The sequence below is a fragment of the Ahaetulla prasina genome, chromosome 10 (assembly GCF_028640845.1).
Source record: "Ahaetulla prasina isolate Xishuangbanna chromosome 10, ASM2864084v1, whole genome shotgun sequence".
Lineage (NCBI taxonomy): Eukaryota > Metazoa > Chordata > Lepidosauria > Squamata > Colubridae > Ahaetulla > Ahaetulla prasina.
This window is the reverse complement of record NC_080548.1, coordinates 33,285,722-33,539,474: the sequence shown is the minus strand read 5'-3', so window position 1 is coordinate 33,539,474 and position 253,753 is coordinate 33,285,722. Positions and strand designations below refer to the sequence as shown.

Sequence of the window (253,753 nt, the reverse complement as noted above, 5' to 3'; positions counted from 1 at the left end):
TATTATTGAGGATCCATTAGAATCTATAAATGTACTGATAGACAAAACAGGAGAATTTGGAAAAGTTGCAGGTTTGAAAATAAATAAAGATAAAACGAAAATTTTAACAAAAAATATGTTGCAGAAGCAAAAAGCTGAACTAGCAGAAAGATCAGAGATGCAGATTATGAATAAAGTCAAATACTTGGGGATTTTTTTAACTGCAAGGTGTAGCACTTTGAAAGAGAATAATTATAGTAAACTCAAACAGCAGATTGGGTCAGACTTGGCAAAATGGAAAAATTTGCAGTTATGATTGGACAAATATCAACAATCAAAATGAATATTTGCCTAGAATATTATATCTGTTCCAGACAATTCCAATTCCAAGCAATGGGTGGAAACTGATCAAGGAAAGAAGCAACTTAGAACTAAGGAGAAATTTCCTGACAGTTAGAACAATTAATCAGTGGAACAACTTGCCTGCAGAAGTTGTGAATGCTCCAACACTGGAAATTTTTAAGAAAATGTTGGATAACCATCTGACTGAGATGGTGTAGGGTTTCCTGCCTGGGCAGGGGGTTGGACTAGAAGGCCTCCAAGGTCGCTTCCAACTGTTGTTGTTATTGTTATTTTTATTGTTAATTAGATTGGGGAAATTTTTTTTTGAGGAATTGAATAAAATAATACTGAAATACATTTGGCAAGGTAAAAAAGCGAGGATAAAATTAAAACTATTGCAAGATGTGAGAATAAGAGGGGGCTTTGGGTTACCCAACTGGAAATTATATTACCAGGCCACAAACTTAATGTGGATCAAGGAATGGATAACCTTAAGGAACAATAGAATATTGACTCTGGAAGGCCATGATTTGCTAATCATGATTTGCTAATCCATTGAGGACCTGAAGCGGGCCGTGAAAATATTTACAGATCCTTCACATCCAGGACATAAACTGTTTCAACTCCTACCCTCAAAATGACGCTACAGAGCACTGCACACCAGAACAACTAGACACAAGAACAGTTTTTTCCCGAAGGCCATCACTCTGCTAAGCAAATAATTCCCTCAACACTGTTAAACTATTTAGTAAATCTGCACTACTATTAATCTTCTCATCGTTCCCATCACCAATCTCTTTCCACTTACGACTGTATGACTGTAACTTTGTTGCTGGCAATCCTTATGATTTATATTGATATATTGACCATCATTTGTGTTGTAAATGTTGTACCTTGATGAAGGTATTTTTTCTTTTATGTACACTGAGAGCATATGCACCAAGACAAATTCCTTGTGTGTCCAATTACACTTCGCCAATAAAAAATTCTATTCTATTCTATTCTATTCTAATGGGATGGCATGCTTTTTTATGGTATGGACAAGCTAAAACACAGGGATACTTTAGAAGACATTTTGTAAGAGAAACTTTGTTATAAATTGGGAGAGGATTAAGAAAAGCCACTTTTTAAAAATTCCAGTTTGGGTATCAACTATTGAAGCTTTTTCATATGCAATTACATTTAGAAAGGAACAAATTGTTAGATATAAAGAATTGTTAAATGAAAAGGGTGAATTAAAAACAATGCAGAAACTAGAAACTGAAGGCATAAAAATGAATTGGTTTTCTTATTTGCAAATACGCTCTAGATATGATTCCAAGACAGAAGGTTTCTATAGTAATTTGACTAATCTTGATAAGATTTTAACAGGTGCTGATGACAACTTAATCAGGAAACTGTGTGGATATTTATTACAGATTAAACTAGAAAAAGAACAAGTTAAAGAAACAATGACTGGGGGAAGAATTTTGGTTATGGGATTGATTTAGAGGTATGGCAAAAATTATGGACACGTAATTATAAAATGACAATGTCTACGGCATATAAAGGGAATTTGTGTAAGGTGTTTTATAGGTGACATTTACCCCCAACAAGAATTGCCAGAATGTTCAAGGATAAATCCAAAAAATGTTGGAAATGTCATCAGACACTTGGATCATATTACCATATGTGGTGGACATGCATGGAAGCTAAAAAATACTGGACTAAAATACACACATGGTTGGAAAAAATGATTAAAAAACATATAGATTTTAAGCCATAAATTTTCTTATTGGGGATCATACCAGAAATATATAGTAGAGAATTGAAATATCTGATGGTGAATATTATAACAGCAGCCAGGATTGTGTTTGCTAAACATTGGAAAAATGAGAAAATACCTTTGCAAAATGAAATTATTAGGAAAATAATGGAATATGCAGAAATTAGTAAACTGACATTTGAAATTAGAGAGCAGGAGGAAAAGCAATATTGTAAGATATGGGATTTATTTTATCAATGGCTAGAAGGAAAGTTATGTTAGTAAAGATTAGAGGAAGATCATTATTAACTGAAATATTAAACTGAATGGTTTTAGAACAATGGAATGAATGATGTTATTAGATAAAATATATATTTGTGGACATGTATATGGAATGAGAGAATGAAAGGTTATAACCATTGGTTAATTAAAAGATCAGATATTAGATGGAAGTAATGTAACATTAGATGAATTAAGGATATTTCTATGTTGAATGTGCACAAGAGATATGTAACCTCCCCACCAACACACAGTAATTGGATTGAAAATGTTTTTATGTTTATGTGTTTTGTTTTTTTAAATAAATAAAAAATCTTTTTAAAAAAGCTATCCTGAACCCCCCAGAGCTATCTTGACCCCCCAGCTATCCTGACCTCCTCAGAGCTATCCTGACCCCTCCCAGAGCTACCCTGACCACCCCCCCCCTTATCCAGAGCTGCCTGAGAGCTATCCTGACCTCCCCTAAAGCTATCCTGACCCCCCCAGGGGAAGGAATGGCCCCTGACCTGCAGACTGATGGATTGCTTCATCACAGGGAAGCACTTCAAGCTGTCATCATTGCAGCAGCCGGCGCATCGCTGCAGGACTACACAGGAGGGCTTGAAGAAGTGGGCAGTCTCCTGCGGGTGTTGTTTGACGATGTTGACCAGCACCTCCCTGGGCTGGCAGGAACTGCGTTTGTACAGTTGCATATAAGGCGTCTCTGAGGAAGGGAGAAAGAGAACAGACGCTGTCCTGGCCTTTGGAGCCCCTCCTCACCTCTTGCCTTCATCCCAAGTGCAGCCTTCCTTCCCCTTGGTTGGGAAAAAGCCAGGATGGGGGGCCAGCTGGGCCACATCTCCCCTCCAACACCACCCCAAGCCTTTTGTTGTGTCTCGCCCATTCCCCCTGCCGCAGCCGGGCCCCTCTTATCTCCTGCCAGACGCTGATAGTTCGGAAGAATGTCCTGGCATGCCTCCAGGCCCCAGCCCTGGCACCATGCCCGGACAGGCTGAGCAAGACGAAGGGCCTGACGTGCCTTCAGCCCCCAGTCCTGGCACCATGCCCAGGCAAACGGAGCAACTAAACCCCTTCCCCACAGCATGTGAGCCTGAAGAATGTGAGGCTAGTCATGAGCTAGGATTGCCAACAGCTGGAGGCTGGAGAGATCCTCACTTCCGGAGAATGGAGAGGCGACGTCAGCAAAAGGAAGGGAGGGGCAGGCCTGGATAAGTGCTGAGTCATGGAGCCACACCCCATGGCCTATATAAAGGATCTGCTTTCTGGCATTCTCTGAGTCAGGCAAAGTCTAACTTGGATTGCTGAAGTCACTTCCTGGTCTCCTGCCTGCCTTGAGAACTCTGATAGGACTTTGGCAGAGCTGCAGAGGCACGCTTGATACGGACTTCCCCGACCCGGCCGTCAGAGGAGGAGTGGGACACGACACCTTTTCCCACGTGCTCTGAACACGCAGGTGGCAGGGTGACATTTCTGCCAGAGATTTCGCTCAGAGATTCTGACAGAGGGGTGGGGCAGAGCAAGGGTCCCTTTGTCTGCCACCTGCTCTTTTCAAGGGCAGGAGCTGCTCTGAGCACCACCGCTGCCCCCATTTACCAGATGAGGTCTTAGAAGGGGAGTGGGGTACTTGCCTTGTTCCTTCCCTGACGACAAGCCCTGCAAAAGAAGAAAGGCCCAGTGAGCAAAGGGCCCAACCCTGAAGCTGGCACCTGGGTGCATCACAAATGGGAGGAAAGCAAGAAAACCAGGAAGTGCCAAAGGGGAGGACGTGTCTGCACCCCAGCCACCGTTATAGTCCTCCACCTTGTTGTTGTTAGTTGCGAAGTCATGTCCGACCCATCGCGACCCCATGGACAACATTCCTCCAGGCCTTCCTGTCCTCTACCATCCTCTGGAGTCCATTTAAACTCATGCCTACTGCTTCAGTGACTCCATCCAGCCACCTCGTTCTCTGTCGTCCCCTTCTTCGTTTGCCCTCAATCTTTCCCAGCATTAGGCTCTTCTCCAGGGAATCCTCTGGAGGGCTTTAATGTGGACTTCGTTTCCCAGAATTCCCCAGTCAGCATGGAGTGGAAGTCCACACATCCCAAGGTGGCCAAGTTTGAAAACTGCTGGTGTAGAATGGTATAAAGTAAAACTCGCCCAAGTGCCTTCTCCTCGGCAGTACCTGCCCAGTGGTCACAATGCAATGGCTAACTTTTGAAATCAAGAAGCTTCTATACCACTGATGACCACTAGAGGGAGATGCAACCAGGCACCTGTCTGGGTCTCCTGCAGGGGGCAGAGAGCGGGTGGCTCTTCGCCCCAGGAGCTGCTCTGTGTATCATCATGCCAGTCAAGCCAGGTGGCAACATATGTTAGTGGAGAGGCTACCACCACTGCCGACCTGGTCCTTCCCCAGGAGGCTTGGCCATTTGCAGGGCACCATGCCATGAGAAGAGGAGCTTGGAGTCTGGACCTATAAAGACTGGGCATGGTTCCTTGGGAAAGCTTCAGTGGCTGTGGGTCAGCCTTCAGAAGACCCCAGTCCAGTCCTCTGCTCCAAAGGTCAGGAGTGCCATCCCTTTTCAGCCTGCAAAGCGAGACATCCAGGCACCCAAAGCCTTTTCCATGTCCTTGGCAGACTGACCTCCAACTGTGCCAGGAGGGGTTGGTTTTGCCCTGCCGGTGGTGCCCTTGTTTTCCTTGACCATCTCCCGTTTCCAGCACCAGGGGCCCCAACCAGTCTCAAGGGAAGGGTCTGATTCTCTGCCCCTCCCTTCACAGGAGCAGCAGCAGCAGAAACTCAGCTCCCCCTTTTCAGGCCTTCCCCAAGCTGAACCTGCCATCGTCTGCAGGTACAGCGGAGCCCCCAACCCTGCTCTGCCCTCTGGAAAGCTGGTGCAGAACCCAAGACGACTTTGGAATAAGCTCCTGGCTGAATCCGGCACAGCTGCCTCTCCTGCCACAGAGCAAAGCAGCTCAGGGATCCTGGCCCAGCTGTGAAGGGCAGAAGTAATTTCTGTCTCTGGTCACCCCCTCTACCCCCACATTGCCCAGGGGTGCATAAGATTCTGCAGGATCCTGCAGAGGTCATTTAACTCTCCCCCACTTGGATTCTCCAACAGTCACTTTCATTGGTTCCCTGACTAGATAACAGATTTAATCTGGATTTTTTCCCCTTGTTTGGCTGAATAACTGCCTGGGAGGAGTCGATCCCAGGCAAGACCCCCACCAGGGAACCCCACAATTTCTCACCTGGATGCAGAAGAGGATGGCAGCTGCCAGCAGGTACCCAGCCATGGCCTGTCTCCTCCTGGCTTCACAGCTGCTCAGAAGAAGAGGCTGGGGTGAGATTGGAACTGGACAAATTTTGGACGGGGGGGGTCAGATTTAAGGGGACAAGGGAGAGGCAGAAGCAGGCACAGACTGGGCACAGCCTAGAAGCCTGGCAGGGCCACTCCTCAGATCTGCTTTCACGGAAAGCAAAGAGCAGCTATAAGAGGCAGAGAGAGGGGCCAGCCCAAAGGAGGAGGAGGAGGAGAAGGGGCGGAGGGGAGAAGCAATGGGGCACAGCTTATAGGGAAGAAACACATACAGAGTGGAGCCACTTCCACCACCACCCAGCCAGCCCCCAAAGTGGGGGGGGGGAGACAGCCAGACCTCTGCAGGAGCCCTCGTGGCACTAGGGTGGCACCCTTCTGTTTGGTCCTGTGTGGCAAGGCCACGTTATGCTTAGCCCAGATTCCTCTGCATTTTTATGGCTGCACATAAAACCTTGGCTGTGAACACAGGATGGGAAACAGTGGGTGTCACACACACATACACACACACATACACACACCACCACCACCACCACCAAGGAAGGAACCCTGCAGATGGGCAACCCCTCTCGGCTGCCCCACCCACCAGATTAAACCCTGGGGAAGGTCAGAGGGGCAAGCAGTCTTCGGTCTGGGGAGGGGTCCAATGACCTCAGGAGGACTAGGCAAAAAGCTACAGACCTGCCATTTTGCTCCTTCCCAATTGATTTTATTCTAGGAAACTTTGCTGACCTTGCCTGGTATTCATAATTTAATATAGATTTTATCAATTAAAGTACTGCTGTTTTTAATCTATTGTGGGAAGCCGTTTTGGTTTAAGGGGTACAATATAAATGTTTCCAACGAATATAGTAATACTGAATAATATTTCAGTAGAAACTGTGGAAATAACTTTTAACAGTGGCCGAGATTTAACCAGTACTTTAGGATCTATGTAGTTGCAGCGCAGGTTCAAGGCTCAGCCACTCCCCCCTTCCCCGCGACAACGGGGCCAAATTCTCAAGGGCCTCGGATGGTGAGCTCTCAGCCCCCATCCCTGCCAGCCCTCAAGGGCGACTGGAAGGGTCCCGACAGGCCAGGCGGGGGTCTGTAGGTGTTAGGCGGCAGCTTCTCGGTCCCTGGATGCCGCTGCCGAACGCTTCGGGGGCTGGCGCGGCTCCCCGCTCCAGAGGGCCCGCCTCGTGGAGAGCGCTGCGGTGGGAAACGGCGTCGCCTCGGGCGGGACTCGGAGCAGGCGGAGGAAGAAGCTGCAAGTTGCTTTGATCCACCAAGGGGGTGGGATTGGAAACCTTCTCACCTTTGCGATTGACAAGAAAGCAGCCCCCCGCCCCGGAAAAGCTGCCTTCCTTGCAGGGGACTGTTTGCGGGGGGCGGGAAGTTCAGCTGCCTTCAGTCTGGGCAGTTCAGCTGCCGCTCTGCTCCCTCGGTTCAGCCGCCCGCATTTGGGCTCCTGGGCCGGGAGGGGCACCGCGTGTCCATCTGATGCCATCAGAGCTCGTTTAAGGCCACGCGGGACTTTAAAGCAAACGCCGCGCGCGAGGAGAAGCGCATGTAGTCCGCTCGCTCCTTCCCTTCGCACACCGGAGCCGACTTCACAACCGCGCCCGGTGCCCTTTGCCTCACGGACCCCTTAAGGTGGGAAGCAGCCCGTGGGGTCCTACGGCAGGCTAAGCCCGCCCGGCCACTCCAGTAAGCGACGCTCGTGGGTAGCTCCCACGTAAACCTATGGATTCAACTGAGTGGAGCCTCCCTGGTGGCCGGGTGGGATGAGGTTGGGTTGGTCATGAAGCTCCATTTATTGCCCCAGAGGGGGAAAAAAACCCAAAATATTCCAAAGGCTGCATATCCGGTCAAATGAAAACCGTTTCTCCAGCAGCAGGAATCTTGGCTTGGTTTCCTGAATCTAATTCTTATTGCCCTGCGTTTTGCAAAGTGCAGCTCCCTTTTTGAGAGTCACAGCTGGATGCAACCAGGGGGACAGGCTGCAAACGGAAAGGGGGAGGGGGCTTTCTGTGAGGAAGGGAACTCTGAGTCTTTTGGCCCCTTCAACTCCCAGAATTCCCCAGCCAGCATCGGTCCTGTCTGTCACTGCTCTAACAAGAAATGATGGGGGATTTCTTTTCAGGTCCCCAGTGTGCTTGGAGGAAATTTGTGTGGTCGCTAAGCATTGATCCTGACTTGATGACCCATAATCCAGAGCGTTTGGGAATGAGTGATCTTGATGTGGGTGGGAAGGCTGCAGCTCCAGGTATCTCCCCCTCTCCATCCGTCCTTCCTCTAAGCCTGTGCAAAGATTGCTTACAAGGGTGGACCCATCCTTTCCCAGGAAACAGCAATCAAGGTCATCTTGCTGGAGCTGGGAGAAATGATGGGGGGTGTATGTGGAGAGAGAGGAAGCTTTACAAGCCGTTCTGCACATGTGCTCCCCAGGGCTGACCAAGGAGAGATTTGATGACAGCTGACAAAAGTGCAGGAAGAGAAACCTGACCAAAATGAAGAACAGAAGTTGGAAGTGGCCTTGGAGGTCTTCTAGTCCAATCCTCTGCTCAAGCAGGAGACCCTAGACCAATCTTGGAACGTTAGGACCTCTGGACTTCAACTCCCAGAAGCTGGCTGGGGAATTCTGAGAGACAAAGACCACAAGTCTTAAAGTTCCCAAGTTGGACACCCATAGTCTACAAATGAAATGTAACTCTGCAGAAGTCGAAGTGGAGGGAGGGTGATATGGGCAGAGAGGGCAAAGGCAGGATGGCTGACCATCTGGCCATGCCCGGAATGATGGAAGACCAGAGCTCTGCCAGCTGCTTCTCCATCCAACTGGGCAGCAGGGCGGCCTTTGCACCAGCCCTGGGAAACCCCAATAGCCCCATCAGCTCACCAGTGTGTAATGTTCTCCCCCATTTGAGATGGGGGCCCCCTGTATGCTGGTCTTGATTTCCCAGCCCTGGTCCTTGTACCTTCCTTTCTAAAAAATCCAAAAAGTGACTAATGACCATTTTTCACACTTATGACCGTTCCAGCATCTCCATGGTCATGTGATTTACATTCAGATGCTTAGCAACTGATTCCTATTTATGACGGCTACAGTCTCCCAGGTCAGGTTGCGGCTTTCTGCCAAGCAAAGTCAACGGGGAAGCCAGATTCACTTAACAACTGTGTCACTAATTTAAGCACTGCGGTGATTCACTTAACAAATGTGGCAAGAAAAGTTGTAATGTGGAGCAAAACTGTCTCACTTAGCAACAGAAATTTTGGGCTAGTTGCAGTCGTAACTTGAGGACTACCTGTACTATAAAGATGTTTATGGGATAGTTCTTTCTTTCTTTCTTTCTTTCTTTCTTTCTTTCTTTCTTTCTTTCTTTCTCTCTCTCTCTCTCTCTCTCTCACAGAGAGAGAGAGAGAGAGAGAGAGAGAGATACGGCGCCATCTAGTGGTGAGGAATCTCTCGGATCCTTACAATATTCTAATTTCAGCTCTGACTTTATTTCGGGCTGGAAACGCGTGTAAATGAAGGTCTTCAGTTGCAAATAATTTTGGGGACTATCAATTCTTCTCCGCTGGAAGAGGAGAAGGTAACCGCGGTTCTCATGCAGAGTTCCGAGCAGGCCAAAGCGGGGAGGAAGAGTCCTTGTCCTGGGCATCCTGCTTGGTGGGCATCCAAATTTCCCCAGCGCTACCCCCTTCTCTACAGCCCCCTCCCCGTCTTGGAAGCGGCCCAGACCCTCCGCCAAAGTCGCACCCCTTCAGTGCTTCCTTTACGCTGGAGCGTTTCTGTCCGGGGGGGGGGCGATGCCATGGGATGCCCGAATGCAAGCTGGCCATTCCGGCCTCTAAAGGGCCGCTTTGCAAAGCGCCTTCCCTCCCCGGGTTTCTCCAAAAGGCTTGGACTACATCACCCGTAACAGCCAGCCTTGAACTCCCATGTTCGAAATGCCAGGCCTCCGGGGAGCCGGGCGGACAGTAATTCACACGACACTGGCTGCCTGACAAGGAAAGATCGCCTAACCCCGAAATACGGCCGCCGGATGGGAAAGGGTGCGAAGCGAGGCCGGGCCTTGCCCGTCGCCCGCCCTCCGGGTAGACTGCGCCTATCCAAGGAAGCTCGGTGCGGCATGACGTTCCTGGCGCTGCTTTTTTTAGCTTCCCGGACCAGTTGGCCGACGGGCACCAACGCCACCAGCCCCTCCTCGGCTGAGGCCGGCTTTTACCTCACCGGTGACTCAGCCGAGATCGGGAGGCGTGTTCTCCGCGTCACTTGTGAATGTACCCGACGGGGCGGGGAGGGGGGGCGGAGAGACGTGCGCGCCTCCAAGCTGACATGCGCGTGGAGCAGGTGCGCGGCCGGGCGGCGCAAGGCAGGAGGGGCGGCGCAGTGCCGTCAGCCGCAGCGGCTTGCTCAGTCGGGCGGGCGGCGGCTTCACGGGCGAGCGCGCGCGCACGCGAGGCGCAGGGCTATGAATAGCGCGGCTGACGCGCGGCGCGCAAGAGGGAGCAGCCCCCGCGCTATTTTTAGAGCCGCCGCGCCCGAAATAGCCTCCTCTGGAGCTGCGGCCCGGCCGGGATGACGCGGGCGCCGGCGCAGCGGCTGAATCACAGGCCGGCGGGGCTCAGGCGGCCCGGAACGGCCCGGCAGCCTCTGCCCCTAGAGGGGCGCGCCCCGGGACTACCGAGGGCGCCGCAGCCGGAACGGAGCCTCGCCACCCTCGACCCGAAGATCCGCCTTCTGCGCCCGCCGCGATCCGCAAGGAGGACTTGTTCTTTCCGCGCCGAGCCCTCGGCAACCGCGCGGCCGGAGGGAAGAGCGGCTGGCGCGTTTTGTCCGGAAGCTCCGTTGCCCTTCTGCAGCTGCTCCGACCGGCGCAGCCTCCACCTCGAATGACCGGAGCCGCCTTCTCCGCCAGAGGCCGCCCGAGGGCCGCTCTCCACCGAGCCCGCTGAGCGTCCGAAGGAATGCGGAGGTCAAGGCGAGGGACTGGTCGGCGGGACTACCTTGCAGCTCTTCCGAGAAGGCTCCTGCGGGGGCTCTGAGCCTCTCAGCCCCCTCCCCGTTGCCTGCCCTTAGCTTGGCCCCTTCGGGCATCTCACGGCCTAAGGGTGCGAGCTTTGCCTGCTGACCATCCCGAAAGAACAGACAGACAGACGGAGGACTGGCTCTTCCTACACTCCACAGGACTCAGTATCAAGACACTCGTCCGTCCCCCGTCCCCCCCGCCGCCTTGCACCCCCCTCCGCAGGAAGTGTTGCAAAAGTGGCCTGATGGAGGAGGCCTGCACAGAGAAGAGCACAGCACTTAGGAATGACAGCTTTTGAAACACACACACAACACACAGTGTGGTCCAAACTTCACAGAAGCAGCCTCAACAGGAAGCCTCAAGAAGTATCAGTCCTTCCATTCCCCATCATCCAGTCAGAGCTGAAGAAACTTCCTGGATGAGAAGCAAAACTTCTTCAAAGAAAAACCAGAAATTCCCGTTGCCTCTTGGAAAAGTACCTTTGGGACCTGAATAGAAAGGGTTTTTTTGGGGGGTGGGGGGCGGGGGGAGTTGATTGGGGGAAGGTCTGGCTGAGGACAAAGCTGCTGACCCCAGTCGGCTGCTTCTTTGAGCCTGCCAGCACCTCTGAGCAGCACCTGCAACCTTCCAGGGCCCAGTCCCCACTCCCAGGGGATGGGATGGGATGGGATAGAATAGAATAGAATAGAATAGAATAGAATTTTTTATTGGCCAAGTGTGATTGGACACACAAGGAATTTGTCTTGGTGCATATGCTCTCAGTGTACATAAAAGAAAAAATACCTTCATCAAGGTACAACATTTACAACACAAATGATGGTCAATATATCAATATAAATCATAAGGATTACCAGCAACAAAGTTACAGTCATATAGTCATAAGTGGAAAGAGATTGGTGATGGGAACAATGAGAAGATTAATAGTAGTGCAGATTTACTAAATAGTTTAACAGTGTTGAGGGAATTATTTGCTTAGCAGAGTGATGGCCTTCGGGAAGAAACTGTCCTTGTGTCTAGTTGTTCTGGTGTGCAGTGCTCTGTAGCGTCGTTTTGAGGGTAAGAGTTGAAAGAGTTTATGTCCAGGATGTGAGGGATCTGTAAATATTTTCACGGCCCTCTTCTTGATTCGTGCAGTATACAGGTCCTCAATGGAAGACCCACCCTGTATGAAAATAAATTCACTCTTTCGTCTCGTTCGCATTTGTACCCTCTTTACTAGCAGAAGTGCTTCCTTTGGGAACTCAGGTAGAAATCCAGCCACAGCTGTAGAAAATGGAAGCCGATACTTGGTTGGGGAGGATGAAAGAGCCGTTCTCGGATGTGTGGCACATTGCAGGTCCTAGAAGTGAAAGGGACAGAGGTCTTCTGAATGTCCGGAAGGCACAACTCTCTCAAACTGGGATGTCTGGAGGGGCCTCCTTGGAAGGACCCGGCTACAACTCGGGGGCAGTGCCAGCTGGTCCAAAATTTCCTTTTCAAAACAATGTCTGGATATGTGCTGGAATTTTGCTTCCTTACAGCTTTAACACAGTTGAGTGAAATTCGGTAACCACAAATTTGGTAATCTTGGATTGGAGACGGTTGTTGTATTCCCCCTTTTCCGTTTTTCACCTTTTTTCTGAAAAGGGGCTTCAGCTGCCTATTTGCTCTTTTTCTGCAAATTTTCGGCTGTACAGTATCTTCCTCCTTCCTTACAGAGACACTGCAGGACAGCTGGAAACTTTGAGATAACCCACAAGGAGAGAAATGGACGCCAATTTGCAATTGCTTATAAAATTCCCCCATTCCTGAAGCCAATCCAGAGACACACTTCCATAAAGGCAGCATTCTGGGGCAGTGCCAGGCTGAGGCCAGGAATCTATTTCTGGGGCCCAAGTGGCTCTCCATGGAATGTCCTTCTGTGGACTGGAGCTCTGCAATTATAACATGCAGGTAAAGGTTTCCCCTTTCCAGTCATGTCAACCCTCGGGGGAGGTTGCTTATTTCCGCTTCCTGGCCGAGGGAGCAAGCATTGTCCAAAGACACTTTCCATGGTTATGTGGCCAGCATGACTGTACGCTGAGGCACGTGGCACCAATTTATCCACTTGAACTGCTAGGTGGGCAGGAGCTGGGGCAAGGTATAGGAGCTCACCCCATCACATGGTACTTGGGTCTCGAACCTGGGCTGTCAGCTCTCCAGGTGACAAGTCTTTAACCACTGAGGCATGGCACCAGGGATGAAATTCAAAAATTTTCCCTACCGGTTCTGTGGGCATGGCGGTGGGTGTGGCTTGGTGGTCATGTGACTGGATGGATAAGCGTGACCAACTCAATATCACTCCCACTCAAGTCACATGACACCACCACCACCCCGCCACATCTGCCCAGGTTTTGTGGCTCTTGGTGTTTTCTGTGGGAAATGGGTCATGTGACTGGGTGGGCGTGGCCAACTTGATTGAAATTTCTCTTTGGTTAGTTTCCATCCATTGTTTCTTGTTGTGCCTTTTGGTGCTTTGGAAAATAGATTGACTCCCTCATTTTTGTAGGAGCTCCTCAAATTTCCTGACAGAACAATTAATCAGTGGAACAACTTGCCTCCAGAAGTTGTAAAAGCTTCAACACTGGAAGTTTTTAAGAGATTGGTTAATCATTTGTCTGAAGTGGTGTAGGATTTCCTGCCTAAGCAGGGGGTTGGACTAGAAGACCTCCAAGGTCCTTTCCAACTCTGTTACTCTGTTCTGTTGTCCTGTCCTGTCCTAAATATTGGAACAGTGCTATTTTATTGTGAGTTGGACTAAGGAGAAATTTCCTAAGGGTGAGACCAATCAACCAATGGAATAGCTTGCCCTCACTAGAGGCTTTCAAAAAGAGTGAGGGAAGTACACCCCAAAAGGACAGTGCCAGGAACCACTAAAACAATGCAAAAAAATTAAAACAGCCATTCCTCTTTTTAAAAAAAAAAGTCAGCCCCAGAGCAAATGCAGTAGCTGAGAGGGAAACTAAGAGCAACTGCTCAGGCTAATTGAAAGCCTGGGCGTGCTGCCAAAAGCCATTAAACCTTCCAACTCTATTATTCTATGTTCTAAATTGGGTGCTTCACAGCAGAAACAATACAGCTGGTTGGACCACGCCTGCATTAAATTCACGGCCTGTATGATCCAGCTGCATCATTGTCCCCTCCTGTATCTTTTCCCCCCAGGAAGAAACAAGTAGCCAACACTGCAGCAGCTATAAAAGGTCTTGAGAAACTCCAGGGAGTATCAGCTGATCACAGAAGTGTTACTTATTACTCTTTATAACGAAAATGTTTGTAATCGTGTCCTTCTTTGTGAAGAGAAGAAGTTAATCCCATCCCTAGATGGGTGCTTGATGGGTTTCCCTGCCCTAATCCTGTCAGTTTGTTGTTTATTAACTTGATTCAGCGGCTGCATTCCAGCTGCAACTGCTAAGTGGAGCTATTAACTGAAGAGAGAGGGGGAGGGTGGGAGGGAGAGGGGGAGAGAGAGAAGAAAACCTCTTGCACTTTATTTTTAACTGGTTCTCCGAACTGCCTAAGTAATTTACTAACAGTTCTGGCGAACTGGTGAGAACTGGCTGGATTTCACCTGTGCAAGGCGCCTCCCAAAGATGCAGGTCTGGTGCTATATGCTGGAATCCCAGAGGGCACAGGAGACAGAAAGGCAGAGAGAGGAATCTGTAGGACAGGCATGGAAATGGGCAGGCGGTGGCAGGGTCACCCCAAGGGGGAGGGTGTGTACTAAGCCACATTTTGACCCTGGGCAGGAAAAGAACCAGGGGCAGTGAGAAAAACATCCGGGCAACAATTAATTATTCTAAATTATTTATTTTTTTGTTTAACACAATTTTTAAATTACCCAACAGCAGGTGCTGTCTGGGTGGTTTACTCTAAACACACCGAAGAAGAAACAAGACAATTTAAGATGAACTATACTAACATCATCAAATAAAAGGCAAAATAAACTACAACTTTGACCACAGCAATGCAGATGTCAGACTCTAAAATAGACCTGTCCAGCCTGCAGTCCAGCAACCAGTAATGCGGCCCCACAAGATAATAAAAAGTATTAAAAGATAAAAGAAGTTAGTTATATATACTCTATATACAATTTTGATTTTGGGTTTTACCAATTAGATACATTTGTTATTATGTAAAAGTAAACACTTGAGGTTTGATGTTTATTATCTTATTCTGCAGCACCAAAGGGAGTTGGAAGCTAATGCCTTTTCTTTCTTTTTCCCCTTCTTCCTCCCATTTTTCCTATTATTTTCTTTTGTATTTTATATTATAAACTAATAAAAATAAATAAGGCAATACCACTAGAATTTGTTCAGGGCCGTGGTGGCTCAGGCTGTAAGATAGCCTGTTATTAAAACACAGCAGCCTGCAATTACTGCAGGCTCGAATCCCACCAGGCCCAAGGTTGACTCAGCCTTCCATCCTTTATAAGGTAGGTAAAATGAGGACCCAGATTGTTGGGGGGGCAATAAGTTGACTTTGTAAATATACAAATAGAATGAGACTGTTGCCTTACACACGGTAAGCCGCCCTGAATCTTTGGAGAAGGGCGGGATATAAATGTAAATAAATAAATAATAAATAGAATGCAACCCAAAAGTTTTCCCTGGTGCTGAAATGATGCAATTTGGGCACTAGTGGAGCCTCTTTGGGGAGGGAATTCCAGCAGCCCCCCCCCAACTTTTTACCCTGCACTCCTGAGACCTCCTTGCCCCTTTGGTTTCTCCCTCTGACCCCCACCCCATTCTCAGCCCCTCCCAGCCCGGAGGCCCCGTTTTCTCAGGAGCAAAACATGGGTCTCTTAGCAACACGTTTCGGCTTCCAATTCTGTCTGTTGTTGTTTACTGAGGCCAGAGGCCAAATTCTTCTGGACGGGGGCCAGAGCCCACAGCCCAGTGGGGAAAGGCTGGGTTGCCGCTGCCAGCAGTTCCTGGCACGCAAGGCAGGTGGGGAATGTTGGAATGCGCAGCGCCTGCAGTCACCTTTCACACACAAAACGCTCAGCGTCCCTTCCCTGACACACTTATCCAGATAAGGAATCCTGTTCCTGCCCTAGGATGCAAATCCCCCCCCTCTTCTCTCTCACCCCCCCCCCCAGGACATGCTGCCTGCTTCCCCCCATCCCAGCACCATTCCTGGATGCTGAGTGTTTTCAGAAACCCTGCATGCATCATTTACACACCAGCTGTTACAATGAGATTTGTTTACACCGGTGCAGTCATACATGTTCCAAGGGTGACACATCTGGAAGGCTTTGTGTGATGGACTGGGCATCATGTACTGGGATCAGAAGGTTGTGTGAAGAGCCAATTCAATTGATCGGTTAATTTTAGTCACGCTGAAAAAAGGGCAACCAGCTCAACCTCCAGTCCAAACCCTAAACCAGCAGAGGCACAATCTGTGCTGGCAGCATCTCCTGGGTCTTAGTCCAGCACAGTTGCCCTGAATCTACCAGCCAGAAGGTCTCTCTCAACCCTGGCTGGGGAATTCTGGGAGTTGAAGTCCACACTTCTTAAAGCTGCCAAGGTTGAGAAACACTGTTCTGAGTTCCAGTCATCCTCAGCCATGGAAGCTCAGAGTAGCCTTGGTCCAGAGCAACCCACCCACACAGATGTGATCAAAAATCAGAGAATGGAGTGCAAAATACACAGGTTTCAGCTCCAGAAGGAAAAACAAGCTATATATCTAACAAGGGATTGTATATCTGGGGCCAATTTTCATTTTTTCATTGGGTGCAAACACATGCAATCAGATAATGTTTTTGTCCTGACCCCATGTTGTCCCACACCCAAAAAGGGTGGCTTTTAAGAAACACAGCCAGCCCCTTTGCCATGTGTCCTCCTGCCCCCTCCTCCTTTTGGCCAGCGGTTTCTGGAAAAGATGGGTGGGGGCACAATTCACTGCTGAAGGTCTTCCATCAAGCTAGTATCACCCTTCCCCCCATTTTTCCTGCAAAAGTTTTTGGGCTAGGAAGATAAAGTTGCCCCTTTTCTCTATTTGCATTAGGTTGGCATTGCCTGTTGACAGATCCTTCTGTTTCAAAAACTCTCCATTTTTTCATCTTCAAGAAAACTGCAGGTAGCCCTTGATTTATGACCACAACTGAGCCCAACATTTTTAGGGCTGAGTGAGACATGTGTTAAGTTGAATTTTGCCCATTTTACGACCTTTCATGCCACAGTTGTTAAGTGAATCACCACCGTTCTTAAGTTAGTAACACGGATGTTAAGTGAACTGGGCTTCCCCATTGACTTTGCTTGCCAAAAGGTCGCAAAGGGGCATCATGGGAATCCAGGAAGCTGCAACCCCCATAAATGTGAAGCAGTTGCCAGGCATCTGGATTTTAACAGCTACCATGGAAATAAATGCTGCAAAAGTCGTGTGAAAAACCGTCACAGCTCACTTTTTGCAATGCGGTGGCTGTTGTGGTACCTGTATTCTTATTACTTAATATCTACTTAAGCCCTGGACATATAACATTTCCTAAGCAGACCAGTTATTTTCTCCCCTATTGCTCTGTTTTGTGTCCCCTGGTGCTGCTGTCTTCCAGCTGTGGAGACTACAATTCCCAGGATGCTCAGCTGCAGCCCCGATTCCACAGGAGGGCCCAGAGCAGGGGGGGGGAGGGCGTCTAGGGCTGCGCCTTTTGCTCACAGCACCCGCGGTCGGCCAACGGGCCGGATCAGCGCAAGGCACAGTCGCGGAAGGAAAGGCGCAGCGAGGCGACCTCCGCCGGCAGCCGCTTCTCCTGGCCCTCCGAAGGCCCGGCCGCCGCTCGCCTGCCTGCCCACCTGTGGGGGCTCCCGCATAAGGTCCCCCTTCGGAGCGGTCCCAGCAGGGTCGAAAGGGGGCGGTTGGGAAACGCCTTGCCCGCACGGAGGGCGCCATGGGCCTTGGAGCAGCCACGGCAGCCGGAGCCCGGACAGGCCCTTCCCGGCCCAGGCGCCCCAAAGCAAGCGCAGCGGGGGCTTCGCGTGGCAACCAACCGGCCTTTGGCGGGGCAGACCCGCAACGGCACCGGTGCCTGCAAAGGTCCCCGCGTCTCCCGCGGAAGGCAGGTCCAGGGGGCCGGCAGGGCCTTTCTCACGCGGGGGGGGGGGCGCCGACCTCTCTTCGTTGCACCGGCGAAGGGCCCCTGCGAAGCCCCCGCCCCGTTCTCCCCACCGGAGAAACCGCCACAAGTACCGCCTGCCCGCTGGCTCCGCCTCTCAGGAGGCTGGGCAGTCGGGGAGGCCCGCCCCCTTCAGGCGGTTGTCGGGGCAGCGGCGCCGTTGCCTGGAAACGTCAACAAACGAAGGGTGACGTCAGCGGAGAATGGAACGTTGTTGCCGGGCAACGGCGGGTTGTTTGTTCTCTTCGGCCGGCCGCGTGGTCGGCGGAGACGCGCTGGAGACCCCTCCGCCGACCACGGGGTCCCTCGCGCGCCCCACGCGTTGGACTACAAAGCCCATGGCACGCTCTCTGCCCCTCCCGGGATTCCTACCTCCCCCCACCCCGGCGGAGGCTCGATCCGGCTGGCGAGCCTCCCCCGACTCCGTGGCCGTCTTCCCCTGCTCGTTCCCGGAGGGCTGAACTGCCTTTGCTGGTCTGCCGAACGACGGAGTCGCAGAAAGACGAGCGTCGTTTAAGGAACGGAAGGAAGACCCCGGGAGACATCCACGGGCGGCGAAGGCTTGAGCCCAGGCACGACACGCACCCCACCAGGCTTGCTTCCTCCCTGCGCGGCACCCGGTCCGGCCACAGACGCCCCCTAAGCTGTTCCCAAGGGACGCCTCCCCCCTCCCCCCCCAGCGTCTCGCTTCGGTCTCTCTTCCGTGGCTGCCAAGCCCACAGGCCAGGCCCCTTCAGCACCACGCTGGAAGCTCTGTGGGTGGGCTGAGGGCCTCCAGGATTGATCGGTTCTCTCTCTTGCGGCGCTCTATCTATCTATCTATCTATCTATCTATCTATCTATCTATCTATCTATCTATCTATCTATCCATCAATCATCTATCTATCTCATCTATCTATCTATCATCTATTTATTTATCTATCTATCTATGTATCTATCTATCTATCTATCAATCTATCTATCTGTCATCTCTAATTTTTAAAACTGCCCATCCCCTTCACACAGGGACTGAGGCCGGTGTACAAATAAAAGTTATTATTTGGAAAGCTTACTTCTACCTCTACCCTCCACCCACCTATGGTGGGCATTTTTCAATGGTGTCAGCAGGATGGGGGTCCCAGTGGGTTTCCCTGAAGCCCCCCCTTCCTACTCTAAAGACCATCCTATTGCATCCAGCCTTCCCAGAGCCCTGTCCCCTCCCACCACAGCCAGGTTAAACTGGTACGGGGTGGGGTGTGGGGTAGGCAGTTATTGCTGAGGTGTGGATTGTTTCCAAGGGCCGAGCCAATTCCAGTTCCACCCTGTCCCACCACCACAGGCCCCACACTCACACACACGTACACACATGTTACTGCCTGCTGCTGAAGTTTTCCTTCCAGCTCATGTGACACGCAGAAGCCAAAGAAACATGTGTGTTTTTATTTCAGCTGGAAAGGAAGGAAGGGGATTCTGAGACACAATGTGCAGCCAAAAACGGAGTGGTTGAATGCTTGCACATCTCGCACAGCACGGGAAGGTCCTGTGCAGCCCAAGCACATGCCACAAGAGGGGAGAGAGATAAGGCTTCAGTCTGACCAGCAAACAGATATGGGGGGTAGATGGGAGCCCCTGTTTAGATTCCTAAAAGGACTTTAACTCCTTCCAAAGGTCGTCAGGCTAACAAGTTAAAAGTGCCCACAAGGCATCACTAATATTTAGAATAGAACAATATATTCTGTGAGCAGCCTTGAGTCGCCATGGGCGAATAAGTGGCAATATAAATTCAAATAAATAAATAAATAAATAAATAAAGTTGGAAGGGACTTTGGAGATCTTCTAATCCAACCCCTTGCTCAAGGCAGGAGTCCTTATTCCATTCCAGACAAGTGGCTGTCCAGTCTCCTTAAAAGCCTCCAGTGATGGAGCACCCTCAACTTCTGTGGGAAACTGTTCCACTGAATAATTGTCCTCACTGTCAGGAAAGTTCCAGGTTGCTTCTCTCCTTGATTAGTTTCCATGCGTCGCTTGTCCTGCCTTCAGGTGCTTTGGGGAATAGGTTGATCCCCCTTCTTCTTTGTGGCAGCCCCTCAGATATTGGAAGACTGCTGTCATGTCTCCTCTGATCCTTCCTTTCACTAAACTAGACATGCCCAGTTCCTGCAACTGTTCTTCATAGCCTTCAGTCCAGCCCTCTGTTTACCAGCAGCCTTCCTGTTTGAGAGGACAGGGCAACTCACACTGAACTCAGTGGAATGTTTTCCTTGGGAATCCTGCAAAACAAAAACACACTTTTCATTTCTGCTTTGAAAGACTGTGCAGCTTTTAAATTGGAAGCACACAGGCGGGAACTTGCCTTTCTGAAAAACAACAGGACTTTTAAAACACTTTATTAAAAATTAAGGATGAAAGCAAGGTTCGCCTGGCGTTCCCTCTTGATTTAACCTCAGGGCCAGGTGGAGCTTGGCACAGCCACAGGTAGGCAGGCTCAGGGCAGTGAAAAAAGCTTGGCACCCATGTGTGAGTTGAAATTTTTTTCCCCAGCATCCTGAGCGGTTGAGAAATTGCTCTGGGGGCTTTAATATCTGCTCCTTCAGGAACCTGAAGGCCTCTAAGAGGGAGACTTCAGCCACTGGTCCCAAAGCCGGCTGGGTGACCTTGGGCCAGTCCCTCCCTCTTGGCCCAACCCACCTCACAGGGTGGTTGTGCTGGGGAAAATAGGAGCAGGAAGGTGTGTTGGATATGTTTGCTGCCTTATTTGTACAAATAATAAAAGTGGGATAGAAATAAATAAATAAATAAAATAATTAAACTGCAAACTCCATGCTTCTAGGCAAGGGGAGAGGAGAGCCTAACCTCTCACCTCGCCTAACCCAGGTTTCTCAACCTCGGCAACATTCAGAGGCGTGGACTTCAACTCCCAGAATCCTCCAAACACTTTAATGTCATTCTCAGAGTTGAAGTTCCCACGGCTGAGTTGTCAAGATTGAGAAATGCGGCCGTAACTCTTGGATACCTTCTGCCTCCAGAGCATGGGAAAGAGTGCCCAGCCATGCTCCAGGCCTTTGGCCCACCCAGTTTCCTCCAACCAGGAAAAGCACTGAAAAAACACAGGATTCCTGCCTTTAATCCTTTAAAAACCAGAGTAACCCCCTTCTGGAAAGGGGCTCCCTCAGTTTCTCATTTGTTGGTTGTACCCAGTTCCCTTCTCAAGAAAGCCTGCCCTACCTTCCCCTCTTCCTTGTTTTAACCACTAGCCCTCCTGGTCTTTTGTGAACAATTAACCAGTGGAATGGCTTCCCTCCAGAAGTTTGGCTGCTCCGTCACTGGAGGTTTTTAAGAAGAGACTGGACAGCCACTTGTCCAGAATGGTAGAGGGTCTCCTGCTTGGAGAGGGGGATGGACTAGAAGACCTCCAAGGTCCCTTCCAACTCTGGTACTCTGTTCTTTTCTATGAGTCATAGCTCCCCTGTTTGTACCCCCCAATTACACCTGCTTGCCTAAGTAAGGGCACCAGCACACCCCAAAAGCCCCCTTCCTCCTCTCTACATCCCCTCTGTGGAGGAGGGCAGGCGAGGGGGGGCACTCTAGTCAGCCCTGCCTGCTCCTCCGCAGAGCTAGGCTCAGCCCAAAGCATGACTCAGCCCCCTGACATGCCTGCCACGTTCCTGGCCAGTGACATCAAAGTGCTGTGTCAGACCCTGGGTTGGGCTTCCACCCCCTCCCTCCTCCCCAGCCAGCCAGACCAGCCAAAATGCCTTCTCAGAAAACAGCCGTCTCTGAACTTGAGACTCTTGGAGCGGAAACCTCAAAGCCCGCACCACATGGGGGCTCCGCCGCCCGGCACAGTCAGCCTGAGAAAGGGCATTCCCTCTCTGCCTTCTGGACCGTGGTCAGCTGGTCTGGAGCAGGGGACTTGTGATGAAGCAGAGGAACCCCAATGAAAGCGGCAGAGGGGTAAGAGGGGGCCGTAGGAGGACAGGACGGTTTGCTTTGAATCACACTTGTGGGGGGAGGCGGAGTTGTGGAACATGTGCAGTTAGAGATCTGTCCCACTGTGCTGGTTTGAATTTGCAAAACACCCTGGAAGTTTTAGTGTCCTGTGTCTTTGCAAGAATCCTGCAGGTTAAGGAACCAAATTCCACTTCCTGCCAGTGGTTAACACCCCAGACAAGGAGTTTTGAAAACAGGCTGTTTCTGTCCTCTGAATCCGCAGTGGGGTCTCCTCAGCCGCCTCTTCAGTGGCTATTACTCATCAGTGGACATGCCGAGGTCGCTGAGCATCCTTGCCAGGGAATGAATCAAGATGTCCAGAGAAACATCGGACCCAGTTCTGGCTTCTGACCTTCTGCTCTGGAGCCTCTGGGTGTACAGGTGCAATTGGGGTTGTGGCATCCACCTGGTGTGGGGGGGGGATACACACACTTCACAGAGTGAGGAAGTGACAAGGAGAGGTGATGAAGCAGCTAGCTGACCAGAGAGGACTGCATCAGCAGCCAGTGAAGTCCAGAGGGCAGCCAGGACTGCAGAGCTCTCTCTTTTTCACAGGCAACATGACATTAATGGGGGGTGGGCTTTGATCACATGGCCATGGCTGCCATTTTGAACTAGTTTACATACACACACACCCCAGCACACCCTGTAGCTGGTCTGGGTTGATCAAGACCTAAAGGGTCAGATTTGGTTGCAAAGAATACTGCAGGGGTGTCCAACCAGGACAACTTTGAGACCTGTGGACTTCAATTTCAGCACAGCTGGCTGGGGAATTCTGGGAGTTGAAGTCCATGGGTCTTAAAGTTGCCCTAGTTGGGCATCCCTGCTGTGGGTAATAGGCTTGAAAACATATTAGGAGGGCATCCCTTTTATAACGGACATCCAATGATGCGGTTTCTATGAAGTGGCCCAACAGCCGTCTGTTCTAAGAAGATCTCACAAACAAGAGTTTCCGCAGCACACTAAACAACAGATATACTCACTTGTGGCTTAGCCACAATTCAAAAGAGGATGCTGAGAACCCAGAAAACATGCAGGGAGGTGCAGCAAGGATGGTGTTGAGTTGGTCGAGTAAGGAATTCGAGACCGGAGTCGTGACAACAGCTCTTTTATTTAGAGTGAGACGTCAGCAAAAGGTGCAGGCAGGATGCTCTCCTTATATACACACCTGGATCAGTTGGCCACCAATAGAATTCAAATGTTTTCCCACTGGAATTTCCCGCTGGAATTTCCCACCAATGGGATCATCATGCACAACAGATGGTGCAGGGCCTGGAGGTGAAATGTGCAGAGTGGGGCTTGGTCTTTAAGGAAGGGAAGGCTAAAAGGAGACACGAGTCTCTCTCAGAGGAAGACAGAGGGATATATCCTCACCCTGATATGGAACCTGGAGGCAGGCCAGGGGGAAGCTTTACAGAAAGAGTTCCAAACTTGAATGGAGGAGCAATTCCCTGACTGGGACAGGCACTTCTGAAGCAGTGGGAGAGCTGCCTCCTGAAGTTGAGGCTGCTCCATCACTGGAGTTTTTAAAAGAAAAGTTGGCAGCCGTTTGTCCTGGGTGGTCTAAGGATTCCTGCACGAGGCTGGATTAGATTCCCCCAAAATATCCTCCAAACCCAGGATTCTATGACCCACTGTATATAGACCAGTTCTCCCAGCGTGGAACCCACATGGACTACAACTCCCAGATGCCCAGCTGCAATGGCTAAATTTGAACTCTACCCAGGTAGGAAAAACTGACCCACCTGATGCAAGGCCCAGGACCCCTTTCAAGGCACCAGGTGTTGTGTCCTGCCAGACTTACCTATGAGTATCTGAGAGCACTTCCTGCAAACTTGATGCTCCACCCAAAGAACTTTGCAAAGCAGAGGGGACCATTTGGGCATCCAGCTTTCCCATCCAGTGGGGTCCTTTGGTCAGACAGCAGACAGTGGGTGCCAGGACAGGGCAAGAATCAAAATAGTCCAGCCTGGTCCGTCTGATTGCTGGTGGGGCAGGGGCTATATTTGGTCACTGGGCAAAATGTCCAGGTCCCGCTTTGTCATTATTTGCGTCTGGCCCACGGATGGCCAGGCCTTGTGTGATCTGCCAGGGGCTCTTGTGCTTTATTCCTTCTGTGGTTATGAGCCAGGCTGGGTGGAATGCAAACAACCAACCGAGTTAGAAAGTTTCTTGCCGCTGGGAACAAACGCCGCTCACACCCAGCCCCAGCCGAAACCGGAACAAGCTGTATACCAGAGTCTAAAGATGCCTTATTTTTAAAATGCCAGACGCCCTGAAAAATAAACTCTGTATATGTTTGATAATAGTTGTGTCCTAAATGAGCTGTTCCCTCTGACCTACTTTTCTACCCACCTCAGATGTCAGAGGAAAGAGCACAAATTTTGGGCACATTCCTCCCCAGATCCCCAAAGCCCATGCTCGAAAGCGCCAGGATGGGGAAAGTGGCAAAGGAAGGCACTCTGTGTATGCCTAGAAGAACCTGTTATTCTTTTATATTTCCTCAGGACCCCAGGAGATGCCTCGTTGAAGGAAGACTGTCAGAAGTCTGAAAACAGCCAGTCTGAACCCCCAGAAGAGACCAAAAGAGCAGCTTTCCAGATTTACCCAGGAGTAAATCCCCACCCCCAAGCTTTTCCCTCTTAACTTCTGGGATTATACATTAACCAGCTGCTCAGAGGAAACAGTTCTTGATCTAAACAGCCAACAGATTACAAGGGCGAAGGTGAAGAGTTTACATTTAAACCCATTTGATTCCTGCTATTCCTCCCTTCTCACCCACGGGAACTCAGCCCTGAACCCCCCCTCTCCTTCTGCCACACACTCTGTGGGCTGCGTGGGACTCAGCAAATACACCCAGCTCTTCCTCAGCATGACGGTGTCCTGGGGCGCATTTGCAAGACTTGTTCTGAGAAGGACAGATTATTGGCTTGCTGCTAAATTTATACGTGGCTGCTCTACTTAGAGAAATGCCTCCATTCATGGTTGGCATTCAGCTTCCAGTGTCCCCCCCCTCCCCAACAAAGCACTTCTCAGCCAATGCAGCAGGAATTTTATCTCAGATCATGACCCGCATTTCTGGAGGCCTGCAGTGTTTTCATTTGCTCTGCCCAGCGCATTGAACATGTTCTCTACAAGAGGATCCTAGATTTCCTGTTTCCTACTGAATTGGGGACAAACACCTTGCTGGAACAGAGCGGCACGGATCGTTGCTCCCTGCTCATATTCATGGAGTCAGCAACCAAGGACATCACTTGCATTCATTAGACCTGCAGAAAGTGGAATCAAAACTTAGAGGTTCCGCCCTGAGTAGGCCACTGGAGTGCTATTATTACAGTCAGTGCAAGCAGTGAATTCACACATTCAGCTGTTGAAGGTCAGAAATGGGTCAATCTCTCACTCATGCACACCCAGCAGCCTCAAAGGATTGCAGTCAGCAGCCCCAGTGCCATTCTGCACAGATGAGGGCGTCCATCAGATGGGGGTGGGGATTCCAGAGAAGCAGAAGGCAGATTCTTCCCTTCGCCCAACTCAGCCCTGGTTTCTCCAAAAGCCCCAAAGCAGAAACTGCCCTTCCAGGAAAGTTTTGAGGGGGGGCCTGTCACCAGACCAGATCTAGCCATTCTGTCTCCCTGATTTAAACATGGATATAAGCTTCAGACCAGGGGTCTCCAACCTTGGCAAGTTTAAGATTTGTGAACTCAGCAAAACTGGCTGAGGAACTCTGGGAGTTGAAGTCCACAAGCCTTAAAGTTGCCAAGGTTGGAGACCCCTGCTTCAGACTGCTAGGAAGCTCAAAACATTTTTTGGAGTTTCTACCACTGAGCTTGCTGATTGGCGGTAGAATTCAAATACTAATTCAAAGCCAAAGGAAACCAGATGATCCCAGTTCAGCAAATCTTCTGCAGGCAGGCCAGTAACCAGATGTTCTCCATAGCACATCTGGAATAGATCAAAAGACTGTAGCTGAAGGGGAAAGGCTTAGCTGGCCCACTCCACAGATTACAGAGAGAAGAGGCAGCCAGGCTAACACTGAGACCCACATCACAAATCATCCTACCTATCAGCTTTCGATATATTGCTGTGTGTGTGGAGGGGGGGTGGACAGACCTCCAGGCCTTTCACCCAGGAGGAAGGATGGCTGAGCCTTTCCCAAGTGAAGGGTGGGGCCTTCCTCAGGCAATCCCTTCCTCTGTGCAGAGACTCCTTGCCTAGGCAAGGTGGTTTCCCTTTTATTGAGTTCTGCAGCCAGAGTCTGCCTTTCTGTGGCTGAGTTCACATGACACTCTGAACCACATTCTGTGCAAAAGTAGATTAGAGGTCAGTGAGTTCTGCAAATCCAAGGCTTTGAGTGAGCTGTGATTTAGCTAAACATGGATAAGGCGGTTGCATGTACCTCTTTCAACATAGCTTCTCCCTTCGTATTTCACTGCATTGAAATGTTTTCTGAGCAGCCCAGAGTTGCCTTGTAGTGAGAAGGGCAGCAAATAAATTTAATAAACAAACTAAGAAAAGAAACAAGTCCTGTTTAGCAGGGAGAAAATGAATCTCAGCCCCTGAGATTCAAAGGTTTCTTGATTGCTCCATTCTGTCTGACTCCAGACCGGGTAATGCACATACCCCGTGACACCCCCAGCCACAGGGGAGACCAGGCTGGCTCCCTTGGAAGTGGAGGAGGGTGTGAATGTCTTATCTAAGCTCCAGAAACTGGGTCAGGTAAGGGAGGGGTTGCGTATAGACACAAAGCGAAATAAAGTTCCTGCCTTTGAGTCTAATCGCTCCCTCCTCAAACAGGCTCCACCAAACTGGAACATCTGCAAGGCAGAGAGGGGGTCTCCAGCCCTTCAAAAACCCCTCCTTAAAACATGAACTCTTCTTGGCTTAGCAGGCTAGGAAGCTGCTGAGGGTGGGGGCTGAGTTCCAGGACAGGAGGGCAAGACTTTGGAATGCATCCATCTTCTTGGTGGAGTTAATCATGTCTTGTTCAATTAACCCAGTTTATATGAGCTTGGACAACACAGACCCAGAAACTAATCCTCACAGGCAAGATTCAAACACAGACCCAGCTAAAGGGTAATTTACCCGTTCCAGTCCGGTTTCCGACCCGGTTACAGCACGGAGACGGCTTTGGTCGCGTTGGTGGATGATCTCTGGAGGGCCAGGGATAGGGGTTGTTCCTCTGCCCTGGTCCTATTAGACCTCTCAGCGGCTTTCGATACCATCGACCATGGTATCCTGCTGCGCCGGTTAGAGGGATTGGGAGTGGGAGGCACCGTTTATCGGTGGTTCTCCTCCTATCTCTCTGACCGGCCGCAGTCGGTGTTGACAGGGGGGCAGAGGTCGGCCCCGAGGCGCCTCACTTGTGGGGTGCCGCAGGGATCGATCCTCTCGCCTTCTGTTCAACATCTATATGAAGCCGCTGGGTGAGATCATCAGTGGGTTCGGTGTGAGGTACCAGCTGTCGCGGATGACACCCAGCTGTACTTTTCCACGGACCACCCCACCGAAGCCGTCGAAGTGCTGTCCCGGTGTCTGGAGGCCGTACGGGTCTGGATGGGGAGAAACAGGCTCAAGCTCAATCCCTCCAAGACAGAGTGGCTGTGGATGCCGGCGTCCCGGTACAGTCAGCTAAATCCGCAGCTGACCATCGGTGGCGGGGCATTGGCCCCGATGGAGAGGTGCGCAACAGGCGTCCTCCTGGATGAACGGCTGTCTCTAGAAGATCATTTGACAGCCGTCTCCAGGAGAGCGTTCTACCAGGTTCGCCTGGTGCGCCAGTTGCGCCCCTTTCTGGACCGGGAGGCCCTATGCACGGTCACTCACGCCCTCGTGACGTCTCGCCTGGATTACTGCAACGCTCTCTACATGGGGCTCCCCTTGAAGGGCATCCGGAGGCTCCAGTTAGTCCAGAACGCGGCTGCGCGGGTGATAGTTGGAGCCCCTCGTGGCTCCCATATAACACCTATCCTGCGCGGTCTGCACTGGCTACCTGTGGCTTTCCGGGTGCGCTTCAAGGTTTTGGTGACCACCTTTAAAGCGCTCCATGGCATAGGGCGGGTTATCTCTGGGACCGCCTACTGCGACCAGATACCTCTCACCGACCGTGCGCTCTCACAGAGGGACTCCTCAGGGTGCCGTCAGCTAGGCAGTGTCGTCTGGCGGCGCCCAGGAAGGGCCTTCTCTGTGGGGCTCCCGCCCTCTGGAACGAACTCCCCAGGACTCCGTCAACTTCGGACCTTGAACCTTCCGTCATGAGCTCAAGACACATTTATTCATCTGTGCAGGACTGGCTTAGTTTTTTAGATTTTAAATTTAGAGGGGTTTTTAAATTGATTTTAATATCTATATTTTTACTTTTAATTAATTGGGCAGTAGAATAAGTTTTTTAATGATTGTTTTAATTTGTATATTGATGTTTTTATATGCCTGTGAACCGCCCTGAGTCCTTTGGGAGATAGGGCGGTATATAAATTCAAACAATAAATAAATAAATAAAATAATTGGTTAGCCTGGTTGACGCAGCCAAGTAGCAGTTTCAGATGGCAGCTCCTTTAGAATCATCTCTGTAAAGTGGCAAAATGGTTGACTGGTTGGAAATGGTAATAAATCTGATTACGGATGAAATCACACTTGGAGGTTAGGAGGACTGGGTGGGTGCCTGCTGGTCTCCTGAAGGGCTTTGGGACCCACAGCAAAGCTGAATGCAGACCACCCCTCGGGTTAAATAAGAATACTGCAGATTTGTCAAAGTGCCAGTACTCCTTGCTGCGCCTCTGGGAATGTGGGTCATAAACCGAGCCGCACCTGAAAACTTCACCACTTCATGACGATGGGGATGAAAGCTTTGAGCCCCCAACTGTGGGCTGAGCGTGGACAGGGAAGAAGCTGTGCCAGACGTACAAAGGACCCGTCGAAATTCTTTCAGGCTGTCTTTGGCAGAAAGGCCGCCCTCCTTCCATCCCGGGGCAGCGAGCTCCCCACGTTAAGGGCCCTGCCGGGGACGGTGTACAGTATTTACTCCTGTCCCTGGCTGGGGAGGGGGGGAGTCGGGGCGGAGAAGGGCGCCCGCTCTTTCTCTGGCCGCCGTGTAGCGCTTAGTGGTGGCTGCCAGAGAAAGCTTTTCCCTCTGCGCTCCTTCCCTGCCCGCCGCGGAGCTTTCATGCAGTTTCTAGAATATAGTAAAAGTTTCTATTAATACCCAACAAAAGCCGCGCGCGCTCAGGGGGCGGATCAGCGCGCCTGGTGCTGCAGCGCGGTTCGGCAGAAAGGGATTCCCTCTGACGTATTGCTAAGGATACCAAACAAACACAGCACAAGACCAAATATGGTTAATTGCGTCACACAGGAACACCCGGGGGCGGAGCGAGGGATCCCCTGCTTTAGCGCTTGAAAAAGACCCCCTTGCCGGGGCCGCCGAGAGACCCTCCTGGGCTGGAGAAGCCGCAGGGACTGGAGACAGCAACCGCTCGAGTTTGGGGCGCGGAGACGGCCCGGAGCCCGGTTTCGGCGACCCCAAAGGGTCTTTTCCTGGTGACGTGAGCAGGGACCCGCCCCCTTCCTTGTATAAATAAGTCACACTGTCGACCGCGCTTCATTCATAAGATTTTGACCCGCGACGGAGACTGAGCTGCGAGGGACCCCGGCGGTGGACTCCCCTTTTCGCCCGCATCCCCGTGGCCGCCGCCATCTGAGCCGAGGCGCCGGGCTTTGCAGGCGCTGCAGAATCGGAGGCAGGAGCGTTCCTCCCGGGAAGCAACGGACTTGAGCGGACGCTTCCACCTGTGGTGCCCAGCCGCTGCAACACGTGGATCTAGGACCCGGCGAACCCCCGCGCCGCTCAGGACGCCCGCCGACTCCCCCCCAGGCACTGACAGCCGGAGGGGGAGGAAGAAGAAGCGGCAAGCCGGCCACGCTCGGAGGCAACTTCGCCAGCCCGACCTCGCGGCGGCGGCGGCGGCGGCACTTTCGGCCGGCCGCTCGCCCGCGGCTGGCCCCTCATCTTGGCTTCCAGGCGACCGCCGCGCGGCCGCGGCTTCCTGCCTGCGCCCCCGAGGGAGATGTATCAGGGCTTCCCGGGAGACTACGACTCCACCTCCCGGTGCAGCTCGTCCCCCTCGGCCGAATCCCAGTACCTCTCCTCGGTGGACTCCTTCGGGAGCCCCACTGCCGCCGCTGCCGCCTCCTCGCAGGTAAGGAACGGGGGCGCCCGGCTATGGGTCTTGGGGGTTCTCCCTGGAGGGCGGGAGTAGCGCGGATGGTTTGATCCCGGGAGGGTCTTTGCGACCCCCGTCTTTCCTTCGCTCCCCCGCTCCTCCCCCCGGGCAGATATGGGGGGTCCGCTCGCTTCCCCCCTTCCACTCATTGCCCATCGCGGACGGCCGCCCGGTGCGGGCGAAGCGACTTTCCCCGGCATCCGGTCGCCGTCCGAGGCGTTGCACAGCGGGTTGCCACCAGTGGTGGGATTTAGCCGGTTCGCACCACTTCGGGAGAACCGGTTGTTAACTGTCTGAGCAGTTTGGCAAACTGGTTGCTGGAAGAAATCATTAGGGCAGAGAACCGGTTGTTAAATTACTTGAATCCCACCACTGGTTGCCACCCTCTCCCCGCAACTCCTCCTAATCGTCCGCTTTCCACTCTTTTCCCCGCACGCGCGCTGGAGGAGAGGCGAGAATGCGAGCGAGAAAGGGGGCGGGGTTGTGCGTAACGCATGACGTACTGGAACGCTCCGTGCTGACGTGAAGCACGTACGGCGCGTTTTCCTCCCTCTCCTCCTCCCCGAGGCGCGCGGGTTATTTTGGAAAGCTGACCCACCCCCGTTGCTAAGGGGAGGGGCAAGGCCGAGGGCCGCTCGGATTGGTCGAGCGGCTTTCCAGCCGCACCCCCTCCGACCCGTTCCTCCGCCAGCTGAATTCGCAGAGCTGCTCGGGATGGTCCCTGTGCGGGCAGGAGGCTCTTGCGGGGCTGCCATGCCGGCCCTGCCCGGGGGGCGCCCGAGGGGTGGCCGTTTGGCTCACCTCCTCCCCCGGCGCCGAACCACCTGCCCGCTGGGGATGATGGGTCTCGAGGTGCAGCCCTGCCCGAGTGCGCGGCTGCCCCCGGGCTGCGCTCCCGTCTGTGCCCGGCTCGGGGAGACCTTGGGGATCCCCCGGGTCTGGGGAGCGGAGCCGAACTTGCGGCCCAGCCGCGGGGTCTCCTGCCTCCCCGCGGGCTGATCTTGGCTGGCCAAAGTGAAGCCCTCTCCCAGGAGCGCTCGGAGTCCGAGTGAGCCCCAGTTCCCGGCCATGGCTTGATAGAGCCGGCTTTTGGCTTCGAGAGCCAGCGCTGAGCCCTGGTCTGCGGGGCTCCCTGGCTCCCGCCTGCCCAGCCGGTGCCTAGGACGACATACCAGTCCCTTCTGGCTGGTGCCCCCTATCCCCGGGTTTGGAGTCCTGCATGCTGGACACAGGAGCAGTGCAAATGGGAGCTGCTTTAGCCTTGGGATGCCTGTCGAACCGCCTGGGGGGGGGGGGGGCGGGCAGTGCAGCCAGGGAAGTGCTCCCTGTTCTCCAAAGCAGACCCCCATAATGAGCACCTGACCCCTTCGCTTCCTTCCAGGAGTGCAGCGGCCTTGGGGAAATGCCCGGATCTTTTGTGCCAACAGTGACTGCTATATCCACAAGCCAAGACCTCCAGTGGCTGGTGCAGCCTACTTTGATTTCCTCAATGGCTCAGTCTCAGCAGCAGCAGCAGCAGCAGCAGCAGCCGCCGCCGCCGCCGCCTTCGGGGCCTCCCCCACCCACAGTGGACCCCTATGACCTGCCTGGCCCCAGTTACGCTGCCCCGGGAATGGGAGCCTATGGGGCTGGCCCTTCAACCGTCCCTGTGGCTGCGGCCATCCCGCCTCGGTCCAGCAGGGCTCGGCCCCGAAGGACACGGGAAGAAACGGTGAGCTGCTTTTCCTTCCTCAGCCAGGAGATCACAAACTCGGTTCCCTTTGCTTGCTAAAGTTTGAGAACTGGCATGTTGGAATCTCCCAGAAGAGATTCCCTGTTTCTGAATTGTCTCCTTGGAAGTTGGGATGCCTTAATATAGCTAGAATTAGTGGGCTTCTGGAGGACTTTCTTCCCCCACATCAACAGTCCGTTCACCATTGAAAATCCATTGTGAGTGTTCTTACAAAATGGGAATTCTGCAGAGTGCCCCTGGTCACAAAAACACACGTTCACCTCAAGAAAAATAGAGCAGCTGGCAGGCAGCCCCTTCCCCAATTCTCTTCTCTAAGAAGGTCTTGGGAGGAAAACACAGGTTAGGACAGCGGTGTGTGCTCTGCAGTTTGCTAAGCTCCCTTTCATTTTTTGAAAAATTTAAACAATCTGGAAAATGGATCTTCCTGGAGCAATGAGTTTGATAGGTCCCAAAAATCATCTTGATGATCTTTTATGGCTTCAGATGCTACTTTGGGAGACCAGGAAATCCAGAGGACAAGTTCTGCTCCCTCCAAATTTGAGGCCAAACAGAAGCTAATTCTGGTGACATTGAACCAAATGCTGCAGAAACCAACATTGGTCGAGTTACTTGTGGCTATATTATTTTGATTTGACATGCCTTGAAGAGGAGATGTGTGTCATAAGGCAGGTGCCTCCAACCTTGGCAACTTTAAGGCTTGTGGACTTCAACTCCCAGCATGCACTGGCTGGGGAACTCTGGGAGTTGGTCCACAAGTCTTAAAGTTGCCAAGGTTGGAGACCAGTGGTGGGTTTCAATTTTTTTTACTACTCTGTGGGTGTGACTTGGTGGGCGTGGCAGGGGAAGGTTACTGCAAAATCCCCATTTCCTCCCAATTAGCTGGGACTTGGGAGGCAGAGAATAGATGGGGGCGGGGCCAGTCAGGTGGTATTTACCAGTTCTCCGAACTACTCAATATTTCCGCTACCGGTTCTCCAGAACTGGTCAGAACCTGCTGAAACCCACCTCTGTTGGAGACCCCTGTTGTAAGGCACATAGACGCTCTTGAATTTCATGGGGGCAAAACATTTTATGCCTCAATTTAGAGCCTTATCAGTTTAGAAATACACTGTGTCGATTTATTTAATTTAGAGGTTTTATAGCCCCCCCCCCCTTACCTAAAAGACTCTGGGTAGGTTACAAGTCATTAAGGTTATGAAAAGCAAGCCTAGGAATAAACAAACATGATAAAAACCAGCCTTAATTATAAAACAACCCATGAAGCCTGAACTGGGGTTGAAATAAATTTGCTTTAAAGATCTTCAAAAGCCAAAGTATTCCAATAGGCAGAATGGCTGGCTGTTTGGTTTGTTCCTTGCTTGGATGTTTCTGTCTCCCCTCCCTGCCTCTCCCTCCCCCTCCCCCTCCCCATCTATCTCTCCTAAAGGGTGATGACACAGTTCCATCTTCCCCTCCGCATTTTGGGGGTGCCTTTAACTTGCCCCCCAGTTGCAAGAAAGTGCCAGGAGCCCCAGGAAGCCTCTGGCCTTGCAATGGCAGCCAATGCCTGATCTGCCTCTCCTTTCTGCTCGCACAGCTGACCCCCGAGGAGGAAGAGAAGCGACGGGTCCGGAGGGAGAGGAACAAGCTGGCAGCTGCCAAGTGCCGGAATCGACGTCGAGAACTGACCGACCGGCTTCAAGCGGTGAGTTTTGGTGCAAATAGCGGGGTGAGTTAGTGTTATCCTTGTTCTGGCCTTATAAAGCCCCCAGGAGGGAATCTGGTGTCTTGTCCCTGCGGCGGGTACATAGAGGTTGCCCCATGGGGGGCATGTTGTGAACTCTCCCATTTCATTAGGGCTCTGTGGGAGCCCCGTCCAGGCTGACCAGGTCCATCAGATGTGATTCTGACTCTTAAGTCAAAGGCTTTGGCCATTTGGACCTTCCTTAAGCAAGGAGCCAGTTGTCAGGATAGACCCCTGGAGTTACTTTATCTTGAGAGGATTTATTATAATTTATTGAGGGCCTTTTCCTTAGGATGAGGATGTCTTACTTTGAATTAGACTCGTTCATTCTTTTATTTCAAGGGGGCAGGGGTGTCTGCAGGGTGCGGTCAAAAAATCAAGGGTGCAGCCCCAAAACTGCCATTGCAGCTTCTAGAAAGCTGGCAGATCTTCCACTGTGCTGATGCCGATGCCAAATTGACTTTTCTGACCACACTTTGCAGAGTTTCTGGAAAGTTTGGGGGTGATGTTGCTCCATCAGTCCTCTGAAGGGGAATGCTCCAGGGGGAGATGCTGCCGGGGTACCGCTCTGGGTCTTCTAGCGGCCCACCTGGGGGTGGCCACGGCAGGGGTCCCCTTGGACCTTTTCCTTCTCTTGCACTCATGGGCCATTTGGGAAAAGGAGAAGGAAGAAGCTTCCTCTGCCTCCCTCACCAAGATTCATTGGGGTCTGCTCCAGCAAGCCACGCCCCACTCTAAATCCACAAATAAGGACCCCCAGGAGAACAAAGGCCTTCCCCTTGGAAAGACCCCAGCCCAATCCCTGCACCTTAAAGCAGGGGGGAACCTGGAAGGTGGGGGGCAGGAGGGGGGCGGTGAGGAAGGATCCCAAGAATTAACGCTTCCCTTGAGCTGTGTCTCCAATGGGCCTGGAAGGAGGAAACGAGAAGGCCAAGAAGGAGGTGCTGCTCTGGGCCGACTCGCTTGCCCCCCTGCTTCCTGGCTGCTCCAGCCCTGGTCTGACCTGGTGCTGCCTGTTCCCCAGGAGACGGACCAGCTGGAGGAAGAGAAAGCTGAGCTGGAGTCGGAGATTGCGGAGCTGCAGAAGGAACGGGAGCGGCTGGAATTTGTCCTCGTGGCTCATAAGGGCAGCTGCAAAATCCCCTACCAGGACATCACGGAACTGAGTGGGCAGCCCGGCCCCTCGGCAGAGGTCAGCGCCCTGGCCATGCCGGTCAAGGAGGACCCCTTTGGGCCCTCGGCCCCCTACTCCTCGGTGCCCCTGCATTACCAGCAGGCCCTGGGCGGACTCCCGGCCGCAGCCCTGGCCCCGGCGGAGGTAGCGTTTTCTAGTTCTTACTTTAGCCATGCTGAAGAGCTGACCGACCCGTACCCGGTTAACCCTTCCTATACGTCTTCGTTTGTGTTCACCTACCCAGAGGGAGCCACCTGTGGAGCCAGCCACCAGCGGAACGGCAGCAGCGACCACTCCCCGGACTCTCTGAACTCTCCCTCGCTCCTTGCTTTGTGACACTCAAATCCACAACTTGCGCCTTTGGGTCTAGCCTGCCAGCCCACCCGCCCCTGCCAACAACGGGCTGGGCGAAGGGGGCCGGAGCCCCAATGCGCCTGGGCACACCGCTACCACCTGGGAGCCTCTAACCCGCTCTGCTGCAGCTGCGGCCGCCGCCTCTAGCCCTTGCGATGCGTTCTCATTCCCTCCTTGGGGGTGCAGCATACAGTGGAGCCAATGGTTGCCCTTTGGCCCTCTCCTCAGCTGATTCCCACATCGAGAGGAGAAAGGAGGATGTTTCTGGGCTGTGAGTTGGATCCCCTTTCTCAAAGGGCTCCCAGCCCTCTTTTTCTCCTGGAAACAGGATTTGCCTTCTACTGAATTGGGACGCTTGGTGGATCTGGACGATTCCCTCCACACTTCATCACTGTTTCTGTCAATGGGGGCTGTGTCAATGGGCTGCCCTGCAGAGTGGAAAACTTAAGGGGGAAGACCCTCCCTGTGCTGCCCCCACCCAGCTCATGTCTTGTGGTGGCTTTGTGAATGTGTTAGCTGCATGGTTTTAAAACAGGCACTTTACCGCTTTCGCTAGTCAGCTTCGCATCCTGAGTGTTGGATCTCTCGGGCTACATTTCTACAGGATCTGCTTCCTCTAGGATGAAAAAGCCACATGAAGTGGCCAATCAGGGCAGACCTTTTGTGGATTATTTGGGCACATTCCTGCTGAAAGCTTTTATCATATTAAAGTGGGCCAAACTGTTGCAGCCTTGCTTTTTAATCGCCCGTGGACTTCTGCAAATTGTAAGGCTGCTCTTGGGCATTGGATTCTTTGAGGTCGGGGTGATATTACTTTGGTGGGCATTCAACTCTCCCTGAAACCTTTAGCCAAGCAAATTAATTATGCCATCAAGTCAGTGGCTACTTTTAAAAATTTTCCATTTTCCAGTTTTGTAAATGGGAATGATGGGTGATACAAAAAACACTTTATCTGGGAGGAAACTTTTGAGAAGCCAAAGGAAAGTGGAACCTGCAAAAAAACCCCAAAGCAGCTGAGGTTTTTCTTCCACTGCTGCTGTAGGTGGGCTGGCTGGCCACTCCCTGCCAGGCCCAGGCAATGCTTCCAGTGAGTCCATCTGCCCAGCGGGCTTGACTAGTAGACTTTCTGCATTCCCTGGAAGGGATCTGCTTCCCTTTGGCCATCTCCCTCACTCGGTTTCTTTGACGGGCAAAAGCAAGAAGGTTCCTGGTTTCCGGGAAGGATGGGGGGTGGGTCTAGGTGACAAATACTGTGAAGGGACCTCTGTAAGTGACCGCTTTTCCTGCAGTTGAGCACTAGGTTTCTGCTTCCTGACGTGGGCCAGCTGGACCTCAAACTCATTGCATTCTTCCACTTAGGACGGTCAGCTGCTGCCCCTCTGCTCTCAGGCCAGGCTTCTGGGCTGCCCAGCAGTCCGAGTGGGGTCCATCTCTGCTGCTTTAGACTGGTAGTGCAGAGTGTGACCCCTTCAATTGCTCACTGCCTCCCCCTCCCCTGGTCTAATCACACTGCTGCTTTTCCAGGCCTGTGACATGTAGGTTAATTCTGGCCAGGGGGCTTTCTTGCCCCACGCTGAGGCCTCTTGGGTCCCCCAGAGCCAAGCCATGCCAAGTGAGAACATCAGCCCTTCTGAGCCTCCCACCCAGGGCTGCTTTCTGTTTTGTGCTGGGGGTCCTCAGCTGCTCTGCATTCGTGGGGTGTTTTGTGCAGCCTGCTCTGTTCTGTGCCTCTGGTTAACCTCCCCTTGAGTGTGTTTCTGGACTGAGAAAGCTGCTGTGCTGCTTCTTGGCTCCCCAGAGCTCGCCATGATGCTATACAGAATGTTTCCAAAACTTTTTTCTTGTGACCAAGCTTTGGATGTTGTGGGTTTTTTTTAATTATTTTATTTTTTTAACCTATGGACTTTTATTTAACCAGCTTTTTTAAAAAAAACAAAACAAAACAGATCCTTGCTGGGGTTGGGGGAATATTTTTATTTTTAATTATTGTTATTTACCCCTTTGTGCTGTAATTTTTTTTGTGATGTATTTGATGAAGCAATCCAAGGGCCAGTAGAGGGAAGGCGAAGTTTGGCCCCTGCTTTGGCCCTCCTGTCCTGCACTTAACTGGTCAGCAAAATAGCAAATAAAGACAGCTTTGAAAAAGATGCACTTTTTATGATGAATATATGATCTATTTTTTCAAATTCATGTAAAGAAAAAAATGAGGTGCAATAAAAGATCTCAAGCCGTAGATCTGCCTGGATTTCTCCACATTGAGACCCGATCGCCCGTTGCCGTCACCCTCAGTATCCCGGGTGGTGGGCTTGGGTGAAGTTGATGAGAGGCCCTTGCAGGGGACTCTGTTGTCACCCCAGGATCCATAGAGTCTTCATCACTCCTGTTAAAAATAAGCCTGTTTATTATCTAGTGGTGTCTTTTGCTAAAATTTTATCTCCTGGGATTGTTGAGGTAGAGTCTTGTTGCATAGAGAGGCTCCACTTAGCAGTGAAAACCTACGGTGAATAAGCCATTCTTGCATAGAGAAGGAAAGAGAGCACCAGCTTCTCATGACTTAGCAGCACTTGAGAAGTGGCTGGCTGTTGCCCCTACTGCCTCCTGCTGGGACTCCTGCCTCCTGCCCAGTCCGGCCCATGGGCCTTGGGGTCCCTGCAGGTCTCTCACTCCAGAGCCACTCAATACTGCCCCCTGCTCACTTTAACTCCTGAGCATGGATGACGGTGGCCACCAGCCCTGCCTTGTCCAGCAGGAGCAGCAGACAGCCTGGTCAGTCTGGATCAACGTATTTCCTTGCAGCCTTTTGCAAGTTCTAATACAGGTAGTCCTCAATGTACAACAGTTCATTTAATAATTGCTTGAAGTTACAGCACTCAAATAAGTGACTTAATGATTGGTTTTTACTTGATCATTGCAACATCCCTATGGTCACATGATCAAAATCTTGGCAACCAGCATGTACTTAGGACAGTTGCTGTGCCCTGAGGTCATGTGAGCCCCTTTTGCGATCTTCTGACAAGCAAAGTCAATGGAGGAGCCAGATTCACTTAACAACCATGTTACTAACTTAATTGCAGTGATTCACCTAACAACTGTGGCAAGAAAGGTCATAAAAGGGAGCAAAAACTCGTAACAGCTGTCTCTCTTAGCAACAGAAATGGTGGGCTCAATTGTGGCCATAAGTGGAGGACTGCCTACAGTTTTCAGTTGTGCTTGATGTGTTGTGGTCCTTGGGCTCCCTCTGCTGGCCACACTCCCAGCCAAGCTGGATGGAGACTGATCCATAGGCCAAGTTATTTTGGACTACTAGTGACCACGTACAAAGAACCTTTCCCCAACCTTCCCTCTTCAGGTCTCCCAACTGTGTCCCCATCACCCCTATAACTGTGTCCCTCCATTTGGCAGCCGATTATTGTCTTCTTTTTCTTTCCACCCTTCCCAGCATCAGAGAGTTTGGTCCTCATGATCAGGGCTCTTCAACCTTGGCAACTTTACACCTGGCCGACTTCAACTCCCAGAATTCCCCAGCCAGCCAGCTTTGCTGAATTCTGAATTCTGGGAGTTGAAGTCCGCCAGGCTTAGAGTTGCCAGGGTTGGAGAGCCCTGATCATGACGCAATTTGGCGAAGATGGATTGTTGTGGGCTTGTTCCTTTAATCTTGTTTTCCCTCCAGGAGATCCAAGTGGCACTTATTATATTTCTCCCTTCTGTACTTTCCCAACCACTACACTGAGGAGTAGGTACACTGAGTGAGGGGCTGTCCCAGAATGCCCCCAAGATCGAGGGGGTTTTGCACCAGGGTCTTCCCAGTCCTGGGGTGAACCAAGGAAAGCTGGTGGGCACAGGTGGTGCATGGTTTCCATCACCATTGGCAGTTGTTGCAGGCCAGGGGTCCCCAAATCGGGCAACTTTTAAGACTTGTGGACTTCAATTCCCAGAATTCCTCAACCGGCATAGCTGGAGTTAGAAAGGGACCTTGGAGGTCTTCCGGTCCACCCCCTGCTCAGGCAGGAAACTTTATACCATTTCAGACAAATGACTGTCCAGTCTCTTCTTGAAAACCTCCAGGGATGGAGCACCCGCAAGTTCTGGTGGCAAGCCGTTCCACTGGTTAACTGTCCTCACTGTCAGGAAATTTCTCCTTAGTTCCAGGTTGCTTCTCTCCCTGATCAGTTTCCATCTGTTGCTTCGTGTTCTGCCTTTGGCAAACAGGAGCGTAATTGTGGGAGCTGAAGTCCACAAATCATCATGTGGCCATCCGTGCCCTCCCCTGAGGTAAATTAACCCTGCAGGAACATCCTGAGGTAAAGTCCACAGCATACATGGCACACACAGAGGAAAAAGGCGGGAAAGAAGGAAACTCCCCCTTTACACTCACATCAACCAATCACAACTCAGATTCCCTCACGCAGTGGGCAATAAATCAATAAATAACAAATCAGCCACAAATGGTTCTTACTCCTTGTCCAACCCTTCATTGCTCCAGATAACTGTGTATCTTAACAGATTCCTCCTTTTTGGCCCCCTCAGATATTGGAACACAAGTCTTAAAAGTAGCCAGGTTTGGAGGCCCCCCGTTTTAGGCAAATCCCCACCCACCAATTGCCTGTGTGGAAACTCAACCTCTTGCAAGAATAAGACCGAAATTGCACAATTTCGGCAACGCGGACAGGCAAAGGGCGTTCTGGCCCCAGCGTTTGTGGCTTGGACACTAAGCCCTGCAGCTTCCAACTAGACTTTAGGACTTGGTGTGGAGGAGGAGCAAAAAAAAAGGAATTTTGGCAGGGAGACACATTCACACACCCACACAGTGCACCACAGCCACGAGTGAAGACTCCGGAGACCAAGCGGTCATGCGTACCCATTTTTTTCTCACAACTGTTTTTATTAAAGTGTAAATATCCAGGCAAAAAGAACTGGCTGCACCCAACCCTCCAGCCGATCAGCCAAGCCGCAGCCCGGCCGGTGACGAGAGGCAGGGGGGGAACAGCTACGACATCCCACAGAAAGGAGGCAGAGGTGGTCTTGCCCAACCTTGAGCGGCTCCCCTTCCTCAAGAGGGAAGGATGCTCCGGGTTGGCCGGCCTCAACTCAGGACCCAGGACAAATACTGCAGGCAGGAGGAAGAGGAGGAGGAGGAAGTCGCTAGGACATGGAGGGAGAAAGGAGCGTGGGATACTAGCCCCTCAGCTCTTGGTAGACAAATCCTTGGCTGTGGGTCTGGGGGGGGCTTCTCTCAGCCCCCCTCTCCCCCAGGAGGGAAAGAAAGAGCAGCTTCCCTGAGCCTCTGCAACTGCAGGGTTGAGATGCAAAGGGATGATGGTCCTCCCCCCACCTCCCTTGCAAGGGTTCCCCAATTTCTCGGGGGGGGGGGGAGCTGAAGGAAAACCAGCAACTGCCCAGCCCCTCCAGGCCAAGGAGAGTGGGAGAGGAAGGGTCACTACGCAATGTCTGGGGAGGGGAAGCGAGGAGGAGGAGGAAGAAGAAGAAGAAGCAGGGTGTGCATTGTTGTTTGCATCTATGTGCACAGGGAAGAGAACCACCACCAAGACCCTTCATTCTGCCTTCGCTTTTGCTGTTGGCAATTTGGCCAGCATCCTGGGGAGAAAAAGAGAAACTGAGCCAGTCAGAGGAGGAATCTGCTTTCCAAAGCTTTTTACCAAGTCTACCTACAGTTAACAGAGTTGGAAGGGACCTTAGAGGTCTTCTAGTCCAACTCCCTGCTCAAGCAGGAGATCCTGTGCCTGGAGTGTCCAACCTTGGCAACTTTAAGACCAGTGGATTTCAACTCCCAGAATTCCCCAGCCAGCATAGCTATGCCATTCCAGGCAAATGGCTGCCCAATCCTTTCTTAAAAGCCTGTTAAAAGCCTTAAAAGCTTCCGTTCAAGCCTTAGGGCGAAGCACAGACCACCCTGAGCACCCCATCAATATGTCTTAGACCCTTTGGGGTCCATCACGACTATTTTTATAATGTTTTCTTTCTAAATTACATTCCAGTTTCTTTCTCCCAAGAAATAAGGCAGAAATAACTATCTTTTGAGAAGTGTTTTGCGGCCTCACATATTGGATCCAAGAGAAAAAATTAATTCAGAAAATTAAGCTCAGAGATGGGTAGCATATACGTGAAATAACTAAATATTATGTCATCAATACCCAAAGAATGGAGCCCAAAAAGACATTCAAATGGCTTATTCTCCTCCCATTCCCTGCCCCGTTCTGTTCTGTGGGGATTTTTTGAACTTACTTTGCTCTGAGGTTACTTAACTGGTTCCTCACCAGCCCTACATACTGGTCGATCTGTGCCTGAATGGAGGAGGAGAAACAGGGATGAGCCCCTCCGAAAATAAGAACATGGAACTAGTTGTTGCTTTGCCCCCTCCTCTTACTTCTGAAAATCTGCTACTCAGAGTCAGGCCACTGCAGCATCTTATGTTCACGTGATCAAAATTCAGACACTTAGCAACTGGCTCCTATTTATGACTGTTGCAGTGTCCCTGGGTCATGTGATCCCTTTGCGACCTTCTGATATGCAAAGTCAATGGGGAAGCCGGAGTCACTTAACAACCGTGTGATTAACATAACAACTGTGGCAAGAAAAGTTGTAAAATGGGACAAGGCTCACTTAACATATGTCTCACATAGCAACAGACATTTTGGGCTCACTTGTGGTTGTAAGTCAAGGACTATCTAATCCACTTTTATATAGGATTCTATTGTCATTGTCTATTTCTTCTGTATTTGGCCTATGGCTTAACAGCAATAAATATTTAGCCAACCAAACACAGCAGCAGGAATGAATTCTGCTCTGCTTCTTTTTTAATGCCAGTTGTGAGTTTCAGCAACTTTCTCCTCCCCCAGAGCTAGATACTCACTTGATGCTGCCTGTAGAGCAGAGGGAAGGTAAATGCACTTATCACACCTGTGGAAGAAAAGGAGGGGGTGAGTCTCTTATTCCGGCCCCACCCCAAAAGGCCCTGTCCTCCCAGACCCTTCCCTTACCGAGTATAAGCAACGTCAGACCATTGAAAACAGCTCCCACGTAGGTGAGGACGTAGAACAAAAAAGCAAACTGAAAAAGATAAAAGGCTGAGCTGGCTGAGACCCCAAGAAGGAAAGACAGAGGGTCCCATCCTGCCAGGCCTCTGGAAAGTTAGGTGCCCAGCCTGTACCCACCCCATCAGCAGGAAGCAAGCTGGGGCAAGAGTGAGACACATGAAACAGTTGGCCTTTTGACACGTGTTCGCTGACTCCGGGCCCAACAAAGTCTATGTGGCAAAAGGGATGAATGTTGCCTGCATCTCTGACTATTTTTTGCATCTTTAAGATGTGTGGACCAACTCCCAGAGTTCCCCAGCCAGGCTCACCTTGAGGGACTCCACCATGTCATCTACCAAGAAAAGGCGCTGCAGAGTCTTTGTGCCCCAGGTGACATGATGCACTACCGTTCAGTCAACCGCTCCAGCTGTTCTTTGGACAGCCCAAGTCTGCATCCAGCTGGGCCCTGGCAGGCAGGCAGGAGGGAAGGAAGGAGGGAGGGAGGGAGGAGGAAGAAGAAGAAGAAGCAGGGTGTGCATTGTTGTTTGCATCTATGTGCACAGGGAAGAGAACCACCACCAAGACCCTTCATTCTGCCTTCGCTTTTGCTGTTGGCAATTTGGCCAGCATCCTGGGAGAAAAAGAGAAACTGAGCCAGTCAGAGGAGGAATCTGCTTTCCAAAGCTTTTTACCAAGTCTACCTACAGTTAACAGAGTTGGAAGGGACCTTAGAGGTCTTCTAGTCCAACTCCCTGCTCAAGCAGGAGATCCTGTGCCTGGAGTGTCCAACCTTGGCAACTTTAAGACCAGTGGATTTCAACTCCCAGAATTCCCCAGCCAGCATAGCTATGCCATTCCAGGCAAATGGCTGCCCAATCCTTTCTTAAAAGCCTGTTAAAAGCCTTAAAAGCTTCCGTTCAAGCCTTAGGGCGAAGCACAGACCACCCTGAGCACCCCATCAATATGTCTTAGACCCTTTGGGGTCCATCACGACTATTTTTATAATGTTTTCTTTCTAAATTACATTCCAGTTTCTTTCTCCCAAGAAATAAGGCAGAAATAACTATCTTTTGAGAAGTGTTTTGCGGCCTCACATATTGGATCCAAGAGAAAAAATTAATTCAGAAAATTAAGCTCAGAGATGGGTAGCATATACGTGAAATAACTAAATATTATGTCATCAATACCCAAAGAATGGAGCCCAAAAAGACATTCAAATGGCTTATTCTCCTCCCATTCCCTGCCCCGTTCTGTTCTGTGGGGATTTTTTGAACTTACTTTGCTCTGAGGTTACTTAACTGGTTCCTCACCAGCCCTACATACTGGTCGATCTGTGCCTGAATGGAGAGGGGAGGAGAAACAGGGATGAGCCCCTCCGAAAATAAGAACATGGAACTAGTTGTTGCTTTGCCCCCTCCTCTTACTTCTGAAAATCTGCTACTCAGAGTCAGGCCACTGCAGCATCTTATGTTCACGTGATCAAAATTCAGACACTTAGCAACTGGCTCCTATTTATGACTGTTGCAGTGTCCCTGGGTCATGTGATCCCCTTTTGCGACCTTCTGATATGCAAAGTCAATGGGGAAGCCGGAGTCACTTAACAACCGTGTGATTAACATAACAACTGTGGCAAGAAAAGTTGTAAAATGGGACAAGGCTCACTTAACATATGTCTCACATAGCAACAGACATTTTGGGCTCACTTGTGGTTGTAAGTCAAGGACTATCTAATCCACTTTTATATAGGATTCTATTGTCATTGTCTATTTCTTCTGTATTTGGCCTATGGCTTAACAGCAATAAATATTTAGCCAACCAAACACAGCAGCAGGAATGAATTCTGCTCTGCTTCTTTTTTAATGCCAGTTGTGAGTTTCAGCAACTTTCTCCTCCCCCAGAGCTAGATACTCACTTGATGCTGCCTGTAGAGCAGAGGGAAGGTAAATGCACTTATCACACCTGTGGAAGAAAAGGAGGGGGTGAGTCTCTTATTCCGGCCCCACCCCAAAAGGCCCTGTCCTCCCAGACCCTTCCCTTACCGAGTATAAGCAACGTCAGACCATTGAAAACAGCTCCCACGTAGGTGAGGACGTAGAACAAAAAAGCAAACTGAAAAAGATAAAAGGCTGAGCTGGCTGAGACCCCAAGAAGGAAAGACAGAGGGTCCCATCCTGCCAGGCCTCTGGAAAGTTAGGTGCCCAGCCTGTACCCACCCCATCAGCAGGAAGCAAGCTGGGGCAAGAGTGAGACACATGAAACAGTTGGCCTTTTGACACGTGTTCGCTGACTCCGGGCCCAACAAAGTCTATGTGGCAAAAGGGATGAATGTTGCCTGCATCTCTGACTATTTTTTGCATCTTTAAGATGTGTGGACCAACTCCCAGAGTTCCCCAGCCAGGCTCACCTTGAGGGACTCCACCATGTCATCTACCAAGAAAAGGCGCTGCAGAGTCTTTGTGCCCCAGGTGACATGATGCACTACCCGTTCAGTCAACCGCTCCAGCTGTTCTTTGGACAGCCCGAAGTCTGCATCCAGCTGGGCCCTGGCAGGCAGGCAGGAGGGGAAGGGAAGGGAGGGGAGGGGAGGGGAGGAAGGAAGGAAGGAAGGAAGGACGGACACTCAGCCAAACCCATACCTGGCTGTCTTGCCTTCCTCTTCCAGACTGGGATCACTGGCAGCCCCAGAGCCAGCGAGACTAACCCGTCCCCTTTGGCTGGATCTTCTGGGGCTACAACAGCAGCCCCCTTGTGGGGCAAGGCAAGGGATCACATTCGTGCACTTCAAACTGGGGGAGGGCAACATCCCTGGTGCCGGGGGGCTGTTCTGCTCGTGCCTCTCCAGCAGGAACCCCCAGAAGTCAGCAAAGCCACAAGGGCTGAGCCTGAAGACATCCCACTGGCAGACTCTTCCCTCAGGGCCCCCTGGCCATTCCCCAAACCCTGCAAGCATCTGGGGCAGCCTCGATTACTCACTGGAAGGGATGGTGCCCGTCTCCTCGGCGGACCAGCTGCAGCACCTTGCTGTATCCCCTGAGCGAGATGGTGATGCCGAGGGCGGCCAGGGAGAGGTAGGAGGCCACGCTGATGATGCTGAAATGCATCAGGCACAGCAGGGCCACCATCAGCGCCGTGAACGCCAAGGCCGATTTGCGGGTGTCCCGCCAGTACACCAAGTCGGCCACTGCAGACGAAGCAGAATAACGATAACAGAGTTGGAAGGGACCTTGGAGGTCTTCTAATCCAACCCCTGCTCAAGCAGGAGACCCTAGATCAGGGGTGTCCAGCCTGGGAACTTTTAAGACTTGTGGACTTCAACTCCCAGAAGTTTGGTTTCAGACAAGAAAAGAAGTAAAGGTCAGTCTGGACCCCAAACTGTGTTTATCCTGGAAATGGGAGGTGGGGGCTGAATAAGAAGCCTATGAAGGTTGCCCCCCGCCCCTCCTTCACTCATGTTTAATGTTAAGCAAAGTATGCTCCATCTCAAACCAAGAGTAGAGGGGCCGTGATTAAATAGGACACGGCTGCTGTTTCTGGTTAGATTTCCTGTCCTTTAAATATTTGCTCACTGGTGGTCCGAAGCAGGAGGCTTCCCCCGACAGATCCAGTTTAACCACCAGCCTGATCTGGTCACCTGCTTCCCATTCCAGGATGCAGGAGGGGGCAATCTCAACCCTCAGCAGCGTCTCCCCGACCCTCACCGGCGCAGCTACCACATCCCCCACCAAGCCCGAAGCCTCTTTGCCATGTTCCTAAAAAAGAGATGCCAACCACCTCTCGCCCCACAACCTCCTGCCATGCATGGCTGCCCTTGGCAAGCACTCTGCACTGGTTCCTTGCTGGGGCTTTCACACTGGATGCGACAGACTACTTGCAGATGCAGCTGGGGTGGGTGGGGTGGGGGGGTAGGAGGTGGGGCTAAGTAGTGGAAGATGGGCGTTTGGCTGGCATTTCCACTTTCCCTTCCCCGAGAGAGAAGCTGCCATCGCTCCAAAGCTGGTTCAGGATTTCCTGCTCTGCAAAGATGGCGCGAAGGGACCCCACCCATCGGGGGAGAGGAGGCGGGGAGGGCAAGACATCCAGGGCCCTGGCAGCTGTTGCAGACTCTCTCCCCCCCATTAACTGACAGGCCCAGATGCAGTCCAGTCGCTTAAGGAATCTGGAGGCACGGACGGTCCTGGGGGAGGGCTGAACAGGCGCAGCGTGGCAGTTTGGGGGATCCGGGCATATGCACCCTACAAGACTTATGTCCTGCACCCCAATTTACAGGGTGCCCCTCTCACTTCTCTTCCCCCAAAGGCTCCCTCCCTTCAGACTGGGTCCCCACTCAGTTAAAGTCCCCCCCTCCAAAAACAAGCTGGCCTCATGGCTCAACCAGGATCTTCCCCCCATCCCGATTCCCTTGCCTGGCAAAGCTTGCAGGGCACAATCCTAACGGGGGTTGGGGGGAACCCACCTGTGCTCGCCATGGCGATCCCCTTTTCTCGCAGCTCCAAGGCTCCTCGCCACTCTGTGGAAACCTCCCCGGACACCAGTTCTGGGCTGAGGGAGGGGGGTGCTCAGGGGACGGGGCTGAGGAAGCGCAGGTGGGGGATTGCTATTTTTAGCTGACGAATCCCAGCTGCCTCATCCCCTCCGGATCTCCCGCCTGCCTTGCTTGGTCCTGCTGGCCAGAGGCAGCTTTGCAGGCTTCAGCCTTAAAGGGAGGGGCTGCCCACCCTCAGTGGTCTGGGGACCCAGCAGCTGCGAAATAAGGCGCTGGATCCCCAGCAAAGAGGCAGGAAGGTGAGCAACAAGGGGCCAGGCACGCTGAGGGGTTGAGGGGCTCAAAGTGACCCATTCTGGCTGACCCTACACGGTAAGAGTCAGCCAGGAGAGGAAGTGGAAGCCTCCCTCTTTAAACTATTTGTACTAGCCACTAACTCAGGGCCAAGCGTGCAATTGGTGCCCACATTTCAGCTAGCAAGGCTGCCTCGGTGACTGTTTTCCAGAGCGGCTATTTCCATATACACTGAGGTGGGTGAGCATGTCTTTCATTGTCTCCGGTGTTCTGAGTTTGGCTGCTGTTATGCATGAAGCACGACCTTGAGGATTTGAAGCTTGGAAAGCAAAGGGCTGCACTTTTCCAGATGCTAGTGAGATGGTCTCTGTGGACTCACAATCTCAAGAGCAAGCAAAGAGGTGCTCTACCGAATTGCTTTTCAGCAGACCCCTTACCCTATTTGGGAGACAGGGGCCTTCATTCCCATCCCTCCTCTTATTTGGGGAAAGGATAATACGAATGGTGGGGCTGCATCCTTTAACTCAGGGGTCTCTGAGCTTGGCAACTTTATGATATGTGGACCGCAACTCCCAGAATTCCCCAGCCAGATATTCTGGCTGAGAAATTCTGGGAGTTAAAGTCCACAAGTCATAATGTTGCCAAGTTTGGAGACCCCTGAGTTAAATGAAACAGAACTGCCTGCATGCAGCATGTCAGTAGACCCGTGTAAGGCCACCTGTTCTCTGGCTGGGGAAATGTTAGTTCCTTTAATGTGCTTGAAACAAAGCCAATAGGAAACCTTGGACTACAACTACAGTCATGCCCAGTGTGGCCCCCATTGCAATTCAGAGTAGTAGCTAAGACTGTATATTAAAACAGCAGCGCTAGCAATAAAGATGTGGATTTCCCAGAGAGGGTCCTTGTCTGTGGTGGGGCTCTTTAGCCTGGGCCAGGCCCAGACTCCTTAAAGAGAAACCCCCAGCCCCTTGTCCTTGCTTGGGGAGGCTCAGTGGCTCCAATTCTGCTTGGTTCAGCACTGTGGTTATTTATAGCCGTTGACTTGACGTGGCTGCAATCCCGATCCGGGCTCCATGCCAGGGGCCGTGAATAAGGACCTTTCCTGGGAGAAGCAGCCCTACCAAGGCCAGCAAAGGCAGGAGGGCAGCCCAGACCACCCCCCACCCACTCCCGCCGTGGCTTCAGGGGGACAACTATGGCCAGGAATCCTCAACAACAGGGAAATACAGGCAGTCCTCGACTTATGACCACAATTGAGCCCAAACTCTCTGTTGCTAAGTGAGACAGTTGTTTTGCCCCATTTTAAGACTTTTTGCCACAGTTAAGTGGAACACTGCAGTTGTTAAGTTTGTAACATGGTTGTTAAGGGAATCTGGCTTCCCCATTGACTTTGCTTGTCAGAAGGTCGCAAAAGGAGATCACGTGACCCTGGGACCAGTTGCCAAGCATCTAAATCTTGATCACATGACCACGGGGATGTTGTAATGGTCATAAGTGTGAAAAATGGTCACTTTTTAAAGTGCCATTGTAACTTCAGTCACTAAATGAAAGGTTGTAAATTGAGGAGTGCCTGCAAATGGCAGACTTCTACGTAGCTCTGTCTCTGGGCCCCATCCTTGGAGGAGGTGCCTCGGCTGTGCTCACCCACCCTGTGCAAAAGACCCCAGACTCAATCCCTGGCATGGTGTGAGGGGAGCAGAAGAGATGCACAACCCCTCTTCCTCAGTGTTGGAGGTGGGCTACTCAGCCCTGCTAGAGGAGCTCGGCCTCCCATCACCCTGGCATGGCAATCTGAGATGCTTGCTAGGGAAGGGGCATCCGGGCAGATCCCAGAGCAACGCCCAGCTGCCTATTGGGCTGCTCCCCTTGCTCCTGCCCCCAATGAATGCTGGTGCCAACATGGCTCCTGAACCTCCCAATGGCAAATTCTAAATGCCCCTTTTCTCATGCCAGCCGGCTCACCTAGGATGTTCAGGACGTTCTCGGACTGGTCTGGTTCAACGTGGAACTGCTCAGGATGGGGTTCCTGGCCGGGCCCCTCTTCTTCTTCCTCAGGTGGGGGTGGTTGGCAGAACTCTGCTGAGGTCAGTGCTCGGTCTTGGGGGGTGTCAGCACCGCAGGAGGCGCCTGCTTCGGAGTGGGAGACTAAGGCAGCAGGCAGGGAGAGGGTCTCCCTGGGGTCATCTGGAGCAGAGATTCAAACCAGAAAAACACAAAGTCAGGCCTCTGGGCACCGAGGTCTGCAATCGTGCCCAGCTCCCCATTTGCCCTTCCCAGTCCGGCTGCGTTTCCTGGTTCCCTCCTGGCTGGCACTTTGATCTCACTCTTAGGACAGCCGCTCTGAGCATCTGAAGGGAACTGTTTATTTTTCAAATTGAGAAATTTCTTAGCATTTCGGTGGCTCATAGGTTAGGCTCTGCTGCTCTGGACTTCCAACATCTGCAGTTTGAAGGTTGATCTCTCACTTCATCCAGCCTACAGATGTGGACTGGCTCCCTCAAGCAGCTTGTGCCCCCATGGACAGCATGGAAAGAGCAGTGGAGCCATCGGATGTGGCGGGGTGGGGGGAAGTGTGCCAGCCCTTCTCCTTAATTTCATCAGAATAAAGAGCAGGAAAGATTCTCTGGGGCTCTCTTCACATTGGAAAAGTCAAAAAGCACATTTTGCTTTTCATGTTGAAAAAATAAATACAAATAGATCAACTCTTCACATGCTGAACAATTTTTGATTGTTTTTCCCGTTAAAAAAGCAAAGCAGGGCATCACAAATGACCAAATATTGCCATGGATGGATAAGACTCTGAATCCCACCATCATATTTTGACTGAAGAAATCCCACCCAGATTCCACCCTTTAGAAAATCCCTCCCCTCTTGGGCAAATTGGAAGATGCCAGCCCCACTTTCTGTAGCTCAGGGTTGAATTGTGAGGTCTTTGGTGCTCTCTGAACTTGGTTTTCTTGCAGACGTTTCATGACCCAACTAGGGATTATCTTCAGTGCTAGAGGCAGCCCCCCTCCATTCCACAAACCCCCACTTCCTTCTAGCACTGATAATGTTACTTAGTTGGGTCCTGAAATGCCTATTAGGAGACAACCAACCTCAGAAAGCACCAAGGACCCACAATAAGCTACAAGTCTTCTCTTCTGGGCCCTCCAAATGTGGCCCTCTTCCTGCCAAACCAGGGATGGCTGGTGAGGGCAGAATTCAGCCTCCACTGCCCTTCAGAGATGCCCCTTCCCTACCTGTTCCTGAGCAAGCTGTGCTGCTACCTCCTTCCATCTCCACTGCTGGAGATGGGGGCATGGGACAGGAAGACACCTGTTCCTCCCCTTCAGCCGCATCCAGGTCACTGCCACAGCCCACCCGGGAAGCCCAGTCCAATGGAAAGTCATCCAGTCCTTGGCCAGTGCCTGAGAGGAGGGCCCCCTCTGCCTCTGGAGATGGGCAGAGGCTGGGAATGTTCTCCAAACTGTCCCCCAGGGTGGGCACAAAAGTTTCACAAGTCTCCGTGCGGGGCAGCGAAGCCCTCGTCCGGCGGGTCTGGGAGTCACGTCTGCCCCGATGCTCTGCTGCACTGGGGCTGCTGCCAGAGGGCGTGGCAATGGTGATGTAGGAAAAAGTCAGCTCTCGGGGGGTCCCCCATTCCACAGAGCCCTCCTCCTCTTCCTCCTCCTCCGAAAACTCCAGAGCTGTCTGCAGTTCAGGGAAGTCAGACTCCTCATTGGCTCCTGCAGAAGGAGAGAACACCTTTGGCATCTGGGAGGCATCTGGGAAGACAGTCCGGTCCCTTCCCTGGATCAGAGGATGCACCGAGCACCCATGCTGGGCCTGCAAATCCAGCCCCAGTCCCCAGGCCCAAGAGCAACCCGCTCATCTGGCTCTTCCAGAACTGGGCCCTAGTGCCACCTGCTCCCCAGACTGGGTGACATGGCTGCAAACGCCAGGACCAGATTTGGGCAGCCACAGGCTGGCACCTTTCTCGGGTTCTTCACGCCCACTTTGTGCACTCACCATCTGTAGAATCAGGTGTGGTAGAGGCAGTTGAAGGAGACTCTTCTGCAGGAAAGGAAGAGAAGAAACGGACATGGTTCTGGACATGCAGCCAAGTTTTTTATATCCCACCTTTATTATTTTTTATAAACAAGGCAGCGAACGTATCTAATGCTCTTTCCTCCTCCTGCTTTTCCCACAACAACAACCCTGGGAGGTGAGTTGGACTGAGACTGTCTGGCCAAGGTCATCCAGCTGCTTTCATGCCTAAGGTGGGACTAAAACTCCCAACCTTCTAGCTTGGGGCCTTCACTCAGTAGACCAAAATGGGTCTTCTGCCAGATCAGGGCATAGCCTGGCACTCGGCCAGCCTTGGCCTTCTGAGAGGCCAGAGAAGCAAGAAGGCCATCACTGTAATTCTGATACACCAACAGACTGTCTGAGTGATACAGAAAACAGGGTCGTAAGTCTTGTAAATACGGTTTCACAATTCAGTGCTTGATTGCTGCATGTCAGGTTGCGTCAGTTGCATCTCCTAGCACACAACAACAACACTTGATGCCTCATCATACACCCTGGATGGTCAGACTTCCCCGCCCCCTTTGTTCCTTCTACTTCCATCAATGCTGGCAGAAGGAATGTCAGGGAATGGCCAGCCAACCAGCAAATGCTTGGAAGCTGGCAGAGTCAAGGGTCAAGGTTTACTTAGCTCTCACCAGGAATCATTTTGAAAGCGGGATTCCCTCAGAGATCCAATTTTCCAAAGGATCCGGGATGAAATGCACATTTCGACTTCCACTGGGTTACCTGTCCAACCTGAGGCCCATCACCATCCTGCGCACCTACTCTGGCCGGGAGGTTTGAACTTTGCAGTGCAACACTTCTGGGACACACATTGGACAAGGTCACCTGCAGATTGGGGCACTGGCATTTGTGGGAGTCACCTATTCCATTCCGTGCCTTGTGAAAGGGATGTCAGTATGCAAAACAGGGACTGACCTCAGGCTCCATATGGGTCTCTTGAAGGAGGAAGAGGTCCAAATACATAAATGGCTCAAAAGAGGACCAACCTATCCAGGGCCCCATGGGCTCCAAGGGCCCCATACTACCCACAGGACAGAACGCCAGGCAGAAGAGATCCAGCACTGACGGTGGGGTGTGGGGGACCCATATCACAATAGCCTCCCACAAAACAGGCAATGTTGTCCCAAGTGCAAGTCCACTGCACCCTTTCCTAAAGGTTTGCACCTCCACATTACCATCTTCCCTGCAGACTGACAGGGCGGGAAGTGGGAAGGCAGAAGCCTCCCTCTGGGGCCAGCTTTCCTGCCACCCCTTGGGCCCTGCTGCTCATCCAGTGCCCCATTCAGCCATTTTTCTTCCAGCCACTCAATGGGGCCGGGACATGTGGGGGAGCCCAGGGATGCTCTCTTCCCCATTAGGCCTCTTCCAAAACACAAGCCCCCCCCCCTAACCTCCCTTCTCGGGCAGACTGCAGACTGCCAAAGAACTCCGCAGCGCTCCAGACGCCTTGCTCTGCACACTGGGCGGAAAACAGCCGCTGGTCCCCACCCAGAGCCTGGCAGCTGCGCCGGACGGCATCTCAGCACCCACAGCCCAGGGGAGGCGATGTAGGGGCTACAGGGCAAAGCACTGGGGCGCCGGGCTGCAAAGGGAAGAGCGGGCCCAGCGCGGCCACCCTGGAAGCCTCCGGCTGCTCAGCCCGAGGGCGAAGAAGGGTTGTTGGGCGGGGGGGGGGCGCTCGGCGGGGCCTATCCGGGGGGCTTCGGGTTGTATCCCACCGGAGGGGGGGCGCTTACGCGATGGGCCGCGGAGAGGGGGAACCCAGCCCGGCGCGGGCAACACCTACTGCAGTGGGCGAATCCCAGGACCTGCCCCATCGCCCCGGCAGCCGGCCGCCCCGAGGTCCATGCGGAACGCCGCGGCGGTGAGCTCCGACCGCGCCGCCGCCCCCCGCCGCCGCCCCCCGCTCATCTCCCCGGCAGCCCCATCCCGCCCGGGGCGCCAGCAGGACGATCCCCGCGTGCTGGGCGGCGAGGGTCCCGCGAGGCCGGCCGCACGGAGGGCGAGGAGGCGGCGGGGACAAAGGAGAGGCGGCGCGACGGGGATGCGGCCGAGCCTGCAGGGATGGAGCGCAGAGGCGGCGCGGGAGAGCGCCTGGGGCCGCGAGCCGCCCGTTCCCGCGAGCCTCTCGTGCAGCGAAGGGAACCGCCGGCCAGCACCTCGGACGGGTCTCGCCTCTGCCTCCCTCCCTCCCTCCCTCCCTGGGAAGAGCAGCGCCCCGCCCGCCTGCCACTCAGCGCGCGGGCCCGCCCTCCTCGCTGCGTCTCACGCGCGCGGGTGGAACGGAGGTCGGGCGCGCGCGCGCGTGTTTCCCTCGCCTAGCCTCTCCGCCTTGCCTCCGCGGGTTCTTCGCATCCCCCGACGGGAGGGCTCCGGGGCGCCTCCCTCCTGTGCACCTGCTCAGGGCCGTCCAGCCGGAGTCGCCCCGTCCGGCCCGCCATTGTCGGCTGGGGGTGCCCGGCGCTCTCCACGGGCTCATAGGATTGTGCGCAGACGGGACTCCCCGCTGCGTGGGCGCCCCGAGGGCCGAGAATGCGCCGGGGGTGTCTCGCAGCTGGCGCCTTGTCTTTGCCGACCCTGAGAGAGAAAAAAGCGGGGCAGAACTTGGGGGCGCTCCTGCCTTTCCCCGCGGGACGGGAGCGCTCGGGGGCGGACAGCAGACGCCGGAATGCTGGCGGCGCGCGTGGAAACCCGGCCTCTGTTTGAATCGCTCAGTTTTCCTGGGCGACGTGGGGTGAGAAAGGCCATCTCGGCCGGCGCAGTTGGCCAGAAAAAAAGTGCAGGATGCCGAAGGCCTTGTGCCCACCACTGGACCCAGGACTCGGGGCCGAGGATTCTGGCCGGAGGGGAGGCTTGGTTGGTTGGGGGTGCAAAGGCAGCCCGGAGCAGGAATGGGGCCCCCTCCCCCTGCTGCCTCCTTACCTCCAGAGAAACGCCCCAAATTCAGGACTAGCAGCAAGAGGGGGCTTTGCTGGCCAGACCAAGATTTCTAAACTGGGGGGTTCCCCCGAGAATACTACAAAGGGGACAGTCGGGATGAAAAGAGAAAACCCCAGTCAGGAGCCCATTTAGACAACATGGGCTAAGCTGCCCCGACCTGCTATTTAACTAGCTGGGCCTTAGCAATCCACAGAGGGCTGTGTTTGTGTGGGTGTTGATGTGACAAACCCTTCGTGGAATGTCTGCAGCTGAGTGCTGTTTTGCCTAAAAGTGGGGGGAAACCCCTCCACACCATGTTTGTTTATCCAGCATGAGTTGTTTGTTGTCTGCCCCTCATCTGTCCTGTTTGTGGGAAGGGAGAAGCCATGATGTCACTTTTGCGGAGTCATCCTGGATTACCTGCAACCTCCCTTTGTTTGATTTTGGTGTAGCATTTGTATTATTTCAGTGCCGAAAAACAGCAAGCTGTCCCATTCCTGCATTGATTTAGTGGTAGGAAAAATCTAGAAAAAATCTGTATAGAATGAAGTTTATCTACATAACACAAAAAAAAAGGCAAAAGAAGAAAGTCTTTTAAAAGCCAGTATCTCTTAAACCATCATTGCAGCATTCATCCAATCATGATTTATTTTTTGCACCCAGGGAAACTGAAAGATACGCCTTCAAGATACAACAGTAAATGAAAAGGCTTCAGGAGATCCAGAATCAACTACCTTGTGCACAAGGTGTGCGCTTCTTCACACAAACTGCAAAATGCAGCTTCCACAAATGAGGCTTTGAAGCGGGAAGTGCCTGCTCAGAGGGAGGAACTTGCCAGTGGAACATGTGACCCAGAAACAACAGAGCGACAGGCCAGAAGGAGGCAAAGAGGCAACTTGCCTTGATTTCACTGCCAGGAAGGGTCAAAGGCTGAATCACAGCAGATTGAAGAAGGAGGCTGAATTGTTAGCATGAAGGCAAAGGTGGTTGGATGGGAGGGGTTGGAGGCACAAAAATTAGGCTGTTGGTTTGAGCTCTGAGCTTGGCAAGTTGGTTGCAAATGTTTTGTCACCATCCAAGGAGACATCATCAATGCGCTTTGAAGTGTGCTTGCCTGTCTGAATTGTGCTTGTTTGTCTAAGTTGTCGACAGACCAGCCCAATTCAAAATGCACTGAGGATGTCTCCTCGGATGGTGCCAAAATGTTTGCAACGAAATTGCCAAGCTTGGAGCTCAAACCAGCAGCCTAATTACCAACCTGAGCTACTGATAGTCGAACACATTTCAAGCACTCAGAAGCCTCTGGGCATGAACTGTGTATAGAGAGTCCTCAATTTACAACCATACATTTCCAATGGTTACAGCGGCAGTGAAAAAAAGCATCTCACATTTATTACCATCGCGGTGTCCCCATGGTCACATGATCAGATGTTGGGCACTTGACAACCAGCAAGTATATATGACAGTTGCAGGGACCCAAAGTCATGTGGTTCCCATTTGCAACCTTCCCAGCTCCTGACAAGCAAACAGGTTTTTTCATTGGGGACACAGATTTGCTTAACAACTGCATTATATCTAAGAAGCTGCAGAAAGAAGGGGGGGGGTCAGCTTATTTTTCAAAACTTGAAGGCAAGATAAGATACCACAGATTGAAACTAATAGAAACTAAGACAACCAGTGGAACAGCTTGCCACCAGAAATTGTGAGCGCTCCATCACTGGAGGCTTTCAAGAAGAGTCTGGACAGCGACCTGTCTGAAATGGTATCAGGTCTCCTGCTTGATCAGGGGGTTGGACTAGAAGACCTCCAAGGTCCCTTCCAATGCTGTTATTCTGATTCACTTAACAACCATAGCATAAAAGGCTATATAATGCTCCCACCCTCCTGGCATTTGGCAACAGTCTAGACCTGACTCTGTCAGTTGGTTTGGGGCCCCAACGGGATTATGACACTGGAGATAGTTCAATCAGAATAGAACTGGAAGGGACCTTGGAGGTCTTCTAGTCCATCCCCCCGCTCAAATAGGAGGCCCTATGCCATTGCAGACAAATGGCTGTCCAATCTCTTCTTGAAAACCTCCAGTATTGGAGCACCCACAACCTCTGATGGCAAGCTGTCAGGCCATTTCTCCTTAGTTCTAAATCGGTTCTCCCCTTGATAAGTTTCCATCTGTTGTTCCTTGTCCTGCCTTCAGGTGCTTTGGAGGATAGGTTAACCAATAGAAGATACCTCCTTTTCCCCTGCACATCCTGTCCCCTCCTCTTCAATTAGAATTATATTGTTATTGTTAATATTTCCCATGGTTTTACTGTTTTGAATGTTGCAAGCCACCCAGACTCATCTGTGGTGAGATGGGAGGGCCAAATAAATTAAATAAATAAGAATTGGGTGCATCTTGCTTAACAGCTGCCTTGCTTGGCACTGCAAATTCTGGTCCCAGTTACCCGTCGTAAATCAAGGAAGGACTGCCGGCAGTCTGCCTGCTTTCACAGGCCTCCCATAGCCTGGCACGCTGGCTGGTTTTCGTCTGCCCTTGGGGTCCACGCTAGAGATTGGAATGCCAGAAAGTGGGCAGATCTGGATCTGAGGCTTCTTTGCTCTCCAAATATTGTCAAAGGGCTGCTAATGGCTCCTCAAGGCCTGGCCATCCCCGCCACCCCCATGCAAGAGGTTGGGGTGGGAAGAGGCTTCAGCTGCACCTTCCTATCAGGCCACGGGGGTGGAGGCTCCAGAAACAGCCCCTGCCCTGCAGGCCCCTCTTCCCTCCCGCTCAGACCTTTGCAGGTGGAGGAGATCCAGGTGGAAGGTGAGGTAAGGAAGGGCAGGGGCTGCAGTGGGTGGGGGGGAACAGCGCAATTTAGGCAGAAATCCTGGCGTTTTCTTTTGCATTATTTCTACCCTGGGAAGGGAGATGGGGGAGGCTGAGAGGGAGCAAAAGAGCTTGAAAATCTTTCCGTGACCACTCGTGGCCTGGCTGTTCTCAGAATCGATGTGGCTGTTGTGGCTGGCACTGCTTGTCTTCCCTGGAGAGGTGATAATTACCTTTTCCGGTGCTTAAAACTTTATCCAGGTGACTTTTGCCACTCTCCTGGTGTATGAGCTGCTTAGAGGGGGTGGTGGGATTTATTCAAATACTCTAGAACTAATTAACAATAACAGAGTTAGAAGGGACCTTGGAGGTCCTCTAGTCCAACCCCCTGTTCAAGCAAGAGACCTTGCAACATTGCAGACAAAAGGCTGTCCAGTCTCTCCTAAAAAACCTCCAGGGTTGAAGCACCCACAAGTTCTGGAGGGAAGCCATTCCACTGATGGATTGTTCTCACTGTAAGGAAGTTTCTCCTTCGTTCTAGGCTGCTTCTGTCCTTCACAAGTTTCCACCCGTTGCTTCTTGTCCTGCCTTCAGGTGCTCTGGGAAACAGATGGACCCCCTTTTCTTTGTGACAGCCCCCCAAATATTGAAAGGCTGCACCCCTGGTCCTCTAAATCGTTCCCTTATAGGGGAAACAACTTCTCAGTGGTTGATTTCAGCAATAAGTGGCTAGTCCACAAGTGTTTATCCATTGGCCCACAGAGCTTAGGATTTCTTTGCTCAAAAGAGGGAGAGGACCACTGAGAGGGCAAAGCCTCCTGAAAAGGTATCGCTCAACAAGGGGGCAGAAGGCATTTTACACTCGCAGCCTTCTCCGGTTCAGCAACTGGAGTAAAGGTGGGTTTTTTTCCTAAAAAGTGTGTCTTAAAAGCACAAGGCTGCACAGCCTCATTTATACATTTATTTATATATCAATCTTTATTTACAGTATATATCAAATTGCTGTTGCTGCTGGGGTGTGGATTTCCTTTTGAGGAAGGGGAACTGAGCAGAGACCGGGGCCGAGCCTTGGCTGACCATAGAAGGGACAACTTACAGCCTTTGCAAATGGCCCTTTGCATAGGCAGGGTCTCAAAATGCTGGCCACTGTCACAGTCACAAACAAACAAGTCCGTGCCAGAATGTGGGGCTTCCCGCAGGGATGAACTCTGAAACCTCCTTATCTCCAAGCCGCCACTCTTGTGCAAGGTTGCCCGGCTCTCCTCCTGCCTTCAGAAATACCTGAGCAATGTGTCACTTTCCTTCAGTCTTTTGGCCTGGCAGCTGAAGAAGGAGGGGGCAGTCTCCCCAAAAGAAGCTGATGATGGGGGGCCCTGACTCCCTGCTTGCACCACCAGGCAGCACACAAGCATTGCTGCCAGCTGAAAACGGGTCCAGAGCTAACCTCAGGGAGCACATTCTGACAGCTAAGCTGTCTCCGGTCTCTGCTTAAAAGCCCTTCCCCACACAGACAGCAGTGAGCCAGCCGTGTGCGGCAGCAGCCAAAAAAACTAATGCAATCCTGGGTCATATAAACGGAGGCAAAGAACCAAAATCACAAGAAGTATTAGTACCGCTTTATAAAGCCTTAGTAAGGCCTCACCTGAAACACGGCATCCAGTTTTGGTCCTCATGTTACTAAGAAGATGTTGAGACTTTGGAAAAAGTGCAGAGAAGAGCAACGAAGATGATTAAAGGCCTGGAGACAAAAACATGAAGAATGGTTGCAGAAATTGGGTTTGGCCAGTCTAGAAAAAAGAAGGATTAGGGGTGACATGATAGCCGTCTTCCAATATCTGAGGGCCTGCCCAAAGAAGAGGGGGTCAACTTATTCTCCAAAGCACCCGAAGGCAACACAAGAAATAATGGTTGGAAACTAATCAAGGAGAGAAGCAACCTGGAATTGAAGAGAAATTTCCTGACAGTGAGAACAATTAAGCAGTGCATGATTTCTCTCTCAGCTTCACCTTCCTGCTGTTTCTTCCTTCTCTCTCTCATCCTCAACAGCTTCGTGCCCCAAGGAGTGAAGAAGGATGGGTAAACTGGAAGACAGTGCCACCCTCGTGCCCAATGAGCATCTGCCCTTGCTGGCCAAAGCGGCCCCCAGCACCACCTATCTGAGCCAGCAGGAAGTGGCCGAGCAGGGCAGCGCTGCTCCCTGGCCCGGACTCCGCAAAGCCCTGATCAGCCTGCTGGGTGGCCTCTTCGCCTGCATGCTGCTTCTGGCCGTGGCCCTGCTCTTCTCCCTGCCCCGGCCTCACCCACCTCTGGGCTGGTGGCAAAAGGCTGCCTTCTACCATCTGCCCCCCTCCTGCTTCCCGGACTCCGATGGAGATGGGTGGGGAGACCTGGCAGGTAAGGACAGGAAGACATGAGTGCTGGGCAAATTGGTTCCAGGCCGTTGGTGCCCCCTCAATGCCCCCTTCCCTTCATGCAGGCGTCAGACAGCAGCTGGACCAGCTGGCAACCCTGCCCATCCAGGCCTTGGTGTTGGGCCCTATCCTTGAAGGCGGAGGGGCCAACCTGACCCAGATTATCCCTGCCCATGGATCGCTGGCACAGCTGCAAGCTCTGTTGACTGATGGGCGCAAGAGAGGTACTGGCCGGAACTGCCAGGTGGGGCCAACCCCCCCACCCCCACCCGCTGCTTTGCTTTCAGTCTTCCCAGATCCCAGGTGCTTTGAGGGGCTGGTCAATTGCTGCAGTGAGCCCCATGCCCCGAAAGAGGGACTGGGCTGGTCAATAGCCAGAAGGGACTGTTGTGACCCCTGCTTGGTATCTGGCCTGGCCAGCTCAGGTGGTAAAAAAATGGACAGTCCCAGAGAGACAGTATCTCTGGACAAATCAGATATAATACCTGGGGGTGAAGAACCCAGGGGGAGTTTTTCTTCTCTAGAGATTCCCACAGCTGGATCAAGCCAAAGTCCATTGAACTGATGCTGGGAGTTGAAGCCCACAGGAAGTTGTCCAGGTTGAAACACACTGATTCAGTGGTTGCTCTGCTTCCCCAAAGGGCTGGCAAGGTTCCTCAGGGAAATCCCCATCCCCACCCCAGCAATGACAAGAAAAGGTCCTTTCCATTCTCCTGTCCTTCTTATCGCTTGAGGTACATTGCCTCTGACCTTGGAGGCTCCATTCAGTTGTTTTCTATATCCATGGATTTCCATTTAGATGGCTACCCAACTCAACATGCTGACTTTGGGCTGTGAACAGAGGTTAAAAACAAAAGAAGAACGACACCCCAATTTTTGGCTAAAAAGCTTGAATAAACCTATCCTTTACTTTGCCCAATACAGTTTTACAATAGGTGATACAACTATTAACAGAATAACAGAATTGGAAGGGACCTTGGAGGTCTTCTAGTCCAACCCCCTGCTTAGGCAGGAGACCCTCTACCATTCCAGACAACGGGTGTCTAGTCTTTTCTTGAAAGCCTCCAGTAATGGTGCACTCACAACTTCTGGAACGAAGCCGTTCAACTGGCTAATATTTTTCACTTTCAGGAAATTTCTCCTTAGTTCCAGGTTGCTTCCCCTTGATTACTTTCCATCTGTTGGTTCTTGCCCTGCTTTCAGGGGCTTTGGAGAACAGGTTGTCCCCTTCCCTCTTCTTTGGGGTAGCCCGTCAAATATTGGATGATTCTATCATGTCACCCCTAATCCGTTTTTTTACTAGACTGGCCATACCCAATTCCCGCAACTGTTCTTCATATGTTTTAGCCTCCAGTCCATTCATCATCTTTGTTGCAACCTAGGATTGCATTGGCGCTTTTTTTTTTTTTTTTTTTGGCTGCTGCCACACACTGCTGACTCATATTAGCTCACCTTGAAGCAGCAATGGCCTTCAAAAATTTACCTTGGATCAATAGCTGTGTTTTTTTTGCCACCTGTATTTCTCCCTTCCTGACCTCCCAGGAATCCGAATTCTGCTCGAACTTCCACCTTGGGGAGAAGAGGGTGATGCATCAGCTGAGAGCAATCAAACAGTGCAGCTCCTCAAGGTATCACCAGTATTTGCAGGTTATGATTTGGAACGCTCCCCCAGGTTCAGAGGTGGGCCAGGGGTTGGTGGGGGCGGGCGCCCTCCATTCTCCATATCAGTCCATCCTAGCTTGGAACCAGACTGAAGGGCAGGGCACTGACTACATACGGAGGGGCAAAGCCATCACGTTGGCTGGATCAGTTCTGCATTTTTCCAAGCTTCAAGTTGTTCTGCTCTCTGCTGAGGAACACAACTCTTGCCTAGAAGTCAGTCCTACTCTATTCAGGGACTTCCAGGCTAGGCTTCTGCCTCCATTCCCTTCTTTTTTTGGCTGCATCCTGCAGGAGGCCCTACAGTTTTGGCAGTCCGAAGGCGTGCATGGTTTTTTGGTGGACAAAGACCCTGCCTGGTGCCTCCTCACGGTGAGTTTCACTACTGGAAATTAGCCAGTTATTTGCGGTAACTACTTGAGTGGGAGGAGAATGGAACAGCACCCTATGAACACCCTAAATCATACTGCGGCTTGCTTTGCTTGGCATAGCATCCTCTAGGAAGTCCCTGTGGCTTGTAACCCCTGATTTAGGGTTAATGTGATGCCAGCCTACTGTGGCTTATTCAAAGAACGCTGAACAAAAACAGGTGTAGCACGGTGTGTAAACTTAACTTGCTGTATATATATTTGTATTGCATATGTATGTGTTTGTTGCAATGCATAAACCTTCATCTACACGGCAATCCAATTTCTGCACACCACAGGCACAATGGCTTCGTCTCGATGCCTCCTTTTCTCTCTCTGCCGCATTTGGGCACTTCTGAACGCCCTTTTATAGTACATAACATTTTATAGGATCCAACAGACATCAACTGGCTTGTTTTTATGCTACTCTCGACTGTTTTTTCTTTCTTCCAGTCATTTATCAGTAAAGGAGAAAAAACATGGAATTAGCTGCACGGGCATCTCTTGGGAATTTCTGGCTAGAAGTATTCCTTCTTGCAGTGACAGCAAGCAAAACATAAACTTTTGTTTTTCAAACGGTTTACATTTCATTTTATTGCTGAGACGATTGGAAAAAGAAAAGCAGTTTCCAGGCAGGCAGTGTGTGGCGTGAGGACCTCACGCCTTTTGCTGACTTTCTGTGCTGCAGGAAGATGGCATTGCCCTTCTGGCATGTATGGACAGGCAGACAGAAAGGCAGACAGACACATATGTACTCACATACACAGACACCCATGGCAGCCCTCCAGATCTGGCCCCTTTGATGTGGGGCTAGGGAGAGCAGGGGTAAACATTCCCAAGAAAACTATGTTGAATTAATGCAGAACCTGCATTCACTCAGGCTTCCTTACCCACAACTGAGCCTGTCATGTAAGAAAACAGAGCTTCGGTTTGTCTGTCAAAACTATAGATTGGAAAGACTCAAGAAGCCATACTGGTAAAATGGCAGCTTTCCTTATTTTTTAATTGCTGTATTATATCATTAAAATACTCTGCAGTATATTTGTGTCAGCAGTTTTTTAAAAAATGTTTTAATACTTAGCTGAGAGCGCACTTTAACCGGAATGATGTATCGTTTAATGGAATTATAAAATGCAAATTGCTGCATATGTTAAGGGTGGAAGCGAGACCAGTTTGCTCTCTGTTGTTTTGCTGCTGTGATTAAAATCTGGAAGACTTGCTGTGGCCCCAAAAACAAGGGACTTACAAACAAAAGCCATGCTAACACGCAGGAGTCCCCGGCCCAGGATTCCTTAGTTATTCTACCTTAAGCAGCCCAGGATTCAGGAATGACGGATGTTTGTGAACTGTGATTGCAGGTATTGAAGGCCTGGGACGCCCTTGATGACCGGAGGCAAAGGGATCCACGGGACGAACGGTGAGCTGGCGGCATTTCTCGTAGTTTGCAATTCCCCCTTCATTCCAGCAGGGCGTGCACCCCTGGTGGTGGCTCTAGGGAGTGCAGGCATGGGGTGCCAGGACAGATTCAAGATGTTGCTTCTCTCTTGCAGGGCCCTCATTGTATGGGACCGGAGCGAAACGTGTGGAGCTTCTGAGGGGATGCCCAGCAGGGTCATCCTCACCTGCCAACTGCCGGGAACCCAGAGAAATCTCTCTGCTCAGGCACTGCTGCAACTGGCACATGGATCCCTGCAGCTCCCGGGCACGCCGTGGCCCAGCTGGGCAGTAAGGAAGGGATTTCTGGGCACACCTTGGGGTTCTGGCCGGTTCTACCCCAAGCACACCAAAACACTGGAAGCCAAAGCTGTTTATAGGAGTGTGGGTGGAATCCAGTTTTTGTCACCCATGTGGTGCCCTGGCTGGGAAGCCAAAATGATCCCAGTGGGATCTGCTATGCCAGCAAGAGCTTGAGACAGGCCTGGGCAGCTGGAAAGAGGTGAGGGAGTGAAGGGCGTCCAGAGAGGGGGAAACTCCTTTTGTGCTTTCTTCCAGGTGCCCAGGGGACTCTCGCCCGTCGGTGGCTGGGGGGAAATCCTTGGGGTGCTGCTCTTCACCCTCCCAGGAGTGCCACTGGTGCAAGGGGGGCCAAGGTCACCGCTCCCGCTGGAGTTCGAGCTGATGGTGAGAAAATCCCCCCCCCCAAAGCCTGGCCCACCCTCAACCTTTGCAACTCTGCCAAATAAGAATCTCTCCTTAGTGGCAGGAGGGGGAGGTCGGCCTTTACCCCTCCAAAAGCAGAGTCGGAAGCCACCTTGGAAGTCTTCTAGTCCAGGGGTCTCCAACCTTGGCAACTTTGCTCTTCTAGTTTCACCTTAATCCAACTTCCTAAAAAGGCCCAGAGTCACTGGGTAAAATCTTGTATCATGGTCAATTATCTTGAATTAGGGGCAGCTTCAGCAATTAAAAGGGGACCGAAACCCACTTCACATGAGATGAAAACTAACCTGTCCTTCACTCGTGCATTTGCATGAATCTAGGCAAGTTTTAAACCCAAGTTCAGCAAATTTTATATGGGATATCTTTTTCCTGAAAGAGTCCTTATATTACTCAACTCAGGAGAACTTACCACTTTATTACCGGTTTCAAAGGTTTCTTTTTAATGTGAAATATTTTAGGTCAGGAATATTTTTCTAATTGGCTCAGAGTTCTGATTAACCAGAGTGGAATTCAAAGTGTCCCACGTGGCCATGCAGTGGACACACAAGCCACCCACATAGTAAATGAGACAGGCCAGGATAGCATTTTGCAGACCATGACATCACTGGGCATCTGACGTCACATAATCACCCCACGGCCATTGTACCCAGGGAAGCCCACGGGCACGGATCCAGGTTCCCGAAAGCATAGATCAGCCGTTCAGGCTGGGGGCCAAGGACAGGCCTACTCAGTGGCACCCCGGAGGAAGAATGGGGCTTTATTCCCATCAAAGGGCACGTGGCTGGCGGGCGTTGGGGACGTTCTCAGCACAAATTGCGTAAGCCATTTCTAGGGAGAAAGGAAACTCCGGCTAGAGAGCCACAGGCTGCGTCCTTCAGCATCTATGAGAGCCGAGTTCTGTTTTGTGTGAAGGGGCCACCCAGCTGTCCTCTGAATAGCAATAGCAGGTAGACTTCTATACTGCTTCAGAGGGCTTTCCAGCAAGTGTTCCCAACCTCTGGGCCATGGACCTATACCGATCATGGCCTGTTGGGAACCAGGCTGCATTAGCAGAGGACGGGCATGCCTGGAATCTAGGTTGCATGTGAAACCATTCCCCCCCCCCCCCGATGCGTGGAAAATTTGTTTTCCACAAAACCTGCACCTGGTGCCACATTGATTGGGACCGCTTCTTTACAGCCACTCTCTAAGTGGTTTACAGAGTCAGCATATTTCCCCCAACAATCGGGGTCATTTTACCGACCTTGGAAAAAGCCAGTCAAAATCGAACTCCTGGCTGTGGGCATAGTTAGCCTGCAATATTGCATTCTAAGTATCGAGCCCACATTGGAATAGTGACCAAAGGGAGGCTGTGGTTCCAGATTCACTCACCAGAAAAGCCATCTCAGCTGCCGTGGTCTGTCTCTCCCCACTTCCTCCTCCTAACAGGAAGGAAAGCCCAGCAGACCCCCACTGGCAGCCCTGTACCAGTCCCTCCTGGAATTGCACGCAAAGTCCTTCTCCTTACAGGACACCGACTTCACACCGCTGCCCCTCCCCAGCCACGTCGAGGACCTCGTGGCCTTCCTCCGGCCAGGTGCCTGCTCCAGCCTCCTGGTCATCCTCAACCTGGGGCCGCAACCCGCCCAGCTCAGCCTGAAGGAGCTCAGCTTCTCTGGGCAGGCCAAAGTGGTGCTCAGCACCCACGCCAAGCCCCAGAAAGAAGCCAGCGTGGAGATGGTGAGGCTGGTGCCACAGCAGGCCCTCCTGCTCAAGGTGCCCCAAGGATACCAGCCGTGATGGGCAGCCACGGGATAAGAAAGGAACTGTTGCTGATCCCAAACACAGCCTGTTGTGGGGTTTGGGCCAATGCGTGTGATGTTCCTGCCCGACTGGCTGCTGTAATTACCTTCTGCAAATTAGTAAAGTTGCTCAACCTCATTGACTTTGAGGGATCTATGGTTCCAGGGAGGATGCGCTGCCCCCCTTTGTAACAATGTGTGTTCTGAACCCACAAATGTGGGTACAGATGTGTCTTCTGTAAGTACATGGGAATCAATGGTGCACGAGAACTGGGGGTCTGGGCTGGCACAGAATGGCCACCGAGCGCTTCCTGCTCTGGGATGGCAACGCCCTGGGCAGGCTTGGCGTCCCTCCTACAATCCAAACAGAGGACAGTAGGAGGTGGATGCCACCCCTAGCCTTGGGCACAGCTGGCCTCTTAGGCCCCTGGCAGCAGCTGAGGAGAAGCAGGAGAAAAGGACCTTCTGAGCATACAGAGCCCCCCCCCACGTCCCCCTCATTTAAGAGGGCCTTCTCCTACCTTCTCCCCCCTCCCATGTGCTGCACTTGCACAGGCAGAAAACCTGAGTGGAGAGAGCAGGGCAGGGGCCCAACTGGCAGACACCACCCCCTTGGGGGGACCAGCTGCGCAGCCAGCAGAAGCAGGGGGGATGGGAAGGTGAGGGGGCCGCCTGCTCCCCACCCCAGGACCAAGCAGCTGCTGCCTGACCAACCCCGAAAGCTGTGTGTGTGTGAGGGGTCTCCAAGAGGGCTCCCGGCAGCTGCCACTCTCTTCCAGGCCCCCTTGAGGGTTCGGATTCCCTCTTTAACCCCGGGCTCGCCCCACGCAGCTCTGCCGGGAAGGCCCTCAGGAGGGCGAAAGTCGCCGGCGCAGTTTCGGGCGGGGAAGCCGGGCTGCCTTTGCTCCCGGCCACGGCGGCTCCGGTCACGCATCCCCTAAGAAGCGCCAGCCTGCCCGGGACTTCGGGTTTCCCAAGGAGACCGTCCTGCCTCGCAAGGGCGTTTTGCGATTTCAGAGGCGGCTCCACGCGAAGCCGCGGCCGGGGCAGGCGATCCCCGCGACTCGGAGCCGGCGCCCGCCCGACGCCCCCAGCGGGGGAGACCCCCTCTTCTCCCCCCCCCCCACCGGAGCCGGCGGCCCTCGCAGTGCCCTTTTAAGCGCGCCGGCCTCGCCCCCTTTAAGAGGCGCCGCAGCGGTGCCTGCTGGAAAGCGGCGGGCTGGCAGGCGGGCGCGGGCAGGCGGGGGGCAGCGCACGGCCACCGCCACCAGATCAAAGCGCAGCGCGCCTGCCTGCCATCCCAGCCAGGCCTGGCTGTGCTCGGCGCGGGATCGGGGCCATGAGCCCCCGGGGGCGCCGGGCCCGGGGAGCAGCCGCTGCCGCCGCCGCCACCGCGAGCAAAGGGGCGGAAAGAAGCGGTCGGCGGGCGCGGTCGGAGGGCTTCCCGGCGGGGGCTGCTGCTGCCGCCGCCTGAGCGCAGCCCGCGGCAACGGAGCGCGGAGGCCGCCCGGCCGAGGTGGGGGAGCAGCCCGGGCCGGCCCCACCCACGTCCCCACCCAGCCAGGTCTGGGAAGCGGAAGCGGCGGCGGGAGAGCAGCAGCAGCAGCGGCAGCGGCGGCAGCAGCAGCAGCAGCGCCAGCCGCCCAGCAGCTGCCGAGGCTGCAGCGCCGCGCACAAAGCAGCAGACATGAGGTCAGTACCTGCCGGGCGGCCGCCTTTGTTGTCTGGGCCCGCGCCCGACCCGGCCCGGCCCGGCCCGGCCCGCCACCCGCGCTGCCCGGCAGGGAGACGGGGGCGGGCGGGCGGACGAGGCGGCGGCGCCGCTCCCGGCTCGTCTCCGCCCCGAAGAAACCGCAAGTTCTGGGCTGCGGCGGGGCCGTCCGGCCGTGCCTGGCTGGGGCGGGGGGCGGGGGGCGGCGGCGGTCGGCGGGGCAGAGGAACGTTGGCCTCTCTCGCCTGGCGGGCAGCTCCGACGTGGCTTCGGCGGCTGAAGTTGGCGAAGGGCTGCCGGGGGGACCCCCTTCGTCCCGGAAATGGGCCGATTTCCCCGCGTGGGGAAGGGGCTTCGCCGGGCGGAGAGGGGCGCCCACCCCCGGAAAAGATCCCGCCCGCTTTCCGGAGTGGAGTGTGGGCTCTGCACGCCCCTTCCTCCGGAAGCGCCAAGTTGGGTAGCCCCTTCCCGCAGAGGCGCGGGGGAAGCGAGGGCTGCCCGCCTGCAATCCCTCCCCCTCCCCCAGCCAGAGGCCCCTGGAAGCCCCGCATGACTGGCAGAATGGAGCCCCCCCCCGGCTGATGGAGGCCTTCCCTTTAGCCTCGCTTGTCTTCGCTTCTCCCCGTCCCGCCCACTTGGGGCGGGGGGCTCACCTGAGTCTTTATTGGGCTTGGGGAGCATCGCCGCTGCCACCTGGCCGGGCACCTCGGGAAGAAGCGGGGTGGGGGTGGGGCGGGAGGGCGCCTGCTCCGGGTCGGAGGGGCGTCTTGCGAAGGGGGCGCGCGGGAGATGCCAGGCTTAGGGGGGTGCAATCTGGGGCCCCGCCCAGCCCGAAGCTGCCGGTGCCGGACTCCACCTGCCCGCTTTGGCGGCTCCCTTCCCTGCGACTGGGGCAGGCACCGCACAGCCCCCCAGCCCGGCGGGGTTTCCGGGACAGGCCAAGGGGTCGCTTGCTGGACCGGAGCTGAGGGGACTGGAGCGGGTGCGGGGGGCTTTTGGGGGAAGCGCCAACGGGCAGCCCCTAGCCGAAGCGGGAAGGCCCTGGCCGCCCTTGGCGAGCGGAGACCCAGGCAGCAGGCCCGGCGCCCCTCCGCCTCGGGCGCTGCTTCCTGCCTGCCGCCTTAGTCATCGCGGGCCGCCCCCCCTCAGCCCTTCTGCGGGGCGCTCCGAGGCTGCAGCTCCCGGGGAGAGGCGTCTCTGGCCGGCTCTCCGGGAGCCGGACCAGCTCGCAGCCGTCGGAAGTTCAGCCGGAATAGCCAGCCAGGTGGGCCTCGGAGGCGAGGATGGCGCCGGGACTGGAAGAGCCGCGACCAGAAGGCGGTGGGGCGGGGGGGGGGGGCGGCGGCCGGGATCTTCTGAGGTTCGTCGTAGCCTCCCCGACCCGGATCGCCAGGTTTGGCCTGTCAGCTGCACGGAGCCCCGTTCAAGGTAGAGCCGGGCTTTGGTAAGCAGCAGCCGGGAGGTTTGGATAGTTGGTTGAGTTGGGAGGATGCCCTGAGCTTCTTGTTTATTAGGGGAAGGGGCTTTGGTAGGGAGAAGATGGGGCTGGGCTGCTCCCTACCAATGTGGCAGTGTGTCCCAGACACATCTTTTCTTTTCAGTGGAATCACAGAACCCTATCAATTGGATCTCAAGCAGCTTTGGATTCCAGTTCCCTTTATTCCCAGTAAGAAAACCCAAAGCCTGGAATTAGGAAATTCAAGGGCCACTTGGAGAGTCCAGGATTGGGAAGGTTTTTAGACTTTTAGACAGCTCCTGAACCAAGCATGAGAGATAAATCAGCCCTTGCTCGTACTTTTGCTGTTAGCTTGAAAGGTGTACAGTACCTGTACATGGAGGCTCTTCTCAGCAACTGCATACACTGGACAGTAATCTTTCATGAATTTGTCTATTCCCATTCTTTGAGTGTTTCTCAGAAGCTTGTAACAAAATTTTGATTTCGTTCTGTTTTTGTGTGTGAGAGAAAAATGCATGCCTTAGTAGCCCTTGTAGTTAGTCCACCATGGTTAAGTTTGCTGGGTAGTTTAGTAGGCTTGGTTCAAAGTTTTGGGAGAAGCCAGCTGGATCATTTCTACTTCCATGTCACAATGATGCCCTTGGAAGGAGCCATGTGGAATCAAACTTGCTACAACTTTTTCTTCTGGCTGCTAAATTATTTTAAATCCTGCTTTCATCCATATGGGCATACAGGGTTTCCTTCATATGAAAAAAGTGTTTTTATTTAAAGGTATGCAGCATCACATTTTGTGTTCATTTTCTAAACCAGGGATGTCCAACCTTGGCAACTTTAAGGCCTGTGCACTTCAACTCCCAGAATTCCCCAGCCAGAGCTGTCTAGGGAATTCTGGGAGTTGAAGTCCACAAGTCTTAAAGTTGCCATGGTTGGACATACCTGCTCTAAGTTTTGTATCCTAAGTTCCTGACTATGGATAGAGCCCCCCCCTCCTCATTCCCATGAATGGGGCACTAGGTGGGAGGGAGGGTGCATGTGAAGGGTAAGGAATGAGGGGATTGAAAAGAGCCAAGATGCAGGAATTTAGAATTAAGGCTGGGCTAGAATTTCAGGAAAAGCAGAAATTGGTTATGCACTGGAGCAGCCAGCTCAGGGTATAAATAAAATAATTAAAATACTTCTCTGCAAACTTCTGTCAGGTTAAGAGTGAAGGCCAGCTGGGAGGCCTCTAGAAACACAAAAGCGGCTTTTGAAGCAGGGTCAGCATTATGACAGATACTATCCCATGCCTTGCAGCCAGATTAGAGAGGAAAAGTTTTATTCTTTTCTACAGCTGCGGTCCTGAGGCCAAGGCAATAAGCCACAAGCCTTTAGAACAAGGCTTTTTGAACTGGGCAACTACGTGATGATGGGTGGACTCCAATTCCCAGAATTCCCCAGGCAACATGGAGGCTGGAAATCAGAAAGGAGGGGGAGTCTTAAGAGTCACCTGCTTTGTTTCCACTGACTTTCTGACTTTCCAGAAAGAGAAATCCACTCAAAATTTGCTTATCTAAGTGTCAAGTAGAAAATGTGACCATTATCAAATCCACTTCCCCGTCCTCCCCGCCCCCCACATCTGCCCCCCAATCCAGCTGGCTGCTCTGTCAAACACACCCTGGAACTGGATGGGCAACTATGGGAATTCTGGGATTTGTAGTCCACAGGGGCCATAGCTGCCCGGCCCTGCCCTGGAACACAAGTAACAGAGAATCCTGGCTGCCCGGGGATGGGGGTGAGTAACCTGCCCACCTCTGCTTTGTGGTCTGCATCAGAAACAGAAGTTGTGGCTGTGAGCAATTCTCCCCAGTGGCCTTAGGTCTTGCAGCAGCCCCTTCTAGTGAGACTTTTGGGAAGGAGGACAATTGTCTCCCTCTCCCCACCAGTGAGCCTTTAGTGTTTCTCAACAGCTGTCTCAGCTGCCCCAGTCTGCACTGGAGGGTTCTCACTGGTCTGTTTTTAATTTGCTGTATTTATTTGTATCCCGCCTTTATTTTTACAAATAACTCAAGAGAACAAACATACATGGGATTCTTTCCTCTGATTGTTTCCCGCACAACAACCCTGTGAGGGAGGGTTGGGCCGAGGGAGAATGAGTGGCCCAAAGTCATCCAGCCAGCTTTCATACCTAAGATAGGGCTAGAACTCACCATCTCCTGGTGATTGGCCCAAAATGCTTGGCAGGACTACAATTCCCAGCCACCTGGTGACTGGCCCCAAATCACCCAGCCGGCTTTTGTGCCTAAGGTGGGACTAGAACTGACCATCTCTCAGTTTCTTACCCGATGCCTTAACCGCATAAAGCACTTTCCTGTTTTTTTCTCCTCCCTCCCCCCCCCCCCAGCTCTCTAGGGAGCTGGAAATAAGGAGAGATTTCCCTGGCACATTTGGTAAGAGAAGAGGGGATGGCATTAGTGAGGGAGAAAAGTAAGCCCAGTTTGACGGGGCTTTGGGGGTTTAGAAACTGATCCAAACTGCATTTTACTTAATGCTGAGTTTGGTTGTTTTCTTGCAGATGTTTCATGACCCAACTAGGTAACATCATCAGTGTTAGTGAGTTTTACTTACTTTAAACCCTTCCTCTGCCAGGACACACCCAGCCTGGTTGCCAATTTGGATTTTCCCTTCTGCCCTCCCTACTTTTCCGTTTGTAAAGCCTCTGGAAGTGGAGAGCCAGTCTGAGGAGCACTTCTGGCCAGCCAGGGGTTTGGCCTGCTGCTTTTAGAGCCACCAAGTCTGCTCCTTCTCAAACAGCAGGAAGCCTGGCCGGGCAACTCCCCCCACTTCCCTTTTTCTCTCTGGGCCTGGGTCTGTCTGGGGGGGGAGGGAGGCACGGTTCATCTTAACCTTAATGGTGAAGATTCAGCCTAGAACTAAGCAGCCCGTTGCTCTACTTTAAAGCAAAGTACAGGGGTGCAAGCCTGGCCCTTAAATTAAAAGATTGAATACTTCCATGCTTCTTAGTTGCTAACTTTGCTAAAATGGCAGAGCCTCAAACCCGAATGAAGGTCTGATTTTAGAGCAGGGGTGTCCAACCTTGCCCCTATGAGACCTGTGGACTTCAACGCCCAGAATTCCCCAGCCAGCCCGCCAGCCCCCACCTCAAATACAGAGACCTTCCCCTTGTCCCTTTGAGTGAGGGGGTGAGAGACCCAGGAAGCAGTAACAGCGGACTTGGGGTTCCTCAGTGGAGCCTTCCTCTTTGGAGGTCACCTCCCCAAGGTCCAGAGACCTCTTGCCCTCCACCCCCAAGAGCCCCCCACCACCCCAAGCAGAAGCTGGAGAAGCTGGATGGGAGGGAAGCAGGATTGCTGGGGGGGGGTGTCACGTTGGATTAACAGGAGAAATGGGGAGCCAGCATGGGGGTCTCTTTTATCTGCTCTGAATGGGGGGGAAGGGAGGGGTGGCTGGCTTCAGCTCAGGGAAGGGTCTCCTAAGAAAGGGAGGGGCTTCAGCCAGGCCTCCTTGACCGTTCACACATTGCGCTGACCCTCCGATTAGCCCTCGGCTTCCCTCCACTCCCAGCCTTTTGTCTGGTGGCCCTTCGAAGACCCTTGCAGCCTCCCTGTGGTCACGTGATCAGAATTTGAATGCTTGGCCACTGGTTTGCAGTTATGACGGCTGGTTGTAAAACGGGGCAAAACTCACTTCACAACAGTCTTGCTTAGCAACAGAAATGTTGAACTCAATTATGGTCGTAAGCCAAGGTCTGTTTGTGAATGACAAGGTGGTAGGTCAGGGAAAAGAGCCGAGGGCTTCTTGGTCCTGCAGTGAAGGGAGCCCCCCCCCCACACCCGCCCGCCCCCTTCCGGGATGCTCATTGTGACTTCGCTCCGGCTTCTGTTTCTAAGATCCCTGAGTGGGTGGCGAGCAGGGAGGAGGCTGCTGCTGGGCCTGCCCAACCATGGTTGCCCCCAAAATGGGTCCCACTCAAAGGTTGTAAGGGGGAGAGCTCCCCCTTCCAGAACTAAGGGTGGGGGGTGTCTTCTCCTAACACCTTCCTGCTCTCCCTGCCAGGCTTGGTGGCCCTGGGCCTCCCTCCCGGCTCCCTAGATGGCCAGGAATTCCTCTCTTCTCTTCCAGGACCAGCGGTCCTCTCCACTTCCTTGCCCCCCTGATCCACCCACCCCAAGCCCAGGATTTCTCTCCCTCCACTGAGGGGTCCTCAAGACCCCTCCTCATTTCTTTCCTGGCTCCTTCTTATCCCTTCCTCCCCATAGAGTGGCAGCTGCTCCATCTCACCCCCCCCTTTTCCTAAAAAGTCCCAAGTTGAAGAAGCCAGAAAATGCCGTCCGCTCAGCAGGAAGTGACTCAGCTGCGGAGCCTCAGCGAGCTCTGCTGGCTCAGATGCCTGGAGGAGCCCTCTTCTTGTGGGACGCTCCTTGCTGCCCCCCACCGCTTCCTGCTGGCCCCTGCATTGCCCCCTTTTGCCCCAGTGGGGCCCTCCAGGTGTTGCATGCACATACGAGGACCCTTAGAGCAGGTGCTGGCCTGCCCCACTTGGCCTCTTGCTGTGCTCTGGGCCCCTCGGCTGCATTCCCTCTCGGCCCCACACTGGGGCGTTTGGGGCCTGCTCTGAGGAAGGGGCGGGGGTCCTGGCACTGAGCCATGGGACCCCCTGGGAAGTCTTGGGCCCCTGGGGGCCTCCACAACAGAATTGCCTCTTTCCACAGATCAGCCCCAGCTCCTCCGAAGGAGAAGGAGACACACTCCACCCAGTTCAGGTGTGCTTGGGGGTGGGAGGGGAAGAGGGCCCCCCGCTCTGCACCCCAGCCCACCTGTGCCCCTCTGAGTGCAGCTGACTCTCTTACACATGAGGGGGGCGGTCAAAGAATGACTTGCTTCCACTGGCAAGGAAGGGAGCCCACCTGTCCCTCGATCCCCCAATCCTTGGAGTTGTGGCCCCTTCCTGCCAACTGAGCCCCTGGCAGCACATAGTGGGCACATTCGCTTCCCTTGGCAGGATCACACTGGGCAAGCCAAAGGCCTCTTTGCCTGACCCCTCGAAGAAGACCCAGGCCCAGCAGCTGGAGAAGCTCCCTGGCAGGTGAATGTGGCATTGGGGGAGGAGTAGGAGCCACTGTGGCCCAGTGGTTAGAGTGCAGTACTGCAAGCTACTTCTGCTGCCTGCCAGCTGCTTGCAATTTGGCAGTTCAAATCTCACCAGGCTCAAGGTTGACTCAGCCCTCCATCCTTCTGAGGTGGGTCAAATAAGGACCCAGATGGTTAGGGGCAAGAGGCTGATTCTGTAAACCGCTTAAGAGAGGGCTGTAAAGCACTGAGAAACGGTATATAAGTCTAAGTGCTATTGCCATGCTGGTGCCCACCTGTAGAAAGGGTCTCACTGTGGGGGTTGGTGCCCATCTGCTGGGCTCCTGCAGGGACCCTTTTCTGCAACCTTCCTTGTGACCCCTCCAACTCAGAGCCCCACTTAAGGCTGATTTGGGGAGCAGAGGCTGTCTGGTGCCAGGCCACTCGGCTGCATGGCAGCCATTGGGGGGCAGGCAGGAGGTCTCCAGGCTCTTCCCAGCCCCCCCCTTCACATTCCCACATTCTCCACGGATCCGGTCAGGCCCTGCAACATACCCTTATAAGGCAGGGCTGCAGTGAGGCTGCTGTTTTCCTTGCCTCCGCCTGCTTCCCTTCCCTCTTCCTGCGCTTTGGGCTGCCTCTGCTCCCTTCCACCCTCCCCAGGTGCCCTGGCCCTGTGCCTCCTAGCCTCCCCCCCATAAGTTGGGACCCCTTCCAGACCAAATCTCTGGGGAGAGAGACCCATCATGGTCCCTGCTTGCTTCCTTTCCAGCTGGCCGGCTGTGTTGGGAGGGGCTCCTCCAGGCAGACCACAGTCTGGGGGGGGTCATGTGGTCCTATGTCCTGAGATAGGCTGCAGCCCCCCTGGGGGGAGGACAAGGGTTTTGCAGAGGCCTGGCATTCTGCTCCACTCCCAAGACAAAGTGCCAGTTCCCTGCTTTTAGAAGGGAAGCAGCCAGGATCTGGGTGTGGCCCCACTTGTCCTGCCCTTCCTTTCTCCCTCTGCAGGAGTCATGGCCAGAGGGCAGCTGGGTGTTTGTGTGGTCATCTGGGCTCATGGTTAAACATTTCTAGGTGGACACATCTTCCCTCCCCCGACTTGGAGGGGGGCTTGTGCCTGCAGAAGATCGGGCCCCACCCCCCTCCCTGCCTCCCTGCCCTTTGATCACCTCTACCCCCTGCTCCTCCCTGGCTTTTGCTCTGAGAGTCCCAGAGATTACCAATCCCAAAGAAAAGCAGCAATTCTGGTGCTTCTCTCCCTCCACCAGTGGGGGTTGGGGAGAGGTCTCTACCCCTGCTGGAAGTCCAGCGGGGAAGGGGAGTATTTCTCCAGGCGGAGGGGGGGCTGTCTGCAAGTTTCTGCTGGGTGCAAAGAAGTCAGCGCTGGGTGCAATTGAGAAGTTGCCTGGATACTGAGAGGGGGGCAGCCTGTCTTGGACCAGATCAAGAGATCTACCCTGCCAGGCTGCAGAAGGGGGTGGGGGCCACTTTGATCTTGCTCCGAGGGTAGATCATCTTCATGCCATCCGCTTAGGAGGTGGAGGTTGTGACTTTTCCCCTTGTGCAACAACATCCTGGAAGGAAAGAGGCTTGTTTGACACAACCTTTGGGTTTCCTTCCTTGCATCACTGCACTTGTGGTTAGATTGTGTTTGAACCAGGCAGCACAAGAACCGAGCATGGCAAGCCAGCTGGGGAGGGGGTGGTGGTGGTGGCGGCGGCAGCACTCCTGAACTGCCATTGATTACCAAATCCTTGGCCTTTTTCTGCCTGTGATGTATTCACACATTTTCTGAGCTGGGCTGAGCCGAATATGCGGCAGCAGCCAAAAAGGCTAATACAATCCTTGTCGTATAAATGGAGGCATTGACTTTAGTATTAGTACCGCTTTATAAATCCTCAGTAAAGCCACACTAGAATCTTGCATCCAACTTTGGTCACCACATTTCAAAAAAGATGTTGAGACTTTGGAAAAAGTACAACTAAGACAATGAAAGGCCTGAAGACAAAAACATATTGCAGGATTTGGGTTTGGCTAGTCTAGAAAAAAGAAGGCCCAGGGGTGACATGTCAGCAGTATTCCAGGATTTGAGGGGCTGCCACAAAGAGGAGGGGGTCAATTTATTTTCCCAAGCACCCGAAGGCAGGACAAGAAGCAACGCATGGAAACTGATGAAGGAGAGAAGCAACCTGGAACTAAGGAGGAATTTCCTGACAGTGAGAACAATTACCGTAACCAGTGGAACACCTTGCCTCTAGAAATTGTGGGTGCTCCATTATTTTAAGAAAAGACTGGACAGTCACTTGTCTGAAATGGTAGGGTCTTGGACTCCAGCAGGGGTTAGACTAGAAGACCTCCAAGGTCCCTTCCAGCTCTATTCAGAATGTAGTGAATGCATTCGCATTATCAATCCTAGCTTGTGGGGCAAAACCATGGCTTAGCGCAATAGGTGAAGGCAGCGATTCTGTGGATTCCATCTAGGTGTGTCCAGCTTCAGACACCTGTAGGTAGAACTACCTGTCAGGATTAAGCAAGCCAGGGGCTTCTGGACCGCACGGTGCATGCAAAGCAGACAGTCCATGTGCCGTGTGGGATGGTGCATAATGCACTGGCTTTGGGAGTGGAAAAGCAAGGAGTCGTGTGAGAGCCGCAGCCTCACCTCCGGCTGCCAGAAACCTCCTCTCTCAGCTGCCCTGCTTCCCCTTCAGGTGTGCCAGGCCTGGGTTCTTTCCCGGGGCGCAGAAACTTGCTCAACTCTCCCTTGTAATGAAAAGCTGCTGCTGTTTTCAGGAAGCTGATTTTTCTCAGTACCTCATTTTGCACAGCTGCTTCTTACTTTTTTTTTAAACCTTTGTGAAGCCCTGCGATAGTTTCAGACAAATTGTTCTCTGCTTCTGATTCTTCTTTAGAGCCGGACTCTCCAACCTTGGCCACTTTAAGGCTGGGGAATTCTGGGAGTTGAAGTCCACCAGTCTTAAAGTGGCTAAGGTGGGAGAGGCCTACTTTGGAGGAATCCCCAACTGGGCTGCTGCCCTCTTGCCAGACCAGTGAGCAGATTCAGAGGCTCCCCTGGGCCTTTGTGGTTCTAACCCTGCCCTTCCAGCTGGACGGGAGCAGCCCAGGAGCCAGAGTCTGCCCCCCTTCCCTCACCCTCCTCCAGTGAGCAGCTGTTGGCAGCTGGGCTGGGCTCTGCCCCAACCTGCCTGGAGGCCTGGCTCCCCCAGTTTAAGGGAGGGAGGGAGGGGCTGGGGCTGGAGAGCAACTGCCTGGCAAGGGAGGAATTCACTGGAGGGGCGGGGAGGGCTAGGAGTGTGTCAGGGAGAGGGAGGGAGCGGGTCCTGCTTTTGTTTTGGCTGGGGCTGCATTCCCTGGAGCAACGGCCCCATAGAGCTGGAATCATTTTCCTCCTTGGGCAGCTATGGCTGCAATTGGCAGTTTAGAGTTCATCTGTGGGCATTTCTTTCAGTGCCACCCCCAGCAAGGTTTCGTCCGTCCCTGCCCTTCTTGCCTGGGCCTTCCGTTTTTCCTGTTTTGCAAGTTAGAACAATTCCTCCAACTCCAGAGGAGAAATTAAGAACTCACTGGGCTTCCTTCCTTCCTTTTTCTCCCCTTCCCCATAACATCCAAAGAAGGAAGAAGCTGGCTAAATTAGCCGCCTTCCTTATCCAAATTTCAGATTGGGGGGACATAGGGAGACAGGGCTGCAAACAATACAAATTGTTCAACAACATGCAAATACTTTTGCATACTTCATCCTTAATCCTTTTTTGCATAGGCCACAAAGACCCCCTCCCTCTTTGACAATGGAATTGCTGCCCAGATAATTTTGTGGGCACTTTTCCTACCCATGAATTGTTCTTAATGACAGATGCTGCATCTTCCTGACCTGAAGAGTTTGAGCAGTTTAGAAATATGAAATGCAAATAAATAAATTTAACTATCTGGAACTGAGTGCGAATTGGGTGGGTGGGTGGTGCACAGCCTCCGAGACCTGGCTCTTCAGCTTCTGATTGGGTAGCATTGCCCCCTGGCTTAAAGAGGCTTGGGTGGGTGGGTCTCTCTCTCTCTCTCTCTCTCTCTCTGGCTCACCAGATGAAGTCAACTGCGGGTGGGGGAATATTGGACAGTGAGCTCCCAGGTCTTGCAACTGGAGAGTCCCAGTGCTGTGACCCCTCCAGGAGGCTGGGCCCTCCCGTTCGGCTGTCCTGTGCCTTTACCAAGGGGGCAGAATGCCTTTTCCCTGCTGGGGCCGAGAAGGTTCCTTTGGGACATTAATCCTGGATCCTCAACGGGGAGGAAGACCCTTTGCACCTGGCCGGTTCCTCTCCCATCCACTCAAAGTTCCTTTTTGCAGTTTTGCATTGTAGCTGTAACTCAAGGCCTTGCAAAGCCAGCTGGCCAACCTGAATGGGATCTGGGCTGGGTGCTGCGTGTGTGTGTCAGTGCTGCTCTGCCAACAGCTGCATTCGGTTTTTGCCTTGTCTCTCCACATAGTTTGGAGGGGGGCGTTCAATCTTGGCCATTTTAAGACTTATGGACTTCAATTCCAAGAAGTCCCAGGCCCCCAGAATTCAATCCCAACTTGAATTCTGGGAGTTGAAGTCCACAAGTCTTAAAAGTTGCAAGGTTGGAGAACTCTAGTCCAAAGGTAAAGTGTGAATTTGTATGTGAACGCATCTTACACAAATGTAGCCGCCTGTCTCACCTCTTACCTGGGACAGGTGTTTTGAGAGGGATGGACCCTGTTGATGGCAGCCATGGGGCTGAAAGACTGCTGGGAGGTTGTGTGTGTGTGTGTGACTTATTTTATAAAGCCATCTCGCCCTCCTCTCGGTGGGGTTTCTGTTTCTCCCTCCAGCGAGTCGGTGGTCTGCAGCACCCGTGCCACGGTGATGCTTTACGATGATGCCAATAAAAAATGGGTCCCGGCAGGAACTGGTGCCCAGGCCTTCAGCCGCATCCAGATCTACCACAGTCCTGCCAACAACAGCTTCCGGGTGGTGGGCCGCAAGATGCAGCCAGACCAGCAGGTACCTCCCGCCGCCCTGTGTTTGTAAACCAGAAACACCTCAGGGCCAGTCTGTGAAGCTTCCTACGCTCGCCTGCCTGAACTTCTGTCCACATGGGGGGAAAGAGGCCTTCCAATTTGAGCAGGGGGGAGGGGTTGTGCCCCCCCATTTTTGCCTCTATCCACCCCTTAGTTTTCCCCACAAGTTGAGGGAAGAATTGCAAGCTTACTTTCTCATCTTCTGATTTAAAATCCCATTCTATTGAAAAGTAGCGTCTCTAAGAGGCAGTCCTGGACGTACAACCACAATTGAGCCCAAAATTTCTGTTGCTAAGCGAGACAGTTGCTAAGTTTAGTTGCCCCCTTTTATGACCTTTCTTGACACAGCTAGTTGTTAAGTGAATCACTGCAGTTATTAAGTTAGTATTGCGGTTCTTAAGTGAATCTGGCTTCCCCATGGACTTTGCTTGTAAAGGGGATCACGTGACACACAGACCCTCCCCAGGACATTGCGACCATCCAAAATACAAGTCAGTGGCCGAGTGGCTGAATTTTGATCACGTGATCCTGGGATGCTGCAACTGTCACAAATGTGAAAAATGGTTGTGTCACTTTTTACAATGCTGCTATAAGTTTGAACGGTCACTAAATAACTTTTGTAAGTTGAGGTCTACAATCCTTCGTTAGTAAAATTTCGAATTCCCCAAATGGAGCGAAATGTCGTGGGGATGCAGTCGCTTGCATCCAGACCTTTTCCTTCCGCTCTGGAGCCCCCCAAATCCCTGCTGGGCCATGGGGAGGAGGGCTGAGATGGGTATGCCTGCGGCCAAGAGGGCAGGGCTCTGCACTGGGGCAGCACCCCAAAAGACCTGGGGCTTCCTGAGCTCCGAGTATCCCGGCTCTGCCCGTGTCTCTGCAGGTGGTCATCAACAGTCCGATTGTGAAGGGGCTGAAGTACAACCAGGCCACACCCAACTTCCACCAGTGGCGGGATGCCCGCCAGGTCTGGGGGCTCAACTTCAGCAGCAAAGACGATGCCAGCCAGTTTGCCAATGGCATGATGCATGCCCTGGAGGCCCTGGACACGGGTGAGGCCAGATGGGCAAAGTGGGGGTGGGCGCTGTGGTTGGGGACGGGGTGGGGAGCTGAGCCAGGGGAAGAGGCTGGGGGCTACAGGTCCCCCAAGTGACACCACCCAGCCTCCCAAGCCCTTCCTGCACCTCTCCCCAAAGTGTGAGGGGGGTAATGGGTTCCTGGGGGTTGTCTCTGGGGGGCAAAGTCAGGTGGGTCTTAAAGCTGGCAGGCGGGGGGGGGGCGCGGCAGGGTCTGGAGAAGTGCTGAACTGCTGGTTGGACTCTAAGATGGGGTACCAGCCCATTTTTGGGGTGGGTTGCGTCTCCCCAGGAAACTTGGCACCCCCCCTGCACCCCATCCAGAATGGCCCCACTGCAGATGAACTGGCAGAGCAGCAGAAAAGGTACAGGAAGCCTCCGAGGTTTGAAAGTTGCGAGGGGAGGGGGGGGGGAGAGAGAGGTTCCTTACAACAAGGAGGAAGTTTCTCTTACTTCATCAAATATTTTCAGATAGGAGTGAAGGGGAAGAAAAGGATTATTGTTCTCACTTTACTCGGCCTTTTGTTTGAACAAGCCACACACTTTAAAAAAACCTTTCCTTTCCCAGAATGGAAGGTGCTGGGGGCGGGGGAACAGGGGTCGCAGGAGACCCCCTTCCCCAGATCTGGCTCCAAGCCAAACCTTGCACCCGGAGGGTCTCCCTTTGGTGCCCGCTGTGCCTTCTTAGATGCCAGAGGAACTGCCCAGAGCAAAAAGCGTGTGTGTGTGTGTGTGTGTGTGTGTGTGTGTGTGTGTGTGTGTGTGTGAAGGCCCTCCTTGATCAGATTAGCAGCTAATCGGCTTGCAGGGTTACCTGCTGGGGCAAATGCCTGCTGGGTCGGATGTGCTTCACCTCGTCCCCCCGGCGATGTGTGGCGTTCCCCTTTCCAGCCTCTTGCCCGAGCCGCCGGCCCCACTGCCAAAGTGAGTCAGCTGCTGCGGTGGGCCAAGGGGGGCCCCTGGGGGCTTGGGAGCAGGCGGCCTGCCGGCGGGGGCTGCCAGTGGGCACTGAGGCCTTTTCTGCCCTCTTCATCCCAGGCACCAACAGCAGCTGGAGAAGGAGCAGCTGGAACAGGCAGAGCGGGAGCGACGGGGGCCCATCGGAGGTGGGTGCCAGGGCAGGTGGGGGACTCATCCCCTTGCCTGCCCCTTCCCCTACGAGGCTTCAGGGTGGAAATTGGGGAAGCCCCGGTCAGCTCGCATTGGGGGCCTTAGGGCAGGGGTCCCCAACTTGGCCACTGAGACGCCTGCGCTTCAACTCCCAGAATTCCTCAGCCGGCTTTGCAAAGGAAAGAGGGATTCTGGGAATTGAAGTCCACAAGTCTTAAAGTGGCCACGGTTGGGGAGCCCTACCTTAGGGGACCTCCCCCTGAGTGGCCAAGGGCCCCCATTCTACAGGGTGGGGGAGAGAATCCAGCATCCAGACATGCGGGCAGCTGCTCGGAGGGCCCAAAGAATGAGCCGGTTTTGCCCCTCTCCCACTGGGCACGTGGCAGAAGCAGGCCCTTGTTGGGGAAGAGGGCCCTTGGCGCAAGGGTGTGTGTGTGGGGTGGTGGTGGACAGGTGGGGGATTTCCTGTTCGTTTCCAGCTTTTCGGAAGGGGGCAAGGCTGCCACAGCTGGAGGCTCCCATCTTTCTCTCTCTGCTTCTCTTGCTGCAGTCCCACAGGTTGCCCCTCCAGCAGGCGGGCCTCCGCCGCCCCCGGGACCACCTCCAGCCCCCCCTGGGCCGCCCCCTGGACCTCCAGGCCCACCACCGGGAGCCCACAGTGGCCCTCCCGCTCCTCCTGGGCCACCCCCTCCACCGGGCCCACCGCCTGGCCCTTTGCCCACAGGAGGGGGGCCACCTCCACCCCCAGCCCCTCCCCTCCCTGCTTCCCTGGGCCCCGGTGGAGGGGGCGGACCACCCACTGGCTTGGCCGCAGCACTGGCTGGAGCGAAGCTGAAGAAGACGGGCAAGGTGAGTTAGGGTGCAGGAAACCCTCTTGGGGGCCCCACGCAAGGGCCCCAGCCGGCCATGTGACAGGGGCAGCCCCTTGAGGCAGCTTCCCTGTTGGGGCCCCCTGGCACTGGAGATTGTGGGAAGGAAGAGGGGCTGCGTGTTGGGAGGGTACTGGTTTGGGGGAGGCCACTCACTCCCCCCATCTTTCATCTTTTGCAGGAGGAAGGAGCAAAGCCCACACCTGGTGGAGGAGCCCCCCCCAGTGCTCCAGGGGGAGGGGGCCTGATGGAAGAAATGAGTGCCAAGTTAGCCAGGCGGTGAGTGGGCACAGCTGTGGGGGGTGGGGTTGGCCATTGGGAGGACAGCCTGGCTGTGTGGACTTCTCAGGTTGTGGGACTTTGCTCCCCCCCCCACATCACAAGACTCTGCAGAAGAAGTGGGGGGGGGGGCCTGTAACGTAAAAAAAAAAATTGTGTCCCTGAAAGTCAGTATTTTTGCTGCTGAGTTTCAGCTGCAGAGTCTGGGCGGCCTAGAGAGGGCTGGGGTCTCCCCTACAGCCGATGGCCTGCAGGATGCCTTGCCCAGCTGGGACTGCATTGACTTTGCCATGTGCTTTGGGCCCCAGGCATCCTGGCACTCCCCCCACCCTTCCCCCATCTGCTTTTAAACCCAAGCTGGGTGGTCTTGTCTGCCTGCTGGAGGGGGGCCCTACAAGGAGGAATCCTTCTGGGAAATGAGCTTCAGCATCTTCCTGTTTCTCCCCCGCTTCCCCCACCCCCAGAAGGAGAGTTGCAGAGCAAAGTGAGAAGGCCATTCCAAAGAAGGAGGAAGGCCCTTTGCACGTGAGTCTGGGTGGGGCCCCCAAATGGATTTTCCCACCCTGATCCGTTGGAGGGCAAGGCCTGCCAGCTGTACATCAGAATGCAGCCCCCGCCTCCCCCCTCCAGCACACCACCGCTCCTGTGGCCGGGCTGGCTCTGCCTGCCTCCTGTGGCTGCGTGGCCGTGGGATGCCAGGTGCCAATCAATCTCGAGTCAGACCAGCGCCCCCGCCCCCTTTCCCGCCCTTGGGCCCTCCTGGTTGTGCTGCTTCTCCCAAAGGGGTCTTCATGGGAAGGAGGAAGTGGTGAGGGGCACAGAGGGGGAGTCAGGAGCCCCCTGACCTTTGTCCTTCTCTTTTGCCCCCAGCAAGAAGATGCTGATGCCGCTGGTGCCAAGCCCACAGGTGGGTGAAAGGGGGCTGCTGCAAGAGGCCCCCCAGGGCACCCTCTGGTTCCTGGGCTTCCCCGCGAACAGCATAGGCAGGAAGGTGACAAGCCAGCTGTATTCACACAGCTTCCTGAACCAGGTTACTGAATTGGCCCATTTCCTGGGTTTGCCCAACCTGCTGAAACACACACCGAGGTACTGGAAAGACAGCCAGGATTAAAACTAGCTCTCTTTGACAGGTGGTGTGAATGTAGTCACCAGGTCTGCAACTAGTTAAGAATGGCCAAATCAGTCCCTTCCCTCCGAGCAAATGGCCAGGTCTTCCCAGAGCACAGTCAGTGTAGTCAAAGAACAGTGCAATGTTTTCCATCCATTCCTTCCTCAAACTGCACAGAATTATGGAGAATCTCTGCCGTCTTTCCTTCAAAAAACCATTCTAGTCCTCACTGTGAAAGAACACCCCCCCCCCAAATGTAACCCCATCACACTGTATGAGGAGACGAGAGCAGGTCCGTAGTAAGAAAGAGCTGAAGGCAGCTCAGCAAGTGAGCCCAGCTGCATGGAAGGTTTAAGTGCTGGAATTCTATAAAGGGGGGAACGAGCTAAACAGGACATGGGGCCAAGGGGCTGGGCTACTTCCCTTTCTGTTAGCAAAATGGAAGAATGGCTCCTGCGTGAAGAATCTGGATGGAAGCCTCAATGGGGAAGACCTCGCACCCAAAACACGCTCCCCACAACCGTCCCTGTCTTGATTGTTACAGATGCCTTCCGGAGACCTTGGGAGAAGTCCAGTACGACGTTACCCAGGTGAGGGGCACGGCCCCCCAGTTGCTCCTGGCACCCCTGCAGTGGGAGGGGCTCCCGAGTTCCTGGCAAGCAGCCCCAGAGAGAGCAGGGACAAGCTGAGGGACCCCTCCCCGATCCTCCCCCCACCTCCCAACCTGCAACTGAGTCTCTCTCTTCCCCCCCATCAGGACAGCCGTGAGCCAGAAGACCACTGCGCCCCCCGTCACAGGTCGGCCACAGTTTGGCCACTTTAGGTATCAGGCAGGAGGGGCTGGGAAGCCAGATACGTGCAGCAGGGGTGGGCAACTTGAATGGTGGACTTCAACTCCCAGAATTCCTCAGCCAACATGGCTGGCTCAGGAATTCTGGGAGTTGAAGTCCACCAGTGGTCCACAGGAGTCAACCCCTGCTATACAGTGGACTTTCTGCAGAAGTTGGGGGCAGCAGCTTCTCCACTTGACCCATAACCCCATAATAGCTGCGGTGGCGCAGTGGTTTGAGTGCAGTGCTGCAGGCTACTTCTGCTGACTGACTGCTGTCTGCAATTTGGCAGTTCAGATCTCACCAGGCTCAAGGTTGACTCAGCCTTCCGTCCTTCCGAGGTCGGTAAAATGAGGACCCAGATGGTTGGGGGCAAGAGGCTGACTCTAAACCGCTTAGAGTGGGCTGTAAAGCACTGTAAAGCGGTATATAAGTAAGGACTATTGCTATCCAGGCTGGTTGGATGCCAGGGGATTGTGGACTGGAGGGGCTCCAGCTGAGAAGGTTGGGGGGTGGGCTCTCCTTTTGAGATGCCCACCTCCCAAGGCCCAGACTCAGGGAAAGCACAGGCCCCCTTCCTGCCCCTGCTGGCATCAGGTGAGCCACCCCCAGGCCAGGGGACAAGGCTTGAGTGTCTAGCAAGCCAGGAAAAAGGAATCAGACCCACCACCAGGTGAAAATTGTGTCAGGAAGAGGGTCCCGGCCTCTTCAGCTCCTCCCCCCCCCCCGTCTCCTTTCTGCTAGTTTGAGAGCTGCTGGTGCCCAATCTGCCTGCTTTTGCTTCTGGTTCCCCAAAGCTTTGCTCCTCTTCAGCTGTTCCCAAAGCCCCTCCCCCTCCTACCCCCAGGATGAGGCCCCTCCCTCTCCGCTTTGTGGTCCAGCTTGGAGATACTTGCTGGAAGGGTGGGCATCTGTGCCCATCTGCTTTGGAATCCATCTTCCTGGTCTCCCGCCCCTCCCCAAAGGGCCCCAGGGTCCCTCTTCTGTGAGGGTGAAGGTTGACTGTACCTCAATGCACCCTGTCCATCCTCTGCCGACAAAGGAGGGTATTTGTAGCTCAGGGTTGAAATGGGGGGTCCTTTGGGCTCTCTGAGTTTGGTGGCTTTCTTGCAGACGTTTCATGACCCAACTAGGTAACATCATCAGTGCCAGTGAAGTTACCTGGTTGGGGTAATGAAACGCCTGCAAGAAAACACCCAAACCCGGAGGGCTCCAAGGACCCCTTGCTCATCTCTGGGCATACAAGCAGTTCATTGCCCCCTGCCAATCCTGAACTCCCTGCCTGGCCTGGAAGGCGTTGGAAGGGCCCCGCTGGGGGATTCTCAGGAGGGGGGGGCACCTGGAAAGAGGGCCGTGTTCCTGACCTGCCCTTTTCCTCACCGTCCCAGGATGAAATCTGCTGGAGCCATGACGGCCGGGGAGCCCGCGGGGGGCGCAGGGGATGAATCTGAGCTGGAGCGGGTGAAACAGGTGAGCCCACGCCCAGCCCTGGCGCCTCGGGTGGATGCCGCTGGAGAGCCTCGTGCAGCCTGGTTCATGCGTGCTCCGTGCACAATTAGACCCTTGCGCCATGCGTGCTTCAGGGCTAGCGGGGCTTGGTTGGGGGTCAGGAGAAGGGGACTCTCAGGCCAGCAGCACTGCTGGCTTCAGAAGGTCCTGGGTGGAATAGGAATCCAGCTTTGCAGTTTCTCCCCAGCTTGCTTGTTGCAAGTCTCTCTCTCTCTCTCTCACACACACACACACACACCCCTGCACAAAGACACAGGCTCCTTTCCCTAAATGCGTCTCCTTCCCCCAGGAACTTCTACAGGAGGTTCGGCGGGAACTACAGAAGGTCAAAGAGGAGATAATCCAAGGTGGGTTGGCAGTCAGCCAGAAGGCCCCCCTCAAGGGACACAGCAGGGAGGGCAAACCCTCACCTTCCTGACCCAGACCAGTGTCCCCCACTCACGAGTGGGGCAGCTGCTGTGCCCACATGGCCGAGCTGGAGCAGCTGGACAAGAACGGCCGCTGGAGTGGGCACAGGTCCCACAGACTTCGTCGGGGGGGGGGGGGGAGAAGCACTGTGGGATAACCCCCCCCAGCTCTGCCTGGGGACGGTGTGGGGGGTCCCAGGATAGAAAAGGCTGTGCTCAATTGTCCAAAACTGACCCCCGAGTATTTCTCCCCCCCTCTACAGCATTCATCGCGGAGCTTCGGAAAAGGGGGTCCCCTTAGCCCCCCGAACCAGCCGGTGCCACCCAGTCAGCAACCTGATTCTCCCTTGTGCGCAGAAGAGAATAAAACAGAAAATCACAAAGGCCCCCTCCTCACCTTTCTGGCCCCCTCACGCACCAGACAAGCCCCACACACCCCCTTCCCCGTCGGCTCCCACTGTGCAATTTTGGGGTGGGGGAAGAGGGACTGGCCCGTGCTGGCCCCCACCCCAGGAAGGGCAGGACCCCCACCTGTGCCTTACCAAGAGCAATAGCAGGACCCTCCTGACCCCCCCCCAAGGAAGGAAGCGGGCTCTTTCCCTGGTGGAAGGGGCTCCTCCCTCCCCAGCCCAGGAAGGGCCAGTCCCTCTGCTCCCCCTCCCCATTTTTGGCTCTTGGACAAGAACTGTGCTTGGTTTCCTCCCCACCCGAGGGGCGTGTGCTGCCCAGCCGAAGGAGGGACTGGCGAAGGGCCCTCACTTCTTGCAGCTTGGAAGGGCCAGGCTGGGCAGTTCTCCCGGGTGGGGGCCCATCTCCTCCCTCCTCCCCTGGGAGCATTTCAGGGCCCCCTCCATCTTCCTCCTGCAGAAGAGGCGGCATAAGCGATGGGCAGAGTGATGGAGAGCCGTACCCTGGGGCTGCACCCTGTTGCAGCTGGCAGGGGAGCCTCGACTGGGATGCCCCGGCCAGCCCCTCCAGTTAGGAGCGCTACTGCTCTGGGGGGGGGGACATGCCCCACCTCCAAAGATGGCGCTCTTCTGGGCAAGGGAAGGGCCCTGTCCGTCCCGTTCCCCCCCCCCCCCGCTTCCCAAGACCCTTTCCGCATTCCACGTCTTCTGCTGGTTTCACTCAGTTTTGTAACTTTTTGATTTTATGCAAGGGGAGAGGGCCCTTTTTAGGATATTTTTTCTCAAAGGCCCCCATCCCTCTGGGTCTTTTTAAAAAAAATAAACGGTTTTTCTTCTCCCTTCTACCTCCTTCAGGCCATGGAGGGAAACAGGGCGGGTTCTTGGCTTTTCTACTGAGCTGTAATTTTTTGACTTTTTTTTTGTCAAGCTGGATAGAATATTATATTTTGATTTTATTATTATTATTATTATTATTACTGATCTGCTGGGTATCTCTGCCCGACCTCTTTCCACCCTTCCGCCTCACCGCACGCATCGCCTGCAGACGGGCACTAGGATCTCGGGCACGTCCACCAGACTTCTCTTGCGAATAAATCCTTTCCTTTTTTGTAAAGTTACAAAGCGCTTTGGTGTCTGCACGTTTCCTTCCGTTGAGCTTTGGGGAAAAGGTGGCAGGAGGCAAGCACAGAATTCCTCAGGGTTCCTGCGCTCGGCAAGGACTTGGAAAAGCCGACACCCACCAGGGGCGGGATTTATTTATTATTATATTTTGAAGGGCATGGAGGGCTCGTGAGGAGGGCAGCATTAGAGGCTTTGTTCACAATATACAGGAAGGCCTTGACCAGCGACCATGAGAGCGCTTGGAATTTCCACTGTAAAATCATGACCGTCGTAAGTCAAGGTGCCCACATGCCTGGACCTGATTTTACAACTTATTTTGTGGTGGTCTCTGTAGATTCTTATTTCTGCCCCTTAAGCCTCCAAACCTGGCCTCTTTAAGACTTGGGTGAGCTTCACCTCTCAGAATTCCCCACCCAGCATGGCTGCTTGAACTCCACAAGTCTTAAAAGTGGCCAGGTTTGGAGACACCCCCCACCCTTAAACAAAAGCAGTCAATAGAACTGCTATTAAAGACATTATTTTAGAGCTCTTAATCAGAATATTTTTGCAAATAGAAACTGCAGCAGGTTACTGCAATCACAGGTGTGAATCTTCATAACTGGGTTGTATAAGATTTGGGGTATTGGTTATTGCCAAATAAAGGGGGGCACAGACTTATTAAAATTGCAGCTAATCCACAATGCCATTTTAGGCTCACCCACAGTGAGGCAGGCCCTCTTCACCTCCACCATAAACTACTGTAGCACATTCCATAGGGCAGGGGGCTCTCGCCTTGGCAGCTTGAAGACTTATGCACTTCAATTTCCAGAATTCCTCAGCCAACAAGCTGAAGTCCAAAGTCTTCAAGTTGCCAAGGTTGGAGACCCCTGCCATAGGGGAGCTGCCTTTGAGGAGGACTCAAAAATACAGTTGCTGGCAGGTGAGATTTAATCCATCCACATCACTCCATCAATCTGTGATGCAACCCCAAGCATGAGTTTTCAACTTTCAATCCTTTAACCCAGAGTTGCTCCTGGCGTCCTTTGGTACTTAAAGGCTACTCATTTCACAGGATCCATAGTTGCAGTATCCAGATGTAACGGTGCTTTAGTGACTTGTAAAAGAACGATGCCATTTTTAAACTTCACTGTGCTGCTTTGCTATCATAAAGCCTCAGGAATTATTAGACAGCACAGCAACTCAAAATGGGGGTGGGGGCTGATTTTTTTAGCAGGCGGGAAGTACTTGAAAGCTTTTTTTCATAGCAAGAGAAAGCCAAGTTTTTTAAAGACTTTGCTATTAAAGACATATTCATAGCTTTAAAAAGCAGGGCTGCTTAAAGTACCTTCTGAATCCAAGCATGCATTCTGAAGAAACATCTGTGGCCTGGGTCCTTTCTCAAAGCACTTGTTCCAGATCACCCCTCCTGGTTAAATAACTGAATTAAAGGTGGGGACGGTGTCTGTTCCTGTTGTAACCAGATTGGGAACACCTTTTCCCATTGCCCTGGAAGTTCTCAGCTAAAGTCAGAAGCAAAGAAGATGTCGGGGTCTTCCTGAATCGATGCCCTGAAAAAGTCCCTTGGATGGGCTTGCTCATCGCCACAGCTCCCCTGCATTTTGCTTGGAAGTCATGATAAAAACAATCAAATCCTTAAACAGGTAAGGATGGAAAATATGGAGCCCGGGAATGACCCAAATTGGTTATACGATGGAAGGCTATTTAAATGTTTTAAATAAATCCAGCCACAAACTCTATAAACTAGGGATGCCCAACCTTGGCAACTTTAAAACTTGTGGACTGGTTGGGGGAATTCTGGAAGCTGTAGTCCACAAGTCTTAAAGTTACCAAGGTTGGAGACCCCTGCTTAGAAACTGATCAAGATGCTGAATGTACCACAACTCCCAGCAGCCCCAGCCGGCACAGCTAATGGTGAGGGATGCTGAAGCCGTGGACCTCCAAATGCTATGGACTGGCAGGAATTCCTGCCACCTGAACTTAAGAACAAGGAACGTTCATCCGCTATCTGATGGACACAGTTATAGTGGCAATGGGTACTGGTAATTCTCAACTTACAACCATTCGTTTAGTGAAGTTTGAAGTTAAAATGGCCCAGAAAAGTGTGACTTATGCCTAATCCTCACACTTATGACTGGTAGCATCACCACGGTCACGTGGTCAAAAACCAAGCGTTTGGCAACTGGCATGTATTGCAGTATCCAGGATCACCTGATTAAAATCTGTAACCTTCCCACAACCAGTCATTGGAGGAAGCCGGATTTGCTTAATGACCACAAGATTCACTTAACAGCTGCGGCAAAAAAGGTTGTAAAAGCAGAGGCAACTCAACCCCTTGCTTAGGGATGGAAATTCTGGTCACAATGTGTGGTCGTAAGTTGAGGCCTACCTACACACCGAGAGATCCTGGAAGGGCAACTATGCAAGAAGCATTTCTCACCCACTGACTAGGGAATTCTGGGAGTTGAAGTCCAAATTGTCCGGTTGAGAAAAACCTGATCTATGGGGTTGCTAATGTCGATGCTACATCATGAAGCCCCTCACTTACATCCTCATTTGCTTTCCAAATACCCAGCCTGCTTCTTGATAAATCCACTTCCGAAAAGAGAAGCAGCCGCCACACCCTCCGCACAGCGGCTCTGTCCTGGGGCTACAAGCGAAGTGGCCTTTTCCAGGGAAAGGGAGGAGGGGTCCAGAGCTGAAGGAAGGGAACCTGGTCTTTCTCTGCCTTTTTTAATTGACCCAATATTTACATTCTAGGAAAACGCCAAGCCACTCAGTTGGGACCTGCATCTCAGCACCCCAAATCCTAACCTTCCCGCCTGTGAAGAAGGACCGTTGACCGCTCCCCCAGCGGCCTGGATCCAGATCCCACAGATGGCCCAGGGAGTCCCGAGGGGCGGCAGGCTGCTACTTCTTGGGAGCGGTGGAGACCTCCACCAGCACCCGGTTCATCTCCCGCAGCCGGGCGTCCAAGGTCTCCAGAGTCAAGCTGAGCTCGGTCACCTGCTCCTGCAGGCCCAGCAAGGTGCAGTTCAGCTCCTCCTCCTTCTTCTTGGCGTTGCTGCTCTGGCGGGAGTATTCCAGGAAGATGCACAGCCCCCCCACCCCAAAGACGATGGCCTCGCCCAGCAGTTCGGCCCCCAGCTCCGCGGCCGCCTCCTCGTTCAACGGCTTGATGGCAGCACCCCGGAAGCCCATGATGCGCATCTTGGCCCGCATCTCCACCCAGTGGTAGACTGCAAGAGAAGAGAGAGGAAGAGGGGGCGGTGGGCTCAGCCAGCACGTAACGGAGCGAGGCCGAGGCCGCAGGGCCAGGGCCCCGGGTGGGCAGCGGTCTCCGGCTGCGCTGCTCCCCGGCCGGACCCACCGCGCGCGCAGGCTGTGCCAGCCGAAGGGGGCAGCTGGGAGGGGACCGCAGAGGACGCCGCCCTGGCACCCCCAAGACTTGTGTGTGGGGGGGGGGGCTTCGGTCCTAACAAGAGGAGAGCGCCGGGGGGGAACCGGGGCCGCTTCCTTCTCGGGAGACATCGAGAGCCCAAACCTGGGCCAGGCACTTTACGGCCACCCTCGTCGGACGTGCTTAAACGTCCCTGAGCCAAAGGGCCGGGGGCCATTTGGAGCGCGTTCCGTCCCCTGCCCGCCGCCCTTCCAGATAGGCTGCTCCTGCGGCTGGAGGCTCGACGCCCGGCCCACGTGCCGCTGCAAAGTCATCTTCCTCGCTGGGCGCCTGCGCGCCCCATTGGCCGCCTCCGCCGCGGGCCCGCCCCCTCCCGTTTCCCATTGGCTGCCCGCGCGCGGCGGGCTGCTCCCGAGCCGCTGACTCACGCTGCGCGGGGGGACCGCAGATATACTGGCGGAAGAAGGGGCTGGCGCGCGCCCCGTCCTTGATGCGCGCCGCCAGGGGCTTCGAGAGCTGCCGGACGCCCAGGTAGAGCAACTTGGCGATGGGGAAGGCGCCGGCCACCATCCTCGCGCTCCCAGCGGCCCCCGCGCGGAGCGGCCCGCCAACGTCGAGCGCGCTGACTCCGGCACGCTCCGCGCGCCCCGCCCTTTGCGTAGGCCTCTGGCGTCACCCCGCGTATGCAAATACATCTCATGAATATGCAAATATACCCATCCCTCACTCCCTCCGGACGCTGCAGCAGCGTGAGGGGCGGGCCCTGTGCTCAGGTGGCTTCGTTTACTCATGAATTTATAAATTATGGCGTCCTTTCAAGCGTCGAGGCAGGTAGCGCGGGGATGGGTCGAGTTTTCCTTGCCTCTCCCTCAACTCCCATAGCGGAGGGGAAAGTGTGCCGGCTCGCTTCCGGTGTAAGCCGGAAACCACTCGTCATAGAGACGGCGGGGTGGTCGGGCCGGATGGCCCTTGGCTGGTAGACCATAGAGATACGAAGTAGAGCGACCCGACCGCGAGCGCCCTCCTGTTATATTTGTGTCCGGGAGGTCCCCGAGAAGCCTCCTCCTCCCCCGCCCCCCTCCCGCCCCCCCGGTAAAGCTTTGGGTTTGTGGCGGAGGGCCGGAGAAGAGCGGCCAGGCTACTGCAGGAGGCGGGACTCCAAGGCCCATCATCCTGGGCCCTCAGTGAATCCTTGCGCTCTGCACGACCCTCATTGATGGGCTGCCGGGGGGGGGGGCGCGGCGGGGTCCGTGGTGTCCTCTGAGCTTGGTGGGGTTTTCTTGCAGACATTTCATGACCCGACTAGGCAACAGCATCAGTGCCCAGACAGCCAACCTCGGAGGGCACTGATGACATTACCTAGCTTGGTCATGAAACGTATGCAAAAAGCTGCACCAAGCTCAGAGGGTACCAAGGACCCCAGCAAGCTCAACCCAGAGTTACAAAGGTTCCTTGAAATGGGCTGGTCTTGGGGTTCAGGTTCTGTTCATAAAAGGAGGATATCCTCCCTTAGCTGGCAGGAAGTTTAACTTCCAGCTGAGTAACTCCACATGCTCAGGAAGGCAATGAAGCGAGAATAAAGGCCCGGTGAGTAAATGAGGCGAGGAGATGGGTGGTGCCTTGACTTTGCAGCTTTGGATCCTAGAAGGAGTCCTGCGCTTTCTCTGGGTGGCCAGGAGATTGACCACAGACTCGTCTCTCCCCATGGGGTCACCCCAAACCCTGTGAACGCAGATTGCAGATGGTTAGGGGAGAAAGGAGAGTCAGGGCATCCCAATGTTAAATCCATTCTCTTTCTGCCCTTTTTAGGTGCTGCCGCCTTCTTTGCCAGAACGAATTGACATCCTCCTCAGAGGGAGCAGCTGCCAAGTGAACCACCAAGCAGAGAAAGAACCCCTCCGGCAGGTTAGTTCCAGGGCTGCCAAACACCCAGGACTTCAAACATGATTCCCTTTGTTGAAAGGGTCTGGGGAATTTATTACATCCCGTGTGCATCACAGTCCCTCTGGAGTAAAATGTCTCTGGAGATTCTCAGTCATCCAGGTTGTGGTTGTCCCAAAGGTGCTTTTCCAAAAGGCATCTGGACTTTCTTGTGTTTTTTTTCCTTGAAAATGTTTCACTTCTAAAGAACTGAAGAAACTTTGTGTATGAGAAGCAAAACCCCCCAAGAAACTCCAGTTGCCTTTTGGAAAAGCATCTTTGGGACGTGCCAGAGTTAAAGCTGAACTGAGGCGTTTCAGGTCCCAACCCTGGGAAAGTCAAAAGCACCGACCTTCCTTTGCTGTGCCCCTCAGGCAGGCGACTGCGTCCTCTTATCAACATTCCAGCAGCCGGAAGATCCAGCCAAGAGAGAGAAAGCTAAATAAACAGCACCAGAAAAAGTCTCCCGTTCTGACATTCGCCCTCAGAACATCTGGGAGCTGCAAGATTGGAGATTTTAGGAAGGAGGGTCAACCCTCCTTCGCCAGTAGTGATGGCGCTCCCTTCTTGTCCCTGTGGGAGTGGGCATGTTTTAGGCTATCGGACCCCAAGGCAAGGCGTGGCTGAGGTTGAGGGATGCCTCCTCCTCCTCCAGAGAGCGGCCGTCCACTGGCCTCACCTTTGGCCTCTCGTGTTTATTCCCAGGAAGCCTCTCGGTCCAGTGGCCCTCAGTGAGGCTAAGATTAGGCTGTTCTCATCTCGGAATGTTACTGATGCTAATCTTTCTTTGTCATGCATTCCTGGAACAAAGAGTCATCCGTGGGGTAACTTGCCAGAAGTCCACATTGATTTTGGATCAAGTGGATTTTTAGAAGCAGCTGACATACCTTATATCTTGTCCCATACAAAGGGCTGATTTCACAGAATGCAGAATTTCATATATGCGGTAAATTTAGCTATTCTGGGGGAAGAAATACTATTCTTATATCATCTCTGCTGACATAGATTAATATCCATCCCACGCTCATTCATAAACATGCATTGAAGGGATAATTAAAGCCCACCCTTTCATGAGTTCTTAAATAATCCAGCTGTGAATGTAACAGGGAGCCACGAAAGCAGGTCGGCTGACTTCTCAGGCAGACTGGAATCGATCCCAGCCAGACCGAAAAGCCTACAGATGCGAACATGCATTAGTCTCTTTCTGCACTAGCTGAAGCAATTCCAAATTCTCCTGTTTTAGAAAGGAGTACCCGTTGAGAGCTGGTTCCTCCCCCTCTTCCCTTTGGGTGACGGATCAGACCAGGCTGAGACTGACAGTAATTATGTGACAACCAATCACGGCCTCTGAAAATGCCCTGTTAATTACCCTTCCAGAAACTCCCTGTGTTCGGCTTCCTGTCCTGACTAGGAGATGGGAAACGATAACTGGCTCAGGAGAAACAGACACGGGTGATTGTTTTTGTCTTCTGGTGTTTGAAGGGGCCCTGGGGAAGCATCTGCACTGGGAACTGCTAGCCCTGGTTTGATCCAGGCACTCGTTTCAGCCAATCGGGTTGTTTAAAGAAGCAAGCATAAATTGGACAGGAGAGAAAAATCAAGAAGTTCCCAGCTTCGTTGCACAGGAACCAGTGTGAACTGCAACTCATGGCTCAAACCTTATTGCTGCTATTCTCTAGATAAGAGGATTTTTCTGTCATCTTTAGAAACCTTTACCTGATGCCTTCCAGATGCCGTAGGATGGCAGCTTCCAAAGTCATGAACAGTCCTTTGACCCGGCTGCCTGGAAATCGAATGGAGGAAGGCTGCCCTAATGGAAGTGGCTGCAAAAAAACGATGAAGGGGAAGAGCGAGCCCAGTGCCAGGACCCTGTTGCTGCTTTCTCATAGAAGGGGAACTTGTAGAAGAGATTGAGAAGAGGGTCAGAGTGGTTTTTACACCCTTAAATGGTCAATTGTGGGATGTCGTGTCACATGGTGCCACACAGCCCACATGGCAGGCTGCTGGGAATCAGCCTAGTTTTATTGATTGTGTCCATGATGGGACACGATCTGGGTGGCCTCAGCACATGAAATCTGCTGGAGCTTTGGCTGCATCCCCGGGTCCTATCTTTATGTGATACAACATGGCCTCAGTGATGAGGTGCTGCTGTGCCACCTGACAATAGGAGGGGAAAATTGCTCTCCTTGCTGTAGTGTGGACGATAAAAGAAATGCGTGTGAAGGGGTTTGTTAGACAAATGCCAGGCGTTGTTATCAGTGCAACATGGGACAGAAACGTGCTCAGACAGAGGGCTGTTTTTAAATCGTCATAATATTATTACTGGCTCTTAAAGAATCCTCAGGATGCCGCTTGGCAGAGACCGGCTGCTTTCCCAGGAACAGTCACCGGTTAAAAGTCAGGATCTTCATGTGGAGATCCTCGTCTCCCATCCCCAGCCCACCGGCCTGTGAGGAGGGGGGCAGCGGGAAGGCCAGGGGCTGCCGGCAGAAGACGCTCTTCTTGGTGGACAGAGGGGTGTCGAGGGTGAGCGAGGCGCTGGCCATCTCCTGGGGCTTGGAGCTGGTGAGGAAGCGCACCAAGGTGGAGAGGGCCTTGGCCACGTCGCTCCGGGCGCCTTCGTTGGCGAAGCAGTAGAGGATGGGGTCGGCCACGCAGTTCAAGCTGGTGAAGGCCAGGGAGGTGTGATAAGCCACAAAGACCTTCTCCTCAAAGCTGCAGTCACCCGGCTTGCTCAGGTAGACGGTGCTGCGGGAGAGCAGGATGAGGTGGTAGGGGGCAAAGCAGATGAGCAGGATGGCGATCAGGCTGAGCGAGAGGCGCTTGATCTTTGCCTTCTCCTGCTTCTCCGTGGAGACGTTGCCGCGCACGGCCCGCAGGATGCCCTGGTAGGAGAAGAGCATCAGCACCCAGGGGAAGAGGAAGCCCAGGAAGACCCGGTAGAGGTTCATCCAGGCCACCCACTCCTCCATGGGGTACTTCTCGAAGCAGAAGGTGTGGTTGTAGCGGTCGTGGAAGAGCTCGTTGTGGAACAGGGGGGCAGAGTTGGCCCCAATCTCGATGGTCCACACCACCGCGCTGACGGCCACTGCCGTCTTGACCCTCCGGAACTTGGCGAAGCGCAGCGGATGGGCCACAGCCAGGTAGCGGTCCACCGAGATGCAGCAGAGGAAGGCGATGCTGATGTAAATGTTGGTGTAGAAGATGAACCCGAAGAGCTTGCAGGATTCCTGCCCGTGGATCCAGTTGTCGTAGTGGAGGAAGTAGTCGATCCAGAGGGGCAGCGTGGCGATGTAGAGCAGGTCCGCGATGGACAGGTTCATCAGGTAGACGCCCAGCTCGTTCTTCTGCCGGACCTGCAGGTAGGCCGCCCAGAGGGCCATGCAGTTGGTTGGCAGCCCCACCGTGATGACGATGATGTACAAGGTGGGCGGGAAGAGGTGGTCTATCCTGGAGTCCACAGGGCAGCTCCAGCTGGCTTGGCTCGTGTTGCACATCCTGGGGGGTGGGAGGGGGGCGTCTTCCTGGATCCTCGCTCACAGCAGGAGTTTGCTTGGCTGGGTGTGGTTCCAGAGAACCACACAGGCTGCCAGAAGGAGGTTCCTGGAGCTGCCATGAGGAAGGGTCTCCATCATCGCCCTCTAAACGGCCTTGCTTACGCTGCCATCCCTCTGACCTCCGGGGTTGGCCTATCGCCCCATGGCCCTTCCTGGCTTTTCACACCTGGGGGAGAGAAAGAGAGATGGGTTGGCACTTGCTGTCTTTCCTGGCAAGTCCCACGGCATGGTTGAGTTCAGAGCATCAGTCTCAGAGAAACTCTGTGGGCCAGAGAGCAGAGAACGGCGGGAACTGTGCCAGGGGATGGGCTTGTACAGGAAAAACATGAGCCTTAAAATAATAATTTTATTGCGAGGAGCCATCAAGTCCAGCCCTTGCTTGTTCACTGCGGGAACTAAAGCTGAAACTTTTCTGGCAAATGTCTGCTCAGCATCTGCCTGAACACAGGCTGCATCCCCCACAGAGGAGGCCTTGACCCCCCCTTGGTCGTTTGGATCCACCATCAAATTGGTCACCCTCTGAGGGAAGCTCGTGTGCATTTGGGATGGTAAAGAGAAGGTGTGTTCTTACTCAGGAGTATCCTGTCCCTCTCCGTTCTCTTTTTCCCCAAGGCTGAGCAGATGGGGTCCTCCGTGCTCTCTGAGCTGGGTGGTTTACTTGCAGACGTTTCATGACCCAGCTAGGTGACATCATCAGCGCTAGTAACTGTGCAGTTTGCTCCCTATTGATATACTATAGCTTGTCCTGCCTGTGTTGGTTGGGGTGTGATGGTAATGAAACATCTGCAAGCAAACATCAAGCTGAGAGAGCATCAAGGACCCCACAGCCCTCCTCCTCCTCCTCCTCCCTTTTAGCACTGATGATGTTTCCCAGTTAGGTGATGAAATGTCTACACGTAAACCATCAAGCCGAGAGAGCACCAAGGACTCCACAGTTAGACTAGAAAAGAATTCTTTATTGGCCAAGGGTGATTGGACACACGAGGAATCGTCTTGGTGCATAGGCTCTCAGTGTACATAAAAGAAAAGATACGTTCCTCAAGAATTCTAAGGTACAACACTTAATGATAGTCATAGGGTACAAATAAGCAATCAGGAAACAATATCAATATAAATCGTAAGGAGACAAGCAACCAAGTTACAGTCATACAGTCATAAGTGTGAGGAGATGGGCGATGGGAACGATGAGAAGATTAATAGTAGTGCAGATTTAGTAAATAGTTGGCAGTGTTGAGGGAATTATTTGTTTAGCAGAGTGATGGCATTCGAGAAGAAACTGTTCTTGTGTCTAGTTGTTCTGGTGTGCAGTGTTTTGTAATGTCGTTTTGAGGGTAGGAGTTGAAACAGTTTATGTCCAGGATGTGAAGGGGTCTGTAGATATTTTCACAGCCCTCTTTTTGACTTGTGCAGTATACAGGTCCTTAATGGAAGGCAGGCTGGTAGCCGTTGTTTTTTCTGCAGTTCTAATTATCCTCTGAAGTCTGTGTCTGTCTTGTTGGGTTGCAGGACCAAACCAGGCAGTTCTAGAGGTGCAGATGACAGACTCAATCATTCCTCTGTAGAACTGTTCAACCTGGAGCTACATATGTTCTCTTCTGAAGGCTGGATATATCCTAGGTGTCTCCTGGCAGAACATGAATTCCAACCCTGATGTTACATACATGCAGACATGCCTTTGAAAAGGGTTGTGCAGCTTCTGACGAGAGCTGGGAAGCCAAGAAGTCCTTTGTCAGGGCAGGGAAAAAGAGCCTTTGGGTCCTCGGGAGCGTGTGTGAGAACGGGGTGGTGGTGGTGGTCATTGTCCTAGACTAAAGTGCTCAAGGCTCTTCCCTATTTTTACCGCAACACACAAACATGCCTGCACCCTGTTTCTGCCCCGTAATGCACACCCCTTCTTCCGTCCAGATCGGTGGCCTGAAACTGAATTGCTGCCAGGAATGAAACCAGCACTGCTGGTTCAGCCAGGGGCCCGAACACTCACGATCAAGGGGCCATATAGAGGGAGGGTGACATGCCCCTTGGAAAGGGGGTGGCATGCATGGAAGAGGCCTGTGAGCTGCTGTAGCAAATTGGGAAGAAGAAGCACCCTAGGAGGTAGAGCTGCAGTTGAAATGCAGCACCCTAAGTAGATTTCCAAAGTCAACATCTTTTTTGTAATCGCCATATTACAAAAAGATGTTGAGACTTTGGCAAAAGTGCAGAAAAGGACACGCATGTTCATCATTAAAAGCCTGGAAACTAAAACATGAACAGTTGCGCCAGTCTAGAGAAAAGAAGGACTGGGGTTAACATAAGTGTTCCTATATCTAAGGGGCTGCCACAAAGAGGTGTGTGTGTGTGTGTGTGTGTGTGTGTGTGTGAGCGAGCTTATTTTCCAAAACACCAGAGGGCAACACAAGAAACAATGGAAACTGATCAAAGAGCGAAGGAACCTGGAATCAAGGAGAAACTTCCTGACAGTGAGGACAATCAACCAGTGGAACAGAAGTTGCCTCCAGAGGTTGTGGGGGCCGCTTGAGGCTTTAAGAAGAGGCTGAAATGGTAGATAGGGTCTCCTGCTTGAGCAGCGGCTTGGACCAGAAGACCTCCAAGGTCCTTTCCAGCTGTATTCTCTATTCTGAAGATCAGAGCTCCTGGATGAAAGACTTTGAAGGAGACAAAAGGTGCATCGGGACAGGCAGAAACTCCTCATTTGTGCAGCCTTCCCACCCCCTGGCCCTGCAGGGGAACAAAAGGGAGGCCACCAGTTGCAGTGAGCAGCCAGAACTGGGGCAAAACTGGAAAATCACCCTGAGTTGTTTCCCCCCCCCCCTCTCCTTCCCTGGCAGCCCAATTGTTTTTTCTGGCTCACACCACATGGTGATTCTTTGTTATTCTTGCTCAGGTCAGGTATTTTTCAGTTTTGCCTTCTCAATAGGCACACCTACATTATCTGAACGCCACATTATAACCAAGAGCCACAGTGGCAGAGTGGTCAGAGTGCAGGCTACTTCTGCTGACTCCTGGCTGCCTGAAATTTGGCAGATCGAATCCCATCAGGTTCAAGGTTGACTCGGCCTTCTGGCCTCCCTAGGTGGGTAAAAGGAGGACCCAGATTGTTGGGGGCAAGAGGCTGACTCTAAAACCGCTTAGAGAGGGCTGTGAAGTGGGATATAAGTCTAAGTGCTATTGCTTTTGCTACAGCAAAAGAGCAGAATTGAAGAGCCTTATTGACAGAAAGTGTGCCAGGGGGATTTCCTGCTTTCCAGGGTGGGTTGCCGAGTCAGATGTGGCTCGAAGGAGGTCTCGGAAGACCCCCCCAAGCTTTCCACGAGGGGTTCAGTTTGTGGGTGGGAGGGCAGGAGGACCTTGGAAGTCCTCTGCTTAAAGCTTTAAAAGTGCAGACGGAGAATCTGTCCAAGTGTTCGTCTTGCATAACTGCACACTGATCCAGGCAGAAGCCAGTGGCAGGCTTAGCACTGCTGGGTTTCCCCAAAGTCAGCCGTCTCCCTGCTCCCTGCAGCTGGTGCCACACGGGCACAGCTGAAATCTGCATCCTTCTGTCCTACGAGGCTTCGTGCCCATGAAGCTCTAAACGTGGAGCCTGCTGCCCTTAAGCCATTTCTCAAGGAAGGGCAGGTTCACTACGCAGAAAAGACTCCTGAAAAATTAATGTTGACCTTTTGGGGATGCTTAATCCTTCTGGCTGGGACTGAAGGTCACGAAACCTGCCAAGAGGGTTCTTGGAAGCCCCCCTGCCGGGCTCCAAAGGGCAGAGAATAGAGCAAGGCTCCTGCCAGCCCAGCCAGGATGTGGGAAGGAGAACCACGCTCTCCGTCTTCCCCAAATTAAAAGTTAACGGCAATTGCAAGCCACACCTGCCACGGTCCCTGGGCTCCAGTCCTCTCTTGCCCTTCAACCGTGTTTCTTTCACCAGGGATGTTTTTGGACGTGGGTAAATATAGCTTCATCCTGTTGACAGCAAGCGAGGAACAAGATGGCCGTGCGCACACAGGTCGCTTGGATGTGGTGCAGGTACTTTAATGCACTTTGACGAGACTCTGGCAGAGAAGTTAATGGGCGGCCTTGAAATCTCTACCAAAGTGAAAAAGGAGACGGGTTCCTTAGGAAAAAGACAGATCCCACAAGAAACAAGGGATGGAAACTAATCAAGGGTAGAAGCAACCTAGAGCTAAGGAGAAATTTTCTGACAGTTAAAACAATTAACTAGTGGTCCAACTTCCTTCCAAAAGCTGTGGGTGCTCCAACACTGGAGGCTTTTAAGAAGAGACTGGACAGCCATTTGTCTGGAATGGTAGAGGGTCTCCTGCTTGAGCAGGGGGTTGGGCTGGAAGACCTCCAAGGTCCCTTCCAACTCTGTTATTCTGTAAATGTCGTCTCCATCAGCTGCTTCCAACTTCCGTGACCCACAGTCAGCCGAGGATGTTGTCATACAAATTCTTTCCTGATCTGTAAAGCCCCAGGGGCATTGAGAAGAGACCAGGATGTGGCTCAGAGTCCCAGTGGGCATACTGGGAAGGGGCGGGCCCCCGTGCAAGGAAGAATGGCATCTGGGGGAAGAGCAATGGATTCTGGGTGCAGATACAATGCCGGAGGAAGGAAGAGACGAAGGATTTTCCTCCCCTTTTCCAAATCAATCCTCAAAACTGTTTCTCTTTTGAAGAAAGGGGAAGGTTTACTTCCATCCATGCTCTTCCTGGGAAGGGAGACCCTGCCTTTGGGAGAGCCTTTCACGCCTCCCCTGGAGGGTCAGGAGGTCAGATGGAAGTGGGGCAAGAATGGGCAAAGGCTTGTTATGGGGCACATCCAGCTGGGAACCCAGCATTATCCAGGACCCGCAGGAAGATTTGGGTGCCACTAGCAGGGCATGTTGAGTAAATGTGCCTGTGGCTGGGTGTACATGGCCGTACATTAGACGGAAAAGTCCAGCGGCTCAAATCCTGCTGCCAGAGGAACCTTCTGTTTGTCCAAGCAGTAAAAGGAGGTCAGGGTAGATAAGAAACGAGCCTGGCAGATACTTAAAATTTCCTCGAGGTCTGTAACCGCCCAGCCCCATCCGAAAGACTGCAGTTCAGCATTTTCTCCCGTTTGGGTTGCTATGGAGAGGAAGGGAGATCAAAGGCCTTCAGTGGAAATTGTTCTTACTGAAGGAATCCTTTGGTTTTTTCGAACAATTAAGCAGTGGAACGACTTGCCACCAGAAGCTGTCGGTGCTCCAACACTGGAGGTTTTCAAGAAGAGGCTGGACAGCCATATGGTGTAGGGTAAGGGTGTCCAACTTGGGAACTTTAAGACTTGTGGACTTCAACTCCCAGAATTCCCCAACCAGCATAGCTTAAAATTCCCAGGTTGGACACCCTTGATCTTCTAGGATCTTGTGCTTGAGCAAGAGGTCGGATTAGAAGACCTCCAAGGTCTCTTCCAATCCTGTTAATTAATCGGTGGAACAACTTGCCTTCAGAAGTGGGTCCTCCATCATTGGAGGTTTGCAAGAAGAATTTGGACAGCCATTTGTCTGGAATGGTAGTAGATTTTCCTGCTTGAGCAGGGGGCTGGTCTAGAAGACCTCCAATACCCCTTCCAACTATGTTATTCTTCTAAACAGCAGCACCTCTGGAGGATAATCCAAGCAACTGGAGGATAAAACCCAGGAACCGATCCCTAGCAAGCAGCCACCTTGGCCCTGTTTTCTCTGAGCCCTCATGAAGCGGAGGAGAACCTAAGCAAAGAGAGTTAATCATTGTCTTGGGGTGCTTGGGGGGGGGGCGGAGTGCAGGAAGAGGCAGGTCCCAGCCATAAGGAAGATGCGACCCTTGTGCAGCCAGGTGGCTTGGCTGAAGGCGTCCATCACAGTCCAGGCTGACCACAGTGGGTTGACACAGGACACCTACATGGTGAGCTTAGAGACCTCCCAAAACTGGAATGAGGCAAATGTGCAAATGGAGGGGGGAAAGTGCTTCCCCCTTAAAGCTGTTTACACACGCTGGCATCAGGCAGACCCTGCCTGGCATAGCCACAAGACCCTCTGACTAGACAGATACTCCCTGTAACTCTTCGTTTAGTGACCATTCGAAGTTACAAGGGCAGAGAACAAAGTGGCTTACGATTGGTTTTCCCACTTAGGATCATTGCATCCTCCTCCTCCTGGTCGCAGTCAAAAATTTGGACGCTTGCCAACTGACTCTCCCCCCCCCCCGGGGGTCACGTGATCCCCTTTTGCAACCTTCTGACAAGCAAAGTCAAGGGGGAAGCCAGGTTTGCTTATCAACTGTGTGACTCCCTTAACAGCTGCAGTGATTCGCTTAACAACTCTGGCAAGAAATGTCACAAAATGGGACAGGACAAGTGTCTTGTTTAGCAAGAAAAATCTTGGACTCCGTTGTGGTCTTAAGTTGAGAAAGAGCTGCATATGGAATATCTTCCGGAAGGACTGTCCTCATTCGGAGGGTTGAGCCAAGGAGTCAACACCATCCACCCAATGTAAAGAAAGAAATTGGAGCAGTTTGTTAACCGTGAGTAAAATGCCAGCTCGGCACTTATGCCGGGAGCCTCACCTGGCTGTAGCAGGAGGGCTGCCCTAGAGGCAGAGCAAGGGGAGGAAGGGGAGGGGGCAGAGAGGAGCCGTGTCCCTCCTCAAGGACATTGCCGCCTCCTATTACTGGCCCAAATGAGATTAGGACTACAATTCTGGACCACGGTTCCCACCTGCTACTGGACAGATTAAGCAGCTGGCAGGCGGCCTCTGATGCCTGGAAGGAACGGTGGGCAGGCTTGGCCCAGACCTGCCATCCTTACAAATGTTCCATATCCTGAATGAATTCCTCGATCACCGCTCATTGTAGGCAGGCAGAGCAGAAATTCAGGCTAGGAAATGAGAATACAAAAGATGATCTCGCTCGAGAAAAGGCAGCCAGCTCAGAGGACGGAAGACTTACAGTGCAGATGCTGCCTATGGGAGACCTTATAATGGCCGTACGAGAGGAGGAAGAGGAAGGGCGTAGAATGTCCTCAAGTCTGCAGAATAGTTAAATCGGGGTTTTCCAACCTTGGCAATTTTAAGACTTGTGGACTTCAGCTCCCAGAATTCCCCACCAGCACAGTTGCCTGGCGGGCAATTCTGGCAGTTGAAGTCCACAAGTCTTAAAGTTGCCAAGGTTGGAGCCCCGTGTATGCACAGAAAGAAGCCGCATGCTTTTCTTCAATGCCTGGTGGCTTCTCTGGAGGGACATGAAGGCTGCCGGGGTTGCGTAACACACTTCACCTGGTAACCCAGCCGCTTCCTTAATTGCTCAGCTTCTCCGAGGAGGCTCAACACCGGTGAACCCTCTCTTTACTCTGTGGTTATTTATTTATTTTATTTTATTTAATTTGATTTTTATACCGCCCTTCTCCCGAAGGACTCAGGGCGGTGTACAGGCAAAATAAAAACAACAATACAAATATACACAATTTAAATACCCTTAAAAAACTTATTCAAAATTAGCCTGATATTAAAAAATCATCATCAATTAAAACCCCATTTAAAATTTGTAAAATTCCCTTTTAAAATCCAATTAAGCCAGCCCCGCGCGAATAAAAAGATGGGTCTTCAGTTCGCGACGAAATGTCCGAAGGTCAGGTATTTGACGTAAACCAGGGGGAAGCTCGTTCCAGAGAGTGGGAGCCCCCACAGAGAAGGCCCTTCCCCTGGGGGCCGCCAGCCGACATTGTTTGGCGGACGGCACCCTGAGAAGTCCCTCTCTATGGGAGCGTACGGGTCGGTGGGAGGCATGTGGTAGCAGCAGGCGGTCCCGTAAGTACCCAGGTCCTAAGCCATGGAGCGCTTTAAAGGTCGTAACCAACACCTTAAAGTGCACTCGAAAGGCCACAGGCCTTTGGTTCAATGTGTTTTGCAAATTCAACAAGGAAAAAAAACCCTTCGAGCCAAGTGTCTTGTAAAAATGCAGTTTGGATTTTATGAATTCATTCCCATTGGAGATTTTCTTCTCTTTCCGTGTCCACGTCTGAGACCGGTGGGTCTGCAGTAGAAGCAGGAAGAGAAACTGGACTGAGAAAGCCACCTCAGTTCCTGGAGAGTCAGAAATAAAATGCACCCGAGCCTGGGGCTTCCTCTGTTCCTAGGCGCCCACCGGGTAATCCTGAGCATTTTCTGCCCTGTTAAACATGCGGAGATCCTCCCAGGCAGCTTCTTCCAACCAGTGGATATTTTAGGGGGGGAAAGTGAGTGGAAAACACGGGTGGAGGAGAAGGGAGAATCTGTGTGTAGAGATAACTGAGGCTCTAGAAAGTGCAGAGAAGAGGAACCAAGATGATTGGGGACTGGAGGCTAAAACAGATGAAGAATGGTTGCAGGAATTGGGTGTGGCCAGTCTAGTGAAAAGAAGGACCAGGGATGACATGATAGCCGTCTTCCAATATCTGAGGGGCTTCCCTAAAGAAGAGGGGTGTCAACCTATTCTCCAAAGTGCTAGAAGGCAGGAGAATAAGCAAAGGATGGCAACTTTTCAAGGAGAGAACCAGCCTAGAACTAAGGAGAAATTTCTAATAGCAAGGACACTTCAGCAATGGAACAGCTTGTCTTCAGAAGTTGTGGCTGTTCCAACACTGGAGGTTTTCAAGAAGAGGCTGGACAGCCATTTGTCTGAAATGATCTGGGCTCTCCTGCTTGAGCAGGGGGTTGGACTAGAAGACCTCCAAGGTCCCTTCCAACTCTGTTATTCTGTTATCAATGGAAGGGCTTGCCTCCACAAATTGTGAGTGCTCCATCACTGGCGGCTTTCAAGAAGAGACTGGATTGCCATTGGTCAGGAATGGCATAGTTGAGTAGGGAGTCGGACTAGTTCGGTCTCTTCCAATGCTTACTCTGTTATAGGGGAGAGCACATCTGGATGGTGGTGGCCCAGGGGTTCTGACAGGTTCTGGAGAACCGGTAGTGGAAATTTTGTGCAGTTCGGAGAACCGGCAAATACCTCCTCTGGTTGGCCCCAGAGTGGGGTGGGAATGGAGATTTTGCAGTATCATTCCCCTGCCACGCCCACCAAGCCACGCCCACAGAACTGGTAGTAAAAAAAATTTGGATTCTACCACTGTGGTGGCCTCTGTGAAGGGCTTTATCTCTGGACATGGAGAGAGGGATGGCTCTCCTTTGGGGGAGAGAGACCCCCTAAGCTCATGGAAGGCCCAGGGAGTGCCGTCCTCCCCTCCAGCCCCCCAAGTGCCTCTCTCTGCCCTCCACCTGCCAGCCAGTGCTCGGCCCCCAATTCAAGTATTCTCCACCTTCCTGTTTATATCCCAGAAATGCAGGTGTTTCTGAAGCAGACAGAAGTACCCAGATGCTCCCGTGGGATCTCAGCAGTGTGCCCAGGATTTGGGGGGGGGGGAGAAAAGGGTGTGCTGTGGGAACTTTGCTGCTGCTTCATCAGAGAGATGAGAATGATTGCCCATCTTGGGTTGGTGGGCAGGGCACCAACTGCAGCTGGGGAGTCTTTCCTTGGAGGCTGGCCTATTTTCAAGACTATTTTTCTCCTCGGTTCAGGTGAGAGAAAAGGTTTGGGGGAGAACTTTGGTGTCTGTAATAACTGGATGGAAACGCAGAAATGCATTACAAAATCTTACAGAAGGTAGAGTTCCATTTCTTAGGCAGCTCTTTCTTAAGAGGCTCTTGGGGGAAGGGAAGAAAATGTACATTCGGTTTCAAAATCAGGCACAGAGCAAGCTCACATTGGTACGAATCTGGACAGCCAGTTCTGCGTCGGTTTGAGTGGAGAACCTCTGCAGGGTTGACGGGGAGAGCCGCCCTGGGCAGAAGAGGGAAGGGGCCAGAGAAGGGTGCTGCTCTCCATTCCCCAGACCCCACAATCCCTGGCAAGCCGCCAGTCCCCTGTGTCAGGGCTTTTCATCCCCACCCAGAGGTTTTTGGGTGGGTCTGACGAGCAGCTCCTGGCTAATCTACCGTCTGGCTAAATAACCACGTCTGGGCGTTCCTGCAGGCCCGAGCTTGACCATGCGCCCAGGGCAGCTGGTGCTCCTCTTGTGGAGCCCCGGGGAGGGGGAGGCTCGATGAACTGCCTTCGTTAATCGATGGGCTAATTGTTCCTGGCTGCTCAGCTGGCTCCAAGGCGGGAGTTTTAGCCTTTTAGGCTACGGCAGAGTGGGCAGCCTTCCTCTTCCATCAGGGAGGGAGCGATGGTTTAAGATGAACCCGCTTGAATTGCTGGCTCTGTGCAGAATAGTTCTGTTGAACTTCGTCGACTCAAACAAGGCTATCTTTAGAGATTCAGACCATCTGAGTACACGAAGGTGGCCAAGCGTTGCTACATGCAGGGGAAGGGAGGCAGACGTTCCTCCTTCAGCTGAACCCAAGGCCTTGAAGTGGGCACAGACTCATTGCCCCCAGTGCTTGAGGTCTGTGGGCCACGTTTTTGCTTCCGTGGCTGGCAGCACCTCAGCCTTCTCCAGATTTTGGTCCTTCAGCAAACGTTCACACCACAGGTGTTCAAGCTGAGTGACGTTGCACAAAACGCTGGGCTTCCTCAGTCTTAACCACGGTTAGATGTTTGTGTGTGGCTGCTGAAGTCTCTGAGCCACTTAGTCCATGATTCACTTACAAGGCAGGTCTGGCAAGTTAACCATAAAGCAGAATATTTGTAGCTCAGGGTTGGAATGAAGGGTCCTTGGTGGTCTCTGAATGTGGTAGTTTTCTTGCAGGTGTTTCATGACCCAACTAGGCAACATCATCAGTGCTAGAAGGGAGGAGGAGGAGGAGGGGGACACGATGGGCTCCTTGGTGGTCTCTGAGTTTGGTGGTTTTCTTGCAGGCGTTTCATGACCCAACTAGGCAACATCATCAGTGCTAGTCCTGCACTAGATCCCTCAAGTTAACTGTGTTGTGTGAACACTGAGAGTCCAGGCATGAGCTCCAGCCATTGCCGGTTTCATGGAGTTTTCATTGAGTTCAGCTAAAATATGAGCAGTCTGGAAACCACAAGTCAACCCCTTCCTGGGGATATTGCTGGGAAGGCAGTGGGAGGAGAGATGTCCAGCCTTGAGCCCTGGAGCCACTCCAGGAGATCAATCAGAGAAACACACAAATAGCCATCATTGGGACAAGAAGAGTTTTAATCCTGCACCCAGGTCATTCGGACAGCTAATCTGCCCTTTGCAGCTAAAACGATTATGTAGCCCTTCCGGTTGCGTCTCTACTATGTTTTGGAAGGCTCGGCGTCTCCTGCTCGATCCCCTAACTGCTCTCTTATTATTACTATCAAAAAGGATTATTAGCATTAAATCCTTGCCTAGCCTGTTTCTCCAAATAAAAGCCTCTTCCAGCAGGTTATATCATATTTTGGAAAGGTCAAGTATAAACACAATATGAAATGGGCAAGTTCAAATGGTAAATAAAACATCAGTAAGATAGCGCTAACAGGAAAAATCTTTCCTAGAAAGATAATAAAACCCAACCACCGCTTGAAATGAAGACTACAGAAGGCCCACAAAGAGAGGCAAAAGGAAGAGTCACCAAATTTGGCCACTTTAAGACCTATGGACTTCTACTCCCAGAACCCCCTAGCCAGCATGCCCTGGCTGGGGAATTCTGGGAGTTGAAGTCCTAAACTGGCCAACCTTGGAGACCCCTGTCTTAAAGGAACTTCAGACAGGAATCCGCTCCAGAAGAGGCTCTGACAGGAGGGCCCACCCCAGCAGGCGGCATTAAAAGCCAAGAAAGAGCCCCAAGGCCAGGTTGGAAGAGAAGTAGGAAGCGGTCCAGGTGTCCATCCCCGGCGGGCATATGGCAGGGGAGACGGCACGGCTGGAACCAGGCAGGAAGAAACGGCTGCTCCGCTCCCACCCGCCATGTGCCTGCCCTGTGATTTCAAAATTGCATTTGGACTGATTTCATTATCGCCAGAAACTCCATTATTTGTTGAGGTTATCGGCACAATTTTATTATCCGCGCAGCAAGTCGGTAAAGATGAAAATAGAAATACATTCAGGAGGGACGGAGGAGGGGGGAGCTGCCTTCCTGCTCTGATCAGGGGTCCAGGCAGGCTGCGGGTGCCAGTCAGGTGTGCCAGCTGGAGCAGATGGTTTGGCCTGCAGGAGCCTCATGGGCCGGTCAGTTTGGGTGCTGGAGAGGGACCGAGCACCAGAATGGGGGCTGGATCCAGCTTCCGCCTTGGTGGTCCCACTAACCTCACAAGTTAAGGGAATCGAAAGTCAAAGGGTGACTGAGCTGCCTCTCTCCCAAGCAGGGCATCTCCCTCGTGCCCTGCTCTTGTGGGGTTCTCAAAGAGGGCCGGAGATCCTGAGCGGAGAGCCTGGGCTTCTTGTGCCACACAAAAAAACTGCCCTTGGCCAGTTGCTGTTTCTTTCCTGCCTGGTGTGGATCAGCTAGCTAGGGTGCTCCCGGTTTGCTCCAGTTTGGGCGAACTGATAGTGATGGCGGTGGGAGGCTCCATCCACCCGCCCAGATGTCATCAAAAACACTCTGCGCATGCATAGAAGCGCCACATGCTCATGAAGCGGGTGAGCATGCCCACACACTACCAATAGCAAACCGGTAACACCAGGATTTGAAACCCACTACTGATTCCCACCCTTGGCAACTTTAAGACCTGTGGACTTCAACTCCCAGAATTCCCCACCAGCCAGCTTTGTTGGGAGTTGAAGCCCACAAGTCTTAAAGTTGATAAAGTTGGAGACCCTTGAGCAATATAGACTAGGAGAGTGTTCCCTCTGCCTAGGGAGGTCTTGTGTGCCCCCACCCTTGCCAATCTCCCCCCCCCCCACCAACTGCCTGAAAAAGATGGTTGGTATATCTGGAATCTTTTGCAGCCAGCTTCTGGGAATACGCAGAGTGTCTTTCCTCCCTGCCAAGCAAGCCAACGGCCAAGCTGGAGTTGTTAATTGGGCAGAGGGCAAAACGTTGGCTGGCAGGCTGGGGCTCAGGATCCAGGAAGCCCTTAAATGCTTTTGGAGGAGGGGAAAGTGCCCTCCCAAGCCCCCCCCCCCCGCACGGGGTTTACTGGATCCCTGGGGCAACAGCCTCCCCTACATCAGAACTGTTGTGAGAGTAAGATCAAGAGTGGGCATGGAAGCCCCCACCCAATGCCTTGATCTCCAAACCCCTGGCAACTTTCAAGTGGTGAAGGAAAAGCACTTGGTACATGCTCAGAGACTCTTTGGCCTCTCTTGGCAGGGATGTGTTCGGCTCCCACAAAGCCACCTGGAAGGGCTTCCCTTCACTTGGGAAGCGCCCCCTTGGCCCCCTCCTCCGCCAAGCAACGGACTCCATTCCCTTCCCCCATCCCGGCCGTGTCCCGGGCAGCGGATGCTCACGGTTGAGGCTTTCCCGGGAAGGTCGCCGCTGCCGCCTCCTACACCGGCGGGGTCGGGGGGTTTCTCCCGGGGACGCGGGGCAGGCGCTCACGCCGCCGGCGGGGGATCTTGCCCGGCTTCCATCGGGACCTCCGCTCGCCGCCCGGCTCAGCCCAGAGTGCGTGCTCGGAGACTTTCTCGGCGCGGCGCCTTCCCCGGAGCCAGCCTCTCGGGGCGGGGAGCCGCTTAACCCGCTCGCTGCCGGCTCCCCCGGGCGCCCCGCTGGTCCGGCTCTTCTCCCGACTGCCGGTTCACCGCGTAGGAGCTGCCGGAGAGGCTCCGAGGTGGGGAGTTAATCCAAGGGTTAAAGGTCCACTTGGGTTGGCAGCTCGGAAGACCTACCTCGCAGCTCCTCCGCGTCCCGACGATCTTGGGAACCCGGCAAGGCTCTGCTCCCTCCCTGCTCAGCCCCGCCAGCGACCCACTGCGGACGGGGCAGAGGAGGACAAAAGTGGTCTCCGAGCGTCGGGAAGAGCCGGAGTGCCCCCCACTCCATTGGTTGCCTCGTTGGCACAAGGGATTAAGGTGAGAAGAGCCCCCCTCACCTGGGAACTCCACCCAAGAGAACAAAGAGGCCCGATGGCTTCCCAATTGCCTTTCTGGCCCTCGGGGTGAGGGGCCCTGAGGGCACCTTGTGGCGGTGGTGTGCACAGAGGAGGGGGCCAGCCAGGCTTTAGGGGCACAGCCCTCGCCCACCTTTCCATTGCTTCCCTGGGAAGCCATTCACCCCTTCCCTTGCCTGTCCTTGGGGGGGGGGGGCTCCTGCCTAATGAGGAAGCCCACTGAGAGAGCAGCTGTCTGGTGAGCCTGTGGGGGCTCCTTCCCCTCTCCCCCTCCGTGGGAGCCACCAAACCAGAGTGCTGTGGCTGCCAAGAGATGCATGATGGAAAAGGCCAGGAGGGGTCAGCCTGGCGTTTTGCAGGAAGGGTGGTCCTGCTGCCTGCAGACTCTTGGACAGCTCAGCCCCCTCCCCACATCAGCAGAGCGCAGGAAGGGCCTCTTTCCTTGAGGAGCCAGTTCCTGCCACTCCTTTCCACCGCCCTGCCCCAGTTCCCCCCCCTCTCCTGCCTCCAGTTGGGTGATGGAGACCCCTCCCCCCTTGGCCCCTGAACCCCCAAGAGACTTGCAAGGGCCCCTGATTCACAGCAGGCAGAAGAGCAGGGCCCAGAAGGGCAAAGGGGCCAGGTGGCGAAGCAGGAGATAATCTGTAATATTTTAATAGCAGAGCGGCCTGGAAGACTTGCCTGTGCCTATTTAAAGATGCTCCTGTGATTCAGCCTGCTAAGCCCTCGAAGGGCAGCCGAATGAAAATCCCAGGAGAGATCAACAAGACAAGCAAGCACACCTTTCTCCTGCCTTTTGCACACGCACGCACACATACACACAACTCCTGCCTTTATATCCCAGACTTCATTTGTATTCCAGAGTTTGGCTCCCCATCCATATAAAGGAAGGCCTGCTGCCCATCTCCATTTTAAGAAGCTCTTTAGGAACTTGTGAGGCGGGTTCAACTGCGAAAAGTTTCGGCCCAGGTTTCCTTAGCCCGTATCTGAGGGTGGCTGCCTTGCCGCCATGTACTTGGGGTTCCTTCAGCCACAGCTTGCAAGAGGATCCGTGTTTTCTACTTGCACAATACACAGATCAGGAGCAGCCATAGAGTTGGAGGCCTACAACAGAGATGGTCTGGTGAGCTTTGTGCTTCAGGCCGTTCCCTTGTCCTGGGGGGAATCCTAAGGCTTTCCTGGCCTCTGACCCACAGGATCCTCCTGCATCCTGCCATTTGCAAAAGGAGCTGAATGAGTAAAGATTCCCAGAAGAGAGACCAGATTCCAATTTTCTTCTTGAGTGGACCAATAAAGCCCGTCTTTATCAACCAGGTTAGGAAGACTTGCAATGAGGGAACACCACCTGAGGCCTGATTCTGCTTTGAGGTGCAGTTGCAGAATTCTGCAAGAGGTCTTCAGGTGGAGGCAGGCTGATTGTTCAAGGAGCCTCTGAAGCGTAACAGCCATGGCATTGCTGAAGCCCAGTTGATCTCCCCGAGGGATTCTTCTCGAGACCTTGGGACCCAGCGACCATGGATCAAGAGTGCCACATACAGTTGAGGTCCTTCTTTGGAGGAGGAGGAGGAGGAGTGAGGATCTCTGAGTATGCTCAGAATTTCAAGACCCTCCCACTCACCTGAGGCCAAAGACAAGCGGTCCCACCCCAAACCCTTCCCAGCATGGCTCTGCTCCAGCCAAGGATTGTCCTGGCAGCCACAGCTAAGTCAGGATTTGGGGCTGGCTTTTGTTTTCCTTCGGAGGCGTCTTCAGGCAAGCGCAACATGAGATCAGCCCAGCCGCAGGACCGGAGCCAGCTCAGCTCAGGAGGCTGCCTTCAGCAGCTGCTCATTAATAAGTCAGAGGATAGCAAAAACCAGCGAGCAGGACGGCAGCATGCAAAGGTCCCAGAGGAACCAGAGAGCAGATTTGGCACCCAGCTGAAACCTTCAACTGCAGCAAAGAAAACTGGGTACTCTTTGGGAGGGGGGGAAAGGAGACTATGGGGCCCTCTGCCCAGAAGGTGCCCAGCAGAGGCTGCAGATAGTAGGGTTAAGCTGCCCCCCCGGGGGGGGGCTCATTCCAAGCAGGTGCTCCCTGGTTGGAAGGGTCCTGTCTTCCCAGGAATTAAGACACATTTTTGGGAGTGGGTGAGTGGAGAACCTGCCTCTTTGGGAATGGAAGTCCCACGGGTAAGGGACCCCATCCCTGTGCCTCCCCTATTGGAGGTCCCTCCGGCTAGTCAAAGGCTAGGGGTGGGAGGGGTCTTGGCTGAGCCATTCTGGTTTCTTAAATAGCAAAGCCTCCTCTGTCCTCAAGCATCAAAATGGCCCTGGAGACTTTATGCTGGGGCTCTTTGAGAGCTCTAATTTGGGGATGCAGGAGGCAATCACAGACCCCTCCGATCCATTACCCCATAGTGAAGCTCCTTCGGGATGGGAAGAGAGAGCCAGAGATGCAGGCAGGGCAGTTTCCTGGATCGGACCCATTCTGTACCCAAAGATCCCAGCCTGCTCGCCCTTGCAAATGCCACCCCCCTTGCGGGAAATGCAGATCATACTTTCCCCCCAAAACCTGATTTTCAAAGACGGGATACCAAAAGGTGCTTTTCCAAAACGCAACTGGACTTTTCTCCTTCTTTTCTTTGAAAACATTTCCCTTCTCATCCAAGAAGCTTCTTCACCATTAGGTGGTTCTTCAGAACTGAAGAAGCTTCTTGGATGAGAAGGGAAACATTTTCCAGGAGAAAAAAAAACCATGAAAGTCCAGTTGCCTTTTGGAAAAAGCACCTTTGAGGCAACCAGGACCTGGAGGATTGAGAATCTCCATAGACACAGATAATTGTGTCTGCCGATGGCGGAAGCAGCGGAGGAGACGGGAATCTGGTCTCCCATCTTTGGGGTGGCAACCCTCACATCCAGCGCAACTACCATGCTGCTGGGCAAGGCTGCCTGGGGATGGTGGGAGCTGTAGTCCAAGTGCCTGGATGCTGGGGAAAGACAGACCTGAATTAAGGACAGGTAGGTAGATTTCTGGCTGGAAACAGCTCTGCAAGATCTCAGTCAGAGGGAAAATAATTGTTTTCCTCCATCACTTGAAATCTTCACGCAGGAGTTGGTGGAAACATCAGAGCTGCAGTGCAGGTCTCCTGCTGAGCTTCGGCCCCAGTAAAGTTGTTTATAACTCCGCCAAGGGTTTCCATAAACCTCCAAGGGCCACCAGCTCAGGGGTCAATGAACTTCCAAGCAAGAAGGCCAAGATAAGCCCACAGCCCCACCTTCACCTGAAGAAGCAAATCCACCTGCCTGCTTTTCTCTGAAAAAGCCCAGGATTGTGACCCTAAAAGGATGAGCGGGAGAGAAAACCAAGCTGCCTTTTGCATCCAGGTAAAGACGGAAAAAGGTGTGGACATTTTCCCTCGTGCGGGAGTTCTAGGAAAGTTGAAATGTCCGCAGGGAGGAATCCCAAACAGACAAGCCAGCTTTGTTTTACTGCAATGTTTTCCCATCTCGGCAACTTTGAAGACATGTGGGCTTCAATTCTGGGGGTTGAAGTCCACAAGTCTTAAAGTTGCCAGGATTGGAGACCCCTGCTTAAGACCCACTGCAACCAAAGCTGAGCCTGGAATTATGCTTAAAAGCAGCTTTCCAAGGAACCCAACACCTGTCTCTTCTAGAGTTTTTGAAACCAAACGCTGGTTGATTCGCTTCAAAACACGCTGCCCTTTTCCAGCCGGTTACCAGGAGGGGAGCTGGAGACGAATTTGCTCTACTTTACTTATTTTGAATGGCGATTAAACCGGTCAGCTGGTTCTACGTCACAGTTGCTTGAGAAAACACAACGCCAGCGGCCACCTGGGAGGGCAGAGGCAGCCTTCCCTTTCTAGTACAAAGTTTCAAAACTTTCTCCCCCCCCCCCCAAGCTGCTTAGGACCCAGCAAACTCAGAGGGCACTTCCACGGTGCCAGTTACGGGCATGGGTAAGTCTAGGCTGCAGCAGGACATCTCCCCCTCCCCGCCAAAGATCTGGAGGGGCTTCCATCAAGTCCTTCCCTGCCTGCTACAGCTCGCAGTCGGTCGGAAAGAACTGGATCCAGTGTTTGGGTGAGATCCAGCTCCCGGCAGCTGATTTCGGCAGCGACCTTTGTCTCTCCTCCGAGTTTCCCTTTTTAATAAGAAACTAGCAGAAAGGACACCCCTGAGTGAGCAGGACAGTCGTGGCCCTGGCACCAATTGCCAACCAGAGCGCAGGCCCCTGCCAGGCAGCTTTAGTGCGACATGTTGGTCTACTGGAGGGAGCAGAGACTTCGGACAGCAGACTTCAGCTCCCAGAATTCCCCAGCCAGCATGGTAATGAACTTGAAGAAGTATAGACTTCAATTCCCAGAATTCCCCCACCAGCATACCGACTGTGGAATGTTCCACCTATCAGGCGCTGGCATTTGGCACATGAATTTCTAAAACCTTCCCGTTTGCTCCCTTCCCATCTGGGGCCTCTGAAATGCCATCTTACCCATTTCAAATAATAAAACAGTGGAAGGGACCTCGGAGATCATCTAGTCCCCACACACACCCCGTCCTCTTGGGTGGCAGCAAAGCAGAAGCATTAATCCGGCCAAGGCAGCAACATGGGGCAGGTCACGTCATTGGCACAGGCTGCCCATCTGTTCCCGTTCCTCTTCAGGCCTGGCAGTGGGCGGAGACCAGCTTGCCCAGATGTCTGATTGCAACCTTCGGTCAGGAGGAGCCGAGATGAATCTTTGTGTACCTGTCGGTTCCCGGTGAAGTTTGCTTAAGGTTCAAAAGTTGCCCCTGACAATGACATTTACGCACCTGAGGCAACATGTGTTCTTCTACCTCTTTTTATTGGATTGTATTCTTACTAAACAATTCCCAATACAACACCACGCCCCCCCCCCAGTACTTTTTCTTTGGAAAATACAGAAGACAGTCATGCTGTGGTCACTAAACCCCCCCCCCCCATGCCCCACCACAGATATGGCCACTGGCCTGTAAGTCCCCTCAGCCACGTGGCTCAAACCAGGAGGATGCCCAGAAGACCCTCACCCTGGGCTGACCCACCTCCTCAGCTTTTCCCACAGCCCTGAATGTTCTTGGCTTCTCTGTACAGACAGGGTGCCCTCCCCATTTTGATAGCCCCCCCTTCCCCTGCAGCTGTGCATGCCCAAGGGGAAAGGTCTTTGGTCCCCCTTGGGTATCAAGAGGAGCAAATCCTGGCCCCTCCCAGCCCTACTTATCAGGCCTCTGGATCACCAGGCAGCTCAGGTGAGATAAAGGAAGGCTGGTCCCTGGGAAGCAGGAATTGGCCAGGTGGGAACGGCGGCTCCTTGCTCAGAGGCCTTTCAAACCGGGCGGGAATTCCTGGAGGCCAGAGGCTGGAAGGCCTCGGAGCCCCTCCTGCTCTCTCCATCCACCAGCATGGAAATGACAGGGGTCCTCAACTTATGACCACATTTGAGCCCAGAATTGGTTGCTAAGTGAACCACTGCAATTGTTAAGTCAGTCACATGGTTAGTAAGTGAATCTGGTTTCCCCATTGATTTTGCAGGTCAGAAGGTTGCAAAAGGACCCCAGGACACCTCAACTTGTCATAAATATGAATTGGTTGCCAAACACCTGAATTTTGATCACGTGACCATGGGGAGGCTGCAATGGTCGTAAGTGTGAAAACTGGTCATAAATCACTTTTTTCAGTGCCTTTGTAACTTTGAACGGTCATTGAACAAATGGTCGTAAATTGAGGACCCCTCCTATGTTCCCTTGGACTGCGGAAGCTGGAGTGGTCTCACCAAGGGGGTGGGGGGGATTAGAGAGTGGGAGGCAGGCTGATGGAAGGAGAGGGGAGGGGGATGCCAGGAGGGGCTCCTTGTCTGACCATCCCCCTTTGCTTCTGCAGAAATTGCCAAGAGCACACAGGGCAGTCACCAGGGTGTGTGTGTGTGTGTGTTCACAATGCTGCCATCGCAAAAAGGGTGAATTAAGTAGCCTGAGGATGCAAGAGAAGTCGAGTCCTGGATTGCTTCTGTCCCCCCACCCCCCATGGCTGATCAATACTGGGGGCAGAGCTAATCCCAGGACTGGAGTCTCCAATCTTGACAATTTTAAGACTTGTGGACTTCAACTCCCAGAATTCCTCAGCTAGCTCTGCAAGTGCCACACAGCATTCTTTTTCTCCTCTCCTTGGGAGGAGGCCAGGGTGGGGGGAGAAGGGCAGAGACCCCATCTCTCCTTGGACCAGCAAGGTAGCTTTTGCCCGCCCTCTAAGGATTCTGACCGAGCAGCTGGGAGGCAGAAGAGGGAGATGAACTGCACCAGGCCCAAAGGGGTGCGCAAGTCCAGCATCCTGCCCCTTCCCTCCCTCTCCCCCCGCAGGGAAGGTGTGGAAGGGGCAGGACATAAACTGGCCTCCCCTCCGAGACCCTTTTCCCCACTGCAGGGAAAACAAACTGAATTACAACAAGGAACCCAGGAACCCAACTGGCTTACATTCATAGTGCAAATGTGCCCCAAAGTATCCGAGGAGTCGGAGGGCTTCAGCTCTTTCTGCCAGGGCCAAGAGAGCACCATGCTCTGCCCTTCCCTCTCCACTCTTCCTCAACTCCCTCACATTCTCAGCCTGTGCAACCTTCTGCCTTTAAATATAGATATATAGAGATCGATCTAGATATATATTATCATTATTCATATAGGGATTTCTGTAAATATAGCTGCCCGCAATCTCTTTAAGTGCCTCTTTCCGTCTCAGCCACTAGCCCCCCCACCCCTTCCCCTGAGTATTAAACCCTCCCCAAAGCGCTGAACAGGATGCAACCCTCACCCCACCCCCTCTCCCAACTTTGCACCTCCTGTCCCCCAAGCCCCGCTGGCCGCCTCCCCCCTCCCTCCCTCCCTACACGAGGCGCCACTGGAGGACACTGGTGTCCACCCCTCCGGTGGAGAGCAGCAGGCTGTCGTCGTGGAGGAAGGCGATGTTGGTGACGTGGCTGCTGTGGCCGCTGTAAGTGTGGCTGGGCGCCTGGGGAAAGAGGGTGGGGGGGTCACGTGGCTGGTCAACCTTCTTTGCTTTGCCAGCCTCTGCGGAAAAGAGGCAGGTGGCTGGCCTTCTGCCGCCCACCCCCCTGGGCTGAGGTCCTGACAGCGCAGCCTGGGCCCCAAAGTGCACAAACTCTGCCCTTTACTCGGGGGGGGGGGCTAGGGGGGGTTGGGTCCTCCTCCCTGGTTGGCTGAGAAGGGTTTCAAATCCCAGGGAATCTCGGACGGTTCTGTCTGATGCATCGGATGAAAACTTGATATATAAGTAACTCATCCCCTTTTCTCAACAACAACCCTTTGAGGTGGGTTGGGCTGAGAGAGAGGGACTGGCCCAAAGACACCCAGCTGGCTTTTGTGCCTAAAGTGGGGCCTGAACTCCCAGCCTCCTGGTGTTTGGCTCAAAGCCACCCAGATGGCTTTCATATCTAGGGTGGGACTAGAATTCACCACCCAGCTGTCTTTCATGGCTCAGACAGAACTAGAACTCACCACCTCCTGGTTTCTAGGCCAGCCCCTGAACACCACACCGAACTGGGCCCTCCTCTCCCCGAGAGGGAAATCCCTGAGAGTCAGGGTGGTTCTGCTGTGCCAGTGGGTCCTCCCCCCACAAAGCCCCCCCTCAAAGCATAGCATGGTTTTATACTTTGGGGAGAGGCGACGTTTAGGCTTCTGGGTGACTCTCTGCCCCACACCTGGAGCACCAGGCAGCCAGGGGACCAGGCCAAGAGCGAGGAGGAAGAAGAGGCACCGGCGAAGGTCTGAGGGGTCCCTGCCGTAGCTGCTTACCCGCGGCTGGCAACAGGGGTAGGAGAACAAGTGCACTTTGCCAAAGTCATCGGCCGATGCCAGGAGCTTCCCCTCGTGGGAGCGGCACACAGCGTTGATATCGGTGCCATCCGCCCCCTCTGGCCAGATCCCTAGAGGGGCAGGAGAAACGGTTCCCAAGGGGCTGAATTTCTGATGTTCAAATTCCTTAACACCTCCCCCCCCTCCAAGAGGTGCTGGAGGTGAGAGGATCCCAGTGTTGCAACAGTATAGTTAGGCCTGTGCTGCCCCCTGCTGGCCCAGGCACAGACATCCTCCTGGCACCCACACCTGCCCCGCTGCACTCACCAAACACCCCGAAGCCCAGCACGCAGGTGGCGGTAGCCCACTCCTGGTTGCGCACAGCCTCGGCGCTGGTGATTTGCCGGCAGGTGGAGGGGTCCCCTGGGATGGGAAGGAAGGCAGGTTCCGAGAGCTGCGTGTGCCCTAAGGCAGTGCTCTACGTTGGCTGAGGAATTCTGGGAGTTGAAGTCCGCAAAGCGAAAAGTTGCCCAGGGCGGAGACCCCTGCCCTAAGGGACAAGGGCACCTCCAAGAAGAAAGCCTGGAGTTTCAGCCAGGGATTTCTCTCCGGCTGATGGACTCTCGGCTGTCATCGGTTGCAAGACAGCCACGGAGATCCCCGAGTGGGTGGTACCCAGAGTGCCCAGAGGCTGGTGCCGGTTGGCTCAGGTGGGCGGGAAGAGGCCACTAAGGGAGGGGCTCTGTGCAAGCTCCAAGTTGTCAGAGGTTGCTCCACCCGACACAGGAGCCTTTCCGTTCTCTAAAGCCATCAAAAGCAGAACGGGCAATCTTGGGGTGGGCATCCTTCGAGTGCCAGGTCAGCATCTAGACTAGAAGACCTCCAGGGTCCCCTCCAAGTCTGTTCTTCTGACGCTGGGCCAGGAAAGAGACAAAGGTCACCCTCCTCTTCCAACTGACTCAAACTGAAGGGGGGAAAACACCCCATCCGCAGCCAAGGACACGGCAGTGAAGACGGGTCCCTCTGTGGGGCGATGGGCATTTTCCAAACCTCAGAATACTCACAATACAGAATCTCATAATCCCCCGAATTGGTGACCAAGCAGCTGCTGTCGAAGGCCCAGTCAAGATGGGTGATGAAGCTGGAGTGTCCCTGAGGCAAGAAAGACACGCAAAGTCGGTTTTTAGTGAGGCCAGCCGACAGAAAATTCTCGCCTCAGCCCCCTTCTTTTTTTGGGGACTTCCAGGAGAATCTGGAACTCACAGCTACTTGGTGAGCATCAGAGAGTCTGCAGGAGAGGCTGGCAGTCCAGGGCTATCCAGCTGAGCCCCGGCCACCCCATTCAAATGAGTGCTGGCCCACCCTGAAGACCCCGCTCGGAAAGGCCTCTCCCCGGCAGCCTCCACTCACCGAGCATTTGCCAACTCGGCCGTATTTCCTGCCACCCTCAGAAACCAGGTAGATGTAGACAAAGTTATCATGGGACCCCAAAGCCAGGTACTTCCCATCTGGAAAAAAAGGTGGGGGGATCAGCAGAGAGGGGGCAACGGGGCAAAGATAATGTGGGGTATTTCATTCATTCATTCATTTTCTATTTCCTATTTCTAAACCTTCATCTCTCTCAAAATCCCCCTGCATCATCTAGGGCTCAGACCCCAAGAAATCGCCTTCAAATCTGGGTCTTTTGTGTCCTTTTTACCGAAGGGCATGGAGTGCCCCGGACTCCCCTTTTGTAAAGCCCCACCCGATGCCACACCTGGAGTTTACAAGTTCTTGTACCCCTGGCTGTACGTAGCCCCTCCCTCCATTTTTCCAACCTGGGGAAAAGCTGACCACGGAGATGGGCTCTCCTCCGTCCATGTGAATGGCCACCAGATCCCGGGTCTCCGTGTCCAGCACTAGCCACCTGGTTGAAAGCAGAATTGGGGGGGGGTTGTTATGGCAATCCAGAACCCCCCAAGGACTGCAGGTGTAGACTGCTCCATCTGCCTGTCTGTCTGCTCTGCACCTTCCCCCATTATCAAGGCAGAGAAAGCACACAACAGCAAGATTTAAAAATGAGCAGCTTTTGTTAAAGGAAGACAGAGGAGGAGGTCTACCCCATGCCAGGAGCTCAAAGTTTGGGGCCAACAGCTGCACGAGATTCCCGAGACCCCTCCCCATTCCTCCTTTGGGCAGCCATTCAACCCATCCCAGAGCCCTCTCGCAGAGGGGCAGCAGAAGTGCCATGTCATTGCAGAAAGGGGCCCCTAGAGATCATCTTCCACTCTCCTGCCTCCAGAGCCCCCTGCGCCCATTACCTGCCCGTGACAGTGCCCACCACCAGTACCGAACCACTGGGGTGGAAGGCAGCCGAGCGAGCCGCATCCTGGAAGAGAGAAAAGTGTTCGGACTATTTGAAGCCTGGGGGTGGTCTTCATTGCCCCAGAAGCCCCCTCAGAAGACCCTGTGCTCACCTCAATTCCCTTGCTCCATAGCGGCTGGTGAGAGGCCACACTCCACAGGTGGACCTGCTTGTCCTGCCCGCAGGTGAGGAACTGTTCCAGGGTGGGGTGGGTGGCCAGGCCCCAAAGCTCTTCGGTGTGTCCCTGGTAGGAGAGGGGGGCGGGTCAGCTGGACCCAGAGGGCCTGGCCTTTCCATGGGGTAGCCCCAGTGCCAGGGCCATCCCAGCAGAGACCATTACCTGCACCAGCAGAGAGAAGCCAGTCGACAAGGACCCGTGTAGCACAGAGTTGCGTGTGGTGCCCACAAAAAGCGAGTCGCCCTTCCCTTCGGCAATGGTGCGTACCGGCCCGAAGCCATCCGGGACCTGCAGAGAATAGCAGAGTTGGAAGGGACCTTAGGTCTTCTAGTCCAACCCCCCGATCAATCAGGAAACCCCATTTCTAGGAACACCCCCCAGAGGGACGGACAGACAGACGGAAAAAGCCCCTCAGGACGTCCCAGAGAGACTTGGAGCATGTTAACAACCCACATAAACCTATTTTGGCTTGGATGAAGACTAAAAGCCGAGCATCTCTTGCTGTTTTGACGCTGCTGGTCCTTCATCTTGGTTGTTTGGCTCTGGTTCTCACCTCGTTCTCCTGCAGCTTCTGGTAGTCCCGTCCCCAAAGCACCACCCGGCGATCTCGGCCACCCCCTGTGAGGATGGTCCCATTCCGCAGCACACAGAGGCCGAAGATGCCCCCCTCGTGGGCACCTGGCACTGCATGGCAGATCCGGTTACCCCCTGCCAACGAAGGACAACAATGACACACAGCAGGCGTTTAGGCAGAGCCCGCCCCCCTGCTTGGAGCACCAGGTGTGGGAATCTGCCTCCTGTCCCATAATCTGGGCATTTTGGTTTTATAACCAAACTCTCCAACCTCGGGAACTTTAAGTCCTGTGGACTTCAACTCCCAGAAATCCCCTAGCCAGCACAGAATTCTGGAGTTGAAGTTCCCAAGATATGAGGCCCCGGCTATAAACCAGTCTGGCTTCTGGCAGGGGTTTGGTCTCCATCATCTTGGCCTGGGAAGACCATGAACCCAGCAGGCTAGCCAGGTTTGCATGATTTAGTGGTTAAGCTGCATATCGTGGGTTGCATAAACCAAGCCAACAGGAGTTTAATCAACAAACCCTAGTTTATGCAAAGTCAATACTCCTGGCCAGGGGCATCCAGATAGCCTTTGGGAATAAGAAGGAGCCTGGCCCTCCCACCAACAGACCTTTGCCCCAGATGTAGAGGTTGCCCCCCGAGTCGCCAGTCACCGTGTCCCCATTCTCCGTAAAGGCCACGCACAGCAGATACTTGGGCTTCTCGTGTTTCTGCAGAGAAAGGGGGGAGGGGAGGAAAAAGGAATGAGCCCCCAAAGGAAACCCTCAGAGCCCCCCCCCCCGAATATCCCCCCTCAGGCCTTTGTGCGGGGATAACACTTGGCTGCAGACAATCTCAGCAAGCAGTCACAATCACGCACGGCTGAATTGTGGCTAGTCCTCGACTTATGACTACCACTGAGGCCAAACTTTCTGTTCCTAAGCCAGACAGTTGTTCAGTGAGTTTTGCCTCATTTTATGACCTTGCTTGCCACCATTGTTAAATGAATCACTGTGGTTGTTAAATTAGTAGCACAATTGTTAAGTGAATCTGGCTTCCCCATGGATTTTGCTTGTCCGAAGGTCGCCAAAGGGGATCACGTGACCCTGGGTCATAAATGTGAGTCAGTTGCCAAGCATCTAGATTTTGACCACGTGACCACGGGGACACTGCAATGGTCACTAAATGTGAAAACAATCGTTAAGACCCTTTTTTCGGTGCTGCTGTAACTTCGGATGGTCACTAAACAAATTGTTGTAAGTTGAGGACTTACATGTAATAAGTTTGAAACAAAATGTGGAAAGCCTAAATCTCAGCTGCTTATCCTACTTCTGATAGGAGGGAAACGAAGGCAAGAGAGAAGCCCCCAAGGGCTTTGGGGGTGGGGGGGTTCTGTGCTCCAGCAGAACTTCCACCCTGCAATTACTAAAGCTATTTCTGGACAGTGGTAAGCTCTCTGGCCAGAGGTCCTTGGACGCCAGTGGACAAGGACACTGGCGGTGGGGCTGAGGGCAGGGAAGCCACCTCTAGCTGCCCGCCTCCCTCTTCCCTCTTTGCTCTCACCTCAAAGATGCCCTGTCGTTTGCTGAGGCTGCCGCCTTCCAAGGTCCAGAAGTGGATGTGGGATTTTCCACAGGTGATGAGGAGGGTGGGTTCTGTGGGGTGGAAGGTGGCGGCCAGAACGGACTCGTTGGAACACTTGGGAGGGAGGGAGGGAGGGAGGGAGGGAAGGAAGGCGAGTGTGTCAGTCAGATGTGAAACACTTATGCCGGATTGTGGTGCAAGGAATGGAGACGAGCAAACCAGCTACCTTCACATCAGCCAATTTCTGCTCCTTCTGCCAGTCCCAGACGGAGAGCACATGGTCGTTGGAGTCATCCACGGCACACAGGAGGCCACCCCCGTTCTGGGCAGAGGAAAGAGAAGGCCAGGTGGGCAAGGAGGCAGGTGCTCAGTTGTTCCTTGCACCGACTGAACAGAAAAGCTCTTCCCTTTCACTCAGGTGGGTGGGAGGGGTCCTTTTAAGGCAGGGGTCCCCAGACTTGGCAACTTTAAGACTACTTGTAGACTTCAACTCCCAGACTTCCCCAACCAGACATGCTGGCAGCCAAATGTACCCCAGCTTGGCTGGCTGGGGAATTCTGGGAGTTGAAGTCCTCTCATCTCAAAGTGGTTGAGGTTGCTCCCAACCAAGGATGGGCTATATTTTAATCTGGCCACATCTGGGGGGGGGGTTGGGTTTGGAGGGTTCCAGGAGGTCCCTTTTGAGCCACAGAAGGCCATCAGCAGGGGGTCTCACGCACAGACTTGGAGAATCCCACACAGGTCACCGCTCGGTCAAAAGGTCCAGGCCCCAGGACGTGGAGGGTGTTGAGGCTCACCGAGTCCCAGATGCGCACTTGGGGCGGCAGTGCCTGTGGGAGACGCGGGAGCACCTTGAGGCCAAAGGCATTTCCTCTGAGAAGGCAAACGCGGCTTGTGCAGCTCGTTGCCAATGGATGCAACGTTAGCCCCACGGGAAGAGAGGAAGGCGAATGGGACACATTCCCAGAGAGCTCCACTGACTGCCACAACAAGCGCAAACACACAAGAGCTCTGGGCTCTGCAACCTGCAGGCTGTGAACACTCTGAAAACACGGGGGGGGGGGAGGATTTCTGGGCAATGCCCACTTTTAAATATTCCCGTTTGAGCTACTTCTGACTTTTCCGTACCAAACACCCAAAGCAGCTGGTGCAACTTAGTGGCCGCTGTTTTCAGGTGGTATTAATTCAGCTCTAAACTGGGGGCAGTTTTCTCAGGCCAATCTCTCTCTCTCTCTCTCTCTAACCACAGCCCTCCCTCCCCAAATAGACAGCCTGCCCTTTTGTCTCTAGTGGCCAGCCTTCCCTTAGGCCGAGTGCCCACCTTGCCGTCCTTTGACGTCCCGGCCACCTGTCCGGTTGCTACTGTCACCATGTCTGGATGCACAGTCAAACTAAGGGAGACAGCAAGGGCCCAGGTTACAGGGGCGCAGGGCACCCAAAAGGGCAGCTCCTCCCCCAGTTTGATAGGACTGGGGGGGGGAACTGCTCCTATAGAACAGGAATTGTGCCTCCCCACCTCCTTCACGTTTCCTTAGCCAACTACCATTTCCCCAAGGCATTCCCCAATTCTGGCAAGGGGCCAGCGCCCCCCCCCCAAATTGGCACTGCTTCTCCCCCTCTCCGTTTGTGTCCCTCTCCCCAGCAAATGGGGCAGGGCGGGGCAAGGCAGCTATGGTCCCAAGGGCCCTTCCTACCACTTGATATCATCAGTATGGCCCAGATAGTGGCGCTGGCGCTGCTCCTCCACGTTGTAAAGGACGGCCACGGCAGCCACAAAATAGACAATCTCTCCCGTGGGCAGCAGGAAAAGGTTGGCCCGGCAGTCACGGCCCCGATACCCGTATCTGCAGCAGGTGGCCACGGGTCAAGGGGAAACGCAAGGGGGCTTGGCTCGGACGTCTGGAGCCAGTGTTTGGGACCCAGCACCCCTCCGCCCCGGGGACCCAGCCGTGAACAGGATACACCCAGTCCAGCTTCAGCTTCTTGTGTGGCAGCTCCAGCTTGGCGTCCAGGCTGTAAGTGGCCACCACAGCATCGGGGACGAACATGGGGATGGGGCGGCCCCGGAGGAACATTTTCACGTAACCATCCTCTGCAGGGCAGAAAAAGCCAGGTAAACTCCCAGCTCTCAGGATGCCCCGCCCCGCCCCACCCCAGGTGCCCCATCCTCATGTGCGCCCCAAAGGATGCCCTGTAAAAGAGGAGTGGCAATGCCAGCTCTAGGGTTGGTCTGCACTCCACTCTTTGGAAAACTTCTGACCACAGGGAAAATGCAGACACGCCCTTCTGTGGGTGTTCTTCCTTCAGGCAGCCCCCCACTTTGCACCCCCCCAATCTATCATGGCCACATCCACTCACCAGCATTGAAGATGGCTTCCTTTGGTTTGCTAGAAGAGAAAGAGAAACGTGATTGGGAAGAAAAGGAAAAGGGGGGGAGATGGGGAGGCGAAATAATTCCCACTCCATTGCAGCTGATTGCAGAGTCAGCTGACTCTGGATGATCCTTCAGCCACCCATCACCTCCCCCAAAGGGAGACAGACCCCACCCCCACCCCCCAGATACACAGATACTTGCCTGAAAGAGGGTCCTCACATCTGGGGGAGGGTCTTCCTTTCCCTGCCACCCCCTTCTTCCTGCCCCTCTCATTCCCAAGTCCTGGACCCCTCCCGTCTTCCTGTCCCCAGCGACCCATCAGAAGACCCCAACCCTGTTGCAGGAGAAGCCAGCTTGAGTCCCACTCGGCATGGAGCGCAATGTGAAGAGTGGCCAAGCACAGGGGTGAGGAAGCAGCTCCGGCCCGTTGGCGACCGCTGGGGCTGCAACAGACCCCCCCTCCCGTCCCCCAGGAAGAGGCCGCTGGGCATGCCGGAAAAGGAGCCTTCGGGCTGCAACGGACCGCCGCTAATGGCAGAAACAGAACTAACGCCCAACCTGTCGTGCCGGTTCAGATGTGGGGTGGAGCTGAAAGCCCCGATAAAAGGCCGCAAACATCACACAGAAGCACCAGGGAAGAAGCCTCGGGGTCTCCCACGAGGTCGCATCTCCCTGCCCCCCTTCCTGGCTCCCGTTCAAGCAACCGAGAGAACATCTCGCAGGCCGGAGCGGTCCGGCAGCCAAGTCCGAAAGTCTCGGGGAGGCAGGGCAGAGTTGCCCCCCCCCGCCTTTTGCAGAAAGTTTAGCGGACGCTTTACGGAGACGTTCCTGAGCCCTGTTGACCCCCCCCCCCATCCCAGGCACCGAGGGGGGGCACCTCTGGTCCTCGGCGGGGGGGGGGGACGCGCGGCTCTTGCATCAATCAATCCCGGCTCCGCGCCTGCACGGCCGCCCCGAGGAAGCCGCGACCCCAGCCCGGCGGATCCTTCACAGCGACAGAGGCGTCGCTCTCTCGGGATCCGGCCCGGCCTCGGGTAGCTCTCCCCGCCGGCCGGTTGGCCGGCCACCCAGCCACCAGAAGGCGAGCGCCCCGCCTTGCGGGCATTCCTGGGCCGGGCGGGCAGCGGCGAGCCGGGCTGCGGGGCTGTTCGGGAGCGGCAGCGCTGGACGACGCGTGGCCGGACTGGAGGCCGCCCTCTGCCCTGCCCTACCTGGGGCTCTCGGTCCGGGCCGCCTTCCGCATGCTGGGCGCTCCGCTCTGGCTGAGACGGGCAGGCGGCGCTCCGGCAAGGCGAGGCGCGCGCGGGCGGATGGGCGGGGTGGCTCCGCCCGGGGCCCCGCGGGGCGCCCCTGCCGGGAAAGGAGCGTCCCAGCGTGGCCCAGGAGCCGTCCTTCCGCCGTCCCCTCGACCCGGTGGCTCCTCGGCGCGCCCGAGCTGCTGAGGCCGCGGCTCCAAGGCCGAAGGTGAGCTCTGCGTTGCCCGAAGGGACCCGAGGGAGCCTGGCCTGTGGCCAAGCAAAGCCGCCCGAGCGCTGGAGTTCGGAGGGGGAGTTGCCGGGGCCGGAGCCTGGCCTGCCCTGGGGCTCCACCTGAAGGCCGGTGGCAGCCCCAAGAGGCAGGCGTTGCCTTCGTTTCGCATACAAAGAGCCGCCTCGGGATGCAGGGAGGGAGGCGGGAGAAGGGGCCGCTGGTCTTTGCGTCCAAGAATGGTCCAAGGGCTTAGAAGGCACCTGCTCCATTAATGGAGGAATAAGGGGGATTCGCAGCACTGAGCGGCTGCCTGGTGGGGTCCTACCTCTTGCATGGAGACGGTCAACATGAATCCGTTTGCTTTCTGCTTATGTCAGACTAGCTTCTCCCTCTCTGCTTATCTAATTTTCTGCATGCTTTCCTGGCCTGCATTGTGGCCAGATGTTAAGGCTGCAGATAACTCTCCTTGACCTCAGTTGGCTAAAGGAGGATCTGCTTTGCAAGATTTCGGCTGCCCTGGAGAGTGGCTGGGGCAGGCCTTGCCAAGTCTGAGCTGCCCAGCATCCGGGCAAATTAAATGGACTACTAAAGGAGAATATTTGTAATTCAGGGTTGATCTGAGGGGTCCTTGGTGCTCTCTGAGCTTGGTGGTTCTCTTGCAGACGTTTCATGACCCAACTAAATAACATAATCAGTACTAGAAGGGAGTGGGGTTTAACTTAGACTGATGAGATTAACTAGTTTGGTTCATGAAACGTCTGCAAGAGAACCACCAAGCTCAGAGAGCACCAAGGACCCCTCAGATCAAACAGACTTGCCAGAGTCCAAACTGCCCGATCCTGATCGGCTTCAGAGCTCAGACTATTCTTCTCTGCATGGCACATTGGTTCCACCTTGGTGTGGCGGCGGGGTGTGTGTGTGTGTGATGGCGATGGTGGCAGGCACGCAGTGCGGGCTTTGTGTGGGCATCTGCCCGGGTGGCCAGTTCAGACATACCCTTCGCGTTTGCCGCTGCAGGAGCTGCTGGAGGAAGTGGTGCGGCTCCTCTGGTCCTTGAAACTCTCGCGCTTGAGCGAGGCGGGGCGCTCCGGTGAGGGGCAGCTACTATGCCCGCTGTAGGAGAGAGAGCCTGAGCGAGAGAGCCAGACAAGGCGTGGGCGGGGGGGCGGGCAGCAGGGTGAGTGAGCCAGCTGGGGAATGGGCAATGGAGAAGAAGAAAGCCAGGCGGAAGCAGATGCAGGAAGAAAGGCCAGAAGGCGGAAGTGCCACGCAAGAAAGAAAAGCTCCTTCCGAAGAGAGGCCGGATCTGCAGAAGAGGCCATGAAGGGTTCCCAGCAGCAGCCGAAGCAGCCAAAGGCAGAAGCAGCAAGGCAGGAGAGAGGTGTGGGGCCCTTCGCTTGGGGGCCTGACCCTCTTGCACTTGGAGGGCTTGAAGAGGAAGGCTCCGCAGAGCTGTTTTTGGTTGCAAGGGCTCAAGCCACCAAGGGCTGCTCCCTTTCCTCCCCCAGGGCAGGGACCCCCTTTGCTCCAAGCCTAGTGCAAAAGAGGACTGCAGACCCCCTGTATCTCTTGGGGGGCTGGAAGCGGGGGCAAGGACAATGCTCTGGGAAACACGCCTGAGGCCCGGGGGTGGGGTGGGGCCGGATCAGTCTGGTTGACTCAGGCCAGTCAAGCAAAGACAAAGGCCTCCCTGCTCCCCAACTTAAAGAGTGCCTTCGGGGTTCACCCGCTGCCCTTTGGGGACTCAGCCTCACGTAGGCCCTGGGCACTAGCAGAGATGAGGGAAGGTTCCCTGGCTACTCGGCCCCTCTGTAGCCCCCTGGAGAAGTTAGCATCACAGCAGAAGCGGGGGGAGGAGGGGGGCACAGGAAGCAGAGAGTGGCGGGGGGTGGTGAAATGGGGGTCAGGAGCCATGTCATGATCCCATGGAGAGTCAAGAGGCACCCCCTGAGTCACTAACCACCCTGGAGGGATGGTTTGCTGTTCCCTTCCCCACCCCACTCTACCACGTATGGTATGAAGAGGTAAATGTATGATTTGCTACTCCCCCATCCTGAAAAAAAACCCGGTTTATCCCAAGATCTAACCAGAGCCACCAGAGGTGGCCAATATATTCTTTAAATCACTCATTTTATTGCGTCCCTTAATGCAGTTTCCAACCTTGGACTCTTTAAGATGGGTTGGACTTCAACTCCCACAATTCAGAGCTGGCTGGGGAATTCTGGGAGTTGAAGTCCACCAACTTAAAGGGGCCAAGGTTGGGAACTCTGCTTTGTCCTTCCAGGAAGTACAGCATCTTCCTCCAGAACTAAACAGACATCCTTCATAACCATAAGAAGCCATTTCAATTAAGAAAAACATTTGAAACAAGGCCCGTTCAAAAGAATCCTCTCTGCCTCTGAATTCTAACTCTTGAGACAAGACTTCGGGGGACTTTGGGGACCAGTTTTTAGGCAACTGTCTGGCTGAGCCCCCCTTCCCACCATTAGGAAAAACTGCAAGGGAAGAGGCTCTTTCTCTGAACAATTTTGTTCAGATGGACCTTGAGAACTAACAACTTGAGTGTTTGCTCTATGGTTTGTATAGTTCCTTCAGAATGAGCGGAAGTGCAGGGAGCTGCTAGCATATCACTCTCTCCATCCATTCTAAGTTTTCAAGGAAAGCAACGTCTACATTTTCTCGCCCACCGAGGGTGAAAATGCCAGAGTTTAGGAACTGCTCCTGGGGAGGAATGCTTGTTTGTCCTCTGCATGTCCCCAGAGTCAGAGTGGCTGCTGTTGGAGCCAGAGATGGAAACGCATCAGGCTGTCTCTAAGGTACAGCCAGGTTGGGTGAGACGCCTGCGTGACTCGTGCAAAAGTTTCTGGCTTTTTCTGACTTCCCCGGGGGGCTTTGTGCTTACATCTCTTCAAATCGGAGAAAGAATTTTCCTTAGCCTGGCTCACCTGCCTGGGAAACCTAAGCTCCATTTGTGAACCACAAGGCCTCTTTCTTGAACTCTTTTCTTAAAAAAAAGAATAGGGGTAATCCGCAACAGTTCATTTAGTGACCTTCGAAGTGACAATGGCACTGAAAAAAATGATCCATGGCCGTTTTCCACACTTATGACCGTTGCAGCTTCCCTGTGGTCACGTGAACAGAATTCAGACACTTGGCAACTGACTCATATTTATGACGGTCACAGTGTCCTGGGTCATGTGTTCAATCCCCTTTGTGACTTAATTCACTTAACAACCGGGTGACTAACTGAAAAACTGCAGTGATTCACTTAACAGCTGTCGTAAGAAAGGTTGTAAAACGGGACAAAACTCACTTAACCTCTGTCTCGCTTAGCAACAGAAATTTTGGGGTCAATTGTGGTCGTAAGTCAAGGACTACCTGCACTGTCTGTGATGGGGACTCTTGAGGAATTAGAACATTTGTGCATATTGGCAACTTGCAACAACCTTGCCTTATTTTTCATCAGTAAGGAATACAGGAAGTCCCGATTCTGCACGGATTGTATTTCTGTGCATGTCAGTTCTTGGGGGGAATTGAGACCCTTCCGAATGCTTTCCAAAACCGAAAAAAACATTGAAAAACTTTTTATCAGTTCAACCCTTTGGCAGAGAACCCTAAGAAGAGCCAGACTGCTGACACAGATTTTCAATTTTTGCCTGATACTAGAAATCCCTTTTTGATTCAGGTGCAAAAGGCCACAATGCATCTAGAATGCAACGGTAACCATAATCCTGAAACCTGTGGATGTGATTTCAGGCTCCCTCCCCCACTTCCTAAAAGGGGCAGCGCCCCCTGGTGGACCAGCGCATCACCTTTTTCCAGGAAGGAGTTCCCTCTTGGGGGACGAGGGGGAGGTGGCGTAGCCTCTCCGGTGTGGGACGGCCCCATTGCTCAGGGTGGGCCTGGAGGGCAGCCCCCGCAGCAGCTGGTAAACTGCAGGAGAGACAGGACAGGGCTGGGGGTCAGGGGGGGACTGGGCTCCGCGACCCCTGCCTCCCCGGTCTCTTGCCCCCAGTTAAGTCCCCCCCCCAATCCGTGCCGTGCACTCCATTGGGGCCGGACCTCTGGACACTCCGGGACTTGCAGGGGCCCGTCCCGCAGCCCCTCCCCCACCCGGATACCTTTGTCAGGTCTGCGCTTGGAGAGGTTGAGCCCGTTCTCCTCGCAGGTGCTCAGGCGCCGCAGGACATCGGCCAGGGCTGCCTTCAGCACCTGGATCTCATCCTCCTGCAGCTGCAGGCGCTGCTCCAGGTAGGAGATGCGGTCGTCCACCTCCATGCCGCTGAGGCCAGACAGGTTGTCATCTGGGGAGGCAAAGGCCAGAAGGAGCAATGAGCCTCCAGGAGAGCCCTCCCCCCATAAGCAGCTCTTCCTTGCCCCACTTCCCCTTGAGAGCTCCAGGCTCCGGTCAGGGTGGGGGTGGGGGGCAATGGGTCTTCCTCCCCAGCTGCCCTCCCAAGGACTGGCAAGAATCTTTCTCCTCAGAGAAGATTTTAGCCACTCCAGGGTGAGGCCTCCATGCTAAAGGATTTGGATGACCATCACATTGTTTGCGTCCAGCCATGTGCAAGGCCTGCCAGGGTCATTCATTCACGGACCGATGGCCAGGTCATTTCCCCACCCACCCCAGCTGACTATGGCCTTATAGGCAAAGTGGGGGGAAGGGAAGCACAGGCTCCCTGGTGGGAAGGGGGCTTTCCTGCCCATCTGGTTTTCATGTTGGAAGCAGCCCTTGGCCCACCTGCCGCCTCTGTTCACTAGTGCTTCCACAGCAGGGAGGAGACCCATCGGGAGCTGCTTGTGCCCACCTGCCCACCCACAGGTGTGTTGCCAACTCCATCCCTGGAGGGGAGCACAAATCAACGGCACGACCAGCAGCCTTCAGCTGCAGCTCTCCTCTTCTTCCTCCATCTCTTCTGCAGTGGTGGGCCCAGTGCCCATCCTGCCTGCCCGTTGCTGCCGCTCGCCTGGCACTGCCGGCCCCTCCCTCCACCTGCTCGAAGCATCCCTTCCCTGCTGCCGCCTCCACATCCAATCAGAGGCTGGTCCTGCAGCCAGGCAGAGTACCAGCCATGAGATGGACGGGTGGAAGAAGCGGCTGTTGGCCAGAGATGCTGGGGGGGGGGGTTAATGGAGGGGGGCTCCAAGTGATGGCAGGAAGGCAGCTCTCCTGGGTTAGGATTATCTCCTGGTCTGGGCTTGGCCCCTTTGCCGGCTGGCCTACCTCCCACGGCTGTGGGGAGGGGGCTGGATTTATCCCCAAGTGCCCCTCAATAATCCCTGGCGTCTGACGCCATCCTAAACCTGCTTGGCACGTGGGGGAAAAGCAAACACCCTCTGAGCGTGCAGAAAAGGCAGGTGGTCGCAGGGTGGGGGGGGGCTCACCCTCCTGCGCCTCCCGGCCCCCGGATCTCTCCAGCGGCAACTCGGAATTCTCTGCACGGCCGTTGCGACCGCTATGATAGGTCGATCCCCCGCCCCGCCCCGCCTCGCCCCTCTGGGGGGTCGGAAGGAGGGGCGGCAGGGCGAGGCTCGGGGGCCGGACGGTGCTTCCCACCTGCCTGCGGCTGGACGGGCGACCGCGATTACCCGGGCGCTAGGCAGCCTTTGCCCCGGATTCCCCCCAGCTCCACCCAGTCCTCCACTCCGCGCTTTGCCCTCCTCGGCCAGGCTGCAAAGATCCCCGCCCGGAAGCCCGTTGCGCGCACCTCGTGGTGGGGGCTCTTCTGCCCGGGCGGGGCCCCTCCCCAGGGAACCCGGGGCGGCTGACTGCGGAACTGGGGCTGCAGCAGCGCTCCCACTCACCGTTGCAGAACTGCAGCAGCAAGGAGGTGTCGTAGAGGAGCTCGCAGGCGGGGATCCCCTCGGCCATGCCGGCCCCGCGCCCCCCACGCCCGGGCCCCCCCCCCGGGCTGCTCTCCCGGCGCCCGTCCGTCCTCCGCGGTCCCCTGCCCGCCCGCCCGCCTCCCGTTGCTATGGCAACCCACCTCTCTCCTGCATCCTGCTGGCCGGGGATGCCGAAGCTCCGGCCAAGACCCCCCGGCTGGGCTCCCCTCTTTGCGCGTCCCCGTCCAACCAGCCGAGCGCCCACCCGCCGACCCGCAGGCACAGGGCAGCCCTACCTTCGGCTCCTTCCGAGCCCCACCCACCAGCCGCGGAGCTCCTCCTGCTTCCCTTCCCCATCTTCACCCCTCGAGCCTCTCGCCGTTTCCCTGCACTCGAGGGCCCCCCTCCCCCGCCCAAATCTGCAGAGTCCTCGCCCCGCCAAGCCCCACCTCGACCGCGCGAGACTAACTTGCAACTTCGGCCCTTCCAGGCTCTGGCTCGGCTCCCTCTCTCTGCGTCCCAGACTTCCTCCATTCGAACTCCTTCTCTCTCTCTTCCCCTCCTCCTTTCCTCAAAGTTTCATTCCAGGGTTTGCTGGCCAGGCTCCTCTCCCTTTCTGCCCTTCTCAATCCGAACAATTTCTCTTCCCTCCCTCCCTCCCTCTTCCTCCCCTCCTCTTCCCTCCTTCCTTCCCTTCCCTCCTTCCTTCCTTCTGTTCTCAGTCTCTTCCAATTCTCTCCCTGCTCCCCAATCTGATTTCCCCCCCACTGCTGCCTAAACCCCATGAGGCAAATTTCTGAAGCCAATCCAGAGTTTTCAAGCCTTTCCGAGCATGTGTAGAGCGCCCACCATTGAGAACTTTTGCCTTACTCCAGGCAGGAGTCAGTCTGTTCCTCCTGCTTTGGTCCCTGGATGTACTTCTAACACTGTATTGATCTGCTGCACAAAAGGCATTTAAATGCACTAAACACACAAGGGTCCCTCCACGTTCCTGGCTGGCATTTTGGAAGCAGCAATGATAGCCAGAGCGGCCGAGAGGAAGGGCAATGCTGCCCTCATAATGAGTGCAGATGTTCCTAAATATGCCAGCCGAATACCAGGAGTGACATAAGAGGGAATTGCAGGCAGGGCAACTAATCAATCGGGCAGCTTAGCCCTTTTGCAAGGGAGTGATGCACTTCTATTTTTATTTCTCTGCCATCTTGCAACAGTTAGGCATGGTTGGCATGACAGCACTGAAGTGCTTCCCTTGCATTTCTCTCTGGCTGCCCCCGAAACAGATGTGGAGGGGATAAATATTTCATGGCCATCAAAGATTGAGGAGTCCGGCTCCCATTCCAAGCCACTGCTCTTCACTTGAGCAATGGCGGTTCAGCGGACACCCCCCACCCCCGCTGCAGCAGCCTAGATTCTCCCTGCTTCCAAAGCAGGCGGCTTAAACCCCAGCTGAGCCCGGATTGGCTTCTCTGTTTCTGCCGGCTCTCCAGGGGCCTGGTGGTGCTTTCATCCTAAGGTTGACTGCCAGAGCCTGCCTTTGTGATCCCACCTGCCCTTGGAATGGAGAGCGGTTCTAAGTTCCCAGCTTCTGCCAAGGCTGTCCTCACCCTCCCTGGGAAGGATGCCTGTGCAGGAAGCTCTCCTGTCAGCCCGGCAGGCTCCCTTTTAGGCAGGAGACCAAACGTGAGGGGATGGAGAGGCCACATGGATTTTTAATGAGTCCAATACTAAAGGAGTTCACTTGAAAATAGCTCTTCTGGGGTGGGGTGGGGTGGGGTGGGGTGGGGGCCGGTCTTCGGCTTCTACAACTGCCCACCGGTTGAGGGTCTCTGTGGTACCAGGTCAGGAGAAGGAGGCGGCTGCTCCTCTTCACTCTTCTCCAAGGAGAGCTGGGGGTCTTCTATCCCAACAGCCACCCGGCTTGCCGAGGTCTCTTGTGTGAGGGCCCTCAGCTTGGGTATTGGCACCTTCAGGGTCACACACTTGAGCACTCTGCGCACAATCGTTCCTTGGCTGGTGAGGTTCTCTGGGTACTGGGTCCAGGCGGCTTCGCCGGGTTGCCAGTGGTAGATGGCGTCGTGGGTTCTGGAGGTGCAGACGCCGCCAATCACGTAAATCCTCCCTTGGAAGGAAGTGGCGCCAGCAAACGCAAGGGGCAAGGGCAGGGAAGGGATGGCCACCTCTCTGCTTATGATGCCATCTTCCTGCATGAAGAAACATTTCGCGGTGCAAGGAAGAAGTTGGCTGAACCTCCGGTTGGGGTACGGTTGGGTGACCTTCCTGGAAAAGAAGCCTCCGATGACACAGATCCCGGCCTCCATGGTGACAGCGGCTGCCCCATGGAGACTAAACTCGAGTGGCACCTGCGCCCAGGTATCCAGGTGGGTGTCGTAGATAAGGAGGCCCTTGTAGACCACTTCATCAGAGTCAGCGTCGCCCCCTATTAAGTAGAGCTTGTTTTTGTACGGCGCGGAGGCGGAGAAGCGCAGGACAATGGGCAGGCTGGCGATGGAGGCCCACAGCTGCTGGGCCACATCAAAGCTCTCCGCCGAGGCCAGGGGACCGGCATCGTTCCAGCCGCTCAGGGCGAAAAGCTTCTGCTTGCAGGTTAAGAACATGTGGACGGAGCGGGGCGTTGACATGGCAGGGAGCTGGGTCCAGCGGTCGGCCAGAGAGTTGTACTCGTGCAGCGCAGAGGAATAGGAGCCATCAGCGTGTTTCCCTCCAGAGATATAGAGCCTCTGGTCCAGCACGGAGCAGCCGGGGAGGGACACCAGTTCCAAGGCTGGAAGCTTTGTCCTGGATCCGCTGGTCGGATTCAGGCACTCCATGTAGCAGTCCATGTCTTCGCTGACCGAGAGGATGTCCCTCAGACGGGGCACTTTGATGCAGACGATCTTCTCCTGGTACATGCCCCGGCGGAGCCCTCCGTTCACCTGCAGCCTCCCTGCCCCATCCAGGTCCTGCCACCGGACCTCCAGCTGCTGACCCAGCAGTTCTGCCTCCGCCTGCACCTGGGCAACCTCCTCCTGAGACAGGAGGGTGAAGCGAACGCACCCGAGCAGCATCTTCAGCTCCGGAAGGCGCTTGCTGGGCTCAGCCCTCACCCATCGCTGCGCGGCCTGGAAGATCTCCATCTCTGAGGCCACCACCAGGTGGTCCGAGGAGAGGATGCAGGTCAGGGCCCTCAGGTCGAGCTTCAGGAAGTCCCGGTGTTCAAAGAGAAGGCCAAAGTGGAGAGCCAGGTAGCGCAGCGCCCCGTGCAGCAGGGCGGGGTGGTTGTGATCGTGGCCCAGCATGTAAAGGCGAAGGCAGTTCTCCGGGGAGATCCTCTCCATCAGGAATCTGTTGGGATGGAGAATGGAAAAGAAGATCACTGGAGCAGTTAGCAGGAGAAAGTCCTCCCCCCCCACTCCTGAAAACAGAAGCTGGGAGAAGATCAGGACAGTCTGGGCTACCTGCTGATGAGCATCAGCGCTGGGCTGAGCTGGAGCCGACTGGCCGCAATGAAGAGATCCTCAGCGCTTCCAGGACTGAACACCAGCTCCCCTGAGTAGAGGTAGCCCAAGAGATTCTGGAGGACGGAGGGGTCCATGTCCTCCAGAAGGACCTCCCCATCCTGGGACTCCTTGAAGCCGCTTGTGAAGACAGCCTGGAAGTAGGGGCTGATGGAGGCCAAGAGGGCCCTGCATGGGGAACAGAGACGGTGGGTTAGCCGTGGGCATCCTGCCCCAAACCCTGCCCAGTTGAGGATGTCAAGACACACCTGTTGCAAGGGAACCTCTTCCCTCCGGCGATCAAAGTGGCATCGCAGAGTTCCGGCCGGTGATGCAGATGCTTCAGACCTGGGGGGTGGGGAAGGATGGCAAGAATATCTTTCTTCCATGGGGAGGAAAGAGGAGCTTGTGACAAAACAGGTGCTCGGAACCTTTGCTCCCCTTTTTCTCTGTTTATAGGAAATTCAGCAGGATTCCCAGCTGTTGGGGCAGGGGGTTGCTAGGCCTGGGGGAGTGGAAGAAAAGGGGGAAAGGCAGGATGAAAGGAGGAGCTCCCAGGTGGCGGGAGGGGTTCCCTTCTGTTCAGCCTGACCCCCTTCTGTCCCTGTTGTTTGGGAAGCTTAAGGATGACCTCAGGGAGGAGGGCATCGAAATGGCCATGAGGTTCATGGCTCCTCTTGGCTGCCCCCTGGTCACTCTCTACTGACCTAGCTGAGATTGGCAACCCAAGACCCACCTTGGCTGAAACAAGCTTTGAGAGACACGGCCGCCTCCGGCTGTTCATCGTTGGCCTCATCTTCTTCTGATGGATCCATTATGGCTGGAGCATCGAGGCTGCCCTCTCGCTGGGCCCGTTGGTTTTTAGTTGCCCCAGAGGGTCCTCCCAACCCACCTCCTCCTGCCCCCTCAAGATCTCCTGAGAGGTCCCTACAGAAAAGGTTGTGGGGTCTCCCAAGGCAGCCCCCACCTCACAATGGGGGCCAAAACATCCTGGACCCCATGCATTTTGGCCTCCCGGCATCCAGAGCAGGTCAGAATCCTGATGGGGGCCACGAGGGCCGAGGCTCCCTCTGGCTTCTTCTTATGCCCGTTTGGGACGTTGGACGCTTCTCTCCACCAGTGGAGGTACTTGAATCCCCTTCCTGGATTGGCCTTCAACTTTGCCCTCTGTTTTGTGACAGCCCCTCTGATGGGCCCCCAAAGGCCAAGGGTTTTTTCTTTTCCTCCATGGACATTAACTGGTTATAGCTTACAATTCTTTGTGCAATTCCTTGCACAACTACATTGGGGAATGGGGTGTGTGTGTGTGTGTCCTCCCAACTTGGTCAGTTAGAAAAGAAAGACTCTCAAATCTTTTATTAACGAAAGTCCACTTTACTAAAGCCCAGTTGTTACAGAGAAGCAAAGCCGGATCTGAAGTTCTGCACCCAAAGCATCTGGTTCATTTCCCTTCTGCCCACTGTCCTCCTGGTTATCTTAAATTGTCCGATTACATCCAATCCAATTGTTTTGGTAACAGTCCCTGGGCTTGGAGGGCTGGATGGTCTCCTATCCCCTTCCATGAGCTTGGAATGGCCAGCAGCTCCCACAAGAGGGCACAAGAGGAGTTACAATTCCCCTTACCCTCCCCTCCCCTCCCCTCCCCCTTCCTGCAGTTCCCTCCCCATTGCTTATGGCAGACTGGCATGTGGCAAAGCATGGCAGTCCTGAGAGGCTGTGCGCGTGCGCATATGTGTGCCTGCGGGAATTGACTGGAGCTTTCAAAGCCTTTTAAAGAGGTCAACCCTTTTCTCAACATTTTTTCTTAAATAGTTGCAGTTAAGACCAGCGCATCAGCTAACCCTCAAAAATCAAAATACAGTAAAAAAAGCACCACCTGCAGATAAGCTGACCCTTAAAATATTTGTATTTAATTTTCATAATTGGCTTATCCATAGGTAATCCAGGGATTATCCATTTTTTCATGCTATTTTGATTAAAAATTCAAAGGCCAGCTTATCCACAAGTACATGTAGGATACACAAGTATTTATATTACCTTATAGACTCATAGACAAGCCAAAGAAATTTGGGACATGTATTCAGGCATATTCGCAAGTATATTTGGTACCTTTTTCAGAATAACATTTTTCTCAAGGATACAATTAATCCTGGATGGGATGAAGGGAGGGAGGAAGGGGCACATTTCCCCCCTGCTTGAAACAAAAAGACGTTGTAGTATCTTTTGCTTTGATAAGTATGGACAACCCCCACTGAGAGGAAGTAGAACCAGGGTCTCCAACCTTGGCAACTTGAAGACATGTGGACTTCAACTAAGGGCCGTAATAGCTCAGGCTGTTAGAAGCCTGTTATTAGAACACAGCAGCCTGCAATTACTGCAGGTTCAAGCCCGGCCCGAGGTTGACTCAGCCTTCCATCCTTTATAAGGTAGGTAAAATGAGGACCCAGATTGTTGGGGGGGCAATAAGTTGACTTTGTAAAAATATACAAATAGAATGAGACTATTGCCTTATACACTGTAAGCCGCCCTGAGTCTTCGGAGAAGGGCGGGATATAAATGTAAATAAATAAAAAAAAAACAACTCCCAGAATTCTTCAACCAGCACAATATATAAAGTATATTGTATTAATGACAGAATGGTTGACAACTTTCCAGGGTGTCAAACTGATGGTCTACAGGCCAGAGGCATCACGCACAGGCCACGCCCACCCCAGCTCCCCAAAGGCAAAAAATGTCACGATGTCACGTGATGCGATCAGGTTTGACACCTGTGGCTTAAAGGTAGTCCTCCCCTTATGACTACAGTTCAGCCAAAACTTTGCTGCTAAGTGAAAAACGTGTTAAGTGAGTTTTGCCCCATTTTACGACTTTCCTTGCAACATTAAGTGAATCACTCCAGTTTTTAAATCAGTAACACCATTGTTGAGTGAATCCGGCTTTGTTGGTCAGAAAGTCACAAAAGATGAACACTTGATCCCGGGACAGTACAACTGTCACAAATACGAACCAATTGCTGAGCATCTGAATTTTGATCAGCTGACCATGGGGATCCTGGAATGGTCATAAGGATGAAAATTGGTCCTAAATCATCTTTTTCAGTGCCGTTGTAAGTTCGGTCACTAAACACTTGTAAGTCAAGGACTACCTGTATTTTAAAGTTATAGACAGAATACCCCTGGGATTCCTCTTACTCGTTTTTCACCCGTTCAGAAATACGATTTTGGAGGCAAAACGGGGCTGGAATGCTGGGAAGACTGGGCAGAAGAGAGCCCAGGCTCCAGGGATTCTGCAGATTCCGAGGAAAACTGGATGACGACAGAAGAGTTTGATACCCGGGCCCCATAGTGTCCTTTCCAGAACTGTGTGTCTTTCCCTCTGTGTCTAAAAAGTATGTAGCGGACTCCGGTGCCGTATCTTCTGAATGTGTGGGTTACCTGGAGAGACAAAGCAACGTTTTGTGGACTCTGGAAGAGTTTTAGGGAACAGAAGGGTCTTCATTTATTTATTTAGGATCTATTTGTACAACCCCTAGATACAAATTCTATGTTCTTCTTTCCTGGCTATTTTATTCTTAAGGGCAGTTTAATTCCCAGAATTTAGTGAAATGTGCATAGGAGGGAGGGAAAGAGGAAGTGAAAAAGAAAAAGAAACAGAGAAACAGAAAGGAAACAGACAATCACCCCAAAGGAATTGAAATCCAGTAACCAAGCAAGAGAGGCCTGGGGCAGGCGTGGCAAACAGCACCTTTTGGTAGGAGGCGTCATTCCACTGAGGGATGGGATCTGGTTTGGCTTCAAAAACATCAATCTTCCTTTTTTTATTAGCTGCCAAGAGGACAACATAGAGCTCGTATTTACAGCCGCAGTCCTGACGGCCACCCCACCTGCAAGAATCCAAGGGCAGAGCTTAAGTCACAACAGGAAGCTGAAAAGGTCTCCCTAAAGAACCTGAAGCCCTGAAAGCCTCCAGTTCAATGTCCAGCTTGTCCAGGCTTTGGACAGTCTCTCTGTCCACACATACAGATGGTCTTGGTCACCCAAGGAGAGCCTCACTCACCAGTCAGAGACCACAATATCAGGCTGGTAAGTGTCCAGCAGATCCTGCCAGAAACCCTCCTTCAGCAAATCGATCACCTGCTCCTTCTGACACCACCTTTGAAGAAACGGGTGGAGAAGACAGGCAGAGGTGAAAGGGCCGTTCTGACCTGGAGCCAGAGCTCTCCCAACAACCAGAGCCCTGAAATACAGGTAGGCCTCGACTTATAAGAGTCTGTTTGGTGGCTGTGTGAAATTACAAGAGTACTGAAAAAAAGTGACTTATGACCACAGTAACATCCCTGTGGTCACATGGTCAAAATTCAGACGCTGGCAGCGTCCTGGGGTCATGTGATCCTTCTCTGCACTCACTTAGTAACTGTAGTGGTTCACTTAAGAACTGTGTCCAGGAAGGTCGTAAAATGGGACAAAACTCCCTCAACAACTGTCTGGCTTAGCAACAGAAATTTTTGGCTTAATTGTGGCCATTCCTGGAGGACTACCTGCAATGGGAAAACCTCCCAAGCAACCCAGGAAAGGAGAACCACGGAACTCACTGAAAGGAGGAGGCAAAGCAGGTCTGGGCCTCGGCGCCTTCCAACCGGGCCCTGTTCTCTTCCACCTTCCACCGGCACGGAAACTCGCACTGGACGGTCCAATGTCGGAACTGGTCTGCAGGCAGAGAGCCAGGCTTTTAGCAATGCTCCAGACCTTCTTTCTGCTCGCTTCCTACCAGGCTACAACGACTTTAGGAGCGAGGCTGAGTCGGCCTTTGAGCTGCTCCTCTGACCGAGCGCGAGGCGGGGACCCCGACGGACCCCAGAGCGGCGACCCGCAAGCAAAGCCAGACATCCAGGGAAGTCTCGCTGCAGCCGGGGCCGCCTTCTCGTTCCTCCTCCTCCTCGGGGCGCGGGGACGGCCGGGCTGCCTACCTCTCCCGCAGGGGTTTCGGACCAGGTTCCTGCCCAGCGGGCGCAGGACGCCCAGGCGGCTCCACCGCAGGCGGGGACAGCGGGCGGCGGCCTGGAGGGCGGCGCGCATTGCGGGCTCCCTCCGCCACCGGAGCTTCCACACGGCGGGGCCGTCCAGCAGCTCCGTCCAGCGGCGGCAGACCAGCCGGCAGCGCGTGGCCAGCGTCTCGGGCGGCAGCCAGCTCAGGATCAGCGCCAGCACTTCGTTGGGCAGGCGCGCCCAGTCCGGAGGGGGCGTCCCGGGGAGCCTTTCACCGGCGCCGGCCGCCTCCTCGCCCGCCTTCCCGGCCCGGCCCGTCGCGGCGCCCATGGTCCCCCCGGCTGCGGCTCCGCGACTCCTTCCCCTCCCGCCCTGTCGGGGCACCGCCGGGCGCGCATGCGCCGTCGCGTCCTCGAGCCCCACCCCCGCGGGCGGAGCGACGATGGGATTGGCGGAGCCCTGGCCAATGGCCTGGCTGATGTATCCCGGGCGGGCGGAGCGGCGCTGCGTTTCGGCTCCCGCCGGGTCCCTGTGCCGGAAGCTGACGGAAGGCCGGCGGTCGCTGCTGCGGAGTCTCTCCGCGCTCTGCGACCGCTGCGCAGTTCGGGAGCAACCTCGGAGCGACGACATTCACGCCCCGTTTTGCAATATTGTGCGTGTCCGAGCACGGTGGTGCCCGAATGAAGCCGCCCGCCCCGACTAAGCGATCTCCTGCCCGGTCAAGGGTGCGGCTGCTGGCCAGCGGGGGCGGGAGCGGGGCGGCGTCTGCAGCTTCTCGGACACAGTTTTTCAACCTGGGCCACTTCCAGCTGGATGGACTCCAACTCCCAGAACCCCCCTGCGGCCTCCGCCACTCTCTTCGCCCCCCCCCGGGCTTCCCAGGAACAACGGGCCGCCCGGCCCGGGAAAGGCCGGGGGGGGGGGGGGGGGGGCTCCCAGTCGGCTCAGGCTGGGCGGCGTCGCTGGCGGGGGCTGGGGCTGGCAGAGGGGCCCCCAAGCCCTGCCTGGGAGGGAGGGGAGGGGAGGGGAGGGGCGAGCCCCTGGGGCCCAGCCGGCTCTTCTCGGGAACTGGAGGCGGCGGCCGGATTGCAACGTCGTGTCTTGTGACCTGCAGGGCGGCCTGGCGCGGCGGCCCTTCGGCGGCTGGCGAGGAGCACCGGCCGGAGCATGAGCCGAGGGCCGGGCCTGCTGGCCTTCGGGCTGGGGCTGGGGCTGTGGCTGGGGCTGGGGCTGCCCCAGCTGCGGGGCCGGGGGCCTCGGCCCGCCCAGCCTGAGCAGGTGCACCTGGCTTACCCAGGTGAGCTTCGGGGCACCTTCTCCAGCTCTGCACCTCCAGTGGGGCGGAGGGCAGGGCGGGGGCTGCCTGCCAGCCGGCCTGGGCACGGCGGGACTGAACATTTCTTTGGCTTTCACTTCCCTTAAACCCAGACTTGGCCGGAGCAGGTCTTTGCCAATCGGTTGTCCGCCTCCTGTTTAGGAAAAGAAGACCTTTGCGTGTTTATATTTATCCACCGCATTTGCTAGCCTTTGTTTCTTTGCAACCTTCTGTAAAGATGGGGCGATTTTTAATTGATTTTTAATGTTTTTAAATGTATTTTAAAATTTGGGCCAAATTTGAATAAGTTTTTTAGCTACTGTTTTTATTTGTATTGTATGTATTTGATTGTTGTTTTACTTGGCTGTTAACCGCCCTGAATCCTTCGGGAGAAGGGCGGTATACAAATTAAAATATTATTATTATTATTATTATTATTATTATTATTATTATTATTATTATTATTATTATTATTATTATTATTATTATTATTTTATTATTATTATTATTATTTTATTATTACTATTATTATTATTTCCCCCTCCGTGAACAATCCCTTCTCTGGGGGCTTTTGCTGCAGGAGACCCCACCTCCATGGTGGTCACTTGGACGACCTTTGACCCAGCCGAGTCCCTTGTAGTCTTTGGCCAGGCTCCAGGAAAGGCCCTTCCTCACAAGGCCAGCGGAAATGCCACACGCTTTGTGGACGGCGGCAGCCTGGGCCGTGCCATGTTCATCCACCGAGTGACCCTCCGTGGCCTTCTGCCGGGACAGAGCTACGGTAAGGGCCGAGGCGCCTTGTTCTGCAGAGGGCACTGCAAAAATCACACCCTCTTCTGCCTGTGGCGGCATCTTGTGACTGCGCGGGACACATACGTGGCCACGAAGAGAAGCCACAGGGAGGTGAAGTTGGAGGGGACACAGGGAGTCCTCCTCTTGCGCCAATTCATTTAGTGACCATTCCAAGTGATAACAGCCCTGAAAAAAGTGATTTATGACCGTTTTCACAGTTATGACTGTTGCAGTATCCCTGTGGTGACGTGATCAAAATTCAGGCTTGGCAACTGACTCACATTTATAACATTTGCTGTGTTCCAGGGTCATGTGATCACTTTTTGCAACTCCTTCTGCTTCTCTTTCCTTGCAGTCTATCGCTGTGGGAGCCCGTTGGGCTGGAGCCAACCCTATGGCTTCCAGGCACTGCTGAACGGCAGCAGCTGGAGCCCCCGATTCGCCTTATTTGGAGACCTGGGCCTGGAGAACCCACAGTCCTTGTCTCAGTTGCAGAGGGAGACTCAGCAGGGCTGGTACGACGCAGTGCTGCACATAGGTAGGCTGAATGGCCATCCAGCTCTTCCCCGGGACCCTTCTGTTGACCCACCCTTTGATGGTGACCCTCTCCCCCCCCAGGAGATTTTGCCTACGACCTGGACTCGGTAAGACATCTGGAACATCTCTGGGCTAGAAAGGAAGACACGTGACTTGAAAACTCAATCATAAGGCTGGAGCCCATGAGGCTGATCCAAGAGGGCCACATGGGTGTGGTCGTGCCGGGCAGGGGTGGGAGAACTCTGTCCCCGGGTGTGGGCCCAATTCCAACCTCTGTCTGTTCTGCCCCTGCAGGATAACGCCCTCATTGGAGACGCCTTCATGCGGAAAATCGAGGCAGTGGCTGCCTTTGTGCCATATATGACTTGCCCGGGAAACCACGAGGAGAAGTAGTGAGTGGGGCTGAGCCAGATTTAAGAGATGCCTGGCTCTGCCAGTCTGTCGGCGGGCTGGTTCTGGTCGCCTAGCTGTAACTCCCAGGGTGGCACTCCCTCTCTGGGTGGGTGGGGGAATATTTTTTTTTGTTTTTTTTTTTTTTTGTTTACATTTATACCCCGCCCTTCTCCGAAGACTCAGGGCGGCTTACAGTGTGTAAGGCAATAGTCTCATTCTATTTGTATATTTTTTACAAAGTCAACTTATTGCCCCCCCAACAATCTGGGTCCTCATTTTACCTACCTTATAAAGGATGGAAGGCTGAGTCAACCTTGGGCCGGGCTCGAACCTGCAATAATTGCAGGCTTCGGTGTTCTTAATAACAGGCTATTACCAGCTTGAGCTATCCGGCCCTTAATATAGCCTTGGAGTCCAAGTTTTACTGGAAGGCATAACGAAAGGAAAGGCCACTCTGTTTGCGTCTGCCCACCCTTCAGCCTTCTCCCTCCCGTCCTCCCTCCTGCAGCAATTTCTCCAACTACCGGTCCCGCTTCAGCATGCCTGGAGACACCGAGAGCCTCTGGTACAGGTGCGTCCCTGGGCTGCAAGGGGCACAAGGCTAAGACAGGCAAAACCATCTTGCTTCCCAGCCTCTCCAGTTCCTTCCATGGGGGGGGAAAGGGGTCTGGAGGTGCTCCTGCCTTGTTATGGCTGTAGTATTCATGTCAGGCCCAAAAGACAAGTTCACCCATGAAACTCCAGTTAAAGTGCTTTATTGCTAAAAGCCTTTGCATAGGAATCCTCTCAACTAATGGGCAGCACCTGCCTGGATTTAGATAAAAGTCCATGGAATTCAAGGGAGGTTGGACTTAGTTTGCTTGGGGCTCTAGGCTGGTGCCTCTTTTTACTCTGCCCTTAAGTTTGGCTATTCCTTGTCCTACACACAGCCACCCTGTGAGGGAGGCTGAGACACAATACCTGGCCCAAAGCCCCCCAGGGAGTGTCTCCAGCTGAAGATTCTGGCTCTCCCTATCCTCAGTCCACCAACTCCCCTGCTCCACCAGATTCACTCTCCGGTTCTAATGGCTTTTGGGGCAAATCTGAGTGGTGGGTCTGGGCTCTGGGGCCTCCATGGAGATGTCTCCCCATCTTCTGGGGGAGGGGCTCCTTTCCCCCTGCTCTTAGTGGCTGCCTGTCTTGCTTCCTTCCCAGCTGGGATGTAGGCCCTGCACACATCATTGCCTTCTCCACGGAGGTGTATTTCTTCCTGAACTACGGGGAGCAGCTGGTAGCCAAGCAGTTCCAGTGGCTGGAGAGGGACCTCCAGGTAGGCTGGATCCGGATTTGGGTGGGCAGAGCCAATTTGCACCAGGCAAATATGAGCCTTTGGTTTGTTCCTCTTGGGGACAGGAAGCGAACCAGCCTGCACGGCGTGGGGAACGCCCCTGGATCATCACCATGGGGCATCGGCCCATGTACTGCTCCAACAACGACAAGGATGATTGCACCCAGTATGAGAGCATCGTAAGTAGGCCATGGAGAGGTCAGTTTGAGCCCCTGGCTTCCCTGAGAGAAAAAGGAGTGGCTGAAAGATTGGTTTATTTTATTAAACAAATTTATATGGTTGCCCAACTCACATCTGCCTGTCTCTGGTGGCCAAGTCTCATCTGGGCTTTGACCCTGATCCTTTCAGACTGATGTTTGCAGCCAGGAGGGTAAGGTGGAAGTGTTACTATACTTAATTACAAAATAAAAATAAGTAAATATAATAAGATAAGCTGGATGATAAAAGGTAGAATGGAAACTGATTGAAAAGCGATCCAACCTTGAACTAAGGAGGAATTTCCTGACAGTGAGAACAATCAACCAGTGGAGCAGCTAGCCTTCAGGGGTTGTGGCTGCTCCATCACTGGAGGCTTTCAAGAAGAGACTGGACAGCCATTTCTCTGGAATAGTGTAGGTTAAGGGTGTCCAACTTGGGACTGTTAACGTTTGTGGATTTCAACTCTATAGTTGGCTGGGGAATTCTGGGAGTTGAAGTTCCAAGGTTGGACAGCCCTGATCTGGGGTCTCCTCAGTGGTGAAATCTGAACCGGTTTACTACCGGTTCACTGGCTGCCCATGCGTGCTGTGCATGCACAGGGCAGTGCGCACCATGCATCAAATGCGAGGTGCGCGCCAAAAGAAGGTCTTTTTTTTTTACTTTTAAAAGCATTTTTTTACAACCTATTCAGCCGGATAGGTTGCAAAAAAATGCTTTTACAGTAAAAAAAGACTGACAATCAGGCAGCTCAGCTGGGATCGTTAGAGCCTTTTTTCTACCTTTTAAAAGCATTTTTTAAAAGAAGCGGCAGGCAGGTGACCGGGCGATTGGGTGGGCATGGGCGGGAGGGGCAGGGATTTTTGCTACTGGTTCTCCGAACCACCTGCCATCAGCTGATCCGGTCCGAACTGGGAGCATTTCACCACTGGGTCTCCTGCTTGAGCAGGGGGTTGGACTAGAAGACCTCTGAGGTCCCTTCCAACTCTGTTATTCTGAAAGTGCTTGTTTCAGCTGGAGTTGAACTTTGGAAGGAGGCTGAGTCCCATGCCCGGCACAGCCATGAAGGGGGTGCAGATTTAGGCAGCCTTAAGCAGTGGCACTCAGTGTGGTTTGTGGGCCTTTCTAGGTGCGCAAAGGACTGAAGCCAAACCGTTACGGCCTGGAGGATCTTTTCTTCAAATACGGTATGGCTCCCAGGCAGGCCCTGCACTCTCCTGCTGAAGAGAAGGCACATCTAGGTAGTCCTCCACTTACGACAATTCACTTAGTAACTACTCAGAGTTACAACAGCACTGAAAAAAGTGACTTATGGCCATTTTTCACACTTGCAACATTTGCAGCATCCCCACGATCACATGATCCAAATTCAGACACTGAACGGGCAACTGCTTCATACTTATGACCATTGCAGAGTCCGGGGGTCACGTGGATCCCCTTTTGCGACCTTCTGCTAAGCAAAGTCAATGGGAAAGCCAGATTCACTTAATGAACATGCTGTTAACTTAACAGCCGCAGCGATTCACTTAACAACTGACGCAAGAAAGATTGTAAAATGGGGCAAAACTCATTTAACAAATGTCTCGCTTAACAACAGAAATTTTGGGCTCGATTGTGTTCGTAAGTGGAGGACTATTGGTAATGCGTGTAAAAAAAGGGAAGCTTTGATTGTGCAGTTGCGCCACATCCTTCCTGGACGGCTTCAGTGGCTCCTCCGCAGGCAGCGGGGATCAGCCTTTGCTGCCCAGCATTGAGAGGAAACCAGCAGGAAGGGGGGCTGCACCCCAAAGCAATCCCCCCTCCCCACCCACTTGCCCTGATTCCCCCCCTTCCTTCCCCCCCGTTTCTCCTTCTCCAGGAGTAGATCTGACGCTGTGGGCTCACGAGCATTCCTACGAACGGCTCTGGCCCGTCTACAACTACAAGGTGAGTCCAGCTTTGGGGGCCGGGGAGGTGGGGGGGTCAGAATGGGTTAATGCCTCCCTCCTTCCTAGCCAGGGGAGCACCTGAATGGCTCCCTGGGAGCGGCGAGGAGGCTTCCCTGATTTTAGAATCTGCAGTGCCTGTCTACCTGCCGGCCGCTTTTGTGGGGATGGAGAGCTGCAAAGCGGCAAGAGTGACCAAGCGGCCTCAATCTGTAGGTTCCCCCAACCCAGAGAAGTCACCCGACCATCTCTGGGCAGAGCAGGGGGGGCAGCTGGTTCCCAGCATCCCAGTTTATTCTTTCCCTTCCTTCTCGTCCCTCTTTCAGGTTTACAATGGCAGCACCGCAGCCCCTTATACCAATCCCAGGACTCCCGTCCACATTATCACTGGATCAGCTGTAAGTTTGCAGATAGGCAATGTTAAACGTGACAATGGCCCGTCTCTGAGCATACGCAGAATTCTTTTCCTAGGAAGCTGCCTATTGTGGTCATAAGTATGGGTGGAAGTACAGGGTGGAGAGAGCCCAGGCAGGGGAGGGGGAGGGCAGACTTTAGACTTGACCACTGGCCCTTCAGTGGCTGAGCCCACGGGCCCTTTGATCTCCCCTCCCCCACCCCAGGGTTGCAAGGAGCAGCTGGACCCCTTCATCCCAGACCCACGAGAATGGAGTGCTGTGCGGATTGAGGATTATGGGTACGCCCGCATGCAGATCTTCAACATGACCCACCTCTGGCTGGAGCAGGTCTCGGATGACCAGGTAGGAGGTTGCTCTGCAAACAGCAGCCCTGCATCTTGGATTCTCTCCATTGCTCTGCCTGGCTTCATCTCCCATCCACATCGGGAACAGCTCGTAGCCTTGCTCCACCTGAGCTGGTCCTGAGCTCCAGCCACAAGCCTCGTGGGGGAGATGCTTCAAGCACTGCTCAGGGTGGCCGGAACCCTCCCCCCTTCCTTCCTGCATGGTAGCCAGACTTAGCCTGATCCCCCCTGTTTTTCCAGAGGATCCTCCTGGCTTGACCCTTCGCTTTTGGTTTTCAGAATGGGAAGGTCGTGGATAAGATTTGGCTAATCAAAGACTGGCATGGCCCCAGGGTCTGGCACTGACCCTCCAGGCCGGAAGGTCTGAGGAGGCATCGCAGCCGCCTTCTGGTCCAGACAGCCGGCCAGGATTTCACCTTCTGAGCTCCAGCAGCTTCAACTGCAAACTGGCCCTGTGTTTTCTGGTGGTTTCCATGACCCCAAATGTGACCCCAGCTACAGAGGGCCGTCAAAGAGTCAAGATGGAGACCTTGACCCATGGAGAAAAAGGAGGAGGAGCTTCAGTGATGGAATTGCAGCTGCCCTCCTGATGCCCCCCTGTATTTGTCCGTCTGCCCAGCCTGAATTTAGGGTTAGCTTGAGAGAGAAATAATGTTTTCATATCCTTTGTGCAATCTGTCCCAATTTAAGACAGATGCCTGCAGGGCTCACATTTCAAATCTCTCTCCTTCTTTAATCCACTTCTTGCTGTCTCTTCCTCCCAGACAGCTGTTTTAACACTCTTGATTCAGCTCTTGTGATGTGTAATGAGGAGCTAAAAGGACCTTGCTTGCAGAACTGCGTAGGGTGCAATGACTTGCTGTGAATTTTTCTGAAGGACTTTAAGACGGCTTTCTTTCTCATGCTTTGCTCTCCAGAGATTCTTTCGGTATAACTCCCATTATTATTAGACAAATTAGGGATTGTAGCCCAAAGCTCTGGAGGATGGCGGACCAGCCAAGGACAAGAAGAGTTATGGATGCCCACAAATTTAGGGGAGGCTGATTTTGACTGTAGCATTAAAGACAAGTGTGATTTTTAAGCAAATAATTACTTGAAATGAAAGTCAGAAATAAAGGGAGACAAGAAAAAAAAACCACGTATTTTTAAATTTGCAATTTGGAAAACAATTGGTTGTGCTTCTTAATGGAAACGGGTTATTGGCGGAAGGAGCAGGGCAGGCTCACGCAGGGCACAACCTCAGTGAAATACCCAAATGGGCGCTTCTTACAAAACCTTGCCAACGTTCTTGGCTCACAGTGGGGGAAAAGGGCAGAATTACACGGGGAGGGAACTGGGAGAGGTGTTCACCCGGAGAAGGGTGGCTGCACTCTGCAGGGACAGTTTTGATGGTTCTTCCAGCCTTGCCTGGGTAATGAAGCGGGAGTGGGTGGGTTTCCTACTTGGTGATGGATGGGAGACCACGTGGAGATCCAGAGGCCGGAAAGGATCCAGGCCAAACCTCCTAGGTTGCTGCCCAGCAGACCGGGTGAGCCGGGCACGAGATCCCGGTTTTACCTCCAGGAATTGCCGAGTGGGGCTCCTTAGCCCTTTGAACCCGGGACGTTCTGCGGGTTCTTGCTGCACAGAGGGCGAGGAGCAGCTCCAGGAAGGCTTGGCTCAGCAGCGGCTGCCGGCCAAGTGATCAAGCCTCCCCTCCCGCGGCAGTCTACCCCAGGGGTCTCCAACCATGGCAAATTGTGGACTTCCACTCCCAGAATCCCCCGCGATTCGAGCAAAGAGGCGAAAATGCCCCGAAGCGCCGCCTCTCCCCACTCAGGCCAATCCAGACGGCACGCGGGAACGCCTCCGGTCCATCAACGCACACCGCCCAGCCATTCGCCCTCTCCTGCCCCGCCTCTCTCCGTTTCGACCAATAGCGGCGAGTGCTAGCTAAAGCGCTCAGGGCCGGCGTTGCCTAATCGGGAGCGAACCTTCCTATTTCTGGCCGCCTGGCGGGGCGGGGCACTCTGTCGCCAGGCGACGGGGAGGCGCTTGTCCCCGGATGTTACCCGGCCGCAGCTTGGCCGGCTCCCAAAATGGCGTCGTTGTCCTTCTCCTCCTCCTCCTCCTCGTGATCCGCACCGGGACCGGCCTGCGCGGCGGCGGCGGCAGCACCGGCAACTGTTGAAGACCGACCGGCGGGGCCACCACCAAGAGGGAGGCGGGCTAGCAGGCGGGTGAGCGAGCGAGCGACGCAGCGGTGGGGGCCGGGGGTCCTTCTGTGGGGCAGCCCTTCACCTGAGGGGCCTCCCTGAATCTGGACCGAAGCGGGCGCCCCTTTGGGAGGGCCGAGGGCCTCGCCGGCCCGGTCAGCCCCCTCGCCTTTGGCCGGGTTGAAGGGCGGCGGTGGATGGGGGACCACGCGGAGATGCCCGAGCGGTGCAAACGGGAAGCCCCTCCTGGGTTGCTGTCCTTGGCTTTGAGGGCTTTGGGGGTGAAGCCTCAAGGGAGGCTTGGCGGATTTCGTGCTGGGGGAGAAGCTGCTTTGTGATGCAGGGGCTTCTCGACTTACAACCGTTCGTTTAGTGACCGTTCTAAGTTACAGTGGCCCTGATAAAAGTGACTTGTGACCATCTTTCACAGCCTCCAGTCAGGGTCCCTTAATCAAAATTCAGACGCTTGATGACTGATTTATACTTACGACGGTCGCAGTGTTTCGGAGTCACATGGTCCCCTTTTGCGACCTTCTGATAAGCAAAGTCAATGGGGAAGCTGGATTCACTTAACAACCAACTGCAAGGATTCACTTAACCACTATGGCGAGAAAATGTCGTAAAATGGGGCAAAATTTGCTTAGCAGCAGAAATTTTGGGCTCAATTGTGGTCGTAAGTTGAGGACAACCTGTATTGCCTTTGACCAGGTGCGGCATGTGGGGAGGAGATCTGGGCAGGTGGTTGTGCCTTTTTTCTCAGGTGGATTCCTGCTGAGCCGGCTTTTCTCAGCCCCAAGCCTCAGGCGCGCGTTTAGGGCTTTGCTCTAATCGCTCTCTAGGCCTTCAGCAAAGGCGGTTGAAACCCCCAAAGTTCCCACTTTTGTTTGACATTTCTGCCATTTTCTTTTTCTTTTTTTGTTTCCTTATATTTTTAAAACAGATTAACTGTTTGTAAACTGCCCAGAGTTCACTAGGAGTAAGTGTAAATTTTCAGTATTTAAACTTAAATAATTAAATGAAACAGTTGCAGGAATTGGGTGTGTCTAGTCTAAGGAAGAGAAGGACGAGGGGTGACATGATAGCAGTCTTCCAATATTTGAGGGGCTGCCACAAAAAAGAGGAGGGGTCAATTTATTCTTCAACGCACCTGAAGGCAGAACAAAAAACCAAGGAGAAAAGCAACCTGGAATTAAGGAGAAATTTCCTAAGAGGGAGAACAATTAATCAGTGGAACTGCTAGCTTCCAGAAATTGTAGGTGTTCCAACACTGGAGGCTTTTAAAAAGAGACTGGACAGCCATTTGTCTAAAATGGTATCTGGGCTCCTGCTTGTGCAGGGGGTTGGACTAGAAGACCTCTAAGGTCTCTTCTAGTTCTGTTATTGTGTATTCAGAATTTCACAGGTGGATAAGGGGCTTAGTCCAACCCTTTTTATTTGGGGGAGGGGGCTGTTCCTAGGTGAGCTAAGCCTGTTTTTACAAAATGCCCACCACCACCCCTTTGACCTGTTTAGCTTCTCTTTGTCCTAAGCAAGCTGACAAGATCATTAGTCTGTAAGCCTCTTTCAAGAATTAACTTTTGGCTCATCATATTTATAAACTGCAAACTCAGTTTCTGATTGTAAAGAAAACAGCACTATTAATGCCTAGCAGATAATCCTGCTTGTCTGTAGATCAGAAATTTAAGGGCTGGAGAAGCTCAACTTCTACACTTTATAAGCCTCAATGTCCAAAAGAACTCTACTAAAGTGGCTTATGGAATGTAGCTAACTGATATGTTGTCTTGCATAAAAGATTTTATTCCAGAAAAAGACTTGTCTAAATGTTTGAAAGTCTACTTTATATCGTTTTGTGGAAAGCTGTACTTTATATTTAAATGCTTCTAGATTTAAATGTAATTTGAGAATACTCTGGCAGGTAAAAGTCTTGGAAGAAAAAGATTAGATTTAGAACATGAATGGTGGAGGTGATCTGTTTCAGGATGAGTCCAGAGAAAGATTTTGGCACCTGTAAGTAGGACACGCCCTGCTGCTTACCGTACATTGTTTAGGCTCCATATATTGGTGTGGTATATTAGTGTAGGCTCACTTTCATAGTTAAGGGTCATTTGTCTGCTTGAGGTTGTGCGTTGCAACTTCTGTATTTGCTAATAAGGAACTTCGGGATATCTTGGTCGTATACCAATGCTTGTTTGAGAAATTATTCTGAATTTTATGTTCCAAAGAGGCCAATACCATTTTTTTTATTATATACAAGGTGAGTCAAACATTTGTTTATAAAGATCGGTATAAAGACAAGTTTTGTCTTGCCAGAAGGTTATTGTTTCGCTCTTTCAGCCTGATTTATCCCTTGAACATGTCGACAAAAACAACTTGAATGCAGAGGTTTACATCCCAGGATAATCGATCATACTGATAGCTTCAGAAGCCCTTCAAAATGTTTCAGAAAAGGAGCAGTCTAGCTACAAACTGGTCTGGTTGGTGGCTTATTTTGATGAGATGATTTGTATTAAGTCCAATTGCAAACTTGGAATCACTTCAAAAGAAACTAGGATCTCTCTTCAAGAAAACAAAGAAAAGAAAGTCCAGAGAAGCAGGAGATTAAACAGTTACTATATTTGGAAAGTTTGGAGAGGAGATAGTAGGTCCTGTTGCCAGCTTGTGCTTACTGCACTTATATACGGAAGAACATTCATTTGGCACAGAACTGAGAGTTCTTTCCTGTTAAAAGTTAGAAACATGTTGCTTCATTTTTTACAAAAGTGTTAGAACTTTTTGGCCCAGTGGTCAAACTTGTTTCAAAGGAGACTTTTGCAGAAATCTTCAGGTTCAGATTTAGGGAGAGTGGTAGGGAAGAGACCCCATCTTGTCAGCCTGGAAAAACGCTTCCAGGATGAAAAAGTTAATACGGGACATTCTGAAAGTCAACAAGGATATACTTTGCTTTTCCTAATGAAAACATTAGTTAATCCACACTGCGTCCTAAAAAAATGCTCGAGTTCTGATAAAAGAGCAAACCCGCTAATTGCCTAAATACGTTGTTCTTGAAAACTACTCTGGAGCATAAGTCAGTGGCGAGACAGACCTACCTACATGGGGTATGTCTTGGATTGTCTTGAACACTAAAGTATTTTCTAAATGCCTTTGTTCTGCATTTCTCTCCAAAGACTGGGAATTGTTTTTATAAACCTTTCAGGAGTGGATCCTGGCTCTTTGATCATAATAACCAAGTCCCTTCTCCATTTAGGGCCAGCCAGAAGATGGCAAGCAGGAGCTTTCTTGCTGCCTTATTCCAATTCTTGGGAAGAGTCTGATTATGTAAGGCAGTCAAAACCATTCTCTGAATGGCGGAGGGTGATATGGCGGCTTTTTCAATGAATGAGAAGAGCAAGCAAGGGGCTAGGCCTGCTTATGTGCATGCAATTATCTGGGCCCTAAATAAAGTTGAATATTCATACCAAAAGCATTCTATTCCAGTAACTTAGTTTTCTATTCCAGTGTTCCTCAACCACTGGAAGTGTGAAGATGTGTGGACTTCAACTCCCAGAATTCCCCAGCCAGCATAGTTGAAGTACAGACATCTTCAAACTGCCAAGGTTGAAAAATACTGCTCTATTCTGTTCAAATAAATCCACCACTCCTGTTTATTGTATAATAATAAAATTACCTAAATCAAAAACTTAAGACTCTGACTCTTTCTAATATATAGGCTTTAAAAAAGTGTACGGGTGTCCATAAAGACGGGGCAAATAGCAGAAATTGTAGATTGCCATCAGCTTTATTTTTATTAAATTGGAGGAGACAGGACCATTTTGGCACTTGGGTGTGTTTTGAGATACACTGTGTTTCCACATGTATGACAGTAATAAATTGGCTGCAGTGATTGGCATTCTGGATTGAACAAATTTGATTGCAGGGTTCTTTAAAAAGGGATCATATAAGGCTGATCCAAGAAGGAGCATTTAATGGAACAGGAATTGAGGTAGATTTAAATTCAGCTCTGCTGATCCCCCCCCCAGATTATAGGAATGGCGATCTAATCCACCTGGAGGCATTCCAGGTAGGGGAGATTTTTCTGCCTGCTGCCCTCTAGTTCTTCAATTGTGAAGCTGCATCCAGCCCCCTCTTGTTCTCACAGGTTCTGCTGTTACCCATAGAGGTGGAATAAGAGAAGGGAGCTCAGTTTATTAAGGAAAAATCCACACAATAGATTTCAGAAGAAAAGCGGAGGGAGAAATGAGACTCTGCGGTATCTGTGCCAATTTTTTTTCAAACCTTTCCAAAGTGTCTCGACTTTTCTCCCTCCTATGAAAAAAAAATTAAAACTGGAGTGGGTGAGAGACAAACAGAAGGTATTTTAAGCCTGGATGGAGAGTTACTTTCTTTTTTTCACTGTTCTAAATTTGAGCATTTGTGGAGCATGGAAGAAGGAATAAAACTGCCTGCTGTATCTGCTCCTATATAACTGTACTGATATATATTGGAACTAAGCCTCCGGCATAAGGAAAAGGTATTTTGTTCTAAATGCTGCAGGCTTGGGATAATGCACCTAGAATTTTTCTTGCATTTACAATACTGGGCTTCCTTCTTGAAACACCAGTTCAAAAAAAGAACTTTTTTGTAAAAAAAAAAAAAAGGCTGTGGTAAGGAATCCTAGCTGCCAATCACATTCAAATGTAAGGTGATGTGTGACTGAAGTCTCAAGTGCCTCTGCCTCCTGGTTATACCATTCAGGGGTTGGGTGGCATATTAGATTTGTTTTGCCCACATGGGCAAAAAAGGTCACGCCAGAGTGACCTTTTGGGCTCTGCTTTGCCTGGAAGGAGCAGGGGACAAAACATTTGGGAACCTCACTGGCTCAGGAATTCTGGGAGTTGAAGTCCACAAGTCATAAAAGGGCCATCGTTTCCCAACTCTGTTGGGAACAATCCGTGAACTGCTTAAGAATGGAAGCTTGGGAGAAGTGTGGATGAGCAGACAGCAAGGTGAGCCCTCAGCCTCTTTGCACTTTCTTTACCAGAGAGCGACTAGCAAACTGGCACTTCCCAGGTGCAGGTGCCCGTTGGAGCTGGCCTGGTGCCACGGCTGCTGAGTGAAAAGTTCATGAATAACAGCGGGAGCTTCTCCTGGGACAAAGTAAAGCCTGCTTAAACAATTTTAAGTAATGGCTCTGCTCCCTGCTAATGAAAATTAGCAGCAAGGCGGTGAGTTCTGTCCCATTTTGCTTCTCTTCCACCCACCCCATCATCCCACATGTGTGTTTAGGGGAGAGAATACTCTGTAATTCTAGTAATGATGTAAAGAAGTAATTAAGGGTCTTGCTCAGTTAGCTTGCAGTTTAATTACCACCAGAGTAATCATTTGGCAAAGCTGCTGCCACCAGCCCTTTGACAGGATTACTCTGCTGGGAGGGTTGTGCCCAAACTGGGGGAGGAGGAGGCTGGCTGAAAGGCCCACCTGAGGGGCATGAAGGGTCTGTTGAGGACCCTCGGTGGGGCTTCAGAACCTTCCAGGGGAGGCAGCAGCCGAGAGGTCTTCCTGCTGTTGAGCTGCATTTAGGGGTCCCTGTTTCATTTGTGCTTAAGGGGGCACCAGGCGATTTCTGAGGACCTCCTGTGTTGGCTCTCGGCCGAAAGAGCTTTGGAGGAGCCTGTGGCATCCTCCTTGGGGGCAGAGAATGAAGGTTGGCAGGATCAACCTTTGGCCCTTTTGGGGAGGCCGCTGACTAAAACCTCAGCTGCCGTAGGTCAGTTGAAGCTGAGCTGGACTAAATGGGCCACTGGTCTTAATGTCTATATTACCTGGGTGGTTCTACTGATGAGGTACGGACTGAATGCCACTCACAGCTTGGGATGCGATACAGAGGCGAGTGCTTTAATTGTTCTTTTCTATTGGAATTTTTGGTTTGATTTCCGGAATTGAGACCTTGAGGCTGAGGAAGACGAACCCTGAGCTACGAGGCACAAGCTCTGCAAAATGAAGGGATGAATTGTATTGGAAGCGTTAAAGAGTGTCATTCACTCCAGCCAGAGTGTCTGTGCCTTTCATGCTCCCAATTGTGGGGAAGGGAGCTGTCTGTTTTGGATCCCTCTGCATTCCTGGCATGCCTTCCTTATCCCGTCTCTCTCCAGGGACCGTCTTCTCCAGGCACTGCCTGCAGCCACATTAACCAGACCTGCTTGCATCTCCCAGAGCGGCTGCTGGGAGTATGTGTGTGCGTGTGTGCGTGTGCACATGTGCATGCTAATGGTGTATTTTGGCCTCCTGGGGAAGTGAAGGGCAGGGAGAATTGAAGCCAGGAGGCTGCCTGGCCCTGGATGTGAGAAGTGGCCGAGTGTGCATTGGGTCTCCGCTTTGTGCTGTTTGCACCTTCTCTGAAGAGCCTTCTCAGTTATCCTTTCTGTGGCTGCTTATTGTTTCCGAGCTTCTTCATCCTTCGGGACCCCCAGCAGGTTTAGTGGAGCTGATTTCTGGGTGAGATGAGGAGGAAGGTGAAGACAGATTGAGCTGGGGGCTTGGAGGAAAGCTGCCCAAGGGATTTGACCGAGGCTCATTTCCATGAGCAGCGTGTGCCCCTAGCAGTGGCAGCTGTCCCCAGGTCTGACCCCTCCTCTTGTTTATTTCTTCCCCCCTTCCATGAATATGGAACGATGGTATGCCACAGGGGCAGATTCCAAATCCTATTGCTACCCGTGAGCTCAAGGCGCTTCTGTGCATGCACAGAAGTGGGTGGGTGGAGCCTGCCGCTGCTACCGGTTTGCTTGATCCGGTGGGAACCGGTAGCAACCCACCACTGATACGCCAGCAGAGGTGTGAGTGAGGGGAGCTCAAATAACCCCTTCGTGATAGAAGGAGACCACCGTCCGGAAGGGGCTGTGATGGTTGTGAACCTTCATACAAGGAGCAGGTGTGACTGTCAAGTGTATCTTTGTAATAAGGAGTGAAGTGGTTAGGAAGATCTGCGGGAGGCTCCTTAAAAACAGGGAAGCTAGAAGGAGGCTGCATACAATTAAGCACATATGGAGGAAAGTGGAAATTATGTGGAAACAATTCTCCTAGGATAAATATAAAACAGATTTCAGCCAAGGTCTTAAGGAGGACAGAATCTTTAAAAAGCTGTGAAGTAAACAGGTTTTACAGTTCTTGTGAACTCTGGGCACCTGCCCCCTCCCAGCCTTTGGAGAATTGTGTGTATGTCTTGATAAGACTGAAATGAAAGCAAAGGATTACCTGGTCATATCACTTTCCCTTGTATTTTAAATTAATTGTTGGCAGGTCGGTTTTTCAGGAGGAATTCTGAGATTTTCCAGAGAAGGGTCAGCAAATGTTTCAAAATGGTTAGAATCACAGTCTTGTTTGAAACACACGCTGTTTTTGCTTGCTTCATCTAATAGAGGAAGGGTCTCCAAACTCAGCAACTTTAAGACTTGTGGACTTCAACTCCCAAAATTCCTCAGCCAGCATGGAAAAGGTGACTCAAGGTGGTTGTTGGATACAGAAATAACAATGGCTGCACATTTGCAATACAACTTGTGAAAACCCACATCTTGAGTTTGGAGCTATTTCCTTGATTCCGTATTATCATAACGTTAGAATCAAACTTGCTGGTATGCAGGTGTTCATCTTGATAGCCATTGAGTCTGACTGACTATAATTGGGTTGGCCCACTAGAAGCAATACTTGTACAGCAAAGTAAGCAGGAAAATTGCTAGAAAGTACATTAGTCTTTGGGTGGGTGGGTGGGGTCTGTGAATAACTTCCTGTCTCTTTCTGGGCCTTGCAATTACTTCATTGTCAGGTAGGGTGTCTTTGCTTCTGTGATGGATTAAATGCCATTACAGATACAAAGCTGGAGAAAAGACCTCAGGTTCCATTTCACAATCATATTAAGTGCTTTGAAAACCATAGCGATTTGGCTAATATCTTTTGGGGGGCAGGCAGAAGACGTAGTCCTTTATCCCCCGCATGGTCCAATATACAGATAGACTTTTCAAAAGACAATTAATGCCAGCGCTAAGCTCTGCTGCCAGATTGTATTACCGTCATCATTATTCCAAATTCCTTTTGGAGGCCACTGGATTATCAGCAAGTGAAGAGGAATTTTCAGCTGCTTTGTGGCTGCTTTAACCCTTCGACCTCGCTGCCATTGGGGATGGCACTGCCATTTGCAGGGGGGAGATAGAGATGGACTCTTTTGTCTGCCTGACCTTGGATGTAAAAGTTATTCCCAAAATACGGAGTTTCCCAAGCGTGGCCATTTGAAGATGGGTGGACTTCAGCTCCCAGAATTCCCCAGCCAACATCAAAATATGGATGCTTGGCAACTGGCTCGTATTTATGACAGTTGCAGTGTCCCAAGTCATGTGATCCCCTTCTGCCACTTCCTAACAAAGTCAGTGGGAAAGTCAGATTCACTTAACAACCGTGGCACGAAAGGCTATAAAATGGAGCAAAATTCACTTAAGAACTGCCTCACTTAACAACAGAAATTTTGGGTTCAATTATGATTGTAAGTCAAGGACTGCCTGTACTTTTCTTTTAGGGGACATGATGGCTACAATTTCTAATGCTGTTTATTTTTTCTGATACATCTGCATTATTGATTTAGGATTTATGTGTGCCTATTTCCTCAGAAATTATATTACCGATCTTGAGGTGCTTTTTCCATCACACAGACCACGATGGAAATAAAGTCTAAATGTTTTTGTAATTTTCTCTGAAGTTAAACAGCTGTGCATTGCCACTTGTGGCGACCGTCCTTCTGTGTGGCACCTTCTGTGTGGAAAAGGTTGGAGGGGTGTGTGGGATGAGCCCAGCCTTCTGCACCCTGGAATCCCCCAGAAAGCTGAGTTAGCCTTTTAGGCAGGGTAATGTTTTTCTTACATCAATCCTTTCTTTAGGGCAATTATGGGTTAGTGGGTGGATCTTCTTGCCATAGTTTATAATTAATAATTTCCCAGGATTTTATTCATCTATTTTATTACATTTATTTGCCACCCACCTTGCTACCAGGGCGATCTCTTTGCAAATATTTTGTAGGTGTTTGGCCACTTCTGTTTTGCAGGGCAGCCAGGAACTCAGATGTTTTTTTGTCTTTGCAGCTGGAGAACTAATTTTTCAGACTGCAGTGAATAAGATTCCTAGAAAATCATAACCCAATATATTTAATCTCACCTCATAATGTAAAGGGCCTCGATTTGTACAAGAATCCTTGCCCTGCATTTCCAGTTATCTCCAGTGATTGAGTCCTGGAGTTCTGGGGCCAAGTTAGGCAGAAGGGATTGGTAACATGTAAAAGACCCACCTCCCCTCAAGGCTGAAGTTCTCCTGGGAGAGCTGGCTTCTTTTAAAGGTGGGGCAGGCCCTTTGGGGCTGCCTGTGCACATGCCAGAGGGCAGAAAGAGAGAGTAAAATGGCATGTCTCCCGCCCTCTTGATTGCCTATTTTAGGCTTAATGTCTCTGGAGATTCTTCATCATCCAGGCCAGGGGTCTCCAGCTAGCTTTGCTTTGCTGGCTGGAGTATTCTGGGAGTTGAAGTCCACCAGGCTTAAAGTTGCCAAGGTTGGAGACCCCTGATCCAGGCCATGATTGTCCCAAAGGTGCTTTTTCAAAAGGCAACTGGACTTGCCTGGGTTTTTCCTTGAAGGCATTTTGCTTCTCACCCAAGAAGCTTCTTTAATTCTGGAATTGCTAAGTTAGAATTCCTTCCTTACTTCCTGGATGCCCACGCAGCCCCTGGGCATTTGGAAGGGCACCTTTGGGAGGGTCCAGCTTTTGCCCATATCTGGCCACAGTTCCTCCTTCCCCCAATCCCCCTCCCCTCCCTCTTTGATGTGTAACCATCAGATGCTGCCTATTGGCCCTTTTGGTTTCAAATGCTGCCGCCTCATTGGCTGATGGCTGAAATCTGGGGGGGGGCTTTTTAACCCTTTCCCCTTCTGCGGGATCACAGGCACTTCTTGCCAAAACAATAGCAAAGGAATCAGATAGACTGCACACTTATGAGGGAGGGGAAGGGGCAGAGTTTCAAAACTGTTTTGGGGGTTGACTGACTGCTTGCACAAGAGAATGTACAACAAACCTCGGATGGGAGAAATAGGGAGACCCCCTGCGCCTCCCCCCCCATCAGGCTTTGGCACAGTTTTCCTTATTCTTTCTAAGTCTGGAATCCATTGAATTATGTTTATTCTGAAAAGGCTGCCAAAATAATATTAAATATTAAAATGTGTTTTGCTAAAGACAATTCTACATATAATAATGCAGTCTTCTATCTTTAGCATGATCTAAATACAATTAGAGTAAGATGGTTTAATTTTTTTAAAAACACTGATTTTTTACAATTACATTTTCTTATTCTTTTTAGTCATATTTCAGGAATCTCCTGTCATCTTGCTCCAAAACAGAAACTGAGGTCATTCTGAAACTTTGTGTGTTAGATTATACTGTGGGTGAAAGTCAGGGAGATCCATGTTTCTGGAAGTCTGTGTCAAGATGAAAGGAGAAGGTTGAGGCTCCCCCTTTCTGAACTCTGCCTGGGGAAGTTTCCCCCTTGTTACCCTTGAATCTGGGAACCAGGCACCGCTCCCTTCCGTGCCTCCTCCGACGTAGCTGAATGCTCTTTGTGCCACTGGAGTGGAAGTGGGTCCAAGTGAAACCGAGACTCCGGGGGAAGCAGAGTCCAGAGTCCTGGTTTCATCTGAGGCTACGTCACAGGCGAGGAGTGGGGTTTGTGTGTATATGTGTGTGGGCGGGAGACTTTAAAACTATCTCCATGGTGTGTGTGTGTGTGTGTGTGTGTGTGTGTTTGTGTTTTCTTGGGATGGTGGGAAGTAAACTAGTTGGGGGCAACTGATTTGCAGGAAACGATGGTAGCTTTTCCCTTGCAAATAGAAAACGAAATGTCTCTAACACGAGGTGGCTTCTGTCACAAGGAACAGGAACTTTTGAGCATGTGTGGAGAACTCTCCCCCCCCCCCAATACCCCAAAAGGTATCTGGGTTCCAGGCGTTTTGTCCCTGAACAAATTCAGTCTGAAGTGCTTGTGTGTCTCCGTTCACAAAGGTCAGAAGACCTTAAAGAGACCTGGCAACCTGTGGCTCCCTCCCCTTTGTGAGTGCCTGCACTCCACGGCCACTGGGGGCGCTCTTCTCCTTTCCCCTCGCCAAGCAGGCAGGCTGCAGTGGGCCGGGCTTTGGGGTTGCAAGGAAGGGAAGGAGTGTCCCTGCCTGGGTTGTGAATCTGTTGCTCAGCCAAGCCAGCTGAGCCGGAGCAGAGAAGCAGGCCGGTTTCTCTTCAGGAGGGGGGAGACTTCCCCCCACCTCGCCCTTCTGTGCCCCCCTCCCCAGCCCCCAGGGAGTTGGCTTTGCAGGAAGTGCAGCGATGCAAGAGGTGAGTGAATGGTGTCATCCCCCCCCCAGTTGCTCCCCTTCCCCCACGCAGCCTGGTAGGGGGAGGTGCTTCCCGAAGTGGGGGCTCTTTCCCTTTGCCCCGTTCTCTCTCCCCCCTCCCCACTTCCGCCTCCAGCCTTCTGTTTAAGACTAGGAGGGCCCTGGGCTGGGCCTGGCTGGGCTTCCGCCCCTTGGAAGGCACAGCATGGCTTTCCTTAGGCACTGGGGGCACAGGCAGCAGCGGGCACGCCCTTCTCTCAGTGGAGACCTCACGTCAGCTGAACTCTGCCGTCTGTAGAATTCATCCCCCTAAATATTCTGGGGGCAAAAGACTCTTAAAACAGCTCCTACTTCTTATCTGGGGTTTATCTTTTTAAAGTAGCTCGTGAAAGTGGAGTTCTAAAAACAGGAGGGACCAGAAGAGCAGGAACCAACAGTTAAAATTTAATAATGGCTTCCTTGGATAGGTTGCCTCGCAGGGTGCCTACGCAGTCCCATTGGCCTCTGCCTTTGGGGGCCCAGGGTGGGCATCGGGCACTGCTGGCCTTTTGGCCCTCTGTCTTCGCTGAACTGCCAGGAAGATGAAAGTGGGTAGGCAGCCCTGCCTGTATCTGCGGCCACCGAGACTCTCCTCAATATATCATCGGTGCAAGATGGTGATGAGAAAATTTGAGGGAGGGGCTGTAGGGGTAAGGAACAAAGAAGCTGACCAAGGGTAGGGAGACCTGGCCGAGGAGGAAGGGCCAGATCCTGCTTCTTCCCTCCTCCTCAGTTCAGGATATCTGATCAATACACATTTCCTAGGCCAGGGGTCTCCAGCCTTGGCAGCTTTAAGTCAGGTGGACTTCAATTCCCAGAATTCCCCAGCCAGCAAAGTTGGGAGTTGCCAAGGTTGGAGACCCCTGGCCTAGGCCACCGTGTGGCTATTAGTTCCTATTTGTTTTTAGCTATAATAATAATAATAATAATAATAATAATAATAATAATAATAATAATAATAATAATAATAATAATTATTATTATTATTATTATTATTATTATTATTATTATTATTATTATTATTTAATTTTTATACCGCCCTTCTCCCGAAGGACTCAGGGCGGTGAACAGGCAGATAAAACAATACAATACATTACAATAAAAACACTATTTAAAAAACTTATTCAATAAAGCCTAAATTTAAAATACAATACAAAATGTAAAATAAACCCCAATAAAATCCATGTTTAAAAACCCTATTAAAAACCCTATTATTGCTATGAGTTGAGGGCTGGCAACAAATTGAGTAAAGATGAGTAATGGTCTGGCTTGCACATTTCACTAAGCCCCCCTGTAGTTTGTTTTGTTTCCAACTTAGTTTGATATCTAAATCAATTTGCTATGCTTTATGTTTTGTGCCATCTGGGCTGGTGGGCCTTTCACGCTGCTGTCTTAAAAATCCCGCTTATTATTAAGGTTTAGAATGATTTGTACTGACTGAACGGGTGACGTGTTCCTGGAGTTCTGAATTTCCTTTAAAAAAAAGTCACACCTGATCTTCCACAGTGAAGCAGCTTATAAAGCAATTACAGATAACTCCTCGGCAGCTTAAAGATCCTGTCATAATAATCCAATTTGTTTCTGAAATTCAGCCTTTTTTTTTTTTTTTTTGGAAGCGGAGGAAATCTCTCTGGAAGCTAATAAGCTTTTGAAACAGCTGGAATGCCTTCATAGTGGAACCTCCAAAATGGAGTATAGTGGGACTGTGCTCAGCAAGTCTTTAGTTTACAAATCCTAAGAGAGTGACTCTCCCCTCCAAAAAGCTCGCAGGCTAAAGTTGAAGTCACAGGAGACAATTGTGGAAGGATGCATTTGTGTGTTTGTATGTCTGTGTGCATGTGTAGGCTTGGTTATAATTGGGAAATAGTGTAGGGTAAGTTTTGAGGTGAGGGTTAGGAGGAAGTAAGCAACCTGGCCAGGTAGCATGTTATGTGCTGTAGACCTAAGGGAGGGAAGGGGGCAGTGCCTGGGTGAGTGAGGGCAGAGGGCAGGGCGAGGCCCAGCTCTGGTTACCCGGGAAAACTGCAAAGCCCCCGGGATTGAGCCAAAGAAAACAAGGCCGCCTGCAGATCCTTCAATTTCATGCTAGGACTGCTTTGCAAAGCTCGTGAGGTAAAAATGGCTTTGCAAGATAATGATTGTTCTGTGCCCCAGCTATTTATATTTAATTTGCAGGTTTGTTTCCTGCCTAGCAAGGGCTGAATCTTCCCTTGCCTTCTCCTCTCCCCTCCCTCCCCTTTCAGGACAGCAGAGCGCATAGGGCACTGCCCCAGAGGAGGCCCCAGATGGAATTTCCATTCTGAGAGGCTCCTGGCTCTTTTTTGCTTCGAGAGACCCTTTAATGTTGTCTGGAGGACCCAGCCCACTCTGGCTCTGGGCAGAATCCATGTTCCAAAGTGCAGTTCAAAGACGGTCAGCTCCACATGCAGTTCGGAGGAAGATCAGTCGGCTTCATTGAGGCTGGGTCAGCAGGACAAGCATTTTGGCTAGAGATGAAAGGGGGAGGGTGTCTCTTGAATGTTGCAGGGCTTCCGTGTAGGGGAGCGTGTGTGGAGGGTCAGTCAAATAAGCTTTGCTCGACCCCCTAGCTCTTCCATTTCTGTTCCTAACAACATTGTAGTCTTACCCAGCTCCTCCAGAGCAGGGCTCTCCAAATTTGGCACCTTTAAGGCTTGTGGACTTCAACTCCCACAATTCCCCAGCCAGCATCTGCATCCGCTGACTGGGGAATTCTGGGAATTGAAGTCCACAGGCCTTAAAGGTGCCAAGTTTGGAGACCCCTGCTCCGGAGGAAAGAAGATCCTTTGCTGAACACTGCAGGGGTGGCGTTGGAATTGGTGAGACTACTTTTCATGCACCTTGTCTCTTGACTTTGCCTTAATGATTTGCCCATTCTGATAGGCAAGAGTTCCAACTTCCTACACCCACACACACCCACTCAGCTCTTGAAACAAACATGTTTTGTCAGTCTATTGGCTCATTCCATTTTGGTTTCTTTCTTTTCTTTTTTCCTGGTAAAGTTATACTTATCTGGTTATACTTCCAGCCAGTGGCAAGATCTTAACTGCTGGGTGTACGCTTGGTGGCTGTGGGCGTGCTTCGCTCTCGTGTTTATCCAAGCTTGTGAAAAAGTGTTGGTTATGGCTAACTAATCAAACAAGGCAGGCAGATAAGGGGAGTTTGACCTGGAGAAAGGCTGCTGGCTGCAGGGCGGGAAGGGCAGTTAGCAGACAAATAGGCTTTGCAAGAGGTTGGCTCTGGTTTAAAAAGGAGCCTCTTTCGATCTAGGGAGACGTTTCCTAGCCCTGGCCTCTGCACCTGCTTAAAAAATCTCAGAATATTTCAGAAGAGCTGGAAGGGACCTCGGAGGTCTTCTAGTCCAACCCTCTGCTCAAGTAGGAGACCCTATACCATTTCAGATAGGTGGCTGTCCAGTCTCTTCTTCAAAACCTCCAAGGAGCCCCCACAACTTCTGGAGGCCAGCTGTTCCACTGGTCAATTGTCCTCACTGTCAGGAAGTTTCTCCTTAGTTCCAGGTTGCTTTTCTCTTTGATTAGTTTCCATCCATTATTTCTTGCCTTGCCTTCTGGTGGGATGATCTGGGACATCCCAGAGCAGAAGGGGAGCTGCCAGGAGCTGCACAGTCTCTCATCTATGGGGATTAAATATTTGCTCCTCCCCACAGCTAGGGACAAGACAAAAAACAGATCCCAGGGCTTTAATTAGTTCCACGTCTCTAGGGTAGTCTTTCCAGACCTCTTCAGGATTGTGGCCTTTGGTTTGATCTTCTCCCTGCTTTTTTGCGTTTTTGGGAGGAGAGGGGTGGAAAGAGGACTTTGGGCCAGTCCTCCCCTCTCAGTCCAACCCACCTCACAGGGTTTTATTTATTTATTTGACATATTGAAGAACTGCCCATCTCCAACACAGAGATGGGGTTGCTGTGGGGAAAATAGGAGGACAAAGTAGTAGGTTAGCTGCCTTGAGTTATCTATAAAAGTAATAAAGGCAAGATAAAAAAACAACTAAGATTTATGCCAAGAGTGTCCAACTTTTAGTGTTGCGGACTTCAACTCCCAGAATTCCCCAGCCAGCACAGCTGGGGAATTCTGGGAGTTGAAACCCACAGGTCCTAAAATTGCCCAGGTTGGACACCCTTAATTTATGCCATAAAATAACACTCTTTGTCAAATACCCCAGCCAAAGAAATTCATATTTTAAATGAATTGATCCCTGTCCCCCAGGCAGCCGATGGGGAGAATGTTGTCCTTTGAATTAGGAACTCGGTATTAGCATATTGAAGTATGAAAGCCACAGCCTGCTCTGCATTATTCCAAAATGAAGGAAACTGTTTTCAGATCTTGAGGTCTGCTCAGGGGTTTTGCTCTGGGTCCCCTTACTCAAAGCAACACCGCCATTGCTGTGCCTTCCAAGGCTGATCCTAATTGGCATCCTTTCAAGTGAGACTCTGGGGTGAATCTGTATCTATACAGCTCCCTTCTGAGGTTTTATTGCTTGCCTGACTCTTTGGCTTCCTTGATTGCATCCTGCTCAGAGATCAGCAGATACAGCGTGACCTCTGGATACTTCCGTCCATAAGAAAACGAGTAAGGGCGCAGGTGAGGACTATTTATTATTGTGTCATAAGGCACATTCACATCACATTTCAATAAAAAAGGTAAAGATACGAAACATGAAGTAGAAAGTCTAAATGTTATAAATATACGTCTAGATTACATATATAATTTTTGCTTCATTCGTCACAGCCAGAAAATCAGCAATGTCTCCAGTCCAGTCTCTGAGACTATAATGTTGGATAGTTTGCTTTTTGACCCCACAGTCACAATTGGGTGAGGGTATTTTGTCCCCCTTATAGAGGGCATCAGTACATCTTCCGGGACTGAGCTACACCAGTTGGATGCCAGTTCCCCAGAAGGCTCAACTCGGTCTGGATAGTGAGATGGAGGGCATATAAATTTAATAAACAAATAAATAACTTTCCCTTCAGTCAGAGGGGGAATTGGTCCCAAATTATTATGGTTCTTTCTGTCTCACCATCTTGCACTCAACCTTTTTCAGAAAGTGTTTCAAGAAAGTAAAGTATGCAATTTTTATTTGATGTGATGTGGACTTAGGGGTGTGTGTGTGTCAATTCTCTCCCCCTTACTATGAACGCTTAATAATTTTGCTGAAGAAAAAAACCCCCATTCTTGCAACCTTTGGCACAGAGGATGGAGAAAGGAAACACAGACAATCGGGGCCACCAACTGTATCACTGCAGGGATGAACCTGACCAGAATTGTAAGGGACGCTTAACTGGACTGTGGAAAAAATTGCAGCATCGCACAGAGGATGAAAAAAAGCGTGTTGTTTAAGTCAGGGGAAATCCCCCCCCCCCCAATGCTTGACTAGAGCTGGACATCTCAGCACTCACTTTAACTGCCAATATTTCTTCCCCTTCCTACTTATATGGTATGCCAGCGTTTCTCAACCTGGGCAGTTTGAAAATGTGTGGAGTTCAGCCACAGAATTCTCCAGCCAGCATACCTTAAAAATGGAATAGCTGGCTGGGGAATTCTGGGAGTTGAAATCCACACATCTTCAAACTGCCCAGGTTGGGACCCACTGCAGTATGCTGTATTCACTTGTGCTTCGCTTTACATTTTAGCCGTCTTTTTCTGTCACGCTCTGATCTGGAGTTGGATAACTGAACTGGAATGATTCTGGCCACGGTTACATGGGTTTTTGAATTCCAGTGGTTTAGACTTGAAGTTTCGAACCTCCTGTAGATCTTCCTTTGTCTTTGGATCTGAGTGCTCAGATTTGGGTCATGTTTTTTTTCTTAAGCCCAAATTGCACATATTGAAAATGTTCTTGGTTTGGGGAGAATTCACTCCCTGGCATGTACTGAAGGATTCCTTCTTTTGTTTCCCCAGCGTTATTCCAACCTCAAATCCTTCACCCCTCGTTGCTGAACTACAGTGGCGTCTGCCTGCTATTCGGTGCTTTCATAGAGTCAGGGGAAACAAGTGGATAGGAATTCAGATATAGTCACATTTTTCAAAGAACAGCACCGTAGAACGAACAGCCATCAGGTTCTCTGATGTATCCCAAAGACCATGGTGATGAGCACGGTGGGACTTCTCTTAGTTTTTTTCTTTCATATTTTACATATTTCTCCTGTAACAAGAACAGCTGGAGGCTTCCTTTCTCTCTTTGGTACAAGTCTGTTTAGCACAACCTTGGTTGGCAACTTTAAGATGGGTGGACTTCAGGGCCGGGATAGCTCAGGCTGGTAAGAAGCCTGTTATTAGAACACAGTAGCCTGCAATTACTGCAGGTTCAAGCCCGGCCCAAGGTTGACTCAGCCTTCCATCCTTTATAAGGTAGGTAAAATGAGGACCCAGATTGTTGGGGGGGCAATAAGTTGACTTTGTAAAAAATATACAAATAGAATGAGACTATTGCCTTATACACTGTAAGCCGCCCTGAGTCTTCGGAGAAGGGCGGGATATAAATGTAAACAAAAACAAAAAAACTCCCAGAATTCCCCAGCCAGCCATGCAGATGTGCATGAGCAATACTGTGCAGGCGATGTGAAATGGCTAACGGACTCCAAGGCAACAGTTATTTTGATATCACTAAAGCCCACCTTTACCACAGGCGAGCCAGGTAAATGGTGGAAAACTCTCCCATACTGGGTGTAAAAGTGTATACACGCCAAGGAGGTGTGTGCGATCAGGTGTGTGAGCTATAGAACTCTTGTGGTCCATGCACGATCACTTGAATGAAAAGTTGAATGAAAAGAAGGACTAGCGGAGCCATGGTCGCAGTGTTGCAGTATTTGAGGGGCTACCATAGAGAAGAGAGGTTTTCCCAAAGCACCTGAAGACAATGGATAGAAACTTTTCAAGGAGAGAAGCTGCCTAGAACAGAGGAGAAATTTCTTGGTAGTGAGAATCAGTGGGACAACTGGCCTTCAGAAATCGTGGATGCTCTGACACTGAAGGACTTTAAGAAGAGATGGGACACAGTGGTGGGATTCAAATTTTTTTTACTACCGGTTCTGTGAGTGTGGCTTGGTGGGCATGGCAGGGAAGGATACTGTAAAATCCCCATTCCCACCCTACTCCAGGGGAAGGTTGCTGCAAAATCCCATTTCCTCCCCATCAGCTGGAACTTGGGAGGCAGAGAATAGATGGGGGAGGGGCCAGTCAGAATTTTTACTACCGGTTTTCTTAACTACTCAAAATTTCCGCTCCCGGTTCTCCAGCACTGATCGGAACCTGCTGAACCCCACCTCTGATTGGACAGCCACCTGTCTGAGGTGCTGTGGTGCCTGAGCAGGGAGTTGGACTAGAAAACCTCCCAGGCCCCTTCCAACTCCCTTATTCTGTTCTTTCTGAAAAGTCACCGGGAGTTAATCTGAACCCAAAGGAGGTTTTGCCTTTCTACACAACAAGTTAACACTTTTGTGATCAGGTACTGCTTGCTATTTTGCTGTGAGCGCACATATCATCTAAGAAACTTTGTCGGCATGCCAGGGTTAGTAACAGTGGCCGGCAAGATCCCCGTTGCTATGCCGGCCTTCATCCTTCCTCGCATTCATGGGGCTGCTAACTTGCGGCTCACAAAATGGATTTTTAATTGTGGAGTGAAGCAGATTCGCTGGCTTGTTATAAAAGGACAGGAGTATTTGTAATAAAACCGCCCAGAGTCACTTGATTGGCAGCGTCGTTTGACAGCCATGTAAATAATATGGATGGATGAATGAATGAATGAATTAGTAATGAAGATTCAGCCACTGCCGTCCCGAGGGGGGGGGGGACATTTTCTCTCCCTGTTGTTCAATGATGCTCGAACGCTTTGTGGATTATCATAAGATTTGCCAACAAGGCTTGTACGCATTTTTTTACTGTTGTGCTTTTCGCAGGAAAGAGAGTTAGTTTTATGGGGTAAAGTTTAGATGCGACATTAACTCTGAATATTAATTCAGTGGGCCACGACGGCCACATCAGGAAGGCAGAATCCCTTTGCACTAGTAGGTTGCAGGGATGTCTGAGAGAGAGGAGGAGATGGATGTTTGGATACACACACACACACACACACACACACACACACGTCCGCAGGACATACAATTGGAAGGAAGCCTGCCATTGAATTATTGGTGGTTGAAACTCAGTCAGGAAAAGTTGTTCATTGGAGCAAATGCGTTGGGAGCGTTTGGTCCTTTGGGAGTAACCGGCAAAGAGCTTGCGCTTCAGAGCCAGAAGTGTGGAGAACTTCCCCAGCCAATGGACTGGGGAGAAGGGAGGGAGGGAGGGAGGGAGGGTTTAATTAAAGAGGGGATGGCCGAAAAGGCATAAAGAGCAGGAGATGGGCAGAGGTGCTTCTTTTTAGCTGCCGCAGCCTGTGGACAAAGGCAGCCACGGGGCCACGATGAAGTCTCCCGAGGACGAGTGTGTGTGTAAGTCTGCTGTCTTCACACCTTTCGGGAGCATTGAGTGTGAGAAGCCTGTTCGGCTGGGTTTGCCAGCATCCCTTGAAGGAGGAGGGCACCTCCTTCCTCACCTACTTGGCGCTTAGCACTTCCCCTTGTTATTACAGCCAGAAAAAAGGGGGGATTTGTTGGGGCAGGGGTTGCTTTCGGAACGGATTCATGGTTGGTCTTTGGATCTCTCTGCAGATCGACAGGGGGGCTCTGTGCCTGTGCTGAAGGGGCTTTGGGCAGTTTTCTAGGGGCAGGTGGGGCTCCTTTGTCCCAGCACAACTTTTGTGTTTGTGTGCCTTGTTGTCTGAATCTCCTCCCTTTCTCTCAAACTTTGGAGAGAAAAGCAGACGCGAGTCTGGAGATGGTTTTGCTGCAGGGTTGTCTCTGTAGGGCTGTCCGGCTGAGTTCGTAGGAATCCCAGAGACGTGGTTTTTGTTCCCCTGTCTGGTAAAGGCGATAGGAAGGGTGTGGAAAAGGTGGACTAGCACGGAAGGCAAGCAGGGCTCCCGAGAAATGCAAGCTCAGCCCTTGGGGATCAAGTTGGGGCTGTCTGGAAAACAGCCCCAACATGCAAACTTTTCTTGGCTCCCCGTCTGTTTTGAGGGAGCCTCTGCTTGTCTCTGGACCAGCGCAGAGCAGAGCCGGTTGTTGTTGCCTTCATTGAGCAATCCAGGAAGCCCAAGGTGCCATGATCGTGGGCGGCTTGTCATTTTTCATTTGACTAGATAAGTGGTCAATTACTAGCAACAAAGAAAGGGTTGTTGATAAAACTTGTCCGCTTCCGGATGTTCTTCATCCTAGAAGCCGCCCAGAGTCGCTTTGGATACTGAGATGGGCGGTATATAAATTTAATAAGGAAATAAAAGTGCTTGCCAGACAGCTGATGCATCTGAGTTCACTGAGTTTTGAATGTGGCAGGATTTGAGGCCCATGGATGATGTTTCGTTTCAGACATTTGAGAAGCTTGAAATAGCTCCTTCCCTCCGTGTCTGATGAGAGCAGATGGCATTGTGCAAAGTAAACCTATTTGCCTCTTGGTTTCTTAATGTGCATCCTGTTTTCCTGATGTGGAGTCCGACTTTGCTTTGGACGCTGGTGAATGTTCATTCGCTGGAGTTATGCACGCAGGTCGATCGGCCTCTTCATTCATGCAGATCAGCTCTGCAGGGACTCCGTTTCTTCTTCTACCCTACAGATAAGCAGCCGAAGAACGTGATGAGCGTCTGATGAACCTGTGGGGCTGGATTTGGTCCTGGGGTCCTCAAATGTGAGTCTACCATAGCTCAGGCACATCCACCGGTTCGTTCCTCGGCCAAGAAAACCTTCTGTTCTCTTACTCCGCTTCCAAAATCACCTCCTCCCTCTTGTAGTGCAAAGGCCGGTACTTCTCGGGTTGCCTGGAGAGCTTACGGGCAGAGTCCAACCACAGAGGGCCCCTCCGCAGCCGGTCTCTTCATAGGGATGAAGACGGATGCTCATAATCGCGCTCTGATTATTTCCCAAACTTGGCTAGTGATGGAGGTCAGGCAGGGAGAACGCCTGGCTCTGCCTCCTGAGCTCACTGGAGCCACAGAGCCAGAGCACCAGGGCACCGGGAATTATGGGCCTGCTAATGAAATGCTTCAAGCGTTTAATCAAGTGGCACTTCAGCTGAGAAGAAAGCAGGCTTGAAAATCATCTTGAATTCCGTTCTTAAGGTTTGGGCCAGCTGCAGAACCCAAATAATAACAGGCCTGAAGAATTTGCTCAGCCAGGCACAAGATTCGGCAGCGCTGAGCCTTCGCTCTCTGCCCTCTCAGAGAGAAGCAAACAGCACAAGGGCTTCCTACACATTGAGGAAGGCTGAGCTGTGCATGTGCCACCCTGGACGACTCTTTCTTAGAAGGAGCAGGGAGGGTGTGATGGGAGACCACCTAGGCCTGCGTCAGACGGAGCCGTTGTCCAAGCCATCTGTGGAGATTCTCAGTCATCCAGGTCACGGTGGTCCCACAGGTGCTTTTTCGGGAGGCAACCGGGCGTCGTTGTTCCTGGAAGACATTTCGCTTCTCATCCAAGAAGCTGAGGACCCAGATGGTTGGGGGCAAATATGCTGACTCGGTAAACTGTTTAGAGAGAGGGCTGTAAAACACTATGAAGCGATCTCTAAGTCTAAGTGCTATTGCTAGTGCTATTCTTCCATTCTGAAAAACGGAACTTTAAAGCACAGTTTTTTTAACTGTTCTTTTCACTGCCTAGTTCTCGGTGATGCTGGGCATCTCGCAGAGAAAAGCACACAGGACCATATAAACAAAGAACAAAAGATGGCAAAAGCTAGGCAACAACTAGATAACCACAAAAACGAATTCGCACGACCCGGAAGTGGACTTAAACCAAAGGCCTGGGCAAGAAGGTTCTGGATCAGTTTCTGGAATTGGATGGCCCTATCCCCACTTAGGAAAGAGGAAGGGAGACCCTCCCTGAGGCTGCAGGTTCTCACGGGTGGCCTCCTTTCCCACGTCAACCTACTCCAAGAACCATTCCTCCCTCCCTAGGAGAAGAACGGTTCGCTTTTTAGCCTGGCCCCTCTAAGCAAGGAATTGCAATAGAGCAGGAGGACTCTGCATTCTGATGGATCTCTCCCTGCCTCTCTTCCTTTGAACTCTGAAACGGGAGCTTTAGTTCCAGCACTTTCCAGTTGAAGTGGTTTGATTCAAAAACACCCCTGCAATTCTGACTTTCGGATTTTTAGGACTGCTGCTTTGGGAAATGGCAGAAGGGATGTTGGCACATGAAAGCGTCAAGCTCTGTGTTGCATTGGAGGGCTTTTCATCTTCTTTTGCAGTTAAGCTAAGCTCTGGCAGACGACCCAGATGTGCTGCAGGGATTTAAGGCGCCCCACATTTCAGTTTTGCTCCCGAAGAAAACTTCCTCTTTTTCACACACGGTTGTGATGAAATAAATTGATCTGTAGCTCTGCCTGAAAGTCAGGTTGCAGCTGGAAGTGAAAATGTTCCTGGGTGTGCTTTGCTCGGTCACTTCTTTTGGGATAAATTGTGCTGCGAAACTGATCTCCCGGGAAGGCCAAGAGTTGAAGCTTTTTGTGCTGGGGGGCCCTTCCACCTTTGGGCTGAGAAATTGGAGGAGACTCGCCTCAGCCCTGCCACCCCCAGAAATCAAAGCCCAAGAAGGAGGGGGGGAGGAACATTAGCACACACACCCCCCCCTTCTATCTGCTTTAAGGGTGGGCAGTGTAGGAACAGGATTCCCCTTACAGAACTGTGGAAGTTCTTAGCAGGCTGGTTTAGATAAAGTCCGTTTGATTTGCACACTCATAATTCAGGATAATAACCCTTTGCCGGAAAGATTAGAGGTCTCCTGCTTGAGCAGAGGCTTGGACTAGAAGACCTCCAAGGCTCCTTCCAACTTCGTTATTCTGTTCTGTTCTGACTCCACTCCACTATATAGACTCTTTAGGCATGACCCGGGTGGTCCACTGTGGCCCCTTTTCTACCTGTGGACTTCAACTCCCAGAATTCCCCAGCCAGCAGAGGATAGGCTGTGATCCCAACCCGTCTGGGGGGGGCTGGGGTGTCCAGGTTTGCTTTTTGCAGCCAAAGGAATGGCCACGCCCTGTGTAAAAGGAGGGTCTTGGCTTGTGGAGATTTTTCTTTAGGATTGCAGGTGTGTTTGTGTGTGTCATATGACACATGTTTAACTTCTTGCTGAATCCATGAGTCTCTCTGCCGTGCAATTTGATTTGTCAGATGAAGAGCCAGGCTTCTGAGCTGCTTGGCTGCAGAGCAGCTTGGAAAGGAACAGAGACCCTCCAAGGCAATTATGCCTGACAGCCTCTTTGATTAGTGGTGGAAGTCTAGATTCCTTTGGGTTTCCCTTCCACTCCTAGATGGGCCGTGTAGCTGCAGCCAAAGCAGTTAAGGAGATCACACTGGAGAGAAGCCACGTTGCCAAAATCCTCAATTTCTCACCTCTGGCTTCTTCCTTCTGTATCATTTCCTGGTATAAACAAGCCTGATGCTGCTTTATATGAACTGGAGAAACCCTCTTTGGAGCCACGTTTTTTTTTCCAATGCTAATTTTACGCTTCCTGAGAAACCTAATTTTCTAAACCTTTGGCATAATCTTTCTCCGTGCTGACAAAAATGGCGACATGATTCACTGCTGCTCTTTTCTGAGTCGCTGCCTAGTTTGCCTTGGCCGCCTTCCCTGTCTTGGTCAAGGGAGGCCTGCTGGCCCAGTTGGGCAAACAGAAGGGGGGGGATGCTTTGCTGACGAAAGGACCGGTCCAACCAGATTGGCAAGGCACGCCGCAGAGTGCTGAGTCTCTGGGCTGCAGCTGATTTCAGCAACGCCTTTGGGATCACTGGGGCTGGGATTTGGATGAGATCAACTCAAAACTCCCCCCCCACACACACACACTCTTTCTCCTTTGTCCATTTGGAGCATGGACCATTCAGGTGGAAACAGTTTCTCAGGGGAGCAGGGTAGATAAGGCAGAATGTGGGAGCCAGAAGACCAGGTGGGGGGGGCTGTGGGGCAGAGGAGGAGGAAAGTTCACATGCTCTGAGAATGGATGGATGGTGCTGTGGGTGTCTGTGGGGCTTTTTCTGGTGTTGCTGAGCTGGGAAAATAGGGTCATAACAGTTCAGCAGCCGAAGCTCCTCCAGCCAGGAGGTGTTTCTAAGAAGCACAGCAGCATGAAACATGCCAGTAGACCTTCTTCACCTTCTCTCTTTTAAGCCAGCCTTCCCTGATCTGAGCTGCTCCGGTTATCCATTCCCAGTTCAATCCAGCCACCCAGAGGAAGCTGGCAAGGCTGAGGGTGTAATCTGCACTTTTTGGAGAATCCCACAGGCCAGATTAGGGAAGGCTGCTCAGCTGTGCACTTCATGGGCGTTCCGGAGGTTTGAATTTGCCTCCCATTGATCCTGTACCCGAACCCTGTGCAAGTCCTGTCCACCTAGCAGGGGTCTCTTGGTGAAGGCTTCACAGGCGGGACTGGCGCTCTGAGCCTCTGACAGGAAGGAGCATTGATCTCCCATGCTGCTGATAAGCTCACTAGGAAGCCACAAACCTTTGGGGGGGGTGCCTCCTGTGGGGGGGACTTTTCCACGCAAAGCTCTGGAGCTGCTGATTTACAAGAAGGTTTACTCCATTAAGATTTACAAAAAAAACCCTACAACCCTCTCCCTCTTTCTTCCAGGTCTGCTAGCCAACATCACCATGTTCACCAAAAAGAAGAAACGTATTGAGATCTCGGCCCCCTCCAACTTCGAACACCGGGTCCACACGGGCTACGACCAGCAGGAGCAGAAGTTCACAGGGCTGCCCAGGCAATGGCAGGGCATCATCGAGGAGTCAGCCAAGCGGCCAAAGCCACTGGTGGACCCTGTGTACATTACGGCCGTCCATCCCGGCTCTCAGAAGGTTGGTGGCACCTGAGTTGGGCTCTCACGTGGCCTCTGATGGCGGAGACGGAAGGGCGGTGCTTAGAGGAGAGAGAGAAGTTGGGTTTTAGAGAAGCTTATGCGATGCCTCAAAGGGGCTTTTTCAAGAGGCAGCTGGACTTTCTGTGTTTTTTTTTCTCTTGAAGATGTTTCATTTCTTATCCAAGAAGCTTCTTCAGTTCTGGCTGAAGAACTGAAGAAGCTTCTTGGATGAGAAGCGAAATAACTTCAAGAGAAAAAAACAGAGAAAGTCCAGTTGTGCACCTTTGGGACAACCATCGCCTGGGTGGCTGAGAATCTCCAGAGACCTTCAGCATTTGCGATCTGTTCAAGGCCGAGACTTAATGAGCTTTCCTCAGGCTCTCGGTCTCGTGTGGAGCCAGAGTTGCAGACCTTGGAGTGTAATGTGAGAACTGAGACAGCATAGAGGAAGTTTTGTTTGTTCCTGAACTGCCCCTTTGTTTCAGGAAGAGTTCCCGAGAGCGCCTGTTCAGCTCTCGCAAGCAGTGAGAGATGGTCTGTCATGCAGCCAATGTCCACTTCTCCAGGGCCTGCATCTTTCCAAAACACAGGCTGCAGCTCTGACGCTGGAAACGCGAGGCATGCCCGGCTGCCAAGATTCGGATCTTGGCACAGCAGCCATGCCAGGGTGCCGTCTCTTGAGTTGGCTCCAGAGACCCAGGCCGTGGCTATTCAGAGTCGGTCATGAGGCTTAGCTCATGAATGGTTGTAAGTCAAGGACCACCTGTACCCATCTCTCTATTCTCCCCTAGATATCTCCGCTTTGCCACGTGGATAGACTTCCTTGAACATAAAGAGCCGGGCAAGGCATGGCAGAGCATGGGTGTCATTTGCTTGGGGATCTGGATGAATAATTTGGGGGGCCAGGTGCATCTGTGAGCAGCAGGTTTATCAGCTTCCGGGGTCCAGCCGGCTTTGGGATCCAAACAGGAGCAAATGTATAATTTCGGGGAGATAAATAGACCTCTGTAGCAGGCTTGATTGAAAAACATACATACTGCATTTTGGAAACGGACCAAATCGTTCCCACGTTCAAATTTGATGGAGGCCAGGCGGCCATGCCCACCTGCCACCTGGTGCTGGGCTCTGCAAAGGAAGCATGGCTTTAGATGGCCTCTGCAGAGGGGAAAGCCCGAGGCAAGGATTGGTCTTTCCAAGCCCCTGGCCTCCATCTTGCAGGGGCTTGTGATGCCCAAGACCGTGCGTGGAAAAGAGAGGAGGGGAAATGGCTTCTGGGTTTCAGCCTCGCTGAGGTTGCTCCTTCGATGGGAGCAGAGAGAGACTCAACTGGGGTGTTTCTTGAGGAAAGCTGGGGGCCAGAAAGTTGGCCAAGAACGGCTGTTTCGGTCCTGCCACACACGGCCTCCCCATGTAGCGTTTCCTCCGTCCCAAAAGAAAGGCTTGCTTGAGGATCTGGCTGAATAAAGTGGGGGGCCAGGCAGGGAACCTCTGAGCCAGAAAGACCCATGCTGATGGAGCAGGAATCTCTCCCCAGGTCCGGAAGACCCATCTGCCTTGGCCCTGGCCCCTCCCAGCACGAGGGCCTGCGCAGTAACTGGGGCAGGGAACCTTGCATAGAACCGGAGACTGTGGTTTGGTGGAATTTGTCCCAAAAATGGTCTGTTAGAGAAATCAAGCCGGCTCTTCCCCGTTCTCTCGGGCAGCTCTGTAGCATTTTGCAGGGTTTGGTTGTTTCTGTTGGAGACAGGCTGAATTGTCTGTTCAGGGCGAGGTAGCTGCGCCTGGAAGGGAATGTCTTTGCAGAGCTGCTGCATGCTTTCGGCTGACTAAGGAGACGCCTCGGAAATTCATCCGGAGCCACAAATTGCAGGGGATTCACTGACCGTTTCCAGGAATCCCTTGCCAAGCACGGAATTTCTGCTAGTAGCTGTTGCTGGGTAAAGTGCCTCTCTTTCCCTATTTGCTCTCCGTGATGAAGTGGGCCTTCCGGTCCCAGCTAGGGAAGGGGTGTCCTTGAGGGTCTCCTTTCTGGTTGCTGATGTTTTTGCCCAAGGGAGGTCCTGAGTCTTGATCCAAGGACGGCTCTGCACGGCTCCCTTGAGCGTTCGATGCATCATGGCAGGGCTGGGCGGGCAAAGCCCCTCTCGAGTGGGCAGGTGGGGGGGGGGGGAAGAGCCTGTGACTCTCTGCTCCCCCAAGCCCTGGACCCAGCCCCCTTCCTCGCGTGACTGGCAGGGGGTGCCACATGCAAGCTCTAATTAGGAGTACAGGCAGTCCTTGGCTTACAACAGTTCACTTAGGGACTGTTCGAAATTACAACAGCACTGAAAAAAAGGGACTTATGACCACTTTTCACCTAGCATCCCCTCAGTCAGTTGATCAAGATTCAGACGCTTAGCGACTGGTTCATATTTATGACGGTTGCACTGTCCCGGGGTCATGTGATCCCCTTTTGCAACCTTCTGACCAGCAGGGTCAATGGGGAAGCCAGATTCGCTTAAACAACTGTTTGACTGACTTAACAGCTGCAGTGATTCACTTAATAATTATGGCAAGAAAGCTTGTAAAATGGGGCAAACCTCACTTAACTGTCCCACTTATCAGTAGAAATGTTAGGCTCAGTTGTGGTTGTAAGTCAAGGACTCCCTGTATCCCTATCCAGAATTTGGGCCTCGTTCGGCCAAGGCTGACCAGCTGTTTCCCCAGCTGCCTTGGCTTCCTTTTCCTGCCGGGCAGGGGTTCACCTCCACTTGCCAGCCACAGCTGGCCTTTTGGAAGCCTCGGCTTGCTCCTTTCCACTGCTTTGGGGGCGTCTGAACTGGGCATGAGACTTCTGGCCTGTGGAATGCTCCCTTGTGGAGCTTTGCATGTGTGGGCTGTGGCTCAAGAGCAGCTCTTGACCTTCGGGGACTCATTCAGCCCACACGTGCTGAAGAGGGAGGAGCACCGAAGCAACCACCGAGGAGGGCAGCACTCCTCCTTACACCACTCCTTCCGCCTGTTTATTTCTGCAAAAAAGCCTTCCGTTGTTTTCCCTGGCCTCTGTTTCTGGGAGGAGCAGCCACCTCTGCCCTTCTAGAGTAGGCGGTCTCCAAACTGGGCTACTCGAGGGCTTCAAGTCCCAGCTGTGCCAGCTGAGGAATTCTGGGAGCCGGTCCACAAGTCTTAAAGTGGCCCAGGTTGGAGATCCCAAACTGGGCCATTTTACTAGAACTAATTTTAACATTTTACTAGAACAAACTAACATCCTGGGGATGAGATGAGCCTTTCTCCCCAGCTGGGGTCTGTGGGTCTGTAATGATTTGTTTAGGGAAGAAGCATTTGAGGGGGCCCTGCTCCATCTGAGATGGAGAGGCAAGCGGAAAGGGTCTGATTTGGCAGAGTCTTTCTTCTGAAATGCTTTAGACACATTTTGGATCAGGAGCTTCTTACTTGCTTGTGGTTTCATCAGAAGACTTGGCTGCGGAGCCGGGAAGACGAAAACAACCTCCCCACTTAGGTTGTCTGGACTTCCCCGGCTGAGTAGCTTGCTTTTTGCTGGCTGAAACCCGGGGAGTCTCTGGGTGACCTGGGGGCGGGGGAGAGGAGGTTGGTGTAAGGCTGCCTTTCAGTCATTGCCTTCCAAATCCAGCATTCCTGTCATTCATCATTATCAGCATTCGTAGATCTTTTGGCGAGTGTCTCAGTGTGGATGGCGAAAGTGAGCGAAAGCTCTGTGAAACTCCCGTTTCTTCTCCTCCCGTGTTCTCCCCGCCGTGCCTCCTGCCATGTGCTGCTTCTGCCAAAGCTGAAACTGTCTCGGGCCGTTGTCAAGCATCCATCAAACATCTTATTTTTTTTTATGTTGCTTACCTTATTTTCTTTTCTGTTTGTGTGTCCTTCCACCCCCCCACCTGCCTGCTCCATGTTCCCTTCCATGCGCGTAAGACCATCGTGCGCGGAAACAAAGCTGCCAAGGACGGTTCCCTGGCCTGGCTGCTAGATGAGTTTGAGAACATGTCGGTGTCGCGCTCCAACTCGCTGCGCAGGGACAGCCCTCCTTTCCCGGCCCGGCACGACCCGTTTTACCAGGAGAACGGCCTCGGAGAGGCGTTGGGCAGGCCCCGCCACCACCAGCCCCACCACCACCACCCTCCCCACACGGAGGAGGACGGCGGGGGCAGCAAGAGCAGAGACCCCAAGGAGCGGCACCGCCACGGGCCCAAGCACGATGTGGAACGGGGCTGGGATGACAGGACTGCCGCGCCACACTCCCATGGACACGAGCCTCACCACAAGCCGCACCAGCAGTCTGGCCACCCCCGGCCTCCTGAGCACCCAAAGCCCTTGCCGGAACACAGTCACCGAGCGCCTGAGCGGGACAGGAAGAGGGAGCCGCCCACCGAGCGCGTGGTCAAGAGGGAGCGGACGGAGGGGCCCGACAAGAGACCCAAGTCCACCTACACTGGCCAAGCCAGCCCACAGTCTCCCCGGGAAAAGCGGCCCCTCTCTGGGCCCAATATCCGGACCCCAAATATCCCCATCTCGGAGGGGGTGATGAAGACCGCACAGCAGACGGGACGGCCTTTTAACACCTACCCACGAGCAGACACCGATCTTGGCCGTGGCACTCAGGTAAAACCTCTCAGGGCATCTCAGCGCTTGGGGCCCTGGTGGGTCTGGCCAGCCTGGATCGATCCGCTGGAGATGCCGTTCTCGTGACGACTGAGCCGCTCCGCCCTAAGAAAGGCCGCGTTTCACCTCTTTTAAGCCACCTTCTCAGCGTAGCCTAGCTGCTTGACCAGGTGATGAGCTCCGAGCGCCTTCTCTGCATCAGGAGAACATCTGGTGGCCAGAGCAGAGCCCACTCCTCCTTCAGGCTCCGCTCTGCACCTCTCCTGGGTCCTCTTCTCTCCTTCCTCTGCTCAGTAGTTCTCTCTCACCTTCCGGCCTCCCATCAACCGCAGCCGGTGTCTTCCCTCCTGCCTGCCTCCTGCCTTTCCTGGGTGCTCTCCTTCCTTGCTTCCACTAACCGGAGTCCCTCCTGTGTCGGCCACCTTGCCATCTGCCCTCTGCTTGGTCTCCTCTCCTCTCCTGTACTTGCGAATAACCATCTGCTGCCACCTTCTTTCTTCTCCTGGGTAGCAACTTCTCTGTCTGTCTTCATAGAAACACTGCAGCTAAGCAACGACCTCTCGTGTTCTTCTGGAACCCATCAACCTGCTTTGCCTTCTGCCTCTGCCACCCAACTCTTTCCTCTGCCTTCTCTTACGACAGCGGACCAGAAATTAGACATAAAACTCAGTTTTCACTGGGCAAGTAGTGTACCGGCCCCAGTTGCAATCTTTCCCTCTGATCCCCGAGGAAGCCACGCTCTGTGACCACCACCCCTCTCTCGCGCTGACCTGGCTGTCCCAGGGAGGATGCCTTCTGCAGGAAGCGGAGAGAGATGAGCGCAGGGACCTAATTCGGCCCTTGCTGTGGCTTGTCCTTTGGAAGGGCCCAACCCTCAGCTTAGCTAAGTGGACTCTCCAAGGCCACCATTCCCATCTTTTACATGGAGGTGAAAAGGAGGCCTTACAAGCAGGCTCTTTAGGAGACTCTGCCTGACCCCAAGGGAAGGATAAGGCTGGGGGGGGGGAGAGCCCCAAAAGTCTTTATGGCCTTAAGAAGGGAAGGTGCAATGACCCTCTATCGCAGGGGTCACCAACTGTGATGACTTTACAACTTGTGGACTTCAATTCCCAGAATTCTGGGAGTTGAAGTCCACAAGTCATAAAGTTGCCACGGTTGGAGGCCCCTGCTAGTCAGCCTGCCCAAAGACGGCACCTTTTCCTTTGCAAACGAGCAGGTCCAAAAGAAGCACCTGCCTTCAACCCCTTCATATCAAGGGGTTTGTCCTGAGGAGGAAAGGGCTGGTAGGCTCCACGTGCTGGTGGGTCCCCTCTGTCTGACAGGATGAAGAAGGGGCCGGTCACCTGCCCAGTGAGGGCTCTGCTTGTTCCGCTTGCAGTCAGGATGGCTTTTCTTTCTCTTTCTAGGCAGAGCATCGGCCCGGAAAAGCCCCAGAAGCAGCCTCCAATGGCCCCACGAGTGGAAACAGCGGCCCCTCCAGGCCCCCCCCTTCGGGCCCAGCCAGATCCAGAAACCTGGAGCCATCCCCTCTGGGACTCTCCCAACACGCTTCGGACCCCCACTTGACCCATGTGCCGTCGCCCCCGGCCCCCCAGCCTCCGCAGCCTCTTCCCCAGCAGCCTCCGGCCCCCACTCCCGCAGCCCCTCAGCAGCCCTGCTCCCCCCAGCGGGAGCCCCAGCGGGTCTCCCACGAACAGTTCCGAGCTGCCTTGCAGATGGTGGTCGACCCCGGAGACCCCCGGACCTACCTGGACAACTTCATCAAGATCGGCGAGGGCTCCACGGGCATCGTCTGCATCGCCACCGTCAAGAGCTCCGGGAAGCTGGTGGCAGTCAAGAAGATGGACCTGCGCAAGCAGCAGAGGCGGGAGCTGCTCTTCAACGAGGTGGGTTGGAGTGACCCGAAGGCGCTTTTGCAAGAGGCAGCTGGACCTTCCGTGTTTCTTCCCTTGAAGACCTTTCGCTTCTCATCTCAGAAGCTCCTTGGATGAAAAGCGAATGGTCTTCAAAGAAAAAAACAAAGGTACTTTTTGAAAAAACACCTTTGGGACAACCTTTGGACATTCTCTGGATGACAGAGAATGTCCAAAGAATCGGATTCAGTTGGATTAAATACTTTATTTGGCCACGTGTGGTTAGACACACAAGGCACTTGTCTACAGTGCAGAAGCTCTTGAGTGTATACGCAAAGCAAGAGAGTCATAATAATTATAATAATGAAACCAATAAGAGGGGGCAGTAGAGAAGATGGGAAGGAAAATAATAATACTACAGCCATACTATGTGGGTCAATATCCTTAGAGATAGGAGAGCACTCTGAGGATTAGGTGTTCAGCAGCGTGACGACAGGAGGGGGAAAACCGTCCCTGTGTCTAGTTGTTTGGGCCTGCGGTGCCCTATAGCAGCATCCTGAGGGAAGGAATTAGAACGGTTGATGTCCAGGATGTTGAAGGGTCGGCCCTCTTTCTGTTCCCGGGCAGAATACAGAGTGTCTTTGTGCTTCATAAACTCTGGGCCCACTTTAGGCTGCAGCAGAGGCCTTTAGGTTACACGTCTCACCTGTAGCAGCCGCCCTTTGAGGCACCTCCACCCCCTCCGGATCGTGATACCTTTGTCCTTCCCTTCTAACCTGCCTTTCTCCCCCCCACCCAGGTGGTGATCATGAGGGACTACCAACACGAGAACGTGGTGGAGATGTACAACAGCTACCTGGTGGGCGATGAGCTCTGGGTTGTGATGGAGTTCCTGGAGGGGGGCGCTTTGACCGACATCGTCACCCACACCAGGTAAGAGGGGCGGAAAGAGGGATGGGCTCCTCGGGGCTGCCCAGACCCTGCTAGCCAGCGGCTTCCTTCCAGGCCAAGAACCGGGTCAGAAGGATAAGTGCCCGCTAATATTCTTCTAATACAGGTAGGTAGTCCTTGACTTACGACAGTTCATTTAGCGACTGTCCAAAGTTACGACGGCACTGAAAAAAGTGCCTTAGGACCATTTTTCAAAGTTGTGACATTTGCAACGTCCCCGTGATCCCCTGGTCAAAATTCAGACGCTTGGTGGCTGGTTCATATTTATGACGGTCGCGGTGTCCCGGGGTGAGGTGATCTTCTTTTGTGACCTTCTGACAAGCAAAGTCTGTGGGGAAGCCGGAGTCACTTCACAACAGTCTTAAGAACTTAATAACTGCAGTGACGTAACAACTTGTGCAAGAAAGAGTGTAAAATGGGGCAAGACTCACTTAACAACTGTCTCGCTTAGCAACAGAAAACTTGAGCTCAGTTGTGGTCATAAATCGAGGACTACCTGTATATTAATCTGTATTCAACAGGGGGCACAATTTGTGTGTATGCTGTTGCTGTTTTAATCCGCCTTTTTAAATGTCTTGTTTATTGTGTGTTTTTTCTTGGTTTCTTTAAAAAACATTTTTGGCGTTTTGTAGTTTAACTTTTTTTTTGAATAAAATAAAAATAGAAAAAAAAAAAACCCCAAAGGATCAGTTCCCTGTTTTCTTCTTGCATGAAGGATGAACGAAGAGCAGATTGCCGCCGTCTGTCTCTCCGTGCTGAAGGCCCTTTCCGTGCTCCACGCTCAGGGCGTCATCCACAGGGACATCAAGAGCGACTCCATCCTGCTCACCCATGACGGACGGGTGAGTTGCCGGCAAGCCCTCCCTCTTTCCCCTCCCTTGCTTTTTGCTCTCCGAGCAGCCCAAATTCCCTACAAGGTGCATTTAAGTCCTAGGAAGAAAATCCCGGGGCCTCCAGCAGCTCCTGGAGCATCACTTTCGTCGTCCTCGGATAGTCCTTGAGAATTTTTTAGAACAGGTGTCATAACATAACATAACATAACAACAGAGTTGGAAGGGACCTTGGAGGCCTTCTAGTCCAACCCCCTGCCCAGGCAGGAAACCCTACACCATCTCAGTCAGATGGTTATCCAACATTTTCTTAAAAATTTCCAGTGTTGGAGCATTCACAACTTCTGCAGGCAAGTCGTTCCACTTATTAATTGTTCTAACTGTCAGGAAATTTCTCCTTAGTTCTAAGTTGCTTCTTTCTTTGATCAGTTTCCACCCATTGCTTCTTGTTCTACCCTCAGGTGCTTTGGTGAACAGTCTGACTCCCTCTTCTTTGTGGCAACCCCTGAGATATTGGAACACAGCTATCATGTCTCCCCTAGTCCTTCTTTTTGTTAAACTAGACATACCCAGTTCCTGCAACCGTTCTTCATATGTTTTATCCTCCAGTCCCCTAATCATCTTTGTTGCTCTTCTCTGCACTCTTTCTAGAGTCTCAACATCTTTTTTACATCGTGGCGACCAAAACTGGATGCAATATTCCAAGTGTGGCCTTACCAAGGCATTATAAAGTGGCACTAACACTTCACGTGATCTTGATTCTATCCCTCTGTTTATGCAGCCCAGAACAGTGTTGGCTTTTTTAGCAGCTGCTGCACACGGCTGGCTCATATCTAGATGGTTATCCACTAGGACTCCAACCTTAGCCACTTTAAGACCTCTGGACTTCAACTCCCAGAATTCCCCGGCCATCAGACAGGATTGTGTGTTTGTGGGGTGGGGGGAGGGGAAGAGGAGAGGAGAGGAGAGGAAAAAGAAGAGGGGGGAAGGGAAGGCGAGGCACCCTGGAGATTGTCCACAGCCCATGTCCTGTGTGGGGTAGAATCTGCCATTTGTTGTCCTTGACTTTCAGCAGTTCATTCAGAGACCATTCAAAGTACAGGGGCATTGAAAAAAGTGATTTATGACCATTTCTCACACTTACAACCATTGATCATGTCATCAAAATTCAGACGCTTTTTGGCAACTGAGTCATATTGATGACGGTCACAGAGTCCCGGGATCACGATCCCCTTTTGTGACCTTTCGACAAGCAAAGTCAATGGGGAATCTGGATTCATCTAACAACTGTAGGGATTCAATTACCCCCTGGGGCAAGTAAGGTGGTAAAACTGGGCAAAACTCATTCAACAACTATCTTGCTTAACAACAGAAAATTTTGAGCTCTGTTGTGGTTGTAAGTGGAGGACTACCTGTATGATGGCTTTTTGTTTTTCCCGTCTCGATTTTTAAATTAAATTTGTAAGAAATAGAGCTGAGGAGATGGCCGGGGGTGGGTGGGGGAGTTTCTGAAGCCGTGGGAGGCAGCCATTCAATGGCTCTGCAGAGACCCCACCCTCACGGCCTCCTCGCCCTGCCTTCCCTTCAGGTCAAACTCTCCGACTTTGGATTCTGTGCGCAAGTGAACAAGGAGGTGCCGAGGCGCAAGTCGCTGGTGGGGACCCCGTACTGGATGGCCCCAGAACTCATCTCTCGGTTGCCCTACGGGCCAGAGGTGAGTAGCGTGGAAGACCCCACAGAGGCCCCCTCCCCTCTGGGAGGCTTTTGCACCAGTTGTCTGTCGTGTGTGTCCGTGAAGTAGCTAAGCTAGGCTTAAGTGGCTTCGGTGTTGGTTTCTGGAGGGGAACCCCAGATTCTGCCAGGTTTCCCCAGAGAATCTTAACAGCCAGAGGCCCCAACGTTTCTCTCTCAAATCCTAAAGCTTGAGATAAATTGAATGTTTCTGGATGGCTGCCCTCCTCCCGACTCCCACCTCCCCCTAGCTTTGCCACAATGCCGTCCTTTGGTCAGTGGGGTGTGGATGAAATGGATTTTTTTTAAATTTCTGCCTCAGTTGCTCAACCTGCACTCTGTAAAATCCCTCAGAAAAAGAAAAGAATTGCTGCTTGAGAGAGAACAGAGCCCCCTCCCTCAGCTAGGCCAGGGCAATGCAGTTTCTAAGACGGTTTCAGCGAAAAGAGGAACTAGCCAGACTGGAGGTCTTCAGCTGCTGGCCCTGCCTCCTGATGGCCCTTCTGTCGTTGCAGGTGGACATCTGGTCCCTGGGCGTGATGGTGATAGAGATGGTGGACGGGGAGCCTCCCTATTTCAATGAGCCCCCCCTGAAGGCCATGAAGATGATCCGAGACAACCTGCCCCCCAAACTGAAAAACCTGCACAAGGTCAGATCCCTGAGCAAGAGGGGTCCCTCCCTCCCTCCCCCACCCCACCCCACCCCACCCCCAGATTGCCCTGTCCTGCCATTGGTGGCTCGGGCGCCTCAGGCATTATCCAAGGGTAGCTTCTGCTGCCCTCCATCATTGATGGCATCAGCCTGAACGGACTGGCCTGTCCCCCTCTTGGCTGTGGCCCTCCTGCTCACCGAGGTCAGATCCACCTTCCAGCTCAGGGGTGAGCGGCTTTGGTGACTTTACGACCTGGGGGCTTTAACAGCCATAGTTGCCCACCCCTGTGCCAGTCAGTTTCTAGGTCAGGACCTGGCGTCTTTGGCCCTGGATGGGCAGAGAAAGGGGGTCAGTCTGGTGTTGGGAAAGGGGCTTCCTTGAGGCTCCCCAACATCCCCCCTCAGCTGCTCACCTCCCTCCCTCCCTCTTCCTCCTCCTCCCAGCCATGGTTCATGTCTCTCTGCTCTTTCTCCCTGGCAGGTCTCTCCTTCCTTGAAGGGCTTCCTGGACCGCTTGCTGGTCAGAGACCCAGCCCAAAGAGCCACGGCCAATGAGCTCCTGAAGCACCCCTTCGTGGGCAAAGCCGGGGCCCCCTCCTGCATCGTGCCCCTGATGCGGCAGAATCGGATGAGATGAACCTGCCGGGCTCCTTCGTGAAGAGAGAAGAGGGTGGGGAAAGAGCCATCGTTCCCAGCCAGTCCCACCAAGCAGCGGAGACCTGCGTGCAAGGTGGGGGAGGCTCTGGGACCTCCACCAGTCCCTGCTTCCTGGGGGGGAGGCCCCCCAGTTGATGTGGGCAGGAGGAGCTCAGCCAGCTGTCGGGACCCTTCCTCCCTCAAGGACTCCTCTTGGCCATCCGATGACGTGGCCCCCAAAATGGACGCTCGGACCCATCTCTAGCAGAGCTGCTCTGCATCGCCATATTGTACTACTGAATTGAGGAGGGGCTTTGTCTGGGGGTGGGCTGAGGGTGAAAAAAGGCAGCAAAGTTTCTCTTGTCTCCAAAATCCTGGGCAGCTGGTTCTGGCAGGGGAAGGGCCAGATCAGTGGCTCTTCGGCATTGTAGAAAGAAATGTTTTCTTCCCTCTCAGAGGGGAGCCCAGAGAAAACGGGGCGCTGGCCACAGGCACCTTGGGGGGAGAGGGGAGGGGAAGCCCAGAAGCCCCAGAGAGGAGGGAGAGCAGAGCCGCCCAGCTGGGCCCCTCTTGGGTCACCAGAGGCAGGAAACCCACATGTGCCTGGATGCTGTTGAAGGAAGGCACTGCAGTAGTTTAGGGGGTCCCGAATCTCAGGTAGGGAGAGGGGGCTCCAGAGGACAGTTGAAAGTCGGCGGCTTCTGCTCGTTCGGAGGCGCCAGTGGCAGCGTGGGGTCCTCTGTCCAGACGGGGCCGTGCTTCAGAGCCAGGCTTGTCATGGGCACCGAGAGGCTCAGCAACGGGGCTGGCGCTGCAGAGTGGCACTCCTGGCACCGCAAAGGGAGCGTCTCTCGGGCTCAGGCATGATTTTGGGGGGAGGGACAGGAAAAGAGCACCCAGCAAGCCCCGGCCCCTGTTGGCTTCCCCATCGCGTGCCAGAGAGCGTAAGGCGAGAGGTTTGGGCAGGGACTGCAGCCATCGGTGCCCCTGTTCCCCAAAGGCTGGCGTCAGGCCTCCCCCTTTGCCCAGCTTCTCGCCCCCAAAGGCCTGCTGCTCTCTTGCGGAACCCCCGAGGGGCTCCCTCCTCCCTCGCCCTCTGCTTTGCCCTCCCGAGCTCCCTCCTCCCCACCTTGCAAACCGGCTGTGGCAGGGGAGTTCACCTGTGGGCGGGTGGGAGTCTTTCCAGCCTGGATCTGAAGGGCCACCTGTTCTGCCCAAAGGGGGCTGGAGGCGGTGGGCCTCTGGGGGGGGCCACGCTTGGCTTTCCTTGTCCGCTGGGTGAGGAGAAGCCTCTGGGTGGAAACAGGGGAGCGGCATGTGACTGCCCCTTCATCCCAGAGCTGAGCGGTTTGCGGAGGGCGGAGGCAAAATGCCAGGCCAGAGTGGCAGGGAGGCCTGGCAGCAGGGAAGGCAAGTGCCCGCTCTGGGCCTGGCTGTCCCCTTGGGGCTCTTTGGCGCCTCCGGGGCACCTCACGTGTTGCTTGCATGGGAGCCTGGGCGGTGGGGTTGCCTGGCCGTGTTTCGAGGGGGAGAAGAGGGCTGCCACTGCCCCTCCCACCACCACTCTTCCTTCTCTGCATGCAGAGAGTATTGGGGGAGGGGGTGCGCTTCTCCATAGCTGCTTGGGGGTTTCCTGCCTGCCTGGATTTAGAGTCCCATGGGTGCCTCTCCCACCCCCTCCCTGCGGTGTGGGTCCTCCCTCCCTCGGCTCAGATGCCCAGGATTGGGTCCCACAGGCTCAGCCTTTGCCTGCTGCCCTTCAGAAGCCCCAAAGCCCTCCCCAGGCCCCTCTCTCGCCATCTTTTTACAAAGCTCGCTGCATGCTTCCCCTCTGACTGAGAGCAACCTCTCCCAAAGAGATTGCCCTCTGTGTGTGTGTGTGTGCAGGCTTGGGGGTGGAGGGAGGTGCGTACGTGTGTGCCACTTCTCCATCCAGTGCACCCCTGGAGCCAGCTGGCATGGTTAGAAAGGCTCCTCTGGGCTCTCTGGGTGGGCTGCCCAGCCAGCCCCTCCCTGCCTGCCTTGCCTGCTTCCCGGGTTCTCTTCCTCTCTCCTTCCATCCCTGGCAGGGGCTCCAATCAGCCCCCTGGGAGTTGAAGGAGGTTAAATGGGTCTTTGGTGCTAGCATTCCTGACTTAAAGACAACCCAGTTGGTTATCTAGGATACCCCTTCCCCCATCTCCAGGGGGTGCCAGCCTGAGCCGCCTCTTCACATCTTTCCCAGTATTCTCCCCTGCTGGGGTGAGGAGAAGCCTCTGGGTGGAAACAGGGGAGCGGCATGTGACTGCCCCTTCATCCCAGAGCTGAGCGGTTTGCGGAGGGCGGAGGCAAAATGCCAGGCCAGAGTGGCAGGGAGGCCTGGCAGCAGGGAAGGCAAGGGCCCGCTCTGGGCCTGGCTGTCCCCTTGGGGCTCTTTGGCGCCTCCGGGGCACCTCACGTGGTGCTTGCATGGGAGCCTGGGCGGTGGGGTTGCCTGGCCGTGTTTCGAGGGGAGAAGAGGCTGCCACTGCCCTCCCACCACCACTCTTCCTTCTCTGCATGCAGAGAGTATTGGGGGAGGGGGTGCGCTTCTCCATAGCTGCTTGGGGGTTTCCTGCCTGCCTGGATTTAGAGTCCCATGGGTGCCTCTCCCACCCCCTCCCTGCGGTGTGGGTCCTCCCTCCCTCGGCTCAGATGCCCAGGATTGGGTCCCACAGGCTCAGCCTTTGCCTGCTGCCCTTCAGAAGCCCCAAAGCCCTCCCCAGGCCCCTCTCTCGCCCTCTTTTTACAAAGCTCGCTGCATGCTTCCCCTCTGACTGAGAGCAACCTCTCCCAAAGAGATTGCCCTCTGTGTGTGTGTGTGTGCAGGCTTGGGGGTGGAGGGAGGTGCGTACGTGTGTGCCACTTCTCCATCCAGTGCACCCCTGGAGCCAGCTGGCATGGTTAGAAAGGCTCCTCTGGGCTCTCTGGGTGGGCTGCCCAGCCAGCCCCTCCCTGCCTGCCTTGCCTGCTTCCCGGGTTCTCTTCCTCTCTCCCTTCCATCCCCTGGCAGGGGGGCTCCAATCAGCCCCCCTGGGAGTTGAAGGAGGTTAAATGGGTCTTTGGTGCTAGCATTCCTGACTTAAAGACAACCCAGTTGGTTATCTAGGATACCCCCTTCCCCCCCCCATCTCCAGGGGGGTGCCAGCCTGAGCCGCCTCTTCACATCTTTCCCAGTATTCTCCCCCTGCTGGGGGGGGGGGTGAGGGCCTCGGCTCCGCCCCTTTCACGTGAACTGCTCCCCTCCCTCTGCTTGGGAGAGCCAGTTGCTGCCTCTTCTTCAGGAATCCTTTTTTATCTCCTTTCCTTTTGAAGACTCGATCCTCAAGGATGATCTCACTCTCCCTGCAGGGAGAAAGACTAAAATCTCAGTTGAAGCTGCCAAGCCAGGGAGGGGGGATTCCTGGGGTGATCATCCTCCCACCCTCTCCTGTTTCCACACCCGTCCTTGCCACAACACTACATTTCCCCTCCATTTTCTGAAATAAAGGACTGGAATTTTAAACAGGAGGCTGGGAGGGGGGACCCGGCTCCAAAGCCCCCTCCCCTCCCCACCCTCCCCGTCTCCTGGTTGCTTGAAGAATTTTATAACTGGAGGCCGCCACCAGAAATGTTTTTCCCTCTACAAGAATGACTACTGATTCATTTTGTGAGGTTTTGTTACTTTTTTTAAAAGAAATTATTTATATTGGGTTTTATTTTCTTTTTTTCTCCCCCTTTGGTAACTCAACGGTATTTGTGTTGAAATGATTTTTTTTAATTGCTTTGGAAAAAAACCTGCTGTGTTCCATTCTAGTCTTGTATAAAAAGTCTGGATTTTGTGTCAAAGTGTGGTGGTTGTTAGCCTTCCCCCCCCCCCCCATACAGTACGACGTTTGGGCAAGATGGTCAACAGGAGCCTTTAACAGTTAAAGAAGAACAATATGTGATTTAATCTTTAATTCCCTCATTAAAAAAAAATCTTGCTGGCACATTTATGAAGTAGCAGTAACAGAGTTGGAAGGGACCTTGGAGGTCATCTAGTCCAACCCACTGCTCATGCTGCACACATATACTAGGGATTCCAACTGCCGACCTTTCTGATGGACAAGCTCAGCATCTTAGCCACTGAGCCACCTAGGGAGACATCAGGAGAAGCTGCAGAAGAAGCAAAATCACAGTTTCTCTCTTCCTTGAGGGAATCCCTTTCGTGATTTTAAATTTCAGCATCTGTGGAATAAGCATAATAAACGGAAAAGAAATTGGAGGGCATCGTCCAGTGGGCCTCTTGACCAGTCCTGCACTGCCTGGCCTGAGCAAGCCAACTTCTGATTCAATGTCCCCACAAGCTGAGAAGATCAGGGTTGGGTCTTGGCTACGCGTGGACCGCAGAGGAGCCCCAAGGGCTGAAGGCTGCCATATTTGCAGGCTGCCCGTCCCTAATTCTCCACTTGTTCCCATGTTAAGGTGTCGGAGAGAACCAAGGGGCTCCTCAACCCTCATCCGAAGGGCCACTTGTGGGCTCAGCCACAAGCTGGCCACCCTGATCAAACAGGGCAACGGCTGCTCTTACTGACCTGGGCACAGTTTCCGTTCACTGAACCTGCCTAAGGATCCCTGCGACATTCTCAGCCAGGAAGAGTGACCTACGTAAACCAGGGTTCTTCAATCGGAGCCTCTGTCCCTGCCATACCAGCGTCCAGCTGCACGGACAGAATTCTGCCAACCTGGGAGGTTCCATTTCATCATCCACCATGTCTTCCCAGAAAACCAGGTTAACCATAAACCACAGTGAGATTAGCCCCTTGGAACTCCTCCTTTAGCAGAAGCCCGAAAGGAGACGGGCAACGGGCAAGATTGGCGCTGGCAGCTCAGCCCAGCTGACAAACACTCCAGCCCTGGCCAGGAGGGTGAGGCTGGCCAAGAAATGCCGGAGCCCACTGGGCGGCACCCTCCATGCCACCGGACAAAGCAGTATTGCTGAGGATGGGGGTTGCATGGCGCCCAGCTGCCAGTCTTGGCCAGTCTACCTCACTGGGCTGTTGTAGTGGGGAGGAGGGAGCTCTTGAATAGATAGGTACTGAAACAACCTGAATAATGAACATCTGGCTTCTAACTAAATGTAGTTCAGGTAAAGTTTGGAGGAAAATCCAACAAGTTCTTAAAATGAAAGGGGGCTGCATCACCACGCCTGGCACCTGCAAGCTGTCCTTGGGCAGCTCCAAGCTGGAAGGGCTCCCAAATGTCTCCCCATAGATGAAGGATAAATTGCCCCAAAACCAAAGTCCATCCTGAAGTTGTTGCTCTGGCCTGGGTCCTGAGGAAATGGCCCTGGATGACCCCCACTGCTCTTTAAGGGCTATCGGAATGGTCAAGGTCTTCAGCCAAAATGCCATTGCAATAAATTGCATTGATTTTGGGACCCTACTTCTGTCTTCCTTGAACCTGCCGGGACATTCTGCATTCTTCCTGAAGCTGGTTCGGCCCTTTTTGTGTTCAGCAAGCCCTCGGTGCGAGTTCTCCCGCACGAAGCCCTGTTGATTAAGCCTCTCTGGGCCAGTCACGGAGAGAGGCACCTTCCAGGGCAGAGAGATTATCCCAGCCTGCCAGGGCTGAATTCAGGAGTTCCCCCAGGGAAAGGGTGCTGCTTCTGGTGCTTTGGTGTTGCCTCTCTTGTTGGGCCTACCAGCTTTGAGATGGAGGAGGAACGTTGTAGTTTTCCCAATTAATTGGCAATCATAATCCTTACGTGTTTGCAAAGTCATTCTGCGTCTCTTAGGCCTCCCCTGTCACTACTAATTAGCGTGGCGCTTTCTTGTTGATTTCCTCTGGGACGAAGAGAAAATGGCACTCGTTCTAATCCCCCTTTTCTTTGAGAGCGAAGGTTCTTGGTGGTTTTCCAAGCAAAAGGAATGCCAGTTGAATGCAGAGGGGCTTCCTCTCACTGAAGAAAGAGTCCCCACCCTTCCTGCTATTGTGTGCAGCCAGCCAGTCTAGCCAGGGGGGTCATCGAGAGCTCCCCTCATTTCAAATGGGGGGGGGGCAAGAAAGACCCTCTCATTCCAGGGTCGCTGCTCCAGGCGTGAAGGCTCGGCAGACATCAGCATGGCATCTGAGCTGAGCCACTTGGAAAGCTGCTGGAGCTTCAACTGTGAGCATATATCATCAATGCATTGATAATGTTATCTTGCAGGGTAATGAAACATACGCAAGTAAACAACGGAACTCAGAACACCTAAGTAGGGTTAGTTCAACAGTTAGTGCCTTTTGTCTGGACTACCTCGCAAGGCTGATAGCATGGTTCCAGGTGGGTGGTTGCAAGACTGGGGCAGAAGGGTTCTTTGACTGGGCGGGGGGAGCCTAAAGGGTGGATCACCTTACCTCCCACTCTCAAGGATCAATCTTCATGCTGTTTAAAAGTGGAGGCAAAAGATTATTTGATTTGCATTGTAATTGCATTTGAAAGACCCCATATTCTGTGTGAAGTTCCAGGCAGAAAGAGGGCTGGGTTCCATTGGACCCATTCAGGCAGACCCAGCTAGCAACAAGATCCACCCTCCCCACATCCACGCACAGCTCTTCCCACTACCTGCATCCCCATTAGCTGCTCAGTGAGATCAGATGGAGCTGTGGGGCTGGTGGTTCAGCCTAGGCTAGGGCAGCCAGCAGGCTCACCCCCTTAAGCCGTAACTCGGCTGATGTGGTTCCTGTAGCATGTGGTAGAGTAACTCGGCTGATGTGGTTCCTGTAGCATGTGGTAGAAAAACAGCAGCCGATTTGTGAACTCACCATATAACCAGCCACTGTGTCCGATACACCTGGTTTTTAGTAAATGGGTTTAGAAATGCAATCTGCAATCCCTCCCCCAAATTTATGGCTTTTTCCTGTGCAGGGGTGTGTGTGTGAGTGCTCATGGGGGCAGCTGCAATGGATATATTCGGTGGTCCCCCACTTTGGTTGATCTGGCTGAGATTATAGAGCAAAGAAAAGCTAAGGAATCCTACCTATCAGGTCTCTACAGCCTTTTCTCTCTCCCCCAAAAAATTCAGAGAAAGGGGCCACTGAACCCCGTTTCTTGGTTGGCACACCTGCATTCTTACCTATGGCTGCCCGAAACCCTGTCCAGCAAAAATGGGGGCTCCCAGAAATAAGACTAACCCCCCCCCCCACATCTGCTGACCTTGAATTGCAAAAAGACCCAACACATTTTTAAGAGTCATGTTGCTTCGCTTTTAATGAGGTTTCGGAGGCGCCACCATAAAGGCTGGGATGGGATGGGAGGGCCATCTGCTTCAAGAGGGTCTGGGGAAGAGAGCGGCCTTTGAAGCCGGGAGGGAGGAGAACAAAGAGCTGTGTGGAAGATCTTAAGGCAGCCGCTGGAACAAATCTTTCTTTCCGCAAGGTGACAAGCCTGCATCGCTCAAAGGGGAGGAAGGAGAAGCTCCTTGGCTGATCAAAGGCCCTCCTCACCGCGGCTGGGCTGTTATGGGGGCTGCAGGAGAAAAAAATTCGCTTTCTGGTTGTTTTTCTGCTTATTTGGATGCTCGGTTCCTAGGAGGGCCGGGCTGGTTCAGGGCTGCCCGTTCTTCTATCTCTCGGTGGGCTTCCAAGATCTTCAGCTGAGCTGCTGCGGCTGCTGTTGCTATGAGAGGTGGGCAGAAGAGAATATTTGGGGAGATGGCATCCGCACATTTTGGACCTTCAGATGCGGGGGGGCTCTGGGGTTCACCTGAGCAAGGATGGGCAGGATGGTGGCAGCTCCCTTCTTGACTCACGCCAAGCCGACTCAGTTGCACTTGCAGTAGTAAGCGGAGATTGAGTTGTCCCAGTTGCCAAAGAGGCCCCTCTTGAACTCCTGGAGGCGTGGGTAGCCTCCGGCTTTGAATTTCCGTGTGCTGCCACCCTTGCCCTTCTTGTGCCAGACGGTCAGCTCGCACCGTTGGGCCACCACCAGCGAGGAGATCTTCCTGTTGAAAGCCGTGGGCATGTACGGCTGGTCTTCACCCGCCAAGGCCATCATGACGCTCCCGCCGCAGCAGAGGTCATAGTAGGGGCTGTCATCCGTGTACATCTGGGCACAGACTTTGGTGCCATTGGGGTGCGGGTTCTTGAGCTCGTTGGGGGCCGGGCACTGGGCCTGGCCGGTGGCGAAGAGCAGTGGGAGAAGAAGGAGGGTGCTGAGCAAAGCCTTCATCTTGGCCAGAGTGTCCAGTCCTTGGGCCAGAGGGTGGCTTTATAGAGCTGCGCCCCTCTGGGCATTGTGGGCCCAAGGTCAGCCCACGGAACATGGGCCCAGCTCCCAAGGTCGCAGGAGGGAAGAGGCCAGCTGGGTGGCCAGCTTCCAAGGCAGCCTTGGTGGCTCAGGGATATATGCCAGGTGCCAAGGCATATCTCATGCCAACTTGCCATGCTTGCTTTGCAGCCTCTCATGGGCCCTTCCTCCTTTTGTGATCTGGATTGCATGAATGGCCATTGGCTGCCCTCTCCCTGGCACGAGGGAACAACGTGGATCTTTTCCAGTGGCCAACCTTATCTTCCCAGCTGGGAACTTCCTCCCCTTCTCTCAGCTGCTGACTCTCCCATGGCCCAGCTGCGGCTTTCCCCTGGCAGGCAGAGGGCCCCACCACCCTCAGCACGCCCCATAGCCCATCTTGAAACTCATGGGGGAGGAGGGGGAGCTGTCATTTGCCACCCAGATTCTCTGGGGCTTCTTCTGCAACTAGACAAGCTCCGCTCCGCATGCTGTGCCTTGCAGTGAAGTGGGTGGGTGGGCTTGCATGGCTAAGTCTGCAGGCTCAGCACCCCATTGGCCGGTCCCTTTGCTCCGACTCTCCCCACAGGCACCCAAGAAGGGGCCGCTTTGGGAAAGCAGCTCCAGCGGGGAAGCCGCGCTTTGCTTGCCTTCGCCTCCAACCCTCTCCTCTCCCCACGCGTCTCGGGTGGGGCTTTCTCGCGAGGGGCTTGGCTCGGAAGCTGACTTGGGGTGCATCCTGCGAGGGGCCGGGCTGCATTTCCACGCGTGCGGAGCGGTGAAGGGAGCCGGATCCGCTCGGGGGCGTTGGGCAGCACCCAATGGGGCTGTGGCCAGGGATGATGGGCAGTGTAGTCCGAAGCAGCGCGCCAGAAGAGAAGGCCACGGGGTGGGAGCCACCTTCTTGGGGCAAAGTCCGGAAGGTCGGAGGCCACGCGAGGCTGGGGAAGAAAAGCCACTAAGAGCAGAAAAAACCGAAACCCACCGACCCAAAAAACCAAATGAACCAAATACTCGGAACGGTCAGCGACGAGGAGGCGGGGCCGGGCTGCCACTCCGCCCCACCTCTCTTCATCCTGATTGGTTTACGGTCGGTTTCTCGGAGAACTTTCAACGGCGCTTGCTCCGCCTTCTTTTTTGCGTCATTTTCATCACAGCCTCCCGCCCACGCCATTCTTAATATACATGCAGGGCCCAGAATCCTTTGCGGCCACCGTTTCGGGTAAATATCAGGAAAGAAGGGGATAATTTCTCCCCAAATCGTCTGAGAAGGGGACGCGCATCTAAAACGCCGTCAAGATACTTCTCTTGCTTTCTCAAGCTGTTATTTTGGCAGGCTCACTCTCACGTGAGAAAGCGTCCAGCAGGAGGGCAGCGGTGCCGGCAGGGTTGCTTTTCAGCTTTGCGCAGTGGCAGTATCGTAGCCAATGAGGTTTATCCGAGGCGCGATTATTGCTAATTGAAAACTTTTCCCAATACCCCGCCTTGACGACTTGAAATATAGTCGGCAATGGCAATTTTTGACGGTCTCTACGGAGACTGAACGTTCTTGGTTTCAAAGACAAGTTTAAAGTGGCGATTCGGACCTGCGTCGTTTCGGACAGCTGAGGATGACAATGTTGTGCGTTACATTTCAGCGTCGCACGTAGGAAACGGCCTTGTGGGTCTCGGCTCCCAGAATTCCTTTGCTCTTTTTAGCCACCCGACTGGTTGTGAAGAGAGGGGAGGGTATAGAAGGAGCTGTGGGGTCCTTGATGCTCTCTGTGCTGCTTGTTTCCTTTCAGACGTTTCGTTATCCAGCTAGGTAACATCAGTGCTAGAATGGAAGGAGGTTGAAGAGGACTGTGGGAACCTTGGTGCTCTCTGGAGTTTGTTGTTTTCTTATCGGCAGTGTTAGGTTAATCCCTCCTCCCTTCTAGCACCGATGTTACCTACTTTGGTAATGAAACGTCTGCAAGAAAGCTACCATGATCAGAGAGCACCAAGGACCCTACAGTCCTCCTAAACCCCCCTCCCTTCCAGCACTGATGATGTTCCCTAGTTGGGTCACGAAATGTCTGCAAGAAAGCGGTCAAGCTCAGAGAGCCCCAAGGACCCCACAGTTCACCACTAAGCTGCAAATATTTTCTTCTGTCAATAGAAAGAAACAGCAAACATGTTTTTTTTAATTTTATTTATCTAGTATATTTGTGGGCACACTGCAGAGGGGCATTGGGTGAAGAAAACGTGCCCCTGTGGCCAGTCGTGTTTGGCCACAGGCTGGGGGCATGTGCTTACAGAAGGGGCTTCATCCCTGCCTCCCCCCTTTGGGTTGCAAACAGATGCAGAAGTTTATAAATGTTGGGCTCGCTTTGCAAGAGGGGAAGTTAATAGATTTTTTGTTTGTTTGTTGACAAGCTTCAGTTATTCCATTGAAAGCACCTGCTCAGTAAGGTAGAGTCACAAATTACCTTTATTGCCGTGAACAGAAAAACACGACAGCTTTGTGGGGCTGCAAAAAATGGAAGCAACCTGCAGGAGTGCTGGAGGAAGCTTTAATGATCTCTCCCCCCCCCCCTGTTTTGTTCAGAATAACCTGGGTGACTGGCAGGATGTTTTTCCCTCTCCCGAGGGCTGTCTCCCCACACACAGCATTGTGTCCAGCCCTTTCTGCTGCTTTTGTCCTGCTTCAGTCCTGGCTGGATGTTTTACTACCCTTCTAGCCTTGAGCCGTCTGAAGAGCAGCGGAGCGAGCAAAGCAGCAGGAAAGAAAAGGCTCGTTGCATCTGCAGTCTGCGAACCGCTTGGCTGCTGTTGGGTACAAATGCTTTAAAGTCTGAAGGGTTTGGGAGCCGCTTGCAAGAGAGAAATGTCGGCTTTCGTGTGTCCAGAGCAAGAGGAGAATAGCAGGTGATGATGCCCTCTGGAGCCGATCGGTTAACCCAGCATTTCTCAGTCCTGGCAACTTTTAAGATGGGTGGACTTCAACTCCCAGAATTCCCCAGCCGAGCTCATCTTCAAGTTCATTAGCATGCTGGCTGGGGAATTCTGGGAGCTGAAGTCCACCCATCTTCAAGCTCTCCTGGTTGAGAAACGTTGGGACTGTCTACTTTTCTACCGTTTTAATCTGAGTCTAAGAAGTCTATCTGGTGCTTTCACTTCTCAGCTGGGAGTAATACTGAAAGGGAGGAGGAAGGGAAGCCGTTGAACTGAAAGCTACTGCAGCAGCGCAAGGAAACCATGCTGCCCGGCTCTCCTACCAAGTCCCCATGGCCCTCGGAGGGCAGGTAGACCCAGCAATACTGAATTATTTATTTCCACAGGACGTGTCCCGCTATCCCCAGCCAAAAATAAATTCAGTGCAAATTCCGTAACGGAGATTTTTGTCTGACGTGAAAACAGGAAGGGTTATTTTTAAAAGACTGTCTACCACGTGGGAAGCGAGGTTTTTTAAAGGATGTTGTGCTAAAACAGATCATAGGATGGCAGAAAAAACCATCTTTCTCTCTCAGGAGGAAGTCCTATTGAATACAGGCAGTCCTCGATTTACAACGATGGTTCATATTGGCCACTGGTTCATAGTTAGGATAGTCGCAGTGTCCCAGGGTCACGTGATCTGCTTCTGTTGCCTTCTGACAAACCCAGCTGGGAAGCCAAATTCACTTAACAACTGTGGCTAGAAAAGTTATAAAACAGGACAAATAAGTGAGGTGCTTAACAAATTTCTCATTTAGCAGCATAGGTTTTGGGCTCAGTTGTGGTCATAAGTCAAGAACTGCCTGTATTTTGCATTTCTCTTTGGCTGGATCTGCGGCTGTTTCCTCCGTTGCTTTCCCTTAGGCAAGGAGACATGTCCCCAACTCCCAAGTAGGGCTCAGAAGCCCCCCCCCCACCTTCCACTTTCCCCCCATTAGCCTAACCCTGAGTACTTTGACAGCAGATAGGGAAGACTTCATTTATTTAAACACAAAAAAGTGAAGGTGTTTAATTGAATTACATGTGTGTGTGGGGAGGTGGGGGGAGAAATTACTAATCCCATCAACACATCATTAGCTCCTGGGTGATTAATGCTGGCATTAAGTTAAAATAATTCTCGGCAGCCTTTGCTTGCAGGCAGAATTTGCAGCTGTTGGGCAGAAACGAAACCGGGTGATGATGCCACCTCCGGATCTGGTCTGCTCACCAGACCCAACCCAAAGAGGATTTGGTTTTGGCTAGCAGGTTGTGGGGACAAAATGTTGCTCTCTGCTTTGGTATAGTTTGCAAATTCAGCTGGTTGAGGCATGTTTAGAGAACCAGATAAATGTTTTCCTGTCTGGAGGGGCCAAGAGATCATGCTTGGTAGATCTAGTTGATCTTGTTGGGCTTCTGAGACATCTCCTGGCTTCCAACCTTGTCCCCAAGACAGGAACTGAGGGTCCTTCCTTCCATCCTTCCATCCATCTCCTTATTTTCCTTTCTCCCCCCACTCCGTTTCTCTGCCCCCCTCCCTCCCTCCCTCCCTGATTTTAGTACATTATAAAAAAGCAAGGTAGGTTCTAATTCTGTTGGCATGGTATAAAATTTAATAAATAGCATTGGATAGTTTATAAAAATAGCAAATAACAGATAAATAATCATTTCAACGGAAACATACAGTCATATTTTTTGGTCTGTCAGCCAAATTCTTATCCCCTCATACACAATGATGGCTTGTGAAACCAAATTGCAGGTACAGTATCAACAATATTTTAAATCCTTTTGGTGCCAGAGTGGAAAGTCGCTTCTGACGGCTGGCTGTTTCCTGGCCTTCTGCTTCTTGAGAGCAATTCCCTTTTAAGTGGGTTTCCCAGCCAGAGCTGTTCCTCCGCCTGATCCTCAGAGCAGCCCCTTCGGATTACTTGGATGCGGAGTCCGGCTCCAATCCAGCTGCTGATTTCTCCAGCAAGCTGGTGCTTCCAACAGAGGTCAGCCTGGCTTGTGAGGTGAGCTCACTTACAGCTCCCTTTTGAAATTATTTGGAAATTATAACCATTCTGGGCAGAAGGGCTGGCATGAATAAATAACATTCTTATTTTATGACTTCAACTCACTTTAAATAATGGGTCTCCCTCCTTCCCTCCCCCCCAAACATGTTAATTTCAGATCCAGGAAGATTAAAATAAATTACATAAATATAGCAGCCCTTTTACAACACTAGGATATCACAGTTTTGCAAACATGACGTTTTTCACCAGGCCCTTATGCGATGGCCTCTCCTGCCAGAGCAGAAGGGCCAACATGGCACAACAGGATGCAGAAAAGGTTCGCCAGGAACCTTCCACCAGAGCAGGTGACTCTGGCATGCTTGGGAAGTGCATCCTTTAGCTGACGTGGCTCTCTGGGGCAAGGAGAAGGACATAAATAAGACAACCCGTGAAAAGCCTGCTTGGGAATCCAGAGCTCTGCTCCGGATCATGGTGAGGTTAAGACTTCCTCCACCCTGGTGCCCTTCAGACGGGTGGGACGACAGATCCCATCATCCCCAGGGCGTCTGCAGGTCACCGTGTGGAGGGAAGCATGCGGAATACAGAACAGTCCGCAGCTCCCCCGATCCACGTTCTGAAGGCAATTTGGTGGTAGAGAAATGTCATTCATGGAGAAGTCAGTGTGCCTTCCGGCTGCTTTTCTGATCTGGGCAGCCTTGGCTGGGCACGACGGCCTCTGCAGGATTTAACCTAAGCGGGTAGTGGAACGGGGGTTGTGGCGGTGGTGGAATTGGTGCTGGAGCTGGCGGATGTCTACTTCCAGGAGGTGCACAATGTTCAGGCCGACCGCTGCCTCCAGGCACTTTGGTGATTGCTGGAAGGAAGGAAACAAGCAGAGATAATGAACCGTCTGCCCCCAAATGCCATGTCACCCCTTTGACTTCACATATGGAGGCTCTACAGGTAGCAAATCCATAAAGGGGCCCAACCCACCTCAAAATTCAAGGTGATTGAACACATTTGTTAGAGGGACCCATTCCATTAGACCAGGGCTCTCCAAACTTGGTAACTTTTAAGACTTGTGGACTTCGACACCCAGAATTTCCCAACCAGGATGTGTGGACCAACTCCCACAATTCAAGCTGGCTGGGGAATTCTGGGAGTTGATGTCCACAAGTCTTAAAGCTGCCAAGTTTAGAGAACCTTCCATGAGTCCACCAGTTTTTAAACTTGGCCACTTTAAAACGTGTGGGATTCAAATCCCAGAATTCCCCAGCCAGCATGAATTGTGGGACTTGGACCCCACATCATGGCTGGAAATTCTAGACGTTGAAGTCCACAAGTCTTAAAAGTTACCAAGTTTGGAAAACATTGGATTAGATTGTAGGAGACTTGCACAACCCAAAAACAAAAAAAGCAATTAAATCCACATAGGCAGCTAGCCTGGACTAAAACAACCAAAACAATAAACCATAGAAATACAATATATATCTCGTTGCTCACCTGGGCACTGCTGGTGTTGAATTTCTGAATCTCTTCTTTGAAGTGCTGGAGGAGGCTGGACTTCTGCCCATGGCGGGGGGTGCCCCTGATCTGAAAACAAAAAGAGGAAGGGGATGAGCCAGTGTTGCCCCCCCACCCCGGCCCCCAGATGTGGGAGGGGAAGGAAGAGGCCTCTCTCTGCAGGGCGGTACTTACGCAGGCGGCCAGAGCCTCCTTGAGCGGATGTAGGAACTCCAAAATCTTGGATCCATGCTTGGAGAAGGCAGGTTCACTGATGTTCTGCAAAACGGGCACCACCAAGGCCAGTTCCGCCTCCACAGCCTCCATCTTGTCCCATTTCTACCAAAAAAGACACTTTATTATTTTGGAATATTCCACATGGAATTTTCGGGCGGGAAGGGGCAGAGAGCAGGAACAGGCAGGATCTCCCCTTCTCGAGATTTGCTTCTGACACCCACCAAGGGTTGATGCCAGGGAGGAGTAGCTGGACACTTGTCTTGTGGCCAGAGCTGGTCCGAAGTGGGGCTGCCCTTCCAGCTAATGCTGCCCCTTTAAGGTTAGTCACCTGGGAGGGTCAGGGGGCTCTAACATGCCCGAACTCTGCCATTCAAAGTCAAGTCTTTGTTTTTTGATACGAACCAGAGAATTTACTCCTCCTCCTCCCCCTCCCTGAAATCCTGGGCTGGGGGTCGGGCTGCACCCGTGCCATCCTTTGTGGGCACCTGTGCCTGGGGTGCCGCCCTCTTCCCTCCCCCTTGGCTGGGGTCTGGGCTGGCAGGAGTCCCTTACATTTCTCAAGTGATGCATCTTTCCTCGAGGGAAGCGGAGATGGTGGCGAGTGCAGTTTTTCCAGGGTTCGCCTCCTTTGAACCTCTCGTCCTCCTGCAGTTGGGAAGGGAAGAGAGAGGCAGCCTTGAAATACCAGGAAGAGAGAAGAGGCTGCTGGGCTGCCCTGGAAGCTCCCCAGCCTGGGGGTTCTGGGTGGGGGGTTGGGGGGTTGGCAGGCCTTCTCACTCTCCTGGCCCCGGCTGGCTGCTATGGCTGCTACCTGGGCTCCAGGACCCTCCCAAGGCCGGCCCAGGGGAGAGGCTGCCAGTTGGCCAGTCACAATGGCTGCCTTTGCAAGACTTTTCTAACCAGGGGAAGATCTCGGTGAAGGTGGGGGATTGATTGATAATCATATATCAACTCATATCTTTGTGCCCAGAGTTATATTTTATAAGCTGCCCAGAATTATCCTGTGGTAAGATGGGTGGCCAATAAATTTTACAAATAAATAAAAGCGAACCACCTTCAGAGACTGACTGTCAACTGCCGGGGCTGGGAGGGTCTCCCCAACTGTCTGTCCCTCAGGATCCGTTCCCTCCTGGGCTCCAAGGGGGCTCTGTCAGGGCCTTCCACCCACCCCTCCCAAGAGCTTCCAGAGGGCTGTCTCAACCCAGACCTCGCCCCCTTGAGGAAAGCCCCCATCCTCCCCAGCCCTAAGAGGGCCCTGGACTGCATCTCCAGGTGAGGACTTACGTATTGGTTCCTGAGTTGCCTAAAGGCGTTCAAATGTTCAGGTATTTGGGGGAAATAGCAGGATCCGATGGGCAGGCTCTGCACCCAGGCGACTTCTAGCAGGAGCACAAAGGCAAGGGGCCCCAGCAGCCACTTCCTGGGACCTGAAGCAAAGGAGGCCGTTAGAGGACGGGAAGCTCGCTTCTCCTTACCAAGACGGCTCTACACTCCTAAAAGACACCTGTATCTGTAACCTTCAACCGGGCAAAACGGAATATCGCAGGGCATCAATTTTTGAACCAGGATCACCTCAAAGGGCTAACTTGCAGAATACATCCAAACTCTGGGGCCCATGACTCCAGTGGTATTGAAATTTTGGAAGATTTTGGGCAATTTGGTGCTGATGAACCACCGTGGTCAGCCATGACCATCACTTCCCATGCTTCCTGCCAGATTCCCACGTCCAAGGCCAGCAAACAGGTAAGTGGCTGCTACAGGGTGGGGGAGGGATTGAAGGGTGTGCGAGAGGTGCATTGGGGGCTGAGAAGGGGCTTGGGGGTGCATGAGTGGCAGGGCACAGGTCAGGGAGGGTATATGAACTGTGGGTCAGGGAAGATGTGCCGGCATGCAAGTCAGGGCTGTGAGGGGGGGTACAAGGGAGTTACGCAAGGTTTTTGGGGATTGTGCAGGGGTGCGTGAGTTATAAGTCAGGTAGTACCTCCCAAAGGATCATCTAGGGTCTTTTAAATCTTGGGAAATGGCCCCCAATGTACTAGACCACAGACCCATTATCCCTGGTATCCCATTGGTTGCTGGATTGGGAGGCCCCCAGATGGGGCCACACCTTTCAGCCCCCTGAAGGGTACTCTATCCTGTCCCGGGCTGGATGATCATCACATCTGGAAGGGCACCAAGTTGTGCAGGTGAAGTAACGGATTGTAAGTAACTGGCTGCCTGGAACCTCTCTCTATGCCTGGTTTGTTTTACAACAGAGGGAGGCAACTTTGGCCCCTTTAGGACTGGTGGACTTCAACTCCCAGAATTCCTGAGCCAGCCATAGTGGCTGGCTCAGGAATTCTGGGAGTTGAAGTTCACAGGTCATAAAAGTGCTGGCCATTCTTATTTTAGAAGGACTGGTGGATGCTAGCAACCCTTTTTTTAATGAACAGGAGGAGGAACTTTCTGGTAGTTTCCCTCGTATCAGACTGGTGTGTAGAAGGGAGCAACCTTGGTGCAAATCCTTCGGATGGCTGTGCCAACTTTCAAATGCTGTAAGTCATTCCTCACATTGTTCAAAGATGATAATAATTCCACAGGGCTGATGGTTGATTGCATTAAACGCTTAACTGCTACAACCTGGAAATGAATTTTATCACCTACATGAAGCTTCCATGTTCATCAGTAGTCTACCTTCAGTACTAAACCTACAAAGAGAGGCAACCATGGGGTTTTACAACCCCTTGGAAGTTTCCTGTTAGGTTGGCTTCTTGTCCACCGCACTCCTCCTGTGAATGCTTGACATTCGGACAAATCTGCCCTCAGTAGACGCATAGAAATAAGCCACGTTCATAATCATTATTCAAAAGAGACAATAAGCTAAGAAGGGAACAAAAAGACCAGAACATGTCCTCTCTAGCAATTAAAACCTAGATAAGCAGGGATTAAAACCAGAGAAACAATCAAGTGGAAAGCAATAACCCAGATAAGCAGAAATTAACACCAGACAAACCCATCTAGCTGAAAACAATACTTTGATCAAAGCACTACCAAGAAGGAAACCACACCTCCACCAACACTGGCAGGGTGAACTACTGTATATAAACAGGTAGCAGACCTCCCACTACCTATACTGGTGATGTTACCTAGTTGGGTAATGAAACATTGGCAAGAAAACCACCAGGCTCAGGAAGCACGGAGGGCTCCGAGCGAGAGAGATTCTGTTCTTGAAAGGTAATTGCCTTGACTCCCCAGTCCTCACTCTCACCGCCTAGGGCTTCAATTACTTCTCTGTGAGGACATTTGCATTGGGAAGTTGAGTAATTGGACAATGAGGATGGCAGACCCCGTGGGACTGTGGGGTGGGGGCAGCAGGGAACAGTCCCTGGGGACCTAGCAGGAGTAGAACCTCTGTCCTTGGGGTCCTTACTCTCTCGGCTCTTTGAATCTTCCTCTAGGGGATTCTCCGCCTAATTTTAATTATTCATTGTGAAGGCCGGAGACTCCTTGATTCCTCGATTGTTGCACTCGGTTGCTGGAGTGTCCGAAGGGTTTTAAACCCCAAGTCCAGATGATGGTCACAATTCTGGGCCTGAACCTTCGACTTACAACAGCTCATTTAGTGACTGTTCAAAGTTGTAAAAAGTGACTTATAACCATGATGACCGTTGCACCCCCCATAGTCCTGTGCTCAAAATTCGGCCTCTTGGCAAGTGGCTCATATTTATGACGGTCGCCGTGTCCCGGGATCACGTGATCTGTTTTTGCGACCATCTGACAAGCAAAGTCAATGGGGAAGCCACATTCACTTAACGGCCGTGTTACTAACTTGACACCTGCAGTGATTAACTCAACAACTATGGCCGAAAAAGGTCATAAAATGGGGCAAAACTCCAAAACAATATCTCGCTTAGCAACAGAAATTTGGGGCTCCATTGAGGTCTAGAATCAATGACAAAATTACGGCCATTGTCTTCACTTTTAGACCCCAAACACCCCTGCAGGGCGTCTTTGCCCACCCTGATACCCTTTCGAGGTATCCAACCTCCCATAGCCTCCAATGTCTGCTGGAGCAGACTTATGGGAGTTGTAGTTGGACACATCTGGAAGACACCAGCTGGGAAAAGGATGTTACGTCCAAACGAAAGGCGGTTCTTGTGAAGAGTGGATAAATATTCCCTAATTTAAAGAGTTATATAATCTTCTCATTAAGCACCCGGCCTCTCCCAAGTTTTCAGATCTCCACATTTCCCAGCGGTTACTCGATCTCTGCTGCAGAAGGAGAGAGAATAATTTCCTGCCACTTCTGGGGCCCTTCCGGCCCTACCTGGCCGCTGGAGGGTCACCTCCAACGAGGTGTGGCTCCTGCCTTGCTGAGCGTGCTCCAAGCACGGATGTCCAAGCCAAGGAAGGAACCTTGCAAATGACCCCCTTGAACCCCTGCGCAACCCAAAGATCTGACCTCCACGTCTTCCACCTCAAACTTTCCCAGACCTCCAAGAATTAGCACCCACCACCCACCTGCAGAGGAGATCTGCGGAAACCGACTCACCTGCCCCTAAGGAGAAGATTTTTGCCTTGGACTCCATGCTTCTCTCGTTGGATGGGCCTGCTGGCTGAAATCCCAGCTAAGAAAACCTGACAATGTCCTGGGCCTTCCATGCTTCCTCTTTTTATATCGCTCACGGTTTTTCAGTTTTCGGTTGGATCCTGAAAACAAGCTGGTGCTGCAGGTGACGTTTGGAAAGCAAGCAAGAGAAAATGAAAGCGAGCCATCCAGACCGGGATCCCCAAGTGAGGTCATTGCTGAGGAAGCCCTTTCCTTTTGCAGGAGGAGGAGCCACGGGAGGTGTGCCAGGTATGCGTGGCTCTCCAGCTGAGTCTCTTTGCAAGAATTTGAAACTCCAAGGCTGGTTTGAGCAAGGCTGATGAAGCCCCAGGCAGGCCGAGGAGGGGAGGAGTGGACCTTGGCCAGCGGTAGAGGAGGACACCCAGCACGGAGGCCCCTTGCCTGCCCACCTTCCGGTTCAGGCTTTGGGTCCAGCTTCCAGCCCTGGTGGAGAGGGAAACAAGAATCAATCAGAATAGAGCTGGAAGGGACCTTGGAGTTCATCTAGTCCAACCGCCCCCCTCCTGCTCAAGCAGCAGACCTTCTAACCCTTTCAGGCAAATGGCTGTCCAATCTCTTCTTAAAAACCTCCAATGTTGAAGCACCCACAACTGGGCTATATATATTATAATTATATAATAATATATAATAATAGGGCTATAATGGGGAGGGGGAGTATTTGCTGTAGCCACCCCTTGAGAGTTGTGATGGGCAAAAAGGACCACTGGCATGACTGGTCTCTGGAGGTGACAAGTGAGCCCATCCTCTGCTGGGGAGGTCAGCTTCCAGAGGGTCACCCCCCCCCACCCCAGCAATTTGGATAGGTGGGTTGAGGGCCAAATGCTTGAGGATGGGGCCAAAAGGTCCCCAAAGAGTCATTACTGATGCAATACAACAGAGATATCTAACCTTGGGAACTTGAAGACTTGTGGATTTCAACTCTCAGAATTCCCCAGCCAGCTTGGTAAAATGTTGATCATCTCCACAGAATTCACTTCCTGTTGCTGTTTCCTCCCTTGGATCCAGGCAGAAGGGCTCCAAAGAGATCCACCTGCCTTCCCACTTCCTCTGACTTGGACCATTCAGGCTGGCTGGTTCCTTTCTGCCTTCTCTGCCTGACTGGGAAGGGCGAAGTGATGGGTCTGAGGCGGACTCCTGGTTGGCTCCTGTCCTCCCCACAAGCATGTTTTGTGCCTCTTCGGGAGAAGCTATTTGTGGCCGGACCTGTCCGGCTGTGGGCAGGGGGCCAGTTGTTGGATCAGCTCCTCCCCTGGCCAATTTAGACACCCCCCCACATCTCCAGAAGCCTTTCAACAACCATTTTGCAGGTTTATCGATCGGCATTCCCAGTTCGGTTGCCTCCGCCTCTTAATTCCAGGGCAAGCCTCTTAGAGATGCCTACCACGGATGAACTCGGCCCCCTCCCCAAGATAAGCAGAGCTAGTGATGTCTTCCCTAAACAGTATTGATCCCGAAGCCGTTTGCATAGAAAGTGGGAGGAAGGAAGCAGGTTGACCTGAACTGGAGCTGAAGGAGAAAAAGAAGAAAATATCTAGCTTTATTTCTACTCACCAGAAGAGCCTCTCTCGGCCTCTGGCGAGCAGTTTTCAGTTACGCCAAATCTGGACATTGCTGGACATTTGATTCCCTTTGGGAAATGAGCGGTTGGGACACAGAAGTAGTCCTCGACTTACGACCATGATTGACTCCAAAATTTCTGTTGCTAAGTGAGATAGTTTTGCCCTATTTTATGACTTGCTTGCCACAACTGTTAACTGAATTACTGCAGTTGTTAAGTTAGCCACACGGTTCTTAAATGAACCCGGCTTCCCCTTGGGCTTGAACAGACTAACAGAGTTGGAAGGGACCTTGTAGGTCATCTAGTCCAACCCCCTGCCCAAGCAGGAGACCCTACACCATTGCTGACAGACGTCAGTCCAGGCCGGGCTTTGCTCGTCAGAAGGTCGCAAAAGGAGACACTGCAACTGTGATAAATATGAGTAAATTGCCAAACGTCCAAATGTTGATCCCATGACACGCCACGATGGTCGTAAGTGTGAAAAACGGTCAGAAGTCACTTGTTTCAATGCCGTTGTAACTTCAACCCATCATTAAATGAACTATTGTAAATTGAGGATTACCGAGACAGGGTTTCCCCCCCACCTTTGGGAATCAAGGGGTTGAAATGGACTATCCCCCCCCCCCCCCGGTTTCTAGAATATCCCCTTCCTGGCTTTCAGGTTTCCTGCCTGGAGCTGCCCTCATTTCCCCTCCCTCCCTCCTGGCTGTTCTGTGCCCCCCTCTGGTGCCACCTCCTTGGTCTGGAGAGGATCCAGAATCCTGTGGGCACCGTTTGGTCATCGGTCCTCAGTTGACTGTGGCATGACTCATTCGGTGGCTGACCAGTCCTGTAAACAAACCGTCTCTGGCTGTGTCCAGAGAGCTCACTTTCTCCGGCCTCAGGCCTCCACTCTCTTTCGCCTCCTTCCCAATCCCAGCCCCATGCCAGTCACCAGGTGGGGCTGTCTTGGCTGCTCATGGGCAGAACCCCCAGAGATGGATTGCATCATCCCAGCTGGCTGTTTGGACTTCCCTTCAGGCCAGCGGGGGAGGCCGGCAGTCAGCACCTGGACGAGCCAAACTACACAGAACGTAAGAGGTGGGAAAAAAGCAACTAAGCCTGGAAAAAATAACAGCGAATTTACTTTGAAAGAGTTTCATATACATTAACGCAGGAAATTCCAACCGTGGCAACTTTACGACTTGTGCAGCTCCCAGAATTCCCCAGCCAGTGCATGCTGGGGAATTCTAGCTTGTTGCCCAAACTAGATAACGTCCGGAGCGCTCTGATGCTGTTACCTAGTTTGGTAATGAAACGTCTGCAAAAAACAAGCAAGCTCAGAGAGCACCCAGGACCCCTCGTGTCAGTCCTGAGCTACAAATATTCTCCTTTATTAGATAGTCCTCTGGGCCCTGAAGCCTTTGGCTCTCCTGCCACCGGTGCTGAAGATCACTGGCCTCTCTTTGGCATCCGGCAGGTGGCAAAAAAAGGGCCACAGGGCCCACGTGCTGCATGGGGCCGTGTCTCCAAGGCTTGAGTCTCTCAAGGGGTGGTGACTGCTGCTGACACCTCCTCCATGATGAGACACACACCGCCCCCCCCACCCCCCACCCCCCCTGCTCTTTCAGCCTCTCCCACCGGCCTCTGCTAAGTGCAAAGCTTTTAACACTCTTTGGATTTCCTGATGAGTCAAATGCACTCTCTCCCCCTTCAAGGGGAGGACAGCGAGGGAAGGGAGGGGACGGAGGTGGGAAGAAGGCGGAGATGGGCCACTTTTGTCTTGGCAGATGTTCTGGCGCTCCCAGGCAGCTGGAAAAGATGGCCTTTCAGGGCCCCAGAGAAAGGGACCCCAAACGGCAGTTTCCAAGAGAGGCGAGACAAGGAGAGTGGCGGCCCAGGCCAGTCTTGGTTGTGAGGAAGCCAAGCTCAGCTGGCAAGGCAGGGCCTGGGATGTCCTGGGGCTCCTTTAGCCTTCCTGCCCTCTGCTCTTCCCCCTCCCTGTTGGTATTGCTGACAGGTGCCCTCCAATGCCAGCATCCCCAGCCTCTCCCTGGCAGCCACGGGTCTCTAATGGATGACTAATGAGACATGCGTGACCTGGTGGCATAGATTAATCCTGCCCAGGATGGCTTGGTGGATGGGTCAGGCTGAGCCTTGCAGGAGAAGCGGGGGGGGGGGGGCAAACAGGGATCCTTTATGCAAGGGAGGGGCTCTCTTGGCAGTGTGAGGAGGGGCTGCAGCCCTGAATTGAGGGATTGAAGGGGGCTCTGAGTCTCACCCAACGAAGCTGAAGGGCTCCTGGCATCTCAGATGTTCCTGGATAATTGATAGCTCAGGAGGAGCAGCAAAGCTGGCAGATTATTCCCCCCCCCTTGCTATTTCCTCCCCCCACATTGTCCGAGGCTTTTCCCATCTTCCTAGAAAATGCAATTCGCTCCCGGAGATTGTAGCCCCAGGAACGCTGGCGAAAATGGGCTTTGCTGGGGAAAGGCGGAGAGGGAAGCCACCATGCACACGTGTGTGCAAGTGTGCGTGTCTGTCTCTGCCCTGGGTGGGGTCTGTGCAGAGCGAGCGCCATAAAAGAACTAAATCTGGCATCATCGGAGGAAAGCCAAACGGACCGTGCCAAGCACTCCGCCCTCTCTCTCACCTGTCCTGTGCTGGGTTTGCAAGTCCGGGCAGGTCTTTGGAGGCTTCCGGGGTCTCCCAAGGACCCCCCCCCTCAAACCGTTGCTGGCTTCTTGACTATTCAGACAGGACCAGGTGTTGCTGAGAGATAATTTACCACTTGCCAACAAATCATAAGGACTAGAAACTTGATTTCTGTGCAGTTGAAAGGGCCCCTGACCTGGGTTAGAACATAGAACCAAAGGGCTGGAAGGGACCTTAGAGGTCCTCTAGTCCAAGCCCCTGCCTAGCCAATTCCTGAAAGAGGGTTTGCACGGTGCAGTTCAAAGAGGGCCAGAGCTGTGGGGCGAGCAGCTTCTCCCCGTGGCTCTTCCGGGTGCAGAACATCCTCGGCAGCCGTCCCTCCAGTGTGGGCCAAGGGATTCCGTCACGCAGCTCGGCCTCCGATGAGGTCATGGAAACTGCTTGGGAGGGTTAAAGGAAAGGATACCAAGAGGTGCCACTTCTTGGCAGCAGAGCCGGTTCAGTGGAAAGCCAGCCGGCCCCTCCCTGCCGTGGCACTTCCGGAGGACGCTTGGATCAGATCAGGGCTTGCTTGCTTTTTTAATAGTTTTTTTTCCTGCAACTTGTTTTATGGTGATGGTTTCATTTTATGTGGATTTTATTTCTACCGTGGAGGTTTAAGCTGTTCTCCCCCCACCCCCGTTGAGTGAAGTGCTGAGAGCCTGATTGAAACAGGAGGCAAATGTAATAAATAAATAAACGCTGCATGTGAGACCACAAGACCCCGACCGGAATTCCAGATTGTCCAGGGATTACTTGCAAATGGTTTATGATTCTCGCAAAGGGATTTCTGTCTACCTGAGGGACCCAGAGACTGATGCTCCCCCCAAGGCCTTCCCCCCCTCCCCCCTCTCAGTGAGGATGCTGTTCACAAGGCCGGGGCTGCCTTTGCATCACGGGACTGGTGGCATCCAGGACCCCCCCAGGACCCCCCCCATCAGAAGTGCAGGTCCTTGACTTGCGACTGTAACGGAGCCAGCCATTAGGGTTGCAAGTTATGATGGTCATAAAGCAGATCGATCTGATTTTACGACCTTTTTGTTTGTGGTGGCCGTTAAGCAAATTGCTGCAGTTGTAAAATGAATCCATGGTCATTAAGCAAACTCATTGTTTGCTATGGGGTATTTTTTTAAAAAATCAGAAGTAAAAGCTAGTTTTTGGCAAAAATGTGTATTCTGACCAGGGGGACATTGCTGATGGCCATGAATGCACCCACAGGACTGAGGGGGGAGAGGGAACAGCTGGGTGTCATAACTTAGGAACTGTCATAAATTTGGAACCTTTTTTTGGGGGGGGAGTCCCTTTTTTGGGGGGGGGGAAGTGCAGGACCTATTTCACAGACAAAAGCCAGGAAAAGCTCCAGGCCCAGACAAGATAACTCCTTCTTGCTTAAAAGTCTGTGGTGACCAATTGGCCCCCATCTTCACCCATATTTTCAATAAATCACTAGAGATGTGCTATGTTCCTTCTTGCTTCAAACGCTCTACCATCATCCCAGTGCCGAAGAAGCCCACCATCAAGGATCTGAATGACTACAGACCAGTTGCTTTAACATCTGTAGTCATGAAAACCTTTGAAAGGCTAGTGCTTTCCTACCTGAAAACCATCACGGATCCGCTGTTAGACCCCTTGCAATTTGCATACCGAGCAAATAGATCAACAGATGATGCTGTTAATATGGCTCTGCACTACATCCTACAACATCTTGAGTCTCCAAAGACCTATGCAAGGGTGCTTTTTATAGACTTTAGTTCAGCATTCAATACCATCATTCCAGACATTCTTCTAACTAAGCTAAACCAGCTACAGGTACCGGAACAGACTTGTAAGTGGATCACAAGCTTCCTAACAAACAGGAAGCAGCAGGTGAAGCTAAGCAAGATCACATCAAATACCTGTACAATTAGCACAGGGGCCCCCCAAGGCTGTGTGCTCTCCCCACTTCTCTTCTCTCTGTATACCAATGACTGCATCTCCAATGATCCATTTGTTAAGCTACTGAAGTTCGCAGATGACACAACAGTGATTGGTCTCATTCGAGACAATGACGAATCCGCATATAGACGAGAGGTCGAACGACTAGCCTTGTGGTGCAACCAAAACAATCTGGAACTGAACACACTCAAAACCGTAGAAATGGTGGTAGACTTTAGGAGAAACCCTTCCATACTTCCACCTCTCACAATACTTGACAACACAGTATCATTCATTTTCATTCATTTATTTGATTTTTATACCGCCCTTCTCCCAAAGGACTCAGGGCGGTGTACAGGCAGATAAAAACAGACAACAGTAGAAACCTTCAAATTTCTGGGTTCTATCATATCGTAAGATCTCAAATGGACAGTTAACATCAAAAACATCATTAAAAAAGGACAACAAAGAATGTTCTTTCTGCGACTACTCAGTAAGCTCAAACTGCCCAAGGAGCTGCTGATCCAGTTCTACAGAGGAATTATTGAGTCTGTCATTTGCACCTCTATAACTGTCTGGTTCGGTTCTGCAACCCAACAAGAAAAACACAGACTTCAGAGGATAATTAGAACTGCAGGAAAAATAATTGCTACCAACCTGCCTTCCATTGAGGACCTGTATACTGCACGAATCAAGAAGAGGGCCGTGAAAATATTTGCAGATCCCTCGCATCCTGGACATAAACTGTTTCAACTCCTACCCTCAAAACAACGCTATAGAGCACTGCACACCAGAACAACTAGACACAAGAACAGTTTTTTCCCGAAGGCCATCACTCTGCTAAACAAATAATTCCCTCAACACTGTCAGACTATTTACTGAATCTGCACTACTATTAATCGTCTCATAGTTCCCATCACCAATCTCTTTCCACTTATGACTGTATGACTATAACTTGTTGCTGGCAATCCTTATGATTTATATTGATATATTGACCATCAATTGTGTTGTAAATGTTGTACCTTGATGAACGTATCTTTTCTTTTATGTCCACTGAGAGCATATGCACCAAGACAAATTCCTTGTGTGTCCAATCACACTTGGCCAATAAATTCTATTCTATTCTATTCTATCCTATTCTTTGCCAGGTGGGTCGAGTTCACACAATATCTCCCAGGAATTTAAGCCTTTTGGTAGGTGGAGGTCTATAGCTCTGTGCCAGGAAGGGGCAGTGGGAGGATCTGGGACGCCCCTTCTGAGGTCTGCAGAGGATCCCCTGGATATGGCAGGCTGGGCTTCTTTGGGGGGTGGGCGTGTTGGGGCTCACCTGCCTGCCAGCCCCAAACATCCCCATTTGGGGGCTGCTGCTCTTAACAGGGCTGCTGCCTCTTCTCTCAGTTTTGACAAGTGTGGGGGTGGGTCTGTCCACGGCTGCCAAGACGGGGAGTCCCTGGGAGGTGCAGAATGCAATTTATATGTAAATGCACCTGCCAAAATTTTTTAAAAATAAAGAATTAGTAGGGTTTGGCCTGATGGGATCGGCTGGAATGTAAAGAGAGAGAACAGGTTTGGGGGTGATGGGGAGGAACGAGGGGGTGGGAGGGTGGCCTTCCTCAGCTGATTGTCTGAAATGCCCCCCAGGGGGGTTGTTGGAGCCCCAGGAGTTAAAACAGTGGAAGAGGAGATGCTCCCACGTGGGGCTGAGCAAAGCTCCAGGTTATGGGTTGTTTTCAGATAAATTATGATTTGTGGTTTATCAACTTTTGTCAAGATGGCTTCACACGACACGAAGACCAAGAGAATCTCACGGGAGAGTTAGCCTGTGGTGGGAACCTGGCTTCCCCAATGCCCCGAATGTCTGGGGGCTCTTTCCGTGACCCTGGTGAGCTTCCTTCCACTTGCCTCCTTTAGCGGTATCTGACCAGCGTTGCATCTAGAGCTGGGGTCACCAACCTTTTGGACCTCAGGGACCACTAAATTCATGATTTTAAATCCCATGGACCGCTAATAAGATTTTTTAATAAAGATAAATAGTATTTAGTGCAATATAAAAAATGCAAATAATTTTTCTGTGGACCATCAAAATTTCCTCATGGACCCCCAGTTGGTGACTGCTGATCTAGGGACTGCCCCCCCTCACCAAATCGGGGACCTGCTTCTCTTTCCTCTTTTAAAATTCAATTCTCATAACCCCCAATGAGCAGCTGAGCCCTCTTGTGGGGCTCAAAGGAAGGTCTCACCTGAGCATAAGGGGGGGGGAGCGGGGGGGGAGGGGGGCTGCTGTCTAGTCCATGGCTCATTTTTCTTTCTGTTTCCTTTTGTGTTTGGTTTCAACCTTCATTGATTTTTCTGCCTTTCTGTGACACTTTTGCTTTAAGTGCTGTTTTTAAAACATGGAACTGGAATGAATGAATATGAATGAGTCTGTGGTCTCCTCTGAAAAGTGTGGGGGGGGGGGGGAGATTAAGCTGGGCGCAGCTTTTCCTTGATAGGGATGCAGGGGGAAGGGGCCGCCTCTGACAGCATCGGCCGGGGGGGGGGGGGGGGATTAGAGATGGCAGGGAAGCAGCACCTTTTGGGTGGCATCCAAGGCTCCTGGCACCTGCCTATCATGGGGAGGGGGTGGGCAAACCCTCATTCTCCCCCCCCCAAGCCTACAGCCAGGGGCTGTGCCCCCCAAGCAAGCCCCTGACCCAAGATTCTGGTGTCAAAACCAGCCCCCTCCCTTCCGTGTCTCCCCCACCACTGCCAGCATCCGAAATGGTGTCCTTTGGCTGTATTTCCGAGGAATTTGGGTGCTTATTAGTTTTCATCAGCTTCGCCAAAGTCTATTAAAATCCAATTACACAGCCAGAAGCACAAGGCTGAGAGCTCCTCGGCTGGGGCTACAGGCCTGGTGCCCCCTCCCTGCCCAGAAGGAAAGGCAGGTGGAGGAAGCAGCTTCGGCCCCACAGTCTCTCCTTCCCTCCAATCCCTCTAAGGGGCTTGAGAGAGACCCAGATTTGGGGGTCTTCTCTGCATAGCTCCAGGAATGAGATATTCTCCGGGGGGGGGGTGTCAGACAGTTGCACACACCCCCTTTGAGATGCAGCCAGAGAAGAGACTCTGAGATTTGGCTGCTGTTGAGGGTGCTGCTATTAGAGGGGAGGCCTGCCCCCCCCAGTTAGACCTGTCTTCAAAATGTCTCCATCGTCTTCAGGCATTTTTAGGTCTGTCTGTCAGCAACCACAGCAGGTAAGGGCCCCCGCCATCTGAAAGCCTTCTGCCCTCTAGCAGACACCTGGGCAGCAGGTGAGCCCCTCGGGTTGACCTTCCTTCGCTCCGGCTTCGAGTTTAGGGCTGAAAGGGGGATCCCAGCTCTGGGCACCCAGTTGCCGTTTCTTTCGAGATGCCTCAGAGGGCAATTAAATTTTCCCCAGGGGTCGCGTGGCAAACTGGATGCTGTGGAGGGCTGAAGCAACACACCTGTAAAGGTGTGCAGGGATACACGCACCTCCCCCCCCACACACATGTAAATTAGGAAAAAATAGCAAGGCATGAAGGAAGAAAATGCCCACCACTCTATTCCTGTCCAAAATGTTTGCATCACGAAAAGGGAAAGCCAAAGGCCTGAGCCACTGGGGCTGAGGGGCTGTTTCCTCATGGATCTGCTTGCCCCCCCTCCAATTGCATCCCCCCCTACCCTCTCTCTGCCCCCAATCCAAAGAACCCCCTTTTAGCAAATGGGGAGCAGAGAGCACTGCAGACAGAGAAGGCCTAAGCGAATCCATTTCTGCAAATGGAGAATAAATAAATAAATCAATGAGTCCATTTCTGCAAATAAAGAATAGCCAAGACACGCCAGGCTGAACCGGTCAGGGGGCAATGCTGTCACTGGCCCCCTCCCCTCCTCCCTCCTGGCCAGGGAAGTAATTGCTAAGTTCTAAAGGGACCCTCCTCCTCCTCCTCCCAATTTAATATCAGCAGCTGCATCGGGGAGAGGAGGCGGAGGAGGCAGAAAGGGGATTAATAAGTCAGGCTGTGGAGAGAGGCAATTGGGGCACAGAGTTTGGAAGCTGGCCTGGGAAATGGGTGTGTGTGTGTGTGTGTATGTGTTGTGAACGGCTGCAAACTGACTGAGGGACCCGGATAATCCTGCATGGAGTGTGTCTGACGAGGAGATGGCAAGGCAGGGGCAGAACTTCATGCCTCCTGCCATTAAGAAAATGAGGCCGGGTCCCGTGGTGGGTTTCTTTGCACCCCGACCCCCGTGTTCCAACTGCAAGGGAGAACCACTGCAGTGGGGAAGCAAAGCTGAGGCACTTTGTACATGCTCAGAGGGACCATCCTTGACTTGGCACCATGCTGATGCTCCGGTTGAACCCCACAGCTGTAAAACCCCAGACTCTGGAGGCTGCTTTATGGAGCTACTGCACAAGTAGTCCTTGATTTATGACCACAATTGAGCCCAACCTTCCTGTTGCTAAGCGAGGTGGTTCTTAAGTGAGTGTTGCCCACCTTTCTTGCCACAGCTGTTAAAGTGACTCACCGTGATTTTTAATATCATGGTCGTTAAGTGAATCTGACTTCCCCCGTTGACTTCGCTTGTCAAAAGGTCATAAAAGGGGATCACGTGACCCCAGGATGCTGCAGGTGTCCTAAATATAAAGCAGTTGCCAAGCCCTTGAATTTTGATCATGTGACCAAAGGGATGCTGAAAAATGTAATGTCAATTTTTTCAGTGCCGTTGTAACTTTGGTCACTAAACAAACAATTGTAAGTTGAGGACTACCTGTATAAGGGTTTCTGCCCCCCTCCCCCCCGTCAGCTCCCCTTCCTCTCAAACCTCCCCAGGCGTGCACTCCACATGCTGATCTGCAACACGCGTCATCTAAAGGGAAAATGGTGAATTTTTTAATAGGGTTAATTCACACGTCCTAAGGTGTGAAATCTTACTGGTAGGTTGGCATTTTAATATTAAGGGGAGAGTTTGGGCAGCTCCTGGGTTCATTCCTGCAGGAAGAAAGACGACTTTGGGGATCCCAGACCTGCCAGATTTGTGACCTGCCAATTTTTAATACTTGGGCTCGGAGGGCTAAGTGGGTAACGACACAGGATTATGGATGGAAGCTGGCTGCAAGAGGGTGCGTGTGATTTCCAGGGATTTTGGTGCTGTCAAAAGCTAAACAAACTGCTTGGGAGTTGTGTGTGAAAAGAGAGTGAGGGTGTAAAAAACGTCCCTCTTAAATCTGAGTCATATACAGGGTAATCCTAGTGTTAAATCTGCATTTTTTTCTATTTATTTGTCTAATCTCCAATTCACACATTTGCATGCGAATGTTCCCTTCTCTCAAACGGCCTTAATTTACAAAGCAACACAATCGCTCCTGGGGAAGGGCTGACTTACACAACACGGAGCACACAAGACGGGGTAGGGAAATAAGTCACATTTTAATTCCTGCCATCCCACCCAAATTAGCATAGCCTTTGCCTGCCGGCCCTGAAACATTAAATAAGGCTGAGAATTGCTTCTCCAAATCTCAGCCGGCAACCTCCAAACGTTCTATTTTGGCAGAATCTGTTCTCCTGCAGGTCCCGGGAGCAGATCTGGGGTTGATTAAGCTCCGATCCGATCCATCCTTTACCTGATCACTGCCTTTGATCTTAGGGTGCAAAGTTTCTAAGTCCCACAGAACTCTTAATGGGTTTTTCCCATTTTCCTGACGCCTAAATCCGAAAATTGCCCTCCCCTTTTTCCGAGTCAGCAGGCGAAGGCGGCTGGCTCCCAACCGGAGCGCAGAAATCGGCGGGAGGGGGGAGGCCGCCCCTTCCCCAACGAGGCACCAGCACCTAACGGGAGGCTCCGCGATGTCGTGCTTTGCACATGCTCAGAGAACGCCGCTGCTGGATCCGGCTGGAGCTCCGGCCAAGCGCCGGCTGGATGATGCCACGGGCTGCATGGAAAGGTGGGGAGGGGTCCCTCTGCAGCCGCGCTGCCCCTTCCGGGATGCAGGGAGCCGGAACTGCTCTCCTGGCTCGGGCGGGGGTCCCTCTGCAGCTGCCCCGTAGCCGTCGGCTCCCCTCCTCTCGCCTGGGGGCAGCGGCTGGGGGAGGAGGGCGGGGGTCGTGGGGAGCTTCCCCCTCCCCCCAGGGCCCTCGGGGGACGGGAGGGGCTCCTCTGAGCGAGCCAGCCGCGCAGCCACACCGGAGCGTCCGGGGCTGAGCGATCGGGCGGCTCAAGCGGGCGAGCCGAGCTGCACCGCCTTGCCAACCCCGGGAGCGCGACCGGCACTTCCCGGGCGAACTTTGCCGCCGCAGCAGCCGGGGAGGCGGAGGGGCGGGGCGGGGCCGGGGCGGGCCTTGCAAGGAGGGGCCGCCGTGGAGAGCGCGCCTCCCGGAGCCCCCCGCCCTCCGCCCATCCTCCCGCCTCCCACCGCGCCTCCCCGGCTCCCGGCCAGCTGCGCCCTCGGGGCCGGTTTGCGCGCGGGGAAGGGCTGCGACCGCCCGCCGGGCCCGGCTCCTCCGGCGGGGGAGGCTCCATCCGCTGCCCGCCCGCCCGCCTGCCGGCTGGCTCTCCTCTTGGTTCAGCCTGAGCCGCTGCCGCGCCGCTGCCCGCTGGCTCCCTTCGCAGCCCGGACCGCTGCAGCTGCCGTGCCTGGCTGGGCGCCGATGGCCGCGCCGCGCTTCCCGGCCGGGCCGCTAGGCTGCGGGGACCGGGCGGAGGCTTCTTCCCGCCGGGACCGGCCCGAGGGGCGGCTGGGCGGCGGGCGGGCCTGAGGAGCCAGGTAAGCGGCTGCTGGGCCGGGGGCGCCGGCGGGCGGGCTCGGCCTGGGCTTGGGAAGGGGCGCCCCGGGCGCCGGAAGCCTTGGAGGGCGGCTCGGATGGGAGGTCGCGGGAGGGGAAGGGGGAAGGGGAGGCGTGGAAGGCGAGAGGGAGGGCCGGGGGCTTCCGAGCACGTGCAGAGGGCTGGTCCCGCACGGGGAGCCAATGTTGGGCGGAAATCTTGAGCCCCTCCCGCCCCGGGGCTGCTCCCGTGCAAAGGACGTCGGAGGTGTAGGGCGTGCCTCTGAGCATAGGCAGAGCGCCGGTCCCCTGCTGCGGAAGAGCCGTGGCGGCGCGTCCTTCGGAGCGGCCTGGCTGGACAGCTCCCGGCCGGGCTCTGCCTTTGGGGCGGCCGATCCTTCCCGGGCGGGGGGCTTCGGGGTCCTTGGTCGGTCAGGAGAAGAGGAGACCCCCTCGGCTGGAGCCCCTCTTTCCTCCCCCCTTCCCCGCGGTTCTGTGGGGTGGGGGAGTGAATGTCACGTGCTCTGGGACAGACGGATCGTTGCTAATGCAGTATTAATATGGTTCCAGCGCTGCGTGTCTGGGGGTCTCGCCCGCCTTGAGCCTCGCCTTTCCTCTGCAGAGCGAGGGTCTCCCTGGCCTTTGTTCCTTGGGAAAGGGAGGGAGGGCCATGCCTGCAACGCCCCCTCCCCTGCTGGGCCCCCGGGACGGCCAGCTCAGGAGGAGACCCCCCCCCTCTTCCTGGCATCGGATCTCCCAGCCTGCCGGGCTAGTCGGGGCTGCCCTGGCTGGCACCCCAGAGCTCTTCAGCCAGGAAGACAAAGGCAACCAGCAGAAGCCAGCCTGTCTTTATCTATCTGTCAGGATCTGTCAGTCAGGTGGTGCCTGGATGAGGCTCTGCTCCAGAAGGCCTCCGGGGAGCAGCCCCCCTTTGCTGGAGATGGAAGAGCCCCTCCCCCCAACCCAGTAGAGGAGCTGGGATTTATTTTTCCTTTAAAACATAGGAATGGAAGAGACTGAGCCAGAGAGATGATCCAGATATAAGGGGCATTTCCAAAAATCGTCTTTACGTGGAGGAAAATTAATGGGGGATGGGGTGTCTCGGAAGGTCTGCTTGTTTGAACTCCAAACTGTCTCTATTCCTGCATGTATTTCTCCCCCCCCACACCCCCATGGCCTGGCCTTGTTTTGCTTGGCTGGTCCTTTGGAATAAATTCCGTAACAACAAACAAACCAGGGGCTTTACAATCCTAATGCATCATGCAAATGATATAAATTAGTGACAGATTGTGTGCATTAATTGGGGCAATGCAAATCTGAACTTTTTTCAATGGGGAGAAGAAAAAAAAGCTTCTGGATTCGAACAAATGCAGGGACTTCAGTTGCTTGTGCAGGAATTCTTGGGCCTCCATTTATTTTTCCCCAGGGAGATCAAAGGCTCTGGATTTTTTGTGGGGGGAGGAAGAGGGGGGTCCGAATTCTCCTTTGAGGAGTGCTTTTATCAGGGTTTCTGAGGTTAAAGATGATCTTGGTTTGTTTTCTTTCTTTTTGTTCAGAAACTTTTGTAAGAAAGGGAGTGGTAGCTTGGTGACTTTAAGCCTCGTGGACTTCAACTCCCAGCTATGCTGGCTGGGGAATTCTGGGAATTGAAATCCACATAACTTAACATCTCCAAGATTCAGAAACTCTGCCCTAGAGCCTAAGGAGCAGAACAACCAAGTTTCATCTTTGGGGAGGATTAGAAATATTGTGCAATTAATTCAAAGTTGGCAGCGGGGGGCGGGTGGAATATCAATGCCCCAGGCCCCTCTTCTTAATGCAAGTCATCAGATCCTGGATGCTGGTGTTATTCTGACATTCATGCAGCTGGTGGATGAAGTGAGGGGGAGTCAGGAACACAGCCCTCTCCCTTGTGCTGGGGGGGGGGGGAACCGGGTGGAGCCTGCATTTCATGTCCCTTTGACTTAGCTCTACACCTCTGCAGTCTGCATCCTCAACTTGGCAGCTTCTGGTTCTCCAGCTGTTGAGCGGGCTTCCCTTCTTCTTCTCTTAGCTGGGCTGGCTAAGGATGATGGAAGCTGCATTTCCTCCCAGCTAAAGGACCAGCACCATCGCCTGCTGAAAGCTGCTGATCTTGCATCCACGCCTCGTTTAGTTTAATAGAACAGAAATATAAACTACTCAACAAGCGTTCCTTTGAATGTTTAGGAGTCTTTAAGTTGCCAGCTTTGGAGACCTACATCACAGCATGGAGGTTTTAAAGCAAGTCACTTGGGGCAGGTTCAGTATAGATCCCTGAACAGTTCCGTCTTTGGGCTTCGGCCAAGTGACCCTGGAATAAATGGAAGAGCCCAAAGGAGATGGACAGCATGAACTTAAAGCCCAAGAAGAATAAAACAAAGCAGTTTTTATACTCTGGCTTCTCTCATATGCTATCAAAGGGAGAAGCAACCTAGAACTAAGGAGAAATTAATGAGTGCAGTGATTGGACTCCAGAAGTTGTAAATGCTCCACCGCTGGAGGTTTTCAAGAAGAGATTGGACAGCCGTTTGTGCGGAATGGTATAAGGTTTCCTGCCTGGGCAGGGGGTTGGACTAGTAGATCTCTGAGGTCCCTTCCAACACTGTTAATCTGTATTCTGTTCTGAATGCTGCCCTTATCCTGAGCTGCTGAAAGTTTGCCTGTCCAAGATATTTGCACACAGTTGTGAAAAATCCAAACTCACACGTCTGCCTTTCCAACAATTTGCTTTTCCTTTCCTTCCAATGTAAGGCTTCTTAAGAGCTCCATGTCACTTTCTCTATTAGTGTGACAAATTGCTACAAAGGATTCCACGCTAGCTGGAGGAGTGCAGCTTAGTTCCAGGATTCAGTTGTGTGTAAATAAGAACTGGAAGAAGTTAATTCTGAAAGAAGGGAGGCCCTGAAGCTTGAAAAGGCAGGCAAAGGACCACTGGGTTTGCAAACTCCTTTGAGTTCCTCTATTCCAGAAAGGCTCCCGATTCCTCTTCTCTCTTGACACCTTCTCAGCAGCCTTCCCGGCTTCCTTATTCTAGGGGCAGGACGGTGTAGTGGTGAGAAACAGCCTGTTCTGAACGGTTCCTTGAAATCTTTAAGTGGTTTAGAACGGATTAGTAATTTTTTTTCTCCCCATAAAACAGCACAGGAAGTCCTCGATTTATAACTACCACTGAGCGGAAAATTTCTGTTGCTAAGCAAGACAGTTGCTATGTGAGTTTCCCCCCATTTTACGACCTTTCTTGCTATGATTGTTAAGTGAATCACTGTTGTTAACATGGTCATTAAGTGAATCTGGCTTCCCCATTGACTTTGCTTGTCAGAAGTTTGTAAAAAGGGGATCGCGTGAGGCCAGGACATAAGTGTCAATGCCAGTTGCCAAGTGCCTGAATTCTGATCATGTCACCATGGGGATGCTGCAACGGTCATAAGTGTGAAAAAGGGGTATAACTCACCATCACTAAAGGAACTGTTGTAAGTGGAGGACTACCTGTAATGAGATTTTTGGACACCTTGCAGTTCCAAAACTTACCCATTTGAGAAGACACAAATCGGTTTGAACATTTAAAGAAATTGCTCATTGATACAGCGAGCTGAGCTCAGCTTTTAAGCATCAATTTGACCAGCCAAATTGTAAAATGATTAATCTGCCATTTCCAGCAACGAGAATGCTAATTGCTAATTTAATTTGTAGAGAGGCCTTTCTATTTTTCTTCTGGAACTGCATATTTCAAAGCCGGCTGCCACAGCTCAGAATTACGGGTAAAGTTTCTAATTGACACCATTCTCCCCATTAAAACTTACTCTTGGATCCATATTGAGTTTTGACAAAGTGCCCAAACGCTGAAATATTTAATAAGAGACTGAAATCTATAGACAATAAGCCAATATAAATGACCTGATTAGTTAATATCCTTATTGCAATTGTTCTAATTTGTAGACGTTATTAGCTGTGGAGAAGGCTGAGGGATGTCGCTGCCCAGCTCCTATTAAGCCCTAAATCAGGGGTCTCCAACCTTGGCCACTTTCAGACTTGTGGACTTCAACTCCCAGAATCCCCCAGCCAGCAAAGTTTAACAGAATAACAGAGTGGGAAAGGACCTTGCAGGTGTTCTAGCTGGCTGGGGAATTTTGGGAGTTGACGTCCATGAGTCTTAAAGTGGGGAATTCTGGGAGTCGAAGTTCACAAATCTTAAAAGTGGCCAAATTTGGAGACCCCTGAGCTGGAGGATTCATGAGTCGAAATCTGCAGGGTCCCTTTCTGGTCTTCTGGAGGTGCTTGTGGACTAGGCCACCATCTTAGGTGCAGATGCTGACAACCCATGGAAATCTCTTGTTGGATGCCTTGCATCCTTTCTGATGCCAGATCAGACCTTCTTTTTTGGGCACGGAGAACCGGCCTCCTTGCCTTCTCCACTGTCAGTGAAGGTTGCCATGTTGTTACAAAGAAAAACTATGAATTGCATTCTGATAAACTTCCGTGGGTACCCCCTGAGGGTCTCTCCAAGCTGTTGGCCTTTTCTCAGCTTTGCTATCCAGGCCTGGAATTTCTGGCAACTGAGGGAGGTCTTAGCTAACACTGGGGACACCCCCCCCCATTGCTTTACTGAGAGAAGTTCGAACACACTCTTGATTTTCTACAAGCTGTTTTCACTTCACCTTTGTATCCTTAGAGGCTTCTGGCACAGTGGGCATCATCAAATCTTGAGTTTTATTAGCTGAGGGGGGGAGAATTTGAGGGGGCTTTTTCCAAGCAAGTTCAGATCTTCCCCTCATCCCCCCCAGTTCTCTTTTTTTCTGGCTCTGTTATTGTTTAAATGGCAGAGAGAGAAAGTGACTGGCGCCAGGCAGAGAATGAGAAGACCCCCAAGGGGCTGTCTTGTGGAGCTTTGCTCTCCCTCCCCAGAATTTCTAATGTAATGTCCAGGAGTGGCAGGGGAAAAAAGGAAGTGGGGTTACAGGTGGAAGAATCCACTAAATGGACTTCTGATTCTGTTTCTTGGTTATGGATTTGGGGGGCTTATCTTTAGGAAAAAGATAAATCAATATCACTTTATTTGGAGATTTAAGATTAATTAAGCTGATAAGAGATATTTACTACATTCATCTCCCGTGTTTGCTCACTAAGTATTTGATCATGAAATATTCATTTTCTTGCTGGGAGTTTGCTGGTGTTACAGCAATGCTGGGTTTTGTCTTTATGGTAATTTATTTTCCTTCTGCCTCCCTGGGTCATTTCAGGCAACCTGAGAACCTGTTTTTGGGGGGTATTTGCAAGGAGAAAAGCAGCCAAGATCGGACTTACACAGTGAATAGATACGGCACCCCCAAAATAATAATAATAATACTAATACTAATAATAATTATTATTATTATTTTAAAAAATGGTTGGCTACTGCAGCATTCTTCTCTGTCCTCCAGATAGGGGACTACATCCCCCATCATTCCCAAAGCTTCCTGATCGAAGAGGAGGGGTGAGAGATTATTTCAAGCTGCTTGAGCTATTTCTGAAGGCCTGACAACCCCTTTCAGTTCCTCTGTGATTGTTAAGGTGGCAGGATAAACAGGGCCACGGATCTCTCTAAGGGGAAAAAACGAAGCAGTTGCCAGTTCCCTCCCTGAAACAGAGAAATCTAATGTGGGAAGTCCATGAGTTATAACAGTTCACTTAGTGACTGTTTGACGTTACAACAGCACTGAAAAAAAATGACTTACGATTGTGTTTCACACTTCTGACCACTGCACAGAATTCAGATGCTTCATATTTATGATGGTTGCAACCTCCTGGGATCACGTGATCCCCTTTTGCGACCTTCTGACAAGCAAAGTCCATGGGGAAAGCCAGGTTCAGTTAATAATCGTGTGACTAACTTAATAACTGTCGTGATTCACTTAACAACGGTGGCAAGAAAGGTCAAAATGGGGCAAGGCTCACTTAACAACTGTTTTGCTTAGTAACAGAATTTTTAGGCTCAGTTGTAAGTTGGTTGTTACCTGTATTTCTGTATTTTTTATTTTGATGAAATAATAACATTTGAAAAGCAACAGATGCTTTCCTTCTGGCTGGAGGGGGGGGGGTGTCTTAGCCCACCTCGGTTGCCCCTGCCAAGAAAATCCAGGAAAGCCAGAGACCTCAGTGAAAAGCATGCATGGATCTGCTCTGGGGCTTTCTAGCTGCTTAAAATAAAAATTAAAAATTAAAAAAAGACCCCAGATGCCGAAAGGAGGGGCCCTGCAAATTCATTCCAGAGTTAATCCACCCTTAGATGAAACGGCACCCATCAAGCGAGGAACAGGTCACCAGGAACCTCGTGGTTCTCTGCCATCTCGTCAAAGATGGTTTTTATCCTTTGGCTGAAAAGCATCATTGAAACCTGCAGAGCTTTAGGGATGGGTGGAGAGGGAAAAATCAATGAAAAGCACCGTCAATAAATGTGAATCTTAATCCAATTTGTGATTCAGCAGGGGCAGAGGCGAGCGAGGAAAAGGCCCCCCAAGACTGATAACTGCGCATGGCCCAGAAAGAACGAAATCCCTCCCCCACCCCTTTTCCGTCATTCAGGAAGATGGCAAGGGAGTCAGCAGTGGGTTCGGGCAAACCGAACGGAGCTGCTCTTCCCCAGCTTCTGGCTAGGAGCCTTTTGGTTGTGTGAATTTGGGGAAGAAGACAAAGGGGGAAATCAGAGTCAGTTGCTGAATTGGACCCGGCGAGGAGCAGGACTCTCCAAACTGTTTTGACTTCAACTCCCAGAATTCCTCAGCCAGCGGTGCTGAAAAGGAAACAGCTGTGCTGGCTGGTGAATTCTGAGAGCTGAAGTCGACAAGTCTTAAAAGTGGGGAATTCTTAAAGTGGCCATGTTTGGAGACTCCGGAGCTGGAGGCTTCATCAGGGAAGATGTGGACTTCAGCCAGCAGGGCTCCCTTCCCTCCTTTTGGGTCTTCCGGAGGTGTGCGTAGACCAGGCCACCTCCTAACCTCCGCCCATCTTTTGCCTTGCAGCCCCCTTCCTGACCGGCGCCATGGAGGGCCTCCTGCTGTGTCTTCTGGTGGTCCTGGCCCACCTGGCCCGACCTCAGGTGTGTCCCAAGCGCTGCATGTGCCAGAACCTCTCCCCTTCGCTGGCCATCCTGTGCACCAAGACCGGCCTCCTCTTCGTGCCCACCATGATCGATCGACACACGGTGGAGCTGCGCCTGACGGACAACTTCATCACCGTCATCCGCCGGAAGGATTTCTCCAACATGACCAGCCTGGTGCACCTCACCCTTTCGCGCAACACCATCAGCCAGATCCTGCCCTACGCCTTCACCGACCTGCGCAGCCTGCGGGCGCTGCACCTGGACAACAACCGGCTGCTCCTGATTGGGGCCGAGCAGCTGAAGGGCCTGCCCAACCTCGCCATCTCGCCAAAGATGGTTTTATCCTTTGGCTGAAAAGCATCATTGAAACCTGCAGAGCTTTAGGGATGGGTGGAGAGGGAAAAATCAATGAAAAGCACCGTCAATAAATGTGAATCTTAATCCAATTTGTGATTCAGCAGGGGCAGAGGCGAGCGAGGAAAAGGCCCCCCAAGACTGATAACTGCGCATGGCCCAGAAAGAACGAAATCCCTCCCCCACCCCTTTTCCGTCATTCAGGAAGATGGCAAGGGAGTCAGCAGTGGGTTCGGGCAAACCGAACGGAGCTGCTCTTCCCCAGCTTCTGGCTAGGAGCCTTTTGGTTGTGTGAATTTGGGGAAGAAGACAAAGGGGGAAATCAGAGTCAGTTGCTGAATTGGACCCGGCGAGGAGCAGGACTCTCCAAACTGTTTTGACTTCAACTCCCAGAATTCCTCAGCCAGCGGTGCTGAAAAGGAAACAGCTGTGCTGGCTGGTGAATTCTGAGAGCTGAAGTCGACAAGTCTTAAAAGTGGGGAATTCTTAAAGTGGCCATGTTTGGAGACTCCGAGCTGGAGGCTTCATCAGGGAAGATGTGGACTTCAGCCAGCAGGGCTCCTTCCCTCCTTTTGGGTCTTCCGGAGGTGTGCGTAGACCAGGCCACCTCCTAACCTCCGCCCATCTTTTGCCTTGCAGCCCCCTTCCTGACCGGCGCCATGGAGGGCCTCCTGCTGTGTCTTCTGGTGGTCCTGGCCCACCTGGCCCGACCTCAGGTGTGTCCCAAGCGCTGCATGTGCCAGAACCTCTCCCCTTCGCTGGCCATCCTGTGCACCAAGACCGGCCTCCTCTTCGTGCCCACCATGATCGATCGACACACGGTGGAGCTGCGCCTGACGGACAACTTCATCACCGTCATCCGCCGGAAGGATTTCTCCAACATGACCAGCCTGGTGCACCTCACCCTTTCGCGCAACACCATCAGCCAGATCCTGCCCTACGCCTTCACCGACCTGCGCAGCCTGCGGGCGCTGCACCTGGACAACAACCGGCTGCTCCTGATTGGGGCCGAGCAGCTGAAGGGCCTGCCCAACCTGCGCCATCTCATCCTCAGCAACAACCAGCTGCAGGACATCTCCCCTGTGGCCTTCGATGACTTTGCCAGCACCCTGGAGGATCTGGACCTCTCCTACAACAACCTGGCGCGGGTCCCCTGGGACACCGTCCACCGCCTGCACAACGTCAACTCCCTCAGCCTGGACCACAACCTGATCGACTTCGTGCCCGAGGGCGTCTTCACCAACCTGCTCAAGTTGGCCCGCCTGGACATGACCTCCAACAAGCTGAAGAAGATCCCGCCAGACCCGCTCTTCCTCCGCATCCCGGTCTATGCCAAGTCCAAGGGCTCCCCTCCCTCCTCCCTGGTGCTCAGCCTGGGGGGGAACCCCCTGCACTGCAACTGCGAGCTTCTCTGGCTGCGCCGGCTGGCCAGGGAGGATGACCTGGAGACCTGTGCCTCGCCCCCTGATCTGCTGGGCAAGTACTTCTGGACCATCCCTGAGGAGGAGTTCATTTGCGAGCCGCCTGTCATCACCCGGCACACGGGCCGCTTGGCGGTCATGGAGGGCGAGGGGGTGGTTCTCCGCTGCCGCGGGGTAGGGGACCCGGAGCCCTCCATCCACTGGGTCTCCCCCGAGGGCAAAGTGGTGGCCAACACTTCGCGGACCGTCTCCTACGACAATGGCACCCTGGAGATCCTGATCGCGGCTATCCAGGACAGCGGGATCTTCACCTGCATCGCCTCCAACGCTGCCGGAGAAGCCACCACCTCCGTGGAGCTGTTGGTCAACCTGCTGCCGCTGCTGTCCAACAACACCACCCCCAAGGTGCCCGAGGCCGTGGGGCCTTCGGACATCCTCACCTCAGCCATGGCCACCCTGCCTCTGGGCGCAAATGACACGGGGCCCTCTCAGGACAAGGGCGTGGTGGCCTCGGAAATCTCCTCCTCCTCCGTCCTCATCCGCTGGTACCCCCAGTGGCACATCCCTGGCATCCGAATGTACCAAATCCAGTATAACAGCTCCTCGGATGACACCCTGGTGTACAGGTGAGCCGCTTGGGGGTCCTGGGGGTGGGAGTGACTTTCACGCTCAAATTGGGGGCAGGAACGGCAAGGTCAGCTCCTAGTGACCGGATGGACAACCACATGCCTCCAGAAATTGTGGGTGCTCCCAACACTGGAGGCTTTTAAGAAGAGATTGGACAACCGTTGGCCTGATGAACCATAATAAAATCACCATAATAAGTTGCCAAAGTGTTGCAGCGGGATAGATAATACATTATCACCTGGCCTTTCTTGTCATTGTTTTACCGTGAGCACACTGGCACACCTTAAAAAGGAAATGATAACTTGTTTTCTGAGGCCTGGGAGAGGATGATGGGCTTCCAGTCCCCCAGGCCGGCATGGAGCAGCCCATCTGCAGACCCTGAATGCATCAGAGAGGGCCAAAGTCTGTTGCTGGGCACCTGACTGAATTTTTCTCCAGCCTTTCCCTTTCTTCCCTTCCCTTCTTGAAGGTCAGTTTCTTCCCCGCCTGGTTAGGAATGCAGACTTGAGAGTGAAATGTTGGGAGGGTCCCAGAGGAGTCTGTGCCAGCGCTGGGCTTCTTTTCTGCTCTGCCCTCTTCCTTGAGAAGCAAATCCCAGCCTCCCAACCTGCAAACTGGGATTCCCCCCCCTCCACTCCAAAGGCAGGATGATGGATGCAAAAGAAAGGGAATGGACTTGCATGGGAATTTTTATAGGTATAAAACATCTTGGCTGTGGCAGCAGCTTCCTCTTCTCGCGGAATGCCAGGGAGGGGGCAGCTGGCATGGGGGGGGGGAGGGTTTAACAGGATGCAGAATGTTGTTTTCTTTCCTTTCTAAGGTGCTGAGTAAACATGCCTGGAGATCCAGCATTTTTGAGAGATTTGCAGGCTCAGATTCCACCTCCTGAACAGGATTGCTCCTGGCTGGAGAACTTCCACCGGCTGCCTTGAAGGGATGAAATTCAAGATGGTCAGGAGTTCCCAGCTAGCTTGAAGCTTTTCCCCCTCTGGAAATCCCTGTAATTTGCTTCCGTTGGGAAGGTTCATGTCTCGAACCCAGAGTCCGAGGGGGCTGTCTGGAGCTCCCCACAACACTCCCATCCCATAGCCTTGTGCATTGCTAGTGGCCCACTTCCCCTGCTGGGGGACCCCCAAGTCTACCCCACAGCTCCCATTTCCTCCAGTCCAATGCGGGTTGGGGCCTTCCTCTTTTAGCCACAGGGGGCAGCAGTCCCTGCCACGGCTGAGCGATGGGGCCTGTGGAACTGGGAGCCCATCGTCCTCTCCCAGTCTTTAAGGACAGGCAGTCAACTTGTGACCACAATTGAGCCTAAAATATCCGTTGCTAGTTGTTAAGCGAGTTTTGCCCCATTTACAACCTTTCTTGCCATGGTTGTTAAGTGAATCACTTGTTAAATTAATAACACGGTCACAAAAGGGGATCGCGTGACCCTGGGACATGGCGACCGCCATAAATGTGAGTCAGTTGCTAAGCTTTGGAATTCTGATCAGGTGACCAAGGGGATGGACCCAGTGGATAGGGGGCAGCAAAGGCCCTACTGGGGGAGGGGTGGCATTGCAAGAAGGGGGGGAGGGCTGGGTACGAGATCCCAGATCCCAAAAGAGGTTCCTCTCTCTGCCCCTCCCTGGACCTTTTCCCACACACACCCTAACCCTAACCCAGCCTCTCCCCTTCCCCCTGTTGCATTGCTCTCCCCCTTCGCAAAGAGCTGGGGAAGGCCTCTGGGAGGTGGGGGGGAGGGTCTTCTGGGTGTGTCCCCCCCCCCACAGCCTATGGCAGCGGGCCCAGCATCCACTGCCTGCTGCCAAATGTGGGGTGACCTACTTAGGATGCAGAATTGGATTTCAGCAGCCTTTGTGTGTCTGTGTGTGGTGTGCGTGAGAGCCAGCGCGAGGGGGACGGGTGGGGAGGGTGAACTCCCTGCTGCCTGTTGTGAGTCAGCTGGGGGCGGGGAGGGGGGGAGCGTGGGGAGGGGGCCAGCCCTGCAGGCAGGAGAGCTTTTCCAATCCCAGCATCTATTGATCCAAGAGGCTCAGCTGCCCATCAACCGACTCCTTGAAATGTCACCAAGGAAGGGAGGGGAAGGGAGGGGCCCCTCCCGAAATGGGGGAAGGGCCGGCAAGAGAGGATCCTGGGGAGGGGCCGGGGGGGGTGTCTCTTGGGGGCCCTTACGCCTGCCCACGCCATCTGCACTGGCCCTGCCTGAGGAGGAGAGGAGAGGACGGGAGGGGCTCAAGGACAAACGGGGGAGGGGGGGATGTTAACATGCAGGGCTCATTTTCCAGAGCTGAGGATGGGGGGGGGGGAACGCAGGCGGAAGAGCTGGGCATGCTGGTCAGGTAGCTCTGCAAAGCCTCTGCCTGGGGGGTGGGTGTTGGGGGGGGCTGCCTTGCTCAGGAGGAGCTCCTGCTTGACCCACTGATCTGGGGGCAGAGCCTTCCTTCTTAAGAACTGGGGAGGGGAGGGGCTCAAGGACAGCATTTTCTCTTTCTGAGTCTCAGACCAAGCCAAGGCTGTTCTACACAGAGAGTCCTCGACTTACGACCACAGTCGAGCCCAAAATGTACGTTGTTAAGGGAGACATTCGTTAAGTGGGGTTTTGCCCCATTTTATGACCTTTCTTTCCTCCATTCTTAAGTGAATCACTGCAGTTGTTGAGTGAATTGCTTGTCAGAAGGTCGCAAAAGGGGGTCGTGACCCCGGGACACTGCAACTGTCGTAAGTACATGCCAGTTGCCAAGCCTCTGAATTTTCATCACGTGACTGCAGTGGTCGTAAGTGTGAAAAAGGGTCACAGGTCGCTTTTTTCAGTGCCATTGTAACTTCAAATGGCCACTAACCGGACTGTTGTAAGTCAAGGACCCCCTGTGTTCTACCTGCTGCCTCCACTGGGCTGGATTGTCTCACAGCCTCCAAAATTTCCTGTTGCAAAGTGACGGCATCTCCCCGCCTGCAAGAGGGAGCCTGCAAGAGGGAGCCGGGTTCCCTTCCTCCCGCAGGAGTTCCCCCCTCCCCCCCAGGATGCCCTGGGGCCTTTTGCAAATGGGGGCTTTGGCCTGGGAGGCTGGATGGTGGTGCCCTGAATCCGTGCCCCTTCACCCGCTCAGCACGGACCCATCTTCCAGCCTGAATGAGGTTGGGAAGGCTGCAGGGCCCGGCCTCCCTGCTGGAGCTGCCCTGTTCTGCTTTGTGCCGCGGGAAGAGGGGCTCGTCATTAGACAGGAGCCCCCTGCGAGTGTGTTGACATTTAAGCGGCTGAGCTTCTGATCGGCCTGAAAGCCTCTTAGCACAGTTTCTCCCGGCCTTTGAAGTCCGAGATGGTGGGAATCATGTCACAGCCACGGGAAGCCAGCGTCAGAAGACGGCCCCGTTGGGGACGTGAGCGGAATAGAGCTGTCGGGTGGACTCTGGAGAGGCCCCTGGCGGATGGAAGCAGACCCTCCCCTCCTTTCCCAGAGAGGAGAAAGTGGCAGCCTGCGCGGAAGCCTTCAGCCTAGTCTGGCTTCCAAAGCTGACAGCTCAAGGAGGATGGCCGAAGGAGGGGGGCTGGGAGGGGGGCAGCTGCTTGGATGTCTCGATCTGGCCTTAGGGGAGCAGGGGGCCAAGGTGGGCTCTTGCCCTGAAGACGCTCCAACCCAGGGGTGAAATGCTCCTGGTTCAGACTGGATCGCCCGATCTGGTAGCAATGGCGGCGGGTGGTTCGTAGAACTGTTAGCAAAAATCCCTGCCCCCCCCACCCCTTCCCTGCCCTGCATGCTCAGCTGAGCCGTGCAATCATCAGAGGGTTGTTTTTTTTTTTACTTTTAAAAGCATTTTTTCCTTTGGCCGAAAAAATGCTTTTAAAAGTTTAAAAAAAAAAGCCTCTGATGATCATGCGGCTCAGTTGGGTTCATCAGAGTCTTTTAAAAGCATTTTTTTCTACAACCTCTTCAGTCACAGAGGTGACTGAATGCTTTTATGCTGAATGCTGAATGAAAAATGCTTTTAAACTAAAAGTAAAACAAAAAAAAAGTTGGCCACACCCCCCCCACCAAGCCACGCCCACAGAACCGGTAGTAACAAATTTTACATTTCACCCCTGCTCCAGCCCCCAGGATCCCAGGGGCGCCCCGATCTCCCCCAGACAGGCCCCCTGGGTGGGAGTTCAGGCTGCTGTTCTCCAGGGCTGGTGGTCCCTCCAGAAGCTGTGGGTGCTGCATCAAGTGGAGGTCTGCAAGAAGAGATTGGACAAGCTATGAGCCCTGGATGGGAGAAGATTAAGGGGTCCAACCTTGGGAGCTTGAAGACTTCAAGTGGACTGCAATTCCCAGAGTCCCAGGGGCCAGCTTTGCTCATGACCTCATTCGTGGAATGGCTTCCCTCCAGAGGTTATGGAGCTCCATGACTGGGGGTCTTCAAGAAGAAATGTCCCGGATGGTATCGGATAGGGTTACGGTTAGGAGCTGAAGTCCAAAACTGGCCTCTTCCAACTCTGTGATTCTCTCTTTCTCCCCCCAGAATGATCCCTCCCACGAGCAAGGGCTTCTTGATGAAGGACCTGGCCGCCGGGCGGGACTACCACCTCTGCGTCTTGGCCATCTACAACGACGGGGTGACCTCGCTGACGGTCACCCAGAGCCTGGGCTGCCTGCAGTTTAGCACCCTGAGGGACGGCCTGCAGTGCCACTCGCTCCACACCCAGTTCCTGGGGGGCACCATGATCATCATCGTGGGGGGCATCATCGTGGCCTCGGTGCTGGTCTTCATCATCATCCTCATGATCCGGTACAAGGTCTACAGCGGCCAAGAGGAGCAGAAGAAGACCAAAGTCAGCAACGTCTACTCCCAGACCAATGGCAGCCACCCGCCTCAGCCCCCCGCCGGGCTGTCCTGCTCGGCCTCCAGACACGAGGGGTGGGAGGTGGACAGCGGCCGGACCAGGAGGGACCGTGGCCTGGTGGCGCTAAGCAAGGACTGCGAGAAAGGCGCGCGGCCCCTTTCCTCCGAGAAAGGGCCAGAGGAGGAGGTCTCGTCTCCCCGGAGGAGGAGGAGGAGGTGGTCCCGGACGAGTCTCGACCGCCATCATGGTGGCCCCGAGGCCTCCAGAGCAGAAGAGGAAGGTAAAGTGAGACAGGCTGCTCCTGAAATACGGCTGGTCCTCAACTTACGACAGTTCATTTAGTGACTGGTTTTAACTCACAACAGCACTGAAAAAAGTTGACCTATGACCACTTTTCACATGACCGTTTCAGCATCGCCATGATAGCCATAGCCCTTAGTCTTATATCCTGCTTCACAGCACTTTTACAGCCCCCTCTAAGCAGTTTACAGAGTCAGCCTTTTGCCCCCAATAATCTGGGTCCTCATTTTATCTGGAAGGCTGAGTCAACCTTGAGCCTGTCAGGATCGAACTCCTGGCTGTGAGCGGAATTAGCTTGCCATACTGCATTCTAACCACTCTGCCCCATGGCTGGATGGCAGGGAGGCAGGCAGGGAGGAAAAGCTGTAGCCCTTCTATACTGCTTCACAGCTCCCTCTAAGCAGTTTACAGAGTCGGGATAGGCTGTATGTGGCTGTGGGGCCAAAGATTGGATGAGCAGAGAGATCATGTTCAGATTTGCAGTTAGTTGCATTCGGCACCCAGTGGTAGAATCCTCCTTCCCTGCAGCCTTTAGGTCAGCAACCAGCAGCCCCTGCCCATATCTTGGGCCCGGGGCTTGTGGGCTCTTGTCCGGAGGCAACCAGAGAAAAATATCTAAAGTATTAGGTGAATTGGCTCATGGGAAAGGACTAGGGGTCCTTCTTCAACCTTAAGACCTGTGGACTTCAACTCCCAGGATTCCCCAGCCAGCAAAGCTGTTTCCCCTCCAGCAAAGCTGGCTGGGGAATTCTGGGAGTTGAAGTCCACAGGTCTTAAAGGGGCCAGGATTGAAGAACACTGCAATTGAGGCAGGGGGATTTCCTTCCTTGGCTATGCTGCTTACCTCCTGTCGACCCCCCACCCCACCTCTGCCTCTTCCCTTCCCCTCTTTGCTTCGTGCAGACCCCTCTTTGACGCTCCCAACCGAGGAGAGGAGGAGTACCAACGACTGGACCGACGTGAAGATCTGAGCCTTGGCAGTCGGCCGGCGAAGAACAAGCCGCAACCCCACCTGAGCCCCCAGGTAGGATCCCCCTCTGCACCCTCACCCCACCCCCACCCCCACTGCCAGAAATTATGGGTCCAAAGCAGGAGGCGGGGTGCAATTTGAAGAGGGCAGCTGACCTCTCATCTTCTGTGCTTTGCACTCCAGTCAGATGTGGGGCAGCTGATTTCTCTGTCCCGAGTGGGACATTTCACCCAGGGCCCCACTGCTCCTCCTTTGCCATTCTTGGAGTGGGGGGCGGCATGAAAAATGGCTTTAGGTCCATGGATCCTCCAAGATTTTTTTAAAAAGAAAAATGAACACACTCAAAATAGGAAGACTTGATCACTCGGAGAGACGCTTCCTCCTTAAAACATCTTAAAGGCAGGTTGTGAATAAACACCGATGGCATTTAGAATAGAATAGAGCTGGAAGGGACCTTGGAGGTCTTCTAGTCCAGCCCCCTGCTCAAGCAGGAGAACCTACTCTAGTCTCTTCATGACAACCTCCAGTGATGGAGCCCCTATGATTTCTGGTGGTAAGCTGTTCCACTGGTCAATTGTTCTCACCATTAGGAAGTTTCTCCTTAATTCTAGGTTGCTTCTCTCCTTTTTTTCAAAGGCAATCTGATATTTCTTAATCTGAAATATACAGGGATTGAGACTAAACTGATTCTGAATTTAATAACAGCAGCAAGACTGTTGATTGGACAATACTGGAAGAAAGAAAGAAGAGGTACCCACAATAGAAGAATGGAAAGTCATTAATTTGGCTGAGATGGCTAAAATCTCAGCTTTTTTAAAAGACAATACGCAGGAAAGATATTTAATTGAATGGAAAAAATGGATTGATTATCTACAAAATAGATATCAGATTAGGTTGCTTCTCTCCTTGATTGGTTTCCATCCATTGTTTCTTGATTTGATTTGGGGAGGGCATGCAGAAAGTTTGTGTGTGCACACTGCTGTGTGGGGACCAGCTTTGAGCTGTGGGTTGTGTTGGGGAGGGGCATTGCTTATTTCTGCTGAATTTTACACCCCAAGACTTTCGGTCAGCCAAAACAGAGCCCACAGCAGCAGAAACGTACTACAATAGTCCCTGACTTAACAACCAGTGGTTTAGTGACCGTTCAGAGTTACTATGGCACTGAAAAACCTGGTTTTGCACTTAATGACCGTTGCAGCCTCCCCGTGATCACATGATTAAAATTCAGGGGCTTGACAACTGACTCGTATTTATGACGGTCACATGATCTCCATTTGCAACCTTCCTAGCTGGCTTCTGACAAGTGAAGTCAATGGGGAATTCTTAATGGCTGCAGGATCCCCTTCACGGCAGGGATTTTCTTAACAGGTGTGCTAAGAAAAAGGTTGTAAAATGAGGCAAAACTGCCTGGCTTAGCCATGGAAGTTTGGGCCTGAATTGTGGCCATAAGTCAAGGACTATCTGTAGCAGGAAGGGAAAAAATTCCCCCCATAGCTTTGGGGTCAGGAAACACAAAATTTCTAAGTTTATTTTGTTCTTGAATGCCAATAAGGACTACAGTCTTGCTCCCGGCTCCGTCCTTGAATGGTGGAGGGGTTGTGGGTGGGCTCAGCCCAGATGTGGCTGCAGTGGGGCAGAGCAGGGGGTCTTCCCCAACACAATCCACTGTCTTCCTGCCCCCACCCTGGATTCCACTGCCACGCGACATCCATATGCAGGATCCAGATAGGAGCCCCAAAAAGTCCCAGATTGCAACACCACCTTGTGCAAACCCAGCTAACAATGGTAGTTTACTCCATAAGCCACAGTTAAGCCATGATGAGGTGTGCTAGATGAGCTCAGTCTGTGTTCTAGGCACTCAGAACTCGCAAGGAAGACAAACTCTGCCGGTCTCTCTTGCAGGCTGAATCCAGAGTTGGCGCCATTCCTCAGCTGTCCCACCACACGGTGCCACAGCCCCAGCAGGAGACCCGGGCGGCCCCCCCCAGCTCACCTGCCTCTTCGGGGGGGGGGTGAAGAGGCTCTGGAGTCTCACCTCGGCCTTACGGGCATCTTTCTACTGGACTCTCTTCAGGGCCCGTTTTCTACAAAGTCCTTTTGTTTTTCTAAGCCACACCTGGAATTTTCTAATAAATGGAGGTGAAAATCAGGATGTTTATTCCCAGAGAAGGATGCGGGCACCTGGTTTCTTTCAACAGGTATCAAGGGCGGAGGGCAGAAAATGCAAGGAAAATATTCTTGGAAAAATGATGGTCATTTCCTTGCTCAACTCCAGGGCTGTTGCCCTCAAAATAAAAGCAAACCACGTACTCCTTAACTTACGACCGGTCAGTAAGCGAATCTTCAGAGTTACAACACACCTCCCCAGGGCTACTCACACCCTAGATTCAAAGTTCTGATGAGCCCCCCCCAGCTGTCACATGACTGGCGCACTTGGCATCCGGCCCAATTTACGGCCATTTGTAGCATCCCTCAGTCTTGTGACCACAATTTATATTTTTTTGCCAGAAATCAGTGTTTAATTGTGATGTCCAGCAAAAAACCTCTGCCCAAATCCAGAGAATGGATTTGCTTAATGACCACAACAAGAAAGGTTGTAAAATTGGATGAGGGTCACACGATGACCTGCTCAGCAACCAGCACGACAGGCTGAATTATGGTCGTAAGTTGAGAACCGCCTGCATTTCAAAGTCCAGCATAGCAGAAGTGGGGGGGGGGCTCATCTTTAACTCATACTTTCCAGAGAATGGGTAGGTGGGAGTTCCCTTCATGCAGCAGACCGATGTGGCTGCAGCAGTTGGGTGAGGGGAGAGTGGAAGGCCCCCAGGCCAAGGGCTGTGGTGGCTCAGGCTGTAAGATAGTCTGTTATTGAAACACAGCTGCCTGCAATTACTGCAGGTTCAAGTCCCACCGGGCCCAAGGTTGACTCAGCCTTCCATCCTTTATAAGGTAGGTAAAATGAGGACCCAGATTGTTGGGGGCAATAAGTTGACTTTGTAAATATACAAATAGAATGAGACTATTGCCTTACACACTGTAAGCCGCCCTGAGTCTTTTTTTTTTTTGTGTTTACATTTATACCCCGCCCTTCTCCGAAGACTCAGGGCGGCTTACAGTGTATAAGGCAATAGTCTCATTCTATTTGTATATTTTTACAAAGTCCACTTATTGCCCCCCCAACAATCTGGGTCCTTTGGAGAAGGGCGGGATATAAATGTAAATAAAAATAAAATAAAATAAAAAATAAATAAAAATAAAAAAGGGAAAACAGCCCCACTGCGAAACCACTCCCCCCCCTTTCTGATTTGAAACGCTTTAAAAATCACCCGGCTGGACAATTATGGCCCTTTCTGCTCTTAGGGGTGTTTGCTGACTGTGATTGCCTGGCAGGGCAGAGAAGCACCTGGCACAGTTCTGGCTCCATTTTGTGTCCAGCGACTGGTGGGGCCAGAATGGATTGTTCCAGAGGGTCGACCCCCAAAGGCAGAGGGCAGGGAGCAGAACCCGCTTCCAGAAGGCAAGTCGGTTGGCACCGTTCTAAGGGGATGCGTCTGCCCTCCCAACTGGGCTGCTGTGGCTTTTCCAGGGCAAACCTCCGCCTGGAGGGTTGTGGGTTGCTTCTAAAATGTCCAGGTTTCCTTTTTTTTCCTCAGACGTGGAGGTGAGACGAGCCATCCGTTGCCCCAGAGAAACTCAGAGCAATTGGTGAGAAAAGCAGCCATTAAAAGAAAGGCCGGCCAGCTCAGCTTCCCCCTGGAGACATCGGAAGGGGCTTAAAAGCAGCCGTGCTGCTGGAAAGTTGTTCAGGAACAGCTGCAGATGTCGGGGTGAGGCCTCGGGAGTGAGGGGCCTTAGAGGGAGGCAGGGCTGGAAATTTGGGGGACCAGATGCTGCTGCTTCTCAGGGTGAGGCCTCAAAGCTCCAGAAGACCAAGTCCAGGAGCAGAAGCAACCACGCTGGGCAACGGGACCACGTTCTCCGTGGGACGGGGCCAGTTTCCACGCTCCCCCACTTAATGAGGCTTTTATGAATTGATCAGTTCATGAATTTGGGCTGAGAACTCAATGGGGCTCCTGCAGATGGAGTCCTTCTCCCGAGAGATCTCCTGGCTCTCTCCCGGGGGCTTCGGGAAAGCAGGTCAAATCCCAGGGATCCTATTTTGTCAGCAGCCGCTGAGGTTCTTAAGCCTCAGTGAGTAACAATAATGCCGGTCTGCTTTTCGGTTCAGCTCCCCTGTTAACACAGGCCTCTTGGCTGCTATTTGCACGTCCTCCTGTCCTTTTCGTCTTTTATGAATATTATGCTTCCATTTCCTCTTTCGCCAGGACAACAAAGGTCAGGCTCTAATGGCGGCTTCAGAGATTCAGAGTTCTGGCCTTTTGCAGCAAAGGGGCTTGTATTGTGGAGTTGACAACAACGGCCAGGTTCTTGAACAGCCTTCAAGGGCAGCCCCCGGTACTAAATCCTAGAGCCCTTTGCTGCAGGGCAGGAGGGGATTTTGGGACAAACCGGGGAAGCTGTGTCCTTCAGATGCTGAGGGATCACAGAAAATCAAGCCGCCTTGGGATCCTGAGAAACGTCTGTCTGCCCAGACGTCGGCCGGCCGTCTCCCGGGGACCCCTCTCTGGTCAAGCTGCCAAATCTGCCTGCGGGAGGGTGGGGGTGGGTGGGGATTTGTGTTCCTGAGCTGCAGGTGCCGAGGCTCTAGAAAAGGTGCAGAGAAGAGCAATGAAAATGATCCGGGCTAAATCATACGATGAACAGCTAAGGGGACTCAATATGTGGGGTCCTTGGTGGTCTCTGAGGTTGGTGCTTTTTGCAGACATTTCATGACCAAGCTAGGTAACATCATCAGTGTACTCTGAGCTTGATTGTCAGTGCACTGCTGATGTTACCTAGTTTGGCCATGAAATGTCTGTAAAAAAACAACCAAGCTCAGAGACCACCAAGGACCCCTCATTTCTACCCTGAGCTATAAATATTATTTTCTGTTGGAACTAGGCCTTCGAAGAGAAGGTTTAGGAAGGACCTGAGAGCGTCTTCCAGTAGTTGAAGGGCTGCCGCAGGGAAGGCGGCACAGATTTATTCTCCCCAGCACTAGAGGGCAGGATAAGAAACAGAATCACAGAGCTGGAAGGGACCTTGGAGGTCTTCTAGTCCAACCCCCAGCTCAAGCAGGAGACCCTCTACCATTCCAGGCAAGTGGCTGTCCAGTCTCTTCTTGAAAGCCTCCAGTGATGAAGCACCTACCATTTCTGGAGGCAAGCCGTTCCACAGGTTAATTGTTCTCACTGTCAGGAAATTCCTCCTTGGTTCCAGGTTACTTCTCTCCTTGATGAGTTTCCATCCATTGCTTCTTGTCCTGCAAGGATGGAGGCTCCTCAGAGGGAGATCCAACTTAGAGATTTGAAGGAATTTCCTGATTATTATGCAGTGGAAGAGCTTGCCTGCTGGAGTTGTAGGTTCTCCATTGCTGGAGGTTCAAGAAGGACTCCTATCTTAGGCTGGGGGTTGGACTAGAAAACCTCCAAGGCCCCTTCCAGCCCTAGGAATCTATGGTTCTGCTATTCAGCCACTCTCCACCCAGCGTTGGCCATTAAAATTCAGGTCACTCTACAGCAGCTGGCACAGACGGCTGGCATCTGGCCGGGAGGGCTGCTGACCTCCTTTTGCAAATGGCATCTGGAGTTCAGCAGCCTCGGGCCCTTTTTGTTTGGGGGGAGGAGAAGTGGAGGCAGGGAGGGGCCTGTTTCCTCTGAGCAGAGCTGGGCTGGTGGTGTGGATGTTGCATGACCGCTGGATGCCATCGAGCTCTGCTGAATAAGGAGCTGCGGGCAACGCACAGCTGTGCTCGCAGGAGGAAATCATGGCAACATGTGGAAAATGCGACATTTCTCCAGGGGACCTTGCAGGGAGCGAGGCCACCCGTAAATCAGCCTCTCCCGAGAGAGACGGGTGCGAGTGACAGGGCCCAGCGGAGGAAATACGCTGGTGGGGAAGGGTGTCAGCAATGCAAAAGCCATCAGCCTCTCTTCCTCAGAAGACCCTCAGTGGGGTGCAGCTAGTCCTCGACTTACGACTATAATTGAGCCCCACATTTCTGTTGCTAAGCAAGAGAGTTGCTAAGTGAGGTTGGCCTCGTTTTACGACTCGTCATATTTGTTAAGTGAATCACTGCAGTTATTAAGTTAGTAACATGGTTAAGCAAATGTGGCTTCCTTGCTTGAAGGCCGTAAGAGGGGAGCATGTGACCCCGGGACGCTGCAACCCTCCTAAGTGCACCTGGTCACCCAACATCCGAATTTGTTACAACGGTAGTTAGTGTGAAATACTCTTTTTCAGTGCCATGGTGACGTCAAAGGGCCACTTAAAAAACGGTTGCAAGTCGAGAACTACCTGTCTTTAGGGATGGTTGGTCCTTGGTAGACCTTCGATGGTCAGGTGGTGTGGAGAACATCCAAGGGACCATCAGGGCACTGATGGTCACCAGGGAGGAAATCCCGGAGGCCTCTCGTTTATGTTAAGACACCGGCCGAGTCGATGTTTCCCAGCCTCAGCAGCTTTTAAGATGGATGGACTTCAACTCCCAGAATTCCCAGCCATCTTAAAGTTTTGGTTCTTTGCAATTCTTTCAGTGCAAACCGAGAGAAGAAAACCAGATGCCTCAAAGGGAAGGAACATCTGGGGGCTCTTCAAGCGCTCCCCTCTCATTCTGGAACAAATTCTAGGGAAAGAACAGTCCAGGCACCCCAAAGGAAGCCCATCTCTCCAGGTGGGGCGGGATCAGCTTCCTTCTTCATCCCCCTCTGGCCCAGGGAGCACCCCAGAAGCTTTGAGGGGCTGGTGGGAGTCTGGAATTGCCAAGCGGATCACTCCAGGCTGCCGGAAATGCAGACAAGACAGAGAAGAGAAGTTGTTTCCTAGCACATTGGGGGGAGGGGGAGGGGGGGTGGCGCGCATCAGTTTAGCTGAGCTACGTGGCATTTGCTCGGCTGCATCCCCTGCAAAATTGATAACGGGTTTAAATAAATGATCAGCCCTCTTGCAGGGGAGAGTGTGACAGCAGACAGCTAAGGGGTGGGTGGGGGGTGGGGGTCTCTTACGTTTTCTTGGCAGGGAAGCCAGCAGTGTTGAAGCCAGGCGCTGTGTGTGCCCTGGGCAAAGCTGTTCAGGGCCTCGGGCGCTGGGTAGAGGGGTGAGTGGGTAGGTGGGGGGTCCCTCTCTCCACTGTGGGATCCGTTTTCCTGCAGGGAAAAGGCTGCCGAGGGAGCCTTAGCTGCTCTTATTCCTGCTCTGCTGAGGTTTCCCTCTGGCTTCAAAGCCTCTACAAACGCAAGAGAAATTCAAATTATAGAATGGGGTCCCAGTGCCAAGGACCCCTCCCCCCATAACATGCGGCTGCACTAATGTGGGCCTGTTGCACCTCATTCTCCCCACAATCCAACACAAATTAAAATAAATAAAAATAAAAAAATAATAAAAAGTAACAAAGTGGCTGCATCCCATCCCCCATCTGACAAAAATTAAAATAAATAAAATGGCTGCATTCCATCCCCCTACTCAACAAAAAATAACAAATGAATATTTTTTTTAAAAAATAATAATAATTAAAAGTAACAAATAAAGTGGCTGGATCCCATTTCCCCCACCCCACAAAAATGAAAAATAAATAAATGAAAATGAAAAATAAAATAAAAAAATAGGAATAGAATAAAAATAGTTTAAAAAAAATTAAAAACAACAAATAAAGGGGTTGCATCACATTTCCAACAAAAATAAAAAATAAATAATATAATCAAAGTATTAATAAGTAAATAATAATTAAAAATAACAAATACATTAATTAAAAAAACAAAACGAAAGACACTCAAGGGGCAACCTGGATGGGCCCCTCTGCCTTTTTCTGCTGTAGGTTTTCTACATTTCTCTCTTTTTCTAGCTCTTTGCTGGCTGGGGAATTCTGGGAGTTGAAGTCCACCTCTCTTAAAGTGGCCATGCTTGAGAAACGCTGCTTTGGAAGAAACTGCCCTTATGGATTGAAGGTATTTGGATTCCTTCAAAACATATCCTGCCACACGATTTAGTGTGGTTTAGAAAGGAGAAAGATGGGACAGGATTTGAACTCAGGGCAATTGATTCCCATGGGAAGAGATGTCCAGCATCTGTCTCAGAAAGCCTGGGGCTGCAGATGCGCTCCTTATAGTCACCTGCCCCCCCAGATTCCAGGCTCCCTCCTGCTGCCCCCTCTCCCCCCTCCGCCATCAGTTTGTCTTCCCAAAGAGAGAGGGAGGAAAAGGAGCCACGGAGCTGGATAAGATGTGGCTGTGGTTACCATGGTGACCCTGATAAAAATATCAGTGGAGGCGGTGGATGGTTTAGGGCAGGGGTCTCCAACCTTGGCAACTTTAAGCCTGATGGACTTCAACTCCCAGAATTCCCCAGCCAGCTTTGCTTTGCTGGGTGGGAATTCTGGGAGTTGAAGTCCACCAGGCTTAAAGTTGCCAAGGTTGGAGATCCCTGGTTTAGGGCTTGGGAAGGTGAAGCGCCCCACACGGCTGTCTGTCAGGCAGCCACAAGGCCTTTTGGTGACCCCCACAGCTACTCCTCCAGGCTGAGGAGGGGAGACCCTTGGCACAGCTGGTAGCTGAGCAAGGAGATGCCGGGAGGAGAGCTGGCCTTGCAGCCTGGGTCCCACAGAGCATAAATGCACTCTGCACATGTTCCAGAGCTTTCCCTGGTCTCAAAGGCTCGCCTGAGTCCTCTGTATTTTCTCCATGGCTTCAAATTTGGGGTTCTCCTCCCACACAAGTGGAAAATCTGGTCCTCCCCACGCATCCCCTCCCCCAACCTCTGTTATTTGGGGCATTTTTGAAGGCCTCGGACAGTGGACATGGGTCCTCCTCCTCTTCCTCCTGCAGAATGGGGGAAGGGGGAGGTCAGGGATGGGGAAGGGGCTGGCTTCCCAGGAGATGGCGGTGGGGAAGGCGGCCCTGCAGCCCTTCCTGGAGTGGGGAAGAGGGAGCTGGTTGCCGTTGCCTAGCAACTGGAAGATCACTAGGCAACCGCATCCGCTTCCCTTTTGCCAGGGAGATTTTGGCCAAGGCAACTGGAAGAACTTTTGAGGTGGCATGGATTTAGGAAGAGGGGGGGTGGGGGGGGCAGCCTTTTGGGGGAATCCCTCCCCTGCGGGCAGGAGGGGCCAGGGATGAGATTGGCACAGCTCCCCTGGCTTTTGTAGGCTAGGAAAGCTGTACCAGGCGAAGTGCAGCCTGTCAAAGAAAGGCTGGCACTTTGTTGGGAAAAAAGCCCCCCCCCCAACCTATTTTGTTTCTCACGTGAAAAATCTTAGAATAGAATAGAATTTTTATTGGCCAAGTGTGATTGGACACACAAGGAATTTGTCTTGGTGCGTATGCTCTCAGTGTACATAAAAGAAAAGATACATTCGTCAAGAAACATAAGGTACAACACTTAATGATAGTCATAGGGTACAAATAAGCAATCAGGAAACAATATCAATAAATTGCAGTCATACAGTCATAAGTGGAAGGAAATGGGTGATGAGAATGATGAGAAGATTAATTGTAGTGCAGATTTACTAATAGTTTGACAGTGTTGAGGGAATTATTTATTTAGCAGAGTGATGGCATTCGGGAAGAAACTGTCCTTGTGTCTTGCACACTAGTTGTTCTGGTGTGCAGTGCTCTATCGCATCGTTTTGAGGGTAGGAGTTGAAACAGTTGATGTCCAGGACGTGAGCGGTCTGTAGATATTTTCACAGCCCTCTTTTTGACTCGTGCAGTATTTAGGTCCTCAATGGAAGGCAGGTTGGTAGTCATTGTTTTTTCTGCAGTTCTATGGGCAAGTTCTGACTGGCACCACACCTGTCATGGTTTTCCAGGGTGAAGGGGTTTCCTGGATCACTGCCAGCTTCAGCAGCGGGAACTTCCCCTGCCCTTCAGGTGCCCGTAGGGTCTCTTCCCTTCCGGCAAAGCCCAGCAGGCCGGGCAGGGTGCCAGGCCAGCGGGATTCACACGGCTCCTTCTTTGTACCAGGGGAGGTTGCCATGGTGGTTCTTTGGGAATTGCAAGCACAGAGTGGGTGGGGGAGCACGGCATGGATGCCAGGGGGGCACCGGTGCCAGGAAATGAAACAGGCTGGAAATGCAGCAGGATCTTTCCTGGAGACCCCACTCGCTCGACCTTCCAGACCAGATCAGAGTTCTGGTTTTGGTTCTTGGTGGGAGCGAAGGTTGGAATCAGCTCTCTGCAAGGCAGGGAGGGAGGGGAGGGAAGAAGGAAGGAAGGAAGGAGAAAGGAAGAAGAGAAAGGGTGAAGGAAGGAATGAGAAAGGGAGAAAGAAAGGAGAGAGAAAAAAAGAAAGGAGAGAAGTAAATGAAGGGGGAAGAAAGGAAGGAAAGAAAAAGAAAAGCTAAGAAAAGAAGGAAGGGAGGGAGGGAGGATCCTTCCCGGAAGTATCGAATCACCTGGTGGCATATACTGTAAATTCAATACATAAATACAAATTTAATAAATAAATAATGTGACACCCATCTTAATGTCATCAAGATTAAGAAGCTGGAGAGTTAGAACAAAATTTCCCCGCATTTCCCTCCCTCTTGTTCCTCTTGCCAGTTGGGGCTGGGGGGGTTGGGGGGCTCAGCATGGCTTCTTCCAGTGTGGAGTGGGTAACACTTGTGGTGCCAGGCTGTCCTTGGGCGAAGGGGGGGAAGGGAGGGAGGGAGGGAAGAGGCTGCTAGAGCTGGTCGGTCTCCTCCAGAGGAGGAAAGGATTCCAAGAGGCCACCAATCGAGGCTTCAGCGGAGCCCAGCTTGGCCATCACTTCCTGCAAATTAAGCCTTGATGGCCGGGAGCTGTTTGGGACCTGTGTTGGCATGTCAGGCGGCCGGCCGATGAAGATGGATGATACGGGATCTTAATTAGGAGGCCATCGATTCCAGGTGACATGGAGAGGCTGCACGCCAAGGATTTCCAAGCGGCTCTCTTGATTGATTGGCGGCTGTCAGAAACTCTCTGTCCCAGAGGCCTCCGGCCTGTCGCTTTTGATTTGAATCAGGCCCATCTGTACGTTGCCTGGCAGGGAGTCCTTTCCTGCTCCCCGTCTGCCCTTGGCATCTTTAAGGTGGTAGGTAGATTTAAAGCATAACAAGCCTAAAATGTTATCTTTTAAAACAGGGCTGCCCAACTTGACCGCTTTAGGACTTACGGGCTTCAACTCCCAGAATTCCCCAGCCAGCGCCACTGCCAAGCAGCAACCCTTGACCTCTTGCTGAGGTCTAGCCCCATTTGCAAACCCTCACCCCACTCGTGAGCCCCGGCGGAACCATTTGTGAGAATCTAACCAATGCTTCCCTTCCTGGCCTGAACAGGAATAAATTTCCAGCTCAGATTTTGCAAAATAAATGTAATTTTCTCCTAGGGCCTCTATGAAAATGGATCCCAGTGTGGGGGAGCCCTCTAGTGGTTCTGTGCAGGACTGCAACCAAGCACTGAGGACTGTGTGAAGGACCTTGGCGTGGGTCAGTCCCGTGAAGGGAAGGAGGGCAGGTTGGGATGCTAGTTGCTGACCCTCTTCCCATGGGTCTTTTCCAAGTGAGTGGCCTCAAGAAGTAGCATAATGCAGGGGAGAGGGAACCATTTCTTATTCAGAGGCTGCTGGCTTCCAAACTTCTCTGGAACTTTTCTTCCTTGTTTTGATGTTTCTCATTCTGGGCGAGCATAAAAAGTGGTATCTTTATATTGCAGATGTAGGCATGGAAAGGCAAATGTATGTTTTGATTTTAGTTTTCCTTTCCTTTCCTTTCCTTTCCTTTCCTTTCCTTTCCTTTCCTTTCCTTTCCTTTCCTTTCCTTTCCTTTCCTTTCCTTTCCCTCCTCTTCTCTTCTCTTCTCTTCTCTTCTCTTCTCTTCTCTTCTCTTCTCTTCTCTTCTCCTCTCCTCTCTCCTCCCCCTTTTTTTTCTGCTTCCCCTCCACCTTTCTGCCTTTCTCTTCCACAATTCTGCTTCCCTTCCTTCTCTGCATTGACAAGGCAGAAAAGCCACGAGAAATATACATTTCTAAGTTACGCCTTGTTTTCCTTTAGGCACTTGCCACGTACCAGAAAGCCCTCCTGGAATAAGTCTCCGTCCTCTAAAAAATTGCACACGACAACTCTACACATGTTTTACAAGGAAGAGGCTGGCTCTTTCGAATCCTTTCAGGCTTCTTCTGAGCCGGTCCCAGGTGATTCCCCCGCGCTCCCTTGCAAAAGGCAGGCAGGAGATAGCGGCCGATGAAGCCAGAGCTGGAGGGGGCTTTGCAAATCAAAAGGCAGCGGAATTGTTTCCTTCTGCCAGCGAGGCATCCCTCCCTCCGTTGGACAGTTGCAACTTGATTTTCACCCCTGCCAGGCAGGAAGCTTGAAAGCTGCCCCCCTTTTAGTGAGAAACAGACCCCTTCTTAAAGGATGGGCCTTGTTTCTTAGCAGACGCATCTTGGCGGAGGCTTCTAAGCCCCGCTGTGTCCAGATGGTCCAGGAATGCGACCACAGTAAAGCACCATTCCGGGCTTTTATTGGGTTGTAAATTAGATTTTGGGAGGGGAAAAAAAGGCAAATTCTAGAATCCTGGCGGCTGAGAAGTGGAATGCTGTTGCCAGCTGGGCTTCTCACGGAGTGGCATCTTTGAGGCAGGCTGAGAGCGCGATTAAAATCTCTTTTGAAATAAATTAATCAGAATTAGATCTTGGCTCCCAGGGCTTGCAATGTGAGGCTTTTCCCACAAGAGTTCGGTCACCCTGGTGGCCTCTCCAAATTCCTTTTCTTTTGTTCCTCCCCAGAAAAGCCTCCATGAAGGAGAAGAAAAAGGGAAAAAAGAATCTGCCCCAAGGGGTTGCATTGATGGGATGCATGTAGTTCAGTCTTTAGAAAGTGAGCAGCTGCGAAGGGTTTACAGAGTGCAAGGCAGGGATTGGAAACAAGGAAAGCTGTTAGGTTTTTATGAAAATGGATGTTGGGAACACTAAACACAAAATACGTGTAGTTCTCAACATACAACAGTTCATTTAGTGACCGTTTGAAGTTACAAACGGCGGTGAAAAAAGTGACATGACCATTTTTCACACGTAAGACTGTTGCAGCATCCCCAGGGTCACATGATCAAAATTCAGAGGCTTGGCAACTGGTTCATATCTATGACAGTTGTGTGTTCCCCTTTTATGACACTCTGACAAGCAAAGTCAATGGGGAAGCCTCACTTAACAACCATGTTACTAACTTAAGTGCCTTGTTAAATGCAACGATTAATGTAACAACTGTGGGAAGAAAAGGCATTAAAATGAGGCAAAATCACTTAGCAAACTGTTTCACTTAGCAACAGAAATTTTGGGCTCAATTGTGGCATAAGTCGAGGATTATCTGCCGTTCAAAAGAGTATATTTAAGGCTGAGTTTGCAGTTTGCAACACTTTCTTAGCCCGTGGGATGACTTTGTTTAAAACACTGTTTTTCAAACTTGGTCACTTTAAGATAACTGGACTTTAATTCTGGGAGTTGAAGTCCACACTTCTCCAGGTTACCAAATTTGAAAAAAATGGTTTTAAAAGTTACAACAAGACACTGAATGTTGAAGCCACCGGTTAAGACTTTGAGAAGTCTTCTCAAAAAATATGCACAATACATTTCAAGGCCCCTCTTGGCTGCATTGCCTAGTTTATCATGAAAAAGTTAAATTGCTCCCTAAAATCGCCTCTGGAATGGACCAAGATCCATAATTAAAAATGCCCGAGCAGCAAATTCATTTTTAAAAAGTGCCTTCAAAGCAAACATAAAAATAAATAAAACATATAACCGCAATCTGCAATTCGTCAAATCAATACAAGTTATATATATATATATATAAAAAGGTCAAAACCAGCAGAAAGCCAGATTCCTTTTATAGCCCACCTACCGTCAATTCAGGACAGCTTTGGAGTCCCAGCCACTTCCCAGAGCTTGCCACTAGAGGGCGCCGTTGGCCAAGGCATGTCAATAGACCAAACAGATGGGTGTTTAATTGTCTGGGTGTTCACAAATCTGGCCTGGGCGCAGGGCAGTGAGAAAGGAATAGAGTAGACTGAATGAGCTGGAAGGGACCTTGGAGGTCTTCTAGTCCAGCCCCTTGCTCAAGCAGAAGACCCTATACTATTTCAGACAAGTGTCTGTCCAGTCTCTTCTTTAAAACCTGCAGTGTTGGAGCACCCACAACTTCTGAAGGCAGGCAGTCCCTCTGGTTAATGGTCCTCGCTGTCAAGAAGTTTCTCTTTAATTCCAGGTTGCTTCTGTCCTTGATGAATTTCCAACCATGGTTTCTTGTCCTGCCCTCCTCAGGTGCTTTGGAGAATAATTTGACCCCCTCTTCTTTGTGAATACTAAAAACATCTCCTCCCAACCTCATGCTAGGGTCCCCACTGATAGGCAGGTGCAGTTTCTGAAGCAAATAATTGTGGATTTTAAGCATCTCTTTCCCTATCACCCATCGCCCTTTCGGACGGAGAACAGAGCCTTAGAGGAGGAGGAGGACTGTGGGGGTCCTGGGTGCTCTCTGGGCTTGGTGGTTTCCTTGCAGGCATTTCATGACCCAGCTAGGTAACACCATTAATGCTAGAAGGGACTGTATATGAACAGAGAGCAAACCCCACCTAGCATTGATTATGTTATCTAGTTCAGGGGTCTCCAACCTTTGCAACTTTAAGCCTGGAGGACTTCAACTCCCAGAATCCCCCGGCCAGCAAAGCTGGCTGGGGAATTCTGGGAGTTGAAGTCCTCCAGGCTTAAAGTTGCAAAGGTTGGAGACCCCTGATCTAGTTGGGTCATAAAAAATCTTAAAGTTGCTCTACTTGCTGGGGAATTCTGGGAGTAGAAGTCCACAAGTCTTAAAGTTATTGAGGTTGGATACCCCTGGTTTAGATGACACCCACCCCCCACCCCCACCCCCGTTATCCGCTCAGGACTTGGCGGCCAAATCCAGTCTTAGAAATCTGGGGCTGAGAGGTGGGAACCCCCGGGGAACCTGAGCGCCCCAGACCTCCCTCCCCTCAAGGGACAAACTAATTCGGGTCCTTAGCAAAACCAGGGGTGGCATTTCTGCTTCTGTGCCTCTTTCCAAAACCCTTTGGGGTCAGGAGAGGAAACAAAAAGGAAGCGAAAAAGGCTTCATTTCCCTGCTTTTTTGCGCCATTGATTGTCCGGCTATTTTAGCCAGAACAGATCAATAATTAATTAGCCCTGAGTCAGGAATGGAGGGCCAGGTGAGGCCTGGATGTGGGAGGGGCAGAAAGGCTCAGCATTGGTGGCCTCGGCTGCAGAGAACCTGACGGACAAAGGCTGATTAATTAAAATACAGACACCGACTTTGCTTTTTCAATGATTCCCTTGGGGTCTTGGAAGATGGCCAGGTCTGGATGCTCGTCGCTGACCCTCTTCTCTCCATGGGCTCTGGAGTCCAAGGAAGACCCACTTAGGAGGTTGGAGACCCACAAATCTCTGGGGATAATGCTCAGTGGTGAGAGAGCATGACTAGTGGTGTGAGTACAGGCAGTCCTTTTGACTTACAACCGTTTGTTAAGGGACCATTCAAAGTTACAACGGCACTGAAAAAATTGACTTATGACCGGTTTTCACACTTACAACCGTTGCAGCATCCCCAGGGTCACATGATCAAAATTCTGATATTTAGCAATTGACTCACATTTATGACGGTCACGTGATCCCCTTTTATGACCTCTTGACGAGCGGAGTCCATGAAGAACCCAGATTCACTTAACGACCATGTTAACTAACTTAAAAATTGCAGCCACTTAACAACTGTGGCAAGAAAGATAATAAAATAGGGCAACAGCAATTTAGGGCCCAACGGTGGCCGAAAGTCAAGGACTACCTGTACTTTCAGTGCCCACAATTCAGGGTGGGGGTGGGGGGCTACTCTTCCCCAGGGAGGGGGCAGCTGCCCTTTCACAGCCTCTCTTTCCCTCCTCCCGATGTCTCCAAAGGAGGCCGAGGCTGGCAGTAAATTTGGTCTTTAATGGCAGCTTTCCTGCATTCCGGCCGTGGAACCATCACAGAAGCTTCCTCTGCTGACTGATGGGCTCTGGCAACCCCATCAAGCTGTCCTTGCTCTCTTTTTCTGTGAGAGAACAAGACAGGGCGGGGGAGGGGGGAGGCAATAGGATAAATATCCACCCAACCCCAGGGGAGGGGGCGACTGGTTGGGCTTACCTGACTTTGGGGTGGGGGGGTCTGCAGGATCTGCTCTCCTCCTTCCTGGGGCCCTTCTCAGTCCCCCCTCCTTTAGGTCTGAATCCCACCAACTTCTCCAGCTCCTGAGAAGGCAGCCCGATCAAGGACAGAAGCGACCTGGAATTTCCTGACAGGGAGAACAATTAATCAGGGAGCCGGTTTCCCTCCAGAATTTGGGGGTCCTCCATCATTGGAGAGATTGGGCAACCAGTTGTCCCGAATGGCATGGAGCAGTGGAGTCCAGCCCTGCCAACTTTAAGACTTGTGGACTTCAACTCCCAGAACTCCCTAGCCTGTGTGGGAGTTGAAGTCTCCCAATTCTGGGAATTGACGTCCGCAAGTCTTGAAGTTGCCAAGGTTGGACTCCACTGGCCTATGCCATTCTGGAAGATTAGCTGTCCAATATCTTTTGGAAAACCTTAGTTCTCAGTTGCTTCTCTCCTTGATTAGTTTCCATCCGTTGCTTCTTGTCCTGCCTTCTGGTGCTTTGGAGGATAGGTGGATCCCCACTTCTTTGTGGCAGCCCCTCCAATACTGGAAGACTTCTATCTTGTCACCCGTAGTCCTTCTTTTCATTAGACTAAACATATCCAGTTCCTGCAACCGATTTTTTTGTATGTTTTCGCCTCCAGTCCCCTTTGTTGCTTTTCCCTGTACCTTTTCTAGAGTCTCAGCATTTTCTTTGCAGCTGGCATTGCGCCTTTGTGCCCTGGCCACTGCTGGGGAGTGGGGGGGCTAGCTGGCTCCATCTCTGCCCATCTCTGCCAGGTTAGGAAAATGCCCGGGCTCTGCCTCTTGCTGCCTGCCCAAGGTTACCATAGCAATACGGCTCCCTTTCAAACTCAGGAGAGGGTGGTAATCGTTTGTAGGGCAGCCTGGCACGCACAGCTGCAGCCCCTGGCTCTCTGCACTTCAGGCCCTCCCAAGGAAGCCAGGAACTGGAGGCGGCCCCCTACCCTCTCTTGGCAGATATCACGAGGAAGGTCTTCGTTGGGTGGGTGGGGGTGGGAGAGAAGGAAAGGCGCCGTCTCATTTTCACCTGACCTGACTAATAGCTGCACTTAGAGAGAAAAACCTGACACACGAGTGCCAGGCCTCATCGAGACAAGAAAATAAGCTGTAATAATTTGTAAATTACAGGGTTTCAGAGTCTAGGCTAGAAAAAGGTCCTCGGATTTAATTTTCATTTTCTTTTTTTTTTTCTTTTTCTTTTGCAAAAATATCATGACTCGGCACACCTGTCAGGGCTGGGGTCTGGTTGCCGGGGGCCGAGGGGATACTTGAGCTGAAGCTGGTTTTCTCCAAGAACTGCTGGATTTTGGAGAAAGGGGAGAAAGAGATATTCTGGGCTTCTCCTGGGCTTTGCAGAGTCTGGGATGGGCCCAGGATGAGACCTAAATCTGATTTTTCCTCTGCAATGACATTTAATTAAACATGATGAGCAAGGTGGCTCCCCAACTGTGTCTTTTACTGCTTTCCACCAGCATCACACAAAGAGTCTGGTAGCAGCATCGGTGCTCCCTGGGTGCCACAGTTTTTGCTCTGGGCTGGGCACCGGGCAGCTTTGCCACGTCATTTTGCGTCGACACATATCTCTGTGGTGATGGCTTCCCAATCTGGGGGCTGCTAAGAAGGTTTTTCCCCGGCCTTCCGTTTGTAGGGAGACCAGGACAAGGATGCGAAGACCCTTTTCTGCTATCGCCAACCAGTCTTTCCAGAAAATCCTCCCAAAGGATGAATTAGACTTCCTCTGCCAAAGACAACATTTTCAAGGGTTTGTGGTTTCTGCCTGAACCATCTTGAGGTCTCAAGGCTGGGTGGAAAATGGAGGGAGCCCCAATGACGTCTCCTTGAAGGGGGCAGCAGCTTAAAGAGAGCAGATGGAGGGTCCGGGCTCTCCCCAAGCTCTCCAGGTCACCCCAAGGTTCCCCAGATAAGTTCGGTGTGTGTAATCATCCTGGCTGTGGCTGATGGGAACTGCAGTCCAGACGTTACATCTGGAAAGCAGGGGTCCTGGGAGTGGATGGTGGTGGGGGAAACCGACAGGGTTGGCAGAACCAAAGGAGGCAACTTAATGGGAAGGGGGTCCTTGGTCTCCTTAGAAGGCAGGAAGAGAATGCAAACCAGGAACTGGGGCCACCAAATGTTTATGGGGAAATCCTAGGGGGACCAGGACCAACCACCTTCAATACACCCAACCCAGATGTGATGCAGACAAACACAACTTCCTGGCTGGGAAGAATAAATCCAGAGCTCCACTTGGTTGCAGTGATGCTCGGTTGCACTCATGCTCAAGCTGAGCATGATGCAACAGCAATTAAAAAAAAAAAAGAAATTAGGTCTTCCTGGAATCATCAGTGACAAGTGGGAAATTCTGTGTTTTTCTGGACTGGAGGAACTGGGAGGCTGATGGAGACTGGCTTGGGACACCCCTTTCCCAGCCCCCCCCCCAATGCCTGCATGTGACAAGTCCCCCCACTCTTGGCTGCCTGCGTGTTCCAGCTGCCAGAGACGCACCGAGCATGTGGCGTGTTGCGCATTGCCTGCAAATTGATTGACTTTGTTCTTCTAAGTGTCACTCCTCCTTCCTCCCTCCCTCCTTCCTCCTTGTTTTTCTTCCTCGTTCACGAGATCATCAGCCGAGTCGAAATTGAAAGCTGTTCAAGCAGGGGATCATTTGTGATAAATCCTGAACTCCACCCCACCAAAGGATCCGGAGAACACGAAGTGGGTGGGGATGGCGAGTTTGGAAGGTGAATGGTCACTCAGCCCAGGCAGGGTCTCTCCGGATACCATAAGCAAGAGTGGATGATGGGATAGGAGGTTCTCTTGTATCAGGATGGAATTTGAGAACAATCTCCTGGTCCAAAGAGACCCGGAACAACGGACCTTCCTAAAGCATCCAGAAGCAGAGTTGGTCTCTGCCAAGGAGATCTGAGGTGACACCTAAAAAGCAATCACCCAAAGGGGATTTATCTTTTTGAAAAGGCAACTGGACTTTCTGGA

At 52.6% G+C, this 253,753-nt stretch overlaps 17 protein-coding genes, 1 long non-coding RNA gene and 1 other non-coding gene across 45 annotated transcripts in view; 9 read left to right on the top strand and 10 right to left on the bottom strand.

Annotated features, from left to right (window-relative positions):
* Positions 1-5,623, bottom strand: part of LOC131204872 (snake venom vascular endothelial growth factor toxin apiscin-like) — a 6,505-nt gene extending 882 nt beyond the window's left edge. Inside the window, exons 1-3 of the mRNA XM_058196497.1 lie at positions 5,579-5,623; positions 3,973-3,997; positions 2,851-3,047 (exon numbers count right to left, since the gene is read on the bottom strand). Coding sequence (XP_058052480.1) covers positions 2,851-3,047; positions 3,973-3,997; positions 5,579-5,623 — 267 coding nt within the window. The remainder of the gene's footprint in view (positions 1-2,850; positions 3,048-3,972; positions 3,998-5,578) is intronic.
* Positions 5,624-29,192: 23,569 nt separating this feature from the next.
* Positions 29,193-38,348, top strand: FOSB (FosB proto-oncogene, AP-1 transcription factor subunit). Of its 3 annotated transcripts, none has more exons than XM_058196344.1 (5): positions 29,193-29,942; positions 31,348-31,677; positions 33,275-33,382; positions 34,446-34,613; positions 34,840-38,348. In XM_058196344.1, the coding sequence occupies exons 1-5, from the start codon at positions 29,811-29,813 to the stop codon at positions 34,903-34,905; spliced, it is 804 nt and encodes a 267-aa protein (XP_058052327.1). In that variant the 5' UTR covers positions 29,193-29,810; the 3' UTR covers positions 34,906-38,348. The 3 variants fall into 3 exon arrangements, with proteins under 3 accessions (XP_058052327.1, XP_058052325.1, XP_058052324.1); XM_058196342.1 differs by having other exon boundaries at positions 34,446-34,739; XM_058196341.1 differs by having other exon boundaries at positions 34,446-38,348.
* A 1,449-nt stretch (positions 38,349-39,797) lies between these two features.
* LOC131204403 (reticulon-2-like) lies at positions 39,798-42,400 on the bottom strand. The gene is made up of 5 exons (XM_058195666.1): positions 42,313-42,400; positions 41,948-42,017; positions 41,821-41,867; positions 41,193-41,251; positions 39,798-40,544 (listed from the first exon to the last, which is right to left on the bottom strand). Exons 1-5 carry the CDS (start codon positions 42,328-42,330, stop codon positions 40,502-40,504), a joined length of 237 nt encoding a protein of 78 aa, XP_058051649.1. The 5' UTR covers positions 42,331-42,400; the 3' UTR covers positions 39,798-40,501.
* Positions 42,401-42,487: 87 nt separating this feature from the next.
* LOC131204763 (reticulon-2-like) lies at positions 42,488-67,254 on the bottom strand. Of its 4 annotated transcripts, none has more exons than XM_058196317.1 (10): positions 66,678-67,254; positions 50,772-50,816; positions 50,003-50,488; positions 48,723-48,944; positions 44,957-45,164; positions 44,388-44,526; positions 44,023-44,092; positions 43,896-43,942; positions 43,262-43,320; positions 42,488-42,614 (listed from the first exon to the last, which is right to left on the bottom strand). In XM_058196317.1, exons 1-10 carry the CDS (start codon positions 67,237-67,239, stop codon positions 42,572-42,574), a joined length of 1,881 nt encoding a protein of 626 aa, XP_058052300.1. In that variant the 5' UTR covers positions 67,240-67,254; the 3' UTR covers positions 42,488-42,571. The 4 variants fall into 4 exon arrangements, with proteins under 4 accessions (XP_058052300.1, XP_058052301.1, XP_058052302.1 ...); XM_058196318.1 differs by lacking the exon at positions 66,678-67,254 and adding an exon at positions 52,621-52,994; XM_058196319.1 differs by lacking the exon at positions 66,678-67,254 and adding an exon at positions 51,467-51,491.
* On the top strand, positions 46,722-65,429 carry LOC131204766 (4F2 cell-surface antigen heavy chain-like). Of its 5 annotated transcripts, none has more exons than XM_058196326.1 (10): positions 46,722-46,996; positions 54,417-54,718; positions 58,609-58,956; positions 59,039-59,197; positions 60,516-60,601; positions 60,927-61,004; positions 62,398-62,456; positions 62,590-62,764; positions 63,032-63,160; positions 64,625-65,417. In XM_058196326.1, the coding sequence occupies exons 3-10, from the start codon at positions 58,635-58,637 to the stop codon at positions 64,973-64,975; spliced, it is 1,359 nt and encodes a 452-aa protein (XP_058052309.1). In that variant the 5' UTR covers positions 46,722-46,996; positions 54,417-54,718; positions 58,609-58,634; the 3' UTR covers positions 64,976-65,417. The 5 variants fall into 5 exon arrangements, with proteins under 5 accessions (XP_058052309.1, XP_058052310.1, XP_058052313.1 ...); XM_058196327.1 differs by having other exon boundaries at positions 54,417-54,499; positions 64,625-65,416; XM_058196329.1 differs by lacking the exon at positions 46,722-46,996 and adding an exon at positions 53,140-53,568 and having other exon boundaries at positions 54,417-54,499; positions 64,625-65,429.
* Positions 66,169-86,975, top strand: VASP (vasodilator stimulated phosphoprotein). Its single transcript, XM_058196331.1, has 13 exons — positions 66,169-66,669; positions 78,070-78,241; positions 79,139-79,307; positions 79,624-79,696; positions 80,370-80,437; positions 80,992-81,290; positions 81,492-81,589; positions 82,054-82,114; positions 82,460-82,496; positions 83,242-83,287; positions 84,916-84,997; positions 85,326-85,383; positions 85,707-86,975. Exons 1-13 carry the CDS (start codon positions 66,665-66,667, stop codon positions 85,742-85,744), a joined length of 1,206 nt encoding a protein of 401 aa, XP_058052314.1. The 5' UTR covers positions 66,169-66,664; the 3' UTR covers positions 85,745-86,975.
* A 2,711-nt stretch (positions 86,976-89,686) lies between these two features.
* Positions 89,687-91,069, bottom strand: OPA3 (outer mitochondrial membrane lipid metabolism regulator OPA3). The gene is made up of 2 exons (XM_058196333.1): positions 90,798-91,069; positions 89,687-90,208 (listed from the first exon to the last, which is right to left on the bottom strand). The coding sequence occupies exons 1-2, from the start codon at positions 90,937-90,939 to the stop codon at positions 89,880-89,882; spliced, it is 471 nt and encodes a 156-aa protein (XP_058052316.1). The 5' UTR covers positions 90,940-91,069; the 3' UTR covers positions 89,687-89,879.
* Positions 90,215-94,131, top strand: LOC131204771 (uncharacterized). The gene is made up of 3 exons (XR_009156634.1): positions 90,215-90,900; positions 92,179-92,274; positions 93,996-94,131. It is a non-coding gene; the product is annotated as an uncharacterized LOC131204771 (long non-coding RNA).
* Positions 94,132-94,662: 531 nt separating this feature from the next.
* GPR4 (G protein-coupled receptor 4) lies at positions 94,663-109,309 on the bottom strand. The gene is made up of 2 exons (XM_058196332.1): positions 109,185-109,309; positions 94,663-96,012 (listed from the first exon to the last, which is right to left on the bottom strand). The coding sequence occupies exon 2, from the start codon at positions 95,784-95,786 to the stop codon at positions 94,674-94,676; it is 1,113 nt and encodes a 370-aa protein (XP_058052315.1). The 5' UTR covers positions 95,787-96,012; positions 109,185-109,309; the 3' UTR covers positions 94,663-94,673.
* Positions 109,310-116,643: 7,334 nt separating this feature from the next.
* On the bottom strand, positions 116,644-132,214 carry EML2 (EMAP like 2). Of its 5 annotated transcripts, none has more exons than XM_058196313.1 (23): positions 132,096-132,214; positions 130,230-130,412; positions 129,921-130,041; positions 127,835-127,927; positions 127,105-127,221; positions 124,623-124,651; positions 124,227-124,356; positions 123,959-124,108; positions 123,586-123,655; positions 122,984-123,094; positions 122,491-122,586; positions 122,244-122,378; positions 121,312-121,411; positions 120,679-120,833; positions 120,288-120,413; positions 120,060-120,191; positions 119,904-119,971; positions 119,421-119,509; positions 119,014-119,111; positions 118,668-118,755; positions 117,931-118,026; positions 117,604-117,734; positions 116,644-116,800 (listed from the first exon to the last, which is right to left on the bottom strand). In XM_058196313.1, exons 1-23 carry the CDS (start codon positions 132,106-132,108, stop codon positions 116,675-116,677), a joined length of 2,457 nt encoding a protein of 818 aa, XP_058052296.1. In that variant the 5' UTR covers positions 132,109-132,214; the 3' UTR covers positions 116,644-116,674. The 5 variants fall into 5 exon arrangements, with proteins under 5 accessions (XP_058052296.1, XP_058052295.1, XP_058052299.1 ...); XM_058196312.1 differs by lacking the exon at positions 132,096-132,214 and adding an exon at positions 131,914-131,995; XM_058196316.1 differs by lacking the exons at positions 127,835-127,927; positions 132,096-132,214 and adding an exon at positions 131,914-131,995 and having other exon boundaries at positions 129,921-130,086.
* Positions 132,215-133,733: 1,519 nt separating this feature from the next.
* LOC131204871 (kelch-like protein 41a) lies at positions 133,734-136,243 on the bottom strand. The gene is made up of 4 exons (XM_058196496.1): positions 136,165-136,243; positions 135,698-135,776; positions 135,390-135,617; positions 133,734-135,276 (listed from the first exon to the last, which is right to left on the bottom strand). The coding sequence occupies exons 1-4, from the start codon at positions 136,241-136,243 to the stop codon at positions 133,734-133,736; spliced, it is 1,929 nt and encodes a 642-aa protein (XP_058052479.1).
* A 1,264-nt stretch (positions 136,244-137,507) lies between these two features.
* On the bottom strand, positions 137,508-140,743 carry LOC131204870 (F-box only protein 27-like). Its single transcript, XM_058196494.1, has 5 exons — positions 140,395-140,743; positions 140,020-140,158; positions 139,485-139,580; positions 139,173-139,311; positions 137,508-138,862 (listed from the first exon to the last, which is right to left on the bottom strand). Exons 1-5 carry the CDS (start codon positions 140,741-140,743, stop codon positions 138,635-138,637), a joined length of 951 nt encoding a protein of 316 aa, XP_058052477.1. The 3' UTR covers positions 137,508-138,634.
* Positions 140,659-148,814, top strand: ACP7 (acid phosphatase 7, tartrate resistant (putative)). Of its 4 annotated transcripts, none has more exons than XM_058196321.1 (14): positions 140,659-141,065; positions 141,528-141,710; positions 142,309-142,509; positions 142,876-143,058; positions 143,139-143,164; positions 143,352-143,449; positions 143,959-144,021; positions 144,645-144,759; positions 144,843-144,956; positions 146,102-146,159; positions 146,831-146,898; positions 147,224-147,295; positions 147,518-147,655; positions 147,937-148,814. In XM_058196321.1, exons 1-14 carry the CDS (start codon positions 140,810-140,812, stop codon positions 148,000-148,002), a joined length of 1,641 nt encoding a protein of 546 aa, XP_058052304.1. In that variant the 5' UTR covers positions 140,659-140,809; the 3' UTR covers positions 148,003-148,814. The 4 variants fall into 4 exon arrangements, with proteins under 4 accessions (XP_058052304.1, XP_058052306.1, XP_058052307.1 ...); XM_058196323.1 differs by having other exon boundaries at positions 147,898-148,814; XM_058196325.1 differs by having other exon boundaries at positions 141,000-141,138.
* An 878-nt stretch (positions 148,815-149,692) lies between these two features.
* Positions 149,693-186,460, top strand: PAK4 (p21 (RAC1) activated kinase 4). 11 transcript variants are annotated; one of them, XM_058195786.1, is made up of 11 exons: positions 165,851-165,892; positions 167,210-167,407; positions 170,960-171,031; positions 174,965-175,188; positions 179,118-179,804; positions 181,211-181,690; positions 182,457-182,590; positions 183,324-183,450; positions 185,027-185,152; positions 185,685-185,819; positions 186,303-186,460. In XM_058195786.1, the coding sequence occupies exons 4-11, from the start codon at positions 174,985-174,987 to the stop codon at positions 186,456-186,458; spliced, it is 2,049 nt and encodes a 682-aa protein (XP_058051769.1). In that variant the 5' UTR covers positions 165,851-165,892; positions 167,210-167,407; positions 170,960-171,031; positions 174,965-174,984; the 3' UTR covers positions 186,459-186,460. The 11 variants fall into 11 exon arrangements, with proteins under 11 accessions (XP_058051770.1, XP_058051768.1, XP_058051774.1 ...); XM_058195787.1 differs by lacking the exons at positions 165,851-165,892; positions 167,210-167,407 and adding an exon at positions 149,693-149,876; XM_058195782.1 differs by lacking the exons at positions 165,851-165,892; positions 170,960-171,031 and adding an exon at positions 161,111-161,238.
* Positions 186,461-193,680: 7,220 nt separating this feature from the next.
* SYCN (syncollin) lies at positions 193,681-195,757 on the bottom strand. The gene has a single exon (XM_058195725.1). It carries the CDS (start codon positions 194,646-194,648, stop codon positions 194,241-194,243), a length of 408 nt encoding a protein of 135 aa, XP_058051708.1. The 5' UTR covers positions 194,649-195,757; the 3' UTR covers positions 193,681-194,240.
* Positions 195,758-196,103: 346 nt separating this feature from the next.
* Positions 196,104-196,244, top strand: LOC131204895 (U4 spliceosomal RNA). The gene has a single exon (XR_009156666.1). It is a non-coding gene; the product is annotated as a U4 spliceosomal RNA (small nuclear RNA).
* A 3,575-nt stretch (positions 196,245-199,819) lies between these two features.
* LOC131204859 (uncharacterized) lies at positions 199,820-206,961 on the bottom strand. Its single transcript, XM_058196482.1, has 7 exons — positions 206,868-206,961; positions 205,902-206,402; positions 202,655-202,797; positions 201,923-202,015; positions 201,329-201,472; positions 201,134-201,223; positions 199,820-200,504 (listed from the first exon to the last, which is right to left on the bottom strand). The coding sequence occupies exons 2-7, from the start codon at positions 205,936-205,938 to the stop codon at positions 200,376-200,378; spliced, it is 636 nt and encodes a 211-aa protein (XP_058052465.1). The 5' UTR covers positions 205,939-206,402; positions 206,868-206,961; the 3' UTR covers positions 199,820-200,375.
* Positions 206,962-218,534: 11,573 nt separating this feature from the next.
* Positions 218,535-226,336, top strand: LOC131204869 (leucine-rich repeat and fibronectin type III domain-containing protein 1-like). Its single transcript, XM_058196493.1, has 2 exons — positions 218,535-218,888; positions 225,903-226,336. The coding sequence occupies exon 2, from the start codon at positions 225,923-225,925 to the stop codon at positions 226,334-226,336; it is 414 nt and encodes a 137-aa protein (XP_058052476.1). The 5' UTR covers positions 218,535-218,888; positions 225,903-225,922.
* Positions 226,337-226,978: 642 nt separating this feature from the next.
* On the top strand, positions 226,979-237,963 carry LOC131204755 (leucine-rich repeat and fibronectin type III domain-containing protein 1-like protein). Its single transcript, XM_058196296.1, has 5 exons — positions 226,979-228,383; positions 232,885-233,486; positions 234,410-234,530; positions 236,379-236,674; positions 237,837-237,963. Exons 1-3 carry the CDS (start codon positions 226,996-226,998, stop codon positions 234,475-234,477), a joined length of 2,058 nt encoding a protein of 685 aa, XP_058052279.1. The 5' UTR covers positions 226,979-226,995; the 3' UTR covers positions 234,478-234,530; positions 236,379-236,674; positions 237,837-237,963.
* Positions 237,964-253,753: the final 15,790 nt, after the last annotated feature.

What these genes read in the sequence shown, in the direction of transcription:
- FOSB (XM_058196341.1), top strand. Translation starts at nt 29,811, where the DNA reads ATGTATCAGGGCTTCCCGGGAGACTACGACTCCACCTCCCGGTGCAGC. An exon ending in CCGCTGCCGCCTCCTCGCAG is followed by an intron (nt 29,943 to 31,347) that starts GTAAGGAACGGG and finishes GCTTCCTTCCAG; the next exon opens with GAGTGCAGCGGCCTTGGGGA. An exon ending in TGACCGACCGGCTTCAAGCG is followed by an intron (nt 33,383 to 34,445) that starts GTGAGTTTTGGT and finishes CCTGTTCCCCAG; the next exon opens with GAGACGGACCAGCTGGAGGA.
- LOC131204403 (XM_058195666.1), bottom strand. An exon ending in TCTGACGTTGCTTATACTCG is followed by an intron (nt 41,868 to 41,947) that starts GTAAGGGAAGGG and finishes TTTCTTCCACAG; the next exon opens with GTGTGATAAGTGCATTTACC. An exon ending in TGCTCTACAGGCAGCATCAA is followed by an intron (nt 41,252 to 41,820) that starts GTGAGTATCTAG and finishes TCCTCCATTCAG; the next exon opens with GCACAGATCGACCAGTATGT.
- LOC131204766 (XM_058196329.1), top strand. Translation starts at nt 58,635, where the DNA reads ATGGGTAAACTGGAAGACAGTGCCACCCTCGTGCCCAATGAGCATCTG. An exon ending in GACTGATGGGCGCAAGAGAG is followed by an intron (nt 59,198 to 60,515) that starts GTACTGGCCGGA and finishes CTGACCTCCCAG; the next exon opens with GAATCCGAATTCTGCTCGAA. An exon ending in AGGGATCCACGGGACGAACG is followed by an intron (nt 62,457 to 62,589) that starts GTGAGCTGGCGG and finishes TCTCTCTTGCAG; the next exon opens with GGCCCTCATTGTATGGGACC.
- VASP (XM_058196331.1), top strand. An exon ending in CCTGGAGGCCCTGGACACGG is followed by an intron (nt 79,308 to 79,623) that starts GTGAGGCCAGAT and finishes GCGTCTCCCCAG; the next exon opens with GAAACTTGGCACCCCCCCTG. An exon ending in GCGACGGGGGCCCATCGGAG is followed by an intron (nt 80,438 to 80,991) that starts GTGGGTGCCAGG and finishes CTCTTGCTGCAG; the next exon opens with TCCCACAGGTTGCCCCTCCA.
- LOC131204763 (XM_058196317.1), bottom strand. Translation starts at nt 67,239, where the DNA reads ATGCGGGGCTTCCAGGGGCCTCTGGCTGGGGGAGGGGGAGGGATTGCA. An exon ending in CACAGCTTGCTCAGGAACAG is followed by an intron (nt 48,945 to 50,002) that starts GTAGGGAAGGGG and finishes TCTCTGCTCCAG; the next exon opens with ATGACCCCAGGGAGACCCTC. An exon ending in GAACGTCCTGAACATCCTAG is followed by an intron (nt 45,165 to 48,722) that starts GTGAGCCGGCTG and finishes CTTCGTCTGCAG; the next exon opens with TGGCCGACTTGGTGTACTGG.
- OPA3 (XM_058196333.1), bottom strand. Translation starts at nt 90,939, where the DNA reads ATGGTGGCCGGCGCCTTCCCCATCGCCAAGTTGCTCTACCTGGGCGTC. An exon ending in CTGCGGTCCCCCCGCGCAGC is followed by an intron (nt 90,209 to 90,797) that starts GTGAGTCAGCGG and finishes CTTCTCTTGCAG; the next exon opens with TCTACCACTGGGTGGAGATG.
- GPR4 (XM_058196332.1), bottom strand. Translation starts at nt 95,786, where the DNA reads ATGTGCAACACGAGCCAAGCCAGCTGGAGCTGCCCTGTGGACTCCAGG.
- EML2 (XM_058196312.1), bottom strand. Translation starts at nt 131,980, where the DNA reads ATGGCCGAGGGGATCCCCGCCTGCGAGCTCCTCTACGACACCTCCTTG. An exon ending in GGACGTCAAAGGACGGCAAG is followed by an intron (nt 123,095 to 123,585) that starts GTGGGCACTCGG and finishes CGTCTCCCACAG; the next exon opens with GCACTGCCGCCCCAAGTGCG. An exon ending in GCTTCTCTCTGCTGGTGCAG is followed by an intron (nt 120,192 to 120,287) that starts GTAATGGTCTCT and finishes CTCTCCTACCAG; the next exon opens with GGACACACCGAAGAGCTTTG.
- LOC131204871 (XM_058196496.1), bottom strand. Translation starts at nt 136,243, where the DNA reads ATGGATCCATCAGAAGAAGATGAGGCCAACGATGAACAGCCGGAGGCG. An exon ending in CAAAGCTTGTTTCAGCCAAG is followed by an intron (nt 135,777 to 136,164) that starts GTGGGTCTTGGG and finishes CCCACCCCCCAG; the next exon opens with GTCTGAAGCATCTGCATCAC. An exon ending in AAGAGGTTCCCTTGCAACAG is followed by an intron (nt 135,618 to 135,697) that starts GTGTGTCTTGAC and finishes TTCCCCATGCAG; the next exon opens with GGCCCTCTTGGCCTCCATCA.
- LOC131204870 (XM_058196494.1), bottom strand. Translation starts at nt 140,743, where the DNA reads ATGGGCGCCGCGACGGGCCGGGCCGGGAAGGCGGGCGAGGAGGCGGCC. An exon ending in TGCTTTGCCTCCTCCTTTCA is followed by an intron (nt 139,581 to 140,019) that starts GTGAGTTCCGTG and finishes GTTTCTTCAAAG; the next exon opens with GTGGTGTCAGAAGGAGCAGG. An exon ending in GATATTGTGGTCTCTGACTG is followed by an intron (nt 139,312 to 139,484) that starts GTGAGTGAGGCT and finishes GGATTCTTGCAG; the next exon opens with GTGGGGTGGCCGTCAGGACT.
- ACP7 (XM_058196321.1), top strand. Translation starts at nt 140,810, where the DNA reads ATGCGCCGTCGCGTCCTCGAGCCCCACCCCCGCGGGCGGAGCGACGAT. An exon ending in ACCGAGAGCCTCTGGTACAG is followed by an intron (nt 144,022 to 144,644) that starts GTGCGTCCCTGG and finishes CTTCCTTCCCAG; the next exon opens with CTGGGATGTAGGCCCTGCAC. An exon ending in GCACCCAGTATGAGAGCATC is followed by an intron (nt 144,957 to 146,101) that starts GTAAGTAGGCCA and finishes GGGCCTTTCTAG; the next exon opens with GTGCGCAAAGGACTGAAGCC.
- PAK4 (XM_058195780.1), top strand. Translation starts at nt 160,716, where the DNA reads ATGGTAGCTTTTCCCTTGCAAATAGAAAACGAAATGTCTCTAACACGA. An exon ending in GGGAGCTGCTCTTCAACGAG is followed by an intron (nt 181,691 to 182,456) that starts GTGGGTTGGAGT and finishes CCCCCCACCCAG; the next exon opens with GTGGTGATCATGAGGGACTA. An exon ending in TGCTCACCCATGACGGACGG is followed by an intron (nt 183,451 to 185,026) that starts GTGAGTTGCCGG and finishes CCTTCCCTTCAG; the next exon opens with GTCAAACTCTCCGACTTTGG.
- SYCN (XM_058195725.1), bottom strand. Translation starts at nt 194,648, where the DNA reads ATGAAGGCTTTGCTCAGCACCCTCCTTCTTCTCCCACTGCTCTTCGCC.
- LOC131204859 (XM_058196482.1), bottom strand. Translation starts at nt 205,938, where the DNA reads ATGGAGTCCAAGGCAAAAATCTTCTCCTTAGGGGCAG. An exon ending in GGCAACTCAGGAACCAATAC is followed by an intron (nt 202,016 to 202,654) that starts GTAAGTCCTCAC and finishes TCCCAACTGCAG; the next exon opens with GAGGACGAGAGGTTCAAAGG. An exon ending in TCAACACCAGCAGTGCCCAG is followed by an intron (nt 200,505 to 201,133) that starts GTGAGCAACGAG and finishes CCTTCCTTCCAG; the next exon opens with CAATCACCAAAGTGCCTGGA.
- LOC131204869 (XM_058196493.1), top strand. Translation starts at nt 225,923, where the DNA reads ATGGAGGGCCTCCTGCTGTGTCTTCTGGTGGTCCTGGCCCACCTGGCC.
- LOC131204755 (XM_058196296.1), top strand. Translation starts at nt 226,996, where the DNA reads ATGGAGGGCCTCCTGCTGTGTCTTCTGGTGGTCCTGGCCCACCTGGCC. An exon ending in GATGACACCCTGGTGTACAG is followed by an intron (nt 228,384 to 232,884) that starts GTGAGCCGCTTG and finishes TTCTCCCCCCAG; the next exon opens with AATGATCCCTCCCACGAGCA. An exon ending in CTCCAGAGCAGAAGAGGAAG is followed by an intron (nt 233,487 to 234,409) that starts GTAAAGTGAGAC and finishes TGCTTCGTGCAG; the next exon opens with ACCCCTCTTTGACGCTCCCA.